Source organism: Anticarsia gemmatalis, chromosome 12 (genome assembly GCF_050436995.1).
Source record: "Anticarsia gemmatalis isolate Benzon Research Colony breed Stoneville strain chromosome 12, ilAntGemm2 primary, whole genome shotgun sequence".
In the NCBI taxonomy this organism is placed as follows: domain Eukaryota; kingdom Metazoa; phylum Arthropoda; class Insecta; order Lepidoptera; family Erebidae; genus Anticarsia; species Anticarsia gemmatalis.
In genome coordinates this window covers 12,127,053-12,401,390 of record NC_134756.1, presented here as the reverse complement: position 1 = coordinate 12,401,390, position 274,338 = coordinate 12,127,053, and the positions used below count along the sequence as shown (strand labels likewise).

General features: G+C 33.9%; 6 protein-coding genes across 13 annotated transcripts; 5 read left to right on the top strand and 1 right to left on the bottom strand.

Moving 5' to 3' along the window:
- The first annotated feature begins 52,156 nt into the window (after positions 1 to 52,156).
- On the top strand, positions 52,157 to 171,456 carry LOC142977093 (neuroglobin-like). Of its 4 annotated transcripts, XM_076120805.1 has the most exons (6): positions 52,157 to 52,244; positions 74,680 to 74,739; positions 110,797 to 110,845; positions 140,757 to 141,278; positions 160,913 to 161,144; positions 166,090 to 171,456. In XM_076120805.1, exons 4-6 carry the CDS (start codon positions 141,088 to 141,090, stop codon positions 166,240 to 166,242), a joined length of 576 nt encoding a protein of 191 aa, XP_075976920.1. In that variant the 5' UTR covers positions 52,157 to 52,244; positions 74,680 to 74,739; positions 110,797 to 110,845; positions 140,757 to 141,087; the 3' UTR covers positions 166,243 to 171,456. The 4 variants fall into 4 exon arrangements, with proteins under 4 accessions (XP_075976920.1, XP_075976922.1, XP_075976921.1 ...); XM_076120807.1 differs by lacking the exon at positions 110,797 to 110,845; XM_076120806.1 differs by lacking the exons at positions 52,157 to 52,244; positions 74,680 to 74,739 and adding an exon at positions 87,293 to 87,417.
- A 2,478-nt stretch (positions 171,457 to 173,934) lies between these two features.
- LOC142977146 (neuroglobin-like) lies at positions 173,935 to 207,192 on the top strand. 2 transcript variants are annotated; one of them, XM_076120884.1, is made up of 4 exons: positions 173,935 to 174,136; positions 174,492 to 174,923; positions 203,904 to 204,135; positions 206,993 to 207,192. In XM_076120884.1, the coding sequence occupies exons 2-4, from the start codon at positions 174,742 to 174,744 to the stop codon at positions 207,164 to 207,166; spliced, it is 588 nt and encodes a 195-aa protein (XP_075976999.1). In that variant the 5' UTR covers positions 173,935 to 174,136; positions 174,492 to 174,741; the 3' UTR covers positions 207,167 to 207,192. The 2 variants fall into 2 exon arrangements, with proteins under 2 accessions (XP_075976999.1, XP_075976998.1); XM_076120883.1 differs by lacking the exon at positions 173,935 to 174,136 and having other exon boundaries at positions 174,302 to 174,923.
- Positions 207,193 to 233,753: 26,561 nt separating this feature from the next.
- On the top strand, positions 233,754 to 237,451 carry LOC142977151 (aquaporin-like). The gene is made up of 2 exons (XM_076120890.1): positions 233,754 to 234,099; positions 236,919 to 237,451. The coding sequence occupies exons 1-2, from the start codon at positions 233,763 to 233,765 to the stop codon at positions 237,353 to 237,355; spliced, it is 774 nt and encodes a 257-aa protein (XP_075977005.1). The 5' UTR covers positions 233,754 to 233,762; the 3' UTR covers positions 237,356 to 237,451.
- Positions 237,452 to 244,946: 7,495 nt separating this feature from the next.
- Positions 244,947 to 248,118, top strand: LOC142977190 (RUN domain-containing protein 1-like). Its single transcript, XM_076120943.1, has one exon. The coding sequence runs from the start codon at positions 245,107 to 245,109 to the stop codon at positions 246,739 to 246,741; it is 1,635 nt and encodes a 544-aa protein (XP_075977058.1). The 5' UTR covers positions 244,947 to 245,106; the 3' UTR covers positions 246,742 to 248,118.
- Positions 248,119 to 248,534: 416 nt separating this feature from the next.
- LOC142976930 (fumarate hydratase, mitochondrial-like) lies at positions 248,535 to 262,438 on the bottom strand. 3 transcript variants are annotated; one of them, XM_076120542.1, is made up of 10 exons: positions 262,227 to 262,438; positions 254,691 to 254,807; positions 254,041 to 254,122; positions 253,461 to 253,582; positions 252,068 to 252,300; positions 251,461 to 251,666; positions 250,788 to 250,991; positions 250,444 to 250,605; positions 249,892 to 250,022; positions 248,535 to 249,415 (listed from the first exon to the last, which is right to left on the bottom strand). In XM_076120542.1, the coding sequence occupies exons 1-10, from the start codon at positions 262,347 to 262,349 to the stop codon at positions 249,284 to 249,286; spliced, it is 1,512 nt and encodes a 503-aa protein (XP_075976657.1). In that variant the 5' UTR covers positions 262,350 to 262,438; the 3' UTR covers positions 248,535 to 249,283. The 3 variants fall into 3 exon arrangements, with proteins under 3 accessions (XP_075976657.1, XP_075976658.1, XP_075976659.1); XM_076120543.1 differs by lacking the exon at positions 262,227 to 262,438 and adding an exon at positions 258,267 to 258,599; XM_076120544.1 differs by lacking the exon at positions 262,227 to 262,438 and adding an exon at positions 256,292 to 256,441.
- Positions 262,439 to 263,409: 971 nt separating this feature from the next.
- PlexA (plexin A) lies at positions 263,410 to 273,388 on the top strand. 2 transcript variants are annotated; one of them, XM_076121304.1, is made up of 3 exons: positions 263,410 to 263,731; positions 266,219 to 266,341; positions 267,155 to 273,388. In XM_076121304.1, the coding sequence occupies exon 3, from the start codon at positions 267,238 to 267,240 to the stop codon at positions 272,929 to 272,931; it is 5,694 nt and encodes a 1,897-aa protein (XP_075977419.1). In that variant the 5' UTR covers positions 263,410 to 263,731; positions 266,219 to 266,341; positions 267,155 to 267,237; the 3' UTR covers positions 272,932 to 273,388. The 2 variants fall into 2 exon arrangements, with proteins under 2 accessions (XP_075977419.1, XP_075977420.1); XM_076121305.1 differs by lacking the exon at positions 263,410 to 263,731 and adding an exon at positions 264,010 to 264,119.
- The last annotated feature ends 950 nt before the right edge of the window (positions 273,389 to 274,338 follow it).

The window sequence follows — 274,338 nt, the reverse complement described above, 5'->3', positions numbered from 1 at the left end:
ACAGGTAACTGTTATGAACTGTTACAATGATGGTACAGAGAAACATACGGCTGTGACACACTTGCTTAGAAACTGTGATTGTGACTGTAAAGGTGTGTTTATACTCGAATGAGGTAGTTGTAACTTATTTCTGACTATTATTAATCTTGGAGTTAACCAATATAAAGACAATTAGCTTGCAAACTCGTCTGGTGTACATCCGTCCGATGACATGTCTAGAAATCCAAAGTAAAATATATTGGCGTTAGTATATCGTAACGACTGCAGTTTTCATATGAAGTAACCCGAAAAATAAACATTCCTTCTTCTGAAGGGTTGCGTTTGCAGTGACTTTACGGGTCACTGCAAACGCATAGTTTAGCATAACAGAAGCACATTATCGTGTTTAAACAGAACGTTCGAACGAAACGAAGTTTATTTTCGAAAGAAGCAGAATTTTAGAATAAATCTCTAAGTATATAGGTAATTGTAAAAATTGCGAACGACCATTTCTAGAAAAGTTTGCCACATTAAAACACTGCTTTATAAGAAAGGTGATACAAAAAATATCTGTTGTCGATATCCAATCGCTATTGTTTATTACTGCTGTTGATTTATGAAGTAACTCGTTGAGAGCTAGTAGAGGTATCTTGAACTGTTAATTACAGTACTGCAAGCTGATGACTTCTCACGATGAAAGTGAACATATCAAATAAGGTGTGAAACGGTGTTGTTGTGCATTGAATAGTAATAAATGACTCGAGAACCTAAGATTTGTGACAATTGGATTGTAAAAATTCGATCTGTATCATCTATCGATTATACAACACTATAACAGACACTAGTACAACCAATTTATATAAGAATATTTCCAATATATAGTAGCCCGTATATATTGAAAAAGACTTTCGTGTGATTGAAACCTGTGATTTTCAAAAGTCCAATGTACAGTACTTGATTACAAAAGTCACTCAAAATCATATAACAAAGTCCAAGAACATTTTTTTTTGTTTGGTTAAAAGACGTCAAGAAGGCGTTGTCCCCATTTTTAAAGCAACTGCGCAGATACCGAGTCTGCAACAAAAAAGTTTAAATGAACTAATTTGTATGAGAGGTGCATCTAATCGGCGCCCGCGCAACTGTGACTCATAACTTTGACGTAATACTAAAAATAAGTCCAAGGTTCACTTCCGTGGTTACATTGAACTTTTGTATCAAAAATTGGTCTGTATTTAGATTGGAGGCTCGAAGAGGTATAATTATAAAATGTATTATTTTGCGTCATGGGTACATTTTCCAGTAACTTTTTTGTTGACAAAGTCATTATAGAATGCACAAAATAATTCATTTAGCTGACAACATTTTTTACAAATATTAACATACAAGTAATATCATAAACGCCAAAGAAGATATGTATGTGATGTGCTCTGTTTTATCGCTAAAAAGCTGAACCGATTGGAATAGAATTTGACAACCGCTCAAGTGTGGTTGTACAGCCATATTTACACGGGGTTGCATTTGCTGGATAACAGTTCTGATCAAATCTGGATCTTACAAAGTATAAGATTGGAATTCTATCTCCACACAATTGGAGTGGAATGTAACGACAATCTCCAAGACACGTGCAGACACATTCAAATAGATACGTCTATAAAGCGAATTGAGGGCTTCCACTCAAAAAATCCTATTATGCAAAGAACTGATCCTAGCTTAGAAAGACAGCAGGATTACAGTCTCAGACCTATCAAAAACTGACGAAACTCCAAAACGAATTTCAAATTGAATTTTGTAAAACTTCACCCAATAAACTCATCGAGATATTTTCGAAGGAAAAAATGTGTTTTCACTCCACACCTAAATATAATAGACACGATTCCTATAAAAAGTTTCAAATTGAATTTTTTGGACTCTTATAACTTTGTCCCTTTGCGAGTTAAAATTTGTGAGTGCGAAGTTAATGTAAGTAGCTATTGATTAGGTTAAGCTTTAGTATTTTTTGTCTCTTTCTACTAGTAATATCGAAAAGAGAGAGTACGATGTTATTTAACAATTTGCTGAGACTACGTAAAAATAATGTTTTTGCTTTTTTCTCTTTACTCTTATTTATAAAGCTGCTAATCTGATGAACTGTGTAGCGCATTGGTTAAAGTGGTCACCACACTGCTGTCACTGCACGTGAAGATCATGGATTAAAATTTTAAAGAGTATAAAAATAACAATTAGCTTAGTTACTTCAATAAAAATATGAATAAAATTAAATGTCTATTAAAAGTGTTAGAAGAAGGCGTGGTTATGTATGAAAAAGTGCCTGCTATGTATTTAACTGTTTTTAAAATACAATCAATTGAAGCATGTTTTCACTGGTTTTAACTAAAAATATGCTACATTTGGCTCCTAAAAGTATATTTCACTCAAGGATTATGTACTTACGTACATGAAAAGGGAATTCACGATGGTAGTACTTTGAGGCAACGACCTCAAAGTTCAATGGAGCTCTCACAGGATTAACGAGAAAAGAGCCAGATTATATTACAACAGATTAGAAGCGAAATATTTCAATGTTTATATTTACTTCTTATATATCTGGGCATCGCCTGGTGGCCTTGTTAAAATGAAACGGTCCAACTAGCCATCGTAGCCAATAATTGCCAGTCAGAACAACATTATTACAAGGTTTTTTAAATGCAATCGTAGCTCTAGAGATCTTTGTTGTGATTTTTGTCTTTTTACTAGGACTTTAGGCTAGGTGAAGGTTTCTCCTGTTTTTTCGTAACTTCTTTTTCCCGTAAAACAGCACGACACAGTGGGCACACGGATACTGATAGATCGGTGACTTGCCAAGCCACCTGTTCCGAGGCCTACCTTTACATCGGTGTTTAGGTATCGTGTGTCGTTCAGCATCTATCTGGATGGATTCGCGAGACATAGTATGAGTTATACCTGTCTAATAGTAATACCAGACGGTAATTTAAACTTAAACTAGAAAGAAGTATAGGTACGTAAAAAATGTATATGCTGTACTTTCTCCAAATAATTTGGGGAAAATAGAATCACGATTATTCGAACACCCACAATGTCAAATATTCCCACGAGAATTGACATCCATAACTTAAAAATTCTGACATTTAATCAGATTAACATAAAGACAAACGCCCAATACTTTTTTATTACATTTCTATGAAGTTGAATAGTTCGAAAACTGGAGTGCTTATTGAATACCAAATATGACAAGTTGGGGTGAAACTAAATAAACAGCACCCGCTATTAGAAACGCAACTCTAACACAACAGCATATGATTCAAAATTTTTTAACATCAAATTGGTTGTTAGTGGAAATCAAATAAACAAATTCATCCAATTGATTTTCAACCTTGGTTTTATTATAATAGGGTTTAAATTTCTTCGTGCATGGTCAGGATGTTAGCCATATGTCTGTCTTTCTTGAAGATTCACGCCTTGCAAGGTCAGGGCTTCCTGGACTTCCGGCGAATGTTTTTTTACTTGCATTGAGTTGTACTCATTGAGAGCTTTTGTTTTGATGCTATTGTTCTGAATTGTGCATTCAAGAGCAGGATATTACGGTTGGATAGTGGTTCCAATGTGGTTATCCGTGCAGTCTGTGCTAGTGGTTGTTTTATTTTGTGGTGTAGTAGGCGTTTTATATTATTGAATACTTATGAAGTTTGGTAGTCTAATAGTTTGTCTGATTGTTACACTTTTGGATGAATCACTGGAGTGTTTTAATGAGCATAAAGATAATGGAAAGCTAAGGATCAGTGAGGTTTTTTAAGCTCCCTCTAAGCAAATATATATTTTTTAACCCATTATTGTCCTACTGCAAGGGTCTCCTCCCAAAATAGGAGGAGGGGTTAGGCCCTAAGTCCAATAATATAATTAAAAAAAATGAAACTTTTTACTCAAAAAAAAATTACGGGGATTTTGGAGCTTAACTGCGATTTTTACCATAACACAAGCAACATTGTATTACTTTACCAGAATACGCAAACATTAAGTTACACACTCCAATATTCTTCCTTAACCCCAAAACCATAACACCACACTAATATCATCAATAACTAGAAAGAAAAAGGTTATAAGTACCTAAAGGCAGTTACACACTAACTATTACAGCCCAACGATCGCGTGAGTGGCCGAACTTAGCCCGCTCATACACCACTATGTGGCAATAAAATCAGTTTTTATTACTATTATAAATCAGTTAACTCGTACCAAGTGGTTTAGTAATGAACTGGAAAAGAACACATTTTTCTTTGATCGTAAAGGTGGCTGGGGATTGGAGTGTAATTGTATTGATTTGAAGATTGTAGACGCAAGGGGTGTTGTATAAGTTTACATGAAATAGTATTATTTTATAAAAAGTTAAATTATATTTTGACTATTATAATTATCCTTATCTTAATCTTATACAATATGGAGTACCTACCTATTTTGTACATCACGAGTGTTCTAATTCAAATAAGAAAAATGAAATTCCACTTTTTTGACCGGGGAAAGAAATCCAAGACTTCGACGGGCTATGCAAGAACACGCCTAATTTCAATCAAAAATAACTCTATTGCAAATTCTATTACACATTTTAGTCTATGTTATAGTCTAATGCTATAAAACCATAATGTAACGTCCATCATAATCCCTTGTTCAAGGTCACTTTACTTTATTTTTAGACATTTTACTAGGACATCGTAATAAAGTAACCTACACCAGGCCTTTTGGAAAATCACCGATAAATGTACCATGACTTTGACACGTTAACATAACTTTACGGCTGAATTTGATTGTAGAGTTGAGGAATAAAGTACGTGAATGTATTCTTAGAGTTGTTCTTATTCAAGTAAGCCGGCTTGATTATAGCTTTAAGCCTAGGGCTAATCAAAATCAACATAAATATAACTCTGCCTACACTTTCGACTAAAAAACTAATTGACTCTACTGCAAATTAAATTTTTACTTAAAAAATACTAAGATATATAGAATTTGTTTTCTCCTCATTGTTTTTTCATCCCATTACTTTCCTACTGCAGGGCATAGGTCTTCTCTCAAACGAGGGGGAGGGGTTAGGCTTTGAGACTAAAACGCTGGCCAAGTGCGGATTGGGGACTTTGCATTACACCTTATTTCTCCTCATTAAACTCCTTATTTTGTCTAAACAAAAGGTTTATCCCATCGTTATTACATTACGACTGACTAATAAAACGCGGATATCAGTGTCAAATCAAATAAAGTAAAGTAAAACTTTCGACCTAAAACCCAGCTCGAGGTTTCAGCCGACAAGACATTACTGCTATTCTCACTGAACGGGTTCTCTTTGTCTTTCAAACTTCATTCATTGGACAAATGAATGAATGCATGAATGAATGGATGAATGCTTGTTTGAATAGGAATATTAAAGATGGATGCCGTAATGGCTGGCAGGTGGAATGAAACTGGTATATTTATGACAATAGCATACAGATTTATTGGGGATTTAAATTTAATGGATCACTTGGTTTGGTGAAAGTTTATTGTGTTGAATTTTGACTGAAGTGGAAATGCACAAACCAGAAGTATGTATTTGACTTTACTAATGAACTATGAAAAAGTTTTAACGGGTTTCAAATCTAGTCTGTATTTACATGTATAGTTGAACAGTGCATTTAGTCTGTATGCTCACTGGTAACAAAACAAAAATTTTAACTAACTCTCAATATCCAAAAAATCTCACCAACTACAGCAGTTCATCGTTTTATCTCTAAAATGATTGTGATTAATACGTTTACATCAAAGCAGCAATGCACTCCAGTGGCTATCAAAATTACATTTTTAAATTTTATAGCAACTAGTGTAGTTGCTATAAAAAGCTTGCAGATGTCGATAACATTTGTTATAGAGCATGAAATAGAATATATCCAGTAGCTATCAGACTTTCAATTCGCAACAAAATCAATAGCAGATGAGTAGTAAATATTGAAATAAGTCGGCCGGTCCTGGGCAGCACGGGGCTGACGGGGCACGGTCCATCAATCATCCGCGGCCGGTGGACTGGAAAACACCTGGCGGGTCAACGACCCCGCCTCTATTCCAATCACTATGCATGTTTTATAAAGGCTGTGATTTTTTTCTTTTGTAAAAAGAGGCTGCTGTGAGAAATAATCTTGCACCAACGAGTTTTCAAAGATCTACAAACAATATAGTGCGACCACACTTGAAACTCCTATCACACAAATATTGTTCCAGAATAAATCCTAAATACTTCCCTTGGGGGCAAAGGTAACGACTGTACCACTAATATAATTTGTTATAAGTTGTTGACATAGGGGTTTTATTCCCGTGATTCTTCAGTAATACATCTAAGCATTTTACCTTTTTCATTACATCCAAGACTTTGGCGGTTTTCTTGAAAATAATGTAGCCTATGATTGATTTAAGGTTTTCGCGTGGAGACGCGAAAACCTTAAATCAATCATATGCTAATAATTTTCGTGAAGCATGGAGATGCTTCACGAAAATTGGTAAAGCAGTTTAACTATGAAAGTATAACAGAGAAATTCATAATATTAATATTGATAATAATTACAGATTTCAGATAACAAACAATATGGAGCCATATAACATTTTTTTTCAACTGCTAAAAACCTGTCGTCTATTAAAAATCGAATACGCAAAACCACGAGTAAAATGTTCTGGGTACTCGTTATATTACAAGGTATGTTCGTATGTTCGTATGTCGTTCTGTTGTAAACACAATGGCTACAAATTAATCAAGCAGCCCAAATGTGACGCGTGTGTGACCAGAATATGTGACTGTACAATTAATTCCTAACATTTGTTTACTAAAATGTACGGGCTCGGACACTATGCTTGGAACGTAAGCTATGAGTTTTAGCTAGTGCAGGAAATTAGCTATTTAGTATTTAGCTAAGTAGTAACTTCCAAGCTATTTGTATTTTGGTTCGAAGATATCTTATTTAATTAAGATATAATCAGGATTAAATACAATTTTAAATGTGAAAGCCTGGCTATTACACATTCACGACTTATTGACATCCAACATAGCAAACAGCTTTTTTCAAAATTCAACCCTTATTTTCTAAACTGCTTAGTTTAAGTGCGAACGGAGCCGCAAGAGCTAACTAGATCTTCATAAAACATGCACGAAGTAATTTTATAACAGAATTTCATTAATTTCATTACATAGTTTTTCACGAGACAGTCTAGTCGTCGGCGTCGCTGTGAGCGTAGTAAATCTTATTAAATTAGGCCAGTAAAGATAATGAAGTTAAGCTAAGATTGTCTGGTGTTTAGTTACGTAGTGTCTGGATAATACGGTCATCTGTTTCATGTCGTCTGGGGAATCCTGGGGTCTTTGTCCTTATCTTGTATAAAGTCCCTACAAGTAAATACTGTGTGGCAGAAATGGTTGGTAGTAGAATTACAGATTATGCCTTGTATGTTCATTGTGCAACTACTACTACTACTAATCGTATGGTTAGTGGTCAACCTAGTGTCAAAGTTGTTCAAGCCGCCCGAACGGCCCTTGACGTGGCTTAACGACTGTTATCTTAATTGAAAACAACCGGGACCGACTTTTTACGTGCCCTCCGAAGCACGGAGACGCCCAGTTGAATACTACTAGGCGGTCACCCATCTACGGAATGACCGCGCCAAGGTTTGCTTAACTCACAGATCGTTTACAGACCAGTGAGCGCAACTGGCTACGGGCGCCTGTACGCACACATCCGTAAATCATACATTAAATTGTGTTTAACTATCGCAATTGAAACACACATTTTAAAGCTTAATATATGGCCAATTCATCCTGGAATATCAAAACATAAAGGAACTCAGGACACTCTATAAATGTATTGAATTCAACACCATAGACTTCCTACGCGGGCTTCGATTAAGTGTTTTTATATTCATGCCTCAAAAGACCTAGGAAAATGTGTGTGACAGATCTAATTACGAAAAGGCTTGAACACCAAAAGCACAGATCTGGGACAGTTTAATCAAAAGGCTGGTGGCTCTGCAGTTAGGTATAGAACGCTGTGAACAATGATAATGATGAATGCAAGCAGTTTATCTCTTGTCCATAATAAACACAAACCTGTTGCAATATAAAACGACTTTGGCTACAAAAGCTGGCTCATTACCAATCCTATTGATATTCATCTAACGTCTAATACAGATACATACTAAATACATACATACATAATGGATAGACGGTATAATTGAGATATAAAGAGGAAAATATGTTATTTCCCACAAAAGCGGATGTCGAGATGATCTTCGAATGACCTAATTAATTTGCGCTTTATTGATCTTTGGTGTGAGGGAATATGTCGTAATTATGCTTTTGTATGATTTCTTGGAGATTATGTTTTATTTATATAGTACGATAAAGCCGAGTGGTTTGAGTAAAATATTCGCTTCGGTCGAGGATTCGAATCCAAAACAAGCTCGCCAATGATATTATTTCATTTTGTGCGTTTACTAGAAATTGTTATCAGTTTATTAGTGAATCAGAGGCATGTTAAAATCTATGTGTCTTTGAGTTTCTTGAAAAGTTCCTGAGGGAGCGCAAGGGCTCCAACCAATACTTAACCAGCGTGATTGACTCAAGGCTTTCTTCTTTCTTCTTCCGGAGAAGACCCGTGCCTAACAATGAGACACGTAGGCAATTATTACTATAAATATTAAATTGTCAAAACGTTTATATGCTACTAAAAACCAACCAACAATCTTACGCTCAAAATAACCTTTTTTAACACAAAACAAGGTGACGTACTTCAATAACTGTCAGTTGAAAAATAAAATCCGATGTCCATGTTTCCGAAATCACTGTCGCCATCGAAATCACTTGATAATCGATTTGAGATTCCTCAAGTGATGACCGAAAGGTATTTTTGGGTAATGACACGATTTTGTTTTATATACATGAAACTCCTCCATGTTTTGGAAGACGTGTTAAATTGTTGGTTCAAGCTGTCATTTTTAAAGATCTTTGACAACCGTAAGAAGATGCTTCAAAGTCTGACAACCAGTTTTATCGAAGGGTATCGTGTTATAACTCAGGTAACTACATAGGTTGTGGAGGGTCTGATAGGCAGACGCTTCATGAAAATACTCGAAGAGACCGGAAGCCGACTCCAATATACTCGTAGATGGAAGAAAGGCTATGCTGATGATGACTCGTAAGCTAAGAAGCTAACTGACTAAAAAGTGCGATAAGTAATTTTTTGCCGATGCATAGTATCTAATCGTGGTATAAATAGTTTTTGAAACATTCAAGGAAAAGCCTTTACCCAATACTGAAACATGTAAAAGTAATAAAACTATACATAATATACTACAGTACATTTATATTTCTATCGGAAAAATACCAAAATACTCAATCGATCTAAAAGCCACAAAAACAAACTCCTACGAGATCCCACGCACTATTTTTCCTCGAGAGTACATATTTTTACTCTACCTAAAACTAGTTAAACTAATATTACCACTAAAAATAAGGTCCATGTGACCTACTAAGTTATTCCGTGGTCCAGCGTGGGTGTTGGACAACATGTTGGATGTTAGTTTGCTCCCACACTCCCACACAAATCACTGTAAATATAGTCTGAGGTTTTTTGTCAATGAACTATAATGTATAATAGAATACGGGAATTAACGCGAACACGCATTTTACCTTAAAATGCCTAACGTTTCGGCGCAGGTTGCACTCGCCGTGGTCCCAGGCAGACTCGGTCTGAGTCTGCCTGCCGAGTGCAACCTGCGCCGAAACGTTAGGCATTTTAAGGTAAAATGCGTGTTCGCGTTAATTCCCGTATTCTATTATACATTAAACATGCAACGCGAGAGTTTAAAAGTTATGAATGAACTATAATATTTAGCAAAATAAGTAAGATGCGAAAAGTTAAGTCAAGATTTTTTTTTCATTTAACTATATTTTCCTGTAGGTTAATATTCATTAAATAATAATCATAATGATAAATCTGCGTTCAGGGTTTCTGTAATGTTAACATGGTCCCAACGTAAATTTAACTATATGATGCTATTCACTTTCGTATACTTGGAGCATGAAATAACACTGAGCGAGCAGCAATCGGGCAAAAGGTCTTGTCTCTCATCCAGTTATGTAAAAAAAATGCAAAACATATAGTTATTTGCTTAGTACGCTTCAGTCTACCTACCAACAAGTATTAACATGCTTAACAGAAAAAAGCGGGAAATCAAAACACAGTTTCTTGAACAACGTCGTCCACGCCCACATCAAAACAAGTAAAAATCGTTAATTCAAAGTGTAGTCGGTTACACGGCGTCAACACGTGTGTAGAACTATTGTTATTCACTCAGCATGCTCGCGCTCAATCACAGCTATCAAACATTTAGTCCGTGCACTGCTAGCCGAATGTTGAGCAGTTAGGAGTAAGGTAGGATGGCGGATAGATCGCCTAGTTTAATGTAACAGCTCTGATTTATCGCTGGTGGCAGCTCTGCAGACAAAGTACTGAGGAAATTTTAAGTTAAGTATCGGATCTGTGGCCAAGTTTCAGCTCAACGTGTAACACCCTGTATGTCAATAAATCATCAAACTGAATACTAAACAACAGCAAAAGCTCGAATGGACGTGTGATTAAGGGCTTGTGCATAGTACTGCATCGTAAGAATCTACAAGCTAGCACCACACAGTGCAAGAATTTGCAAATTTGTAAACATCGCTAGTGATTTTTCCCCACGAAAACGCATTACAGAAATTTGCTTCGACGTTTTCCTGCGTTGCTAACTCACATGACTCCGATCCGCGGTTCGTTGCACCTACAGGCTTTAAAACGGTCACTAACTACCAAAACACCTGCTACAGTTAACAGTGTCCTGGTTTAATTCTTTATTTCCTGGTCCTAATAATTCGTCTTCATTCTGTATCGAACATGTATTAAAAAAACAATAAAACTTCTCATCCCCTTCACATTGTCCTCACATTACTTTTTCAAAAAGTTCACCGCTCGATCGTTTACTCCAAACAAGATAAGGTCTCCAGTATTTCGTCCACGGCTCTCTCATTGTTCCCATTGGTGACAGATTGATGGCCACCCCTAAATCCTGCACTGACCCATTTCCCTCAATTGACTTTTATTACGCGGGGGCATGATGACCTGCCTTACTGAAACAGATTTTATTGCATTTTTGTGATAGCTCCTGTTTTGGGGTGAAATATGGGTATTTTGGCCCTATGAAAGGATACGAAAGACTGAAATTGATAGAAGAAGATTTATTGGGAGTTTAAGAAAGTATTATGTTCTTAAACAATGGTCAGAGTAGGAACTGCTGTTAGAATAGTTCTAAGCTTTCTAAGCTTTTTTCATTTGGATAAGTTTTCTTTGTTAATAGGTGAAATTCGTATTTCTTGCGACTCCATAAAAGTTGAATTCTTACACTTCCTATATTACTCAAAGTTCATGATAGAAACTGACTCAGAGCGATTTTAGACAACAGTTACATGGGAAAACTTGACTACTTCGACAAAAACAACGAAATACTCTAACTATAGTAACATAAGTCCAACAATAAAGCCAATTCCACTTTCGATCCAGCTCCATTCCTATCCATTCGCCACACACGTACGCGTCCGATACGCCATCGTATCAGTATGCGTATTGAGGCGCGTATCAATCGTACGCGTATCGAGTACGCTCGTGCGCTCACCGCTTTACATTATAATAAAAACCATTGTGTCAAGGAACTTCGGCGTAGTGGTTTGACGTTACGCATAGTTCTGTTTTGGGGGTTATGGTGAAAACAATTGTATAGAAATGGAGTTGAATGGCTTTGATGTGTCGTAATAGACTGTTGATTTGACCGACGCGTGTTCATTTAAATGTAGGTATACGTTTAATAAATCAGGGAAGCGCTATTAGTAGGAAACCGAATGTAAAAGATTTATAGAACTGAAATGAAAATTGTGACGGAAAAGTACCAGTTGCTGAAGAAAAAATCGCGCTTATTATAAAAACCAAATGAGTAAAGTTATTTTATCTAGTTGTTGACTTACCTACCTGTCTTTTTATTTCGAGAATATTCTAAAATGAACATTAAAGATTTGTTGCACATAATATTAAGTGCAAAACCTTTCTTCCTATAGGCATCCTACTAATAATATAAATGCGAAAGTTTGTGAGTATGTATGTATTATTCGCACGTAAAAACAGATTTTAATGTTTTATAACCATATATTCTATGACATAAATTACCACATACCTTTACCACGGAAAATTCTTTCTAGCGGACGAAGATTTTTAAGCCACTTTGTAGAACAACTGAAACAATACATTTCTAATAGTTATTCAAAAACAACCAAAATCAAAACATTTATTCATATAGGTCAAATGCTGGCACTTATGATAGTCAATGATGCAGAGAGTGAATTTACCGCCAGTTCGGAAGGTAGGGCCAATGAGAAGAGCTGGCAAGAAACTCCTGGCCACTCTTTTTAATCGCCAATTATTATTAGTTTTAACAATATTTCTATAAGGTATAAATCTTTGATGATGTAAGGAGCCGCTACCAACACTACCAAATTCACTTCCAAAACATCAGAAAACCTCCAAAAAAGTATTATTTAATAAATAAACAAATCGCTCAGTGGTGATTGATAGTGGGGATGGTAGTGATTGAGATTGATTCGCTGAGATAATTGAATCTGTTCGGTAAGACCCCGCTGAGCCCGGCTTAGTCGTGCTCGCGGCTGTTAATTGTTGCCTTGTTTTATTCTACTGTTTATGTGTACTTATGTAATTAAATAATAGATTTTTTTTTGTTGAATGTAAGGATATAAATGTGATTGTGGACTGTATAATTGGGTTTGCATAGTGCTTTAGTGAGGTTGCATGGATCATAGTCTCAAACTGGTTGTCGACCGTGATATCACGTATACTCGATATGGTGTTGAATGTAGCCTACGTGATGCGGCCACGTGACGTGGTTAACTTACATTGAATTGTTGTAATTTTTAGCAGTGTTTACCAATTACTGACTACAACCACTCGTTTAGAAAAGGATTAAAGGCTTATGTGAAGTGTTAAGGACTCTTTTAAAATGCTAAAATTTGAATGTTTAGATATTTGGGTGAATGCTTGTTACTCAATTACGGCCAAACTCCTGAATGAATTTGCATGAAATGAGTTTTGCAGAAAGGTAATAGCCCGAATTATGACAAAATATTTGCAAGCGGACAAAGTCGCGGGCAAAAACTATTACTTCCCATTAAAAACTAAACTCTCAAATTATTTTTCTGTCAAGACATTTATCTCTTAAATAAAATAAAACCTTCTACACTTGTACACTCGCAGAAACAGTATAAATAATAGAAAAAACTCCGAACTACGAAGAGATTCGCCTACAACAGTTTTCTTTCTCAAGTATAAAGTAATTCATTGCCTTTAACTTCCTCTTGTGTAAACAACGGGCGTCTCTTGAATGCACAAAAGAAAATTTCTCAGATACTTCTATGTACTTTGTACAAGTTAATGGAGAATGAGTACTACTAGAACTAAATGCGCAAAAGTATTGGTAGTTAGTGAGATGAATAGATCTTTGATATAAATAAAAACATTGTGAAACGCTGAAAGTTTATGTTGCTGTAATCATTTTTACTTAGCAGCAAGGAAAAGGGTGTTACGTCAGTGGATTACCAAAAGTTTAGCTTTAATCATAAATTTTCTTAGGAAAAGGCTACTTTATTAAGGTTTAAGCTATCAACCGTATTACGTACGTATCGTAGTTGACAACTATTTGAAAGCCACTTTGCTCTACATAGTTTTCTCTCTTAGATTTTTGTGATCAACACGTTACGTCAAAGCAGCAATGTACTGAATAGCGACCATCAAGTTGATGTCAACTGAGACACGTGATACGCATACTAACCAAAGAACGACACAGAAGACAAAGAATGAAAGCAAGAAGAATATACTACTTTCATTATTCTACGAAAAACCATTACTTAACTAATTAAGAAATTTAATTCAAAGACTTACATTTCAGTCTAAATGAATGAGTTCTTGTAAATCTATTTTTGTACAAACCACATGGGCCCGAAGTGACTTGTAACTTGAAGATTTGTGCCTCCCACGTAAAAACACCTAAACATACTTTCGGCAAAAACAACATTAAGGTCAGAATACATTAGAACCCTGAGAGGAACCCCTCGTGCGTTTTACTCGGCGGGAGGTCTGTAAGTAAGTTACGATAGTTAATTCTAGGCTAACTACTTAATAACTATATTAAAATGCGAAAATCGGTCTGTTTGAATGTCTTTTCATAAGGCTGTGCCAAAAAGTTATTATATTTAGACATGGACTGATATATTGTTGAAGACATTGAAATTCAGTTTCAAAGCGGCTGAAATACAGAGCAACACAGGTAAATAGTTATAGAATCATCAAGCATTCAATATCATGAAATAACGTCATCATAAAACATGTATTATTTGAAGCTCTAATCTGTATTGACCTTTTCACTTCAGGCACAATATACTATAGGATAGATTGAAACACCTACACATTCTATAAGACTGCCTGTTTTTGACGATGGAGAATTCTAAAAATAATGTTGTTGAATTCCTTTAAGAGTTGAAGCTTATGTTCGATAAAGGTTTAGTAGGGTTAAGATTAAATCCGTGTTAATTCTAGCTTTACTTTTAAGACTTCTAGGCAAATTCAGTCCTATATTTTAATGTAAAAGGACAATAGCTAGTAATGATGTGATGCACGAATCATATTAATATTTATAAACTACTTACTGAATATCAGTCAGATGGGTTATCAAATGATTTTTCGAAAGTGGTTTTCATACATTTGCTTACGCTTTATACAGCTGGCTTAAAACTGTAAAATTGACCCTAATAATATCAAAATATGATAGGGAAACGCCAGTTTACAAAAAATATGACGTTTCCGTTTAGATCGTGTGATCACGCAACATTTCTTTAAAGTCAAGTTCCTCAACTTCAAACGAGCTTCTTTTCTGAGAAACGTAGAAGTAAATATTTTCCCTAAGGCTAATTATTCTAACATACAAACAATCCCTCTTCAAGTAAAAGTACAAAAATTGTTTGATAACTCCGTCATCTCGTTTGAGAATAAACTTTAATGAAACGGAACTAGGTGTGCGAGTGTCATTATAAGTTTTTAGATTGCGCCCTGTGTGTTCTCAACTTTGTTACGTAAATGTCAAGGAAATTTTCGTGAACATTGTGAAGTTCATTTTTGATGTTTTTTTTAAGTTTTTCAGGATTATTTAGTAAAAATGATGTTTATTATGAGATGTGTGTAGAATATACGGTTGCAGTTAATTTACGGAAAATAATAATATAATAGAACTAGCTGCTGCTCGTGACGTCCGCGTGGTTTGCAACTTAGGACAGAATTTTCATTCAAACATTCATCCCTGTTTTATTCCCTTGGGGGTAGAATTGGTAAAAATCTTTTCTTAGCCGATTGTATTATAACACTAGCTGACCCGCGCAACTTCGCTTGCGTCACATAAGAGAATCATAATTTTTCCCGTTTTTGTAACATTTTTCACTGGTACTCTGCTCCGATTAGTCGTAGCGTGATGATATATAGCCTCCCTCGATAAATGGGCTATCTAACACTGAAATAATTTTTCAAATCGGACCAGTAGTTCCCGAGATTAGCGCGTTCAAACAAACAAACAAACAAACAAACTCTTCAGCTTTATAATATTAGTATAGATAAGGAAAATTGACATGCACACGCTTATATACCACATTACATTGAACTCGTATGTATGAACATGCAACGCGAAAGTTCAGAAAAAAATGTAGTTATTTATTTATTTAACAGATAGCATTTAGCAACATCATGCAACCCGAAAGATAAAAGTTATGATGGTTATTGGTTAATATGCTTCGTGTACTAAAATCTGCTATAATTTATTGATATTACGTGAGAATCAGTACGTTCGCTGCAATTGTCCGTGTTTTCTTAAGATTTACTAATTTACAATCAATCCATTATGTCTATAAAATTTGATTAAAATCAATTCTAGTCTACTTGTAAAGGGGCATAAATCCCGTGATTACATACATAATATAGCTATAATAATAATCAGAGTGTTTGAATATGATGTAGTTACGATTAGCACTCGAGCTTTATATTAAGTGAACTATTACACCCGGGGGGCTAATCTAATGTCCTGCTAAGGTAGGAGGTTCATTTACGCGACCATAGATTGGATGAAATGTGCATTACGCGTTATTTTTATAATAAAAAATGTTAAACAAGATATTATTCTAATTTGTAACTGCCCATATGTCCTGGGCGCTAATGGATTTATGCAACTGTTGTTAGTGTAGGTTCGATTACCGAGGGACGCGGAGTATCCCATTGGAGGTACCGCGTCCTGGCCACTTTATGGTGAGTGTTGAAGGAACACCGTCAGGTTTTTAGTCGGTATGCCCAAATTTATAAGCCGGAACGCCTAGCCGGCGGGAGAGCCCGACAGACCCCCGCTACCTCCCTGGAGCGGGACATGCAGTAATGCATTTTCCTGACGAAAAAAAAAAGGTTCGATTACCGAGTTTGACAAGGTGTTATTGGATTTTTCAAATTTTTGTTACATTCTAACATAATTTTATAGTAAATTTACATATTAATGTGCCCGGTAAATGGCAAATATACTTGCTATCTTTAGGACTTACTGTAAAAAGCGACACGTGGGTATATTACACCTAAATTCTCTTTCAAAGTTGCAGCCAAAAAAAGGGAAATACCCAACATTATACAAATAACTTCCACTACAAGTCATAATCGTGAATACATTCAATATATCCTGTGTTCACTTTCATTCGCGTAAAAGAACCGACGTCCTAAGCCCATAAAGACGTACATTACTTGTTCAATAACAGAGCCTAATTACGTATAATGTAACCGATATTGGAACATGTCAACTTTATTGAGAGCATGAAAAGTTTTGTCATATTTTATTTGGACGGATTTTACGAGTGTGTTAGAAAAAGCATAGGTGTTTTGGAATGAAAAGAACTTTTTTTTTATGTGAATTTGGTACCAAAGTTAGTCGAAGGTATACAGCTTTTTTCACATTTTTATATTTTAACTACTACAATTTTGCCAATTTCTACTGATTCTGACGTACAGTGCCATGTTATTTAGGATCAAAGACTCCTTTGTAACCCAATGCAAGGGCTGAAGTTTGAATCTTTGAACCAAGACAATGCGTTTCCAGGAATTGTAATATTATACAAACCATAAAACACACGTAAAGCTTTACAACTAAGAGCTATCTTATGGTAGTGGTAGATTTTCAGTTACTATCGCGTCACTCTTCAAGTCAACTTAATTAATAATTTCTTAGAACAAAGAAGACTACAACCCGCACTTGGCCAGCGTGGTGGACTCAAGGCTTAACCCCTCCCTCATTACGGGAGGAGACCCTTGCCCAGCAGTGGGACATTAATGGGTTATATTTATTTATATATGTGTTAAAAAGAAGACTACGGCTATCAAAGTAAGTATATCAAGAGAGTGTTATAACCACAAGAAATGTGAGCGATCACAGCGGGAGTGTCGGCCAGTGAGTGACGTCACTGACCTCGTATCGACGTCTGCTGAAAGTGATAAGAACGACCACTGTGGCCGTAAGTATAGGATTTTGGAGATGATGGGAGAATAAGTGGGTGGTGTAATAGATATTTATTTGGTGGATGTGATTTGTTGTTACTTTTGCTGGCTCACTGACTTTTACCGGTAGTACTAGTATACATTTAGTAAGATGCATGAATTTAACTAGAATTGTTCCGAAATAAGAAAATTACAGTACACTTTGATTTTTATTAATACTGGACTAATTACAAAACGACATTTCACGAAAAGACTGTGTCATAAAATTCTACGAAGATACAAATTTCAAAGTACCCAACCTGCATAAGTATTGCCTAATAGACTAACATCTTATAACACGCTTTCTACGCAACACTTCAGTCTGATCAGCATTGAGACATAACAAAATAATTATCTTAAATGTCCATACGATACATGATGTATTGATCAATCACACAAATATTTATTACACGTAAGAACTAATTCAAAACTAAGACCAATAGTACTGCATTGACAACATTCACAGTTATACCACACACATCTCTGATCGTTATGTTCTGAACTAAGTCGTGGCCCCATGTTGGGCGCCAGTGAAGTTTCAACAACGATCGCTAACTTGTGTTAGATGTTATAGACAGGTTTAGTAATAGTTTAGATTTTGATTCCATATTATTGATTGAATGTGGAACAAGATGATTTTAAACATGTGATACAAAATTACTCTGTTTTTGAGTTTTTATTATTAAGCTACTGAACTATTTACGAGTCATAATATTGTGTTAAAAAAGTAAAATTTTGTTCAGTAATACTGGCATATTTGTGTATGTATATTGTATATCTATCCAGTCAGTGTATATCATATGTGTGGTATTTTAAAAAAGGCTACGGTAACTCAGTAAGACAAGAAAATCCGTTTATACCCTAATAAATATCGTTCCAGTAAGCCTAACATAAGGTCTAGGAAACTAGGTAGATACACTTACTACTACTTAAAAACAGGTTCAATAGTGCGTGTGTTATCGGTCTAGAACAAATTCTAACAACAGTAAATTTTACAAAATGACATAGGATAGAAAGTTATAGCGTTAATTATCTAAGGTGGCGGGTATTACCGACTTATGAAACAAAAACTCAACTGTCTCTAATAACAAAAAGTTCTGAACGAATGTACGTACAGAATACGGCTACAGAAATTATAACTTTATTTTACTTTGGCTACTTTACATTGGATTTTTACTGTAATTTTAGTATCGAGATCATACACGGACTTTATTTTTTATATTTTCAGCCAGTCATTGCCTTTTAGGTCCAGTGTTGAATAACTTTGTAAACGAAAATCTAGTTCATTCGACTCTACCTACTCCTTTTAGTAAAAGAAGCGTGATGATTTAAAAAAATAAACACTGTCCAATAAACTAGTCCTTAAAATAAATTTCACTAATTCTTTTAGTCTCTATAAATTCTTTTCGGTACACTTTCACACTAAAATGAAATCATAGTTAGCTCCTTACCCGCTGCTTATTTCGTATTTTTCCTGTAAAAATCATTTCTTTCTTTATCTTACAAAGTACTCATACTACGTACGAATTCTCATGAACATTAGTAGCGGCAGGACAATCGCACGAAGCATAAAGACCTTTGCTACTTCATTACGGACAAATGAACCACGTGTATGTATACTGAACATTAAATTTGTTCCTGAAATGAGGAATTGTGGCTTTACAGCAACGCTACATTTTATATAGGATGTAAGGTGTTTTTAAAACTATGTCATCTTTTAAGTTTGTCAAAATCGGTTATGTATTTGGAAATTCTACACTTTTCAACCACCAATCAAATAAAGTTTAAAAAGTCTAAAGTAGAAAGTACTCTAAATATTCATCCGAGTTTTAAAGTCTGCGTGTTCCACAGTAAATCGAAATTTGCTATTGTAGTCTTTTCATTATTATGTTAGGCTAGTAGGCAATTATATGTTTTAATAATAATTATGGTTCTTTAACGAAAAATGGGTCCAACGGATGTGGTTTACGTAAAACACTATTTTAGAGAAAAAACTCAAATTAATAATGACAAAATACTCGGACTAAGTTTATGATTCAACTGCTTTTGTCAATCCTACTATCCCACTAATATTTATTATAAATGCAAAAGTTTGTGAGAATGTATGTATGTTTGTTACTCTTGCATCGATTACAATGAAATTTGGTATATAGGTAGCTGAAGACCCACAATAACATATAGGCTACTTTTTATCCCGGAGTTCCCAAGGGATCGTGATTTACACGGGAAGGTTTTCACACGGACGAAGTCACGGGCGGCCTCTAGTGACATAAAATTAAAAAGTAAAGCAGGTGGTGTTCCCACACTGCGCTCAATGAAAGTGATCGCGTTACAATCGATTAAGCCTTCCGATTGTCCTCAACTTTACGATTATAAGCCGAGATAAAACACCACGTATCAATGTTGTAAGGAAGTTGTAAAACAAATCACCACATAGACTTTAAAAAATGTTTGAGAAAATACTTAGTTGCTTGTAATTAATTAGATTCGTTAATTTAAAGAGTGACCTGAATGTAGGCCGTTTTTGTGAAACGAATAATTGTTTCGTGTTATTCCCATCTTAAAAATAGTTTTTCATCATAAATCTCATGAAAATTGGTACATGACGTCATCAAAAAAACCTCTCGATACTTAGGTACAGAGTTGTGACGTCATAAAGACAGGGCTTCATACAACAAAGCCTTAAGTCTGGTACTAATAACCCACATTAGTTGTTGTATTATATCTCTTTCAACTATTGTGTGTTGTGGAACATCTTAATGTTGGGAATAAAGTATTTTTTTGTGTAAAAAAGGAATAAAAAGAAAATTTTGTGTATTTATTTTTTGTTACTTACCTTGTTTCTTTTGTTTAAGGTTGACTAGTATTGGCAGTAAAAAGAACGGTTTTCTGGGCATCACTTAAGTGTTATTATAACTTAAGATTTTTAAATTGACTTCCCTCAAAATATTTGGGTTATTTTAAGTAGATAATAAATCCATTAAAATTGTAGACCTGTCTCAGGAGTATATTTTGTAATTTTTGAAATACAATTATTCACTGGACATCAAAATTTCAAAGTCAAAACCAAATCAACAGCCGAAACCTTACCATTAACCGAATAAAAAAAATCATCTTAACTCTCACACGCCAAGGCTTTCCTTTATAATCTAAACTTCAAACATGACCTCGTATCTCGTGGCCGAACCGCAAAGGGTTGCGTACACTTGCCCTACGTCATAATCTGCTTAGTTCTATGTTATTGGGTTATAACGTGCCAGGATGTGCTTTATTAGATAAACTGTTTATAATGTTTATTTTTATCGTCGCTGTTAACTGGGGCGATGGTGTAAAATGTTAAGCAGAGATTTTTTAAATTTAGTTATAATCGCTCTTTATTTTTCTATTAGCTGACCCGCGCATCTTCGCTTGCGTCACCTAAGAGAATGAGTCAAAATTTTCCCCGTTTTTGTAACATTTTTCGTTGCTACTCCGCTCCTAACGACCGTAACGTGATGTTATAACGGGCTATCTAACACTGAAAGAATTTTTCAAATCGGACCAGTAGTTCCTGAGATTAGCGCGTTCAAACAAACAAACAAACTCTTCAGCTTTATTATTAGTATAGATTGGTATAGATTTATCGTAGGGTTAGAAGGCAACCTAGTGTCGAAGGTCAAGCCGTCCAAGAAGCCTTTGACATGGCTTAATGACTGTTATTTTAATTGACAAACACCGGGACCGACTTTTAACGTGCCCTCTGAAGCAGAAAGACGTTCAATTCAAATGCAGTCATCCATCTGTGGAATGTTCACCTCAAGGGTTGCTTAGCCCACAGATCGTTTACCAACCGGTGAGTGCAACTGACTTTGAACACCTCAATCGCTTTACTAAGAAAAAATGAGTTTAGGAATATATTATGGACTCAACTTTTAAACACATACAGCAAAAATCTTAGGATATCATAAAGGAAAATTAACTTCTGAGATATTTTTAAGACATAGTTAGTCAATTTAATTTTCATAATGACTATCCAAGCGCTCGTATTCGTAATAATATCAAACAAAGAGCCACACATTTTCACATAACTTATTCCTTCTACAAAATATAAAACCTAGGTCAAACAGAAATAGAAAAATCTTCATGACAAACACAATACCAATATTTTAAGTACAAAATAAAACGGCAAGTCGCGCCGCGCTTTGTTTTCAGTGTTTTTTTCGTGTCCCGGGCAAGCCGGGTATGCTGACACCCGGCTTTATAACTGGATAGCGTATTTACTATGTATACTGTGAGGATTATGTAAAATGCATGTAGAGTATTTATATTTTTTGTAGTGCTGTTCAGTAATAAATAAGATTTCCTGTGGGGATTTTATCCAGGTTATGTTGTTTCTGACTAATACTAGTTATATTGTGCTGCTGTTTAGTATTTTTATCTACGCTTTCTATTAAAATAAATTATAAACTTACAATGGAAAAAATGGAATATTATTGATTATTAAATTTATTTATGAATGCACGAGGAACATACATATATTGAATCGAAACTTGAACTAAATCACGAAATAGGTAATAAGACAAGTAACATTATGTGATGATATTACCTTATGCTCAAATTATATATTTTAGTGCCTTGTATAACACAATGGCATAAAAATATTCTGTGCAATATTGATCGGTTTATACGTTTAGTAAAAACGCAGCCGGGTACTTTTTTACCCGGGTCTTTCCTATAAAACTTGTGCGGCTATCAGATTAAACTTGGAGTTCAGGCTCACGCTTATCGTTACATACCAGACAAGCGGGAAAGTTGCGCTTTGTTATGCATACTTAATTTATAATTAATTTCTATTTTGATTGGTAATAAGAAAAAAGTTCTGTTGAATTACAGTGTAAGTACTTACATTTTCTCTTTTGTTGTTTGGAAAATCTGACCGAAACAAATTTTATGTTAATACAAAAAAAAGTTGAAGCGTCTGCCCGTGAATTAAGTTACACAATTCATGTGAAATGATTTCACTGCTGAGTGTTATATATCCTCACTATAAACAATCTATGAGATATATTTCATTTCAAATCAACTAGAACTTAATTATATCCTTCCCATTTATAGTTTAGGCAGGTTTTTATGTTATTCATTTTAAAAGTTTTAACATACATTTTAAACTAGAAATTTAACCGTCCATCATCAAGAAGTCCTTGTTTATATTCAGATATTATTATAGCGTCGCAATTTCGCGATTTCACTTTTGAACCTGACCAAAAATTAGGTAACACGATAAGACAAATAAATTCTCTATCTACCCCAACTATCTTATCGAGGCGTGAATGCTCAGTGGTGAGACAATACGGCCGACTTCCGGTGGAACCGGTTCGCTTCCGGTCAGGGAGTGATTTTACTTCGGGCAAGATAATGCACGGTAGGCTATTTTTGTTTTAATGGTGGTCGATAGAGGTGATACAGGTTAACACGTTCCCTGCCCGCGACGCGTATGTGCGTTCTACAAAACGCACATACGCGTCAGGGGCAGCGAACGTGTTAATGGTATGGCAATCTAAGAGGACTACTAACTAAATTGACTTATGCATTTCTTCACTGACGTTTCTGTTAATTTCTCAAAATAAACAATTAAATATCACAACAATTTTGTTCTTGAAACCTTCAATTTAACCTGAAATGTAATAGCCTTATTCCTGAGAAACGGGTATCTAAATAAAACAGGTATTCGCTATAATTTCGTGAGACCTCCGTTACTCAAAGGTGCTGGAGTAAACGCCTGATGAAATAACTTTAGCAATAATTCACAGAGCAATTTGTTGCTGTGACAAGTTCCGCAGGCGTAATGGCACATGAGTGTATTCGAAGCACTTTTACGCATTTAAGGGTCAATGAATTTTAAAAGTTTTACTGCTGATGTCTGATATATTAAGGAAGCGGTTTTATTCGCAATTTATATCCCATCGGAGACATGGTTGTTACTTTTTAAAAAGATTTATTTTTACAAGCATTTTTCTCTTTGTTTAGTTAGTTACTTGTGTAGAGTACTTAACTTCTACTACGACTTTTTTTACTCCTCATGCTTCTTAAGTTTAAATTTAGTATGCATTAGTTTTTTAACAAAGCATAACTTACAGTGTCGTATTACAGCAACACTTAACTTTATTGCGATAGGTATGATTTATGCTCGATTACATAGAAAGCGCTTTACTCGAAGACAATTCTAAGAAAATCAACTCGAACGTACAAATTATATAAAACAATTACAATTTATCGTATATAAATAATTAATTCAAAGTCTAATTAAATATCCAACCAAAGCTTGGTTGCTTCTGTGAATCTCTCAATGAAAGCTACGTATCTTTGCAATAGAGATTGTAATCCAATTTCCCATTTGAACCATGACAAAATACCTATACGATTACACCCACATGCGGCCGTAAGGACCCAATTTCAGTTCCAAACACAACGTCTTCATTCCCCAACTTTTACCAAATACGGATTAAAAGTTAATTAAAACTCTTCAAATTGCGGCGAGACCGTATTTTGAAGCTAAATTTAGACCAACAACCGAACAAAAATCAACCTAATTTAAAGGACGTTAAGGCATGTTTTCATTCGGTTATTAGTTCAAAGATATTATAAATTTATAGAATCAGAACATCTAAAACGGATCGCGTTAAATAAATTATTTGTAAAACATAATTATATCGTTTCAATGAAAATAAGGTTAATAAGTGTAAAGTTTTTTGTTACTTTAAGAAATTAATTAACTTTTGTTCGGTTAAATTTTATTATAATACAAGTTATGGACGTTTTAGTAGAAATTACGGTTATAGCTTCTATGTAGTCTAGACGAGGGATATTACCGCTGCGCTGGGAGGATTAAAGAATTTGTCGTAAATATATTTTTATGTTATCTCATCGTCTTTAAAGAAAGTAAAAGAAAAGATAGAGAATGAGGGGGTAGATCGTTGGTTTTCGAGGCCAAGAGTTGTAGAAAAATGTCCGTATAATGTTCGTGATGATATGAAACAGTGGTTACATATTTGAAATCCAAGAACGTCACTGACCTCAGACCTGGTATATTTTATTGTTTCCCCCAAATATTTAATTTTATCTTGTCTATTGTGATTAATAAGAAAAATATATGTTCTCGAGAAACCGTTTTTTTATCATTACTTTTTTGCTACCAACTTAAACCACTCGGCTATCACTGCACTTATTAAACACTTATTTAAAAAAAATCCTTCAAGTTCAGATTTAAGGAGAGCTGTCACTTTCATTTAATATAAAAATTATCACGAATAGCAGGGGCCATAATTTGAGAATCAAATACTCGAGCGTTAAAATCACCGTGGAAAGCTTTTAAAATATAATAAAGTAATAATAAAATTTATAGAAAATCATTTTCTATGAAAACCGATAAAACTAACAAAAGTCAATGTGAAAAGTACCAGGTTACCATAACACTCGTAGATATTGCGATCTTTAATCCCAATAAATCCTCCCGATAGAATAAAAGCGTCCCGGAGGTCGTACAAGTTTACCTATTTTCTTTTCTTTCCCGTACGCTACGGCGAACTGATTGAATGGATGAAATGCTTGTCTATACATTAGTTTCGACAATAGTTTCTTAAGTTTGTTTGTTGAAGGTTTTTTGAGCAGTGAACCGTTTGAAATGGTCTTTCGATTAATTTGATTGGCTTTTTGATATTGTTGTAGTACGTGTTAAACCGTATGCCCTTTTAAAAGCATTGCGATGTTTATAAGCCACAGTTCTTTTTCAAATTTCTGAATTTTAGGTTGCTACGAGGGTTACGGATGTTTCTACGTATGAATCAGTCCGATCGTAGGTTGTAAGAGCATGAGTCACATCTTATTGCAAAATGGGTAAAGTAGAAGAAAAGATGATCAGGATCAAGTAATAAAAATATGGATGCAGAGAAGAGAATATCTTATCAGAGTAACAACTTACAAATACCAGCTTTAATCGTACTTTAGTAAAATAAATAATTATGCTGCATCATACAATCCGTAGTCCTTAATAGTTGTCCGTTTTCTAAATTATAGTTTAGAAAGCAAAAATTTGAATTAAAAACAAATGAATGAATGAATGAACCAATCTAACAATGAATAAAAACTAACGACTCCCACAATTTGAAGCCTATAAAACCTAAGTTTAAAACACTCAATATAACTTCAACTAAAACAATAAATAGTAATCACTTTTCAACTCTCTAAATTACATTTAAAACCCTTCTCTTATTCAACATAGAACTGATTGGAAAAGATCGTAGGACCATTAACAGTCCGCACTCCGCACCTTCCATTACGAAAAGTGGGTTTTATAATTGTATTATTTCTGTTGTTAATTGTATTTTATAGAAAACGTTTGTTTTGACCGAGGTCCGTAGTGGAGAAGGTATATATTTTATGGATCCATTCTCATCAATTTTAGGGTTAGCGAGAGCTTTTCGCTCTTCTGAGGTACTCGATTGCATTGCCTCCGACAACAAAACAACCATTTTTTTTTTTGGATTACGGACAAACTACTTTCGATATTGAAGTCATGTGTGGTATAAAGAAAATGTGCTTCATGTAACAAAAGTTTAACACTATGCTATCACCTATCTATGGAATGACTGCGCCAAGATTTGCTTAACCGTGAGCCGCCGTGAGTTTCTTGCCGTTTCTTCTCACGAGCAACAGCTTTTCCGAAACGGTGGCAGATAAAAAATATTTTGACGATTTCAAATACTTATTAAAGTTTATGAAATAAAGAATATTTGACTTTGACTTTGACTTTGAACCCACAGATCGTCTACCGACCAGTGAGCGCAACTGGCTATGGATGTTAACTGAAGTAGTATCAATTAGCTATTAATAAAATCCAAAACTCAACGATAGGATGCAACAGGTAAAATTAAAATCCTTTAACAAGTTTAAACTGATTCAATTAAACATTTTCGCTGCTTTCATTACAATTTTCCTTTCAATCTTCAAAGAGCCCTCATACAAAGTACTTTTCAAGACAACTAACTTTAACTAGCCTCCATTAACTGATCAATAAATAAATCTTTAAAGAAATATAGACTTTATAGCCTCAAAATAGGGTCTATTTCACCTTTTTGTATTTGATAGAACTAATCGTAAGGTAAGTTGTCTGATTCACCTTTATTTTTTTGAGTGCTTGTGAACAAACCCTTAGGGTTTTGAAGTACTTTGATTTATTAAGGTTTTGCTCTTTGTTTATTGTTGGCTTCTGATTATAGTTGTTAGGTCAAGCAGTATTTGAAACCAGTGACCGTGTAGAACAAGATGTATGAACGAGAATGGAGGATAAAAGATTTGTAGGGATCGCAGAAAGAGGAGTTTCTAGTTATCTTATTGGAGCAAGACGTAATTATATGTGCATTGTACACTAAGATATTCTAGGTTTGGATACCTATTAGTACAAATAGATAAAGTAGGTACTGCATGTTCCCGGGATAAAAGCTAAAGGTAAATGTATTGAGCTAGCTTCCTTTGGGGTTAACAGTAAAATTAATTTGTAATGAAATCTTCAGGTGTTTATAATCATGATGTATAAGTTCTCGTTATTAAATTAATGAAGTACGAACTAATTACTTAAGTATTAAGTCCATTGTAACATATAACATGTAGCCATCGAGGATAAGGTAGAGAGTTTGCTGAAAAGTTGCGAGAGAACTTAGAACAATAGGACTGCGATGACCATGCGATCAGAAAATCACGATTTACCTTGCAACTTTGGACATATTAAATATTGTTTTGCAGAACTAGAGGTCTTTTACTTCTCTTAATAGTTTACCCTTTTAAACGATGTGTAAGTATAAATAATATGCATGACATAACTTTAAGTACATTTGTAAAAAATCCTGATTTCATTTGCCCGATTTCTAAGTAAGCACCAAAAGTTTGGTTGATACGTTTAAACAACCAACTGCTTGACATTATGTATGTACCTAATGGTTAAAGAATATAAGTAAGTTTGCCAAACCTATTGCGCTATTAAAAATAAACCTAACCACAAACAACCACTAATATATCAACTTCATAAGACGTAAAAAAAAATATTTTTATACGAAAACACAGTATCCGTCAAAATCCCGGATGCATGGAACCACTTTGGAGGTGAAGGCAACTCCTCGAGGGCTTCAAGAGTCCTCCACAGTACCTCGTCAGGTAAGCCTCCACGATTGTTTGGACGCAAATATAATACATGTATCGTATAGGCATAAAAAGGCCCAGTTTTTCGAAAGGCTGTTGAATATTTTTGAATATAGGTAGCGTTTGAAGTTTCAAGGTTATTTTAAAGAGGGTTTGGAGAAGGTTTTCGATTTTAAGTATTTTTGGAAGTCAGGAAGTGCTTTTTGCTAGGTTTCATTTTAGGTGAAAAGCATTGTTAGATGTACTAAGGTAGCCGATAATAATAAAATTTAATTCTGCGTTGCAACAAGTAGACGCAAATGTTTGTTGGCGTAATTATACATAGCTAATATTAGCCCTTATTTATAGTGTAAGTTTCAGCTTGGAAACAGAAAAGATAACGAAATAAAGTTGACAATGACAAATCTCATGTTGACTATGCTACGTGTAATAATTAAACAAGTTTGTCAATAAGCCGGTTCAACTCGTAACCAATCAGCGTCATTTCTCCAAACAATTTGAAAAGCAATCCAACCAGAGACATCATTCACTTATAAACTACTCTTCACAATTTTGCAGCAAACATCAAACTTTACTGAGCACCTCAGACAATGACAAACGGTGTCTGTCACTAACAGACTGTGAGTTCGATTGCCGTCGTGAGATATTGAACAAATACCTTATGCTTATGGCATCTATGTTCTATGGGGTTGATAGATAGCATGCTTTTATTTTTTTACTTTAGGTAAAGGTGTAAGTGACGTTGCACATAAATTTTATATGGTTATGCGTTTGTTTTTATTCTTAAGACGTCTCTTACTGTATCACAAATTTTAACTGCTTTAATGTATTTGACTTTCGGACTAAGTATTTCGTTCCTTTTTTTAAGGCCTATGGGTTATATTCAAGCAGTAACTGCTGTACTTTAAAGTTTCATCTAAATCTGTCGAATGGTTTTAGCGTGATACAGACAGAAAAATATGTAAGGTAAAACCTTTACGTAAACCATAGTTGATATTAACCTGATCTCAAAAAAAGGAAATTCAACACTAATAATGTGGTATTTAAAAGTGTGAAAATCAGACAATAATTAAACCCACACATAAAAGCTTAATCTATACTAATATTATAAAGCTGAAGAGTTTGTTTGTTTGTTTGTTTGAACGCGCTTATCTCAGCAATTACTGGTCTGATTTGAAAAATTCTTTCAGTGTTAGAAAGCCTGTCTATCGAGGAAGGCTATAGGCTATATATCATCACGCTTCGATTAAAAGGAGTCGAGTACCAGGAAAAAATGTTACAAAAACGGGGAAATTTTTTTCCCATTCTCTCTAATGTGACGCAAGCGAAGTTGCGCGGGTCAGCTAGTGAAATAGAAAGAACAAGTAGTCTGTAAAATTTCCATATATTTACTGTTTAAAACTTTCCTTGAAATTCGACGAGATAGTTGGGTGTGCTTTTGAGCGGTAAACAGAGCGCATGTTGTGTGGCTGCTTATATTGACATGCATCGCGGAGCTGTTCCTAGCTCTCGTTTAATACGTACTCTCGTTGTAGTTATATGCGAGATTGTTTTATGAAAAGGTATGTAGGTTTTTTAATAATACATATGTGTCTGATAAAAGCAGTCTTAAAGAAAAAGATTGGCTTATTTTTTATTTGCAATGTATATCATGACTAATGTTGATAATTTTCAAACAGAATTTTGCTTAGATTCAGGTTCGCAAGCGCCATTGCCAAGTAAAGTTTTTAAGTTACTTATTAATATTAAATCTCAAAGTTTCAATGGTAAATTTCGGAATTTAGTATATCTGTATATGCCATTTTTTTTTCTCTCTAGCCTATTTCTGTGTCCCACTGCTGAGCAAAGGCCTCTCCCCTAGACTTCCAGTCCCCTCGGTCGCTTGCTGCTTCCGGCCAATCTTCCAGGAACGCGTCTATGTCGTCCCGCCATCTCCGTTTGGGCCTTCCCCGTATGCCATAATACTTTTCAAAAATTATATACTTCATAAAGCGCTTTCAGTAGAAGAATAGATAATATAATCTTCATAAAAATCTATGTCTTATGAACAATGTAAATACCTACACAATTTTCTCTAAATTATTATTATTGGTGTTCGTGTAATGTTTCATGTGGGTGTATTGCTAATACCGTGACTGTGGCCAATGTAACATTCTGTGGGTTTGATCACGTAACTGAAACAATCTGGTGCATTTTCCCTGAAATCTTCTTACTATATCTTTTTAGAAACTATTTGTGTTACAAGAAACACCCACGCAATTTGATGTAGGAGTAAGTAAAAATGATTATACGATGTTAACATTGTTGTTACCACGGTTTCCAAGTCGTGAAAAATACTTTAACTAAAATTATTTTAATAATGATCAAAAGGCGAAACTTGAGGGCACTAAATATCAAATACTTAGCTATAAATATTTTTTTTTAAGTACATATTTATTATGTAGAACCTAGGTACTTCTTTACTTAAAGTTACATAAAATTTCCAGTTATTTACTACTAACGAACTAACAACAAGGCATTGTCTGGTAAATTACAAAATATCCGAAACTATTCACCAAATTATAATTAAATGTTACACTTTTCCTATACACTACACAATTATTATTGACCAAAACACCAACAACGAAATAACCATCTTATCCCAATTACCCAATGCATCTCGTACATATAATACACGAACAACACAAGGCTTTGTACCTTAATACACGAACACAGTGCATACACGGGGTTAGGTTGAATTTGCATCGCTTTACTTGATACAGCGCCTTACATTCACACACACTAATACTGTTGAAATTGTCGCACAAGCTCTTGTGGACACACGACTATGAATTTTGCTCTCAATTGGCTTAAGCTGGGTTATGTAGAGACTATATCTATGATTATTGGAAACGATTTTCAAATACAGGTATACGTAACCGCTGTTAGCAGCGATGATGTTATTTGTGATTACTACAAATATATTTGTAGTGTTTTCTAACTTTATGAATAACTATCAAATATTTCCGAAGGTATGAAAAGCTGTTCATTTTTCTTAATGGATCATGAAAAATTTTATGATAAATACATGATCTATTGATTATATTTTTAGCCTGTCAGTGTGGGCCAGTCACCAGTAGTAGTAGCCAGTTGCTCTCCCCGGTCGGTAAACGATCTGTGGGGCGTTCCATAGATGGGTGACCGCATAGTGGTATTTAAAATGGGCGTCTCCGTGCTTTGGAGTGCACGTAAAAAGTCGGTCCCGGTTGTTGTCAATTAAGATAACAGTCGTTAAGCCACGTGGAAGGCCTTCGGGCGGCTTGAACAACTTTGACACTAGGTTGACCACTAACCATACGACAAGAAGAAGAACCAGTAGTAGGAAGGAAACATAAAATTTCAAGTTCTTCATTTAGTTTTTACGTGGAAATTGATGAATACTCGTGAATTGCAGCGACATAAACCGTAGCTTTCCGCATTATATGTACACATACATATGTAACAGCCTTTTTAAAATATTCTGTATAAATATTTCAGTAAACGAATACATGTAGTTTTTAAACTGCCTGGAGTAATAATTTTAGCATGTAGAGAGAACAATACAAGGGTATATTGGCTATAAACAAGACATTTGGCTTGCAGTCTGGTGAACGTTCCAATAACCCGTTATATGTACGAGGTTACGAGTATTGCTTTACTTTTTTCTGTAATAAAGTAAATTGAGAATATATTGGAAGTTGTGGAATAAAGTTATTTTAAAACATTCATAATAGAGATTTAAGCAGTGGAATGGCACTGGCTTATAATCATGTGGATGTCGAAGTTCAGGTAGTCTCCACGGCACTACAGTAACGCCGAGGTCGGAGATTTGATTCCCAATTTTTCATTAAGAACAAATATCTATGTCACTCACAGAAAGTTAGCTGTTCCGTTATTAGTATTCTATTTATAGCATTACACTTGTAAACTCAGAGATACATGCAGAGTTTATACAATGATAGACTTTTCACTATATACATTCTTGTTTCCACGCAATAAGCAATAGCACTATGCCTGACTTGGGAATCGAGACCCAGAACTTGTAAGAAACAGAGATAGAGTAGAGCAGCCGTAACTTGAATTCTTCTAAATCAGAACGTAAGTAAAAATCCTTGGCTTTGATTCTACAAAAATGTATAGAATATAGTGAAAGAATGTAAAAGTTTTGTATATAAATTGAATACTATCGGTTAAAACACGCAACAGTCCTAGTTATCAACATTAATCTTCAAAGCTTACCGATAGGAACGAAGATACTGACACTTTATTGAAACTCCTTTTATACCTTTTCTCAGATAGCTGTAGGTATACATCCGATTAATGTAGCGTAAGGAAGCCTATAAAAAGGCTTGAAAGGAGTAAGCCAAGTTTTATAAATTCTGCCTTTTATAAAATTACTAGCTGACCCGCGCAACTTCGCTTGCGTCACATAGGAGAGAATGGGTCAGAATTTTCCATGTTTTTGTAACACTTTTTACTGTTAGGTACTCTGCTCCTATTGGTCGTAGCGTGATAATATAAAATATCCTTTTTTTTTTCACGAAAAATATTCTCAATATTATTTATATCCCTTAGTACAACGAAGTCGCGCTAAGGCATATCCGCCATTAAAACAGTTGCCATGGCAACGGAATTTTGTTAATTCAATGTCATTATAATATTGATATTTTGCGACTTCGTTGAATTTTCTGAATTTTCCCGGGAAATGCGTCATTTTCCCGGGGTAAAAAGTAGCCTATGTCCTTTCTCGGGTATCAAAATATCTCCATGCCAAATTTCATGCAAATTGGTTCAGTAGTTTAGACGTGATTGAGTAGCAGACAGACAGACAGACAGACAGACAGACAGATAGAGTTACTTTCGCATTTATAATATTAGTATGGACTAGCTGACCCGTGCGGCTCCGCTCGCGTGAATGATTTTTTTTTACTAATACAAAGCTTAATTATTCCTTAACAACAAAATATGCTTTTTTTCACGAAAAATATTCTCAAAATTATTTACTAGCTGACCCGCGCAACTTCGCTTGCGTCACATAAAAGAAAATGGGTCAGAATTTTCTACGTCTTTGTAACACTTTTTACTGTTACTCTGCTCCTATTGGTCGTAGCGTGATGATATAAAATATGCTTTTTTTTCACGAAAAATATTCTCAAAATTATTTATATCTCTTAATATAACGAAGTCGGGCTAAGGCATACTCGCCATTAAAACAGTTGCCATGACAACGGAATTTTGTTAATTCAATGTCATTAAAATATTGATTATTTGCGACTTTGTTCACCAACTGAATTTTCCCGGGAAATGCGTCATTTTCTCGGGATAAAAAGTAGCCTATGTCCTTTCTCAGGTATCAAAATATCTCCATACCAAATTTCATGCAAATTGGTTCAGTAGTTTAGGCGTGATTGAGTAGCAGACAGACAGACAGACAGACAGACAGACAGAGTTACTTTCGCATTTATAATATTAGTATGGATATCTCATATAACTCGCGCTAAAGCATATCCGCCATTAAAACTGTTGCCATGACAACGGAATTTTGTTAATTCAATGTCATTATAATATTGATTATTCGCGACTTCGGTGGCGAAACCTGAATTTTCCCGGGAAATGCGTCATTTTCCCGGGGTAAAAAGTAGCCTATGTCCTTTCTCGAGTATCAAACTATTTCCATACCAAATTTCATCCAAATTGGTTCAGTAGTTTAGGCGTGATTGAGTAGCAGACAGACAGACAGACAGACAGACAGACAGACAGACAGACAGACAGACAGAGTTACTTTCGCATTTATAATATTAGTATGGATTAGTGCGGAAATATAACAAATAATATGAAAAGTCTCGGTTTAGAAATGAGGAACAGTGTGACAAATTAATAGCTTCTGTATGCGTTATATTTTAGATAAATATGTATATAGCATCAAGTAAACAACTAAATTAAACTTTAAACTATTCGTTTTCAATTGTATACTTTCCAATTAACGTGATGTAAGGTTCTGATAAATTATACATTCGATCGATTCCGAAATTATCAAGAAATGAAAAAATCAAGGCACTGTGTAACTAATAACAATTTAAATAAGGCAGAAAGTGAATTTTATAAACACAAAATTTCTAAATTTTCATTCTCAAAACATAAACACAGAATACTGTACCATCAATGTACCATGGACTGCCTCCATGGCACAGTGATTTACTTCGCCACGCGCGCCGCTACCGTTGTGTTGGGTCGTGGGTTCGATTCCCACACGGAACAATTATTTGCGTGATCTACAAATAATTGTTTCGGTTGTGCTTTGTGTCCATTGTTTGTATGTTTGTAAATGTCCCCGCGACACAAGAGCAATTCTTATTGCAAGAGTTCTTTTTAAAAACAAAAAATAATCAAGACTAAATTAACATTAATATTTAACGAAGCATTTCATCAACTTGGCCCAAACACCACCAAACATAAGATTACCTGTAGATTACGCCATGAAAAATGTTCTTGGTATTTTTCAGACCATTATCTGGCAGTTAGCAAGAATTGTCAGTTGGCACGCTACTTAGTGCCCGATACCATCGTAATGGTGTTCAAGTGGCCTTTGGTATCGTTGGTGGTGACCACGAGGAATGAGCATTGTGTTTTATTAAAGTTATGTTCTTCGACGGTTTCGACTGGTGATTTAGAGGTTTCGGGTCTATGCTTGGGTTGGGCAAATATTGGAATATTTAAATTAAATTAGATTATTCTCAATAGTAGCTTGAAGTCTGATTACGTATCAGATATGTGGCAATAGGCTCTCCAACTTCATGAATCTTAAACTGTAAATTGCGAAACACACCCATATTTGGTACACCTCTGACTAGGTACTCCTTCGGATATGACAGGCGTGATGTTTTGTAAATATTAACTGGGTTTAAAAGTATCCTATGTATGAGTGGAGGTTATAAACTATATGTATGTCGTATTTAATCTATAATCTTGGGAATAATTTTGACTAGAAAGCAAATGTTTGTTTCATAAAACATTTAAAATACTTATAATTCCTTTTGGTTTTGTACATCTACTAACATAAAAATTGGCGAAAATATATTTTATTTGAAAAAATATTGGACATAGGACACGCTGATTAGTGACAATATTTAAATATGTATAAATATCTAGGACTTTTCGGAGATTTGGATATACTAATTTATGATCACAAAAAATATGTTTAGTCTACTTGTAATTTATTACCGACGTAAAACACAGCTTTTCCAATATTTATTAAATGCTAAAAACATTTCTGTCCGTATTCATTCTACTCTATAGATAGCTCAAATAAATATTGATTTATAACTGTTAAACGACCACGGCCAGTGTTACATAAATAAATAATAATAATAAATATTTTTGGACAACTCACACACGGTCATATGATTCTAAACTAAGCAGAGCTTGTACTATGGTAATCAGATAATGTTATACAATATACAGGGTGTGGCGTAAATAATGGATAATCCTTTACCAGTGGATGGGCGACTTCCCGACTGATCTAAAAATTATATTATATTACTATTTTTTTAAATCCGTTTTTTGCAATTAAATCCTGAATTGATGTGTTATTGAATCTAGAACGCGCTTAGCGTGCAAAAATAAAATTAGTCGACCGGCAAAAGTGTTAATAATTTAAGTTCTATGTAATATTTTGGCAATTATCAGTATTAATGCTGCATGTTATACCAATTTAGAATTCTAATAAAATTTAGAAATTATTTATGGCGTGGGCAGTAAAGCCACCATACATTTTTTTTTCACCACAAGTGCTCAAAGTTGCACGAAAATTGTGAAAGATTATACAATTTAACTTTGAATGCATAATTTAAATAAAAAACAAGTAGTAATAACAAAACAAGATTGTAGATTCAATAGCACATCTATTCAGGATTTATTTGCAAAAAACGGATTTAAAAAAAGCCTTAATTTGTGATCACAGCATCAAAAACTAAGAGGGTAAATCGCTTTCTTAAAAAACACACAAAATGCCCAAAATCTCAAAAACTATGATACTTGTGCCAGAGGTAAATTTTAATTTTTAGATCAGTCGAGAAGTCGCCCATCCGCTGGTAAAGGATTATCCATTATTTACGCCACACCCTGTATATCACCAAATAAAAATAATTTGAACACATAATTATAGTGGTTTCAAAAAAAGCAAACTGAACGTAGATTCAGTGTAAAAAACTCTCAATTCACTGTAATATCCTTGCCGTCGTGCCGCGCCATTCTTTCGAGGCGAAACTAAAATTGTTCATTGTGATATAGCGAAATTGTTCAAGTGGTTTAGCTTCACCTATGCCTGTGCCAAAATGTCAAGCCATCATGTTAAATGCTAATTCACATAAAAGATTCAGTATTTTTTATTTAACCTATTACGTACTATGTTACAGCTAGCGTGGCAGGAGCCTCCTCTCAAATCAGGGAAGGGATGGGCCTTGTAATAATATTTATTCAATTTATCAATCATTTTACAACAGTTCCCAAGACATAATTAAATTACACTTCTCAGAAGATATAAATTACATTTCAAAAAGACATTTGGAAGTTCTTCGAAAATCTCACACGTGGAGTAAGTGAAGGTGAAATAGCGTGTCCTTGGCTGAGTGTCCTTCGTCCTTAGTAATGAAGTACCTTATACGACGTAGATGAATGGAACACTCGCTTGGGACTGATAAGGAGACCTACTACGTGGAAGTTTAGGTTATAAGAAGTCGGCTTTTGGGTTTTTAATTGTAACTAATTTTATTAATTACGAAAATAATATTTTTGGTTGGAATTCAGTTTAGTTTTTGTTGATTGTCAACAAATAACTATAGAAATACAATTTGAAATATATAAAATAAAAAGAAATAAATAAAAAATGTTTAACCAAGACAAGCTACTCGAGTTCTGTGGTTTAAGAAAATATTTTTTTATTTCATTTAGTAATTATTACACACTTTGATACATTTTGTATATTATCATAGATTTTGTAGTGATACATACCAATGTTAATAGTTTCTGAAGAATGAAAAATTGTTTAAGCACTACAATATCAGTCCACTTTGTAATCTCTTCCGAATCAAATTTCTTTTTACGCTCAACAAACGGAAGAGCAAACAAGAAATAAGTGCACGATTACTATCACGCATTTAACGAATCCCTCAGTGAAACACTCCATGATAAGGACACAATCACCCCACTAATGTAACAAGGAGTAAATTAGTGACATATTTGTGTTAACTTGGCGGATTTTTCCTCGATACTGTGGCTTAATGTTTTATTACTTAAGTTTCTTTAATTCTTCCTTTTATACAGGTTGTTGGTTATTGATTGACATTTTTTCTTCTTTAGTTAAGCTGGATGCAACTTAGGTATGTAAATCGAAGTAATTTGAAATGTTAGAACTTTTACGTATAATGATTAATATCAATTTTGTCTCAATACTCATTTTAGCTAAGGCTTATCCTCTTTAAATACTAGAAAAAATATCTACGTTTCTAAACTATGGTAGACTAATGGATAGTTATCACTTTTATTCTCTTTGGAAGGAATTGTAAAGATCCTAGTGATTCTCTTTAGTTGTTTTAGTTAGTACTTGCTAACTAAAACAACTGAAGAAAATCACTAGGTTAAGTTACTGTGTGAAAGCATCATGAAACCCAGCTTAAATACGAGTTAGAAATCCCACATATTATGTGCAAAAACTCTTTAAAGTCAGTAATAATTTATTTACAACTGACTACAAATTACTTGAACTGTGCAATAATTTGAAAGAAATTCGTTAGAATATTTGAGACGATACACATTCCATAAACGAAATCGCTTTAATTTACGCACATACTTGTAAACAATGCCTGTAACTTCGTCAATAATTACATACTAATAATGATGTTAATTGAAATATCTTAACTCATGAATCAGTTTAATTGATCTAATTACAACCTGATCGGTTATTACAGGCTGTTTAAGTAAATATGTACACGCGATTAGATTTAATGGTAGATTTGAAATTGTGTGGATAGATAAGACAGATAGATTATTAGCTATTGAATAATAGTGTCAGGTTAATCAAATAAGTTATTTTTAGGATTTAATGTCTACAACATTCTGAAATAATTTTTATCGGTAAGGTGACAAGGAATTATAGGTAACATGTTTTGTAATAATATATAATTGTGTTTTATTTCCCAGTAGTCAAATGCTGGACTGCTGAGTAGTTACAGCGAAAATGGAAATGATGAATGAAATGGCAAACCTTGTTTGCAGTTTAATAGAAATTCTCAATACCTTTGTGATTGTTCATGAAAACAGGCTTGGTTAAATAAATGTTACTCAGATAAAAAAGTGTTTTCAAAATTTTTAAAAATTCACAAAAGCAGCAACTTCATGATGAGTATATCATGATATACCTACATAGTGCGAGTGTCCAAAAAGTGTCACATTTTCTAACACATAGGTACTACAGTAGCTAGACTCGACATTGAAGGATGAAGTAGGCTGTTTCGTCTGAATCCTAGCTCTCTAGTTGTAAAGGGTGTGTAGAAAGACGCGGAAATTTAAGCGAAAAAAGTATAAGGTAAAAGAGTCATGTTTCAGTTAAAAACCGTATTTTTGTGACATATACTGGTATTCTAAAATGAGGAACTGAAATTAGGTAAAATATATTTCTGTTTTTTTTCATATACCTATTTATAATTATTGTTCTTCTTTATGTCTTGCATCTAAATGTAATCACGTTATTTAAATGCAAAAATGATAAAAAATACATTGAATACAAAATAACAGTAAATTTTAATCAATTCAGATTTGATACAAATTGTATTCAACATATTATTTTAATACTGTTAGATCTCTACTTATATTATAATAGAATTTCTACGAAATATGAAATTGGATGAGTTCAATTTGTGCAGGAAAATTCGCGTGAAACGTCTTTGTATAAACACGTACTTATATTGTAAGGTTACTCGTGTGAGAATATGTCTAGACATTGCTAAGAACTTTGAGTAGTGTCTCAGTGGTAGAACTAAAGAGTTTTATTGTTTACAACGTTTAAAATGTAGGTACAGATGTAGTTGTTTTATACACCAAAAGCTATTTGTATAGAAAATTTTATTAAAATTCATTGTGTAGAATTAACGTGATTGAGTTATTAACAACTGCATTGGCGCAGCGGTTTAAGCGGTCACCTCGCCGCAATAACCATAGCGCCGCGTGTGGTGGGTTCGATTCCCACCCGGGACAAATCTTTGTGTGATGAGCACGGAGTATTTGTTCTGTGCCTGGATGTTAATGTATCTATATAAGTATGTATTTAGAAGTATATAAGTATGTTTATCAGTTGTCTGGTTACCATATTAGTTAAGAATCGTGGACCGTGTGTGAGTTGCCCAATAATATTTATTTATTATTATTATCCATCCTAACATACTAACGTCCAAACATCTAAGCATCCAAATTCAGCATTTGTAATATTTATAACACTATACCAAGTATCTGCAACATGAAGTACCTCCTATCTTTCTATTCTTTCACATATGATATGATAGCAAATCGGTTCATCTTCCTACTAATTAGACAAACAACTACACAATTAAAACAGCCTGTATACCTTAGATTTCACACCGAGTTATCATAGTACAATACATAACATAGCTAGATGTTTATCAGTACCGGTGAATTTGCACAAAATGTTTGTAATAAACCCTTGGGAATAAAAGTGTAGATTCCGCGATAGTTGATAGTTTTTGTTAAAGATTGCAAACAAACAAAAGCAAATGATGACTGCAGTTATGATGTGTTGACTTGTTTTCTTTGTTGTCTGGCTTTTTACATACTATACATGCAATATGAATACCATATATACGGTTTACTGGAAACGTAATATTAGGTTTTGTTTTAATTTTATTTACATTTAATATAAAATATAAACGTAACTTATTTAACTATACTTGAGTTTCGCCAATTACATTTTAAAGCGGCACACTGTTAGGCAACTTAACTGCAAACGGAACGAAATAAATGAATAAAAAAGTCTTCATCCTATCTTTGAAAATTTTCAGTGATTACCGCTTGGACAATGGCAATTTAATAATCTGCCTATCCTATTTATGACTTCCAGCCAGGTACAAGGCTTATGTGATTATCATTTATCTAGCTTACATTGTAAAAGTTATGGTTTTTATAATAATTACATCCATATACAATACAATATTACGAACTAATCATAAACTCAGCGTGAATAATCCATAAAAGCAACAAACTCCAAAAACTTTATTTCAAAGTATCTTCATCGGATAGTATCTTAATATCAGAAACGATTTTCCTCATCGGGAAACTTGTCGCGGACATAAAACGGCTCAATAAGTGTAGAACGCCGAGTGTTTACTCTCTGACATAATATCCATTACGTAGGACCGCGCTATGAAATTTCACTGCTGTTTGCTTATTTGAATTGGAAAAGATATTGGAAGATTTTGTGATTTCGTTTTGCGGCAAGTCTTATGTAAAAGGTGATCTATTTTTCGTTTTTTTTGCGGTCAAAGTTGGTGAAGTCTTCTGAAGGATTTTGACATGATTTAAGGACTGTTTATGTAAGTTCACAATAGACAAATACGGGGGATAGCTTTGTACTTGCCCTTCGTCCGAATCACGGAGACACCCAAGAGCGCTCAAGAGCTCACCCATCTATGGATTGCCCACGCCAATGGTTGCTTACCGTTTACTGTTCGTTTACCGATTAGTGTGTCTTTTACTGGCTATAATCCTTCCTTATATTATATTAATACGAAAGTTTGTGAAGTTGCACGTATGAATGTTTGTTACTATAGGCAAAAACTACTGAACGGATTTTCATGAAATTTGGTGCATATATGTATGTACATAGTTTATAACCTAGATTAGCACATAAGTACCACTTTTTATCCCGGTAATTCTATTAACGCGGACAAAATCACGGGCAGAAGCTTGCGTTTTATCATAGGAAAAAATGGTCTTTGGACCCGGTGCAAGTTTTTATACGTAATCAACATCGTATGTTTCTGGCACATAGATGCATATCGTCCGTAATATTAAGACAGCAGTCATGCCATATTTATGAACACGCTAATGAAATCACACAAAAACTGACAAAGATAATATCAAAGTAATTGCATGATTGATTTCTTGATTTATGATATGATAATTGGAAGCAATTATGAATTAGTGTATAATAGAATACGGGAATTAACGCGAACACGCATTTTACCTTAAAATGCCTAATGTTTCGGCGCAGGTTGCACTCAGCCTGCAACCACGGCGAGTGCAACCTGCGCCGACACGTTTTCTATTATACATTAAACATGCAACGCGAGCATTTGAAAGTTATAATTATGAATTAGTATTCACACATAAATACACATATTTATAAGCAAGAATTAAGGCGCTTCAGTATCGTCATCATACCGTTTTGTGTTAAGTAGGTATGTGATACTAAATTTAACATTAGAGTCTGTGTAGAGTCATGAAATTGAGATTTGATTATAGTTTTCGTCTATTAACATGTCTTATTGTTAAACAAGATAATCTTTATCTTATTTCAAATAAAAAGTATTTGTGGTAAATAAGAAACTACCTACAAACTTAACTAACTCAAATATGCTGATAGGAAATAATTCGCGAAAATAACCTTGTTCTTTACTGTAAACATTTCTAAATTCTAAACATAAATGCACTAGCATCGAGAGGTCAGACAGAAAGTTGACCTCTCTACGACACAGAACTAAGCAATTGTATTGTACGGACAAGTTTAGTTCACACACTATCATCCATTGTTCAGATGACGTTCTCGGGAGTTTGATATGAAAGCGAATCACTATCAGCTGTTGCATCGAGTAATGTTCATTAAACTCTTTATTATAAATTGGAAATTTAGAAAAAAGTGTGGAGAATATATTTCGTGTATGAGAAATAGTTATTTGAGATATCTATTTTAAATACTAGCTGAACCGTGCATCTTGCATCTGTGTGCACTTTCTTTTCTTCTTTCAGACTTTGAGAAGACGATTATTCACGACTAGTAGCCTGTGTGACTTTTCGATCAGCCTTAAAAACGTAACAAATCGACAGGGTATTGCATTTTAATATTAGCAAAATTTAAGTATTAACTAATTTTATATCATTTAAGTAAACACTATTATGCATGATAATAACAATGTTTATTACTGCTACTTTCACGGGCACTAGACAAAATGTAAAAGTTTCAAGAAACACGGTCGCACTTAGGCGGTCACAAAATAACACAGCCGAATTTTAAAAGAAACTGTATTACTACACTTACTTACCGGTTTTGCGGAAATAAAAAAGAAAACACTACTACAATCTCACCGTTTCTTTACAAACAGTGTCTACGTGCCGTAAACCTCGTGTGTCACCAAAACAATGAACGTCATACACATCGTATTGACGATTCCATATATGAAGTGACGGTCAAGAATTGTATGCAAGGATACACCTTATGCGACGCTGAGAAAATGTGCTTCATGTGATTGATCACGTTTGATATGTAGGTATACTGCCTAGATAAGCCTAGCCTTATCTAGTACCAGCCTAATATGGAACAGTTTAGGATCTGCAAAGATTCTGCTAGACTTTACCTTCGATTTTTATACCTTTACGCTAATATCATAAATGCGAAAGTAACCTTGTTTGTATGTTTTTTCTATCATGGATATATACAATCGATTTAGGATATTGTGTGTACTTACAAAAAAATAATGTGATTCAGACAACGGGCCCTCTTTGTCTATTACCTTAAACTACTATCTACTACTCTGATCAGTCTGCGACCACGGCGAGTGCAACCTGCGCCGACCGTCAGGCATTTTAAGGTAAAATGCGTTATCGCGTTAATTCCCGTATTCTATTATACATTAAACATGCAACGCGAAAGTTCAAAAGTTATGATTAAGTACTTCCTATAAATATAACACCAGGCCCTCAGTATATTTACCACGAAGCTCAAACTTCATTTTTCTTCTTCAAATAAATCCTTACACATAAAGATCTTGGTAATCTAAGCCCACTTAAGAACATAACAGTAATATATTTCTTTATCAACTCCACAATTACTAACATATAATAAATCATAGAGATTTATGTTTGTATGTTAACGTGCTATGATCAGACGCTACATCATTACAAGTAGGGTGAGATTTTGTATAATATATAAGGTTTTTGTTGTTTATAAGATAAGATAAGATAATATAAGATTCAGTATAGGAGTTTGGTGATAATTATAATATTTAACTTGTTTATCACTAATGCCCGGGAGGAGCTCGTGGCTTAGTTTACAACAGCCGCACGGATCGATCTCTGAGGTTAAGCTACGCTTGCCGAGGTTGTTCCGTGGATGGGTGACCATCTTATACAATACATATCGAGTTGCTCCGTGTTTCGGAAGGCACGTTAAATTGTGGGTCCCGGCTGTCATTTTCGAAGATCTTTGACAGTCGTTAAGAGCAGTCAGAAGCTTGAAAGTCTGACAACCAGTCTTACCGAAGGGTATCGTGTTAATACCTAAGTAACTGGGTTGCGGAGGTCAGATAGGCAGTCGCTCCATGTAAAACACTGGTATCCAGCTGCATCCGGTGAGACTGAAAGCCGACTCCAACATAGTTTGGAACAAAGGCTAAGCGAATATATGTTTATCACTAATGCCCGGTTTCTGAGGTACATTTAGCGGTAGATTATCTATTTAATAGCATTTTTTTATTAGCGTTTAGTACGCTATTGAATAGATAAACTACCGATAAATGTACTTCAGAAACCGGGGGTAAAGGCTGTCCGCGCATAAAAACGTATGAATATATTGCATGTCAAGGATATAATTTAGGCTTCAGGCTCGATTTTTGAGTCGGGTAGATGCTATTTACAGTAACCCGGAGTCAGGTAACATATTCCGATAAGTAGCAATAGGCTCGCCCCCGATTACATGGGACTAACATTGTCAACGGCGAAACGTGGCTGTATTCTATACACCTATGCCTAAATCATCAGGTATAAATGGCGTGATAGTATGCATGTATTATAATTTAATAGGATTCAATACAAATATTCCAGTCCAAAAATAACAAAAACACAATTGAAACTCGATACGACTGAAGCACTATAGGCCATCTATCTTTATTTTCTATTTGATTGATGAGTAAGGCCTCCGCCCCCCTCCCCTTACACGTCACAGTTATAGAACAATATTTTATTGTTACACTTGATACTTGTATAGTTCGACTGTGTTTGATACTTTGATGGTTTCATTCAGAAAGTTGGATTTAAGTGTAGAGAATTTCTTGAAAGTATCTTGACAATGATTTGAGTAAAATTAACTTTAGTTTTGTTTTAGAAGTAAAATGTAATTAGTCCCTTTTAATAAAAATATTATTCATCTTATATTCTTTAGTCTCCCTACCGCTATGAGATAAAGGCGTAATTTTATGTATTTTACTATTTATAAATATTAGGTATTCGCCTTAAGATTACTATTCCTTTAAAACTGCCCTTTCAATGCGCCCTATCAATAAGTTCGATCAAAATAAAAATAGGTACTCAAAATTATGATCCTGTAATGTCCTCCTATCCGATATACGGCTACGGCGGTCAGTTTCTGTCCAAGTGTGTGCACAATATACAGGTACACTCTCTATTCCATCACTCTCATAGCTTGGTGGGACGGATAACCGACACGACCAGTGAGAGGTCAGGCGCAGGACCGACGGCTTTACGTGCTCTCCGAGGCACGGAGGTCTTCGACCTCAACTTCCTAACTCCGGGCAATCTCTAAGAAATCTTAACAGAAAATCTCAGAAAAGACTTTTTTCGAGGATTCGAACCCGAGACCTCTCGCACCGCAGTCGCATATACTACCGACCGCGCCACAGAGGCAGTTCTTAATGATTCTGTAATGTTTCGTTATCGTCTCTTCATGATATGTCTTATTTTCATAAAAAAAATCTATTAAATTCCTAAACATACACTACTTACATGAGCCACTTAAATTACTGCCCTCATTAGTCTAGAATATTTCACTCCTCAAAAATCGAAGCTCTACCACTAAAATGTCCGTGGAATGTAATCCATCTCTATATGTACACAAGATGAATGGCCGGACCGACAGACCGTATGCATTACCTAATACATTAACGTTTTATACAACTATATATGTGAAAACTTTCATACCTAATTTCACGTTTGCACAGGCATTATGATTTATGAAAGTCTAGATTTGGCTTACCAGTGACTCAGAAATATTATATTTTAGTTTAACAATTTTTAAGGCTCTTTTAACACCTTTTTATTGTTAAGTATGTATATTTAATATCAAACGTCAATTTATTTTGTGATATCACACCAATGTACTCAAAAATAATGATGCAATTTTTTGTCAAGCAGGTCAAAAAACCAATCAAAGATATATATAGGTACCTACGCTGGTGTATTTAGTAATTATTTAGTAATAGAATTTAAAAGAATCTAGTTTTTGTTTCAAAAAACCTGTTAGTTGAAGTCTAGCCTTGATCTTTAGCTTATGTTTTGTTAATTTGATGCAGGATAGAGCAGTATTGATTCTCGTGGAGTACCTATATATTTAATATTTTTTTATGATGTGAATACGCATATTGGAAACAATGGTTGCTTCGACAAAATTATGATTTTTTAAAATACTTAAAACAATACAATTACATGTATTTGGACTTTATTGCACGTTCAAAAATAACATCTAACTACTTAAACGGCGTAAATTTTTGTCAGTGTTGAACATTCTGGAATCTGTAGATGTCAAAAGTGCATCTGGCAAATATACAGGGTGTAAATGACAGCTAACCGAAAACTTTACTGGTAAGTTTGTGACACTGTATGCGCGAAATTTACTCCAACGATATTTCTCGGAAATGATTGGTTCCCGAGTTAGTCATTTTTGAGCGTTCAATGTATAGTGAACAACGCGATGTATCTCCGCGCATGCCTACGAGATTTCTGGCGGCGGCGGCGCGCTGAGCGACGACATGTCGCGACGCGTCGTAGGTACGTACGCGTACCACCACGTCTATGCGCTCACTAGTATGCAACGCTATCATTAAATAACAATCTTATGTATCGTTTATGGTATCGTAAGTAGGCCCGTATGTTACAATAGCTCATAGTAAAATTGTAAGTAGGTAGGTACCTACTTGGCTTACGTGAAATCAAACAATAATAGCAAAATGTAACCAATAATAAGAAAGTGCTAAAACAAATTGTTATCAATGTCTATCAACACGCAAATACCTGGTGTGTGGCGAGAGTTTGAGTACCTTTGGATCCGGACGTACAGGTGCAGAGCACGCCGTGCACTTCCACGTGCTTCACCATACATAACACATCAACATTTCTTCCTATTTACGAACACAACTGCACTTCGAAAACAATAACAACAAAAATAATAACAATAAAAACACTAACAACTCAAAAACACATAACGAACAATACAACAAGTAATAATAAACAACAGTTCACACACGACACGACGAATAGGACACCGGTGAAGAGCTTCCGTCTTCCGCGAGCGAATTGTTCGAACTATCAAAGAGAGCCGCCGGCGCCTCTCCGCTCACTCGCGCCGCCCCTCGCCCGCGCCACCCGCTCCCTCCGCGCCGCCGTCCGCGCGCGCGCCGCCGATTTGGTGACGAGCGACGAGTTAGGAACCCAGCGAGAGATTAGATTCAATAAAATATTGATGTGGCATTACTATTTTTACTTGTCACAGTTGTTACTGGTTGCATTGTAGTTTTATTCAAATACCAAATAACATTACAAACATTACTGATGTAAGTTTAAAATACTTTGATATTTATAACATAAAATCAGCTTAAAGTAAATAAAATAAACACGAAACGTTTATTTAATTAAACCATAAAAAATGTAGGTACATAACAATGATAACAATCAATATCCATTAATATTCTTATCAGAGAAACTAACTTATCATAATTCATAATCCCCGGAGAATTACTTAGCATCCATTTTGTCGCATCCCATCTATGTAACATCCACGCGCGGTCGCGGCGTCACGCGTCACTACGGCCATCTTCTTTTCGAGTCGCACCGCGCTTGTATGAAGTATGAATGAGCGTGTAAATATCGAATAGAAATTTGCAAGAACAAATGGAACAAAGCGACAATACATGTTAAATTGTTTATTAGAGATTTTTATAGCGCTAAAGAATATCAATAGGATATATTTTTGTCGTTCTGTATGTATTTGTACGTGTAATAATAAGATATCACACATTTTAAATCTTATGAATTTACCTTTTATCGGAGAGCGGGATAATTATGTAATTTTCATTTTTAACATAGAACAAATACTAAGTAACGCTGCATACTAGTGAGTGTGAGGCTGACAGCTGTGTGCGTAATCGTGTGTCTGTGTGGCGCGCGTAGGTACGCGGCGAGACGTCGACCGTCGCGGCCGGCCGCCGCCGGCGCGGTGTCGTTGGCCGCGCACAGCTGATAGCGAATTTATACGTTGTTTTAATCCATTGCTGTTTTTTGTGAAAAACAGTAATATGACGGATTTTTTTTCATATTCATGTTGCATTGTATAGTATTAACGAAAAAATACCAAAAAAAATAAAAAAAAACGCATAAAAAATCGGAAAAATCAAGAAAAAACCGATGAAAATTTTCAACGCCATAAGCACCAGAATCGTGTCTAAAGTCATTTTTTTCGTTTTCGGTAGGCTGTCATTTACACCCTGTTTAATATTTTTGAGATTAGCACCTAAAAGTAGTAGGATGTGGCAAGACCGGTCGATGACTTAAAGTTTGTCAGAAACAACTGGACAAGATAGACACAATAAAATGTATAAACAGGAGAAGTAGTCTTATGTCTTCTAATGGATAAAAAAAAAATTAAATAACGATAACAAAAAATCTTTTCGAATTAATTAGTAAATAGTTGGAATTACTTTAGTTTATGTTTATGTCTGTGAGACGAATTCGTGAACACAATGGGTGATTAGTTTTATAATTAGCTCCATTATTTATGTAATTATATTGCGCAAGACTTTCTCTTGTCATCACGAGTTGAATAGTGATAATAAATGTATATAGAAAGAAAGAACAATTCACCGAAACTATACACAGTACCAGACTTTCCTACACGCTCTTTTTGTTGGCTCTAACTTTGTAACTTTAAGTTTTTGGATCAGACCCAAATTAATAAATTATTTAATTTTGAGTATTCGTTTGAGCAGGTATTATCTATACTAATACTATAAAGCTGAAGAGTTTGTTTGTTTGTTTGAACGCGCTAATCTCGGAAACTACTAGTCCGATTTGAAAAATTCTTTCAGTGTTAGATAGCCCATTTATCGAGGAAGGCTATAGGCTATATATCATCACGCTACAACCCATAGGAGCAGAGTACCAGTGAAAAATGTTACAAAAACGGGGAAAATTATGATTCTCTTATGTGACGCAAACGAAGTTGCGCGGGTCAGCTAGTGTATACATATAGAAAGATAGAACAATCCACGGAAACTGTACACACTAACTACCAGATTTTCCTACACGCTCTTTTTTTTGTCTCTACCTTTGTAACTTAATGAGTTTTAGGATCAGACCCAAATTGATAAACTATTTAATTTTGAGTATTCGTTTGAGCAGGTATTATCTATACTAATACTATAAAGCTGAAGAGTTTGTTTGTTTGTTTGAACGCGCTAATCTCAGGAACTACTGATCCGATTTGAAAAATTATTTCAGTGTTAGATAGCCCATTTATCGAGGAAGGTTATATATCATCACGCTACGACCAATAGGAGCAGAGTACGAGTAATCAAAAATAAAAGAAATAGTATAGTAAACAAATTTAAAAAATATGACAGGTGACCCTAAATCCATTTGGATTTAACTAACCTAGGTCGTTGACCCCAACCGCAACTTCATATTATTATACTCATTAATTCAGGTGTGGCAGCTATAATTAAATTTCATTAAGCTAATAGATTTTTAATCTCAATTAACTTAAGTATATCAAAAACTAGCTGACCCGTGCGGCTTCCCTTACGCACAATTTTTCACCCCCTATTACAACTGTTTTAAGGGTTGATTTTAAAAAGTTGCTTATGTAAGCTTTTTTTATTCTTTATCCTCCTCTATACCATTTTCTAAATTTGTTTGATTGTTAACTTTCATTGTATTTTATACAGACTTAATACTTTATAGTTCTACTAATATTATAAATGCGAAAGAAGAAGAATATTATAAGAATGGATGGATGTATACTTGTTACACTTTCACAAAAAATCTTAAAATGCGCATATAGATTTTAGTTATATAGATATTTGTTTAATTTTATAGTCTAGATTAACATAATAATATAGGAAACATTTTACCCCAGGAAATCTATTCAAGCGGACCAAATCCTGGACAGAATCTAGTATTGCATCAATTGGTTGCATAGTTTTTCGTAAATTAATGTGAATTTAATAATTGAATAGAGACTCTATTAATAATGAATTTTGAATCCATTTAAATTAAATAGCATTAGCAAGTCATGTCAAAGGCCACTAAGAACTGAATGAAGTCAAATGAATTTGAATGAAAATTTATTGGATCGAGTACGATCTCCTTTGATAACTGAGTTTATTGCATAAATAGCTCTCAGAATAATTAATGTTTTATTTCTAGACGTTTTGATATGAATAAATAATTTTACTTGAAAAGTTTTTTAGTACTTTGAGATGCACGAAGTTTATGCACGTTATTATTTGATTTATTTTGGTAAGGTTATCAACGTATATTACAACTGGTCATAAAACATTTAAACATTAAACATTCGGAAATAATTTGTATTCATTTACTAGTAATTACTATAAGCAGATAATTTAAAAATCTATGGATTACATAAAACGAATTGATTTACTAGAATAGAGGTATTTTGAATATGCTATTTTTAAATTATCTGACTGCCGGATTTAGTAGAATTTTTGTTTTTATGCCTAGAAAACCTTTACGAAATTGTTACGAGGTTCATTACAAAATTGATTATTATAGTATACTTCGAAGTTGGTTCTGAAGCTAAGCTTTAAATTATCCCCATATCTTAGTATTAAAAAAAGTCAAAACAAGAACCTTAAACTTTCAGAATTCTCAAATATCTATAAAAAAACAATATTTGTATCAATCACTAAATACGGATCGTACACCTGATCTTTCCCAAGAGGAAAAGTAGTTCAATAAAATAGGTCACAAGGTCACACTGATAGTCGTATACTAACATATTATAGGATGGTTTGTAATTGGCCGTTTTCCGTATAGGAAGTTTATCTGCTCTACGTTTGAGTTGAAGTATTTTAAGTCCCGGCTATTGGCTGTCTTATGTCGCTTGAGTGAACAGTGTGATTGAAACTTTTGAGTGATTTTGTTGATTGTGGATTTTTGGATCTGTTAAGTAAGTTTTTTAGGTTGCTTCCGAATAATGTGTTTGTTAATTAAAACGATCTGATTTGACTTGTAATATTTGACTGTAATTTTAGCTCACGAAAGGAATATATATGCGTTAGCAGATAAGAAAAGTTAACGTCTTGCAGCTTTTTTTCAGTTTAATATACTTACAAAAAGTCATCACTATGATAATATAATATTCTCACGATACTTCGTATTTAACTCTACAAATTGTATTCATACTTGATCGTTCATTAAAAAAAAAACAATTTCAAGTATACAGGTAGGTATTCTTGAAAATGTTCTTTATCTATTCAAATTTCAATGTTCTTTCTGAATCTGAATCTTAATCTTAACAAAAACCTTTCTAACGACATTGTACTTCTTAAACCAGTCATACAATGATCTCGTAGCTATCACAGATTTTCACTGACCCTTCGTCCAAGCATTGTCCTATACCTTCACACATGTAGAGTGTGTGATCATTGTCCTATGTCCTATAATACAAGTGTGTGAGGTAACAAACGTGTGTCGTCACGACTCACTGGCCTGAGGTCACGGGTTACACCTCGATGCTTGATACTGTCAAGTAGGCTTGTAGGTTGTACTATATTTAGTTTACTAATACAGTACATGTACTTAGTAACAACTGGACAATGTTTATGAAGATATATGTATTTCAGATAGCTAGATTTCCACTATATGCAAAATTGAATTATAAGCTGACTGATTGTAAAATTGTATTTAAACAAAAAAAGATATAGTCTATTTACCTAAGATTCTATTAAAAATAAATGACTGAAGTATTACCAAAACAGAGGTCTTGTCTTTTACAAACTCGCAAATTATCCCAGTGGCATGATGTAAGAAAAAAAATCTGGTAGGTTGTCTATCTCAATACATTTTCTTTTTTTTTTAATTTGCATTCGAAACTATGAAACGTTCAGTAAAGGATCTATTAATTGGTTCTTCTAATAACTTTATTTTGTTACTTACGTTACAACATCGACAATAGTAATTAAGCCGCTCTTTCATTAACTTACTCTGAAAGAAAGCTTTCAGCAAATCAGTGAAACTACGAACAAACTCTTCCCGGAATGTGCTGATGAGCTAACCGCCTTAACCGACTCATAAACGCACTTAAACTCGCAAACTAAACCGACCTCTATCTAATTATACAATCAATTACACTGAACTTTATTAGTAGTTTGAAATTTAAGGGACCGGATAATGTTACCTTGATAAATATAGCTTGGTGTTGGTTCGTTTTGTCATTATTATTGTGTAGAAAAAATATATTATACAGCCTCATTTTAGCAAGGAAAAAATCATGTAACATTTTAAAACACGTCACGTCAAAAGTATCGTCTTTTTTGTCTTTAGTAAGTGCCGTATGAATCTTTCGATTAAGTTTGGCAAAAATATTCAAGAATAAAATATCGATTCTTTTTTTCAAAAACGCCTTTAATTTCCTGAGACTACTCCTGCATACAACCTCTCAAAATCAAGTTTATCTTTAAAACACTAGTATAAAGTAATACTAGTAGAAATACCCTTTAATATCTGCATCTACACTTCTCTCTCCATCCCATAGTTGCCTGGAAGAGATTGCCTTGTGCGATAAGGCTGCCGATTGTTCATCAGTATGTTATTTATATTTAAGGTTTCACTATTTTTATTTATTGTATTTTTATTGTGGACAAATAACGAGTTTATATTATTATATAGGATAAGGGATACAAATCAAGCCTAAATCAAGTTCTAAAATGGTTTATAATCTTAACGTACACTTAATTTATCGTGCCACCCCGCCCCGCTGTACTCGCTCAGTCAGTTACCGGAGCGGGACTAAGTCGCCCGTGTGCTGTGTCAGTGTCAGTGTGTGTATGGATTACTTGTCCATGTGTTTAGGTAAGTCGTAGGTGATATTTACTACGTTAATATGTAGTTTTATAGGTTTAAAAAAAATATTTTGTAAAGTATTTTGTTTGGGTTTGTTTATGGGGTTTTAAATATCATAAGAGGGGTATTTCGCCGTGAGATAACTTTATTTCAGATATAATTTTGGTGTTTTGATAGATAATGTGGTGTGTAATCATATTAATGTAGAGACACTGAAATTGATAAGGTAAAATATCGTATTGAAATTCTCAATAAACCAGGTTCGGTTTGTATTGAATTCTACTTGAAATATAAAAAAATAGATTTTTAGAATGAAACAAACGTTAATGTTTATTATGGCAGTTTAGTTATTAAATTTCCAAACTACAGCTGAAAAAGGCTAAAATCGTATTATGTGAATTGTTAATCGTGTTTGTCTTCCTGTGGGAAATATAATATGTTATGATAATATTTTTGTATTTGCATTGATTTACATACTTAGTTAGTCTCAGAAATCTATTATCTGTTCAATGAAATCCCTAAGCTTCGCTAGTAAAAAATATACAATAATGAATAGTTGCAAAAAGGGCTCATGAATACCCAAGCATGGGCAACTTAAAACGTGAAATACGTGCTTTTTGAAATCATATAATCTGTTTTAGAAAACAGCTAATCATTGAAACACTTTTAAGAGTTTACTGTAAAAAAAATTACACGAAGGGAACACGATACCACTAGATCGTAACCGAGTTACAAAAATTAGGAATGCGTGTTTCAGACGGTCGTCAAAAATATACATTTTTATAAATATCCACGATGTTTCTACTTCCTTTCACTAATAAATTATACGGGTTATTAATACATGTAACGAATTCTAAAATATTTCGTTTATCGCGAATGTTATGTCAATGTCATACTTCGGTTTTCATGTTGATATCTTATCAGGCTAATGTTGGGGTATTGTTAGTCCTGAAAGCATTTTAAAACCTTGTTATCATTATTAAATACTAGTGTTTAAGTATAAATTACAGTATTTTTTTTCAATGCGTAAATGACATTATTTATTTTATTTTAAATGACATTCAAAAAAATACTGTCAGCTATGAAGTATTTGGAAGAAATGCTTGTCCGTTTTTGTAGTCAGAATTTTAACTCACTTACGAGTAGATAATGGATGGGAAACGTCACAAAACCAATGGGTAGATTTTCCGTGAATTAAAAAGCTTCTCGTAACATTATGTAAACATTACATACAAGATACAATCAAGCTTAAAATAATAATATGGGATTCGAACTGACAACCTTTTGATGCAGTTTGGTCATTTCGTGACTATCCCATAGACAGAATTTGACTGCAATTTAAATTAAGGAATACTAAATTATGTATTTTATTTTACATATTCTCACGATATTTCCACTCCCAGACTAGAAAAACAACGGGTGGTCAATTGTCCTAATAAATAAAAGCATTCTTAGATCATTATCAACTATGCATAAATTTAAATTCAAGCTAAACAACTATAAATAAGAAATTTTGATTAATTATGTAAATATCTAATTAGGTAGATTTGCTCCGTTGGTTTGCTGGTTGTAAACGTTATTGCTTAATTAGAGGTCCCAAATTTCATTCCCATTTTTATATTTTTATATTGATAGTAATTGTTAGCAAATCGCAGGTTCGATATCTGGTGATTGAATACAGATGAATGTATAGAATTACAGTCTGGTTCCTTTAAAATGTTATATATTCTTAATATCTGGAATAATGTTCTACAAAACACTAAATATACAACTAACACTAGTTTCTTTTAACCAGAAATTCTTGACTAGATGTTTGATCTTGACTTCAAAAAATAAGAAAATAAACTTGCTATAGTTTATTTTGTGTTAGCGGTTATATTTCACATCGTCGTCATCTAAATTTCATAAAAATTTATTCAACACTATAGCTTGGATAGCATAGAGCCCGACAAATTTTTGCATTCAATATTAATATGGATTATTAGCTCAAATTCAAGTTTACCCAACTCCATAATCTTTAAAACTTAGTTTAGTATTAACGTAAACTAACTCTACTCGCAAAAGCACTCAGCTACTAAAAGTTGCCTAAAATTTAAACCTAGCAAAACCTAAGTCTAGTATTACTAACAAGAGTCTAACTTATCTTTAATGAACGGTAGTGAAACTGTATCCACTTACTAACTATAAGTTGTTAGTAACTTTGAATCCTAATAGCAGACCGGTGGGGCTTCTGAGGATATAGAGTTCATGATAGAAGTAGTTAGTATTATGTTGCATATCGCCTAAGTTATATACTGCAACGGTCTTAACAAATTTAGCCAATGACTGTTCCACAGCTGCTAGGTAAAAGTCTCTTCTCGGGCATTAGAACTGAGTCTACTCAGTCTACCTTGCTTTTGAAGGAGTTTGGACTTTGTATTTCCTCAAGAACTAAATCATTTGGCAAAGCGCGGGTTGCACTTTGAATCCTTTTAAGAACCTGCTGATTATAAAAAAACATTCAGGCTGAGACAACTCTATCCCCTTTTTGGGTCATCAAATTAAACAATTCATGGGATAAACACAAGTCTTGTAAGATTTTTTTAAATGTAGAAACAATAGCTCAATCTGTCCTGAAAAAGACAATAGATAGTAATCATTCTCGAAATATCTTTATTTTGTCAAGAAACTATTTCGGACGTTACTGTATTTTTGGCCCAATAACTACATATATGGCGGACACATTTCGTGTTCTTTTACCGCGTATATAACTCTTTTTTTGTGTAACGCACCTGGCGTTTTAATATCGCGTTTACGTCGGCAACGTCCTTCAAAGTCAGGTGTACACTCTACAAAACACCCCTTTTAATAAGGGCCAAGATGTTTTCGAGTAAAAACATATTTTACCATTAAAAATTCGCGTCGCTCGCTATTTACTATTCTTATGGGATTATGTTTTTTTGTACTTGGTAATTTGGCCGGTCGTATTAAAATCTAACTGTGCTTTTTTAGGTTTTATTAATCGGCTAATGTCTACTTGATGTTAAGGAATGATAACGTATTGTTAAGAAGTCACAGTCTTATGAAGTTGGATATACTTTTATACAGTCATTAGATTAAGGCATTCAAAAACTGTATTCCTACTTCTACTACTTTTAAATCCCTACTTTAAAAACATAAAAAACTACTTATCAGGATTTCTTACGAACGAACACGCGCTTAATAACAAGAATGTTTATTAAGATTCCAAAATGATATTATACCTTGCCCTGCACAGAAATAGGTTATTAAAACCCCTGGGACAGAAATAGGTTATTAAAAAAAAATGATATCTTAATAAAAATATGCTCTACTTAAATTACACTACACTATACTACAGAACATAATATAAATATTTTGAACATAATCATCGTTAAACCACATCCACTTCGCGTAGGCGTAAATTTTATCCTCAATTAGATTATAATATCTATATCCTCACTCACACAAGGAAAACAATTACTTTTTCAACAATATGTAAAATTATGAATCTCATATGCTCTTTACATTTATTCGGTAGTAGACTGGGTTAACGAAAAATGATTAAACTCGTAAAAAGTTCATCTAAAATCCTCAGACTACGTAATTTTTTTCGTAAACAATGTTGAAATTGTAATTATTACAGACTGAAATATTTTATTAGACATTCATTTCATTCCAACAAAAGTACGCCATCGTGACGTCACTACACTATATTTCTATACTAGAATAGCGGACCCGACAGACGTTGCCCTGTCCAATAAATTAAAAATTTATTAAAAAAACATTGTCCAGTGGACAAAATTGTGAATCTTAGCCATTCTCAGATTCCTTTGTAAATAATTTTATTATTTAAATATCAAATGTCAATAATTAACATAATTGGGCAACTTACACACGATCATTTGATTCTTAACTAAGTAGAGCTTGTACTTTTTCAACCAAATAACTAATACATACTTCTAAATACAATATTGAATTTAAAATTAATCACATTTAATTTGGAACTTGTGGTTCTCATTGTGTCATGTTGGGTATCTAAATTAGAATTGCGGGTAAAATATATTGATTTGAAAACAATGCCTATCAACAAGGTAAATCTAAATCAAAATGCATTATAACAATCGCTTCCTAAAAATAAATAATAACCGTTTAAAATGATTGTTATATTATGATATCCTCAATTATTCTCTTATTCGTATAGTTAATGTCACTGTCACTGTTTTCAAAGCCATTTATTTCCCTGATAACATATGTATGTATATGTTGCGAGTTGGACATATAAAATTACTTATCAAAAAATTGTCTTCTAACATTCGCTAAGGACCCTAATTATTTTGCTAAATATTTCTTTTTGATAAATATTCGACAGCTACCTTGAAAAATTAAAATATTTCTGAAGGTCTTTAATGTAGTTTATTTGTATCTTTATTATTTGACAGCAATTGCATTCGATTTTTGATACCCCTACTTACGTACTAAATCATGAATCCATTCGTCTATGTGTCCACGTTGCAGTTGCTTAACCAACTGATCATTATATTACATATCGGCGAGCGCAATTTCTAAAAAAGCCACAAGTAATTTCAATAAAATATCGCCTATAAATCTATAATATTTGCACAGCATATAAACCATGTTAAATGCTTCAACCGGCCATTAAAACAAATTGAATTTTTGTCTATAAATATTCCACAGGAAATTGGATTATTTGTTTTTTTTATATTGATTTCATGTTTTTTTGACACGGTAACAGATTTCTCCTGTTACAAACGTAATTGCTTACAAGAAAAAGGTAGAGTTTAGGTTAGAGTAGTTCAGATAAAGATGAAATTACAAAAGTCATTCAGTTTAGGTTAGCTAGTTACAAAAACTAAATGTCAATTATGTATGTACTAATAATAGTTATTTATTAGTCTCTGATCATACCGTATGTTGGCAGCACTTGCTAACATGTGACTATAAGAATAAAGGCAGCAAGAAGTTTTCGGACTAATAATTTAGTTAAATCGAACATTTAAGACTGTTTAAACTCAACGCATTCCGAAATTACTTTTAACACCTAACAACACTTAGCAAAGTAATTTACAATCACAATCAATGATTATTTATCTTAGCAATTGACAGAACTAAACCGCATACGTGTAAACAAACCCTTGTGTTTACATTTGTTTACAATTGTTTACATTACACCGCTGACATGTTTTATGTAAAGCGTGGGCTAGCATTAGAAGCACTTAACGAATGTTTGTTTTCCTGAAATAACTGGATTTATAGGTGACGGGGAAGGTACGATTGGTTCCCGATTATTTGGAATCGTATATGATTCAAGACTACTATTTATATTTTTCGGAATGCCAACTGATTTAACTCATATATTTTATGATAAAAGAAAATTTATTCTAATTGAAGCGCTTTACTTTCTCAGGTAGCTTTCGTGTAAAACCTACAAATTATAAAAAATATTACCTACTACTGTTGTTTGGAAATAAAAACAGTCAATAAAAACTATTATATTCAGCATGCTTGAAAGTTGTTTTTTAAACCAAAGATACAGAGTATTGTATTTCTGCTAAGCGTCAGATTATTTGTAAAGCACGTAAAAAGCCGGTCTTGGACTGAAATGACAAGTCAATGTAAAAGACTTTCAAGCGGCTTAAATGACTTTCTCACTAAACTATGCCCTACTCATACAAAAGAAACAAATAAAAGCTAATCAACGTCATCTAAGAACTCCTCCTGATGTCATCTCTTCGTAGGAAACAACACAGCCTTCCTAAAACCCACGAGATGATATAAGTCAGGGTGTCACAACATCCGCATGAACAGATGTTAATCAAGCAAGGTCTCGTCTGACTTATGACTGGGAACATTATACTCGCGTTGTGGCAGGAGCTTCCTTGAATCACTGTTTGTTTTATTAGGGACGTCAGTTGTGTGGTGTATTTTTATATAAGTACTTACATAATGTACCGTAGTGGATAAAAATGGTATCATTTACAACAATTTTTGTGATTTTAATCAAAACTTACTATTAAGAAATTCGAAAACTGTGTTGTAATAAAGAGTGGCACTACTAAAGATTAGTGTAATTGGCTAAGCTAGGTAAAACCTGACCAAAATGTGAAGAAAACCAAGTTAATTAATGCATGATATCATTAATCCCTTTAGTAAAACATTTTTATTTTGTGAGGAAACTTCAAGACTGTCAGTTTTTGATTGATTTCCACGTATTTATCAAAGGTAATCAACTACTAAGGTGATACGAACACGAATCAGAAATTTTCATGACAAAGAAAACACACCCAAAGCACAAAAGCGCTGTACTGTAGAAATATGTTAAAATATACACCTAAATTACACAAGAAAGAACAGCTTCGCTTCGACATCAAAATATCCTCGAAGAAGGAGTAGTCTATAATTCTCTACTTCATTTAAAAAACTTTTATGAACGGCATTTTTTCTCGCAAAAACGTAAACCAGTCTAATTCTTGCTCAAGAATAACTTTTTAGTCATATATTTAGCAAAGCCCAAATGTTTTTAGATGTTCCCAATATTTACCCATGTGGTGTTAGGACTGTTAGGTGTGAATGTAAATATTATAAGCAGATACGGCGCGCGTCACGACCGACGGTCAAGGAACTTAATACAAAATATACCGTGTGCTTCTCACGAGGGATGGAAAACTATTAAATATACGGTCTCTAATGACTTCTTTTGAAGGGACGCTTGTGCTAAATGCGTCTAGTTTCTACCTTTCAGTTGAAATAGAAATCTGCTCTGTATTTACACTACCTACTACCTACCTACCTACTTAGTTAGTCTTTATTTTCGTTTTGACGACAATTTCACTTATACGGTTTCTGAGGTACATTTAGCGGTAGTTTATCTATTCAAACTGTCGTGTTTATATTATTATTAAACGCTCTTCAATAGATAAATTACCGCTAAATGTAATTCAGAAATCGAGGTTTGTTCAGGTTAACAAAGTTTTGGTAATTTTCAATTGCTTATTAAATTGATGTACCCGGTAATGAGCTATATGGATGATAAAAAGATATGAGTGGGTCACATAGCTAGATACGATTGACACAGGATTAATATAGGTTCATAATTAGCCGTCGGTTTTCCCGTGATAATGAATACTAATACGTAATAATGAATTTTTAGCTAATCTTGCAAGACTAGCTTAAATTGTTAGTTAAATGTCGCTCAAACTTATCTAAAAAAAGCCCCTAGTATATATTTTCTGATATTTTTAGTTAGTAAACGTATTTCACACCTACATTCTCAGGAAGTGACCTGTTCAAATATGTTCCCACAATCTATTTCAACAGCTATAATAAATAAAGTGATGTACAACTCGTGGTCGTGTCGTTAAAACTAAAACGTAGTAAATTATCGGTTTTAGAACGTAAACTGTAATACAATGGAAATATTTTGTGGGTTTATGCAGTTTTTGATAGGGCTACCTGTACTAAATGAATGTACTTTTCTGTTACTTGAGTAGGCGACGTAGATTGTCAAATGGTGATGTAGATATTGGCAGATACAAGTCGAAAATATAAACCATTGCGTTTGATTAACGTTTAACATCAATAAATCATTTTAACACAATGATTTATTGCTTGCCCGGTCATTATAATATTTTTTTATCCTCAATAGTTCAAATCGTATAAATTTTTGACAATTTGTGTGTGTGCATTAAGTAAAATTTGAAATGACAGTAATTCATTTGTTATTCATCCAAACATTCTACTCAATAGTGACTTTACAGGCTTCTTCTTAGCAACTACTGACCATTTTTGTTGTCGTTTGTATCCCAAATGGATATTTGCAAAATTACCTACAAATCAATTTTACTCCTAGCGGCTGCCCTAACCATTGCGCTACTCCATCATTCACAATCGTACTAAAATCAACGTACACTTAAACGTCGACAGCCCTAGCAATAACACCGGCGAGTTATTTACAATCCGACAATATCATGTCTCGGTAACATTCATTAATACCAAGCTCGTTTAATTTGTTGGCAATTCGTAAGATTTTAGTGTAAGATAAATATAAAAGTTTCAGAGCGAATTGAATGAAAACATCGTGAGTTTCAGCGTGTATGGGTGGGGCTTTAGTAAGAGCGGAGAAAATTAAACGCTCATTTAATTAATAAAACAGGATTGCTTTTTTGCAATTATTATAATTTAGTGTTACATGCAGCATGAAAATTATGATAAAAAAATTATCATTGGTCAATGAGTTTTAAATAAGTTATCGCGCTAAACGTTTCAATTTAATCACTGTTCATATTTTTTTCTCTAATTTATTGATGTGGTGTGGTGTGGTGTCGCTACATTCAAAATTCGTAGGTTCGATTCCTACACGGAACAAATATTTTTGACATCCGAAATGCTAATATGCGTTCGTTGTTCGTATGCTTGTAAAAATCTCTGAGCTAAAAGGTCAATACTTGTTTTTCATACGTTTTCAATATGCTAAGAACGCTGTTGTTAGGTTTCAAGCTTTCCCTTAGTACGAGAATACATTCAGTCAAAGTTTAAGTTAACATTTTACACGTTAAAAGTTCTTTCCAAGAATGTCAACAATGCATCGTGATTCACACATAAAGTCCTAAACTCTCTGCACTTTTACCAGTTTTACGGTAGATTTGTGTACATTGGCATCTAATCCCAGGCATATGAGGTACACATTTAGTGGTAGTTTATCTATTCAATAGCGTTTTAGCTTATATAAAAAAACACTGCTGCTCATCAAATTATTTGTAATATAAAATTCTAACCGTATATTTTTGTGAGACCAAAAATAATTTTAAAGTTACAATCGTTAAGTTTATGGTCGTATTAATGGACGCTTAGTGGAAAAGTTTCAGAAATGTGATGGATTGCATACTTCAGACGGTTCAGTGGTTTCATTATTTTATTAGCCTGATTCGTTCTATACATTAAATTTTCCATTTTAAGGAATAAAAACATTTTCTCTTTGTTGTATTGGTCAGGAACTAAAACCAAGCAAATTTTTTTTTAATTATTTGAATCTTATCGACTTATTTATGCTGCACAAGCGTCTCCTAGCAAATTGACGATGGATTTGACCTTTAATCCACCATGCTGGTCACCAACGGAATTAGTCATTACTATATCTACGGAACTAAGTAATATCAAAGCTACAACTGTAATCAGATATGTTAAAAAAGAACATAAAGAAACAAGTAGGTGACGAACCTTGTTCTTCATAGTTCTTGTACATAAGGCAACCTAAAACTTCGCTAGTTATTAGTTTTCACGGAAACTTTCGCTTTTATTCATCTAACATCCACGTGGAGAGAGAAATAAATAATTCAGGAGGTGAAGTTTTACAAAAATGTTGTGAAAGGTAGTAGATATGACTTATTTGTTCATAATCATTGAATTGTTTTTAGTTGTAAATAAGAACAACTTAAGTTGAGATATTTGTAATTTCTGTCGGTGAAAAAAAATATGTCGTCGATTTGTTTCATTTCATTTTGCATTCATAAATTTTTTCTCCTGATTTTTATTGTATGTGACTTCTCAATTTATATATTTCTGAACTATTAATATAAGAAGCTTACAATGCGACCACACCTTACAATTTATTAATATTCAAGCAAGCGTAATGAAGGAAATTATTATAATAATAAACTGTGTAAACAAAGAATATTATTTATTTAATAACATAGCAACGGAATATTTTCGTTGTGGAAAAATAATACTAACAAAATTATACAAGAGTCAGATTACTATTATATATCCCGCGGCGTCAATTTTATAGACGGGAGAATATCTTAAAAGAAACGTCTACATAAAATAAATTAAGTACCGTGGTTTGAATAATTGAAGGACAAAAAATATTAACAGAAAATTCTGATTTTCACCAAAAATCATTATAACTCAAGTCTCTGACCGTGCATTCATCGATTTATCATAAAGAAAATAGAGACAATTCAAAACTAATGAGTAAGACCGACTTAAAAATCAAAACTACCGGAAAATTGAAACGCAGACATTAAGGACATTAAAACAAAGGGGCAGTAAAACTATAGCCGAAAAAGCAAACCAGTACCACGATTCTCTACCACTATCGACTACCGACAACCGGCTAGCTATCGAAATTTTGACATTTAGAATGTACTGCCAAAATGTTTCCTAAGACACCCGTCAGAGGCGCTGATCAGATTTTCATACAAAATTTCTCGATGACAGTTCGGTTGTCGGTAGTCGATAGCAGTAGAGAATCGAGGCACAGTTAGTGGTATATAAAACTCAAAGAGCAAATACAAAATAGCAAATCTTAAAAGGCATACACAAGAGTAGAAAAATATTATCAGTGTTTCTCCTTCCAACCTAAGGTCTATAAGAGATTGCTTCTGAGTAGTTTAACCGCCATTTTTACCTATCTATACATTTAATTTCACTAAAAAAGGTATATTTATTGCAAAGACTTCTAACTATTTAAAAAGAACTAAAGAGCAAGAACAAAGTAACAAATCCTAAATGAAGTGAGAACACAAAGTAGACAGTAGTGGTTATTTTCGCTGGAACATTTACAATTTCCCCCAAAAACATTGTATGCTAAGAACCGGCGGACATCAGCTGTCGACTGTTACGTTACTATTTTAGTAGTGTTCACAACTTAGTAAAGCTTAGGGTGTTTTGTGAGTCAGCATATTATTCTAATAATGCGAATGGTGGTACGAACTTGAGGTTTATGATTTCTTTTAACTTAAGGGTTGCTGATGGCATAAATCGTTTTCAGTTTTCTGTGCAAGTGCACTTTCAAGTAAGTACCTTGTGTTTGAGATGAGTATTTAAGTTATACCTAGAGTCGCCAAAAAGGATATTGGTGTTGAAATGCCAAAAATGTGGAACATTTCTTCGAGCCAATGTTCTGCGATGCTATTAAGTAATATTATTTTGTACGATATTAAGACATTTGTTTTTTAACTGATCTTAAATGCCAATTGCTGGATACGGTACTTAGGATTTCTAATTGCATCAAACGACAGCTATGTAATAGGCCATCAAACACTTTGAATCAGTCACCAATATTCGACCTCATAAATTGCCGGAGTCCGATGGATGAGGGCGGCCCAGGACCGGTCCTATTGGCGCTCGATGGGGGAGGCCTTTGTCCTGCAGTGGACGATTCTCGGCTGATATGATGATGATGATGATGATTCGACCTCATAAAGAAGAAGCATGATGCAAGCGAGAAAAGAAAAGTAATCCAATTGATAACCTCCTTTTTCTTGAAGTCGGTTAAAATATGAATGGAACATACGCCTAACGAGTAAACGTTCTTAAAACTCTGTACAATCATTGTGAAATCTTAAAACCCGTACTGTTTCGTATCAAACTTGAAACATGGCGGAATATCTTCAAATGTATATTTTCGTATGTGTGTTTATGTTTCAGCTTTATTTATTTAATATTGTTTATGTATCTCTGGATTGTTTTCACTCAATTTCTGGAATCTGTAGTTTCTATATATAGTTGGTCATCGTTAATGGAATAAGTAGAAGATAAAAATTACTATAGTATTGTATTTTGATCATAATATTTACAGGATGGAGACGTCCAGTAGTTAACTTACAAAAAATGTTTTCATTGTGTTCTGATTAATGTATATTTGCTGCCATGACGATTCGTATTTATATGCTTATTCATATAAAGTTCTTTGTTCTGTCTCTCAAAACAAATATGAAGAGATTTTTTTTGATTTGTTAAAATTTACTAATAAATATGAAATACATATAATTTTAATAGCTTATAATTTTAATAAACTACATTTTTTGCACGAAATATCGAGAATACACATATCCATACACAACATTTTATCATTTAAACAAAAGAAAGTTTTTTTAAAATAATTTAACTAATTAGCGTAATCTTAAACAAATTTGATAAATACTTGCACCAGAAATCAAATTTAAAATAGACCATCAACCGTTGTCTGTCAAACGCAGTACAAATCTCTAGGAGTGAGCAATTTTCAAATTGAAAAAACCTCAATTACCGGCTGTCCGAGTATTTTCCCAACACAAACCTACGGAAGAGATCTCAGCAAATACAGCTGACTACCAGGTTTATTTTCACTGCGAATATATCGGTAGTTTCTGCAATAGGTATATTTTCTTTTAGTTTTAATCTCCTAACTCTTGCTTTAGAGTAATTGATTCGTATTTTTAAAGAGCATGTCGAAGTTATTTTTGATTGGTTTATTTATCTACAAAGAGGGTGCAACTTCTATCCATCCAAAGAAAAAGATACTAGTGGCCAAATACTGAATCAATTTCTGTAACTTTAATGCTCTACAAAGTGATAAAGAGGGCTACTATTACCACATCAATCCAAAGACTAGATCGACGACCGATTGATCACTTCGTGTGGTGAAACTAAATGCCATGGATCGACAAAAAGTCTTTTAACAATTTTTATTATTAGGTACTGACATTACGATTAATGTCGATATTTTTCATTATGATTTGAAAAAATATATATTATTAGCTAATATTAACTCGGCAGTCATTTTATTACAGTAGTACAAGATTGCATGCGAGAGCTGCCATTTAAAGTACGTCATTAAAATCGATCAATTTTGGAATAAAGGACAACATACATAGTTAAAACCGTAATGATATCGTAGTACCAACATACTATTTGTTTTTTCCTATTTCAAATAAACGAGGACGCGGAACAAGAACAGGGAAATCTCCGGACGCCGTTAAATTGTTCAACATCTGGGTTTGCAGACAAACATATACTTTAAATGTGTGTTTATTTGTATTGCAACATGTTACGGATGTTTTACATGAATCTTTGGGAAATTGTGGAGGATAGTAAAAGGGATTTCGGAAGTTCGAAACGAATTTGTGGAGAAGTTATTTAGTTTGAAGTAACTGTATTAATTTATTTCTACAGGGATTTCTGCGTAGTTGGTACTTAGTATCTGAAATAACGTAATTTTATTGCACATGCCTCACACATAAAAATACATAAATTTACACAAAAGTATGCTCAATCTTTATACAAATTATTGTTAAATGTAATTACAGATATTTGATGCAATACTTTGCCAATGGCAAGGAACGCATCAAGCTGAACCACCTAAAAAACCTTTCCTATCTCGGTTAAAAAAGAAAATTAAATATGAATCAATGAAACTTCAAGTCATTGTACAATGATTTCAAAACATACTATTATACTATACAATAAAAATCCGTGTAAGTATTCTAAAGTAAATTTCACATACTAAATCACATGCAGAACCTAAAACACAGTACTAAACAAGAGCACTACATTCAAGTACACAGTCCTACAAAGGTATTACCAGTACATGCATCTCCCAACATGATCGTACTATTTGAACATGGACATACACCAGTCCTACTACCCAGCTTTGTGCATACAACATTTGGTCGCATGTTAGAACTCCGCCTGAAGGTATTAGCTCGTCTTTACAACTATACTGCAACTGTTTGATGAGGTAAAATTAGATTTCGGTATGATTTACATTGTGTTATTAGCGAACGGACTGTTTGAAACAAAATTATGTCAATAGTTCATATGTCTAGAATTTGCTTGTAGCTTACCTTTGTGCAGAGAAACAACTCAGATTCGTAGAGTACTCAGAGTTTTTGCCAAAAAGGATGTTCCTTTCTGAATACTGTAATGATACATTTTTATACCATATCAAACATTGCTGAATTTGATGTACGTTAGTTTAGTTACATAGCAGTGGAAACAGTGTAGACAAAAAATAAAAATATCGGTTTGGGTTGTTCGGTGACGCAAGTTCGACTTGCCCTTCGGTAAACACAACTTCAATTCCATTTAACGTTTTTTTATACAACCCTGTGTATATCAAAAATATGCCCTTATAGCTTGTGCAATTATGTATACTTCAGCAGGCTGCATGAAAGAAATCCAACCGATTCGAACATTTTACCATTTTTAATACATTTTCCAAAAAGCTAGACACTCAAAACGAAAACGCTGACAACAAAAGAAAATGTTCAGTGGAAACGTCAGCGTAAATTTACATAAGTTTGTAAATTTACGACGTTTTGCCTAGAAACTCTGAGAACGTTAGTTCTAGGCTATTGCGCTGATAGCCTAAGTTGAGACATAGACATTACGAGAAAGACGAATGAAGGACTTTGCGAGTGGTTGAATTAATCTTGAGTGATGGGATAGGAATTATGTAATATTAAATGATTAAGATGTGCTTGGGTTAAAGAAAGTTTACTAAACCGATTTTCATATGTTATCAGTAGTTACAAAAATATATAATAATATATTTAGGGTGAGCTTACGGCTGATTACTGTGATTAGTTAAATGTGTATTTCGAAGAAAAATATTTTCTCCTAATTTGTTTTCGATTCTTTAAAAATATGTTACACCTTGGATTATAACTTAAAACAACTCATAATTGAAGGTCTAGGTTGTACATATTTCAATAATGACTTAAATTGATAAGATCTCGCTAGTATTTTGAAAGTTTTCTGTATTTGGTCGTGAAATACAGTTAATTATATAAAAGTACAAACGATTGTTGAAACCTCAACCAAATTAATTAATTTCCCAAATAATATATAATGGTTCCCTAGACACAGAGCCATGGACTTGCACATTTACATAATAATATTCATCACAAATGTTTACGTGTTGTTGTATTAATTAACTAAATATTTACACCGACTCTGTTCGCATTGACTTTCAGATTAACGTAGATTCTACTGCACGCCTCCGTCTATCTATCGTATGGTTAGTGGTCAACCTAGTGTCAAAGTTGTTCAAGCCGCCCGAGAGGCCTTTGACATGGCTTAACGACTGTTATCTTAATTGACAACAACCGGGACCGACTTTTTACGTGCCCTCCGAAGCATGGAGACGCTCAGTTCAAATACCACTATGCGGTTACCCATCTATAGAATGACCGCGCCAAAGGTTGCTTAACCCACAGATCGTTTACCGACCGGTGAGATAGAGATAGATAGGGGATAGTTATTTCACGATTTTTCAATATATAGTATCTATTTTTAAGCAATAGCTAATAACTACTGTATAACATCTTGAACTTACATTTTTAACCGACCATAAAAAAGAGGCGCTTGTCTATTTATCGGAATATTTTTTATACTGTAAAAAATTGATGTCCTATACAGCTGGAGTTTAAATTTTCGTGTCGGAACACAGATGTAGGTATTTAGTTTCTGAATAAAAATCAGATTCACCGATGACGAATGTTTGTTAAAAAATTTGTAAAATAAAAAGCATTTGAATCTGATTTCAATTTTATATGAACATCATATATTTTTTCAATAAAACCCATTACAATTTTATCTAAAAGTAAATTGTGCTTTTAGAGCATTGTGAATTTATTTATTTAATTAAACGGAATATGGACGGGATTCATAAAACAATTTGATTAATAACTTCAATTAAAGCGGTGAGCGTACCGCGCGAATTTCACCTTTTATTAAAATGTTGTTCAATGGAAACCGCAGGTGGCATTGACAGGTTAAATGATCTATCAACTGCATACACCGGTCTTGTATTGTGATTTATAACACTACAATGCGTGCTTTTATCATTCTGAAGGTTTTTTTCAGCGGTATTTAGATAATAGATAATGAGTTTATGATAGTTAAAGACTATTTATTGTCATAAAGTCTTGAGTGGGATTTTTAGTTACACATTTTTTTTCTCGCATCCTTTTGTTAGATAACAAATTATTTTTTTCTAGATTTTCAGGACCGACATTTTGTAATATCGTATCACATTAAAGTTACGGTTATTTCGTATTAAATTAGGCAACGGAACAAATAAAAAAAACTACCTAAAAAACCTATATAAACATAATAAAACATTATACTATAAATTCAATGAAATTACCATTTCTTTCATGCACCAAACGCAGTAAACAATTTGCTCTAAGGCTTCAAGAATGAAACCTCTGGCAGAATTCCAAGTCAAGAAAATAATGTAAAATTGAAATTTCTATCAAACGCCATTCAGTCGAAGGTAAATGGTTTTCAGTCTTTACTTTCCAGACTGCTGGTTTAAAATATATTTGACACTTGAACAAATGTTACTGAGGCTTTCAATTCTAACTGCAGAAATGCTTAGCCCATCCCATTATAATACTAGCTGACACGCACAACTTAGCTTGCGTTACAGTGAGAATGGGCTATTAGTGTTCCTGAAATTAGCGCGTTCAACCAACCAAACAAACAAACTGTACAATTTATAATATTTATGTATGTGAAAATCGACCAGTCTGTTTCTTACGGTTGAACTATTATATACAGCCATTTTCTTAGAAATTACGTGAAAATGTTGGAACATCCAGGGTTTTTTCGTTATCCCATGTTGAGTATAGTCGGTTCTAACTACATGTTATCGTTCTTAAAAACATGCTTTCAAGAGATGCTGATGTTTTTATGACTAACCGGCCTGTCGTCAACAGTCTCTGGGAATCCTACGAACAACTGTTGTTCGTACACCGGGAAGAGATACGGGTTATTTTTATAGGGATCTAGATATATAGGTGGAGCAGGACTGTGAGACACTGCAGTATTGCGGAAGGACTTGGTGAAGGCTGCCGAATGCCTTTATTTCATAATCGGTCATAGGCATAGGTAGAGACATACCTAACAAATACGTACAACATACTAATGTGATAAAAATGATTCTACAACGGAAATTACACAGACTGGTACCTGGACTAAAGGTCATAAGATATGAATCATTCAACAAAAATCTTTAAAGATCGCATAAACGGTTTCCACTCAGATCCATTCACCTTTAATACACGAACTAACGTACAATTTGTTTACACGGCGATACTCGGTAGTATCTTTCATAAATATCTCGCGCCTGTATCCCTCGGTGAGCTAAATCGGTACTCTTTTAAATAAATAAAACAAAAACTTACGATCGACCGTGACTAACTGATCCAATTTGGAAGCGTACTTTAATATTCCATGGGTTTTTCATGGTATTTGCAGATGTTATTGAATTTTCTTACTTCGACTGACTCGCAGATTGGCGTGGCTGGTATGAAAAAATATTGTTGTGGGTACAAGTAAAAAGTAGGCTACAAAAAAGTTTGCTACGTTTGTTCCCAGGTCGTCAACTATGTTCCAAACTCCACCGAAGTAGATTTAACATTTTGTAGTGAAATCGTATTGAATAAACATACTCATTGATAATGATTAAATTTATTTCTTAGGTAAGCTAAAGGTATGGATAAATACAATATTACTTGTTTCACGGCACTAGTCTCATGAACCATTGATGCGAGTCTAAATCATTGTTACTAACATAGTGAGAGTTTTAGTGAAAATACACCGAACCTTATAAAGAAACTCTTATGCACTTGTATACATACAGTCTAAAGACTTGCAAGTGTACGACAAAACACCTGCCGATTGCCAGCTGTTTGTGCGACAGCCGGCCGCAGTTTACGTTTGTTTTTATTGCAATAACGATTCCGGTACTATCGACAAATATTTTTCACACAGAAAACTAAAAAAAATGTGATTTTTGCTGTTCTTCTAAGTTCCAAAAATATATAAAATATATCCTAAAATCAATGTCTAAAATAATAGTTTTGATATTTAAGTACATGTCTCTATTTATTTTTTAAGCGCCTCTCCAACGGCGTTGTATAATTTGCACCTAATTTCTTGGCGTTGTAGAATTCGTAAACGCATTTTTTTGACAAACAAACGTGGATAAAAGTAGCTGTTTTACAATAATTTACATATACTATTAGTGCTAGTGCTAGTCTTATAGACTACATAATCTTTGAAATACAGACGTTATTTGTATATAACGACAAACAGACACAAATATAAACATGTTTAATTCCACCTGCGTTTCGTTGTCTCACAAAACATTGTTAGTAGGCGTTTTGCGCACAATACTTAGATTATTACGTAGATAGGTAAAAACAAACGTATATTTTAGTTATTTGCGTAATCTGTTAATGAAGTATTTACGATGAAGAAATGTAATTTAATTTGTGCATATGCTGCTCTTATTTGTTAATATCTTCAAGAGATAATTAGATGCAGATGGTAAAACATATTTTGCTGGATTGAGATTAATAAAATATCATCAGATTATAAGGATGTAGATAAACCTGGAGATGCTTTAATTATAGCCTCATTCGCAAAACCGCTTAGAAAGTGCCAGCGCTGCTTTCAGTACAATCAGCGTCAGAAATATGTATACACTATCGCATTTGCGAATATAGCCTGAGTTAGAGCAAAAACTTAAAAGTATTACTTGTGCATTCAATTTGATCGTTCAAACGAGTCTTTTGAGCTTTAACTATTTCTGGAAACCCACAATTATTTGTTTCGTTTGAATTGACCTCGCAACTCCTATGCAGTATAGGTTTATAGCGTAGGGACAACCTTAACAACAGAACCACAGACGTCTTAAATAAATTAGAAAACACACTATAAACAAACTTATAGGAAAGATTATTTAACTGTTTTAAACATAATTTTACTCTTAACGACTTTGTTGGTACAGTAAAAATCACAAGTAAACCTATGACTAAAGGTTATTAATTATCGTAAAACATCGCGGCTCAAACTCATGATACAAAAATGCAAAATGCTGGCTACCTTTAAAATTATCATCGCGTAAGACCTGTTTAGAATTAGTACTTATCTATGAGGTTATATTTCAAATGGTGTGATCTCATTATTTACCAATAACTAGAATGAGATAAGCGTTATTGCTCATTACTACCAGCTGCTGCGTGTGAAATAGACATTACAAACTTTATAGATTAATAGGCTAATTATATTGCTGCCGGTTTTAACAAATCGGCAAATATATCAACTACTTATAACCTGTTTAAATCACATAACGTTGCATCTGCTTCCCATTACAAGTAAAGCACTTTTTGAATCAGTATTAGTGCACTAAGCTTGCATAGTAGTGACTAAATAGGGCAAATTGTTACTTCAAATACTGTACTGAAAAAAAAATCATGCCGTGTTCCTATATATTCCTATATTCTGCTTACGGCTATGGGAACAATTTTGGTTTTATATCGTAAAAATTCCTTGGTCACTCCCAAAGAACTTTTATAAAATGAAATCAAAGCTTAATATTAGGTATCTACATAAGTCATATTTCCCGCAATTTGAAAAATAGATTCCAAAAATCGTTCCAAAAGCGATTCCAGTGAAACAACGACTTATCGACGCGAAACTTTTATCAAATCACCATTCTTCATCCTTTGTTAAGGAATGTAAATACGAGAGTGGATCCGTCAAAAATTCGAACGAAAAAAAAATCCTTCAATAAAAACGAATCGGCTAGATTTCTCGCAAAATGGGGGATTTTTTCAACAAAATTCCAGTAGGAATTTCCCAATACCGTAGCGAAATGTCTAAAGACATGCAAATAATCCGGTTACTCGGACCTTTTGGCCGGGTATCCCGGTTATCCGGCCCGTCGGGACCGGGTTGGGAGCGATAATGGCTCTATTTGAACACAAAACCCTGTAGTGTTGATATCGTAATTAATTTAAAATTGAAAAGGCTTGGGTTTTGCTGGTCATTAACACGTTCGTTAAAGTGGTGTGCATTTTTTACAAGGTTTTATTTCTGTTTATTTGATGCTGTTCTTGTGGTTTTGTTTCTTCTACTCTTCAATAAAAAATATATTACTTTTGCTTTCTTCCATACTCTGATATTGAATTGTATCTAACCTGACTTGTAGATTCAAAATAATAACTCTTCAAAAAGTAGCAATCTTATCTTCCTGTATTTACAACTTTGAATTCTTAATACTTAAGTTTCCTGCATTAATTACGTGTAAGGATTAATATATTAACATATAGATCACAATCCTTTGTGAAATAACTTTCATACCATAAATTCTCTGGATAAACGCAATCAATCTTCTATAACCCACAAACAGTCGATTGCGTGGGAAGACTTCTGGGAACTGCCTTTGTATTCGATTAAATACCACACGATCAAAAACACATCCATGTAAAACAAAAATGAAATAGATGGCAACAAAATCCTAGCCTTTACAATTCTCTACCTCAGCCCGAGACCACGAATGGTGTCACTTGATTGAAACGTCGGGTAAACAAGTAACTTAACCTTTAATTTTCAATCACACTAAAGACCCGTTTTATTATAATACTAGCTGACTAGCGCAACTTCGCTTGCGTCACATAAGGGGTCAAAATTTTCCCCATTTTCGAAACATTTTTCGTTGCTTCTCCGCTCCTCATGTTTGTAGCGTTATGTTAAAATATAGCTTTCCCCAATAAACAGGTTATCCAACAGTAAAAGATTTTTTCAATTCGCACCTGCAGCTCGTGAGATTAGCGCGTTCAAACAAATAAACTCTACAATTTTATAATAGTAGTTTAGACTAGCTCTTCCTACCATATACAATTGCTGAAAAACATCGTGAGAACTTAGCAAAAACGTCATCCTTACCCTACTCCAGATTACAGCCAGCTGTTCACCGCATTCCGCCCTAATTGCCTGCACTCTTAGCTGAAAATTAGATCATACTAGAGCTCATTTGGTTAATGCAATCACTTAGACGCTATTACGACGCCTAAGATGCTCGAAGGTCTATTTTCGTAGTTACTTGAATATGGAATGTTATGTTCCCTGTTTATGCCTTCGACCTAATTCTTAGAAGAATTTCAGGAGGCTTTTTCGGTAGAAAATTGTTGTACTTATACCAAGGTATTATAATTAGGCAGCTAACCTCAGATTTGTAAGCGGGATTTTTTAAGTTTAATATACACTTCGGTGTCGATGTCTTAAGCAAGTTAAGACTTACAAACAATCTCTATAAAATCATTAACATTGGGTTTATTTAACACTAGCTGACCCGCGCAACTTCGCTTGCGTCCTATAAGGGAGAATGGGTGAAATTTTTCCCCGTTTTTGTAACATTAATTACTGGTACTCTGCTCCTTTTGGTCGTAGCGTGATGATATATAGCCTATGTCCTTTCTCGGGTATCAAAATATCTCCATACCAAATTTCATGCAAATTGGTTCGGTAGATAAGGCGTGATTGAGTAGCAGACAGACAGAGTTACTTTTGCATTTATAATATTAGTATGGAGTATGGAGGATTTATGTACTTCCAGTCAACACGGTTTTATAATAATTTTATATAAACAAAGCCATTCAACGTTTTGATTTTGTAATAACAAACCCTTGCTGATTAATAAGGGTTGTGAAATCCCATGGAAGGGTTGAAATACGGGGTTTTTTAGAAATGTTTTTTAATCAATTTATTTAGCGGGTTTTTTGTTGTTTTGCTTTTTTTTGAAAGTGATAAAACACAATGTTTGTACCTAGTAATATTATCAAAATTCAAATTCAAATTCAAAATTATTTATTGCAACAAACATGGTTCAGAGTTCTTATTTATAATACAGTTTCACATATTTGGCCGTTATAGGGACGCTGCCCCCGCCGCCGCCGCCGCGGCCGGCCCGTACCGTGCCGCAATACTAATATCGTGATATCTCCTAAACTATATGTCTAAATAACACACTGTAAACTGCAAAAATAATCTAAATTAAATGCTCGTGATGATGAACTTACTTATTTTGATAAGGATATATGTATTATTGGTTATATCACCAGTTAAACATCACCCAACGAATTAAATGTTTTTTTTAATACAGAAAAGTAGTTTTTGTGACTTAAATAAAAAAGCTGGATATATGTCATCGCGGACTTTTTTGTAGAACTAATAAAGACCAATGTTTTTGCTATACATTGTTCTTACTTGTATCCAACGGTATAAGCGGCGCACGCACAAATGCAATCTTCAATTAGATTTTTTTTCTGACTTCTTGGACATAAATCGCTATAACTCAGCTAATATAGTTTCAATGTATTTCAATTATATTTAAAAACCTGTCGGAAAAAATACTCTTTCTATTAGTGAAAACCGCATCAAAATCCGTTGCGTAGTTTTAAAGTTTTATGCATACGAAGGGACTACAGACAAAATGGGCGACTTTGTTTTATACTATGTAGTGATTAGGATAATATTAGGTAGTGCCTCAGCACTGACGGGTAATTATTTGTTATGAAATGTTTGCGTATAATGTAGGTATAACAATGTAACAATTTCTTGTAATGAGATGATGATAAGAAATGATTTTGATAACATTTTGCACGGACGCGTATAAAACATAAACACGAACACAGTTATTGAAAAGCTAAATCTAATTTAAAATATTTCTCACTTTAACTTCTAATGAGTAAAAACACTTAAGTTACTCTACTTTTAGAGCCAAAGTTCCAATGACAGTATACGAGAATGGAATACTAACATGTTGTTATATTCGTAAAGACACAGCCTTCATTGTATATTCTCTTTACAGGATGACAGCAGCCTTTGACCGCTACAATCGACTTGGAGTGTGTTACAAATACTAGTGCATGTAAGTTTTCTTCTTTTATTTTGGACTATAAAGACTTTTTATTTGAAACAAATAGCATTATGCTGCCGAAGCTATTTTTTATCATAACTTTTAGACTCTCGAGTTGCATGTTTAATGTATAATAGAATACGGGAATTAACGCGAACACGCATTTTACCTTAAAATACCTAATGTTTCGGCGCAGGTTGCACTCGTCGTGGTCGCAGGCTGACATTATGTTGAATTCAATTCAATTTCAAATACTACATATTCTAATTAACCAAGCAGCCTAGCTTGTAAGAGTCTGTTAAGCGGAAATTATTTTAGCATAATATCTGAAAAAAACTGCACTTGCTACGATTATAAATACAGTTTTAATGAACAAAACGTTACTTCAATTAGGTTTTATTAAAAATACATAAGATTGGGAAACAGTTATGTTCACCCTTTGAATATTAAACTCGATAGAATACATATTATTGATTTTTCACTCGTGGAGTAAAAGAAATATGTAGGAAAAGATAAACATATTGTTCGTGGTAATAACTTCCTTATACTCTTTATTATTCTAACCTATTTTCTTACCTGATATTGACGTCTCATACAATTTGTATTAACGCAACAGAATCCTTCAATAACTGTTCAGAATCGCATTTCCATCAGCAATTTTGAACCGCTGTCAAAAGCAGAAAAGATACATTTTGCAAAGAAAATACAACTGCGTATAAGAAAATACATTATATGGTAAAACCTACTTATTATAAATGTAAAATTTTGTGAGAATGAATTTATGTACCTATGTATGTTTTATTGTACTCTTTCTCTCAAAAACTATTGAACAGATTTTGATTGCTAAACGAATACTGTCTTAGTAGTAAACCTCGTTTAAGCTATGATTAGTTATACAGTGTTTTAAATTTTACATTCATTATACAGTTTTGAAAACACTGTATGACTAACAGCTTACACGACGTTTATTAGCAAGACAGTAAGTTTGTGTCAGATTCGAGATTACTTAAGATTGTTCTTATCACGCGACGAATTCGCGGGAGAAGCTAATAACCTAAATAAAATCTAAGGATGTCTCACGAAGGCTTCGTAAAAGAAATACCAACGAGATTCCATTAACGACAAACGAAAGGGAATGTAGAAAAAAAAATGGAATTTAACAAACCGAAAAAGCTGACGTTTTGATATATTTGATTAGACAAGTGAGTTGGAGCTCTCCAAAATATATATTGCATGTATAGGCCGTGTTTACACTGATACGATTGACAGCACAGACATATTTTTTATTTTGTGAGGCCAGCGGTACATTTTAGTCGAACTCTGTCCATCGCCGCTTCTCCTAAGCTTTATCGTGATTGGTTACTGCTGAAGAAGAGGTATAGTTTAGCATGTAGAAAACAATTCACTAATATTTGTACCATTTTCTCACCTAATAAGAAGTAAAATTACAGACTTCAACACTAAAAACTAAATAACGAAATGATTGGTGGCAATTTCTTTAAATCTATTTACACCATTATATTATAATGGACTTAAAAACAATATTTATATCATCAACCAACACTAGATTATTATACATTTGTAGTTTCCACTCAAAGAGTCTGTGAACTATATTGCACATGATATTTATTATCGATCAGCTACATTCCTTTATTGACTTTTATAGCAAATATATTTCATCTATATATCCAGCCAGTGTGTTCTCCCCCTAACCGTGTTATTGGCAAATGTTTTATAGGATGTCCCAAGAGTACAGAAATTGATGGATTTTTTCATGGATGAAAAAGTATCGGTGATGGTATTGCCTTGAAAGGGTAGATAGGTAAATTCGTTATTGATATATGAAAGATAGGTCATCGGGAGAGTACGTTTCTTAATGTATTTTGAGTTGATACTGGCTTCTACTTGATTATGTGTTTTACGGCCAATGTAATATACAGGGTGTGGCGTAAATAATGGATAATCCTTTACCAGCGGATGGGCGACCACCCAACTGATCTAAATATCAAAATTTACCTCTGGCACAAGTATCATAGTTTTTGAGATTTTGGCCATTTTGTGTGTTTTTTAAGAAAGCGATTTAAACTCGTTCTTTTTAATGCTGTGATCACAATTTAAGGCTTTTTTTAAATCCGTTTTTTGCAAATAAATCCTGAATAGATGCGCTATTGAATCTACAATCTTGTTTTGTTATTACTACTTGTTTTTTATTTAAATTATGCATTCAAAGTTGAATTTTATAATCTTTCACAACATTTGTGCAACTTTGAGCACTTGTGGTGAAAAAAAAATGTATGGTGGCTTTACTGCCCACGCCATAAATAATTTCTAAATTTTATTAGAATTCTAAATTGGTATAACATTCAGCATTAATACTGATTATTGTCAAAATATTACAACGAACTTAAATTATTAACACTTTTGCCGGTCGACTAATTTTATTTTATCAGCGCGTTTAAGCTAAGTTTGCATTCAAATATTCATGTTTATAGGGTTATTACACTATTAAAGATTATTTAGATGATAAAAAAGGTTGGAACTGTGCTGCTTCTACCAAGTCTATTTCAAAATAATGTATAACAATTTGATGAAAAATGATTTTTTTTTGTCAACAGAGTAGTTCTCTTTAGATTTCTAATTATCTTTATTATTTGAATAGTATTTTTGTTTTGTATTTCTTTTTTTTTTTCAACACTGCACACAAGTGTTCAAAGTGGCACAAAAGTGTTGAAAAAGTATAAAATTTAACTTTGAATGCATAGTTTAAATAAAAGACAAGTAGTAATAACAAAAAAAGATATTAGGTTCAATAGCACATCAATTTAGGATTTATTTCCAAAAAATTTTAGCCATTATGTGTGTTTAAGAAAGCGATTTACGCTCGTACTTTTTGGTGCTGTGATCACAAATTAAGACTTTTTTTAAATCCGTGTTTTGCAATTAAATCCTGAATAGATGTGCTATTGAATCTAGAACGCGCTTAGTGTGAAAAAATAAAATTAGTCGACCGGCAAAAGTGTTAATAATTTAAGTTCTTTGTAATATTTTGACAATAATCGGTATTAATGCTGCATGTTATACCAATTTAGAATTCTAATAAAATTTAGAAATTATTTATGGCGTGGGCAGTAAAGCCACCATACATTTTTTTTTCACCACAAGTGCTCAAAGTTGCACAAATGTTGTGAAAGATTATAAAATTCAACTTTGAATGCATAATTTAAATAAAAATCAAGTAGTAATAACAAAACAAGATTGTAGATTCAATAGCACATCTATTCAGGATTTATTTGCAAAAAACGGATTTAAAAAAGCCTCAAATTGTGATCACAGCATTAAAAAGAACGAGCTTAAATCGCTTTCTTAAAAAACACACAAAATGGCCAAAATCTCAAAAACTATGATACTTGTGCCAGAGGTAAATTTTAATATTTAGATCAGTTGGGTTGTCGCCCATCCGCTGGTAAAGGATTATCCATTATTTACGCCACACCCTGTATATGTATATTTATGGCGATAAATTTATGGTGTTTAGTATTAAAAATTGTTGAAGCGAGTGTTAGATGCGGAATAAATTGAATAAGAGCTGTGAGTAAATTATGCTATAATTTGAAGAAAGAAATAATATCAAGCAGCGCAGTCCGGCAATGTCGCACAATGTCGCTCGACGTCGTTAGCGACATGTGTCGCCGAACATTTGTCACCTAGTGTCTAGAAATACACTTCCTTAGATAGGTAGTTATATAGCTATAAAGAAGGGATGTAAGGCATTCGAAAGGTTTTAATAGAGATGAACTAATATACACTAACATTAGATTGAATCTTCCTATAAAATAGTGTCAATAAAATGTAAAAAGTAGTCAAAATCTAAAATATACAAAGTAAAATAATAAACTGAAACTAACAAGTAATTATTGAAAATAAAACGTAGTTAAATGTAATACTTCAAAAGATATCTTTGTCAAGTACTTGGGTGACATTTATTTTATTCGACGCTTTCATTTTGATGGTTGTAAAATATTTTATATGAACTCGTATTTTATTTTACTGACTATTTTAATACGCCTTGTGGCGTTTGGATTTTTTATTTGCCCTCTTTTTTACTTTGCTATTTATTAACTTATAGGTATATGGGAATACATTTGATGAGCCTAGCCTGAGAATTTAGTCAATTAAATAAAACCTAATAAATATCTTACTATGAAATTGATACAGCTCTACTCAATTCCTCAATTTCTTTACGTACCAATCAATTATTAAAACTGTAAAATAACTGACGTACGGACCTATAGAGTGATATAGACAAATAATCATACGAAGAAGATAAAACCAATAAATTTAAAGCCTAGCAAAATTTATTATAGCTAACTACACAAATAAGTATAAACTTTACAAAAACCAAATAAGAACTTTGCTAACAAAAATCCAAAAATTCTTTCTTGCCGACACATCAACATCCAAACTCATCTCATATACAAAAAAAGAAAGACACCAAAAATAGAGCAAAGGTACCATTTTATTATGCCACCGAAATCCATATGATTCCCGTTCGACAAGGAATAACTCGTTTGAAATAAGTAGTAGATTCATTTCGTATTTACCCCTCGTTTCTGAATGTATAATACTAATATTTTGCCATTTTTATCATGGTTCACTTCTTTCGGCACGAGGATAATGTACAGAAAAAAAGATATTTAGATACCTATTGACTTTATGCTTAGCATATTATTATACATACGTTTTTTCTGTTATGTCTAAGGTATAGCTTGCGCGGCATAGAGTTAAAAGAAACATGTAGGACAATTGTACACATGGCCAACTATTTTATTCGAAACTCAATTGCCTTGACAGTGTTTTACTTGCATTTTTGTTATTTACAAGACTCAATGTTTAAGAAAGTCTTTTACAGTCATAGATTCCAAGTCACGTAAATTATATTATCTACCTAAGTACCTACATCTTAAAATCCAAATATACATTGTGAAATTAAACCTGTCTGACAAAATTTTTAATTTTATTCATCTTTATTTTTTTAATTTTTCAAGATACACGGGCCATTACATACGAGAACGCTACAGTGAACTGCATCTAAGCGAACATAGTTAGATGTATGGGACATAGAATAATGGCATATTATAACGGTTTGTCATATAACCCGACAAAAGTAAAATAACACCATCGAAACACTTGAAAGTTAACTAAAAACTATCATCTCAAATCAGTTGCAGTACACGATGATGCACAAGCTGATACAAAACCGTACGGTTTACCATATCAATAGTGATGTTTATCTTCACATCGAGCGTCTCTTGGCCCCGGCGATGTAGGTCAAGGTGTTTCTCTGTAGCCGTGATGTTTTCATCAAGTTTCAGACCCTTCGTTGGTTTAAGAAGCTGTTGTGTAGTTTGTTAGATTATGAAATGATGATGCGTTTGACCGTGCTATGTATGACGTGATATGTGTAGGAAGTGTTCTTGTGAATTTATTTTTTTAATACATTTAAGTTGCATTTATCGAGGAAATGAGTGTTATAAAAGGTGAAGTCACTGTTATTCTGTATTTGAGTAGAGTAGAAGCATTATAAAGTAGTAGTATTGTAAATATCATTATTTATGGCAGGTGCTGCCACTTGTGCCTGACACTATGAAACAAGACAAAAGGTAGAACGTTTTTAACCCGAATGTTATGGATGCCATATATCATTTGACAATGCTTTTATGTGCCTAGTACGAAGATAAGTTTCTTCATCTCCTTACCATTTTCTACGATAAAAATTATATCTTGTAACCACTATCTCATAACATTGACATTAAAAAAGAGCAAGCTGTGAGTTTCTTGCCGTTTCTTCTCACAAGCAATCATTTTTTTCCGAAACAGTAAAAAAATAAAAAAAATACATGACTATTTCAAATACTTTGTAGGTATAAAGTTTAAATAAATAAATTTAACCCATTACTGTCCCACTGCAGGGCAAGGGTCTCCTCCCGTAATGAGGGAGGGTTTAGGCCTTGAGTCCACCACGCTGGCCAAGTGCGGGTTGGGGACTTTGCATGCCCTCAATAAATGTATTAAACAAATTTTTAGGCATGCAAGGTTTCCTCACGATGTTTTCCTTCACCGTTGGCGCATGTGATAATTATTTCTAATAAAGTTTACGAAATAAAAAATATTTTGAATTTGAAGTTATAAAATCTACCTGCAGATAGCCGTATTCCATCAAACTATATAGACGCCCGCGGTACCACGGCTTAGCTTGAAAGCGCCGAGCATACTAATTCACCAGGAGTTTACTTAAGAGATTTACATAATCTCTTATTGGTTCACCACTTTACTTTGTGCTTTTTAATACTTAAGTCAATTAAATGAAAATATTTTGGAAATAGTTTGCAAAATCGTTATTAATTTCTAAAACTGTAGGAGTAGAAAGTAACGCACAAAGTCATCAAATCATAGAAAAAAAATAAGCAACTTTTTTCAACAAAAAATACAGATATAACATGTAAATAAAATTCACCGTAGTTTTGGTAAACCATGTTTTGAAAAAGAGTTTATTTTCAATCCGTTAAAAATGCTTAAATGCGAATTTTACTTAACAATCTGTGTAAAAGATAAACGTCTTAAAATGGCTAAAGTAAATTCCTATTCACGGGAATTTTCTCGTTCGAGCCTTCACTTTCTTTTTGTAATTCTTGATTGTCTCACTGATAAGCAAGCCCCTTACTTATTTTATTCTTATTTTACTAAACTAAATAGATACGCACTTACTTTTTCGAATAAAATCGGAAAGAAATTAACTAAAAACAGCATTAGCTATGAAACCAAAATGGTCGACACTAAAGACACTATGAAATCAAAATCTTTTGCTTTATCCACATTCATAAATTTTGTTCTAATTAGAATTTCTCAGTGATTATAATGTGTATGCAAATCCCAATTACGAAACTTGATTCTCAGGTCAAAATAGGTGGTATAGAGTTTTACTAATACTTTTAATAAGAGCCGGCAATTAGCCAACGTGCTCGGTCAACGACGATAGATTGCTACTTCCTTTACCTTAAATTAGACCCATGGGACTTCGTCTCAGATACAAGCTAGAGCAAATTTAGACCTCTGATTGAGGAGCTCGTGGCTTTGTTAACAACAACCGCATCGATTCCTGAGGTTAAGCTACTCTTGCCGAGGTTGTTCTGCGGATGGGTGACCATCGTAAACATGTCGAGTTTTTCCGTGTTTTGGAAGACACTTTAAATTGTAGTCCCCGGCTCCCATTATCAAAGATCTTAGACAGTCGTTAACAGTAGTCAGAAGCTTGAAAGTCTGACAACCAGTCTTACTGAAGGATAAGGTAAGGAAGAATCAGGTAACTGGGTTGTGGAGGTGCGATAGGCAGTCGCTCCATGTAAAACAATGGTATCTAACTGCACCGGGTGAGACTGGAAGCCGACTCCAACATAGTTGGAAAAAAGGTTAGGCTAATATATTGAGACCTCTGATTAATCTTTTGCACACCAAAGCTGTGTTATTATAGTCGTAAAACCTTATATTTTTATTCAGTCCACATAAACATTCTCATATTCAGTTTTGATTGAATATTTCTGCGGTCTCATGCGTTTCGTTCGTCTGTTTTCGTCTTGTTTCGTGTAGTATCGGGTGGCGTACGTGAAGCGCATAATAAAGAGTGCACGAAGAATAACCACGTTTATGTACTTCGTCTATACTAATAATATAAATATGTTAGTTTGTGTGTTTACTTAGTCATGTAACAACTAGTGGACGGAATTGGTTCATACAAATAGTCGGTAAAAAGTCAGAAATGTCCAAGTTTAATGTTCAAAACACTGCGGTTTTGTTAGTGTTTTTTGCATCTGTCTCAGTTCTCTTTCTTTGTTTTTGTATTATTGCACATTTTAAAAGTAAGTTTCGAGTATATTACCAGATTTCAGATTTTTTTAGTAATTAAGTAGGAGTACGTTAGTAGTATTACTTTATGGACCCAAAACTCAGTAACCTGTATGAGTGATTTTCGATTTGATCCTACATTTATCAAGTTCATAATCTCATTATTAATTCATTTTATATATTTGCATAATGTTTTTTTAGTAGTTAATAATTCGTTGGCTAAATAATGTTGTAAATAGTAAACATTATTTAGCTTCAAATTTATAAGAATGAGAAACAATACACTTAGGTTAAGTCAACTGTTTTGTATTTTTACTGGTAGATATATTCAAAAAGTTTTGTAGATCCTATTTTACTAAATTATAGAAGCAAGTACCAACATATATCTGAGAGTAAGGTAGTAAGTATGTCTGTTTTACATATGTTATATATTGTATATATTTGTGACACAGTAGCACCGGTGGCGTCCCTAATTGTAAACAAACAAACGTCAGTAACAGATTGCTGTGTGGTTTGCTAACTACAGTAGCTGTATAACTGCTGGTATATTTGCACTGAGCTTGACATCTTTATGTAATATAGTCTTATATAAAACCTTTACGAAACTACGCTCGTAGATAGTTCAGTGAAGTTAAACCTCGGAGCCGAGGTAGAGAAACTGATGGGTCTTAACTCGTTTGACGATTAAGGCTGTTATGAGTATCAAAGACAGTCTTTGAAGTATAATTACCACGATACTATAAACAACTACATATTATTATATTAAGTACTAACTGTGAAAAATATAGCCTTTTTTAGTTTATTAATATACTAGTATCTACTAATAACTAGATGACCCACGCATTTTCACTTATGTATATAATTACAGTTAAAGGTAGATTCTTAAATAGAAAGCACATTTAAACCTCGAAGTAACCACTTTAATGATGAACTTTACTGGTATCGGGTCGTAATATTAGTACTAATTCAGTACCAAATCTTCTAGTTGATAAGCAATTTCGGACTGAAAATATTTCACGTATTAATATTTTATTATAAAAATATATTTTAATAATTGTCAAGATATTTGCCCAACAATCGAGAGGTTATCTACACAGTACTCAAACCATCACTCAACCGAGAATAGAATTCACAAATGATACTTGTATTCTTCACCAATATACTCAATTACTTACTTTCAAGTAGAGATCAATGAACTACAGCAGACTGACATTGCACGGGTCGGGGGTCTTTGAAACTTGCACGCAATCCTCTCTCGTTATTTTCTTTATATCTATCGAATTTTGTATGAACTGTATATCGCGAGGGACATTACAAATATACAAATTTTAAGGTTTTCAAGGAATTCTCAGTGGATCATAATATTGATGTTCGAATCGAAATATTTTTTTATGTTGAAGTGATGACCTTAAAGATATAAATACAACTTCACTGAGGTTTATCCAAAAAAGATAATATCCACTTTAATGTGTTATCACAAGGGGTGTTTAAATAAATACACTGTTTTGTACCGACGTTTAACTTACTAAGTTGAGAAAAGGCGACCATACGTTGTATCTAACTTCCAAATGCAACTATAGCGTTAAAATGATTTTTTTTTCAGCCAAGCCTCTGATCTTCTGGACTTATACTGAACAAATTTAAAATAGACATACCTAAATACAAATCCCTAAAAAATTACATATTCTTCTGAGGGATGACTTCACATACATTCAAACCCCTAAGCATACCCGTATTTTGACAAAAATAGTGTCTCACTTCCAAAATACACTTAAAATCCACCCTTACAATTCGCGTATCTGTTCCACGACATTTTATTCCCCTTACAGGATTATTCGGAGTTTAAGGAAGAACCCCTTCCCTTTTCCATGTGACTGCCTTCACCTATGTTTTACATTTCCTTTCGACGATTTAAACGGTGTTCGGGATCCATGGTCTCTGAGGAGAGGGGGTGTAAGTGAAATAAAATGTAATGAATTTGGATGGAAGTATTCTTTGGGGGTTTTTCAATGGTTTGTTTGAATGTGCTGATGTTTTTTTATACTTTATATATGTAGTTTTGTTTGTTTTTTTGGTAACTTGGTTGTGGAGGCCCGATAGCCAGTCGCTCCATGTAAAATACTATTTATATATTATATGTAGACTATTATATTCGGTGAGACTATAAGCCAATTCCTATATAGTTGGAAGAAAGGTTATGCTGATTCCTCACTTCCTATAGGCAATAGTATGTTGTTAAACATCGTATATCCTTCGCAAATTGTGGTTAAGATAGACAAAAAGGACATTTCAAAAAGTAGTGGTAGTTTCGGAGATAAATATGTTGAAACAGAATCAAAACTATTCAGTTTATGATATAAGTATAGATAGTTAGATAAGTTTGGTTAAAGTGTGTAGCATTTCAAAAGTATGTATGTTTTCAATTTCGTGGAAAAGAGAGTAGGAAAATTGCGTTTTACCGGATTACGTTCTAGGAACTGGGAATTCTATAACAAATAATCAATAACTCTGGTTGATACAATTATTTAGAAAAAAAATAGTTTAAATTTACATACATATCCAAATATTGAAAATTGATTGATAGCTTGATTGTTATGTTTCCTAAAAGTTAACTTTAAGAATTATGAATAAAAAATTTGGTAGACAAATAATTAAAATTTTCCTGCTTTATAAAAGTCGGCTATAATAATCCGTAATACCCCGTATAGCAAACACAACCACGATGTTATCATAAATTATTTTCCTTACATTTTTCCACTACTACGGAACGGTTACATTCATCCTCAAATATCTTCAACAAAAACTATATCTACAACTTCCAAAATTATACTAAAACATTGTATGAAAGCGACAAAATCCTTGAGTTTGACTCCAGGCACATTTTCCCGCGTACTTACGTCAATCGTTTAAGTGTGTGTGCGAGCGAGAAGGCGAGAGAAAAGCGTTTATGAAAGAAAGGGACGGATGATCAAAGCCTTACCATAGAGTGGCAGGATCGGGGCCGTTTTGTGGATACGAGTTGAAAGCCTCTGAGAGGAATATACCTATATTTATTTAAATCTAATTTTTAAAACGGGCGTATGTCTACTATTTTTTCAATGCGAAATGTGTCCTTTTTAAAATTGGATATTAATTTGAGAATGGATTCTGTAAATAAAGGTATCTTTAATCTAAACGTTCCACACTGTATGGTTGCTATTTCTAGAGTTATAAAGATCTGAATTAAGGTATTGTGATTGGATTAATTAAAGGTGATTTAAACGTAAACTAAACCAGTTAAATTGTCAATTATAACAAACAATTTACCTTTGCCAAATCGGAAATAAATATTATTTAATTTGGTCCTGTATTTTTGTATTGATATAACCATGTACTTCGAAATATATTTAGATTAACTAAATGTGACCTTATTCATTTTCAGAAGGTGATTGACCTCAGTGCAATAATCGAAATACTTTTCATAAATTCTATAAAATATTAATACAAATATTTACATAAGTTTAGACAATGAATTTCACACATAATACTCATAACCATAAATTCAGTTCATAAATTTTCTAAATGTGAAACATTCCCATTAGAGGTATAAACATAACCACAGTTTTATAGCGCGATCATAATTTATTACTTAAACAAAAGAAAAACTATAAATGTTATTAACAGTTAGTAAAATCGCGTTTATAACCTACTAATACCCGGTTTCTGTGGCACATTTAGCGGTAGTTTATCTATTCAAACTGTCATTTTTACATGAGCTTCAACGCTATTGAACAGATAAACTACCGCTAAATGTATCTCAGAAAACGTAAATGTTGCCCACGTTCGGAAGGACTATAGTTATATAGCTTATAGTGGCATTTTCAAGATAAAAACTATTCCATGTCCTTTCTCTATTTCTCAACTATCTTTATACAAAATTCCATCCAAATCGATTTAGTATTTTAGGTTAAAGAACGAAAAGACTTTTGTACTTACAATATTGGTAAGGATTGAAGTTTATATACTGACCTATAAATCAATTGCTTTACAAGATATAAACAGGAAAAACGTATTGAAAAAACAATGAACGTATTAACGATCTAATTACTGAAAAGTTTATGTTCAATTAAGCCTGGTGAAGTAAATAATGGCTTAATGATCGCTCGTAAAAATAATTTATTTACTATTGTCTATGTGTTAGAACACGAGGAAGATGCAAGTTCCGACGTTACACAGATTGTTTAATGATCGGTTTTTATCTATTTCGAGACTTCCGTTTTAGTACTTTTTCTTTATTTGAAGATTAGACGCTTATATTAATATCAGATTTTCTTCTATAACTTTAAATATAATTCTCTAAATTTTAATACTTTTGGAAACGTATTTGGTAACTTATCCTGTGGTATACTGATTTTTTTGGTTTGCTGTCACTTTATCTATTGAATAAATTATCATAATTTAATCATAAGCCGTGAAAGTAGCCCTTATTTTTTGTAAAAAATAACAAATACTCATTTTATTAAAAGCTTTCCTTTCATCTATACAAAAACAAATCACATTTACAACAAAAAAATCCAATAAAACTCGGCACTCAGCTTCAAGGTAGGCATAATTCGATTAATTTGCATACTGTCGACTCTATACGCCGCTTGATCTATGGTTATCAGTCTGCACAGCCAGTCTGTAGCGAAGCGTCTCCGGGAGCGCATTCTCTTACTGAAAACCTGTAAACGCGGTGAAAATACGCTCAAATATTCTACTATTACTGTGGTTCTGTGGTGTAAATATTTGTGGATGACCCTACTTACACAGGTAAGAATAAATTTCAGAGATTTTTTAGAAGACTTATTTTTTTCGAGTTATTTTGTTTTTGAGATGAAAATGAAGGTTTTATGAAAGAAAATCTGTTAGTGATGTTGTGATTTAAGTATGAATTAATTTGTTTCAGAAAATGTGTTTATTTCGAACAGTTTTTTCTTATTTTTTAGCGTTAAATAACTGTAGGACTAAAGGACTGTTTTTAAGTTACGAACGGAAAACTGCGCGGTATTTATTTTTCTTCTTATTGTTAGTTTAGAATAAATCTTACGCGAAAAGGTAAATATATTATGTTCGCTCATCATTTAAATGTACATATTTGTACCTAGTTTGTACATACATTTTACCAACCTATATATACGTAATAATATACTTTAGAAATCTTGTATTTATTCCTCTAACGACGTAATTATAACACTAGTAAAGTGTTAAGAAAAACTAGATTTTAATAAGCACTTAGGTCTAGAACTATTAAATACTTGTTGATTATAACTAATGGTTGATTAGTACATGTGACACACAATTCCTTGTAGTTCTAATTGATGGCGTGTATTATTCAACAATTAGAAAATGTTGCCTTACGTATAATAGTGTACGAATTCAATTATTAAATACGCGCGTGTTGTAACCAAAGGTATAGGCAGAGGTGTAAGAAATATATACGCTAAAATATATAACTATTGCAATTTACAAAGTAAGTCCCATGTAATAGGGGGCGTTCATATTCCCATAATTAAATCGGGCACGTTTTATACATATACATATGTATAAAATGGCATAAACTAGTTTTGAATGAGAAAAAGATAATCAAAACTGAAGATTTTTACAAATAACTAAGTTGTTGTAAATTAAGATAACAACCTACAGGTCTAATTTCTTCCCCGTTAAGGAGGAGCCTTGACTAGCAGTGGGACATTTTTTTTTTCTTAATTTATATAGGGCGTATCTGGACCATGCCAGCCACATTAGAACCTTATCCTATATTATCTTACTTAAAGCCGCCTCGAAAAGAGGCAGTGGGACAATTGGCCATAGTTAAACGGAAAGGATCCAACCCACACTATGGGTAAAATGAGTTATGTATACCAAAACACTCCTTGAAGTTAAAATTTTAATATCACGAAAACAATCCAAGTAAAATTCAAACCCACCATGAAGTTATAGTCCTGAGTTAGTCTCCAAAGTTAGTGATCTGAACTTAAAAGTTAAATATCTCGAAACTATGTCTGTGTGGGTTGGATCGTTTCCGTTTAACTATGGCCATTATGGGTAAAAAATATCCTCAAGTCAAATCAAAAGCCATCCATTGGCTTGAACACAGGTAAAGAATATGACTTTGAACATTGGTCGGTTGTCACCTACGTCCCCAGTGACCATGAGCGTTGAAAAGGGTCCGAAACGTGCTGAAACGTAAAACGTGAGTACACCTAAATACAATCCGTAAAAGTGTATATTTTTAACAGGTGTAATATGACCCTTCTAGCTCAATTAGGTTAGCTAAGTCGGCAATTTATACGACCAACTTAGGTTTTAGACTTCTGTGAAATACTCGTAATGTGTCGATTTTTCCGTTTTTAGTTTGGACTTTGACGCCTGGAGCAATTATCCGATACTTACGAAAAATATTTTTTTGTGTTATAGACGATATTATTATATTATTCTCCGAATAAAGTTAATTGATATCCTTAAAGAATACTAAAAATATTTGAAACTGTTAACTGAAAGTCAGATTAGGTGTCAAAATTTGCAACAATTGGCCCATTAAATCATTATATGACTTAATTATAAATAAATGAATAATGATCTTACTTTCGATTATATCAAATGCCGAGTATTACGCACTGTATTACCCAAAGACTCTGAAAATAGATATCCTTATTCATTCTCTTAACTAAACAGTGTTAAATATTCACATATAATTTTTGACCTTTGCTAGAATTGACCTGACATTTACTGCGTCGTGACCGGCGTCCGGTCATCTGACACACTCGATTATGTTATTATTATTGTATGACAACAATCACTTTGTACCGATATCCTATGAGCCAAGGATGACACTACTATTATATGGATGTCAAAACTATAAGAAAAAATTGAATCCCTTGGAAAGTAAACTATTGATATTTGTTTTTATCTATTTTTGAGACTAACTTGTAGCACGACTTTCAACCTTTGGTACTTTTAAAGGTCCTCCTTTTGACATTTAAAGTTATATCTATGGGGTGAAATTTTGAAACAAATATTGTTAAAAACTTTTCGATTGTCGATAATGGATAATCATAGGAAATTGTCTCCTTGAACTAAGAAGTTAGTTTGGCAGCGTAAAGACTTTTACAATACACAAGAACACGAAGTAAAATCAAACCTAAAGCAATTATTGGCGAATCGCAAATATATTTGTTTTGTATTGGAATCAGAACCACTCCACAGACGTCTGATTAGTTTTTAAAAAGAAAAGCAAGAATTAAAGAACTAATTCTACAAAACTTTTGTAAATAAAACTCTACATTATTCTTGATAACATAGACGTTTATACCGGAAGATACTCGTAGTTGAAGATCAAAAGAATCTTTCAACCTCCGCAAAAAGATAGACAACATGAACATACGTCTTGTATTTCCAAAATAATTATATAAATTCACTTACATACGTAATATCAAGCTTTGTTCCTCAAAGAATAAGGCGAAACCGGTATACTTTATATTACAATCAATTAATGAGCCTAAAGCAAACTAAAAATATTCGTCAGTCTGTACTTTCCGAGTAATAACTTCACCATTTAAGACATCCAAATTTATGGGTACTTCAGATTATAATTATCACTCAGTAGGACGGTTTTCTTTCATAAGTACTGAATATCAAGAGTTTGACATACAAAATACGTCCCTTCTGCACTCACTAGGGTCAGTATTTTCGTACAAAAATTTGTCGATAGCCAGCCAGTTATCAATAGTCGCCGGTAAAAGGATCTTTATATTGTTATTATGACTTTGAAGGTTTTGTACCATAGACATAGGGCCCCATTATACCTCTATCTGTATTATTATGGTAACACTAACAATAATAAAGGTTATATTATAAGGGAACCATTTTGTAATATAAATCATGTCGATTTTTGTATTATTTTCTGGAAAATAGCTCCCATTACGCGTTAGCGAGTTAAAAAGGAGTGTGCCTAATTTCTATGCGTATCGTACAAAAGAAAATTTTAGGGTATCGGTTATTTGATATTCCGCGAGCGATGTGAGATCTCAGAGGGATATTGGTAAGTTTACGTTTTCGTTATTCCTTTTTGAAGTAAACGAAATATTTGTGGCGAAATCCTTTAGTTGTACAAGTTTCAGAAGTCCGTCTGGAATTTGAATCACAGCCTAGTGAGGTTTACAAACATGGCCTATAAAAAACAGAGTTGCCTGTGGCGTCTGCTATTTGTGAAACTAAACTGATAGGTTTCGTGTGATTTCAATGAGATGAAATGAGTAACTTTCTACTTTAATCATTCGTTTCGAATAAATTGACTAAAATGATAAAATGATAATGCGTAGTGCTATCACTGCGATTGGGCTAATGAAGAATCATAGATGAAGTGACCATTTATTTATTCGGATAAACCCAAATAACCTTAAACATTCTTAATTGCATATGGTTTTCATCCAAATCCTATGTTAGTGAAGCCAAAAATGTTGTTAAACTTGGCTACAAGTATTAACAGCTATTTACTTATCCAACTACATATTTCTACTAATCATAGTCAAAGGTTGTTGGCACCTAATTATCTGAATGTTTTTCCTCGCCATGACTCAATTCCCATTGGTTCATTGTTCTAAGTAATAACAACGTAATGAACCGTTAATGTCAGCTAGATTATCTCTACTGATGTCAGTTTCTTGAAGGTCGTGTTCAAGGTCATATGTATTGATGGACTTGTAGAACGTTTGTATGGGAAAATAGGAAAAGTTTATTAGATTATTTTTTGAATGGGATATGAGCTATGTCTTATGTGTTAAATAAATTGTTCTGATAATGTTAATCCTTTGTTAACGTCGTTAACGTAGTTGCTATATAGGTAATCACAATATTACTTCTTAGAGGGATTTTCAGTTCAGTTTCCATACAAAATAAATGTTTGTGTGACCCACAAATGGTTGTTTAAGCTTGGACTTTTTCTTTTATTTGTAAATTCACAAGATATGTTTTTTCTGCAGATGACTTTTTTGTAAAAAGAAACAAAATAATTGACGAGTTTTTTTCCTTCATTTTGTCTAGTAGGAAAGCTAACAGTTGTGTGTAATAAAGCAATTTTATCTCATCAATTAATTTATAAATTAATCAAAACAGAATCTTTCTGCTACATCCTTTCATCAGCACAACAAAGTTACAAAAATAAGTATCTATAAATATACCCATTATGAATACGTGTAGGCTCCCAGCCTTCTTCATTTTTTACCACCGACCGTCGACGTAATAGATACTTTAGTAAGGAAAATTCAATTTTCTATGCTACACGCCTACGTTTTGATGAATCATCTCAAGTTTTTCTGATGGAGTGCTTATAGGATATTGGATCGATCGCCTGATATGATTATCGTGTAGTCAAGGTCTTGGTAGAAAGTTTTTGGCATGATATGATCTTTGTATTATAATGTTATAGGTTTATATTTGATCGTGTTTGTAGTGGTAGAGCAGAACTATAGTAGGCGTGGGTAAATAAAAATATGTTTAGATATAAAAAATATTGAAGTTAAGGTATTTACAGTATTATTTAATTTCAATAATAAAGGTCAGCTGTCTTAGCCAACAGAGTTCATAAGATACATCCTCGTGACAGAAAGACTAACAGACAGAAAGCGTAGTCTCAGTAATAGGGCCCTTTTTTTACCCTTTGAGTACAGAATTCTATTAAAGAAAAATAACTAGAATGATCAGCTAAACAAAGAACATCAATTTTCTCAATCAAATCAACAAAAACACAATTTGAAAAGCTGCAAATTTTTCAAATTGGTTTTTGCTGACAATTTTCGTTTCCCCTTTTTTTTCTCAATGGAAAAAACTTTTTATTAAAATTATATTTCATACAAGCTTACGCTTTGTAGGTCGGTATGTATAAAATTCTATTACGTTGTGATTCAATCCTTTGACAAACAAACGCAGGCCCGGATGTTGTTACAGCGCCCCTAAAGCTATGTCACCAGAAAAATGTTTTATTTATCCTCACCCTTTCTCCCTTCAAGTGGTAAGCAAAGACTCAAATATGTATGCACGTCACTAACATACAAATGTATCGATTGAAAAGCTTCTGTACATATTTTAGTAACGTCTTTATTGATCCGATTTTCTTTCTTACCCCTTATATGACTTGTAACTTAAACGGACTTTCCCTGTATCTCCAGTCGTGATCACCCATCTATGAACTGGCCGTAACAAAGTCTAACTCACTAGTGTGTGAAATTGACTGTGAACGAAAGAAAAGATATTCGGCAGTATCTTTATTGAACCTAAGAAATGTAATATAAGTTTTCTACGCACAAAACAAGGAAAATTTCTTCATTATTCAGAAACATCTACTTGTTTATTAATAACATTATATTGCAATCATTTTTAACGGGGCCCTAGGATAGCTCCTTGTGGGACTCCGTGCAGGAAATTCCTGTTCTTAAGTAAAAATTCTCGTAGTAATATTGAGGTTATATAAAATTGATGATATTAACAAAGTCAAAGGGAGATTCAAGGTAGTCCTTGATAAATATCGATCGATGGTACGGCTAGTAATACACGAGCGTCTCTAACGCCGATGATAGAAACACACGAAGAGAATAATGAGAAAAATAAATAGGCGGATAATAAGCTTTGTAAGCGACTGGCGAAAAATTGAAATACCCGAGAAAAAAATGTTAATAAAGCTTTAACGTAAGCTCTGGTAGATAAACGTAGCAGAATCTCTGCATAAGTAGGGATGCGAATGCCAACTTTTGATACCTGCGGAGTTTCGTTTAAAATGTCGCAATACTCGTATTTCACCGGCACTTTCAGATTAAAACTTCACTGGTTTGGATGAAAGTGGTTGCATTTTGATTGCGAGATTGAGTCAACAACCCATGTGAATGTTTGTAAAGATGCTTGGAGAATGTTAAGTTAATGTTACTGTTGAATTTGGCACACACTGAGTTCATATCGTGACATCTGACATAATTTTACAAAGAAGAATCTTTCTGATGAACGAATTCTTGGTTAAGAAAATGTCTTCCACTTCCATAAACATATTAAGTATTCTACAAAACTTATCAAATACATTCATTCAGTAACAAATTATTTAACTATCATTTTCCGTAACCAAATTACGGTTATTTCCTTCAATATAAATAATAACATAATTCACTTACGATCATCTTCAATTACTTTCAATTTACTACCATCATTACCATATACCGTCTCATAACTTACCGGGAAACCTTCAAAACGAGAATCTCCATCATATACAGGTACATATTTATCTACTGCAAAGGTTTTACGATCAAAACATAAGCGTACTGTACGCAAATGAAATCATTATGCAAATCTACCGAGCGTTACGTCTTTATGATTCGTTTTATTGTCCTACCGCGGTTAGTGGCGGATAATTCGGAGGTTAAACTTACTTCTACACCCTTTATACGTACACGATAAAGTTCTATAAACGCAAACGTAGTAGGTATAGCGAGGTTAATAGGGGCATTAAAAGTTCAGTGAATGCTGAGGTTAAATTTATCTGGTATGTAAATACACAGAACATTTTTAATAGTAAAACTGTTGCTTATTTATGTACATACGAAGTGTTATACAAAGACCAGATCTTCTCTGATACAGTTTAAAATGTAGACTTTTAAGTTGTGAAATCATGGTGCAAGAATAATTTTAGTTTGTATCTTTCTTGTTAATGTTTGATTCGAATTTTACGGCTAACTTCATCTTGCTCTTGGGTTTAGAAAGAAAAGTCAGTTTAGTTATCACTTATCAAGTTACCATAGTACAAGCTCTTCTTAGTTTGCCATCAGATAACCGTGTGTGGGTTATGTATAAATAATTATTTTAAAATTATAATAATGAATCAGTTAGATCAGTATATCCGTATAATGCCGCATGTCACTTTTTAACCAAAACAGATTCATATCCAGGTCAGTAAGGATAAATTTTGTACAAAACATGGGTTATATTTGTGTTACATACCAACAAGAATCAACCATGTATAACTAAATGATATAAACTTAGCTAAGTTGGGTGTACATAAAGTTGATGTTGTTCAAGAACTAGATAACTTTGGTCACGGAATTATTGTTATATTAGTACGAGATGAGATAGGAGACTGGAATAATAATGTTGAGACATAAACTAGCTGGACATGATGTTACTGAAATAGAAGATGTTCTGTAGTTGTCTAGAAAGACAAGTCAAGTCCTAGTTACTCATCAATTTTTGAAAATTTATTTGTATAATAGATAGTTAAGTAAAAAGTGCATCAGGTGTATTTATTCAAAATATTTTTTTTGAGACAAGAGATTTTAGAAGTTTTAGGAACTGACTAATTGACAATGTTTAGACCTAGCTACTATCGCTATTTGAAGACGTCCTATGGCTTTTTTTATTTTAATCGACTTTCTGTTATAAAATCAGCGGCACTCCAAAATAACTATGTTCTATATAGATTTTTGATAAGTAGACTGGTTTCGTCTAAAATCTCTGTAGAGCGAAGTTTATAGAGTCTAGTCATGTCCAGCGCATATATTTGCAAACTTAACTAATTTAACAAGTCTAAAGCCTTTCTACTACAACTACCTCTATGTTAACATAACATCAAATCTTACTGCTCATAAACAAAAAGTAAACAAACAGCATTTGTTTTTCACGTGTTCACGTTCATCAAGTTAATGAATTCAGGAAAAACTTTTTGGCGTGAAAAAGTTGTTTTGTTGAAACAGAATTTTATTTAGCAACGCGCCAACTAAATGCAAAGTTTTCATTGTAGTTTTTTTCCACCATTTTGTTTCATTCTGCCCACTGTGCAAAATACGAAATTGTATTAGAGGAATTTGCATGCTGATGTTTTGTTTGTTTTTTTATAGATTTTTTCTTTTAGCTGTTTTTAATATTCTAAATTAGCTGTCTAGTATGATTTGAAAATGTTGTGAATAAATTATGATTTTCTAGTTTAAAAAGAGATTTATGAGGGGTCAATGTATTTGGAAAGTGCCTTCTAGCTATACCTAGATTTTAAAGTTTTTTTGCACTGGCTAGACGAAATTATAAGCTGTGAACGCCGCCGGATTACTAGATATCCCCGTAATTTGACTTTCGTGTTATTTTTATTTTAGTTATTAATTAAGTTATTCTATATTTGAGAAACCAATCCAATAGTGCAAGTTTATGATGTTTAAGTTCAAATCAAAGGACTTTTTGGTGTCTACGCTAGATTCCACTTAGTATTTCTTAACCTAAAAATATACTTAATTAACTTACTAAACACTACTGCGTTGCGATTGATACGCTGACCAACTTTAAACTACAGCATGACTTATATTTCCAGAATAAGATACTATATACAGACTTTTATGCTAAATATCTTTTAATATAACGTATACTGAATTGAGCGCAGTTTACACAAGAATCTATTAACATGAAGCAGCAGTATAATTGAATACAAAATAACTAGTATTGAATATAATGACGTATACAATTTACATGACTATGCAATGTGGTACGCATGTTGCTAGTCAGTTTACACCTTCAATTATTATATTCAGGGTTATTTCAGTTTTGTTGCACGGTTTAAGTGATGTTTTTCTTTCAGTTTTTACAATTTTTGCAGGGTTTTAGGTTTCCACGCCGCTACCATTGCGATGGGAGGTCGTGGGTTTGATTCCCACGCGTTATTTGTGCGATCCACAAATAATTGCTTCGGGTTTAGTTGTACTTTGTGTCTGTTTTTTGTATGTTTGTAAAAGTCCCCGCGACACAAGAGCAATTCTAAGTGCGAGAGTTGTCTTAAAAAAAGAAGAGGCGTGCCTTTTCGACAAGCTTATTTCTAAAGCCAGCAATCTAATTTATCGACAAGTTATTGTGTAAAGCCTTTACATGAACCTTATCAAATATTGGCTACGACTTCGTGCAACGTAATAATTGGAGTAAAACCGCGATGTCCAACTAGTCTCAGACAGTATAACCTCCTAAGTTTCGGTTCAAACATTGAGAATCTAGCTGTACGAACTAGAAACCTATTATCTATACCTATTCAACCGCTACCATACACGTAAAGAGTCTATAAAAACTACAAAACATTTTATATGACTTCATACATAAGACGATACTAATCTCGCTAAGACTCTACGAGAGGCAACGTAATCAAATAGAGCATCTCTACATCTCTACATCGTGTGATATCTTAGCATCTCTGTATAAGTAGAGACGAGATGAAAGGCGCTTTAATTATGTCGTGTAGAGGTTATTTTTGACTTTATTTTGTTGGTAGAGATTTATTTTTAGGTATTGTTTAATATGTAACGTGATATTATACGTATTTTTAAGAAATTTAATGCCTCCCATTGAATGAAGATTAACGTATTCTAGTTATTTTAATAGAGGAAAGTTCTTATTACACGAAACCATTTTTTTATTCACCTAATATTTCCTTTTCGTGTTGTTATTAGTATTAAAAAGGTTACATTTCATTTGAAAAATATATAATCGCTATTCCCAGTTCATACATTGACTTACTAAACCGTTTATATAGCATCAAATTTGGCTATAATATATGTATGTACATACCAGCGAATAGGTAATAACCTCTTTACAATATTCCTTTTATAAATTCATCGTAAACACTCTTTGATCTCAAACATCCCTAAACTCTCAATAATCCATGTTTTTCTTTCACAAACGAGAAAACTAATTAGAACACACAAAGCTTTGGAAAACAACATACTCGAACCGTTATATACACGTTATTATCTACTGCAAGCCTTAATCATCAATAAGTAAGGAAATATGAAGAATTATAACGAAAAACATAACATGGAAAAAGCAACTCTATATTCCGAACGTAAAGGTTAACTTTTGATCGTACCAACAATCTTTACAATGAACAATGTAAAATAAACTCTATTGGGTATATGATAGGGTTGATTTTCGAATGTTTTCATAAAAGCCTAAGGCTGTGTTCGCATAAAACAATGTTGGATTCTCATAATCGAGTTTTCTGTTCATTTGGAATAAGAGATTGGTAGAAAATTGTTAAACGAAGGGGGATTACACCATGCACTTAACCGGCGTTAATGACGTCACGTTAAACTTAATTATGTTGAAAGTGTAAACGTTAAATGGAAGGAAATTCGCTTTATTATTATATCAATGGAAACTTTAATGGATTGGATCAAAAACGCGTTTGAGAGGAATATGTATTTCCTTTACTTAGTACACCAATAACCAGCGCCTCTAGTGGTGGAAATAGGAACTAATACGCTAGCTGTTTGCCTTTCTTCATAATTATATTGTTATACTATTAAGACTGTTCTCTGAATTCCTGATGCCAGTAAAATTAACGGTTATCAAGATGTTCCTATTTCGTATTTAGTTAATGGCACGAACGTTCTATGATTTGCTACGTGGTCTTAGGACGTTAACAAAATATAAAAATTACTCAGAATATTTCATATCCTTTATCTCATTAAAATCCGATGAGTTTAAACGCTACACTTAAAAATCATATTATTCGCAACATACATACTCAAAAACCATACATAGTTGTACAGAAAACATATATTATATATTTTTTTGATATAATAATTTTCCTGCATCTCTTTCCTTACACTCCAGTTTTTCCATTTTATTTTATAAATGCCTCGTTACCTCTCTTGACGATTGTTCGCGAATGACAAGACGTTGCAATATAAATGTAGCCCTTTGTCCAATAAGTCACGGACGGTTGTTATTATTTTATCAATTCCTTTTTATCCAATTGTGTAAGGTTATAGGAAAATTATGTGGTTTTTCTTGTACTATGTGGTGAGAATATTAGTAAATAATGAGATAAAGTGGGTTATTATCGTGCGTAAAGCAAAAAGAAGCTTTAACTTCAGTAAAAAAGGAAATCAAAACCATTTTAACTGGAGTTGGTGAAACCAACCACTGAAAAGTCCCTGGTTTACCAATTATGTATGGGTGTCATATCAATACCACTCTTAGATTATTATTTACGTAATCAAAATATTATTTCAGTGTAGTGTGTGTGTTCATTGTGAACATTGAAATTAATTCTATATTTTGTTATATACCTACAATTAATGTAAATATTCCGAATGCCTTACAGGATGAAAACTTTAAGGCATTTCATATGCGCTTGTTTATGATAAAAAATATAGTATACGCTAAAAAAACAGAACAAACACATTTTCAGATAAACAGTACACATTACCGATACTGCATTCGTTCGTATCTAACCCTACAACGTTTATAAACCTGCACACGTTTTCCAGCCTACTTCCCTCACATACTCGTAGTTTATTTAGAAAAATAAACATAGCCTTTGTTCAATTTTCATTCTGTTTCGTTGAATGAAAACGTTGGTTTTTAAACAAATCTCTACGTGCTATGATAATGGCTGGAAATTTGCGTGGGTGTTTTTTTGTTAAAGTACTTTATGTGTTTGTGGCTTTGCTGTACGAATAAAAATACTATTGATTTAACCAATTTAAAGCGCAAGAGATATAAGAATTTGTGCAATTTCTGCACATTATTGGGCTAAAGCTTTAAATAAGTATATTATTTAATGTATTATCTTTAGCTAATATATCACAATTAAGCAGGGAATTATATAAATAGGTTCAATACTAATACTCGTTTACTTTCTCCTGCTTCAATCGAGTCACGAATTCTATTTTTTTTTCTCGTGAAAAGAAATACGACATTCTGTAATTACATAACTACTTTACTGCATTATTTGATACTATATTTTATGAACATAAGTTAAGTGTTAATCTCTGTAAATTTTCTCAGTGTATTAATTTGTAAATACCTATAATACTACTATTACAATTTAATTCCGACATACCCGATCGTATCAAAAGTCAAAGGGACTAAGCCTCTCACACAGACACACACACACACACACACACACACACACAAACACACACACGTACTGACACATTATCATAGTAATATATACATACATCATCCTTACATATGACAGAGGCAGTAGGGCGTAAAACTTTTTGAAATGGGGCGACCCGGGGCTGAAAAGGGCCCAAATTAGTTTTGGGCCCTAAGGGCCGGGGCGTTTTGACAACACGTGTTACGCTAATATTCTTAAATGTCGTGTTCTATTATTTCCATTACGATTTTGGTTTACATATTCAGTTTAATTGTTGTTCGTGTTACCTGTTGGGACTGGCCTACTTTTAGAACATCTGTTATGAACGAAGAAATATTATAATAGATTGCACTTTATCACCAGTCAACTTGCGACTACCCTGAGGGGAATTTTTATCACTAGAGACCATTGATAACCGTGGTTTGTAGGAATAAATTAAAGTAGGCAAGGCAGCAGCATCTAGCAAAGTGAACATAAAAACTGTTGATCACGGTGTTTCTAGCGAAAAATTTAGTTTTGAAAAAAATAGCACAGCATTTTCCTCGAAATTTTATTTCTAACCTATAATGATTTTACCTAAATACCCAACCCAAAATCTCCGATTTACCTAAAACACAAAAAATCACATAACAAAAGGTAACCAACTCGATTATTTAAGCAGGGACCACCGCGGAATAAATAGGATCTAATAAATGTTATTTGGGACCAAAGTACTGCGAGATAAACTTTATACACCTACCCCTAACCCTTTACAAAATCTAATCAAGATAAATTTATTCATCTAAGTTTATAGGAAGCACCTACTGTAAAACATGTAGCTTCATTTGACAGGAATTTGGGACTGAAATTGTATAGCATTTTGAATTATACAGACCCTTTAGAAGCGATTGGTCACTTATTAGAACAGTGGACTAGCGTGAAAGGTATTACATGTATGGTAGACTTCACATTAAAACCGGCAATATTATAAACCCCACCTAATAAAACAGCATTTTTAGCTACCTGTCTATCTTAAAAAAACATAACACATACACCTTCAATACATACATGTATTATTTTACTACAGAATGTTCGTAAAAAAATAAATTAGGAAAAGAGTTAAAGACTCTATAAATAGTACCTATCTAATTTCCTAATTTGTGACATAAACTCAGTTGAAATACGAACGAAAAACCTTAAACGAATTTAAAAAACCGCTATTTTCGCTAATATACATTCGTACAAGAAATTTATTTTAAGCGCAAATAAAAAGCAAAACTCTATACTAATTAAAGTTATTAAACTTAACATATTACGCAAGAATATATTCCTAACACCATACACAGTCTATAAAACAAAAACAAATACAAACATACGATGTATTGGAATATGAAAGTAAATAACAACTTGGCTCTCTCCATACGGAGGAAAACGATACAATATCATAGACAGATTTATGTTGTGAAAGTAATAAAATAATATCGAAACAAGCATATTTTATGTGATACATAGTATAAATAAATAACCAGTATTATGGAGTTCCACATTGCTATGCTGGCAACCATGTCATAGCGTTCTTTTGTTTATTTTTTTTTGAGAATCATCTATGAAACTACTGAACTAATTCAAAAGACGTATGGACATACATACATACATAAAATCACGCCATTTGCTATAAGGGTTGGCAGAGAACAAATACATGTTCATATTGTTCATCATTCTTATATTATTCATCCACGTTCCATAAATCTTTATTGCTATTTCTGTTTAACATTAAATGCTATTAAAATTTATTTGTTTGTCTGATACGCTATAACAATTATTGGGCTGCTAAACGGATTTAAAAATTAAATAGTTAAAGACCAGGGTTCAAACCTCGGTTACCTACAGTTTTCTTTTTCACCAATCACACGAAATAAGCAGCCTCTCTCCAATTATTGTCCAAAAACGACCAATATGTTTACAAAAGCATTACCACTTTACTCCACCTAAAGCTAAACTACTTTAAATCATTCACAACACATTATGAAAGTTCCAATAACTGTAAGGAAACTATTTACCGGTACAATTTTCCGTTTGAGCGTGTGCTGCAATATTTCAGGCACCATTAAGTGCGGATGCAATCATTGCTTACTCTAGCGATACTTTCAATAGGAGTCGTTGAATAAGTGTTTAATATTTCTTGTTGGACCTTTCATATTCGTAATTGAATTTTATTTCAATTTATTTGATGGGATTTAAAAGGTGTGTGATGCTTTTTATTTGCAGAATATACGCTGGTTTGATTAAACAGTTTAAACTAAATTGGTTATATAATGGCTTGCGATTAATTATTACCTAATCTTATGATCTTAAAATACTAAAGCATATTTAAAAAGCGCTAGCTTTTCCGAAACGGTGGTAGACAAAAAATATTTTAACGATTTCAAATACCTTTTAAAGTTTATGAAATAAAGCATATTTAACTTTGACTTGGATTTTTCCTCCATAGCTGGGCTAAAGTGGTCCTGACAGTATTAGTGGGTTTGAAATAAGTATAGCTTGCAAATCAAACGCGAATAAATACATATCGTTTTTTTTTACTGATTCGGGGCATTGTCTGGTCTCTACCTACAGTACCTACTTTTACAGGAAAAAGGCGTGATTTTATGTGCTTACGCAATTTGTTACACTTTTACTTGAATACACTACTCTACCATAAACTTCTCTTGATCTCATTCCATACAAAATTTAATATCCACTGCACAACCAATCTCCCCATCGAAACCCAATCTCCCAATCAATGTATATCACTATAAATATCTCATAAATATGTCCATATCATCCATACATTCATGTCCGAGCTGTCCAAAATATCGCTCGACTTAATGCTCAATATCCTTCACATTTGACATAATAACGGTGTTTATTCTCAGAAATATTGCGATATTTTTAGAACTGTCTGGTTTCTTTTGTAAATGGAAAGGTGGAAATAATGTTGGTGTAAGTATATTTTATCCGCTTTGAGAAGATATCAATCATGTTAGTACATTTTGACGGGTCTATCGGTGCAATTATTAAAATGGTCCTTATTTGCGGACGCTTAGCTACGGCCTCCCTATGATATGCTCCCATTGAATATGATCAAACAATAAGGTGCACGTTTCGGACGTATTGTTTAAGTTACTAGTCTGACCGTTCGTAGTTCATGTTTGTTATTAATCGTTTAAAGTTCTTTAGTTTTCCTAACATTTTTTCCTAACATGAGTACTAAGTTACGAGTCAAACTTTTGCATCAACCTGATTTTTTCTAAGTTGTTACGCTAATGTTGCTAATTTACTTACAATTACTTAGCATACAGAGGTATCCACTATGGTACTAATAGCAACTTAATTAAACACCACATTATATAACCTTAATCAATAAACTGATTCAAATACCACAATAAAACGAGTACATAATATAATCACTACAAATAATATTAATAACTTAAACTAGAGGTACAATTTAAAACCACTTATATCCAGTTATCTGATCGCTAACTGTCGATAAACTATAATTAATTACTATCATTTATCAAAGAGGTTTTTCTTGGAACAAATCTCGTTACCGAGGAAATTGTGTCGCTTTCCTGGATGAAAAGTGTTGGCTATTATACCGTGATGAGATTCTGCTTTTATATTTAGCGTTTATTAAAGTGTAGTTGTGAAATTGTAATAAATATAAGCTGGAACTATGAAAAGAATATTCCAATATCAACTTTATTGAAAAGTAAAATATTTTGTACATAAAACTTACGTAGGTTTGGATTACTTACACAGTTTGATAACACACCTAATACTCAGCCGAACGGTTATATGGTAGTCAGATATCGATTAATTTACCAACGTTTGATACTTTTAAAGTATAGAGATAAATCAGACAATAGTTTCTGCATGAGTTGTGCATCGTCTCAGGGCACTTGAAGGAATTTTAACTAACTTACTATGTGTAAGAGTAATGGATTTATAGTTCCAAATCAGCGCAGATAGAGTGTTGAACTCAGATCAAAATCAAAAGGATTGCTGTGGTCAACTGTGGTGTGAAATGGTATAGTCATAGAACTTATTACAAATAACACAGCTCCATAGAAGTATTCACTATACGACAGTATACATTATGTACGTCTACAACACGTATATGAAATGAAACATCTAATAATACCAAAGGCACGTAATCCCAATCGGTATTGTTCATTAATTACTCAGCACCATAGGTTTATTGTCCCACTAATTGCAATATTAACTTGCTAAGACGTATGCAGTATTGATGTGGTATTCAGTATAGCTTTAAATACTTGTTAATATAACACTATAAGTAAAATTTTGCCCCATTGTTATGGTAATTTAAACTCATAGAAATAAGCATAGTTTGCTTTTTTTTATAAACAGACATAGTTTATAAAAAATATTAAAAGGAGCTATGTCAGACATGGAGATAAAGATTATTCAAATCTCACACACACATTGCACTATTGACGTAAACATTAACTATTATAGATCTCAGAGCTTACTTGACCAGTTAACAAAAATAATGTTAATTCCGCAACCCTTTCCTGTAGATACCTGGTTTACCAATAGGTACAATGTTCACCAAACCAAAGTTCGTTCACACAAAATCCCATGAAAACATACTCGAGATCTCGTATTCGCACCTGAGTCTGAAAATAAACCGAATCATATCTGTTTACTTCGTGCGTTTAAAATTTATGTTTGTCGAGGACACAGCCTTCAAAACAAATGAATAATTCATACCGCCTGGCTATATTTTTACGACGAAACGTCGGCATTTTCAGGAGCCGTTTCGAGAGTCTAATGGCTGAAATGTGATAGTGGTTTTCCATAGTTGTCCCATTTTTTTAGAATAAATTAGGTGCTTTGTGAAGATTTGTGAGTGACAAAATTTTGATGATAAATAATATTTTTTTCAAGAAGATTGGACGGAGTACCGAAAAAAAGTTCTAAGTGCTAATGCTTAAGATTGCAGAGGAAAAGAGATTTTTTAGCAAAATATTTTTTGTAACTTCATTACTGAATTCAACATTTATTAAATTTTCTACGTTTTTTTACCGAAAGTATTACTTCTTATTTCGGTAGAAAGCCTTACTTATCATAACTTTTAATGTACCTCTTTTCTGTTCCTTAGGATATACTAACCAACATGCGAATTACATACGATTATTTTGTATGTTGTTTGCATGCACGAACACGTATCCCAACTAGCACACAAGCTGCTTATACAGTCGTTATACAGCCTGATAGTTGCATAAGAGTCGTTCAAATGCTGTACAATTCTCTATAAGTTCTATACTAGCTATTTAAAAAACCCTTTAACAGCTAGGCGGGACAGTAGCCGTTTAGTAGGAAACTAATGACTTATAGTGATATATGAGCATGTAATTGCATCGCTAGACAGCCTAGGGAAGTATAACTGAGTTAATGGAATCTTCTATAACACCGTTAACTGTATAAGGGGACTTTAGGAGATAAAGGAGTTTAAACGGAGTTATGCGTTGCGCTTATAGCGCTCAAGAGCGTAAATAAGCTTTTTGTAATGCCTTAGGTTCTATAACAGATTTTTTTAGGGCTAGTGTATTACTCATCTATAAAAGAGTTGCGTAGGTCTTTAATAGCGCCTTGAGCGTTATATCAGATATTTATATGGCTTCTGTACGGCAAATAAATGTATAAGGTATCATTCGAAACATTTTTACAGCCATGGGGATTACAGAATTATGTTAAGCACCTAAAGCGCTATAACCGAGTAATATACCTTTATACTAAAGCTTAAAATTATTATCATAATATATTTACATAGGTGGTGGTTCAGTCTGTCAACTGTTTTTAGAGAATAAATAAAATAAATAAAATAAATAAAATAAATAAAATAAATAAAATAAATAAAATAAATAAAATAAATAAAATAAATAAAATAAATAAAATAAATAAAATAAATAAAATAAATAAAATAAATAAAATAAATAAAATAAATAAAATAAATAAAATAAATAAAATAAATAAAATAAATAAAATAAATAAAATAAATAAAATAAATAAAATAAATAAAATAAATAAAATAAATAAAATAAATAAAATAAATAAAATAAATAAAATAAATAAAATAAATAAAATAAATAAAATAAATAAAATAAATAAAATAAATAAAATAAATAAAATAAATAAAATAAATAAAATAAATAAAATAAATAAAATAAATAAAATAAATAAAATAAATAAAATAAATAAAATAAATAAAATAAATAAAAAAAAATGATTTTCAAACTATTTTAATATTCAACGACTGACCCCTAAAAGTACGAGTAAAATGCTGGTGTGCGACCAAAACAGTTATATTGAAGCACTCTTATGCCACAACTGCAGAACCTTGAGGTCTACAACAGCAAACACTAGAGCCTTTGTACAGCTTAAGGCGCTAGAGCAGATGTAACCAACTCTGAGAGCTGCTTGATCGAGACGCCATTATAGCATTTGGTAAACATATTTTTTGAGGTTATTACGATCTTTTGAAGATCATATAAATCTATAGCCTGGTAACGTTAACATAATTAAAATCATTTTTTATTACCTATAACCCTAATTAAATTATCTGTAACCCTCAAAGTCTTATTTATGTTCAAAATACAATTTCCAAATCCACATATCTATATAATTTTTGCATTTAAAACTGAATATTTTGAGGGCGCATGAAAATATTGACGATAATATACACATATATTGACAGCAAACTGGAACTCGCACTTTCATATCACGTACACAAAGAAATAAAAGCGATAGACTACTTGTTATTTTAATAATCCAATCCGTAAAAATAAAATGTCTCCTCATTTGTCACTGATGATTCATTTTAAAAAAATATATTTAGTTTACACCATAATAAACCGACCATATTACTAATTTAGAGCGTTAGCATTTATAACCGTTACACAGTAGCGCTAAAATAAGGTAAAGGTGGTATAATCGCGCTGCAAGAGCTTTTTCGAACGCTCGTGGCGCTAACCACCTCTGTAGCACAGCTGGTAAGCGCCACGAAGCTGCGAAAAAGCTCTTGTAGCGCGATTATACCACCTTCATCTTATTTTAGCGCTCCTGTATTACTACTATACTACGTACTATTATAATTACTATTTACGACCACTGTAGATCCAATATCGAGCTATAAGCTGGACAGTATGGGCCTATTTGACGCTACAAGAGATCTGTAGCCGCTTATAGAACCACTATACTTCTTACTAAGGAGCCTAAGGCGTTATAAAAATCCTCTAACCGGCCATTGTGCAGCTTGTTATAGCGCTTGTGTGCTAGTTGGGATGTATCTAAAAATATTAGAATTCTCAGGTTTTCTCTTCCACTACATTCAATCAAAAAAGGAATATGGAACCATATAATTTTGGAGTAATTTCTAACGTCATTTGCAGGAAATAAATTTCTCAACATATACTAGTTATTTATAGAACTTACTTCTCATAAAACTACGAAACAAGTTCTAGGTTGTGAACGCTATATTTCATATTTCTTTTATAACATAAGTGGTAGAATTTCGGCCAAAAGGTTACGGACATCAAGTTTTTTATTACTTAGCCGCAAGAATATTTTATGTGAAAAGGAAGTAGAGCCTAAAAACCTGAATAAGGAATATTTCAGCCAGAGAAATATAATAATAATATTTCGGAACTTACTCTATAAATTAGTAAAATATGTTAATCTAGATTATAGTTTACCTTAAGCCATAATACATTTCAAACAAAATGAAGGTTTTGTATCCAAGTAACACAAACTATTTTTAGATTTAATTCTGCTAGGATTTTGGTAATGTTTGTAATTAGAATGAACTCACTCCACATTAGTACGTGCACAGATATTTAAAAAAAAACGGGTTTGTTTCGAACACAGAAATACAACAGCCGAGTTTAGTTTTCATTCATTCTGTATGAAGATTATAACCTATACAACCACATAATAATAATACCTTTGATTAAAGGTCGTTTATCCTAGCGCCTTGAAATATTCACAAATAAAATTAATCAAATTATAAAAGCGGTGACGTAATAATTATTAAAGCTTATCCTAACCAATGAGATCACCGCAAACGAGGACTTCGAAATCCAAAATTAAATAATCTAATTCGCTCTTTAGCCCATTGGCTATCCATTTGATAATTTCAATTAATCCCATTGGTCATAGTCCAATTTAGTTAAATTTCGAACACCACTAATTTGCAATCATTTAATTGGTAATTTCAAATAATTGATTTGATTTAGTTTTACTGAAAATCGTTTGGAAATGGACGACCATTTAGTTTTCAGTTTAGCTTTAATCAAATTAAATCAATTTGTGTTTATCCTGTTGGTAAAACATTATGTATCTCGTTTTAGGCAGTCATTTAAACGTTTTTTTAGTAATTACCATTTCATCAGGGAAAAACATATCTCCAAACTTTTTGTAAGAATTTAAAAAAACAATTGGCTGATCCGGGAATAGTACTCACGTTTCTATGATTATGTGAGAAACCCCAATTTAAGTCACACTAAAGCAGTTTTATTCAGTATAATTTTCAGTTTTAAACCCCTCTTTTAAATAAATATCCGTCTGAGCAAATATAAAACTATTAGTATAAGTATAAACGTGTCATAAAGTGTAAAAATAAATGTCAAAGAGCGGTCATTCACCTGTGGTGTTCCCCTATAACTGTACCATATTAAGCCATCGAAGCAATTTATCACATCGAGAATTTATGACGCTCGTTATAGAAAGTCCAGAAAAATTGTCGACTCTTTTACGGTGTGTTTTACTGAAACTTGCCTGGGGTGTTTTTAAGGCAATGATAGTTTTTTCAAAGATGAATATGTATGTTACATTTCGTTAATTTGCTTTCAATATGCCTTGTACAAGACTAGGCTATAATTAATTATCAAATAGGACTAGGCTATAATTACCTAAAAATCAAACTTAGGACCTGCGGGAATAATATACTTAATGAGCTTTATACGTCCTAAAAACTGTTAAATTTGAATTTTATTTGAGTGTCGTAAACAAAATATTTAAGTAGTTCAAAATTCTCTTTAATATAACTTTACAAATACGTTTTATAGATAGTTTAAAAGGTGTTTTCAACTTTTAGGGGATTGAAAATGGGGAACCAGACAGTATGAAAGGTATTATATTTTCACATTAACTCTGATAAGAATGGGAAAGAATGTTCATACATAATGCGAAAAGACTTTTTCCCTGAACTAATATTTTGTTTTGGCAAGGTATAGGTACAGGAACACTTTTAAACATTTGTTATATGAGGAGCGAATGCTTACACTATCACTGCCTCTTTTTACAGCTACTATAAACGTTAAAGTTTGTATTTGTTCCTATTACAACCAAAATCGGTTGAATGAATTTCGATAGAATTTGTCTATTAACTGGAGCAAAATATATGACGTATATGTTTTTACCCGAGTAATATTCTGGTTGACACGGATGAATTCACTAGCTCAAAAAATAAATGTTTCGAAAATTCCAAAACATTAAAAATCTTAGCATTTTATTATGGTAAGATTGAAAATGTGATGTAAATATTCAAACGACTCTTCAGCTAACGACGGGGAGGGTTGAGGGGTTGAGGGGTGGTAATGATAATCATTGCATACATGAATACGTTTAATGATAACGACCTGTTATAACGTCTATTTATCATTATTATAATATTTTTAGAAATTGGGTTTTTGGGTTATACATAATTATAATTTGGACCATTTTTTACGAAGAACATGGCTGCTTAAGCAAGCAATCAGCTTTGATATAAAATGATCATAATTATATTTATTTCGGATTTTGTTTAATAGGTACCTATATTTTTCATTTTATATAAAAAATGGTGTGAATTCTTTATGAAGATTTTTTATGTGGTGGTCCTTGTAACGAAAGATTGATTCTTGGCACGAAATCTTGTATGATGCTTTTCTACGGTATAAAACTGGTCACTGCTTCATAGAATATTGCATTACATTTCGAGAAATAGTCCCCAAGAACAGCAAATTAAAATGCATGAAAACTTATTTCATAGAACTGTAAGTAAAAGATTAATTACTATTTTTCTACTCCTACGAGAACTGGGCGTGAAAACGAGAATAAAGAGTATTTAAAAGTAAGTTTTTAAATTGCCGTTTTAACTTTAGTTCAGACACTGAACTTTGTCCTTGGCGTGTTTTATGGGAAAGAAGTTTCATTCATATTTTATGTGTTTTCATTTGCAGACGATAAAGTTTTCAAGGTGAATGACCTCTATTAACCGCTTTACTTTAAAGAATATACTTAATGTTACTGAAATAAAAAAAAATATGTAAAATAACGTGATAAATATAATAAAAAATTAATTTTAATTGAAAACAAAACTCGAAATTAAACGTAATTTTAAATTCCTTTTAGTTATTTCAATATTATTTTCAAACAAACACGCATCCTTACACACTGTATTCTGACTTTATAACCAAGTAAGATTTTTCAGTAAGTTTTTAATTAATTAACGCAATATGGTGGGAAGAATCTGATTGTTCTTGCAATCGCACGTAGAACACTTGCGCATATAATAAATAGTTTTTGCTTGAAAGAAAGACAAACAAATTCCCACCTTCACACTTATAGCAGAATAAAGTATCAATATTTTTTTTATCGAAGTCAATCATAAACACCCTAAAACCTTGACATTTAATGATTTATCTTCAAGCAGCAGAGAACAAACCCGGGACTTCTACGTGTCGTTCAAAGAGATTAAAGTATTATCCTCATGATGGCCAGCCACGTCCATCTGCCTACGTTTTTATCTCACATTCACAAGCTTAGCGATTATGTACCGTAAGCCTTTGCTGAAAGAAATCCTTTCTTGAAACATCTAAATATAGAATGTTGTAATCTGCTTCGAGCGATATTTGTGGTATTTTTGAAATTTCGTTCTAAGCGGAAATATGATTGATAGTACAAAGGGGTTTTTGTTAAGGAAGAAATGTTGTCTTTTTGGAATAAATTATTAACTTAAATACTTAATAAATTAATAATTACGAAGTATTCTTATACTATAAATTCAGTGCTAATATAGCTATTATATCAGTCAACAATTTAAGTGATGACGAACTTTACCACTTATAGACAACGAAAATACTGATACAACAGGAACCTGTAATTATTTTATTAATCAACTACTAATGCATTTAAACAGTAAAATTCGATGCTAATCAACTCTTTTGTTGTTTCAGATTACTTTGATCATCACACGGAAACTACCAGCAGCACAAATTCCACCCCGTAAGTAAAACACCCACTTTCAACCCCAACAAAAGCGAACGGAAAAAACCTCGGAATAATTTAAAAAACAACACGAACAGAAAACAATTCGCGCAATCTCATCTTAACAAAATAAAGTTGTGAAACAAAATGAATTATCACACAATACATTATGCATGCCGTCGAGATACGGAACGATTGAATTGCTATTTTATGAAACAAACAATCTCTACCCACTGTTCGGGATTGGTTGGAACGTTGTACCGTGATTGGCTTTACTTTACAAGTATCGAGTGAGTTTGGAGAGTTTTTTGTTAGCATGGTGTTTTGTTCCCACCAGTTAGTGAGTAAATTCAGCCGCTCTCTGTAAAACTATAGATGTCCAGAGGAGAAACAATTGTATTATTCTCTTTTTGATTTCATAGTCTCTTTTCTTTGTCCTTTTAAAAAGTAAGAGCGGGAATTTGGTGTGTTTATGTATGTGTACGGGGAAAACTTTACCACTTACATGATTTTTACTTACTTTCTTACTTGCTTTCATGATTACTACATACGGATAGGCCAAAGTTTACGCGGGCTGCTGTTTTAATAAAATAATAATATTGAATACTAAAGATCAAAGCAATCATTGCTATGGTTACTCGCTTTCACACTGCGTTTTCTTATTCAATACAGTGAACAGAATATTTACATAAGTAATCATATATGTAGATAATTTATCTTTACCTTGAATGCTTAGACTTAACTAACTCTTTACCTTAATATAGTATTTATTTTTATAGTGTTTGTTCTAAGCCTGGATGTCAATCTATCTATATAAGTATGTATTTAGAAATATATAAGTATGTTTATCAGTTATTTGGTTACCATAGTAGAAGCTCTGCTTAGTTTGGAATCAAATGAAAGTGTGTGAGTTGTCCAATGATATGTTTTTATTTATTTATTTTGAGTTTTACCTGAACTAATACAATAGGTACTAAGGTTAATCACAATCATGCATCAACTGATTATACAGTTTCCTGATCGTGCAGTGATTGATCGTTCAGTTTAAACATGGCTGAACAAATGCGGTTGCTCTAATGGATGGACATTGCTTATGGTCGATAACGTTTCGGATTTGTACCTGTATTTTGTGGTTTTCATATTGAAATGAAGGTAAAACTACATTTGTTTGTTTTTGAAAAGTTTTACCAAAAATTCTATTCCCTGAATCCTTTGTGGTTTTTAACTAATCTCTGAAAATAAATGAAAGAAATAACCTACGCGGCGTAAATAAAGTGCCCGTTCATTTTATATTTGTACGTAGTTACTCAGCTTATTATTTTTCACTATTAATTGAATGTAGAAAATGATCTAAAACAGCAGTCTCTACGAAAATCCTAGGCCATAACTTTGAAACTTTTTGATTGCATGTTTAGAAGATCGAATATTTGCATTTTTCTATGGGAGTCAGCACGGAATCGTAGCCCATGCAACCTGGCCGTAAATTCAAGCAAATCAAAGAAAATATTGCATATGACATTACTTTTAACGACACCTTAACATAATATAACGAAAAATAAACAGGAATATATGAAAGAAAACTTATTTCACATTGATTTCAATGTACAAAATCCAACAATACGTCGTATCTCTTAAATCGTCTTACGTCACTTGCTTATAATACACAGTACATTCATACAAACAGTTTTGTCACAATCCAGACAAAGGAATCAGTTTTTCCTATCGATTTGTTATATCGCTGTCCTTTCAGCGACCCGATTTATACGTCGCTTAGTATTTGCGCTGAGTATTAGAAAAACGTTTACAATTTGCCGATATATTGTGAAGATTCTGCGAAATGTTATAGGTATTTTCTACCTTTAGGGTTTAACATCTATGATGAGGGTGAGTAAGGCAACAAAATTGTTTAATTTTGTTTATGTTCCATTGCACACTCTTGTATTCTCTAAGTATGTGGATAGATACTGTTAATCAGGACTTACATTTTAAATACGACAGAGTTGTTGTTGTTTATATAGTTGTTAAAAATGATACATGAGTAATCTTTGATAAAGGTAGATGTTTAACGTCACGTTAAAGATAACTTTTAGTTTAAAAACTCCATTTTTGATACTTTCGGGGTTTAACTTCGATAATAAATTCAGCCTTGAATTTACTCCCTTGACCACAAGTTTTGATTGAAAAAAAATTAAATATAGCAATTAACCAACATAAAAATTAACCTCAAAAAATTACAAAACCTATTGCCCCATAAAAATACCGATAACTAATCTTATATCAAACAATTAGCCACCATAGGGCTTAGATTTACAAGCTTTAGCCCATAACATTCTATATTCGCGCCATAACCGGTGATAACCGTTATTATGGATAACGTTGATAACGTGGTAACGTTGATAGTTGTGGTGACGTTATTGATACATGTACCGTTAGGGTTTTTTTCATTTTGATTGAGTATCTGTGATAATGATGTGTAATGATTTTAACTGTTGTTGTTGTAAGAATAAAGTTTATTTTGTAGTGTTTGTATGTGAATAAAAATTAAAAATTTAAGATTTTGTACGCACGTAATACAAGAAATCCGACGTTGTTTGTATTGAACGTTTTTTTTTTGTATTGAAGTTTGTGTAAAATCCCATAACATTCTTTATTCGGGCAATAACCGTTATTATGGATAACGTTGATAACACGATAACGTTGATAGTTGTGGTGACGTTATTGGTACATGTGTTGTTAGGTTTATAGATGACGAGTGTTTTTTTTTTTCATTTTGATTGAGTGTTTATGATAATGAGGGGTAATGATTTTAGTTGTTGTACTTATGTGTATAAAAGGTTGTTAAGAATATGTTTTAAATTTGATTTTGACTGTTCACACTGTGCAGAAGGGATACAGTGAACAATGAAGCGGATTTTTGTGTGTCACTGTCACCGTCAGGCACAGTCAGATACCATCGGACCGGTTGAGAAAAAAATACGGCGGCAGATATCAAAAACACCCTGACAGTTTTTGGTAAAAATATACTGTGTGACGGTACAAGTAAAAAATTACATTATATATGTAATAATACACTTTAGTTACAGTGATTGCTGAACCCTAAATTCTACAAATAAACCGGAATTTATTCACAAACGTAATCATTTGTCACAATCATACAACAATTTCAAAACACAAAATCACTGTATCCTTTGTACATAATCAACCCTTACACGTATCATTACCAACTCAACAACGCCTGTCATGCCTTCATAGTTAAAAAGCTCATCAAATGCATGCCAACGAGCAGTGTAACGCACACACGTCACGCTTGGGAACGCCATGACATCATGTCAGGGAACGTCATGTCTCCCTCAAAAGCGTTTGATCAAAGCTCGGCTGACGTTCTGGGAATACCGATACAACATACTTGTGACGTCATGTACGCAGACGTGACGGGGAGTTTAAAAAGAAATCTACTGAAATTGAAAATTTTCTACTGGCCCAGAATTTCTTCGTTCTTAGTTTTATAATATCTTAAGTTTTAGAAAATATTTTTTAAATGCCAATGGCCGCTCGCGGTGACCCGTTGGTAAGCGATCTGCTACTTTCATATCAAATGTTTTTGTAGGTAATTATTTTCAAGTCATGCTCGGGAAAATATACGCTCTAATTTCCAGGGTTAACGTATAGAACAGCAGTTTTACTGTTATCGACCGCTTTTTATATGGATAGCTGTAAATCAATCCAAAAAAAGTCCATACAAAAGTGTCAAAAATCAATCAAACGCCAGTCAATAAAGAGTCCTTCAGTCTGCTTTCACACCCGTACGACTTTATGAATAAATCTGTCACACCCAAATTCTAAAGCCAAGCCAATTGAAATATCGATCTCAAATAAAACTTTCTACCAAAAAAACACTGTAAACATTCAATTCAATGGCATGCCTGTAATTGAATGCGTGCGGCCGACGTGCACGCTTTTCAGTGAACGCGTGCCGACGACGTTGCACGCGTTTCATTGAGAATCGCGTGCAAGCAGGCCACCCTGTTAACTGGTGGATTTGTGAGCCATTCAACATGCCAGTAATTGTTCATAGTTGAATATGGGGAGTTTCATGAATGATCCATGTTACGCTTTGATTTTAGTATGCAAATTGGGGGTACAAAGTAAACGTAGATAACGTCTCTGTATCTTGTTTATGAATACCGCATGCGCGTGATTGTATATCATATCAAGTTATTGATGATATAACTAAGTCATTGAGATTTGAATTTATTTTATGTTTAGCAATGCCTCGCAGACCTTCATAAGTACACGTTTCAAAATAATTTTTACTTTTGTAGGTACATGAATAGAATAATTATTAGTCACAAAGTTTAAGAACTGTTTAATACCTAAATAAGAATAGCTCATTTGATAGAGTGTGAAATCTCAAGCTTAAAAAATTATATACCGTATTAATTCCTGTTGACGTGATTTCAGAGCCCATCAATTTTATTTTAAAATAAAGCAATCTTGCCTTGCCTGCTTGATGACGGAGTGGCAAATGATTTTGATTGCCTGTCAATACTTCCAAACCAAAATATTTGAAGCTACACAGATACAAGATCATCGTCCGGTATTCGGGCTACGTATTTCCCAATCTAATTATTTACCATTATCCAAACCTAAACATCCAAACAGACAATGAAACGAACCACATGCGCTAATATTTCAAATGCAAATAATTTCGGCATGCGTTGAATAATTTCTAACTGAATAGTTTAACACACTGATTCTAGTGATTCTCTATAATTTATTCTGTTTTGGATGCATTTACACAATCAGATTAATTTATGGTGGAACTAAATTATAGATAACTGTGGTCAGCACAACTCATTGAACATACCTAAAATTTTAACATCTCTGTGCACGTTCGCATATTTCAACAGTTTAATAATTATAATTAAACCGCCAAAATCATTGAAATACTTTGTCACTCAGGATTGAAATTTAAAAGTGCAGCCAAAAAATTGCCCATTCTCAACCCTTGAGTTTTCCATTTACAAAGAAATCTTCAGTCAATTTTGCCCTTGCTTTGATGTTTAGCATTATGCTTACATAAGGCATATTTTCAAGCTATTTCTGTGTAGAAAGTGATATTTTGGAGAACATATCTTTAGTAACAAAACATTTCTTCGCCAATTTTGCTTCGCTTTAAAGTACACTAGCTGACCCGCACAACTTCGCTTGCGTCACATAGGATAGAATGGGTCATCATGTTCCCCGTTTTTGTAACATCTTTCGTTGCTACTCCGCTATTAATGGCCGTAGCGTAATGTTATATAGCCTATAACCTTCCTCGATAAATGGACTATCTAATACCGAAATAATTTTTCAATTCGGACCAGTAGATCCTGAGATTAGCGCGTTCAAACAAACAAACTCTTCAGCTTTATAATATTAGTATAGATTAGTATAGATTTATTCGATTCCAAACCAAACCTAAGTCAGATATTCGAGTAAGCAGTTCGATTCGAGTTTCCATCACCCTTATATAACCCAGAGCACCACGTTCAATCCCTATTGACTTCATCCACATTCATACATCCGTACCTGACCTCTTTGAAACTAACAAATAAACAAACTTTCATATAAATAGTTTTAGTTTACAGAACAAATTGTTTGTATCAATGGAAAAATTCCCGGATCGACAGGTTTACGTGTTCCATTCGATAGGAGTGGTAGACTAAACGAATGTATCGCGATTGATATTAAATATTTCTGAGAAATTAAAATGAATCATACGTTATAGGTATTTTTTGTTCATGTAGCCATGAAATGTGTTCTGGTTGTTGAACTTTGAAATTGGGAGATGATGGAAATAAATAATAAAACTTTTTTTTTCAAACTGACTTTTATAAAACTCGGCATAAATACTTAATTTGAGATACTACTACTAATTTAATACGTAGCATCAGTGCCTCGATTCTCTACTACTATCGACTACCGACAACCGAACTGTCATCGAGAAATTTTGTATGAAAATCTGATCAGCGCCTCTGACGGGTGTCGTAGGAAACATTTTGGCAGTACATTCTAAATGTCAAAATTTCGATAGCTAGCCGGTTGTCGGTAGTTGATAGTAGTAGACAATCGAGGCACAGTAAGCCATCAAATATTAAATATCTAAACTCTAAATCATTAATTAAATAAACAAAATTGAAACCTGCCATAAATAAATGGTTGTAAAAACATTTGATTTGAACTTATTGGGAATGCGAAAAACTATATATTTATTTTTACGTTTTATAGATGAAAAAATATAACAATCTGAAGTCAAAAGGTGAACTCAAAATAGATACTTTATTACAATGCATTCTCGAGTTTTACAATGTTTGGTATATTTTCATCCATTATTATAAATATTTTAGTCTTGTGTAAAGTCTGGTATCTGAATAGTGGTCTATTTTAGATAATGTATTTTTTTAAGAACTTTATGAATTGAAAACTGCTTAGATTAAATTTAGACTTTAGCCCAGCACCAATTATCTATTTAATGAACTTTTTTGATAAATTACTGTATTTTTTCCACGAAATTCATACTTGTTAATAAATGCAAGAGTTGTCTGCTACGCTTTCGTTAAACTTATCAATCGTAATTTTACATAGTTTTTGCCAAGTGTAGGGTAAGTAAAAGACAGGCAGTAAAAACTTAAGTTTTTAAATATTTTACCCAAATTTAACGCGACCAAATAGTTGTAAGTTTTTCCAAATATGATCACGTTCTTGGTAATTCCGCTTAATCTTTCCAAAGGTATCAGGGCAAACTCGCAACCCTTTCTGTTAATGTTACAAAATTTCCACGAAATGCGAACGCAATATTCTATTGTACCAAACGTGGCATCAAAAGCTTACGTAACACAAGACATCTCATCAAGTATTCATTAATTGTGGGGAGCACCTGCTACTGAGTCTGGAATTCTAGACTTTGGTATTGGCTGCTCCTTATTGCTTGGAACACCTGCAGTTTGAATTGTGTTTTGATATGAGTTTTGAGGTGATGTGGAAACTTTAATTTATATTACGTGTATATTCTTATGAGTAGTAAGAAGTCGTGCTTTTGCCATAATATAAACTGCAGAAACTCTGCGGTGATGTCTTTCACTGTAACAATATACATATTACACTACATAAGGTACCTGGGTCAAATATGGCCAACCGAAAAATATGGCCACACACCTTGTTACGTTTTAAAGCGTTTTCACAACTTGACTTTGTTTACACAAGAGTAAGATGATAAAAATGTTAAAAATAAACCCATAGTTGTAAATTAAGAAAAACAAAGATTATTTATGTTAGGTAAGATAAGGTAAGTAAGACTTTTAATTGGGAAGTCTAACTCGGTTTGACGCAAATACCATTTCAGCTTTTTATCTGAAACAAAGTTTCAAATATAACTCAAATAAATTAGAACGAGACCTAATTTAACTAACGAAAGTTGATTCGAAATATCCTTTAGGATAAAAACAAACTGTTACTAACTCCAGCTTCAAAGCGAAAGTATATTTAGTATTCATCTCAATTACAAACCAGGAGTTTGTTATAACAAAACTATGAATTTTATTATCCCAAAATATTATTGAGTGGTCAACTTAGTATCAAACTTGTTCAAATCCTTTGACACGACAACTGCTTGACGATCATGATTGACAGTAATGGAACAGACTTTTAACGTGTCCATCGAAGTACGAATACGCAAAACTCAACTACCTCTTAAACCGTCCTTGACATGCAATAATATTGTGTAATAAGTTTGCAAAGTAGGCACTATTTCACAGTTCTGTAACTGTGTTTAACTATTGTTTAATATGCCCCATTGCTCAAAATTATCTGAATAAACCTAAGTGGCCACATATCTATGACAATGTCGCAACCAAGGATCGCTTAACTTACTGATCGTTAACCAACCGGCGAGCATAACTGAGCTATAAGCCCCTATAATTGCTACAAATATCGACAGTACATATAATCTGTGAAATTACGATGTTATTTCAGCAGGCAGCTTTCAGGCAGGCTTTAATTAATCCAGATCAACGACCATCGTAGCGTCGGAACATTAACAAAGGAGAATAGGTTTTGCCCTAATTCCTTATTAAATTAAGTTACGTATACTACTTTTAGATAGAAACTGGGAGCAGGATACTTGAGACTGATATATTGTTACTTACTGATTAAGAAAATTTATTGATAGCAAGAATTCTTATTGCTTTTGTTTTGTAAGAAGTAAATACAGTTATTGTTATAGTAATTATTTTAAGTGCTTTAGTAAAAGCTTATGAGTACGCGTCTAAGTAAATATAGTTTTTGTATTCAAATTATTATTTTTATCCCGTTATAAGGATCATGAATCAAAGTGTGCTGTTGTTTGTATTTGCATCAAATCGAAACAATAGAATTTATGCTAATCTTTTTTTCTACAACGTTGTATTATAGTATTGAAATATATGGAATCATCAATGCATTAGCGTTTCTGACTATGATCCTTTTTTCGCAGCTTCGTTGTCGTGAAATCGAATTGTGTTGGTTGGATAACATTGTCAACCGACCCAGCTTACGTAGGTATCTAACCGCAATGCAGCTCTAGCTTTTTAGCACTTTTCCAAAAATATTCAACAAAACTCATTGTAAGTTGGGAAGCCGATACAGCATACCAATATCCCAGCATCAAATATTCTATAAATATTAGTGGTCCCGACACCGGGATCAAAGGAAATAACGTTGAAACTTGGCAAATATTGCAAAAACGTGTGTACTAACATAATAGAGGAAAATATTGCATGTTTATATGAAAATAAATGTTACATATTTGATGGTTTTTATGTTTACTGCCGCGTCACGATCAAGGAAACTCGCTACAGATGTTCGTAATATCTTCCTTGATACAAATAAAGTCACTGTGGATAATATTATTATCTCCATTTCAAAAGGAATAAGCCTTTATTTAAGGTTTTCTTGCCAAAGAAACATTAGTCCCTAATCCTCCCTCCTAATCCTTAACAATGCTGGAATTATTTTATTATTTATATTTTGACAACCATTCAAACAAAATACCACCTAAAATAAAATGCTTTAATAAACATGGTACCAGAATTGTCCCTTGTACAACACCATAAAATAGATACTACAACCAAATAGACATTCACTACTCTAAACAACCATAATACACCGTACCAAATTGTAACAGCAAAAAGTTTTTATTCCGGCCATTTCCCAAACGATTCCGTTCAAACTTATGCCATAACAAACCGTCTGTCACAGTATTTACCGTCTCAAAAGCTTTTCAAAAAACATCAGGCAGAATAGAACCACAAATACTACGAAAGCCATTACGGAACGATATTCCCAAATGATTCTTCTCAATATTGAATATCTCGTCCTAAAAACACATTATGATGATACAAGCGAATTTGAACAATGACGGTATAGATATAATTATAAAAAAGCGATCGTTTAGACTCTGTTTTGACAGCTTAATTGATTCTGTTGAGTTGTTTTGAAACCGTCATTTTTATTTTTCAATAAATATGGCCATGGGGCCCATACTTGTTTATTGAAATTTTTGTTCGTTGAGTTATTGATAGTCTGCCTGTTGCCTGATAAGTTAGTCGTAAGCCAAATCTTTGTAGTCTAGAACTACATTATGTATGAATAAATGAATTGTAGCTTTCTTAACTACTTAAAATAACTATTGTTGTGCGATTAGTTTTGAGTACAGTTCCTCTTTAGTCTTGATTGGAGACGTTGTAGACGCGATTGCTTATAAGTTCAATTGCATCTGTATTTATACAAAATATTGCTTTCTTACTAAGTAGTCACTATATACTTAGTTATCAATTGATAGTTAGTACAGAATATGGTAAAATCAAAAGAGATTAACAAATACTTTGTTCTGTTGCTAAAAGTAAGTCACTCTTTGAAAACTTCTACCTATTGCTACTAGATTTCCATTTATTAATATTATTTAGCATCATAATACACCTAATTTGGTTCACTCTGACGTCAAAACATTTAATAATAGATTTCCACCAATAACTGGAAAATTCATGCATTAAACCGTGGCTAATTTAACATGAACGTTCTAATGGACGTTTACGTTGAAATTCACGGATAGTGTTCGTCTATTATTATCACGATGAACGAAGGACGTACGCTATCTGTCAGTTATCGGCTGATGATCGTGTAAATCGAGAGAACACGAACGTAGGTTATTTTGGTTGCTAACACGTAGACTATGTGTGGTTAATTGATTAGTTGTGGAAATCTGTTTTTGGATTTGTTTGGAGTTTGTTGTAAAATTTTCTTGAGGAAAATAATGAGTCATGAGACTGGTAATAAAAAGGTATTGTAACTATTACAATTTTACGCGTTTAATGCCTGTTAGGATTATAATAATAATTCATATAAGTGGTATATTAACTTTTTATGGTTACCTTATGACGTTGTAAGGTTGCAGGGTAATTCCGTAATATTTTTTTCGCCTACTAGGCCCACTCTTATCAGTAGTTAATCATTTTACTTTTATTCTACATTATACAGGCCGGTGTTGCAGTGTTGCTTGTGAATTAATTAAGCATTGTAAATCATTTTTCATCGTATGCAAAAAACTAAATTTGTGTGATGGTATAAACGAGTAGCATTCAAAACCTGTGTATTGCTAACAAGATATGTATGCATAGACAGACATTCAAATTCTTAATAAATAACGTTTCAAAATCCGAACCCCGCATTTCACGAAACATTTTCTATTATATAAGTTGTATTAAATTCAACAGGTCAGTGAACTTTCGATCGCCACACCTCAACAGATGATAGCATTGAACTAAGTACGGTCAAACTTTACCTGACACACCTGAGCTTAGTTCTGTACAACTTCAAGTGTATAGAGCCTTTAGTGCAGTAATTGGCTATAAGCTCTTCTCATGTTGTAGGTATTTATAAGATGAAACTAACACAATATGGGGTAGTGTTTATTAAGTTCCGTAAATTTTCAGAGATATAGCAAATAATAATACTGGCTAGTTTCTGCCTATCTTTCATAGGTATAAAACATGACTTGACAATGAATATATTTTTTATATTATGTTCTTCACTATTCGTCGAGCTGTATGTTTTCACCAGTATGCTTTAAATACTTTATACGAAACCGATTTCCGTCGTCAGCTTCAATAAAATTGGCTCTAATTAAATATCATTAACAACTTACTACCCTTTTTACATGATAACTTACTTAAAAAGTTTTAAACTCTTAGAGAATTGAACTAAAAATATTACAACCAAAAACATCCTCGAACAAAATATGGTAATATTAAGTATAAACCTTGGTACTATGTACACAGTGAAAATACGTCGAAAATACGGCGACATATTAGAAAAGTTTACAAATAGCGAGCGAGCTGTAAGGCCGGTCCACAAACGGGTATCGATTAAACGCTCGTGCTACAATCGATGCATGTCTGCCTTTACTATCGATACTCGAATCGGAAACTCGAAAGCACATCACATCATTGTGCAACAAGTAAGTTACTCAGAACGAACAACTCGATTTAGACCGGAACGAACAAAGACAGACAACCACAATGAAATCGGCAACGTTGTATAGAAAACTTTAGTGATTAAATGTGCCTGAAGATGTGTGATATTTTGTGATACACTGTTGGCAAGCAAGCGAGGATTGTTAACTTTACAAGGTGAGAGCCATTAAAATCTCTCTGAGTGTATTTACTTTAAAAAGATATCTCTTCTACCTAAGAAAGAGCACAGAAATGACAACTGCCGAATTCTCTTACACTCATCTCATACACGATAAAACTTAAATCGATTCGAGAACCCATAGTAGCAGGCAGCCAGGCGTGAAACAGTGTCGTTATAGTTATAAGTGGATAGTTAATCTTATCATTATAGATTCAGGCCGTCAGAGGTCGCATGTGCTACGATTTACGAGGTCAACGCGATTTGCAGGTCAAAGTTTTGGGATAAGTCGCTTAACGTACAATGATGAGTCGTTTTGATGGGGTAGTTTTTAGAGGGTTGTTATTCAATATTTGATATAATATATTATGATGTAGTACATGGCTTTGTATTTAAATGTGGTATTAGCGCGTGCAAATTATGAGGTCTCAAGTCTGGTTTTAATATTTATTTTGAACAAACTGACTGACAAATCTGCGACATAATCAAAACCTTGGAAAAAAACTAGGCTGGATACATTTTTACGGCAACTTTCTTTTAAAAGTGCAATTTTTTATTAAATTTCCGATTTACGGCAGGTAATAAATTTTTACAAAATTGGACCTTAAGCCAATTGCGTCCAAATGTTAGATTTAATCGAATACACACTTATCTCATATACTACCTATTATGAGAAAAAAAAATAGATTTTTATATTTCATTGTACATTTAATATCAAACTAACACTACACTGCTAATCAAATCAACAACCATACGTGTCTGAAGACAAAATTGTAACTTGAACACACGTGCCATCAAATAGTTAGCAAGTTGAACGTCACGAATATAATTCAATTAAGTCCGTCGAGAGCGTGATGGTGTCGCAAATGGCTAAATAAAGGGTATGCAAATACTCGTGAAAGGTTAAATTTAGTGTTTGTAGCGTAGAGGATTTGTAGGCATGTTTAATAATGCAGCAGCCTTGGTTGTCTCTGACTCTTTTGCTTGTAGTAAAATGAATGAATTGATACTTTAAGTTAAACACTTAGGTTATAGCTTTCAAACGAGGAAGAAATCCCTAATTTTTACAGTTGAATTAAACGCATAAGATGATAAATGGCAGGACCGTCACGTACATTCATTTTTCGATCTATTTTAAACAATTTGCAAGAATATTTATCATAATACGTACCAATTGTGTGTCTAAAGACAGCAGTAAGCACCCTGCAAAGAAGGCAAAATGTAGAAACAAGACACACATAAGTGCGGGTGATGGAACAGAGCTCCTATTTTAATTGTTTGCCCTCGCTTCTTTTTTGAAAAAACTTAAACTTGACTGCTATTAGAACCGTTAATCACAATGCTAACGCCGACATCCCCGGAGACAGTTAAGCAACAATTTATTCCAAGGTCAATTCATCAGCCAATTCGGCCATTTTCGATTTAGCTGCAAATCCAACCAATTTCCGGATTAAAGTAAAATGAACGTCTAAAACGGCTCCGTTTTGAATTAATTTTGCAAATTAACTTTGTAATAATTAAAATGTTTCGACGTCTCGCTTTGTGGTGCCATGGTTTGTGGTGAGCTCTCGAAGGCTTTATTATATTGTGGTCTGACTCCTACTTGATGTTCGGTTATAGGTTATTGGGAAAGCTAAGAATAGAATAATTGGGAATTTATGTGATATTATTAGTACGATAGTCCTTACAGACAGATCTTGGTGAAACAAGGGACTGGTGACACGACTAATCCGTAGATGAATGGCCGTTCGAGTGATATAATATTTGAGCTGAACAAGTTATATAATACTACCAATTCTAAGGATGTACTTATATATATTATATAGTAACTACGTATTCATGCTAAAGTGGATCAAAAACGCGATTTCTTTGCAATAATTGCAATCTTGGTATCAATAAATATTCGAGATCTTTGGAATATTAAAAAATAAACAAGGAATTTCAAATATTCAAAGATATCCAAAAGCGATTTAAAAGTACTGTAAATTATCGCGCTACGGGCTTCGGCTATTAAATATGAAACCTTCCAGTAAGCAATAATGAAACAAAGATATTCCGGAAACTGTACACTGATAATTTATTTAATTAATTAATTCCGCCGCAGCATATCATTAATGTTTCAAAATCAAAATGGCGTCCGAACAGCGAGCCTCAGAGAAAATGTTGATTGTCAAATAATTCATTTATTACATTTCGTGGCTTACACCATTTCTCATTTAAATTCTTGAGGTTTGATTTCTCAGATTGTAGGTATAGATAGAGAGATATTTGGCTCCCAAAGAAAATATAGAAATTTGTTTCTATACTAAACACGAGAACCTAGCCAACTGAAGAAAAACTAACCCAGATTAATGATGAAAGAAAAGGTATTGTGGGTGGGTTTTCTAAAAAAATAAATGTGAAAGAGATTTTTCAGCATATTCGAGGACCAAGATAATGGACTATAGCGCTGACGTCTACATTTCACTACGAAAACACATGATTACACACGAAAATGGTTAAAGTCGAAATCACTTAGATTTGATTATAAGAGCTACATAGAGCTACTAGACACATCCTATTCTTGGCAATACTGCCAGCATTCCCGGTAGACAGCGATGCGGAGGACTACTTCGACGCATAGCACACTCACCCATTCTGTTTAAAGTTATATTTTGTTTATATCGTACTCTTTATGCATATTTCAGCAAGGATACAATTATACAGATGTTCTTCTAAGAAAATCAACCTTTTAAGCGTTTTAATTTATTCATAGCATTTTGTCCACAAACACAACTACAGCATTACACAAACCATTTATCACAACAGTCGTCCCACTAAGCCGTACACTTACCTCTACGTAGTACAGATCAAGGAATTCAATTCCAATTTAGCAAGATCCCGGTCAGGACAATACTTGTACACTGCTACAAATAGCTACAGTAAGGTACTATGTACATTTGAGCATTTACTTGGCAGAACTTTGGACTATTTGACAGTTGAGGAACTCTCTAATAATATTATATGAAAAGGCAATCAGCGCCCCTATTGTGTGCTGTAAGAACTATTGATTTGTAAACTTTAACAGTTCAAAATTACTAAAGTTTGAGATTTTTCTTCCTGAAACGTGTGGAACTTGATAGTAGTTACGAAATAAAGGAAATGGTGTTCAGGATAATCGTTATCCTTCAAGGTTTACTTTACATGTACATTCAAATTAATATGTTTGTCTTTCTAAAATTGTCATATCCCTAAAAAAGCTTCGTGATACTTTAAACAACAGAGCAAAAATCAAACTTCGTATAGGCACACATTTGTTAGCCCGAATGTAGTAAGTGTGTAATGGAGTTCTCTAGATGGAAGTTTTTGAAAAAGAGAAAAATGAGATCTTCAATCAGCAAAGACATAAAAAGTTGAAATGATAGCTTTGATACTGAATCATAACTTAATAAACTTTGTTTACTACAATTTTAATCTATTCTGTATCGCTATTGTCTCTAGACCTTCACGTCTCCACATAAACTCTACCGTGCCAAGTAAATCCTCTCATGTGTACCCACCGTTAGATCTCACAATGATGGTACCGAGGGTTCAACCTGTGTGTACATGGGTGATTTAGTCGTGTACACACTGTACTGTGCCAGGATTTAGTAGGGTCTGTGTGGAAACTTCGTTTGGTTTAGATTATAACGTTTGATACGGTTAGAGTCGTAAGATGAGTTAGTTTGGTTCGAGAGGGTAATAATAATATATTGGGTATTATATCAATCTGATGTAAATAAGATTGTAAATAAGATAAGCAAAAACAAATAATCGCTACAAAAATCTTTTAATTATGATTTATGATTGGTTAGTTCTTGGAAGAGATATTAGTTTTAAATCAAATAAAAAACTTCATAACAGAACATAATATTTCATCAACTCCACTTCATTTTTGAGATCTACTATATTTTCGAAGAAAATAACACTCTTTAGTAGTTACTCTTTACATCACTCGCTAATGATGCTAGTAAGGTAAAATTCTCGATAGCTAGCCAATTGTCTATAGACGATAGTAGTATTTTGAATTAGCTTGTGTGGCAAAAGAGTCTATCCACATTTATCGTTGTTCTTTTCTAACAAAACCGACTTTAATAAATAAAGGTGTAAATATAAATAAACAAGCTAAGTCTTTGTTCGCTTAGTTTCAATTAGTCAAGTCACCAGCGGCTTGGGCTAAACAGATTAAGACAAAATGAAGTCGTTCGTGTAACGGCTTGAGAGCTTAGATCTAACTCTTAATTACAGTGCTGTTTTAAAAAGGACGCTACATTGGTTTGTTTATCTTGTTCTAAAGACGTTTTTGTAAGTAGGTTTGAGAAAATGTAATTAGATAAGTAGATTACACATTGAGGTAGCACAAAAAAATAATATTCAGATTTATTTTAAAAACGAACGAACGAATATTTGTAATTTTTTTTTCAGTTAATTAAACGCATTTATGGCAAAACCGCGAGCAAAAATATGATAAAAATTAGGTTGTTTAAATACAAGGTAACATTTTAAGGTGCATGTACTTATATTTTTAAGTTTATCTGAAATCAATGTCCAACTTAAGACGCTTGAATACAATACAATAATTACCTATAAACTTTTCAATGATAAAATAATTAACGATATTTTTATTTGAAATAATCCATATGTAAGCAAAACACCATTTAATTCTTTAGTCCTTTTGACTGTTTATTCCTTCGTTGAAGTCACAATACAACCTAAGATCAGTGCTATATAGCAGCCTAACCGCTGCCCAAACCAAAGTAATTACAACTGGATTGCAATATCTATTTGAGGTCACACATAAGATGAGGTTCTACCGCAAGGTGAGCTTCGACCCTTACTCGCTTTGTGTGTCCATTTACTGATGGATACACATGGATATTACGATATGTTGATAATTACAGACTAATGGCTTGTACTACCTTCCTTATCGTATGGTTAGTAGTCAACCTAGTGGCTAAGTTCAAACCGCCCGAAGGCCTTTGATGCAACTCATGGTTTGTACTAAATTAGTATATAAGAAAATTTTAAAAGACTAATTGTGGCCTAGAACGTCATCGTTCTAATTTCTTACAATTTTGTCTAGCATTGAAGTTAATTTACGTTGCTCCAGTAAATAAATTGTACTGGATAAAGTTGTTTTTCCACTCAAGCAATGAATTGATAGGATAAGATCAAATTAAAACATTTTTACCAATCACTAGCTTTGACACTGCGTAGAGATCCTTTAAGTTAAAAATTATCCTAAACATTAAATTTATTATACCTGTAAGTAATTATTCAGCATACATTAAGTAGTGTTGCGTTGAAGTGTAGCAAACCGACTCTATTCTCACAGACTTTTGTATTTCATGAGCAGGATTCTAAGTATAAAGTTTTAAACATATCAATAAAATGTTATAACATTTTCACCATATTATCAACACAATATAGTGTACATAAGCACTATCATTATACACAAGCTATGGTCACGGGAATATTACCCTATATCCACGTAATAATGTCAACGTATCACCACTACCGTTTAACAAAGCTAATATGATCTAATATTCAATGAAAATTAATTAGCACCAATCTAATATTAAATCAGTTTCAAATTAACACTATCCGGTAGGTTCAACTACATTATTAGTTATTAAAATTAGGGTATAAGTTAATGGGTTATGTACTTAGTTTTAATTGCTTGTAATTGTGTAGTTACAATCTTAAATATTTGTGAACGAGAAAAATCCAGCTTTATGTACAAGTACATAAAGCTGAATTTTTTTTGAATTTTGATTGAGGACCGTAGAATTTCAATAAGTTTATTAAAATTCTACTTTATTATTAAGAGCCAAATTTTTATGAATTTTCAATAGAATTATCACGGAAAAATCTTGCCACAAACAAACAATAAAATAAGCTTTTCAAATATTATTTTTATTACTTATTTTTCTTGAAGACGGTTAAAAACAAAATTTTGTGACTGTTTTATCTCACCAGCCCTCCGTCGATCCCTACCCAACATTATTCATTTTAAGTCATCATACCTTGAACTTTCTTCAAAAAATATCAATAAATATTTTGAAATTAAGGGAGATCTAACTAAATGCCAGTTACATTTTCAAATGCTAAAAAGGGCGCACCCTTTTTCGCCGTTATTATAATTTGAACTCAAGAACCTGTTCATTCACACATGCTACATTACTACCTATCTACTAACGTTTATACAAACTATTATTAATCCATCAAAGCTTCGTTCAACAGCTACAATATTCTACAATATTGTACAGTATAAATGGCTTGAACAGCACCTGTGACCAAGTCGTTAAGCTTGCCTGTCATACTGTTACAACACTGAAGTTTGTACCTATTTTATACTAGCAATGTTATATAACGCCTGTTGTGCTGAAAGGCCTAGTCAGAGGTGTAAATAAACTCATGTTTCGTAAATTCTATAGTTGTGTAGGTACTTTGGATACAAATTAGCTAATAATATTGAAGGCATCGGGATAGTTTGGTGGTTCCCTTTTTTGTTTTTGGGCACAAGGAAAAATTTTGTGACGGAAGCTTTTATAAACAAACGATACAAAGCACAAGCACACTTGAAGCAGCAATTTCACACAATTTTTTGTTTAGTAAATAAATAGAACTTATTATACACACAATGGTGTGCTGACTACCTTAACCACTACGCCATAAGAATCACCTCAGTAAACATCTGCACACTTTAAAAAAACATGTTTTTCGAAGAATACTTTCGTTCCATCCTTCACTAATCACTTTACCGACAGTCTAACAAAAGCCTCAAGTCTCGGCTTAAGAGACAAAAATATTAAGTCTTGGTCTAAACGGTTGTCACCTGACAGTGACGTAGACAGGCGTGACGCCGTGACCAATGATATTTTACATAGTTGTCAGTTGCTATGTTGGGAATTGCTGTAGCGTTTTTCATGTAGTTCAATTTTTTTTTACGTAACTTATGTTGAAAAGCTTTTGTAATTATTTTTGTGATAGCGATTGAAGATTTTATTACCTTCTCCAGGATTTATGTTTTAACCCTTTTTCAAAGATTAAGTTTAGGTTAACCAAAATATTTGTACATCTTACTATTTACTAATATTATTCACATGAAAGTTTGAATGATTAGATATCTGTTTCAATAGGTACACAGATAATTTCGACGGTCCCTACGTACATTCCCTCAAGTGGTACTTACGGGATTTGCCTTTTTTGTTTCCGTGACCTTCCGGTTGTCATATACTTTCGATTGATTAAAGAAAAATTAGTAAAAATGCTTTAATTCTACCCTAAATCAACACTCGACAAACCCCAGAACTACAACACTTCCAATGTAAAATGTCACTAGTGAGAGTTAAGACATTTTACATTGGCAAGTCAACAACACCCCCGCGCGCCTCCCCCGTAACTCCCACATGCGGGCTTGTTGCGCTCGCGCAAAAAAGAAAATGAAAAATGTAAAAGATAAAGGTAAAACGATCAAAATATCATCAGGTAAGCTGAATTTGACGTTTTATTTTATTGTACCTTCTTTAACTTTAATTATTAGTCAGTAAAAAGTTTATTTTTAATTACATTATCAACTTAAATTACTTTTTTGGTAATCTAAACAAGCTTTATTCAATTCCGACGTAATTAGTCGCTTTTGGTAGTGACGTTATTTTACTTGGGAATGTTTTGAATCAAAAAGTCTTAAGTGTTACATAAGTGTTTTTACGTGGTAGAATATACAGGGTGTCCCAAAACTCAAGGATAATCCGTGACAGGATGAAAGGCCAAGTCATACCGGTTCTAGGAAAAATAAAAAAAAAATTCCGTATCACTTAGTTCAGCAATAATAGACACTTTTCAAAAAAGTTGAAATTCCACACCCTTGGTCGCATTTTCAAGTCCTGTGATCACCAATGTCACAATTTCGCTGTGTTTTTTTGAATTTCGTGATCTTTATTAAATATGCTATTAATCGTAAAACAAATTAATGCACAAAACATTGTTAATTTAATAAAAAAAGTTAAGTTTTAGTGAGTCATGGTTCACAAAAATATCGTTAGTTAACTTTGACGCTTCATATTGAAAAAAAAATGTACTACACTACCCTTGGCAAGTTATTTCAAAAGTTGGCGCATTTAATCAAGATTTCAAAACGGTGCAACACTTGTCACTTTTCTTGCCATTAAAAATGTTATTTTTATTTGAACGACGAGTATCCTCGAAAATGGATCGAACGCAGTCGTACAATTGTATGGCCTCCTCGGTCCCCCGATCTTAATCCAGTAGATATTTTTTACTGGGAATGTATAAAATAAAAAGTCTATTCAAAATCAATACAAAATCTATCAGAACTTCGCCAGAAAATTGACACAGCGTCAGAAGAAATAAATGCAAGGAATTTTGCTTGACTCGTGCAAAGATCTTTTGTACGCCGTTGCAGAGCCTGTATTCGTGCCAGAGGAAAGCAATTATTTTTAGTAAAGTTCTGATTGAGTTGGTCCATAACCAATATTTAATGTAATATACATAATAGGTAATGGTAATAAAAAAAAAGAATGAACGAACCATCGTTCTTATTTAATTATTCTCCTTAAACTAAAGTAATTCCGAATTGTTTTCCTCTGGCACGAATACAGGCTCTGCAACGCCTTACAAAAGACCTTTGCACCAGTCAAGCAAAATTCCTTGCATTTATTACCTCTGACGCTGTGTCAATTTTCTGGCGAAGTTTTGATAGATTTTGTATTGATTTCGAATAGACTTTTTCTTTTACACATTCCCAGTAAAAAATATCTACTGGATTTAGATCGCGGGAACGAGGACCCCACAATTGTACCACTGCGTTCGATCCATTTTCGAGGATACTCGTCGTTCAAATAAAAATAACATTTTTAATGGCAAGAAAAGTGACAAGTGTTGCACCGTTTTGAAATCTTGATTAAATGCGCCAACTTTTGAAATAACTTGCCAAGGGTAGTGTAGTACATTTTTTTTTCAATATGAAGCGTCAAAGTTAACTAACGATATTTTTGTGAACGATGACTAACTAAAACTTAACTTTTTTTATTAAATTAACAATGTTTTGTGCATTAATTTGTTTTACAATTAATAGCATATTTAATGAAGATCACGAAATTCAAAAAAACACAGCGAAATTGTGACATTGGTGATCACAGGACTTGAAAATGCGACCAAGGGTGTGGAATTTCAACTTTTTTGAAAAGTGTCTATTATTGCTGAACTAAGTGATATGGATTTTTTTTTTTATTTTTCCTAAAACCGGTATGACTTGGCCTTTCATCCTGTCTCGGATTATCGTTGAGTTATGGGACACCCTGTATACTACTGTTTTAAGTAAATGCCACTTAAGTTATTTTACATCGGGAATATTTAATTTAAAATGTAAGTAATTACCATTTCTGTTATTTTACGTTGTTTTTTGTTACTTTTTTCGGGTCCATTTTCGCTAGCATCAAAAGATGAACACTAAGATCTGGCTCAAATCCATGCAAAAATGAGTTCTACGCCACCCTCGGCTCCATTAGCTTCAAATTTGCTCGGTGATAAAATACTGTCAGATTCAAGTATAGCAGAAATATTGGAATCGCCACATCCGACGTCTTCTCTTTGGCTCCAGGGGGTTTCTCAATCACCTTCCGAACATCGTGTTCCTTCATGGACTCCAACTCCCGCTTCATCGCTGCTATCCACTCATGGCTATCAGGTCTTCGAAGGACTTCTTTGTACGAACGTGGTTCTTCCTCTAACTTGCATGTACCGTTGTAGCAATATAGTCCACTTAGTGCGCTACGACGCCTATTCCTCAGAGGATACCCAGGCTCTTTCTCGATATTCACACCTACTGTTCTGACTCTTGTATCACAATGTTCAGCATTAGATTCATTTGAATTCACAGGCTCCACAGATTCAACACAAGGATCTGTATCCACATCTGCTGAGTCTGAGCTCTCCTCCGCATCTTCAATACTGTCTGGGTCTGTCAGACGTGTTTCGTTCTCCACATGCCTCACGAAGTCTTTGAAAAAGTTCAAAGCTTGAGACTTCTCCCTGAGAAAGAAATTTACTAGTGAAATCTACTATTACGAACATGTTACGAGCGTGGAGCTCGCATAAGAACGTTCCGACATGGGACCACACAAATCAGCATGTAATAAACTGAGTTTGTCTTTCGCTCGCCTTGCTTCACCCTTTGGAAAAGGTAATCTATGTGCCTTATCTCTTATACAAGCAGCACAAGGCTCCATTACACTTTTACCTCCAACCTCGATGTTAGGCAACTTCCGTAAATCATTCAAGTTAACATGCCCTAATCTACGATGCCAAAGTGCCAACGAGTCTTCAACTAGAACCGTAGCCAAAGCACCATCTACAATAGCAAAACAACAACCTGAGACTTCACTAGCAGTAACCACAAGTTTACTCGTTATCTCGCTTATCGATTGGTGAAACATCCTACAGCCATTAGAATCAAAAATAACTCTCCATCCAATCTGTACCAACTTAGATACCGACAAAAGATTAACTTTCAAGCCAGGCACAAAGGAACAATCTTTTACAGTTAACAAAACTCCTTTCACATTAACTATAATATCACCTTTGCCTTCACTTGACATTCTATCATCATTTGCGCACGTCACAACATTCTTATCAGTAACCTTAAAGTCTCTAAACCACTGCTTCTGAAAACTCATGTGTGTCGAGATAAAACGTCGAGGGGCTGAAGGATTTGTGCACCGACAGTAAACACTTGAACAGCATAACGCAACTTTCTTCGACTTCGAGGAAACCGTTGGTGCGTGCACCACATCCTTGTCCAGCATCGGGCAATCGGACTTCTTATGACCTTTCTTTCCACATTAAAAGCAGTTGTTTGTTTTGTTTTGTTTCTTCACTAGTAAAGCCGAGTTCGACGAGGATTTATTTGAAGAGCTCTGAGCGCTATCTTCTTGTAGAAGCTTTTGCCGAACATTTTGAGAAGTAATCTTCATTCCTGAATGCTCTAGTGCCATCCGTAATGGTCGGTAAACATCAGGTATACCTCGCAAAAGTACCACGGCAACCAAATCGTCATCGAAACTTTGATTGATTTCTTTACGCTTTTGAGCGTGACTCATGACAGCAGATCGGTGGTTTTCCAGCTTCTCATCCAAGAGACAATTCATCAGAGTTATGCGCCTATTTATTCCCTTGTCTTAAAAAAATATTGTCAATGCATCCCACACTTCTTTTGCGTAAGTAAGATTTTGAACATACGGATACAGATGAGATTCTAAGTAAAGGCATATTAACGTGTATGCTTCTTGATCCTTCTCGATCTCGGCTTCATCATCCTTCTTTGGAAGTGTTGATGTATACTTGAAACATTTTTCTCGAGCAACCATATTCAACAAGTACCTAATTATGATTGCTCAATAATATTACTATGTAATATTTTATATCTTTATGATGAAGAAAAAGGTTGCCTATTGTGAATTTAATAAAAAAAGTTTATAAAATATTTCTTTTTATTTTATTATCAGCCCTTACCTTATGGCTTCCAGTATGAAAACACCGTAATTCAATATTATACTCAACGTAAAATTTTGTAAAAGGCAGTTACAATTTAGATCGTTGTTCAATCCCCCATGTAAAGATCAGTAAGTACCACTTAGGTAAATGCTAGTCGGAATGTTTCCGATCTAAAACGACGGTTGTGACCAATGGAACATAAAATGAATATATTTTAACGTTTTTATTTTATTTTCTCATAAAAGACAACAAATAAAGACTTCGTGCAAAATTTCATAGCTCTGCGATTGATAGAACTTGAGATACAAGTGTTTGAAACTTCAAACCGCTCTCCTGTAAAATTTGCGTTTTGCAATTAGGTTATTGTACGTAGGGACCGTCGATTTATAACCAACAAATGATACTTTTCCTCGGAAAATCTTTTGTCAAAGTCAGACAAAGCTAGTTTCTAAGCTAGTTTTAAAATTCTCATATTATTAAGACAATCCTTAAAAACGTCAACATCAAACTATGAAATTCTAACATCCATTGTCACCAAACTTAGCAAATCCAACAAAGTTACCCAAGCATTCTTTCCGAAATACTATTTCCATTTCTCCAACTCTTAGCGGAAACGTGATGTCAGATTGGCTTAATAAAAACCAAGTTTCCGACTTCAGACGTCTTCCGTAAGGTCGAGTAATACTTACGACTTGAATTTTCACGTCCCAACTCATGTTTGAAATGTAGGTTTAAATGTAATTTGAAATGTCTTTTTGGTTAATGGCGTGTAAAGGTTTGAAGTTTTCTTTTTATGTGAGACTTTTTAAGGAAATTCATCTGTACTTTCTTATTTAAATATCATGAATCCAAAGCTTGGAAGTTTAGAATCTTAGATATTTGGTTGGATGTTTGTTTCCTGATCTTACAAAAGCTACTGTCCGGATTTAAATTAAATTGAGATTCACACGTCCCTACGTGCTTTATATGCCAGAAAATCATCGACCGGATTTTGGATTTCACTATTAAAAACTCCATAAAACTTTACTGATCGATATTACAGTAGTATGAACTATTGCTTGCTCAACGGTCGTTACATAAGTATTTCAAAGGTTGACCTATGAATAAAGTTACCAAAAAAACCTTTACCCATTCACATTGAATGAGAAATGGTTGACGCGTCAATTCATTCATCTTTTTCATACAATCCATATCCAAATAAACGGATCGAAAGAAATAAATTGTACTCGAGCCAAGAACAAAAGATTGACTGACATATTTAGGTTGGCAGCATTGATATACAATACACTAAGGTTGGCAATATTAAAAGTTATATTTAGAATAAATATGAAAACTACGTTAGATTTGTCGAAGGATCACAAGGTGCGAAAATAACTAAATGTACAGTATTTTTAGAACAAATTTGTTTTAGCTAGTCCATATACGATTTTTATTTCAAGACCAAACGCGTGGGTAACACCCACGCGTTTGGTCTTGAAACTAGTTTTTGTGGCTTAAACTTCACCTTAGATTGGCGAAAATTATACATAAAACTCTGATATACTAGAAATATGAGAAAAGTTGGTAACAATGATAAGTACTACCAGCAATTGAATTGGAATAACCCAATCCGCGCATCCGCTATCGTTAGTTAATTATTGCAAACTGCTCGCAATTTCGTTAACATGGATTAATTATCTGGAATAATTTATTCTTGTGTGTATATTAGCGTAAAAGTAGCATATATATATTTTTTTTAATTTCATGGCTATCCTGCAGTCGTAAACGTCATTACAGGTGAAAAACAGAAGTAACCAAATAAAACGTTTCATTCAGTAAAGTGCTATCAAGCACTTCAGTGAGTATCTACAAATTTGATAACGGACTGTAATAAATATTTTATGAAAGAATTGATATAGCCTGATAAAACTAAACGTAGGAGCTCAAATTATATTTCTGTGAGGATTTTTATGAAGAAAATTATTACTTTGGGATTTAGTTTCAGTGCTACAATGAGCTCAATTGTAAAAAATTATAGGCTGATGAACAATTTCTACCTAAAATAATCAATATTTATTTTTATTATTTGCTTTAATTCAGCTTATTGTAATCGCATTCTGTTCTCTTCCATTATATTGACCTATACTTAAACATTTTGCTAGCGTTCTATGAGCTGGAGTTAGAGCAAGAGTGACTGCTAATGGACTGTGCAATCTGCAGTTTAAACATAGTTGACCGCATTGAAACTGCAAGCAAACTGCATATTTGTCTGTAACTTGCAGTCCAACTGCAGCTAGTACATATAAACTCTCAGAAATAAATGTTTAACTGTTGTTTAGTTATTGAAAACTAGCTGACCCGCGCGACTTCGCTTGCGTCACATAAGAGAGAATGGGTCAAAATTTTCCCCGTTTTTGTAACATTTTTCGTTGCTACTCCGCTCCTAATGGCCCCAGCGTGATGTTATTGGTATAGCCTATAGCCTTCCTCGATAAATGGTCTATCTAACACTAACGAATTTTTTAAATCGGACCAGTAGATTCTGAGATTAGCGCGTTCAAACAAACAAACAAACAAACTCTCCAGCTTTATAATATTAGTATAGATATAAAAAACTTACATTTAGTACTTATTATGATCCAATCTACTACAACAAGTCAAGTGGGTGTTAATAACAGTGTATTTCTACAAAATACTGTCGTGATAGAATGTAATATTACACAGAAGTAGTTCTTAGTAGTCCACGTGACATTTACTTAACAATATGACTAATAGTTGAGGTGCGTTAAATTATACACAAGGGAAGTAATTTTGTACTGAAGTTGAGGCTATTACACATTAACTTGTTAACTAAATATAGTGAGAACGATGTTTAATTGTAAGGCATTTTATACACATATACATCACCCCTTTTTTACCCAAAGGTGTAATCTGATATACAGTATTTCCCATTAACAATGTTTGTCCTATGTAATAGGGACATTTATATAAGCAAATTTTTTTTTTATTTCGTACTGGATATTCATAGAGAATCAAATGTTACATCTCTAAAGTAGCTATTGAAAATCGAATGGGTACACGATCTATTCATCCCAATTTAATCTTTGGGTTGGATCGTTCAAAGCTGCTTACTTCCGCGATTAGTTAAAGAACGCCTTAAAAGAGGTAGATAGTTTACCTATAACTACTCACAATAAATTCACATTCATTCACTGTAACAATAGATAAAAAGAAAAAAATCATCACTCATTTTCAATCCATTTAATTCTTTCCATTCAATACATCTCCGTTTTACATTTGAATAATCGTCGCGCATAAATTATACTATCTTTCTTAAAAAATTGCCCGAAACTGTCTCTTTTTGGCGCGATTTTATCAAATTTCACGTAGCAATGACCGTCGTTAAGTAATGAGATTTTCAAAATGGATTTCCATCCACTTTCTGTTATCGGATTGTACTGAAAACTCCGTGACACGTGTAGTTTTTGATGACGATATCAAAATGGCGATTGAATAAAGGATTTTTCGTGTATTTTTTCCCCTGTAACATAGTATGAAAATGCTAGGTTTTATAGGTTTATTTTTTTGTTAAAATATGATATTAAAATACATTATTTGCATATTTTTCAGTGGCGTCATTGTTTTTCAGGGATGGAAACAGATTTTGAAGTATTTTTCCATTGATATATCGCCATGAGCAAATCAATAAAATTAGGTATAATGCGATCTAATTTATGTCAAAAAGTCAATAGTACGAATTTAAACTTATAACCATATTATGTTATACTTATCGATAGAAAACCTTGAGTGGCAAAAAAGTGAATATTTATTTAACAAGTCTACCTTTTAGCATTTAAATCATTGCCTTTTAAGCACGCTTCCTAGTCAAGTGCCAATTATATACCCACTGACGCTTCTGCGCAGTTGCTAAAAGTTTAAAAAATAATAAAAATAAACTTCAATAGTCTTTCATAAAAGTGTTTAAAAGTCTTTTATAAGATAAAAGTGAACTTTGAAAGTCGTATTAAATAGTTGAAAGTTTAATTAGAAGTGCTTGTTATGTAAGTTTGACTCTGATTAGCTTCGATTTGAATTCAAAGGAGTGATTTCTAAATGTTTTCGTTTCATTTTAAACATCAATGATTTTTACGTTTAGTTACGCCTTTCTAAGTTTTAATTGGCTCCGCAATTTTAAACTTTTGGTTAAAATATCTAAACTAGCTGATTTATGCAGATTCATTTATTTTTAAAAATATTCGTATAACACCTTATAAGAGAAAGAATTTTGAAAATTGGAGCTGTAATTTCTTTAAATAGACAATTTTTGTTCTTTGGTTTAATAATAGTTATTAATACCATATAATAAAAACATAGCTAAACTAAATTATAACTAAATTTAAAAAATGACACCGAAAAATAATTTCATCAGTTGCATCGATGTTCAAAAACCAAAAATAAGGATTTCAAGCCGTAAAAGAAAAAAATCGAACTCGAAATTGGAATTTCAAACTTAACCGAGCTCCACGAGGCGAAACCACAAAATCTACGATTGTTTCAAACCTCTTTATTCACTTAAAAACTTTTGTTCGTACAATTTGTTCATGAATTTTCATGAGAACTTATTGTTGGGGTTGTAAAATTTTATTAGCACTTGTTTTAGAGATAAGCAAATAAGTTTATATTAACTTTATTAATAATGAGATTTATCAGCAAACTCTATACAGGGTGTCCCAAAACTCAACGATAATCCGAGACAGGATGAAAGGCCAAGTCATACCGGTTATAGGAAAAATAAAAAAAAAATTCCATATCACTTAGTTCAGCAATAATAGACACTTTTCAAAAAAGTTGAAATTCCACACCCTTGGTCGCATTTTCAAGTCCTGTGATCACCAATGTCACTATTTCGCTGTGTTTTTTTGAATTTCGTGATCTTAATTAAATATGCTATTAATCGTATAACAAATTAATGCACAAAACATAGTTAATTTAATAAAAAAAGTTAAGTTTTAGTGAGTCATCTTTCTCAAAAATATCGTTAGTCAACTTTGACGCTTCATACTGAAAAAAAAATGTACTACACTACCCTTGGCAAGTTATTTCAAAAGTTGGCGCATTTAATCAAGATTTCGAAATGGTATAACACTTGCCACTTTTCTTGCCATTAAAAATGTTATTTTTAATTTGAACGAAGAGTATCCTCGCAAATGGATCGGACGCAGTGGTACAATTTTATGGCCTCCTCGTTCTCCCGATCTAAATCCAGTAGATATTTTTTTACTGGGAATGCATAAAGGAAAAAGTTTATTCGAAATCAATACAAAATCTATCAGAACTTAGCCAGAAAATTGACACAGCGTCAGAGGAAATAAATGCAATGAATTTTGATTGACTGGTGCAAAGGTCTTTTGTAAGGCGTTGCAGAGCCTGAATTCATGCTAGAGGAAAACAATTCGGAATTACTTTAGTTTAAGGAGAATAATTAAATAAGATCGATGGTTCGCTCATTGTTTTTTTTTTAATTATTATAACCTATTATGTTTATTACATTAAATATTTGTTATGGACTGACTCAATTACCTTTTTACTAAAAATAATTGCTTTCCTCTGGCATGAATACAGGCTCTGCAACGGCGTACAAAAGATTTTTTCACCAGTCAAGCAAAATTCATTGCATTTATTTCTTCTGACGCTGTGTCAATTTTCTGGCGAAGTTCTGATAGATTTTGTATTGATTTCGAATAAACTTTTTCCTTTATGCATTCCCAGTAAAAAAATATCTACTGGATTTAGATCGGGAGAACGAGGAGGCCATAAAATTGTACCACTGCGTCCGATCCATTTGCGAGGATACTCTTCGTTCAAATAAAAATAACATTTTTAATGGCAAGAAAAGTGGCAAGTGTTATACCATTTCGAAATCTTGATTAAATGCGCCAACTTTTGAAATAACTTGCCAAGGGTAGTGTAGTACATTTTTTTTTCAGTATGAAGCGTCAAAGTTGACTAACGATATTTTTGAGAAAGATGACTCACTAAAACTTAACTTTTTTTATTAAATTAACTATGTTTTGTGCATTAATTTGTTATACGATTAATAGCATATTTAATTAAGATCACGAAATTCAAAAAAACACAGCGAAATAGTGACATTGGTGATCACAGGACTTGAAAATGCGACCAAGGGTGTGGAATTTCAACTTTTTTGAAAAGTGTCTATTATTGCTGAACTAAGTGATATGGAATTTTTTTTTTATTTTTCCTATAACCGGTATGACTTGGCCTTTCATCCTGTCTCGGATTATCGTTGAGTTTTGGGACACCCTGTATAAGGTACTATTTTATTTATTGAATGAAATAAACTCATTTTCAAATAATAATATAACAATATTGTGATGAGTATAATTAGACCATTGCTATCGACATTAAAAAGAATCACTGTATAACTGTGTAAGATTTTCCATACAACATATTATTTATAGATTTTTGTAATCATTAAAAAAATGTATGGAATAGCATAGTAACACCAAAAGTGATTAGTTTTACTCGTAATAATTTAAGCACCCATAAACCACGAAATTAGAGCCCTTCTAATACATTATCTGTAACGTTATAAATTATTATTATGACTCTTACTATAACGACAGAAAAGTTACTTGAAAAAGGTTTTTCGCCGAATCTAATTATATCTCAATTTCTTTTACAGGTAGCCGCCATTACGGCCAGATAAGATAAAAAGATGTGACAAGGACGAATGATAACCGCAGAATTATGGAAGCCACAGTGATAATCGCGACGTGAAACGAACAAAACATCAAACAGAAAGCAGCCATCTTGGTTTTGTAGAGAAAAAAAATCGTATTTCAAACCATGATTACATGACGTTTAAAAAAAATAAAATAGTGAAGTGAAAGCTAAAATTTAGCAGTGTTAGCGAAAATGAAAAAGTGTGAGTGTTAAAAATAAAAAACTATGACAAAAGTATAGTGTTGTGCGTTTTTGAGTGTTAAAATGTTTTATTAGTGACTGTGTTCAAAATGGGTTGTCAGTTGGGGAAATTAGCGTCGTCGGAGATAAGGGGAGGGGCTCCTAATGCGGTGAATGATGGGCCTCCTCCTCCGACGGACCCTCGATTGCCTTTGACCGCGAAGCAGAAGTACTCCATGCTTGCTTCGTGGAAAGGAATCTCGAGGGCCATGGAGAAGACTGGCATCTGTATGTTTATAAAGTAAGTTATTCTACTATCTATAGTTTTATCTTGGTATATAGCAGACATGATGTATAGGTACGTATCTTATTATGTTAGTTATGATAAAAATATTAAAACAGAGCTGAATAACCATGATACAATATAAATTGGCACGATTCTATGGCAGTTAATTATTATGCGTGCCATAGAAAATATCCTTTTATAACCTTGGAAACTTACATTTACACGCTGTTTGTACATATACATCGTCTATCATATAATACAGCTCTAAAATTTTGCATATATTTAGAAATTCCCACTTAAAATTCAAGTTGCCTATCTTGAGTTACCTCTCGTCATTATTCCCAAATGTGTTGCGGTCTCTCACATCAGACGCGGCTGTTGTACGGCGTGAAAAGTGATACGAAATGGTCCGTGTAAATAATGCACGCCCTTGTTCCCGGCCGGAGTTATTTTTAGAACTTGGGCGGCACACTCCCGTACCCCCTTGTGTGAGACTAAAGGCTTTCAGACATTTAGTTATACTCGTATAATTATGCATTGTATCGCGTGTGACGTTTTGAACCTCAATTATTTCGAATTTATGAATTGTATGGTGCCAAATTTCCCTCCACTAAATAGTTTGGAACGGAATGTCACTATGTTTAGGTGACACAATTGACTATTATATAACACTTTGAAATATCAAAGTGTTAACAATAGTTGAGCCAAAAACCATAATCGCTATCCATTAAACTATAGAAGAAAGTAGCTGTTTCTAACCATTCCCTTCATAAACTTAGATATAATTTTACAAGAAATTGTGATTAGGAAAATTACCTTACATAAAATTTCTCGTTTTAACATTCTTATACCTACAGGTGATATAAGTTCACGATTACATTCTCGTTACCCATAAACCATTAAAAACGCGAGCGTTGAAACTACCTGTCTGTAAAAGTAAAATTAATAACCCTCAAGTCGTAATCAGACGTATGAAATATGACGAAAAAATGCGTAAACGTGTCGTAGGAGCATAGCACTTAGTGTATTAAAAGTATTATCATAAAAGCTTTAGTGCTATATAGATGCCAACATTTTCTAGCTGTATTAAGAACTAATACTAAATAAAGGACCATTCAAAATGTTTATTCCTTTTTTAAATGCTCGCATAATTTGTTACATAAAATTGATGATGCCTTTTAATAAATAAAAAATATAATGCATGACAAACTATGTAACATAAAGTCAATATCAATATCAAATCATTTATTTATATAGGTCCAATATTGACACTTATGATAGTCGTTACAATAACTGAATTTATCACTAGCTCGGAAAGGTGGTAGAGGCTTACGAGAAGAGCTAGCAACTAACTGACAGGCACTCTTTTCAATCGCCAAAAGATTAACAATGTGGTTGATACAATAATTGATCATGCGATGAGCTCCCAACAATCAGTGAAATAAGCTAAACATCAATTATGTGGTAAAGAAAAAGAATGTTACGTAAAAAACGTAATTAATTTTATTTAACAGATGTTTAGTCCCCATAAATTCCTCATGCAATGTTTAATATTATTATCAAAATAGTTGTTAAATTAATCTAATATGCGATTTTCACATAATCGCTTTATTAAACCGCAACCAGCACATCACTAAAACGTTCAACATGTTCTAAATTCAAATAATTCGAGCGGTTCAATGTGCATCGTATTTCAAATAACATAATTTGGCCAGAGTATTATGCGATATTCAAAATAACGGCTTCTGTTATAAATTCGAATAGCTATAATTAATGTATCAATTTCAAAATGGTTTGTTTTACAATATTCCTGTTAATATCCTGGCTCCACCTGTCTCGTAGATTTAGTGAAAATTTGAAGCAATAATTATTTTCCAGGATTTAATCTACCATTTCATGCTGAATTTTGATCAAACATATTCTGCCGTTTAAACATACAAACGTGACATTCTACTTTCACATTAATAATATTTATAGGGATTAGTATAAAATAAATATAAAATTCGATGTAATGAGGCGATTCAAAATATTTTGCTTATATTTCACAAATGACTTAGAATGTAGGTTTTGAAGGATATAAACTTTACATGGCTTTTCAAATCGAAGCAATCAAATTACGTACAAATCTCATTAATCCCTTCTTTCAAATTAATTGGAGCACCTAATTTCAAGGTTCCTATCTATCTGATATATGAAAGAGATCCAAATCCATCCATTTCACTTTACGACCGAGGATAAATCAAGTGTTTGTCATTGAAACCACACATCCTATTGAATTGCCTCATTTAATGTCATATAAATACTTGATTTTGACGTAAAACGCCGTTATTTCGAACGTTTGAATTTAGAGCAGAATTCTTTTGCGAATTATAATCCTACGCGATGTTGTATATTTGCGGCTAGTATTTTGTCGTCTCATGCGAAATTCCGTTCTTCAGTCACTTCCAATATTTAATGATTGGTAGGGTTTTAAGTGGTTAGTAGCTATGCGTACTAATTGTTTCTAATAGTAAAACATTTAATTTCAAAGTCAATTTAAATCAATCCAATTGAAAGACCATTAGACGTTATGTAAGGCTTCTTCGTGATATAAGTGTCATTGAGGGAACACGATTAGATAAAGTTAAGCAACATAGCTTAGAATACTAAGATCCAACCCACACTGAGTCCGCTTGTTTAGCTAGCAAGCCTTGACTTTAAAAAAATCTTCTTTAAATCCCGTGCTCGTTTAAAGGACAATTTATACTTTTAAAAGTATTTTCATGAATTACAAACAGCACAGGAATGTCCTCAACACGCCCTAACCCCAATGGTATAAAAGTAATTTATCTAAAGAGAGTATCGACTGTCAATGACCGGGTTCATTCTCGAGGGAAATAACCCGGCTGTCGCCCGACCCGGGACTGACCGGATAGCCTGACTAAGGGCTAATCACCGTGTAACATAGTGTTAACTCTATTGATTGAAGTTTAAGGTGTAGAGATAGTTTAAACGTATTTTAACTAACTAACTAAAAGTACTTTTATTAATACTGCCTGAGAATAAAAATGGATTTTTAGAAATCCTCATTTGTCATCTTTATATTAGCACACTGAAAGCGTACCCAGAAGAATTTTTCACTATTAACTTATTGTTCGTCTCATAGAGGGTAAACCTGTTACCATATACCCAAATTCCCAAAAACATTGCAAGCCTTTTTACCCAAGACCCTATATAGAATCAAAAGTTAAATACAGGAACTAACCCAAGACCTCTTTATCAGCAGTGGCATACACTACACAATATCGCAGGTACTGACTAGTGTGTCATAACACTTTTTAACCATAAAAGTTGATCCTCTATAATGCAAACTTATTACCTTGCACTTGATGCAAAATAATGACCCTATTCTCCTTCACTGTAATAACGTCTTACGTACACTGTCGTGCAAGTAACGTGGTCTAATAAAATTACACTGCCGGCCACATAAAGTGCACACTGTCCCTTGAGGTGTTTAGGAGAGCCTTTGTCGAGCCTTTAGTGGGCATGATGAAGGCTTACGTGTGAGGAAAATTAAGTAAGGTTTCTTTAAGATTGAGTGATAAAGAATCTGAATTGTATGTTTTTGAAGCATTGAATTCTTATAATGACGATGTTGATCTCTTCGTCGAGTGACACACTCGGCTAAATATAAAAATCTCATCTTTGTCAAAACTTCAACACGAGATTCTTAATTTCTGAGTTCATAGTTTAAGGAATAGTTTACTAAAATGTTTCAAGGCCAAATCCCCCTTCCCCCTGCCCTCTTACGGGAGGAGACCCTTACCCAGCCGTGGAACAGTCACAGGCTTAGAAAAAAAAAGAACTCAGACTAGGATCAGATGATGTTATTAAAACCGTTCTTTAAAATAGTATCTTAATATTTTCCAATCATGTATAGTGCTCGAATCGTCTTTTAGGGAAACTTTTCAACGATTCAGTTTTAAAAAGGCTTAAGTTATCTCACAATGACATAAACGTCACTTATTTATTACCTTTTCCTTCTGACCATGATATCGTAATTGAAAAACTGTTAGAAAAAAACAACCATATCATATTGAAACAGTAACAGCTAATGTTTACAACATGAGTCAATGTTCTACACGATACTGTTACTGATAAAGTGATAACGGAATGATAAGATAAGATCATGTGTTACTGTTGAGTTAATCTAAAACTGTAATTTTCACTGCTGTTCTTTTACAGCAATGCGTGTTATTTGGATTAATCTAATCTGAAATGGTTTATATGTTGTGTACCTTAAAGAATACACGTTATTTTCGTAATCTCATGAACTTTTCCTTACTAGTTTGTGTTAATCAAGAAGATTTGATTTATCATTTAATCCCAAATTTGAATTGTTTAGACATAGGAATGTTTAGCATTTTTTTAGTTTATCCAGCCAGTGAGGTGAAATGTGTTTATAAATTTATATTTTATAGTTTTAAGAAAATAACTGTGTCAATTTTTTTGTTTTTGTTGTGATGGGGCTGACTTAAGCTCATAGAGTTAAAAGCCCTCAATAAATAAAGATTATAAAAAAAATCATTTAATCCCGTCTAAAACCTCTACTATTGATCTCTACTATATGTATAACAGCATTGACTTTAGTTTTCTCGTTTTCACAAAAAAAATTACCGCTAATCAACTTCCACATAATAAACGTTCCTCAGTAAATTGGCTATTCAACACAAAAAAACTACTTCTATTCAAAATCTACATCTTCTCTCTCTCGCGTCTACAATTGTTTCGGATGAATAAGAAAAACTTGTCGTAGACTCAAACCATTAGGGTAGAACTAGTTATAATTTTCTTACAAAAACTTCACAGTGGGAAGCCAGTACTAAAACTAAAGTAAAACATACAAATAGTAAGAAGTGGGGTCGAGAAGCGACCCAGTTTCCGTCAGTGGTCGGCTCAAACAATTCACTACTAGACGTTGTTTCCTTTTCATTTACAAATCGTAGGCCAAAGATAGTAGTGTTTGAACAGCGCTTCAAGGATGAATTGTTAAATGAATGTTTCTGCGTATTAGCAAGAATTGTTTTAATGAAATGAGGACGACGGCTGTATTTTGTTGAAAATATGCGGTGAAAAAAAATTAAGAAAGATTTTCGTTTTTCCTTTGATTGCTACCTGAACTCTTGTTTTTATTGTGAAGGAAATTAAGTGTTTTTAAGGATTTTATTTGAGGAAATTTAATTATTAATTAATCAATTAATTGGTATTCATAAATAAATTTTTGAATACCAACTTACTGATTCTTTATAGAAAATAATACAGTAATTATACATTTGTTATTGCTAGTGAATACCTGCAATTGGAACGATTAACAACCAAAATGATAACATATCGAATTATATAACAATAACCGATATTGTAAATGTCAATGACTGTGTTCATTTAAATTCCAATCCCTGCTCTATTGTAATGACTACCAAGTCAACCAGACATATGCAACTAATCAAAACCTGTACGTATTAAGTGGTAAACTTAGAACAAACTTAATTTTGACACTACTAACCACAAACAAAAAAAGAAGTAATTTCCCGTCCAACCGTAGCGATAACTCACGAGTCTCTACATGGCTTTATTAGTAGAGCTCTAATTGATCGTTTGCTGGGAACACAACCAGCTGATGTAGAGTAAGGGAATGTATACGTATAGTATTTATAGTGATTCAGTAGCCAGTACTAGCCAGTTGTTATTGATTGAGGTCAAGTTACGTTGTCAAGGTAAGGAAAGGGATGGGTTTCCTATCCGATTTTTTATGTCGTTCTAGGAAATATTCTTATATCATTAAAAATTAATGCTTTTCTCAATGAATTATATAGAAAAAGATCAATAAAACAATGTAGTTTACTGAGTCCCAATCAATTAGTACCTAGTTACCTTTCACAGAACTGGAAAGATGATCTTTTGAAACCATTTGCCCATATTAGAATATAATAATTTCAAAAGAAGTATTAATTAGATTACTAAACAAAAAAATACTTCCTGCTTTCATTCAAACGCAAATCTTAAATCACCGAACAGCACAACTAAGATTTCTTCCTCAAGAATTTTCCTGTGAACTTATCAACAAACCTCAGCTAAAAAATAAAATAAAAAATATATACAGATACATAATAATTACGTTCTGAGGACATAAAAAAGGAAAAATTGGGTCACCATCTTCCCGACTGAGAAAGACTAATAAGATGTCTTTCCCCCCGCCCCCCTCTGATGACGTCACTTAGATATATTCCAAAGAAAGTGTGCCAGCGAATAGTAATTGGAATTTTAATGATTCCGCCATTCAAGTACGTAGGGAAGTGTTTTTTAGCCGTGAATTAATTTCGCTTTGAGTGAGGTTTCTGTAAGGCGCTATTGGAGAAATTTTACAGCAAAATCTACATATTTTCAAGGCTTTTCCTTTTTATATGAATGTTGAACAAAATAATGAACCTTGATCGTAACCTTCTTTATTCTGAAATACCACAACCACACCCTTGTTAGGATCTTTTGAATACATATTATAATGACTTTATTCTAGACTTTAAGTGAAAACTAAACAAAGAAACAAGGAGAGTAAGTAAACAGAGAAATAAAATTAATAGGATTATCGTATGCCCGCAAAGATTTAAAATATTGTGTTATAAAATTTATACTGATACTATAAATACGAAAGACGCTACACTACACCGCTACACAAAATAAAATTCAACATGAAAATAATTACAAACCTGACATCAGGACCACATGTTTTCATTTAAAAAATCAACCCCAAAGCAATCGCTGAAGCTGATGAGTTTGTTTGATTGTTTGCTAATCTTAGGAACCGCTGCAGCGAATTGAAAAAATATTTCACTGTTGGATAGCCTATTTATTGACGAAGGCTATAGGCCTATATAACATCACGCGTCGACCAATAGGAGCAGAGTAGAAAAAATGTTACAAAAACGGGGAAAAATATGACCAGTTCTCTCTTATGTGACGTAAGCGAAATTGCGCGGGTCAGCTAGTGGAAAATATGAAACTTGCCAATTCATAATATTTCAATGAATATATTCAACCAGACATCTTTATGTACGTACGTAAATTTCGGTCCTTACAACGTGGAGTGCAATATGTAAATGAGCTTCCACCGACGGTTAAGGTTCAATGGTTCGTTTAACCCTGTGCTGTACCTAGGCCAATTTGAGAACACGTTTACACGGTTAGATGTACTGAATATGTAAGGCTTACGATGTGATGATTGTGTAATATTCTAGACGATTTTGAAGCAGGCTTTGTTTTAAAGTCTGGTTTTATCTGATGATATTAATTTTGATAGTGTGTGTAGAAAATAACTAGCAGCTAATACTCATAGGGGCCATCAGTGAATTTGGTAATATTGGCCTTCTGACCAAAATATTTTACACAATTGTTAACTGCATCTTAAACTCAGATTTATTCAACAATCTAGCTTTTAGCTCAGTAAATAAATTATTGTTTGGCCGCGTTACTATTATTAAAATTTATTCATGTTATATAGCCATGTTTATATAAAATCTACATGAGTAGTTTCTTTCAGTAGCAAAGATACTTAAAACTTCTACATTAATATAAAAAAAGAAACTGTATAATTAATCTAGAAACAGATTTTTTTGTACTCTAACTAATTTACTTTTTGAATACAACCCTTCAGCTAATAAAGTTATTATAAAACAAAACTCAGAAACATTTTATCCCCTGTTTTTCCTTCAAAAACATCTTTAGAAGAAAACTAATCAAAGTAACTCACAATATTTGCTTTCAAATAAAATCAAAAACTTTTAAGGACAGCCGTATTCAAACTGTTTTGTGTTCTATATAACAAGTTTCGAACCTTTTCTTACGGAAAATTACTTTTTATTTTGTAGGTACGGCAACTTTAGTAAGCTAAGAATATTTATTAAGATGAGTTTATTATCTGTTCTTGTCTTAGTTAATAAAAGTAATAGTTGCAAGTTTCAAAACATAATCCCTCATTTTATAAGAGTTCTCTAAAATTAACGTTTATAAATGTCATTACCCCAGAAACATCATGTATTTCTAACATCATTTTATACAAAATTTGTCTGTAGCTTATCTATTGTCAATAGTAGTCAGTTTAAACTACTGATCTTTATAGGGGGCATCTTTATTGAAAGGTGACCACAAACAGGTATTTAGTCATCATTAATAACATACATACATACATAAATAATGTTACGTCCCATAGGGGTAGTCAAGGACCACAGAACGTAAGATGCTTACAAACTTCCTTTGCCTTATTCACATCAAAATATCTTGTCACACAAGACCGCCGGTATGAGAATTACTGACTTTTATTCCAGATTATCGCTCATACGATCATCGTCATTAATGAGTCCCGGAAAATAGCAAAGGGGAAAATTTAAACATGACATAGCAATCCCTGACAACACTAAAAACAAAGTCTTGAAAACAGCTTCTCAATACGACAATCTCTTTAATCCCGTAGTGGAAAAGCGAACATTTTATTTGAAAGCTATTACAGCGTCCGAAGAGCTTAATACTAGCTGATCTGAAACTGAGCTTGTTATCGCAGCCTTCAATACAAATGGACCGCTTTCATGTTACATTTTATTGGAGGTTTTTACTGAAGGTTTCCTAGATTTAAGAACATACAAGGATAGTAAAAGTTTTTTATATCTCTGATAGTGTAAGAAACTATAATTATGATGGTTTGGCCTTAATTTAATTAATTCTAATTGGCTTAAAAAAATTGGTTTATATCTTTTGTATGGAAGTATCAAGTGCCATAGCATTCAATTTAATGTACTTACGTAAAGAACTGGACCTATGTGAAGACCTGGCCCTTAAAGACCTGAACCTATGTAAAGTTTTGGACCTAGGTAAAGACCTTTACCTATGTAAAAATTCCTACAGCAATTGCGAGTCGATTTCCCTTTACATAAGTCATTGCAATTGGCGAAGCGTTTTGTTTGTACTCCTTACTTTCCGGTAATTTAATGAAAATAGGACAATCTAACCTTAATGTTTAAAATATTCATACAAATGTAAACTAATTTATATTCACCGAAATATCAATCTGCGTATCATTGGAGTAAGTAATTAATTAGCTGTAATTAGGTTAGTTGATTGTTGACCTATTAGATATTAGTGCATCGGTAATTTGATGTAGGCCTATGCATAGTCTATTCTAATTAATAGTGGATGTTATCAGCCAAGCCGTTGTTATTTTATGGGGTCGTTGCAGCCATACTTATATAACTTTATTAGTGTGTGATATAAAAATAAAGTGACAATGAAACAGAAAATGTTGAGATGTGAAAGTTAAAGTAGCCTGGCATGCACAAAACACGGGTACTGGTGCATTCTATCACTGGTTAACTGGGACAGTATACTGATTTGACCAATGTACAGCCGACGTCTTTGCATTTTTAAGATAAAGGTATATCTTTTGTAGGTTCGAATCCCACCCGGGACAAATCTTTGTGTGATGAGCACGAGTATTTGTTCTGAGCCTGGTTGTTAATGTATCTATATAAGTATGTATTTAGAAGTATATAAGTATGTTTATCAGTTATTTGGTTACCAAAGTACAAGCTCTGCTTAGTTTGGAATCAAATGACCGTGTGTGAGTTGTCCAATAATATTTATTTATTTATTTATTTGAACAACATTCTGTACTTCGGAAATGACTATAAATTTTGGCTTTGGATACAAGAACTTCTCCGCTGGACTTAAAAAACGAATACTTTCAAGGACTCTACCGAGATCTGTGTTCAAGATCTAGACGGTATTTGCACTACTGCAACAAAGGTTGTAAAAAAACTCAATAAATATGAAAACAAAACCGTACCTAATAAACACGACATTTACAACAGTATGCTCCGAGTTAGCAGTTGTTTCTATTGAAACAGACGGAACAGTGAGTGAAAGAGCTCGTCACGTCAGAACATGTTCTATTGTCCACAAGTAGGACACTTATTGAGATTGTTGCAGCTGATTCTGCTGTTTGAGGTCACTGACTCGCGTTTGTTTTGATTGCAAATTGGATAAACGATTTGATTCAGAGAAGTTGTCATAAGTTTATTTATTTATATTGGATCACAAACAGTAGACATATTATTACATTATATTAAAAGGTACAGGAACATAATAGTATAGTGACATATCTAATATAAAGTTAAGTATAACATGAGTTAAATAAGTTAAGTACCTAGTTAAAGCCAACAGGATTTTTTCAAATTTTAAACCTCTTCATTCTATCTAATCTACCTACGTCTCCGAGGAAAATAGGCACTAGGTTATAATAATAATTACTCGGTAGATACTATAAAAGGAAATATCGCAAATCTAAGTGCATAAGGTTTATATTTTACTCACATAAAGTTAAACTGTAATATGCTTCTGTTTGGAGTTAGGGATAATACATACATACGTCTTAATGTCACAAATTTATCCTTTTTATCTAAAATACACTTTATTTAGAACTAAATAAGCTTGCTATCAGAATGTACTATCCTTTTATAAACTTCGCTTACATCAGCTCAAAATGCAAAAACTCCCGCTCCTATCTATCCGAATTCAATTTCAATTCACGTCCGCTCCAAAAAATCCCAATATCTATGTACTATGTAGTATGTAAAACACTTTGAATCGATAGTTAATCCATTGTTGAACACCGGCTTCCGTCCAAAGCCTTTGTAAAGCGCAAAGCCTGAAAGTCAATAAATTGCACCGACTCGTGAATATTTCTTCACGGCTTATAACGGCTTGTAAAACTTACAAATTGCAGGATAAAAGATGATTAAATACAGTTTTGTTTTAAAACGTTACATTTTAATTAAAGTTATTATATCTATATAAACAAAAATGAATCCCCGAAATGTATGTAGGTACGCGCATAACTTTTGAACAACTAAACTATATTGTATAATTCTTTTTTTAATATGTTTGTAACTGTCGGAACAAGGTTTGTATGGGATCGATGGGATCTAAATTCCCATGGGGATGGAATCAATGGGACCAAATTGTACTATACTCGTACGAAGTCGGGCCAGTCCAGTAGCACGAAATATATTTTTTGTAAGATAGTAATTTGTGATCACCAACTATCAGTAGAATGACAGTGAATTAAGCAACTAGTGGCGTGGGTGGCTTGCTAGTTAATGGGTGGCCGCTTCATGTGATTGAACTGAGTCTTCGTACATAATACAAGTGATAAATAGTCGTCTTTACCTAAACTAAAGCTGATCCATGTCAAAGGTTAGATTTACTTTTAAAACGGTATTGATTACCTTTTATTTCGGAGAAAGAAATAATAAGCTCATTAATTAAAACACGTACAGCTTTTCAAATGCCATTTTGATAAAATCAAAGTATGAATTCGTTTGAGTGATGTTATCATTATAACTTTCTAACTGAAAAACAGCTCAAATCTAAATTTACACTTCCAACTGCTTAAAATTATATTCAGGTCTAGAAAGCTTATAAAGTTATGTAATTTCCAACAAACTCTTGAAATACGCGTCGAAAACATATTATTATTCCGTATTCACGGCAATAGCGCCTTTCATATTCCGCATAGCAAATTAATGAAATAATAGTAATTATCATATTCATTGCAGGCGCTGAGATTGTTATTTGATTTAAATGCGGAGTAGAGGTAAATATACGTCGGGAAATTGATTTTAATTATGAAATTTCACATACATAATGTATTATGTGAGAAGGTAAATAATTTAGCAGTTATGTAAACAGATTTGTATGTAAACGTCGCCGGATACGAGGGTGATTATGATTAACATTGTTTAGCAGATTTCGTTCGTCGTCGTTTAATTACAACAGTTAAGAATTACATAATTATTTGATATAATAAAATTTCTTTACACATTGATTTTGCTAACAAAAACCGAGATCAACTTTAACATTCATCATCATAATCACTGGCCCGTACCAATTCATCTATTACAGATGATTGACATTCTTAATTAAATATGATTTTGCGTTTTATAAGTTTATTTATTTTACTTTTACTTCCATGTTTTGTCAAAAATACCGCTTTAATTAGGATGGTAATATACATCTCAGAGCCATACTTAAAATCTGACACGTGGTTCTACTCATAACTACCACCTAGAAGCCTTTTTCACTATACACAAATTACACGCGAACGAAGCCACGGTCAACTAGTCATCTACATTGTTCTCATACTCCTTCCCGTCTTACATATAAGACGATTAAAGGATAATCTGTCTGCGTCCACCTGTGTACTTCCATAACTGTGATCAATAATCCATTTGCCGATATAACGTTAGCTAAGGTTTAAGACGGAAACATAGTTTGTAACTAGTTGTCTATTGTGACTTTACTCGCGGTATTATTATAGTCTTAGGATGTCTTTGCAAGTATAGTATGGAGTATAGGTATATTTAAATATTTTATTCACCCAAATAAGTTTGGTGATGAAAACAAAGATACAGAAATACATACTAAACGTACCGCCTTTAAACCGTCGTTAGGCATTTTAAGGTAAAATGCGTATTCGCGTTAATTCCCGTATTCTATTATACATAAAACATGCAACGCGAGAGTTTAAAAGTTATGGTTTAAACCGTCGCATTCATAGTATTTCGAACCTCAGACTTGATAGTCTCTAACGCATTCCAAACTGTTACTAGATGTTTTGGCGTAGTAATATCGTAGTAACGTACGTAGGTAGAAAGATGCACACCTTAAAAACTCGTGTGTCATAATAAGAGGAAGGGTGTTTTTATAAACCTTCAAGATCAGATTTCGTAAAAGGATAACATTTTAATGTTATAGCGATTTCTTTGTTTATAGCGTACTGGATTACTAAACTTGTGAAGTGGAGTTTCGTTTTGCTCTTATTGTAAAAATATACTATTAAACCAGGTTGAAGACGATGCTGGTTGAATGTGGTTTAAAGAGTTCTTACTTTTAATGGCCCTGAGATTTTGTGACTTTACTAATGTTTAACATTCGAAAGTTTAGATGTTTGTATTTAATCGCGCGAAAACTTCAGAAAGTATTTTAAAGAAACGATGCACACCGGTAAATGAAAATGCCATCAAAAACATTCTGTAAAAACCTCAAGTCTCGCCGTAAAAAGTTGTGAGATCGATATAATACCAAGTCGATTAATCTATTTAGTCTCTACTTAAAGGACCTTCTGTCTTAAGTTATTACGTATGTTATTATCATGCCAATTTAAAAAAAATACCTTTAAAACAAATAGACCGACCTGGCCATCGCATGATTTAATTATTAGTATGTATCACACTACACAGCACGACGAGAAGTTAATGCTCCTGAAATGTTAATGGCGAATTTGTGTTTTCTTGCGATGACCAAGTCGATCTAATTGTTTTAAAGGTATTTTTTTTAAATTGGCATGATAATAACATACGTAATAACTTAAGACAGAAGGTCCTTTAAGTAGAGACTAAATAGATTAATCGACTTGGTATTATATCGATCTCACAACTTTTTACGGCGAGACTTGAGGTTTTTACAGAATGTTTTTGATGGCATCTCACTTCTTTTTGTAGAGCGAACATAAGTCCAATTTGTATGGAAAGACGTTTTTTTTTCATAATTCAACATATTTTCCTATGGGAATGTTGTTCAGTTTCATGGGCTAAACACCCTTATCCACCCTATACCCCCTCCCCCGTTATGTCTCATATAGTAGGTACCTATTTACACCTATTTATTTTATTTTCTACTGTAATAATAATTCATTAACTGCAAATGTAACCTTGTAATCTTATACATTTATATGAGATTACAAAGTTATTGTTGCAGTTGGTGTATTTAGAAAACTGGACCGAAATTAGAAAATATTAAAATTTTCCCATGATTAAGACACTAAACCCTATTTGTATTCTAAATTTTAAGCTTCTAAGTCTGCTAGAAGTACCTTAGACTTTTGATGATCGGTGAGTCAGTGAGTCAGTGAATCAGTGAGTGACAAAATTCAAAATTTTAACAAGTTGTCATTCCTAAACTACTGGTTCAAATTGACTGAAATTTTAAATATACCGTGTTTATACAATGACTAATTAGTTGCTGAAAATCCAGGCTTCTTGTATTATCCACAACGAAATTATAGGGGTGTCAAAAATAGCCCGAATTGCTTCGAGAAAAGGATGTTACGGCCGTGCCGCTTTTTTTTTGCTCGACTTGCGGGGGCACTTCCGTGCCCCCAGATCTATTTTAACACAGTAGTTAGTACCTTTAACAGTATTTTTGCATAGCTTGTATTCTTTTGTAAGATAAAAATGTTTTAACCACATCCAAAACAAACTATGGAAACAGTCTAGAGTGAGGCCCACACCTGCTCTCACTAACTGGGTCAAGTCCATGCGGTCGATACAAGTACGGTCCGCAAATCATTGACTCCCTTCAAAATAGGGGATGAAAAACACCTATCAATTATATAGAGTGGTTACTTTTTTGTAGGCTTTGTTGTTGTTCTTGGGAAAACTAGTGTTATGGATTTAGGTTCGTTTTATTTTAGTTATAATGAAAGTAATAAGAATAAGATAAGATATTGTCAATTTGAAGTGAATGAATAAAGACGGTTGAATAACTTAGTACAAATTATCGATGTCCAATTGGCTGGTTTCTGACAAAATCTACTGTGATTTTTCTAGTTTTTTGTATTTTATTTATATTTTAGAAATAAGCTTTTTAAGGAGTTGTCTTTTTAAACAAGCATATAACAATATTAGTTAAAGTAGAAATATTTACGTCCATTGAGGGTTATAAAGCATTTTTTACGGGAAAACGATTTAGGAGTAAAATAAGTTTTGAATACAACAATAGAGAAAACCAATTGTGATAAACCAAAATTATCATTTAACTTCTTGACTAAATTTTAACATTATTTTGTCAAACAGCTATCTCACCCATTTATTTTCTCAATGTACAGCTTCAGCACTATAATGTCTAAAAATACCAAATAAAAACAATTCTTACACAAGTCGCCCTTCACCAAACCAAATGATTCAGAGGAAATATCTCAAATGTCCAAGATATTTATATTATCGATAGTTTTACTACTATTTTACTGTCAGTCCTTGGACTAGAGTTATTGCTAAACAATTCTGATAGGTCTACGAAAATACTCTGTTGGAGACAAAAACAAATAAACTATGAATACTTGTCTATCACTGATTGATACATTTGTATTCATAACTTTAGTAATACAATTGATAACTTTAGTTATATTTTTTGTGAATTTCTGGCTGTCACTTCGCCTATTTTTTGAAGATTTTCTTTTATTTTTTGAGATCTTCTGGGGTTAGTATTATAGTTTAAAAGATAGTATTATAGTTTGTGTTATTGCGGGATAATCTAGCTAACTTTGTTGAAAGTATAATTAGACGGACGCCATTCTTTATGGGTTTGGATAATTAAGTGTGTTTTCTTTCTACGCTTGAATATCTTTTGAACATCGGTAAGTATATAGTACCTATAGGTAGGCAACAGGATGTATGCATTTTCTGTTGTTTCTACTTACATGTGCCCCTATCTGAGTTATTCATACAGAATTAGGCCTACTGTTAACTTCATATACTGTATAATATTATCATTATTATGTACAAAGATAAACTAATCTTATCGCCTCCCGGACAAACTTGTAACACTAAACTCCCACTTTATTAATACCTTAAATAAACTTCATATTACTTTTCTAAGTTTCCCTACACTCTGTCCAGACCCCTATAAAACAGTTTATAGGCCAGTAAAACATTCTTACTTCTATCTCTTGCCAAGCCAGTTTAATCCCTAAAGCTACTTCTTTAAGACTCATTTTATAGTCGGTATAAAAAGCCTCTCATTTTAAAAGGGTTTCAAGCACTGCTTTATGCGTGTTATTAAAGTTTTATATTATATTTCAAATGACCCTAAGACGTGTAGATATTGACCTTAATGATAGTCATACGGTTTGTTTTCGGACCTCCTAGTTATTTTAATAATAAACTTGTTATATAGAAAATAACAACGGTTATATGAACTTATATTTAAGAGATAAAACGTAAAGTAAAATATCTATTCTACAGAAAGCGCCTGGGGAAAATATCATAAAGCTCTCAAACACGTTCCTACAATAAGTTGCTAAAATATATTGCAAGGCGCTTTAAGAAATTTTCAATAGAATGCTCGCGAATTTCTTTTTAAGAGTTTTATTAAAAAGTATTTTATGATATTATAGTTATAATAATATAATGTATTTTCTACTTGAATAAGAAACTTTAATGGGTATGTTGACCTTTATATATGATCTCCATACAAAATATAATGTAGCTTGTATAATGTAGTTTCTGAGCACATTATTCCTTTACAATAGAAGATGATTAAGGTCATATATCACGAGTCACAAAACTGTTAAAGTGGGCGTTAGTAGAAATGCCTGGATAACGAGTTAACAACCTACTTATCATTATAATGTATGCTAACTTTAACTGGTAATAAAATTGGTGTTTTTCTATGATCGCTACCATGTAGCATTCATTTGAAAACTATGATTTTTAACATAAAATCCATTTTTCATCCGTTTGGACAACTCAGAAAAGAAATTGATACAATACACCCCAACATTATAAAATCACACCATTTGTCGTTTACATTGTCACGTCTAAACGGCTGAACTGATTTAAGTGAGAATTAGGAAAACTATAGATTAGAGCTTGCGGAAAAGGTTGTTTTTTCTTTGAGAAAAAACTAATCTAGCTGTATTTATTACAGATAAAATGTTCACCTAATAAAAGCTTATATTGTAGACCAAGACATACACTACTTTTTTCATAAAAATCTTAAATAGCCTACTCAAGTCCAGTCGTAGATCCTTAAAGGTAATAAGTATTATTGAACAAACTCAATAATGTCTTAACTCAAGTCTAGACGCTTCAATAAATGTGCTTAATCACGCTCTTAAATCTAACAGTCGTCGGCAGAACACATCAATCTTTGGAAGCTCTCAGTAACACTCTACGATGTTTTATGTGATAGATTTATACCTAATAGCTACGATTCTAGAGAGATTTTTGTTTTATCAGGTACTTTATAAGGTGCAAGAAAATTTAATTTATTTTTTGTGACATTTGAAATACTTTTGTTCAAATAAATGTAGATTTGGCATTAAATTAAAACAACGTACATTACATTGTTATTGTACTATTATTTCTGTATGTACCAAAGTAACAAGATTTAAATGAAATAATAAAGGAAACTGAATAGAGTTCCTAGTATATTTTGTTATCATTATTATCAACAGCGGTAATAATATACCGCAAATAATTTGAATTGCTGAGATAGTAGTAGTAGTCTAGTAGAAGCTTTTCTATGAAGATAATTTGAACTATTTTATGATCCATATTTACAGAATTAAGTCTAATAAAGCATTTTTAGCAAATAATAATTATACTGATTTCTTTGAAAGCGTTTCGCGAGAAAACAAACGCATTTACAATTTGTCGGCAATTTAGGACGCGAGTCTGTTTGCTATAAAATTTACATCGGGCGTTTTATAAAACGTTGATCAGTTTTCTTTGTATGTACTGTAGTTATCGGATTTGAATTTACGATACTTTGTATTGTATAGATTTTGATTATTTGTATACCTATCATTTATGGTAGCACCTTGTGGAAAAAACGATATAAAAACTAGGTAGGTAGTGTAGGTACGCTATAAGTAAATACAACAAATTGTTCATTTTCTTATACATAAAACAAAGTAGGTACTTGTTGCACTGCAATCTGCCAACATTATACCTATATAAAATTTGATAAAATGTCGATTGAATGACTTTTAAGTTACACTATTACAATGTAATAGTCCTATCTGGTTATATTATTATTTATGAAACTTAAAACTATATCCATTTCAGCTGTATAAAAGCTCAAAATAGATCGCTTTTTTCCTACATTAAGGTTAATAGAATGAACAGGGAACACCCTCCCTAGGTAGAGCCGAGGGTAGAGGGTTAGCCTTCTCATGATGTGAGTACGTGCGTTGAATGGACAATGATATTAGGCTAGCTATGGACTGTACGACCAGTTTTATTATAGTAATGTAGAATTGGAGGTAGGAAACTATTTTGAACAGTGAGTTGAATTTCTAAAGGTGATTTTGAAGTTAAAATGTTGGGTTATTCTTTGCTATGATTGGCTTAATTATTTTGCTTCTTTGTGTCGAAGTGTAATTAACCCTAATTTGATTCCGTTAAGTAGATTATTAGACTGTATTATGTTTAAACAGTTATCTGTAATCTTAATTAATTGTGTTGTAAGTGAAATACAGTCATGGTTACCATATTTTATTTGTCGTATTTCCAAAGAACTGGCGACGTCACAATTTTTTTTTTACTGATTATAAAGCTCAAAGCAAAACCAGGTTAAGGTTGCGAGGAACTGCTAGATACAACACATTTCAGAAATAAGCTCAATTATTTGTGAGCAATATTCCATGCTATTAAGTATAAATCAAAACTCAACTTAGCAATTGTTTTTCTAACAATTCAATCTCGTCAAGGGCACTTCATGTAGCATGGGGAAGTGAAGCCTTCCTTTAATATTCACAACACGATCGTTCAGACACAGCCGCACGTACAAGTTTCCTTTTTAACAGATTTCCTAACTGTTCGCCACGGGTTTGTTAACTGTAGTTAAATTGTTCTCTTTTGTTACGGAGTTTTAGGAAATTAGGGGCAGCATATTTTTTTAAGTTGATATAATTTATGCTATGTGTTATATTTTACTTTGTTTGGAAATATCATCAGGATAAAGATCTGAAAGTAGAGGTAATCTAAGTTAATTCACAAAGAATCTGTAATGGTCGAAGGGAAAAGGTTTCTATTCCCAGCTAATACCAAATAAATTGTGATCCTTCGTACATATTCTTAAAGTTTCAATCAAATAAAATACAGAGAATCTTAAATTTTTGATTAAAAATAAACTACTTCTAAATAAGCCCCTGAAAAAAAAGTAAGTCAAGGTTTACAAACCCGAGTCCGGCCGAATTCTTAAAATACGTAAATTAACTTCAACAAAAAAGGTTAATTGCGAAGAAAAACTTAATTACAGCTATCGGTAAACACTTAACATTTCAATAACATTGTTACAAAGTTAATTGGAAAAATCTTGAGACAGAAACTTGATCGTTAATTAATACAAATCGTTGCCTTGGAGAATCGGATTACTTCAATATTTTTATAATCCCTTCTGGACGAAAGCTTTGAGTATTTTGATTCAGATTTTTTTCTTAGAACAGAAATAGATTTTTCATTAATGAAAAATGTTGATTGTTCTATGAAGTTTTTTGTGAACCACCGGACACTGTCAATTGATGGTTTTTCGAAACGCTTTTATTTTCTTTTCTTTATGTAACAAATTAATATAATGCATTTTTATTGTGTACGCCATGTAAAATTGAGCAAAAACCGTTTTCAGACTCCCTAATTTGAAAAAAGAGATAGAAAATTATGAAGCTTGATTTTACATCACAACAATAACATGTTAATTTCGATTTAATAGCTATATTCTACGTCCAATCATCTACCCTTCAAATTATACACAATCATCAAATTAACATATTACATCTTTCGCAGATTATTCGAAGAAAACCAAGATCTGCTGAATATGTTCGAGAAATTCCGTCAATGCCGGACGAAGGAGGAACAGATCAACTCGATGGAGCTCGCAGAACACGCCAACAATGTGATGAACACTCTCGACGAGGGCATCAAGGGCCTCGACGATTTGGACAACTTCTTCCAGTACATACACCAAGTTGGAGCCAGCCATAGAAGGATACCTGGCTTCAAAGTCGAGTATTTTTGGGTTAGTAACACTTTATCTGAGAATAGTTAATTTTAGACTTTAAAGTTAGTGTTACGTGGCCATTTTGAGCTGGGCGGGTGTTGTGTTTATGATGGCACGTTAAGAGTTGGTCACCCCAGTTGTCATTTTAAAAGTAATGGCTACTTATTTACACATTAGAAAGGCTTCAGGATGAATACCACTCAGAGACTAGATTGACCACTAACCATAAAAAGTAAAAAAATAAAGAAGTAAGAAAGACTTCAATATCATGAGGCAATGCGCAGACAGATAGATAAATATTAAAGTGCAAGTAAATACTTAATCCTCAACTGTCAATAAGCTGATGATTTATTGTAATTGACTGACAACTCTCTTTTATTTTATTAATTTCGCAAAAGGTTAACCATTACCTTCAAGTTTTACTGCCGCATTTTATATCTGCTGTGACGACTTCTGTTCCATGCCTAATCCCTTACGTCGTTCACATCCATTCCAATCTAGATCACTTTAGTACACCTAAGAGCTACCTCGCAGGCCCGCACCGACCTCTGCATGTCATTGACCTTAACAAAGCAACAATCATCGCGATATTACTCCCACGCCAGTTTCAAAACGTTGACAATATTAAGCAAATAAATTTAATTTTATTGCTTGAAACTGATATTATTCTAAATTACAAAAGGTAGAGGGTCCGTTGGGATGGCATGGGTAGGGGGTGGCTAGGTGGCTACTCGATCTCAATAAGGCCGGATATATCATTAAATTTTATTGGGGATAACCCCTACTTCGATAGCCAGGTATTCGATAGACAGATGCTTTTACGAACTTGCAATTTCCATGTGCTTTGAGAGTAGGAAGTACCTATGTGTTCCGGAACTGTAATTTTATTCATTTCTTGGTATCTTTGTGAACACTTGTCGATTTTACTAAGTTGCTTAGATTCTTCTTCGACTTCGAATAACAATAAAAAAGTTGTTATCAAGTTGATTAGTCACTTATTAGAGAACGTGCGCGTGCAACTTATCAGCTAATTTAAAACTATTTGGGTGATTCGAAATATGCGGAACAAGTTTTTATTTCTGACTATTATTTCTTGCAAATAATAAGAGTAATAACTCACGATTGTCGTACTTTCTAGTACATAAACAACACTTCGATTAAAATAATAACTTTAGGCTTTAGTTTCAGTTCATTTAAATATCAAAGCAAACAACAAACTAGACAGGAATACACCCAATCGTTTTATTTTAATAAAAACAATTTGACTTTGTACAAAAACCAATTATTTCTGTACAATTTACGACATTAACTGGTATAATAATCCTACCTCGCTTACCAATATTTTTCGGGTCCGCGTCGAATGAATCCCGCAGTGATTGGTTTTATTGAAATTCGTTAATTACTTGCATTGCTCCCGATATTGACTTTGATTTAATTGATTTTATTAAACTGTAGTTGGATAGGGAAACGTTATAATGGTTTCAGTGTTAAAATAATTCCTAGAACTTAGTGAAACTGGAAACTAACGGTTTTGTTACTTATTTGCACAATGTTTTAGTATTGGTATGACTAAATGATCTCTATTGTTTCGGTGAAAATGACGTCTTGTTCATATGCTATTAGATTCAGGCGGTGCCATATTCCATACCCAATTAATTTAAATGCAAGTAAAACCTGAACTACTTTCACCAATCGCAAAATACACTATCTATTTCATAAAGTATTAACAAGATTTCAGGTAAAATCCACGTATCATACAAATCCTACACATAAAAGCCTTTCACCCATTAGCGGCTGAGCGCAGGTGGCCTTTACGGCTGCATAGCCACCGCGGACAGGGCGGGCAGGGCGGCCTCAGGGCGGCTAGGGCGGGCTATTTGAGCAGAACTAGCTCAAGGGTACTACAGCCTACATTCCAAGTACAATATAAACTGGTCGATATTTGATTTCTACTTTAGATTGTGAGAGCAAACTTGTTACTTTAGTGATCGAATTAATTACACGATATTTTCTGTCTCTTTATTTCTATAGTATGATTAGAAGAGCATATTACTGCCCATGACGTCACGGGCTGAATTCTTTAGTCTAGCATAGCGTCAATGAGATTTTTGGGATACCTCCAAAACATTATTTTCATTACATTACAGTCATAACACCGGAACTGGTGCAATCCAAGCATCTTGCTTTTCACTCGACATGGGGTTCAATTGAAAATTAAAAGACAATATGGGTAAAAGAGTACTTTAAGAACAAAAACAAACATAAAAACAAATGCATATAATCGTTTACATGAAGACTAAGCAAATGCAAGCTGGAAAAAAGTTCCTTACTGGCTATAGCGCTAATGGTAGGTATTTCCATAGAGCTAATGAATAAAAGTAATGTACATTAAGTAGAACAGTTTATAGGCATCATAAAGAGCGCCGTAAACGAGCTGGAAGTTACGCACTTGACTAATTAGCGAGATTGATAGTGAGTGGGCGTAGTAGCATATTGTACTTTGTAACGAAAAGTGCTAATCTTTATATGTATAATTCTTCTGTAAGTGTGAATGTCACGAAACGACTGGACCTATTTTGATGAAACATTTGTGTGTGTTCAAGGGGATCTGAGAATAGTTTAGATTCACAATTTTGTCCGCTGGACAATGATTTTTTAAATTAATTTATATGGCAAAACAACGTTTGCCGGGTCAGCTAGTAAAACCTATATCCTAACTGTGGATCTTTAATAAAGACTGGCTGTTTCTTGTTGCTTTGCCCGCGTAAATGCCGCCTTACCCAAAATACTATACAAAAACTCTTAGCGGAAAAAACGTTTTTTTACTCTTTCAATGTACTTGCTAATTGCATTTTTATAATCTTATATTTTGTTCCAACGTACACAGTCCCAAATTATATTATCTAGTCTGTTATTAAGAAAAAAAAAAAATTACATCTTCAATATATAAAAATATTTGCTCGTATAAAAATTAACGCTATGAATACAATTCTATTTTCTTTATTAATAAAAAAGCGATAGAGGCATCTATACCGAATTTCAGTAATTGTTTCTTGATTGAAAACCAATTTGACTGGTAGCCTCGAAAATGATTTATTTACTTACTAGCTTCCAATAAAATCAGACCTCGTTTGTTAGCTTTCAATATTACTTATTACTTAATGTTATAAATGCGAAAGTTTGTAATTATGGATGTTAGTATGATACATTTTACTTCGGAAAATCTTTTCACGCGGACGTAATCGCGGGCAGAAGACTGAACTAAAATATAAGTTTTGTATACATTGTATCCTTACATTGATAATAATTGATTAAGTCTACAGTCAATTTCGCAGCAATGAACGCCTAGGTAGCAACATTTAACTGCAGTGTTGAACCTTGTCTTCACCAACTTGGCTAATTGATGCAGACATGCAGTTCAGTGGGTTTATTCAATGAGGGAACTATTGTAGTGTAATAAATCGGCTAATTCAACTAATTGGCTGTGTCATATTCTAAACACTCGCAAGTATAGCTCATTAATAAGTTCATGTTTGAGCAATTCACACTAATTTTTTACTTTATTTTTTTTTTTCATTACGAAATTGGTGCATATGCAAGACGTTATCTCCCAACATTTCTATTTTTTTTTGATTATGGTGAAATCAATTATAATCAATACTGTTGCGGTTATTAAGATCGCAATTATTCATATTTAAAGTAAGTAGTATACCATAAAACATAACACAAAGTGCTTATATTATTATCTTGAACTAAATAACACAAAGACATGAAACTTATTTAATTAACAACAGTGGTTAACTAGACACTAGACAGTTTATACCACATTGTCTAGAGTTAACAACAATTCTTGTTGCTTTTAACTTGAGAATGAGAAGAACTTTTAGAAAGCATTTTATTATGCAATTTGGTAAATTATGTTGTTGCAAGTGTAGTTTTATGGCTAAGTAGTTTTAATTTTAACATAAGTAAAGTGTCTAGGGAAAATTCCACGTTGTAAGGTTTCAATGATTAAGGTACTTCACAGTGGTTTTACATTCTTATCTCTATCAAACGCCTGCGACCTAGTCCTAGTTATCCTGATATTAGTGCGTTAAAAAAATTACAATCAATTTTCAGTTTAATTGATATATTACGTAGTTACATTTCTAGTTAAATTAGTGAAACACAGTGGGACCACTACCATCGTTTTTTGATACATAAGCTGAATATACGAATCATATAACTCTATTTCAGAGACTTGACAGGGACAAGGAATGTCATTTCCTAACACATTACCCATACACATTTATATATTCTGTGTTACATTAAAAATAAAGGATTTTAAGCCTCAAATGGAATGAAAACAGAACACATTCGGTCCTTCAAAAACATAACCTCAAAAACGTCCTCACCAAACTTGACCGTAACTCGAATAAGTCAGTATTAAAGGGATGAAGGCTTTCATAACCGGAAATGAGGGGCAAGAGCCACTTCCGGTGAGCTAGAAATACACGGTATTGGTTCAAAATGTTACATATTTTATTACTGGGTGTGATATAGAGGTTTGAGAAATGTAGGAAGGTTTCGTTTGATGTTTTCAGCAAGATATAAAGAAAAAAAATATTATCTCTGGTTGTCGTGTTCATTGAAGAATTTAGAGCTTAATTAAAATAAAATTTGTGCGTTTTATTTAGACGTAAAAGCGTAAATTGTCTAATGTCTACAGACAGATTTTGTTATTAATTTGTTTTGTTTTTCAACCGTAGATTTAATTATATTTGGGCTGAATATCAGTAAGAAGGCATTAATTGCACAAAAACAATGCAATGTTAAAAGCCCTTAACTTAATAAAATACGTAAACAATTTAAAACACTTACCAACACTCGGCTTCCGTATTTGGCACCACGCCGACTGCACAACACGGGCGATGCAGAAACTTTTCACTTCTTAATTTATTAACACCAGTTCTTTCTTTCACAGAAAATCGAAGCACCGTTCCTAGCAGCCGTGGAGTCGACGCTCGGTGACCGCTACACTCCCAACGTCGAGAATATCTACAAAATAACCATTAAGTTCATACTAGAAACACTCATAGAAGGCTACGAGAAAGCCGGCAAACCTAACTCCACGTGAGCTCAACTATGTACAGAATATAACGTTGGAAATAGAACTGAAAAGTACTGAAAACTTCAACAGAACGAAGCCGGAGCATTAGTCGTATATATAAAAAGGCGTTCAAAACTTTGGAATACCTACTTCGAAATATTCCAAAGACGTCTGGAATTGCTGCAAGTAAATGTCAATTTAAAACGAGATTTTAAAAAGTGAAGTGTACAGACGTTTTTAAATGCATCGTGAATTATGTGTATAATGTGAATAATTCTATAATTGTGTATAGTTGTCACTGTTCTTTTTCGGTCGTCTGTATTTAGACTGGTATGGTATTATGGGACTAACTGTTCAGTATGGGAACATTAACTGATTATTAGAATGCTTTTTGAATAGTTACATAATTTAATTAATAGAAACAAAATGTAGATAATATAGTGAAAAGATGTGTGTTAAGCTAAGGAATTTTAAACCAAATAACTTTTTTAAATGTCACAAAACGCTTGTTAGTACTAATTTAATAATTATAATATTTATTTCTAATGATATTCTTCTTAACGTTTTACGAGTTGGCTGGCCCAACAATTGTTATATCGTAAATAATTATTTTTAATTTAATTATTCGGCATAATTATTGTTAAATTGCGTCTTCCGTGCGTGAGTGTTGTAGACTTTAGTATAAATATGTTTCAAATTGTAATTATTTGTTATTGTTCAACTATTCGAATAAGTATTTCAAAAACGATTATGTTTCAACCTTTAAAACATAGGCAGTTTTAAAAATACATTTAATTTTCTAAAGCAGTAAATAGCGCAAATATAGAGCACATATTACTAGACTTTATTACTAATATTTTTTTACTAATTTTATAATCAGATCTACAGATTATCTTTACCTATGCACAAATCGGATGATTTTTTCCATCATACTATATTTTACTAAACAAACAAATATTTTGAAACAAACTACTTCAAAAAGTAATTCTCTGATATTTTAAAAATATAAATTATTTTTTACATTTTTAATAACCAATGTAAAAATGAGCCAAGTTTTCAAAACAAAATATGAAAATTAGAAACATAATTTTACAGAACTTGTTTTATGGATAAACTTGAGATTAATCTTAGAAATATTACTCCAACATCTGTCTGAGGTAAAAACTAACAACTCTAAAACATGTTTTGTAATAAAGATAAGAAAGTCGAAAGAACTTAGAAAATGTCATCTAATATTACATGGCAAATACACATAACGCTTTAGTTGAAACGCCAAGCAAACGAAAGTAAGTATAATACATGAAAGCACTAATCTCCGTGTAATATTAGACAATAGTCATACAGTTCGTAAAATTGCCTCAATTTTTCTTACATCAGAGTACCTACTTTATCCAAAAACCAACTCTGAAGTTTTTCATAGCTACATCACATTCCCATAGTGAAAAAAAAGTCTTAGTACGAGGATCAACTTTCTTTAAAAATATCTGTGAAATTCTATCGAAGACTAAACTTGGCAAACTGAAAACAGATATAAAGTCTACATTGAACGTATTCTTGTAAATTTCACTAGAATCGTACTTTTGTTTCAACAAAGGTGTGTTAAGTTAGAAATCTCTCGGGTCTCGAAGTGTGAGCCGAAGGAGTTGTCTTTATTTCGATATGTTTGTCACGTGCGAGCTAAATTGGCGAGTGTTGTTGCTACTTGTGAAGTTGAAGCACTTGAACGAAATTAATATTGGAAATGTAATGTGAATTGTAAACTGTATGTTGCTTGAAGAACTTTGTAAAAAATATTATACCTTCTCGTATCATTTAAGAATATTTAAGTTTTATGTTGAATAAACCTGTCAAAAACATATTATAGTAACTCTCTTTTTGTAGCTATACATCTGTCACTTGAAATGAATTTGTATGTTTTCAAATATAAAGAAATTGTACGGTACGTTGGCAATATTTGTACAGCAATTACAAAGCTGAATTTTGAACCGCTAATGTTATTCTTTCACCTATATTCAAAAGGGTCCAGGTCTAATAAAATGAAATCGCAATACCACTAAAACCGAATACAAAATCAATGAGCCATCACATAATAATATATTTCAGTACGTTCGTGATCATAATCGTAAACTCCAATACATCTACTGTGACATTGAACGTTGCCCTATTTCACATTAATTGCTCAATACATAACCTTTGGCAATGAAATAGTAATTGGCTTTTGGTTACATACGATTTAAGGGTTTATTCTGCTAATAAGATATTGAATACCAAATTGAGAAGTAATTTGAACGGATATCATTTAAGATCGTGTGGTGAAATTTCGAGTATTGCTAGGAATTACTGTCATAGTGATTTTGGCCTCAAAGGCCTCAAAGGCTCAAAAGATCATTCAAATCTAAATAATTACGGACGAACGATAAATGCAGCAAGCAAAAAAGGGACTCTCATACTACTTTTGTAGAAAATGAATATGATTAATGTACCAATAAAATCCCAGAGTTTTGCAAAATGTTGAGCAAGTTTTACTATAGATTTAGCTAAGTAGAAAAACAATAAATAAAGTTACACTACCACCAAGTCCGAGTTCTTTTAAAGTCACCGAAAAAAATTACAACACGGTCTATCCAGCGAGAAATAATTATGAGATCGCCTGGCAATGGCGACTGTCGCTGTTGCCGTAGCAACTTCCCTACAGCGCGGTCGTTATCGCTACGCGTGAGAATACCGTGGTACGAGGTCCCTTGACCAACACCACGGATAGAGAACTATTTTGTAGATATTTACATGCGAAATGCAATCGATTGTGTTCAAAAATTTTTCTTGTTTTCTTATTATCTTGCTGGATAGACTTATAATAGTCAGAATCATTTATTGGGAGATCTTTTTAGATCATTGGTATCGCGGAAATATTGTCAACCAATTCAATAAGTATCGAAAACAATTATGAGATTAGATTTAATTTGATGAGATTCGTATATTTGGAAAAGTATAATCTGAAAATATTTGAAGCCTTCATCTTGGCAACAAGTTCTCAAATAATTCAATCACACAAAAATAAATGGAAACAGCAAAGCTCTGGGGATGAATTACCAACTTAAATTGAAACCAATTTTGGAAATTCTTTACCAGATAGTATTTATTTTTCTTTTCTCTATTTATACATAAAAATAAGGCTATCGAGGTTTCCCTTTGGGACTTAAAGCCATCGTTGACGAAATGTGAGTGCGGGAATAATAATATATTTTGGCGTGCCCTCGTGGGAGTCCCTTTCGGATTACAAGCGTGAAAGTTATTAACGTGAAACTTTGCTCGGAGACTCGAATGGCGGGACGAAAATTTTGCAAATGTGCTGAAGGACAGAACTTAAAGATAAAACTCAATGGCTGAATTCCCTTGTGTTTCAGCTGAATTTTAATACATACATATTGCTAATTATGTTTAATTATACATACTTACTTAAATACGTTAACAATAAAATTAACAAAATAGAAGGCTAAAAGTCTTCTGCAAGGGGGCTCTAAAACCTGAGAAATAATTGATAAATTTTACAAACACTTGACAGAATATGCTCTGCCGTGCACTCTATATATAAACGATCAGAAAACATACAATAATAACTAAACTGTTTTAAGTGCCCCGAGCTTTTCGACTAAACAATATAGAAAAATAAAGGAATTCATTTTAACTACTTCCCTGACGTCACAACAACGCTAAACCTGTGCGCAAATATAAGCATAATATTTACAAAGACGCTGATAGAATTATGGTGAAAGAATAACATTGGCAGGTGAATTTGTTGAGGAAAACGCAAATACTTATAGATAAACAAGAAGGTGATAAACGCTGGAATTTTATATTTACTTTAAGAAAGATTGTGCTCGATGACTGACTGCACTTTTGGTGCAAGAGATATGTGGTCACCCTGACAACACCGCCGCCGCGTGTCCTGGTCTCGAACCTATTATGTAATGACGAATATAAGCATGTATTGAGACTTAATGTTTTCTTATTGTATATGTTTATTGTGTATTGTTATTATCGAAGCTTTACTGCTGCAGTATAGTATTCCATTTTGGCAAGCAGAAATGTATTGTTTTTATTCGTACAACATCCGTTGACGTATTTTCTAGATCCGTCGAAACTTAAATTATTCAAAATAAAACACAGATCAAGAAATATTTATGTTCAAACATCAACTTTTCCAAACTTTACTGTCAAAAATTCAAAAAACGTTAACGATACCGTGTTTCTTTATTCTTCAAACAATCAGTTTTAAAACAAACTTGTCGAGATTTATTGTGTAAACGCCCACTGTGGTTTAATTCTCGACCAATCTAAACACTCTTAATAATATTTATGCATTTGTTTATCGAAACTGAGTATATTATTATAGCATCTAAATCGGTTTAACAGTTTCCGACAAAAATGTAACAAGCAGACTGACAGTTTGACTTTGAGTACTCGAGCATTTTAAATTGAGTTCATTGAATAAAGTTATAATATTCGAGTAAAACTCAATTTGTGTGAAGAAAATCAAAGTTTTGATGACTTAATTGCCTTGGCTCCGTTTTTCAGTGAAATCGGAACCTAACTCAACTAACAAGCAATTATTGTTGAACTTTCGAGTTAATTTTAAGCCGATTAGCGATATCGGTTGTCGCTTCGATAGAGAGTTTTATTTCACGGGATAGTCTGAAAATACTTTATTTAGCTTTTTATATTTTTGGTCAATGGCTCGAAACCTATAACCGCCAGATTGTACGAACGCAAATAAAGTGGTCAGTGATGTATTGAACAAAATTAAATCGAAAAGCAATGGGGTAAAATAATTGTCTATATTTTTGGCGGAGCAAGATGTTTAACTACACGATTTAAGAATACTAGATTTTTATGTCCTAAGTCAGAACAAAGTGTTTATTTATATTGACTACAGTTATATTAAGAAACCAGTTTTTTTGTGTTCAGAGCTGTCTTCAACAAGTAAATAGAGTTCATTTAACTTTCACGATTTAAACTTAACTTGTCTGTATTTTTCCTCGTTGAAACAAAATTACGATTCGCATCTAAGTTACTGGAATTAAACTAAAGTATTGTATGTACGATGTTATTATAATTAAGTACTTACTAAGTTGTATTAAATGAATTGATATAAGCAATGAATGTGTTGCATGTATTAAAATGTATAAGGTCGGTGTAATAAAGTGTTACTTTGATTTTAAATAAATATTATTTGAAAATGTATTTATGGTTTTTATGTTTGTTCCTGTAAGAGGGTAGTAAGACTATCTACTTCTCTATGATTCGTGTGCACATTGTTCCAAAGAAATGATTAAATCACCACGGTACATTATTATTAGAACTCATTGTCTAATAAATAGATTTTAGATATGAAAAAAATCTGTCAATATTTCCTCATTTTCGGTCACGGGTACCCGTGACCGAAAATGAGGAATATATTCCCGGAGGAATAACGTCCACGTTACATGGAGTTGTTTTACAGATTTTCAGGTTATGCGTCGTCTAAAAGCCAAATGAAAAGTAATTACTACTAAGATAAAAGCTGTTATATATCGATTCAAAGGTATGTACAGACCACACATAAACTAACAAAGTAACAAACACGATACTGACTGTTAACCTACATCATTATAAGTATGGCCGTCGTGGACGCATCGCATACTAATTACTAACTGTCATATTTAATGACTCATGGTACAATTTTGGGGGTAGCAACACACCTGGGTAGAAAATTAACAACCAATAGTACTTACCAAACTTTATAGGACCTTGCGAGTAATGAGTATATCCGGTATAAGTACAAATTAAAAGGAGTAGTGACATATTTATCACATGTCAATAATAATCCTATAGTAAGCACTTACGTAACTTTATGGGATCTCGCGAGTGTGTCCGGTATAAGCACAAATCGAGAGGTGTCGTGACACATAATAATATATATGTAACACGTCTGAATTATAAATTATTATAAAGTATAGTATAGTTAAACTGTACTTGACAGGTATAGTTTTTTTTTGTTTAGGTCGGCGGTGATCCTGGCATTATATATTCTGCCAATAACACAGTATTTAGAAAAAATAAAACCAAAAAACATTTTTAGGGTCGCATTTTTCCGAAAGTTAAGCAACCATGTTGAAACAAAATTGAATAAATATCATTATATTTTAAATGTCGGATTTTTTTGGTTTTTCTTAATCGTTATTTGGCCTGTCAATGTCGTAAAGACGTGCTCGACAGTCAATATCCAGGAAAATATAATCGAATTTATATTCGTTTTTTAAACAATACATTATTCGTCCTGGTAATATTGTTATAATCTTGTGTACAGTTCAAAACATTACTCAATATAAAACTACCAAGACACATACCACCCATTGTCCATAGCAACTCCATACACAAACATATAGTGCAGACAATGCTTATCGGATGCATTCATCATCAAACTAAAAGGAAAACCTGTACAGAACATTTCGTCACCATTCCTTTAAAAGACATCATTCATGACGAGTGTACCGATAACATCTGCAAACATTTAACTCTTATATCTATAAACACAAGGTGGAATATTGCTTGGCATTGTTTGATAGTGATGTGATGACGTTCAGTAGCCATAATTACGAATATGGATGTGACATTATCATACAATTGCTGGGACATAAAAATGGGAGACGTTGTTGAATAGTGATGGGGTGTTAGTTGTTACTACTGTTATTTTAGTTATGATTACAGCCAAATGTATCTTATATTAAATAGTTCGTGTTATTACTGTTGTTGTTGAAATGAATTCTGAAAAAATATTTTTAATGTTGTATGCAGTGAAGATATTTTTGTTTTTAAATGTAGAACTGCGTCTATGAAAAAAGGTTTTTTTACACCAAAAATCTTACCTTTACTTAACAATCCACAAAACCTTATTTCCGCATTATTTACCACACATTACAGCACCTCAAATTTCACAGTTCGTTTCAGATAGATTCGTTGGCAACATATCCGAAAAAAGCGTCGTACATACCGAATCATAATGTCATATCAGACGCACTTATGTAATATTACATGAGGCAATTTACCCCAGATCGCTGTCGTGTCTGCCTCGGCCTATACTTTCATCTTCAAATTGGATTTCTAAGGCCAACGAAATTGTCCACGGCACGCGAATAATAAAAACTACGTTAATGGCCGCGTGGGTGTACTTCGGCTGTTTGTTTTCTTAAAGGATCTTAAAAATATATACGAGTACATCAGACTTTGAAATGTATGAGAGAATTGGATACCTAAATGTTTTATGGGCACTTAAATGGCCACGTCTGGAATAATTTGAGTGTTTATTTGCAGCAAATAATATATTTTATGACCAAATGCTATAATCAATTACTCAAACAAAAAAACTAGCAAAACAATAAAAGTGAAGATTTATTAAATTCTCTTGAACATGAATAAACAGGTAAATATTTCCATAGCAAATATATGGTACATACATACATACATAGATTCGCTTAAAAATTGTGCAACATATTAATATAGCTTTCAAATTCGCCACTCATATTATAGAATATTAAACTTCCAAGATTCGGTTTTATTTGACATAAGGTAAACTTTCACGGCAATCATAAATGTCATAATAAAAATATCGGCAATAACGTTTATCATAATAAAAGTTATTCATATAAATAACGTTTTATTCCCATCACTAGTGCCGGCTATTGTGCCTCAGTTGTCAAAAGTTAATAACTGAACTAGTCAAACAAATATTTATTTTTAAATGAATTATCGAATAACGGAAAATAACTAGACATCGTTATAATTCAATAACGAGTTATAGTGACTTAATTGATTTATAATAGTGCGCGATAGTATTAAAATAACTGTTAATATATTTTTAATCGTATTGTTTTGGTTATTTTAGGTAAATATTGTGTTTCTGTGTAACAAAGCGTTATTTCAATCTCACTGTAGAAAACATTGTTTTTTTTTTAGAAACTAGTACCTATAACTTTTTTAATAAAACGCCTTTTTAATATCTATTGGTAGAAAAAAAATACCTTATAAAAAAAGTAAACTGTATTTTTTTGCCACAGATATTAGTCGCAGTTTTGTGTCGAGTACGCCTAAGCGCGCGAAGCACTTTTTTCTAATTTTAAACCAGCAAACAATTTATTGCATTTGCTTCCACAGCGCTATCGGGTACTCGCACCGACGGCGTTAGTATTCGGCAGTCTTTAAACGCTCATTAATATTCAATTTATTTTATTTAACTATAGATATTAGTTGTGACCAGTTGTGTGAAAAATACCGTGTCTCCTAATCTGTGCCTAAAAAAAACATAAACATTACAATAAAAGAAAAAAATATACATTCTTAATTCAAAATACAGTGATTAACAAAATAACCACAACATTACATTTAAAAGAAAGTGTTATCTGAGACATTCTAAATTCAAATTAAGAACGCCAAGAAAAAAAAAAACAAAAAAGTGTTCCGCCATTTTTTCTGTGAATAGAAAAATTTACAATGGGTTGTGAATTAACTAAATTAGCTGCTTCGGAGTTAAACCATCAGGATGTTATCGACCGACCTCCTCCGCCTGGAGATCCTCGGTCACCGCTGACCCCGAAGCAACAGTACTGCATAATGGCATCGTGGAAAGGAATCTTCAGGGAAATTGAAAGAACCGGCATCACGTTATTTATCAAGTAAGTGCTTGTATTTATTATTTAGTAGCCCAACGGCGTAGATTAAGAACTTGGTAGACCTTTGGATGCAAGTTGCACGTAAGGCTGTGGTATACAAAATTCTGTTTAACCATATGCCTGACACGAAGGCTCATTCAGTTCACAGTGGCCTGTTTTATAAGGCTATTTAATCTCAGAAAACACAGAACTAGCAATTAAAATCTTAATAAATCGTGCATGCCAAAGCTCTCTACTAGGTAGTCAGACCATAGTACAAAATTCCATGGTTTATTCCAGCCAAATAGTTGATGATTTTTAATTATAACATATTCTGCGAATTAAAATCGGTTAAGGGGTACATTTTTGTGCAAATTAAAATCAGTACAAAGGTTTTGCAAGTATAGCAAACGAAATGACTTTCACGTTAATATTTATGTTAGTGTTATTTACAAAATGGTAAGTTTCGCTTTCGAAACAAGGTAACGGAAAATGAAAAGTAGTCTCTAAACTTTTCTATGTTTAGTATATTTCTGGCTTCTTAAAGTATTACTCCGTTCTACTGTCGAAGATTTAAATATAATATTTTCATACTACAATTTGATTTCAAAGGGGAAACTTTATGAAATATGCCTGTCATAATCTCTTTGCGGATAGAAATACCTGGCAGAAATATTTCAGTTCAATATTCTTGCTACAAAGGAAAGGATGTACTGAATAAATATTATAGAAAACTTATAAACTGATGCCAATATTATGAAATATAAACGTTATATTTTATCAAATAACTAGTTTCTCTCCTGTGATATCCACTGAGTGGAAATATTTTTTGGCATATTTGCTAATCTAAATTGTAAACCGTTAGTGTGTCAACTTTCATAAAGATCGGTTAAGTATTTTTTTATGAAACATCATGAATAGTCAATTGATAAACCATGTGTTTTGACAAGCGTACAGCGTCTAAAATTAGCCTTTTTTACTCAGGAGACAAATTTTCATAGTATAGAAACCTACGTTTTATTTCGAGGGTTTAACTATCTTCATGTTCATCATCCAAATCAGTTCAGTGGTTTAGCTATAAAAGCGTTCAAGGCAGACAGATTTTCGCATCTATCCGTACTATACTATAGACAGTAGGATTAATAAACTCTTAAACTTATATTAAAAGAACTTTTAAAATTTGTGTTATAAAAACGTGTCTTAAAATATACGTAAAGCGTCTAGCTAGTACATTTTATGTGAATTTGTTTTATGTAAATTGAATTACTTTTATTGCTACACTCTTGTATTAAATTATATACGAGATGTAATCGTGTAAGCACTTCATATTACTTTAACTGTGTGTAACTTTGAATAAATTTTCTAAATTATTTTTGTGAATTCTATATACTTTATAAAGCCTCGAACTCGCTTTGCAACCATTGCCGTTGATTTCGTCCGCGATAAAAGATTTTCCGAATGGAAAAAAATCATCCTATTGAGCGGTTTCTGCTTATATATTTTACTCCTAATTTGTGAATATAAGAATTATTTTTGTATTCACAAAAAAACAAGAAAGTGTGTTGTACCTGTGAAAATTTGGATTCAATTTTGTAGATCTTTAGTAGGATTGATTAGTTACAGGTAAACTTTTGCAGCAAGAAAAGTCGTACGTATAAGCTAGTCTTTCTTTTTTTTTATGTACGAGCACGTTTAATAAACTCCACATTCTTTCAAACATTTACCTAAAATTCTAGTCTCACACGTAATAATAGTATCTAACACAAAATCTAGGTCTCGAGAGAATACACGTGAACATAATACTAATAGTCCTTTATATTTAGAATATAAAGATAATAACAATTGTGAAAACAAACTAAAACGTACGCGTTACGTAAAGCCGTTTATTTGAAACGTAATTTGGCATCGCGGTGACACTTTCTGGTCAATTATTTAGGCGTTTGAGTAATATATTACATACACACATAATATCACGCTTGTTATACCCGAAACTAAAGACAAAAGTGTATGAAGAACATCCACGTTTCGCTATTAACAATTTTAGTCCCAGGTAAAAGATGGCGAGCCTATAAATTACCTTATTCCGGGCTATAATTGAGAAATATTTTAAATGTTATTATAGTGGAAATATTAGTGTCGCGAATAATTTAACTTTGTCTATGCAGTTGTTTTGTATTTTACTAAAAAAAATTACGAATTTGAGCTGAACCGTTGTGTTTACTTTCAGTTTTATAAATTAAAGCATTTCTGTTGCTCTGAATAAAGGTGCTCTAATAATATGCCGGTTCGGTTTAGCGTTAAAGGAATGAATTCTCTACTAGTACACTACTACACTACTAAAACAGTATTCGTATTAGCTTTCATATACTGTAAACGATTTAAGTCTAATTTCATAGTTTCTACAATATTTTTGCTCATAGCCTTTGTATAAGTAGTAAAAAGCGCTTTGTTTAAAGTGGACGTAAAGACCCTGGTAAATAACTTTATGAAAAAATGCCATTACCCTGATATGCAGTTTCCTAAAAATATAATTTATAAGTTTTGTTAATACTATGAAATTACGAATATCAAAGACAATCTTTCAACACGGGTAACGTCGCTGGAAAAAGCTAGTGTATTATTAATAGGTTTGGCGACAAGTATGTCTTTTATCTTATAATCTGTGAACTATTTTAGATCGTAAAGAATAAGATAAATGCTTAAAACTTCAACGCTTTATTTATATTCGTTTATGATAATAGTGCGGAAATATAAATGCAAAGAATTTGGCAAATAAAAGATACTAAATTAGTTATTAGTTATTATTAAATTTACAAAAAAAATGTAGATCGTCACAAGACCATCGTGACCTCTGCCCAGCCTGTGGTAGAACAACATATACCTACAAGCTATAAGAAACCTGACTTTTTTAAATATCGTAAACACTACCTAGAATTGAGATTTATCCTTAACTTTTTATATAACATTTTAAGCCACGCTGTATCTTTATTCGAAACGTCATTCATTTGTCATTTTTGCATACGAATACTGCCTTTCCTTGACTATAGCTATTATGCTAAATGTATTATTTAATTAATAATTTTAAAAGTATGTCAAGCATGCGAAATACTAGATTTTGTATATTAAATGCCATTGTTTTAATTTTTGTTGCAATACAAGGACATATCAGTTACCTAGCTAGATATATCTTATTTACTCTAACATCAAATATATAAAATTCTCGCGTCACAGTTTTCGTTGCCATACTCCTCCGAAACGGCTTGACCGATTCTCATGAAATTTTTTGTGCATATTGAGTAGGTCTGAGAATCGGCCAACATCTATTTTTCATACCTCTATTTGACACTATTTTTTTTTATTTATATGGAAAAACAACGTTTGCCGGGTCAGCTAGTTTCACATATAAAAACGAATTACAACCTACTGACCAATACATATAAAATTGTCAAACTCTATGCAAAAAGACTGAAAATAAGTATCATACTATTCAATTAAAATCTGTTCATCTTAATAAACGATTGAAACAGGTAGAATTTGGTAAAAAGAAATCTTTACACCAAAACGCAAAAAACAGCTACAAATAACACACTATATCTGTCAATATCATAAATTAACACGCGATCGATCGAGCAAATAGTTTCATAAACATCAAACGTGCAGTGATTGATGAGAACTTAATGATATGTACCATAAATTTCACATTTACTATGCCACTCACATACCAAACGATCATTAATTATATACCGATATAAAAACTATTCTGTGGCTCTTTGCTGGTATTTTTAGATTACTACGTCAAAAGTCCAGAAGCATTGATTGTGTAATGGAAATTAGGTCGAATAGATAAAAGATGGTGTTCTATAATTTTTAACAACTTTGAAGTACTCATATGCCATTATGCAAACCTAACAGAAGAAATGCAAGCGAATATTTTTTATTAAAGTAGATAGACTCTCTGCTTTCATATTATCCTCATATCATATTGTCCTCACCTAAGTTCTTTTGAAGGGTTTAAACTAGTAGCGAATTTTTTAAACTTTGTTTTTGGATTATAGAGTCATAGAAAGCTGATTATCGCTTTGTTTCGGAGAGTAAAATTAATATTCCAACATATGATTTCTAGCAGCTTAGCGACTAATAATAGTGACTCTTTAAAGTGAATCATCTATAAAATCTTTGTACTCAAGAGTTTAGTAATCCCTAATAATATGGTTAAATACAAGCACACTATGAATCCCTATGTCGAACAGTAGACAGAACTAAAGTAAGTTTTTTACGATACAATGCGTAGCAGAGAATCGTTTCGAAACTTCAATAAAAAGCTACCGTTTCTATGAAGTTTTATATTCATCTGGCTTCGTCAATGAAATATGCGAGCTATGCGTTTCAGTAGTTACTTTTATAGACTAGTGGCCTATTTCAACAGGTCAAGGGCACCAACGCATGTATTAATGGCCTTATGTGTAAAAATCCTTGTTGATAATAGTTTTCTAGATGTTAAAAACATAAAGTCTTAATCAGACACTGACTGAAAAACTTAGCAGTCGAGTTTTGTGTTCAATTTCCGAAACATGCCAATTGTTACTGATCTCTTTTTATTATTGTTATTTGTTTTCGCATGTTTCCGAAAACAGTAATTTTAAATTGAAAGAAATAGTATGTCAATAACATAGAATATAGCTACTTCCAGTCAATTATACAAAAAGTACAGCCTAAATACTCAAATATCGTGCACCCATTAAAACTTTTGCTCCACTCTGCTATAGCACGGAATCGTTCATTCAAAGTAGTTCGCTATTTATTGCTGAACTTAAACTTTTATACCGATCGGCAGATTAAAACCGTAACTTGTGAGACCGAACTCAAACTTAAGAGTGTGCACTCTGCTCGCTTTTAGATCAATACCGTACTTGGAAATTGATCTTGTAGAGTATTTGAGAATATTTGCAGCTGGTATCGGTTTGATGGTTTGATACTACTTATAAAATTTTGCTTATTTATACTACGTACTAGGTTATGCTCGCGGTTTTACTTGTGTAGAATTTTGAAATCCATTATTTTTGTGGAACAGTTGACTCCTACACATTTTCTTGCTTAAAAGGCGGTTACAAGTATACACTACCAAATTGCCAATCAATTTAGATAGATTTTTTTTCTTGCCTTTGTAAACTTCTTGCAAATAGTAATTTTCCCTCTCATTTATTTAATGGTGAAGAACTAACATGGCTTTATAATAAGTAGAAAACTTAGGAAAGGCTTACAAAATTAATGATAATATTCTATTGTTTTTCACCAATAGAAGTTTTAACTTACTTACTTCATTATACCTTCAAAACATAATCAAACTAACACTTCCAAGCTTTATACTATTTCTATATCCTCATAGAAACTAAACATTTCAATTAGCGTGTATGTTGTTCCTACCCACTGTGTACGTCATAAACGTATCGTGGGCGGCAACAATGGACCAAACGGCTTCTCTACCCACTGCTGTATACATTCGGTTAATGAGAGATATTTCGGGAATGAAAGAAAAACTGATTACTTGACTTCGTAGGTACAGACAGATACTAGGAACATTCGTATGGTATAATCAACCTAGTATAAAATTTGTTCAAGCCATTTTAGTGTCAGTAAATGATCAATTGAAAGTCAAGAAATTATTTATATCTTAAACTTTTTACAAGTATTTAAAATGGTCATAGTTTTTTTATCTATCACCATTTCGGAAAAGCTGTTGCTCGTGAGAAGAATCAATGGGATAAGTAATCCTTGGCGTTGACACTTCATAGATGGGTAACCGCTTAGAATTTATCACACTTAAAGACGTAAATAATTAAGACAGTAAATAAAACAGCCCTAAGTTATGTCAAAGGCTTTCAGAAGGCCTTAAATATCAGGTTTTTAAATGATTTTGTACAACCACTTTTTAAGCTGACTGTACGTAGTGTTGGCTATTACAGTCTATTTATTTTTGTTTGGTTTCATCATCAAACGTTGTCTGGGTTTCAAAGTGTCGACTTTAGTATGTGTCAAAACATCCAGTTTGATTTGCTTAGATCTTTTTACTACTTAACGGTATTAATAGTAGATCTTGCTATCCATTATTCCAATGTAGTTTTCATTAATATAATTTTTTTGCAACAGGCTTAGGGAAAATATTTACGCTTTTCGTAACTTTGATATAGGTTTCTAATTCCCTGGAAGTTAAATAAACCATATTAAATGTTAGTATAATTAATACTAATAATCAACAACAGCACATTAAAGAGGGTTTTTTGTAACATAATTAAAATTACTTATTGCTTGGTATTCTCTACAACAAAAATCTTTTAACCAAAACACTGTAATTCCATAAAGCACAACAGCAAACAAAAGAACAGAAACCTCAAAGGCAATAAAAATGCTTTTTCTCCCTTTTTCACCAAGAATAAGTTTCGTCACGCATCTTTAAGCTGACGCCCCCTCAAAGGCTTGCCATAATGGTGAGAGTGACTGCTCTTATCACTATTCAACACTCCGTCGAACACTAACCCTTGTCAAACTAAGCTTAATAACTCCAGAACTAATCGGTTCCAATTATTTTTGATTTTCGGGAATATTTCTATGTGGATTATGATTGCGTCTAGCGTTTTCTTTGAGAGAAAATGTATATATTTCCGAAGAAAATAGTGTCAGAATTTACTCCACAACTTAGTTCTTCCAAACGAAGAGTATCGAACTCTCATATGACTACAACAAAGATACATAAATGTGTATATGTGAAAATCGTGAATTAATAAACCTGATAAGGTGATTAAGGTATAGACATATAATTATACATAACCTACCAGACAAAGTCAAGAATAATAAAAACCTCGACAAGAAAACCTTATAATAGAGTCCATAATCCATGAGATTGCTGTAATAAATGACCACAAGAGAGCAAATTACAAAGTCCAGCCATTACTAGGTAATGGAATGTTACAATCTTAATCCCTAATAACCGAACCTTTAAACAGTAAAGTTGGTGAAAACAACGGCAGCCGTGGATGCGGACTTCAATAACTTTTTATAGGTAGAGAAACAAATAAAACTGAATGTCTATTAGATAGGGCCTACGCAAATCCAATGAGAAACTAATATTCTGTGAAATTTCGTGTTTTTCTTATACCACATTTTTATTTGTTCTATTTACTACATACCTAATATGACGCCTGTTATACCCGAAGTGTAGGCAGACATGTAAAAAATACCACCCACGTTTCGCCATTAACTATATCAATGCCTTGCAATACGGGCGGGCCTATTGCCAGCTACCGGGCTATTCTGTATACTGTACAATAAAATAAGGCTTGTCCGAATGCTTATCCAATATTGGCTAGCGACGCCAGCTATACATGTGTATAAAAAAAGATAAAAGTCATTATAATTATCAAGGGATAATTAAATTAAATGGGAAAGCAAAACACTGTGATACTCGTATTTATACAGTCCTTGTAGTGATGCAATGTCCCCAACCCGCATGTGGTGGACTTTTTCATTCCTTAAACAGATTTTAGCACTAGCATTAATACAACACTATCCCTGTCCCATAATAATACAAAAGTCTCTAAATACAACCGTTGACATATTTTTATTATATTCGTGGTCGTTATCGAACAATGTCCTTTCGCGAAATTTCATTTCGAATAACGAAAGTAGACATACAGTTTCGAAGAGCTGTACAAACTTGACCGAAGTTTTCGTACGAACAAATATTTTTATCGTTTACCTTCTCTAAGGGGTAGATCTATTATTATGTATATCTTCAGAAGTAGAACATAAAAACTCACTTAGTAGTGATGTTGTTGCTAATGGGCAAGGTGTGACGATAGTTTTGCTTTCGCTATAGAAAATACATATTGTATTAATGACAATATGATTACGTACATTCTTAGTAGTCAATAGTAATAACTCATGGAGAATTAATAATAGCTAATTTAGCATAAAACGCAATAATAGTCATTAAAAAAATCTAATGGTCTCTGTTATTTCCCTTAGCTGTTTTACTAAAGATTTCCCTCAGAAAATATTTTAAGTATCTTGTTTCTTTGTTTCTAAATTGAGTAAAATAAAACCAGTAAAATTATTTTATTACATTGCTTCTCCCTAAAAAACTTTGAGCACACTTTAGTGTCAATTTTTAGACAATGTGTCATCGTCCTCATTATCTTAACAGTTTATTATAATGTGTATTTCTTTTAAATACTAGTATTTCAGGAAAATTTATTCATTTGTTCAATTTGATCACACCATCTAACGGTAGGTGTAGGTCATTGAAGGTAGAGCTATACACACACATTTCGCCGTCTACGATGTCCCATGTAATAGGGGCGAGCCCATTACCATGTTCCCATATAATTATTTTGCATCACAATCGGCTCAGCTATTCCTACAAAACATACATACCGTTTAACTTATACCGACATGTAGAAATATTTCTAACTTTACACGTGTAATATTTTGTGCAAACGGTAGCAATGGTTCCGATCACTCATCTGACCTGGTTCCGTCACCCTATCCGATAGCTTGTGACGTATGACGTGCAGTTCGGTGCTCGGAAATTGAACGCCTAGATTGAAAACTGCACTTGAGATTTGAAATATTGGTGCTAAATGTTTTCATTTGACTGGGTTTAAAGGTAAATGTAGCAGTTTTAAAATTTCTTATGTTTTTTTAACATCGGAATGCATCCAAAATAAAATCACGCCTTATTTCTATAGGGGTAGACTATTACATACTGAACTCCGCCAAAGTAATATTGAGCATACGTTACATGATTTTTACTACATGCTGTGATTGTGAATATCTTCATAGCCACTATGGTAAAAACGTCATGACGCACGTATCATAATTATGCTAAAAAATAATAATAGTAATATTTTTTTGTTATCTGTTCAACATTTTTAAATATAATATGAATGATACACAAAACAAACCAGTGATCGTTAAATTTAATTTATTGTAGACGTTCAGCTTTAAAACCAATCAATATATTTCAATATAAACCACTGCATTAGAACGCACTATTAATAGACACCCTTGAGTGAAACGGTATCTTTTATACCCATAATTTTGCCAAACACCTGCCGTTATATTTTCATTTCGCACGAACCATTAGTGAAACTATTAATATCGGCATGATAAATATACCGCGCATCAAGTTGCGAGAAATCTATTAATGATACGGGAAATAGGAGGTCCTTTTCAAATAGTAGGTAGAATTGCGCAGAAGGATTATTCAAATATGCCAAAGAAAATTGTGTGTTTGATTTTGGGTGATTCACAAATAGTTGTTTTGGGATCTGCCAAATGTATATTTTTGTATAAACCCTTGGAGCTTAATATCTAACTATCTAAATAGATAGTAAGTATACGGCTTTTATTTTTTAATTAAATAAAATTAACTTTTGTGTATCAACAGGTCTAGCTGGAGATAGGTCAACAATCAATTATTCAAAATATATGGCTGAAAACCGATTTGAGTCTATATTTTTCAGTTAATACATCAACTAAATTATACAAGCCTACATGTTCTAACTATATCGGTAACAAATCACGTTTTGTTTCTGAAATTAGACAGGAATGAAAGAACACTATTTGCCATAATCCCCGCTTTCTTTTTATTTTTATCCCTAAACCCTATAACACCTAATATAACACATGACAACAAATTCTACCATACCATACTAGTATAGCCATGCAACTAAGTGTGAGTGAAAGTAATCAATCACCGCGTAAATTGTCCCCGTGAAGGACACTCGTGACCGTCAGCCGGCGATGAACGAAGCCGGAACAATATGGTGGAAATCACTTTGATTCTGTTACAAATTGATGATTTTTGGGTATTTGGTACAATATAATACAATATAATATATAAGTTAAAAAGGTTTGTAGATAAGTTTATGAAATGATATGATTGTGGTTACAATTCTTACAAAACTTAAATATCTTGCATGAGCATGATATCGTGCATAGGTTATCTAGAAAATGAAATAACTCTCTGAAATTATGTTATTGTTTGTCGTTACAAATCTTACAAAACTAAAATATCTTGCATGAGCATGGCTGGCGTTATTGAGATTAGGCTTAAGCTATCTAGAAAATAAAAACTGCTAAGAATGATTATGACTTAATAGTAACGGGTTAGTTTAGCTTCTTATTTTTCTTTCATTATAAACCGCATCAAAGACTCTAAATCACGTATCCTAAGAATAAACTTGCTTGTTAATCGAATCATACCACTCACACTTAAAAGCCAGCAAGTTGATTTTTCAAAGAATGAGGAACGCAACATCTTCCACTTTACATAAAAATCTGAAACTAATACTTCGTACAAATTGCACTCCTGACCACTTTTCATAGCAGCGAGCAGGCAATATTATTAACCTTTTAAAATATCGTATAATAGCAGCAATTTCCCATTCCTCTATTCACAGCAACTCACAAACGATAGTTCCGCAGTTTCATTTCATTACCCATCAGTCGGAAATGAGATTCTTCGAGCAAAAATCTACCTTGGAAATATGAACTGCGATAAAATATCTCAATACTCAATCCCAAGGCCTTTACGTAACAGAATAATGTAAAAACTAAATTTATCGTGAAGTATTGAACCTCTAGTCAGTGTTGTTACTGGCAGTCACTCAAATGGTTTTAATATCTTCGTTAATATTGCATAAACTAGTTTCTACCTGTAGCTCTGTCCGCATTCCAAATTATCCTGTGTTTCTCGAAAATTCTGCTTCCCTGAGAGTTCTGCTTCCACGAGAATATAATCTACAACCCTGTTTCAACAATTTTAGTACGAGAATTAAGTATACATGACTATTGATTAAATATAGTCTGTAAGTTCTTTTGCGATAGCTACTCTGATTATTTTAAGTTAACACTAATTAGCGTTACTATTCAAACAAAAAGCAGTTTTATGTACATCATAAAATGCATGTATATTTCATTATTTTTTTATACATCTATTACCCATTACGCAATACAACGTTATACCAAACTTATTGCAATATACAACAGCACTACAGTCAAACTAGCAGCACTAAAATTTAATGGGTCCATATAGAGGATTATCGCAATCACGAGCCTATGCATACCAATCAGTTTAAAACAACTCCAATGTTTCACTAGTAAATCAAACAGTTTGTTATGAAAGAAAGAGAGAAAATATATTCTATCGATATAGCATTTTTATGGCATGAATAACGGTTCTAAAACTGAACGCGGTTCACTGAAATGAGAATGATTTCATCATAATATAATATGAAGATGTTACGTCTGTCCGTCTGACGTGATAATCCTAATAGCTATCAAACAGATTGTCACAGAGTTTTGACAAACGGACGGAGTAATCCATGGTGCTAGTGAATAGGAATAATTCATTAGTGATGTAACTTAGCTGATAAGGAGCGTTGCAATTGTTAGATGCATGTGAATTTCACAAGTCTAGCATAAAAATATTTTTGTAGGTGCAACTCGGTTACATTTGATATATAAAACTGTTTTTGTTTAACACATTGGTTGCCAGCAACTCACTGAGTGAGTTCAGAAAACCTACTAAGTAGGTTTGTTAGCAGCGAAAGTGTTAAAAGATATAAGATAGGTAAGCAGTCGATATGTATGTAGAAAATTATAATTTCTATAATAATATGCAGATAAAGTCGCAAGCAGTGTACATATTGTTATTATAAAAACGCTTAGAAACTGTCTGACGTTTATAAAGTACTTACATTTTAGTATAACTAGGATAGCTAAACAAAAGAAGTGTTTTTAAACGATTCCTGAGCTTTATTTGTTTTTATATGGGATGCGGGAGCATAGTTTATATTTTGTTTAAAAATAGCAACGTCGTTATAAGCCTCGGTTATTTTTCTATACGAAGGCTGTAAGAAGATTTCTCACTATTTAAAAACACATATAAGCTTAAGAAAATTGTTCAACAACTTCTCATTTACCGATAAATGTGCTAAGTCAACTGAAAAATCGAATCTCTCTTTATACGTACAAATTAAATCATCTTGTTAAAAATACCTTTTTAGGAAAATATACCGTTACGTAAGATTTTTTATGTGTTATAGGTATACAAACAAAGTATGAAAAACTCATAATTTATTTATACATTGAAAAAAATACAGCAGAAATAAAATAACTTGATAATAAATAACCTATAATGGTCAGACAATTGCACACAGATTGCACACAAGATTCTCATAAAACACTCACTGCTCGCATGCTTTCACCAATGGCGTCGCTCGGGCATTGATTGGGCCTCTGGGGAGACTGTCATAAATTGTGTCCGAAATAAAAAACACGCCGTCTTTCTCAGAATTTGGCTCCCTGGCTATTTCTTGTGTCAAATCAGAGAAATCGAAACAATTTCTCACAAGTAATGCCATTACGATATGTCTTCTACAATTTAAGAAAATGGATCTAGAAACTTTAGAAAATGGATATAGACATTACGAGAAAAGAAATCTTTCTTTATGTGTAATCTTTTTGATTCAAAAACCTTTATCTTGACTTAACGACTACAGACATAATTAAGATACTAAAACAAAACTACCTAATTAAAATTTATCACATTACATAATGGTAAGTTTTGTACACTATTGTTAATAGATAAACTTTTACTGTTGCTCTGCGAAATGTACAAATACGCCCAACAGTAACACGGTAATTGATTACGAAAAACCTTAAACAAATTATATGATAATTTTACATGTTTCATAGGATATAAGTTCTGAATAGGAAATGTTCTAGATTTTTGTGTTACAAAATCAAGCGAAAACTTGGGTAATTGGTCCTACTACACATTCTGAACCAAAGTGTTCATGGTTCTCCATAACTGTGTAAATGAAACAAACATTTCAGAATTTCCACGTCCGTCTGTATTTCGATTCCCGGTACAAGTATAGTCTGTCCCCTTTAATCTATACTATAATATTATAAAGCTGAAGAGTTTGTTTGTTTGTTTGTTTGTTTGTTTGTTTGTTTGAACGCGCTAATCTCAGGAACTACTGGACCGATTTGAAAAATTCTTTCAGTGTTAGATAGCCCATTTATCGAGGAAGGTTATAGGCTATATATCATCACGCTACGGCCATTAGGAGCGGAGTAGCAACGAAAAATGTTACAAAAACGGGCAAAATTATGACCCATTCTCTCTTATGTGACGCAAGCGAAGTTGCGCGAGTCAGCTAGTATTTAATAACAGCCGGTCTGAAATCCTTCACAGCGAGTCTGTCTGTGGCCACCGAACGCTTTGATAAAACTCCTTGTTTTTTGACGACTGGGGTAAAGGCTTTAACTTAGTTAGACTTTGTACTTTTTATTTATTGATTATATTATTTGTATACTTGCGGAGTAAGCGGAAAGCCAGATGTTTGGAGGAGCATTTATGAGCCGATTTTCCATAATTTTGATTAGTTATTTTACTAAAACGGTTTTATGAATATCGCCATGAGTTAGTAGTGTCTATTGAAGCAGGATTATATTTAAACGAATACTATTTTACAATTAAAAACTAAACTCAAAATAATACAAGCTGAAGTGAAAAAAACATTTTCTATAATTTCAACTGTCTACCAAATTTATGTATACTTACTACTATGAATAGTTATATTGTCTATAATTTCTTGCTAAAAGTTCATTTTCCCTCATCAGCAACAATGACACATGAAAACCGTCACACATCAATCCCAACTCATACCTCATATCCATATCCACAAGAGTGAGACAAAAAAACTAATTTTTCATTCCAACAGCAATAGTTGGTTGTATAGAGGTTTAAGTTGGCATCATTACTGCGCATCCATTGTTCCCGCGACACAGGCCTCAAACAACGCCTTTGTTTCGTGGGGTGAGCTACATCGTTCTCGGCACTTGCTATAAATATATATTCGCCTAAAAGAACATCGGGCTTTGAGCGTAATTACGCTTTTCTTTGAATATTGCTTTTTTGTCGCTTTGATAGAGCGTTTTGTAGAAAAAGAAATGTATTTTACCGTTTTAGATGCTATTAATGATGTATCAAAGGATTCTAAATAATACTGCTTTGATGACATATTTATTTCAATTCGTAATTTGCTTTTGCGCTTGTCTGCAATATGTGAAATTGAGACTTTATTTAATATCATAGGATTTATTAAATTATCTGCAAAATATTTAAAGATACCAAACCAATTGAACGATTGAATTGTATTAAAAAAATTTAGAATTTACAGAACCTTACATCTTTTGAGCTCACAAAAACAATTTTTGTACATTATGACTCCGATATCCATCACCCTGGACATAGGTTAAAAAGTAGATATTTTTATTTTTAATACTTGTGTACAACTTGTGTCTTGTGTCTACCCCAGCTTCCTTATATCACAACAAGTTTCTTAAACAAAATATTAAATTCACTTACCACAAATTCGTTTTAACTTGAGGAAATTAGGTGCCGTGTTCGTTATCGAAAAACTGTCAATGGCAAAATAAATACTCCGTTATGAGAAGCGCAAAACTGCTGATCGTGAGTTTTTAGTCTCTATTATAGAGTCTCAATCGCTAGGAGATAAGGCTGCTCTTGGAAGGATGATATTAGATTACGTTTTATTATAAAATATAGTGCAATATCTTTATGTGCTACGCGAAGTACTGCACACTCCTGAACGTATGAACCACTATTGATTACAGTTTGAGAGTGTATATTATGGAGTTGTCATCGGACAGTCAGTTTGCTCACATATTGCAATAGTCCAAACGTTGAGCAAACCAAGTCTAGATACGTATACATAAGCGTATCAAATACCGTATAAGCATTAAAAAATCATGTTTCTTATTTATTGGCTATTTTGTATTGTCTACTAACTCCAAGACAAATTCTCTATTACCCTACATTAATGTAGTTAGATGCATCAAAATGATTCCTGCAATTCAGATATCTGCTTATGGTAAAAAAGACCATAACTTGAATACAATAGGTCAATTTTTTAATCGAACTCAATCGTACACCACTGATAACGATATAATACGTATTTCCTGCACTAGTAAATTACTCAAAAGCACCAATATTTCAGCGCAATTGCTCATTATTTGCGGTCAATAAGAGTCAATGTTCGACAGTCCATACTCACCAACGGTTATTGTTATAGTAACGTACAATTTGTATATTATTGACCAGAGAACAGCCTCATAAAAGTCGTAAAATTCACGTTATTGCTTATATTCGGACAATATTTGCCAATACCAATATTTTGGTGTCGTTTTTAGTTCATGAAACAAGTAAATAAAAATGAATTTGGCTAGAAATTGACACTGTTATTGCAGTAACAGTCCATTGTTTGAATGTTCATGAACAAAAATGAATGTTTGAGATCGCATAGTTTTTTTAGTAGTTTCTTTCCCTTAAACAATTATATAAACGTAGCATGCCGCTTTCTATATTTTTCAGTATAAAAGGAATTTAAAAACTATTTTACTTTGATAGCCAAGCAGAAAATATTGCGGTAATCTTAAAGTTGTACATTGTGGTCGATCGATGTAAAAAAAATAAGAAAAAAGAGTGTATAATATAGTAGGATCGATGAAATAAGAGATTCTTGCCTAATATCATCTCATAATTTTGCTTATTAAATCAGCAAAAAAAATCACAATACACCTACATATTAACCAACTACATAATCACGTACACATTTCAAAAATGCTAACTTCCAAATGACAAGATTCGAAGCACATCGCCATTATCCACTCAACTTCATCCTAATACAAATCTAAAACAACTCAGTCAAGACAAATCGTTCCTTCAATGTTTTTCCTACCTTAAGTCAAAAGTTTCTGCACCAAAAACTCTGTAAGGGGAGTAAATACGTGTAAGTCATGTAAATGTTTGTGCTACGTGATTTATATCCACACCTGTCGGATACAACAAGTAATAAGCATACACCATAACGTTTTTGGTTTCTTGTGGGAAAATATGCGTTTGGTGTGTGCTTTTTTGCCAATATACTTCTAGTTTGACTAAAAAGTAGAAAAAACTCGCTTTGATACGAGTTAAACAATAGGTTTAGCATAATATAAATGTACGTAATGCGACAAAATGTCGAAATTTGTAATGCGTCATCCTGTAGTTATATTATTTGCATCGTTTGTTGCATATATTTGTAATGCTTTAAATCAAGAATAAAAAAAGATGATTGATATATCTCTCAAATACTGACATTACACACTTCTTTAAAATGTTCTGCCTAAATAATGCATTATAATTTACCACCCGCGTTGAAAGTACAATAAGTAACTCTATAAACATTACTGGTAAATCTGTAACACTTCAGTTCAAAATAACCGTCTGTTTATTTACACGAAAATCTTCATTGTTCTTTGTGAAACCTCCATTGTTAAAATGGTAGTCAGCGACTGTTGATCATTATTCGAAGTCCTGAGTCCGGTTCAGTATTTATTTTCCTTTAGGAATTTTCAGTTGCTCTACAAAGTATTTTTTGGAATGTCAACTCTTACAACTCATATTATACTTTGTTTACTAGGTGTTCAACTATTGGAAATCGGTCCAGTGGCTCAATAGCGAAAGCATAATACATAGGCTTTTGCATAAAATGTATAAATCGTTTTTTTTTTGTACTGAAAATGTTTGGCATAATTATTATCGTGATTCTATTATCTATCTCTACCTACTCCTATGGGAAGAAGGCGTGATTTTATGTATGTAGGTATGTATTATCATGATGCCGATTATTGGCTCTTTCACCCTTCAACTTATCTACAAGGCAGAAAACCACTGCTATTAATTATAAAGGGACGCTTTCACAAATGACAAATTATTCTAGAGACAAACAGGTTGGCTCGACAGGTTTAGTATTTGAGGAAAATCGGACTTTGAAAAACCACTTTAAATGTTCAATTTGTCAAAATCGTGTTTTGTAACTGTTATTATTTTAGAAGGCTATACAAAATTTTACAAATATATGAGACTTTTTAACATAAACATGACTATCAGAAAAGAGACCAGGTAAACAAGAGCTGATAAAGGCCCAAAAGTAACGTGTGACTGCTTATACGAGGTCTAAGAGTCAATTCTCGGTGCGATTAAAATTTTTCCAAAGTTTGTTGTAATATTCTCGATACTATAGACCGACAATACATTATCCCTACTGTAGTATTCTATCTAGCTAAGCCTAACATAACACAAAATATTGTGTAGGTGTGTGTGTAATATACGCCTCTGTCTACATTTCGAGTATAAAAAGCATGATGATCCAAAAGTCTGACCTATATCGCAAACAAATTGAATATTATGTAAATGTAAATTACGTTCCGATATTACGAATTAATCAGTTTAATGTAGCTCATTTCCGTAGTAAGCTCATTATTGTGTTGAAATATGAAATCATTTTAGCACCTATATGAGTACTGAATATTATTTCCTGTGAACATTATTACTGAAATTCAATTGCACAATTAAACGGTCTACTAGTTTAAATATTAAATAGTCGTGCAAATTAATGAACTAAATGTACACTTTGAGGTAATGCTAAAATAATTCATATTCAATTAGTTTACTACATATTTGTTATAGACAAATTCTGATTCATTAGATAAAGAAAGCAGTACTTATCGAGGAAGTTAGTATTTTACTATATCAAATCTATAATACAATTTTTCGGACAAAACACTATATATATAATAATAACTGTCTCATTAATAGTCTTTTTGGTTACTCCATAATCATAACTGAATTTAAGACCTCAAGTAATTTTGTCGGCGACTGCATCTTTTGTTTTCTCGCAAACGGGAAACGGACAGGAATTTAGCTATTTGGCAGCTACACTATCATTATCGTAAATTAAAATAGCTATGAAAATGAGACATTTGATTTCTTAAGGTAAGGCAGATAAAGGAACATGATTTACGATTTCAACATACTTCTATACTATCCTACATTTAAAATCTACACGAAATAAACTTTAGGAGGAAATGAATATGGCTCGTAAAAGCGCTTTGTTGACTTGCTACCCCCTCCCCCCTCCCTCGCCAACATGTTTCTTTAATCTTCCCCTCCAACATAAAGTAGCACATTATATGTAATGTAATTTCCTTTTTGTAAAGCTTTGTTTCATTTTTATTACGTTTTCTGATGACAGCAGTGTGATGTATGTTTTGTTAGATGTTGAAAGTACGGCTTCTGTATTGAGTAAATGGATATCAGCCATACGCCTACTGTAAACCTAAATTGCTGCTTTGTTGATCCATCAATAGTGAGTGCAACAGTCACGCAAAAATCTGAACAACATCTGAATCATTTAATTATTTTTTCTGAACCAAACAGAGACCAACCGAAAGGAGGCATTATAGTGTACCCAGTGTGATGCGCATACTATGGAATCTAAACACTAGGAACACAAAAAACGACTTTTAAGCAGGCCAAATACAGAATTAATTTTAATAAACAATTCACTGTATTATTATTTTCGTTTACATATTTCGGTTTACTCACAGACATTTCGGCCAAAATATTTACGCCAGACACCCGATAATTAATCGGGAACAAACAAACCGCGTTGTTAACACCTGCCTTTTGTTAAAGGAGACACAAAAACAATATACAAAATCCATATTTTAGCAACTCTAAATAACCCTGCTGTTGGTGCGAAATGATCACCGACTGAGCTCTAAAGCTATTTCCTAAGATCGTGCCAAGCGGGAGACGGCTTTCACTACTAAAATCACAGTGTATTTAAGAATATACGCTTCAACAATGAAAATTAAACCGACAAAACTGAACTTGGAAAAGTACCGTATAGCTTAAGCGATAGCGTTTTAGGTGTTATACATTATCTGTCACTTTATGTACTGGATAAATATAAGTAGTTTGAAACAAGTTAGGGCGTGTCTTGGTTATTATTAAAGTCTTTTCTTTGCTGCTGACTGGACTGAAAAGCCAGTCAAACTGTCAAAGTGTGAATTGAATATGATTAACACAGGTGCTAGTAAGCTGTAAAAGTAATTAATCGATTCACTTAGTTGTTCAAATGCATCTGAGCCTTGCAAAACGCGGAAATACTTTTCTCAAATAGTAGTAAAAGCTGTCTTTACAAATTCTCTTTACAAGTTCTTTTCTCACCTCATATAAAAACAGTCTGAATCAAAACCACACAGTTTACGAACAAAAGCTACGACAGAATTGCTCACCGGGAGCTGAATCAATAGAATGAATGAATGAACGATTCTTATTCATTCACTCATTCCACCTGGCCGCGTCACAGATCATTATTTCAGTCGACATTCGGTAGAATGATATCGAACTGTTTTGGGATGGTCGACAGATTTTATTGAAACTTTAGTACTTCAATATCTGTTGTAAGTTCGTATAGATATTTTCTATTGAGGACTCTAGTTATTGGCTAAGTCATATAACTAATTATCTTCTAACTCTTAATATATTTATAGAGCATCGTATTTTGAAAACATTGGATAAGAATAAACAATTAAACTCACTCACACCTTACGTACTTTTAAAAATATATTTTAAAAAGTGTTAAAATCACTCTTTTTATATTCTTTTCGCTGATGACAACGTAATCCAATATAGGTCATTGCCCTGCCTATATTTACAAAAACATTCGAAAAAAGGGTGTGTCTTCGATTTCCCCAATAAGAAAGCACTCACTAAAAACCAATTTCATTCACTCAACTTCGTTCAAACGTAAACAAACCCGAATATTTTGCCTTCAACTGTCACAGTTACTCAAATCCATTGCCATTTAATTAAATGCAAGTACCTTTCCTTTCTCTGTTTCTAAAGGAAAATAAACGTAAATAGACCTTGGTTTAAAATGGACTCTGGAGACCTTTAAAACGTCAGGAACTTTCCATAATCATCAAAGTATTATAAAGATTAATGATTGCTATAAGATATAATTAAAATAATGAGTCTAAAAATACCTTAAAGTCTTGGAAATATCTTCTGTGTTATAAATAAACGGCTAAAGCCTGGAAAGGTGCTTCAGTTTGAGTAATGCTTGGATCTAATGTGGTCTCTGACATTTCTCAAAAACGAGGGCATATTTCTCGCGAGAGGTTTAATGTAAAGAGTATTTACAAGCGATATGTGGAAGAAGGATTGATAAAGAGTTAACTCAGAAGGCAGAATGAAGGGTCAAGCATTCGTGACATTTCCTTCTGTAAGGAAAGCTGAAGCAGCATTGCATGAAACTAATGGATATTTATTGAAAGAAAGACCTATGGTTTGCTATGGCTCCTAATAAAAAGACTGTTGAATGAAAAAAACAACGTCATAGCTTTTAAACGCTACTCTAAATTGAGTGAAGTTTAAGTAATTGCACGTTACGCCCTGCGACTCATATGATGATAAAGATCAATATTTTCTGGTTCAGGTTGAGTCACGATTACTCTTGTCTTAATTATGATTTCTCTACTAATAAGTGTATAGGTAATGTTCCACTCACCAAGTATGGGAATGGTGTCTATTGTACACGGTAGACATAACACTTTGTTAATAAAATATCAATACCTAAAATCCTCTTATTGTTTAACATCTGACCCAATTTTAAACTGTTATAAACAATGATAAACAATAAACAAAATTTAACATAAACAATTGTTATTTCATATCTAACAATAGAACAAAAGACCTAACGATTTTAATACCTTCAAACACGTAAAAAGGGTTGTAGAATTAAAACCTTCCATACAATTTCATTGGTCAACTGGAGGTTTTTCAATTCTCGTTCCTGTATTATTTTATTCTATGGTCTCAAAGTGTGGCTTATTTTTACCCCCTATAACCCAGTGGGTAGGCTTTACCCCCCACTGCTCGTCTTGTGCCGTTTGCAAGGTTTTCAATCTGTTTATTTATAGACTTTTGAAATACACGTTTATTTTTGTATATAGTCTTTTGTTTAGTAAACGGGTGACTTTGTACTGTTGAATTTAGTTTGAAGCTTCGATTTTATTAGCATTCATAGTAAGAGGGCTTTGGGATTGATTATAGCCATTAGAAGAGACCGATGTTTTGTTGTATGATGATAACATAAACAAGCGCTCTGAACTGCACGATATGGCCACAAAACCTTTCCTATACTAAGACTTGACTGAGTTGATTAATGACGATGGAATATTTCATGCAATGATATCCCCTTGTCTGAGCCATAGCTATGAAATCCAAAGCCATGTACTTACTTTTTTCTCAATTAAGAAGACTAGTAAACTAACGACCCGAAAGAGAGAAAAACCAAACAAATTAAGAAAACCAATTTCTTAAAACACACTCGAACAATTTTAAGAGCCTTTGTCCATCTCTTCAAATTACAACACAATTTGGTCCGAATAAAAAATCTATTATTTTAACCAACGCGTAATGAATTCGTGGACCCAAAACGTTCCGCTATCTTTTACCCCTGAGGCTTTGGGGGTCTACTCTAATTCCACGAAAAACGCTCGAAGTAATTTTAGATTCTTGGCGCAATTGCACGGAACAATTTGCTTGGGTTAAGATGACCTGCATAGAATAAACGCCGTTTACAGTTACTTTAAAGCTTTAGATTACAGATTGAGAAACAGCATAGCGGCTAATAGGCTTCAGCGTTTGAAGTAATAAAGGAGGTGATGATACTAAGAATAAACATGATCAAAATATGAACACCAGAAAAGAAATATTCCTTCCAATATTTTACGAACTATGGTTCAAAAATATAAGTTTAGTAAAGTTAAAGAGTACTCACTCGACAAAGTGTTTCCTTACGCAAATAAAAACGAGGCCATAAGCGTACCTACAGTCTTGTTCATTTCAATTTTCGTTTAGAAGTACGAGAGTAGGCCTGCAAAACTCATTCTTAATCGAAATTTCGAAACTGAAATGTTAATCTAAATGCAGGACCGTGGGTCCGGATGTTTTAGATTAAAGTACCTCCGTTTTAGTAGTTGAATTCTAATATGAAAACTAGCTTTCTCTTTCTATCATTGGTTTTATGATAAAGATGGAATGATTGGCTTAAAAGGATTAGAAAACGAATTTAGATTTTGATTGATGTACAATTTACCTTTATTGGAATAAACCGATTATAAATATACCATAGACTTAATTATATTATTGGACTTGCAATCGTGACATAGTAGGTTCGTATCGCAACTATTGCAATATCATCGTTTTGTAAATCAAGACTAAACTTAAAGTTTTAAGAATAACTAATGTTTTAATATTTAATTTAACATTTTGCACTAATCTACTTGCGCGTAGTATAGCAAACCTGCAAATATACCTTAATAAACAATACTAAGTATAACAGAATATCCGATTTCACCGAACTTCTAAATATAAGTACCAACAGTTCGTAAAACATCTGCTAAACCACTAGAGACACGGTCAGAGTCGCATTCATTCCATTCTCTCAGGAATAATCCATTATTCCAGAACGACAGATACCCAGTGCCGTAGCGACAAGCTAATTCTAGACAAATTTAGAAGTTAAATCCCAAGAGATGTGTTGGAATGTTTAAAATATCGTTGGCTTTTGACGGAGCATCAGGAGTGAGGGCCCTTGGGTATTGCAGTGATTGTTACTGCGGGCAGTTTGCAGTTTATTGTAGAGATTTTTTAGTTAAAAAATATGTATGCGAGTCTAAATTGTCGAAATGTGACATGTAGGTTTAAGCTTTTATAACAGATTTAAATGGGCTGTATTTTTAATGATATAGTACGTAGTTCGTAGTTTATGAAAAATGCTTATATTGAATTTTATTTTACAAGCTTGCTGTGGTTTGCAGTTTTACTACTGGCGATTACTGCGCTCGTTTTAATTGTAGCGTGATTTTATGCACATTTCTAATGAACATAGTTAGGAGAACAAAAAGCGCGGCAAATAAAAAAAAAACCTTTTTCATCGAATTAAAAGTCGTTTAAAAAATATAGAGACTAGCCCATTCAAACAAAAATCTTAGATGGACAAACATTATCAAGTTGTTACAGATTATAGCTTTAAGGTTTTTAAATTGCTCACCACGTTATAAAATGTGAACGTTAACCGTCATTGCATATTATTGCGTCAGAATTTCCACAATGCATGTCAAATATTCACAAGTATAGCTACAATCACTGTTGATTCCTCCTCAGTGGTGAGGCATGTGGCATGCATAATTAAACCTGCATATCTCTATGTATTTGATAATTGTTTAACTCGAAGATGGTTGCGATGCGATGTTACGACTGTATTAAATGGGATTATTTATAGGAAGTTTAGACAGTTGTGGGTAGAGGTGATAGTCCACATTTTATTGTTCTTATTTCTATTTCGTGTTTGTTTACAGTGTCCAAGTGTGTGATCCATACACTGTACCTACTTTTTTTACACTCACTATCCAATCATTCTCGTAGTCGGATAGGTAACTTTGTTATTGGATGTTTTTCAGGACAAGATGATGAATTACCCCTCCCCCAACTTACATATTACAGGGGCTGCATAGAATTTTTTGACAGAAACTTAACAATCTTTTTCAGCTATATTTTATTTTTATTTTATGTACAACACCATCTCGAAACCTGTTCATAGCAGTAACATTATCCACCAAACTAAGGCAATCAAACCAAGTTTTATTTCTACTAACTTTACGTTTCCTTAACCATCAAAACATCAATATCCACTCGAAACACAAGCAAAGACAAAACTCGATCAATACAATCACAAATACGTAACACAAACACAATTAATATCTAATCAGAAGTAACCTCATTCAGACCAAGAGTCTCCGGCACAAGTTGGTTCGTAAATTTCCACATAGAGCCACGGAATTACGAGTCCACACTACGTGCTTATACATAGTTGTCTTGTTGCAACCACGCTGCTAAATCTGTTTCGAAGTACTATGAGTTTTCAACTTCACCTGAAGTTTATAACTTAGACTGTATAGACTCAATACGTCTTCAATTTTGTATCTCTTAACAGAGCTTTATTTAGTCAAGTTTACCTTTAAAACCATTTAATATTACATTTTTAGATATAGTACAAAACAAACTTAAAAAAATACAAGCGGTCACAATTACCGATGTAATAGTAATTATTTTGTCTACTTATTATTAAGACTTCATTTGTAATGGTAGGTCGATATCGCCTACCATTCTCTCTCTTCTGTTTCGATTCTGACTATCAATCTTTTGTTAAAATTAACAATCGAATATCATTTAAAACCACTCGTAACGATTTGTCACTATTGTAAAACCGACAGTAGTATAGTATACGAAACTCTCGTATTCCTTAGTACCGCCTATTGTACAAGATACGAGAAACAACAAACTACATCGTCAGTTAGTCTACAGCAGCGCAGTCGCAGCGCATGCATAATTAACAACAGCATTCGGTGATTTACATCCCCTCCAGATTTATTGTACGAGCTCCAAATTATCTACAGCAACAAAGGAACAAAGCATACAAGGCTGATAAACACATTACCTTCCGTCGTTTCCCACTGTCGCGTAAATCTTACTTTCCAGAACTGTTTTAAAAACTCTTCCTGACACACAAGGTTTTGTGCAGATATTTTCTCTTACAAATTAGCTATAGCATATTACGTTATGGTTATAAGACTCAAAACGTAGTCCTCGCAAAACTAAAAATGTCAATACTAGAATAACAAATGCGATACTCTGTCTATTACACTTTTACGGCTAAACCCATTTTCATTATTAGGTCGGGTAAAAAGTCTTTTCGCATTATAGTATGTACTAGCTGACCCGCGCAACTTCGCTTGCGTCACCTAAGAGAATGGGTCATAATTTTCCCCGTTTTTGTAACATTTCTCGTTGCTACTCCGTCCCTATGGGTCATAGCGTGATGATAATTATATAGCCTATAGCTTTCCTTAACAAATGGACTAACTAACATTGAAATAATTTTTCAAATCGAACCAGTAGTTCCTGAGATTAGCGCGTTCAAACAAACAAACAAACTCTTCAGCTTTATTATATTAGTATAGATGAACTTGTAAAGAATCTCTTTGACTTCAAGGATCATAAATGAGTACACGGTTCATAAGGCTTTTTTCAGTGAGCTCGTGAGGTACCCAAATATCGAGTTTTTTTTGTGTAGAGAAAAGATTTTATTACAAGTTCATACATACTATGTATAATGCGAAAAGACTTTTTCCCCGACCTAATATTTAACCACAGACTTTTAAAAACACTCGGGTCAAACATTTATACATGTGAACGATTTCTTTTAAAAATACGTTTTAGTAAAATAAAACTTGATTTGATTACCTTAGTGTGGTGTGTCGCCTCTATTGGCTGGTTTTCCATAGGTAACCCTACGAAACCGTGTCCACATGCCAAAACAAGTTTATAATACCTAGTCAAGCAAATGTACTGAAGTCTTTATTTCCTATTACATAGTAAGCTCTTCAATAACCGATACAGCCTCACTGGCCCCTCCCTGGAAGCACGTACGACTATAACGTACCGTCCAGCATCGAAGCCTTAATAAACTATTTATTTAGATAACTTTTATTTTATTCTAGTACGTTGAATTGGTAATGGAAAATATAATACATACATTAGTAATGAAAATATTTCTTTTTGTATTTCGTATTTATTATTAAAATTGAATAGTCAGAGTTTTTCAAACTACTCGGATATTAGACTTTGTTTATTTACTTTGCAAGAGTTTTTGAAGTTACGATTTATTGTGATAGGCTTTAAACTAACAGTTAGGTGATAGTCTGCTGGTTTTAAATCCTTTTGAACGATACACGATACAAGCAAAACTTAGTGTAACTGACATCATAAAAATATTTTTATTTTATCTTCTCCCGTACGTTCATTCTACAGTTTTTAAACCAGTGGTTTAAACCAGGTAAATTTAGAAGAGATTATGTGTTACTTGAAACACCTTCTGAAGCAGTGAGGGATAATGCATTAGTTGATGTAAAAGCAAAAGTCCGTTGTCAAAACTTGTGAATCAGTTAATTTGAGTAGATTGGAGGTCAACTAATTAACAAATTGCTTGAAGTTTTGTTTATACGGATACCGCCAGCGAATTGTCGCGCCATTGTCATTTCATAGATTACTTTCAGAAGTTTAAGTTTAAACAGGTATTGAAGGAACTTCGTGCTGTTTGTTCTATAATAGGTAAATATTCTAACTAACCGCTGCTTGTTCTTAAGCATTTTAACAAAAATCGTCAGGCAATGTCAGTCTTTATAAAAACAATAACATAATATTTTTAAATAATGGATAAAATAACCAAGTACTCAAAAAACATTATATTTTTTCACTTCTAAAGCAATAGCATGCCCAAAATTTAGGCAAAGTACGTCCTAACAACATACTACAGTTGTATAAACGTGCAAACTGACATTGATTACTTTAGGATATCTATAAACGAACAGCCTAGTTCGCACTTTGGCGCCACTCTGCCATGTTAGGAAATTCGCACGTGACTCGTTTGTCTATAGCCTATAGATAAATCGATTAAGGACTTTTGGTCAACTGTGAATATTATTTGCATACCATTCTATTATAGAAGAACATCCTAAACGCATTTATATGTAGGGCCGTTGTAATTAGCATTTAAAATAGCAAACGACTAATATTACGGTAAATCAAGTTGTGTTATGTGTATGGCCTCCAAACAGTTCAGTTGAGGAGGCCTATTTTAACCCAGCATCATTCTTTTATCCGTTATTTTTATTCTGATAATAAACCACGTTATTTTAGTTACTTGAAAGATATGATATGCCCACAGACAACCAAAAAAAATACAAAGGTATTGAGAAAGACAAAGAATTTTATAACGTAATATTACCGCAAAAAAAAATATTCTAAAAACGTATAATACATTTTCTTCTGTTTTTTATTTGTGTCGTAACCAAAGGTCCATCTAAGGTAGCAAACATAAGGAAGTACAAAGTTAAATTGGCTCAGCCGTAATTAAGAATAAACTACGTCACAAACTTGCCCAATTTGGTGACAAACGGAACCTCCCTCCCGTAAGGCTCATTTTATAGCCGGGACTTGAAACAAGATAATGTTATACCAAATAGTGCACTACTCAATACCTTAAGTATACAAAGAGGCTATTAGAGTTTTAGACGACAAATTCTCGATACGAAACAGGGCTTGCAAAATTGCAAAGTAGGCTTAAAAAATCCAGATATACTAATAATATTGAAGATTTGTAAGCCCCAGGAAAATGTATAACACATTAGTACCTAATATAGGTAATCAGACTAAGGTTGTGTTAAAGTGTCCTTGTCATATTTAAAATTATAAAAAAGCTAGGTAAATACTAAAAAAAGACTAAGTTCTACCCAAATTGTTATTAAATTTCCGAGAATACGTGTTTTACTTCTGTTAACATGTCACAAAGAGATATCACTTGGGTGACGACAGCAAATGTTTTGTATTCTTGGAAACGCCATGAAACGCGACAAGATATTGGCTACATACTTTTTCACTAGATTAAATAAAATAATATTGTTTTATGCTATTTATTTAACATAATGTGTAACTTTGTCATAGACACAATATTATGCTTTGTATATATCTTATACCGTAATCAGGTTTTTGCTGACGATTCTGGGTGGAAAATAGTATAATAATATTTCTTTTGTTGGGATACAATCTGCTGCAGTATTTTAAAGAAACTAAGGCCCAGTTATTGTGTAAGTAAGTACTGACAACGTTAAACTACACCGAAAACCGTCCTTACCTCGTTTAAAGCAACACTTTTCAAATAACATCACAATAAAAGGAGCCTTAACATCCAAAGTACTCAAACCGGACCCTATCCACTCGTAAAGAGTTGGGCATCGAATTCAACAACTTCAACAAACTCAAGTTTATTATTACTTTGTGGAATCTCTCCGATAGCTAGTCAAACTTCCCATTGATAGCTGCTTTTATCATTTGAAACTGCCTCTTGTACCTGAAGACTTGTCCTGTTAAAGGCTTATTGAAAGGAATCTTCTGTTCTTCTTGTTACTTAACTTTAAGAAATTCTTGTCAAAGAAACTTGTCTTCTTAATGAAGTGGAAATGCTAGTGTATTTGTTTTAAGGCATTAGTAAGTTCTCTAACATGGTTAATTAGCTTTATATTCTTAGCTCAGGAGTTAAATTCTGTTATACTTAATTAGATTGCAAGTTTGGTGGCACAATCAATCACCTAAGTGGACTCTTAATATAATTAAGTTGATCCTAGACTCCTTCAGATAAGCTATTTCACTAAAATATTTTTAAGGAGATTTTTAGCAGTTGCTTGGAGTTAGTGCATATTGGACACTAACTCCAAGCAACTGCTAAAAATCTCTTAAGCAATCTCTTAATACATTGTACATTCACCTAAATAAGAAACAAGCCCTTGCGTCTCAAACAGAAACCCGAATGTAAATTACACAAGCAACGTATTCTAAATTAATTCATTCAAAAATTAAACCATATTGTACGTGTATTTCTGTATCCATTACAACTGTCAAAAGTTTGAGTGAACGAGTGAATGAGTGAATGGAGCTTTGTTTCGGAAACAAAGCCTTAATGTAACAAAAGTAATGCACGGTATTGTGTTACGCTTGTTTGTTGAATTTATTCAAAAATGTATGCAGAAATTAGTCTGTAATACCGTTGTTCAGTTTACTTGCGTAGGAAAGTTTGAATTCTGTGTAGCTTGTGTGATTTGAACTTTCTTTTGATAAATGATGACGATATCCCTTCTTTTATACAATGGTCACTACGCCTTACCTATAAACAGTATCCGGAGTAAGTTCGATTTCCAAACAGAGCAAAATACTTCTATTACCAAAACAGAATGTTTTTATTCTTTAGCTTAATGTATGTTGTCTAATATATTGTTAAAGTTCCCACGAAACCAGTTTAAGAGTTGCCTTTAAAATTGAGATTACTTTTTACTTTCGTCTACTTCTATGGCCCATAATTCCATACCAATTAGTAAAATAAAACTTTACTTTTCCAGATTATTCGAAGAAAACGAAGATCTACTCCATCTATTCGAGAAATTCGCTGAACTGAAAGAGAACGGTGAACTGCACAGTTCTGAGGAGTTGTCAGAACATGCGACGAAGGTGATGCACACGTTGGACGAAGGCATCAAGTCACTGGGGAATGTGGACGCGTTCTTTGATTACATCAGGCATGTTGGAGCTACGCATCATCAAGTACCTGGCTTCAAGGCAGAGAATTTCTGGGTGGGTTTATTGAAAATTGAACTAAATACTCGTTTTAAGTTATTTTAATGTGCTTTTATGTTAAGGAATAAATCATAATTCTGTTATTTTTTACTATGAAACTCGGCACATAATAAATGCGAAATTTCATATTTGATTGTGTGTAGATTGCAGTTCTATCACCAAAAACGGAAGTACCTACGTCTGTTTATATTAGAATCTTTTCATGTATTTTTCAAAATACAAAACGTTTCATTGGCCTACAAAGTAACAAAACCGCCTAACTTCAAACAAAATAAACATGATACCCAACATTTTAAGGACCCTATTACACTCAAGTTTCCACAAAGTAAAATTAACATAAGTATCTACACATTTCAATTACAAGCAAACAAATATAAAGAACAGTACTTTAGCTGAAAATTAATTAACTGAAATAACAACGTCTTCCATTTAATTAAATACAAACTTTGAAGAAAGATTTGTACTGAATGAAAATTGGAAAAAGTGCATTTACCTCGACAGTTTTATATTACTTATGTGACTTGGTAACGAGATCTCGGTGATTCTTAAACTATGAAACATTTCTGAGGAATGAATTGCATAGAATTGAAATAGGCTTTCTATGTAATTGACAATAGAGTCGTTCTTTCTTATACTTGTTCAGTACAGTCAACCTGGGTAACTTTGAATCATTTGGGTAACATTGACAGTGGGAATTTGAACTAGTTTCGATATTTTTTTCATATGAAACCAACACAATTGATAAAAGTTGCAAAACTAAAACAAACCTTTATCAATTGTGTTGGTTTCATATGAAAAAATTATCGAAACTAGTTCAAATTCCCACTGTCAATGATACCCAAATTGACCTTAACACAGTTTATTCTGTTGTAAAATTGTAGATGACAAATAGAAAGTATGATAGATACTTTTAATATCATGCACGCTAATATAACATAGAGATACGAAATTGAAAGGTTTGTAGATTTTTGGTAGAAAATTTGCACGATTTGCTAAAAACAGCTATGCAACTGACTCAAAAAGAAACACCAAAGAGCACTTTTAGGAGAGACGGTGATGTTTTAAAAAGTGCATTTGGAAGCGCGAGACGTATAAGTAATGCATTTTCTTGAGTCCTAAGCACAATTTGAAGAAAAATGTTGAAATAAAATAGCAGACGCGATTTAAAATATGCTGACTGAAGTCGCTCAGTAAAATGTTGTCTTTAGTCCGAGCCCGGAGCGAGAAATGTGATGAAGATTTCATTTGCTGAATACTGAGGGTTGCTGTATTACGAAGTCTAGACTATTCTGTACATTTTTATACTGAATTACAGCATACTATGCTGTTTTATTAAAGGGTATTTTGCTTTATGTGAACGTTTCTTGCCTTGTATTTAAGAATTCAAAGTTTTACTGACGTAATTGTATTGTTGTGCATAGTATTATATTTCTCAATATAATATGCAGGAATCTAAAAAACATTAACTGAATCTGCAAATGTAAATCTACTTGGAATGTAAACAATGAATTACAGAGCTGTTGAGAAACAGAAGATAAACAAAAACGACCAGACATCTTTCAACTTAATATACCTTCTAACGAAATAGCTCAGGAGTGAGCCACCGAAATAAAACAATAGCATCTCTAAATCACTGGTTTCCTTCCCGTAATATAATGAAATACTCCATTATAAATAATTCGTTATTTCCTCGCGGTACGGGAATAAGAAAACGATAGGTATCCTCCCTTTCCGTACAATGAGAAAATGCTTCCGCACTTATCAAAGAATAATGGAGAAAACGAAAGCGTTTTCAGCCGTTTTCCGGTCAAGTGAGCAATATATTCGATTCCCTTCCAATATTTTAGGGTCTAAATATTGAAAGTACTATACAATTTGTAATCCGTTGCGAAAATTCCTGGCATAGCTAGTCTTTTAGCAAAAAAAGTCTGTACAAAAACGTATTTGAATAACTTTTCATACAGGATCTTAAAAACAAGATTTTGATGTATGGTAAAGATAATCGTTCGTTTTACGAACAATAAAGCCACTTAAATCATGAGATAACAACAAGATTTTGCCGATCAAAAACTAGAATATTGTATTTATCTTTCTCTAGATTCATGTTTTACATTACTTTAAGTACAGCATTGATAAATCTAGCCAAATCTCTCTACCTGGTACAAGTTCATCAAAAATTTTGCCGAAATTCGAGTACTCCAATCGTTGTTTCGTATTCGTCTAGTCCCGCACGCCTGTGGTTAGCTCAACGCTAAAAGCGTCGGACGTGCAACAGACGTGGTCAGCCCAATCCCGCTCTAGTTTGACGACTCAAAACCCCACCACATTGGTTTGTGTTTTGAATGCACATTCCGAATATTTTCTTTAAAACCTTCCCTTTACACTTAAGTCAGACTTTTTAACTTTAGATTTCCTGTTAAAGTTATCTTCCTCATCAAATAATGAGTTAAAATAGATGACTGTGGGTCGCAATGAAAACCGAGTATTCTTCGAAATTTTGTGTGAACCGTCCGTTCGTTCCAAAATTTTGTTTCAAGAATTTCAACTACGTTCATCCGTTTCGGAGAACGCGAAATTTCATTGAGTTTTCTAAGAACCAGCGGTTTTAACTTAATAGTTAAAAGCAATTCAAATTTTCATTTTTAAATACGTTATTAGGCACTGCTAGGCAAAGGCCTCCCCTATAACTTTCCACTGTAGCCTGTCTTTGATAGTCTGACTCCGATCAGGATTGAATATGTCTAGCTCGTCTCTTTACCTTTTCCAGAGTCTACCTGGTCACTGTCTACCCGTTGGAGTCGACAACAACACAATTGATATTAAACACTGACCAAATAAAATTCTCCTGTTACAGAAAGTTGAAGAACCATTCCTACAAGCAGCGAAAACGACTCTAGGCGACAGATACACACCAAACATCGAAGAGATATACAAACTGACTATTAAGTTCATACTAGAGAATCTTGTCAAAGGCTATGAAGACTCTGGTGTGGAGAATGGAAAACAGCCACAGAAAACAGAATCTTGACATGAAGTAGGTGTATGTAATGATTATGATAATATGTAGTTATTAGTTCAGTATTTGTAAACACTAATATGCAGTGTTATTAGCTTGCGAACAGTCCCTAAGTTATTTGGCTGAAACGTCAAGTAAAGTCAAGGTAGTATTATAATGAATTCTTATAACTTAAGAACCGAATAAACTAAATGACTCAAAAATAAGTGGTTCTAAGTTATATTAAAAATTGTTTTTAAGTAACAAAACTAACCATGTTTCTTATACACCAAAGTCATGCAAGTAGACTATTTAATAAATCTGCTGCTTAGTGTTTATGAATAATATTTTAAGTTTTTAGAACATTAGAGATTGTATCTTTACGACTTAGTTAAGTATAACTAATATAAAAATGTAAAGTAATTATGTAAATTTAGCTGTAGCATTTTTATAGATATTTATTTAGAAAAACCTAAGTAGAAGTAATGTATTATAAAATAGTATTACAATAGCTAAACAAATTCCCACGTAAATAACATCGTATATAAAAATACTAAAGTTCTATCCATATTTATATGATAAGTGCAATAAACTGATTGCCTAATACATTAATGCAAATTTTATATCTTTAATACATTTTGACTAATGTAAAAAAAAACATAGCAGTTCTTCTATTTAGAAAATGACAAGAAAAATATATTCATCCGACTATTATAATCTTCTCCCCCACATTAGATGTGCGTATCGGGCGTTTGCAAAGCGCGGTCGTTGCGTGCACGCCGCGATCACGCTGTGCAAGCTCCGCGTGTCACGCTCCACACCCGCCACAACGCAACAAGACGAGACGCTGACGCGCGTTTCGCATTTCCCCGAAAAACGCGCACATCTATTGTGGGTCAGTCTTATAACAAAAACTTCAAAAAAACTTGGCAAAAGAGATTTTATCTCGTCTTATTCTACATGAACTCATTCAATATTTCACTTAACATTCAAATATTTTAATTCGCATAAAGACTTGGCATGTTTCCCGTCGCTGTGAAACTTCGGTCAAGTTGCAGGGGAGAGTGGGTAACAGTGGATCACTTTTTTTTTAAACGATGTATGTCTAAAGTTTACGTCTAAAGTTTGCCTCTTTGTATTTAAATCATAACATATGTAGGTATATAATATTTATAAAAAAAGGCATTTAACGACGTATACTATATAAAATTTCAAGTTATAGCCACTTTAAACAAAAATGGTAAATGATCTACTGTGACCCGGATATGGGTCACAGTGGATTAATGTCTGGGTGACAGTGAATCCACTGGGGCACAAAGTATTTATAAAGAAAAACACTAGACAGGAGAACTTGGATACTTGTCTTCGTCGTTTGGTTGCTATACTTTAGCACATTTTTGCCCTGTTATAGTATTAGTTATTAATTGACGCGAATTAAATTAGTAATTGGCGTCGGGACGTGACGACCCCACCGCCCACTAGAGGTACTTAGTACCACTAGTGCAAACAGTCAACCGACTAATGGCGGTCAAACCATTCTAACACGGCGGAAGGAAATAGCGAGACACAAGACGGGCAGCAGCGTCTTGTGATGAGCCTTCCGCCACTGCGATCGCCAACCCGCCTGCCAAGCGTGGCGATTATGGCACAACCCCCCCATAATGATGGCACAAAAAGATCGGCCCCTAGTCCCCGGCAGCCCCGTTATTCCTGACTATGGTAGCGGTCATGGTAACGGCGGGGCAAGGGGTGCTAAGAATCCCCGGCAGCGATCAGGCTACCACAATCGACGACAACTGGCCCTGGCAACATATAACACGCGCACACTGCGGACCGACGAGAAGTTAGTCGAACTGGAGGAAGAATTGAGCAGGATACGATGGGACATTGTAGGGTTATCTGAAGTCCGAAGACAGGGGGAGGACTCAATAATCCTTAAGTCAGGTAACCTGCTCTATTTCCGGGAGGGCGACCAGCAGTCCCAGGGTGGTGTCGGGTTTATCATCCACAAGTCCCTCGTGAACAACGTGGTGAAGATCGAGAGTGTGTCGACAAGGGTGGCGTACCTGATACTCAGAATTACCAAAAGGTATTCGTTGAAGGTCATCCAGGTCTACGCCCCGACCTCGGCACATTCCGACGATGAGGTGGAGGCTATGTACGAGGATATTTCCCGGGCTATACATAGCTCCCAGACCTACTTCACCGTTGTCATGGGAGACTTCAACGCGAAACTGGGCAAACGTTGCGGTAATGAGTTGAAAGTGGGGCAATTTGGGTATGGGCAACGAAACGCTCGGGGTCAACTTCTGGCCGACTTCATGGAGAGGGAAGGACTCTTTATGATGAACTCCTTCTTCAGGAAGCGGAATCACCGCAAGTGGACCTGGGTGGGTCCCGATGGTGCGACCAAAAATGAGATCGACTTCATCATGTCGACCAAACGCCGCATATTCAATGATGTCTCTGTGATCAATGCGGTGAAAACCGGGAGCGATCACCGAATGGTAAGAAGCACATTGAATCTGAACATAGCGCTCGAACGGTCACGACTGATGAAGTCCACGCTCCGACCGGCACCTGCTCATATTCAAAACCCCGAGAGCTTTCAACTCGAACTACGTAACCGATTCGAGTGCCTAGGTGAGTGCGTAGATGTGGATGATTATAGCAACAGGCTCGTGGAAACTGTCCAGATGACTGGGTCCAAGTTCTTTAAGACCCAGCATCCAAAAAGAACTAAAAAACTCTCAGACCCTACCCTACAGCTCATGGAAAAACGACGTAGGATGGTTCTGCAGTCCTCCGGTGACGTGACAGTCTGCCGGCGGCTCAATCGACGGATCTCAAAGTCCCTGAAACGCGATATACGCCAATTCAACACCAAATGTGTTGAAGAGGTTATTGAGCGGAACAGGAGCTCTAAGGTGTTTGCCAGGGATCTGTCCATTGGGCAAAGCCGGCTGACCAAACTGAAGACCCAGGACGGCAGAATCATATCTTCCGGAGCTGAGCTCATGGGTGAGGTAGAGAAGTTCTACGGAAAGTTATACACGTCCACACGATCACCTGTTTGCAGTGCGGCAACAGATCCAAGAGCCGCACTAACCCGACACTATACCGAATATATCCCGGACATCGACCTGTGGGAGATTAGTATGGCTCTCAGACAGCTCAAGAACAACAAGGCTCCAGGTGATGACGGAATAACAGCAGAGCTTCTAAAAGCGGGCGGACAGCCGATATTAGAAGCTCTCCGAAAACTGTTTAATTCCGTCATTCACGAGGGTACCACGCCTAAGGCATGGCACAGGAGCGTGGTGGTGCTGTTCTTTAAAAAGGGCGATAAAGCTCTTTTGAAGAACTATAGGCCCATCTCGCTCCTGAGTCACGTCTACAAGCTGTTCTCGAGAGTTATTACGAATCGTCTCGCTAACAGGTTCGATGACTTCCAGCCTCACGAACAAGCCGGTTTCCGAAAAGGCTTTAGTACCATAGACCACATACATACGCTGCGGCAGGTTATACAGAAGTCCGAGGAGTATAACCGGCCCCTATGTTTGGCGTTTGTGGACTATGAGAAAGCCTTCGATTCGATCGAGACCTGGGCAGTGCTACAGTCTCTCCAGAGGTGCCAAATTGACTATCGGTACATCGAAGTGTTGAAGTGCTTATGCGAAAACGCCACCATGTCAGTCCGCCTTCAAGACCAGAACTCGAAACCTATCCAGCTGCGGCGTGGCGTGAGACAGGGAGATGTAATATCTCCGAAACTGTTCACCGCTGCACTGGAAGACGTCTTCAAGCTTCTGGATTGGAGAGTACTCGGCATCAACGTCAATGGCGAGTATTTGACTCACCTTCGATTTGCCGACGATATCGTAGTCATGGCTGAGACCATGGAAGACCTAGGCGCAATGCTCGATAACCTCAGTAGCTTATCCCAACAAGTGGGTCTCAAAATGAACATGGACAAGACAAAAATCATGTCGAACCGCCATGTCAGACCCACCCCTGTCAAGATCGGCGACGCTACACTCGAAGTTGTTGACGATTACGTCTACCTAGGACAAACTGTCCAGTTAGGTAGGTCCAACTTCGAGAAAGAGGTCACTCGTCGAATCCAACTCGGCTGGGCAGCGTTTGGGAGGCTCCGACACATCTTCTCGTCCGAATTACCGCAGTGTCTCAAGACGAAAGTCTTTGACCAGTGTGTGTTGCCAGTGATGACCTATGGCGCTGAAACGTGGTCGCTCACTATGGGCCTTATCAGAAGGCTCAAAGTCACCCAGAGGGCAATGGAGAGGGCTATGCTCGGAGTTTCCCTGCGAGATCGAATCAGAAATGAGGAGATCCGCAAGAGAACCAAAGTAACCGATATAGCCCTAAGAATTGCGAACCTCAAGTGGCAGTGGGCAGGGCACATAGCTCGCAGAACCGACGGCCGTTGGGGCAGAAAGGTTCTGGAGTGGCGACCACGAACCGGGAAACGTAGTGTTGGCAGGCCCCCCACAAGATGGACCGACGACCTGGTAAGGGTTGCCGGAGTCCGATGGATGAGGGCGGCCCAGGACCGGCCCTATTGGCGCTCGATGGGGGAGGCCTTTGTCCAGCAGTGGACGATTCCCGGCTGAGATGATGATGATGATGATGATGATGATAGTATTAGTTTTATCTAAATTCAAAACTCTGGTGCCATTTCCAGCCAACATACCTAGCTAGACATTTTAACATTATTATTATCAACATTATGACGACTAGAAGACGTTGACGTTGTAAATGGAATTCATACCAGTCGATCTATCAACCGCTCAGAATTTTGGTAATCAAATATAAGTTTTGCCCGATTTTAATTTTTCTTACCCGATTACGAGGTATTTTTACCTATAAAAGTAGCAGTTCACTGTGACCCAATAAGAAAAGATTCACTGTAACCCATGGGCCATTATTGAATGAGAAAATAAACAAGATAAAAACTACAATTCCTATTGACAAAACAACATTCTTAACAATTCATGTAGACAATAGACAACGTACGACAAAATGAAAATATCCGAATTTCCAATTAACTAGGAGATAATACAAATTTCAAAAAATCGTTAAAAAATATTTCTTTACTTGTTTACTGAGTGGTTTGCAACTGTTGGACTTTTAGCTTTGACAGCGCATCGACGCCTAGTTAGGAGGAGAGGGGTATGGACGAATGGCTAAAACACGTTTTTACGTATGCCTGAGTGTAATACGCACTGAGTGATAGTGATTTATTCACTGTACCCCGCGATTCACTGTAACCCACTCTCCCCTACCAAGTACGGTAGTAAGTTACCATTTTACTTATTAAATTTAAGTTATTTTTTAAGTTCGTTTTGCTTAGGAATAGATAGTATAAGAACTTTTTATAACATAACGATAAAAATATTTGTGCCTGAAGTGTTTATTGTATGACTTTTTCTATTGCTGCAAGCACAAGTATGCATGAAGAATTCTACGTAGGGGTGTCTTCTCTTACAAAAAAAAAGGTATTGGATCGATTCTGTGTTTTTAAAAGTAGCCTTTATAACTATCGTTTTTAAATTTTCTTGTCAATATGAAAATTTTTACTTTTCAGATAAAAGAGCTTTTTCTTCTTGTATCTTAGGACACTTGTATTAAAAGACTAAACCGCATTACCATCCTAATGCTAATTTTGGAAAACTTCCTTAAATAAAATTTCGCCACAAAAAGTCTCATTTAGTAGAATGGTCCGATTCAATTTTGTATTCTGACAATCTTATTTTTCAACATCCTACGTGTACTGTAAAAATTGAAGTTTCTTGGCATAGTAACAACAACTTTTTTTAAAGAATGAGTATTATTTCAATTAGCCTTAGTAAACAGCTAAAATAATTGAGAAGAAATGTAAGTATGTATAAGTAATTAGATTTCTTAGAAGTGTATCTTTAATTTGTATTCCATCATATGAGATACACATAGATATTATGCATATCTCCCTTTTATTTAGTGGACATTTTTACTACACAATGATATAAAGAAAGGTACCGATGATCTTCATATTTTTGTACAACAGCTATTATTAATTTCGCAAAAAACACAGATATCTACTATTTACTATGTACAAATCTTAATTTATTATTTAAGAATATATTATATTATTATGTATTTTTAATATACTTATGTTATTAGATTTGTTTTAACGAATCAGTATGTATAAGACGAATATTCTGGTCATTTCTATCGAATGTTATATAATATATATAAATTATAATTAGCGTTGTATATTCATTTGAGATCCTATTCAAGATCGGTTCTATTCATATGTCTTCACAAAGGGACTGGCAGGTCGACTGTGGACCTTTTCAGCCTCTAATTAGAATATCTGATTGTTCAAGTAATGTTATTAAATTTCCAAAAAGGTTAAGGACCTTTTGTACGGTGGAGTATCGCAATTAGCTTTTTTACATAACTACATACTATAGAAAATTTTATTTATAAGTTTTTAGTCCTTGCACCGAGTGTTTGAAAAAACGTATTTATTCGAATATGCGATAATATAATATAGGCATACCAGCGAATATGAGATAAATATTAAACTAGCTAAAAACGTATCTTAAAGGTCTAAAAAAACAATCAAAGCCTTAGTCAGTAGTACATATTTCACGGAACTACACCTCTTGTATATTAATAGTATTATTTTTTTTTTGGAAACACAGCACATAACAAGAAAGATTTTATGAAAATTAAAAAAACAAATCTCATTAAGACGTTTTCTTGTACATGCAGAATACATAATTATAGGTAAGCTATCAATATAAAACTCTTATTATGTGTCAATTTATATAATTTTATCATCAATTGATAACCTAATACCACTTTATCTAATAAGTACAATAAGTACATATTAAAGCCCGTCAGGTAGATAATGACATCAATTAATATCGTCGATGGACACTCGATTCCATCTAATTTCTTACTGTTCATTACTTGATTTGATTGGATCCATTTCACCGTGCCAGATGGCGACCGTTCAGGCAAAAACGTTGATGAATTTTATCATAGTTTTTTGTATAGATTAATCCGCAAACAATTTCCGGAGATCAAAATATTGATAGAAATATTTTTCGAACAGAGCTTTAGCGATTAGGTATTCCGTTGTAATCTGCATAGAGAAAAATATTCGTTCGGTAGTTTCAATATTAACAGTGCAATTTATTTCTATTTTTACTATTCGGATCGTATAAATCTACCGTGACTCTACATAAACAAAAAACAAATAAATGGAAACGTGGCCTATATGTTTTTATTACTTAATACTATAAGCTACGGTTATCCCATTAGCTCAATAGCTAAGTTATTGAACTTGCGGTACTGAGATTGTCGGTTTTTAGCTTTACCAAAGACACCCACTCATATAACTAGTCATTAAGCCAACTCACATTGCTACGAATCTTTTAAAAGCAAATTATAGAAGGTGCAAATCCTTCACAGTTTAATCTATCACCATAATTTCTATAATACTATAATATGTACAAGCAAAGCGCATTTCTCACAAGAAATTCCGGCAATTTTGGAAGACAAACTAGAGGGTCTGCTTCCTTTAAATTTCAATAGTTCCGACCTTCCCCTAGCTGTAGCCGTGCCAAAAGTTCTAGGTCACTCGACCTATAAACTATAAAGCAGTGGTTCTTAAACTGTGGTTTTTGGACCACCGGCGGTCACAGATGCCACAATCCAATATTCACACTGTTATTGAGTCGTTTTTCTCGTTATTACGAAGGCAACACTCTTGCGTAAGTGTTTTCCGAAGTTTCCTAAAAATTCAGAAAGAGCATTTTTGATCTGGCAGTAATCTAAAAGTTATAAGCAATCAATAAAAAACTACGTTTTATTAAGTCCATTCTGAGACATTATTTTTATTATGCGGCTTTAATTTACTATGTCATCATTGCACATGATTCAGAGAGCATCAGATACGGGAATAGTTCTAGCAAAAGCGTATTTTCGTCCGTTGCTAATAAGACGCATGCAAGAGTGACAACAGCGATCGCATTTTTATTAAGACACATATTTTAAAATGGCATAACTACAATCAACAATAAAAAAGGAATCAGATGAACCAGATTTCAACAGTCCATAACCAAACAAAACAAGAGTTTAATGGTCTCTCCTTATAAAAAGCTTGAGAGCCACTGCTGTAAAGGGACTATGGAGCCGATAGCCAAGGGTTAATTACTTCGGCCGTTTATTTATTCACTCGCTTCCCACAACACCGGCCTTGAAGAATAGTGGACAATGCTTTTATTGGGCAGTTACTTTTGAAATATTTGTTTATATATTTTTCATAACATAAGTTTATTTACATTTTCGATTGTGTTAATTTGGAGGCCTTTTTTAAATTCGGCTAAGCCAGCTCGATTTAATTTTGTGCTTATCATAGCAAAAAAGCAAATTGTTCCTCTAATTTTATTACAATTATTTATAAGATATTTCGTTTTGCAAACCTTAGATTAATTATTTACTACCAATATAAAACAATTTCCCGTCATATAATTAAAAAAAAAAGGTAAATATATGCTTTTAAGCACCTTTTAATAGCTAGAATAAGGAAAACAACACTTACAATCATTTTAAAAATGACAAATGAAAACAAAATCCTGATTAATACAACGCCATCGTGGACCATCATTCAGTTTGTTATTTATTACAAGACAGATATTAATATTTTAATTTACCGAATGGTTTCCGCGGCTGTCGGACGCTCGCCGCGGGCGCTCGGCACTATGCTAACAATAATACCAATTTGGCAGAAATACAGTTCGAGTTATATGCAAATGTGAATGAACAACGTAGAGTCTACTTTTGATTTATGACTCTCCCGGCATAATGTTAAAAAATCATTCACATTGTTTAAAAGTTCTGACCTATTTGTATTATTTTTATCGTATCATCAACCTAGTGTCTAAGTTGTTCAAACCACCCGACAGGCTTTTGACATGGCTTTACGACTGTTATCTTAATTGTCAACAACCGGGACCGACTTTTAACGTACCATCCAAAGCACGGAGACGCTCAGTTAACCCACAGATTGTTTATCGACCGATGAGCGCAACTGGCTATGAGAGGCTCTCCTTTTTAGTGTATTGTGTTATTGTGTATTTAATTATTATTGTAGTTTAGTCAGTAGCCGTCTAATGGAGTGTTAGGGCGCTCATGTGCAAAAGAGTACCAAAGTTTATCTCTCACACACAATCTCCAGATCACCAGATCTCAACACACAAACACTAGAATCCTGAATTCGCTTCTGATCTTACTTTAAGTGAAAGACGATGAAAATCTTACACTGACAAAATATAGATTACATAATATTTTGTAGTTATGTCAGACAACAGGGTTACAAAATTCCAGAGAAAACTTTCGCAGCAGCATTTCAAATCTTATCCAAGCAATAGTAATTTTCTTTTCTATTTAAAATGAGCTCTTCTTACCTGTAAGTCGAATAAAAATCTAAAATAATTGAACATGACTATGAACCAGTGTAATTTGTTCCAATTTGTGGTTGGAACAAGTCTCGTCAACGATCGTTACAGCAAATTCTTAGAATAAGGTGGATAGCTCGATAATTACCTGTATACAACGTGCTATCAATGTATTTTTCAGGATATATTCCAATTTTAGGTTTCTTTTTCTTGGTAACGTAAAATGACCACGAAATAGGTATGACTTTATTGATTAGTATCTTAGTTTAATCATATTTTTATAGGCTTCGGATGAAGTATTTCTAAAAGAATATAGATGGTTAAAGTTTAATACTACATGAAAGTTTTATTTGCATAAGTATTTGCACAATTATTGAAGAAAATGCTTGAAACTTACATACGAAACAAAATGATGCATGTTAGATAAGACATCTTTTAAATAGTCACTGTTGTTAGAATCACAAACACTATTATTTTTTAATCTTGAATCATTAATTAACTAAAATAATAGCTCAAAAGCAGAAACGATTGCCGCTTTCATTTCGTTTCCTTATTTTCAGGTATAATTGTCAAAAAACGTTCAATAACAAACCGAGTTCTAAGAAAATGGGATTTGTAACATCAGAATTATTAATTATGACATTTCCCGCATCGGTGCTCAGACGAATTGACGACATTATTCTTTGTTCGTACAACATATTTTGGATTTTTAATTTCCTAAATATATTAAGTAATAAAGTTGAAGGAAGGAAAAATATGCCGAAACATCTTAATCTTTTGTTTTCTATGTATATTTTTTACGTAACTGACAGCTGATGGTCCATGGCCAAGTATTTAAAAATTAATAATAGTCTACTATATTATATAGTGTATCTATACTAATATTATAAAGCTGAAGAGTTTGTTTGTTTGTTTGATTGTTTGTTTGTTTGAACGCGCTAATCTCAGGAACTACGAGTCCGATTGTTAGATAGCCCATTTATCGAGGAAGGTTATAGGTTATATATCATTACGCTACGACCAATAGGAGCGGAGTAGCAACGAGAAATGTTACAAAAACGGGGAATTTTTTTACCTTATGTCACGCAAGTGAAGTTGCGCGGGCCAGCTAGTTAAAAATACAACTGAAAACTTTACACGAATTATGAAAGTAAATAAGTCTTTGTATCCTTTCTGTGATCCTACGTTTTATATTCCTACCTATGTCTTAAATTTTCTATGACAAAGAATTACGTTGCTTGTAACGTCCTACTCAGCTTAGTTTATATCTGGGGTTTTCTCTTACCTAGAGCTAGCAAAGGACTAGCAGCGAAACAGACATTTTTATAAATAGTTCCTCCCCATTCCACTGTATTATATTTCAAAGGCCCTCACGTTTCAAGCGTTGCTTAGTGAAATAATTACACGTCCATATTTAAACTCTTAATACTTTAATTTCACTTTGGTACACATAATTCTGTATTTAATTAAACCAAGTCTCCGGCGACCATGTTTCGTGATGTTTAAATATTAAATTTAAATGTTTATATTTGTTTAGAGGAGGTTACACATTAGAGCGTTTAGGGATATCTTCCTGAAAGTGTGTGTTAACGATGTTTGCACGTACTAATTTTGGTATTCTTTGGTAGTGAACTGATGCAAATTCGAAGCGTCAAGCAACGAGAATAAATAATTAATTATTAGGTACGTTTATTGTCTTATAATGTTAGATAACTAGAACTTGTCTATCAAAATTTGGTTATGTATTTCTTCTGCGACCTAGGAGAGCAGACATAGCATATTAATATTTCAATAGCATTGCCTTGAAGACCAACTGTATAATTTAAAGTGATCCAATGTGTATTCAGCTTTATATTCCAATGAGTGTGTAACCTTTCGTAAAAGAAGATTATACGTTCGCGTTTTCGTATATCCTTTGATGCTTTCGAATTATAGGGATTCTAGAAATTGGGGTTTTAGCCTACAGTGCTGGCTTTTTGTGGTTTTATCTGTGTATTTACATGACTCACACTTTTACTTAGAACTGGTTTGGACTGGTTTAATTATACGGTTTTTTGCGGATTAGGATTTTTCGAAAGATTTCGTGTGATTTCAAAACATTAGAAGTATTTTCAGTGTATATATTATTTTAAACAGTTTTCAGGTTTTCTTAAAGCAGTATATACCTATAAACACATTATTCCAAAATATACGCAGTACTTACATAGAAATCTTGTACCGCCTGGTAGACTAATGAAGATATCGGACTGTTAATAATAATTTATATTTGAGCAATACCATAGATAGCATTTTACATTTCACTATATAATTATATTTATAGATATAATACATTAAATATAAAGCTATATTATGCATTATACAGCAAAAACATAAAAATATTCTATTCTAATTCACAAAGCGTCAAGCACAGACTAGACGGTATAAATCTTGTTAGTTGTGAATCAGCGGAGTGGCTCGCTACAAATTGTCCGTGTATACTCTGTCATATAAATTGGCGCAATCGGACGACTTGACGGGGTCGACACGACGACGACACGCGTTCTACTGCCAATGGGGGATAGGGATGGCTTATAAAAATAACATTTTATTAAAAAATCTTGAAAAAATATATTTTAGTTTTGTTTTTTGTGGCTAAATTATCATAAACTCATCAAAAACGCTTTTGCTTATTAAAAGAGTAAAAATAATTCAATACCAAAAGTGTTGGTTAAGTATTTTTTTTGCTAACACTTGGATCTTCGAAATATGTAACCCAACCTATGATTTTTGAAAACTTTTGAGTAAGTCTATCAAGTAAGGTAAGACATACACTGCAAAGATTTAGGTTATGCGTTATCCCAATATATTCATTACTTGAATTCTATCTGCATACAAATCATAATCATTATTTATTCGCACATCTCAATGAATAAGCGAGTAAGGTTCGCAAGCAAGTGTGGCAACCCTTACATCACCTTTTACAAAATACCCCCAAAATGGATAAACTTATTTCGTAAGATATCGCTGACGAAATGTGCCTCAAAATCCGCCCTGAAATATACCTACCCCGGCTATCTACCTCTCGACCCGTGATGTAATATCGTCATCATATCGAATATAAACCTTTCGTAGGCTTGAACGACTGCCTCGGCTTGGAAAAAGAAATGTTGTTCCATATTTGTAAGGACATCGCTAGCGAATAGCTTAAAACGTAACCAGACTATAAGAAATGTTTCTAGATTGTGCCATAGCTAATCGATGTAATTTGCTCTTTATTGTTAAAACTGTTAACCCGAACAAAAAGATATATTTCAACATTCAACGCAAATCTGTAGATAAACTTAAAATCTTACAATAAAAGAGCTGAAGGAAATTATAAGGTTCTCTACCACTACTGAATATCCAAAACGGGTCGGTTGTAGATAAAATTTATATGAAAATCTTTACAATGTGAATGTCAAACTTTCGATACTCTATAGTACCTACCAACTGTTGTAAATCGCGCTACAGGTTTCAATTTTTTATACAATTGCAACTGATAGAAAATGTAATAAATAAACCCCAATTTAACATGTAAAATATATAGCCAAATAAACAACATACAGCAATAAAACAAGCTATGTAACGTAACATTCATTATTTATGGTGACACAGCACTTTACATGCTGATAAATTTATAACGATTAACTATGCCACACCTGCTGTGCTCTACATAGCCGTAGTATATGATATTTTATCATGTATGATAAAATTACTCAAGTCCTTTTTTAAAAACTGAATTAAATGTGTTTCTTCGCAATTTTATTATGAAGTATTATGTCTGATATATGAAGAGTAGGCATATGCTTAATTAATAACTCCCATGTTTCGTTAGGAACCAAACGTATTTACATTAATGGATCTGATTTTTAGACATAATTTCGTGAAATCCATAGAGCACTTGAGAAAAAACTAAACAGACCTACATATCCTCCCAGATTATCCTATTTATGATCTTGTATAGTCGTCTAGCAATCAAACAATCTATCCCAAACCTTATCTAAAGATATGATATTGCAGCAGCAATATCCAAACTTTCTACCAGTAGTATTCTCAACTGCAATCACCAATAGAATGTTCAATTGTATATTTTATACGGCACTTCAAAGCGATGCTCTGGCGACTGCTCCGTATGACAGAATCCAATTGTCGCGCTTTTACGACACCTACTGAAAACTATGTAGTTTTCTGTTTTCACACGAAGATGTTAGCTCGCTTTTGACTTGAAGTTTTGTTGAACAGAAGTCGAAAGTATAAACAAAAGAAATTTAAAAAAAGACATGTTTAACCGATAACATTAAGAAGGTATGTACTTTCACAAGAAAATTTGTATTTAAATAAAGTTAAAATCTTGTTAGAGTATTCATATTATAGCACATTAGTTTGCAAGAAAATAATGAAGTAATAAACATTATTCTTCAGAAACGACTAGTGGCTCTAGAGGCGCATTATGCATCTATACAAAATACATATTAGCTAAGCGATATTTATTGATGAATCTCAGATAACAATATGAAGTTTCAACAAGGTTGCATTTCACATTACTGAGATAAGACATAATTATACCATAACTACATACTATAATTATACAATTATATTAATACCTAGATTTACTATAAATCTTAAATTTATCACAGAATGTATGCCTACATATATATGACCACAAACCCATCACCTAAAATGACAAACTCAAAGTAAACTAGTTTTATCATGAATATTCTATAAGGTAACGTAGCGCAACAAACTAACAGCTAGAATTTCATTTTCATATAGTCAACGTACGTACAATATTATTAGATTGGACGTGACATACAGGCAAATAGTGCGTCCAACCTCTAATGAAACTTTTCTCTATGAATTAGTGAAATCCAAATGGCAAACAACCGATTATGAAGACAGGAAGTTAATGGATCACCTAAAGTGTAATTAGGCTCATTTAATGAATATACAAATAGGAGTAAAAATGTAAAAAAAAAAAATCATTTGTGAATTACTTCATTAGAGCAATTAACTGAGGCATGAACTCCTACAACTATCGACTACAGTGAGCATATTTGTAAGTAAAATTCCCTAAAAAAACGTCCTCGGTGTGTTACAAGAGATCTTAATTTACTAAGTAAATAAACGCGAAACTCTTGATTTACCTTTCTAAAAATAATGTTTAAAAAAGCTCACAAATGTGTTAGTATTTTTTTAGATATTTTATAAATTGACTAATGTAAGTTTGACAATCTCCTCCACCCTCTTCTTGTTAGCCAACATTCGGCTCTTGGCACTCTTTAGTCCTATATTACGGTACATATCAGCCGCCTCGCTATCACGTCTAATAAAACTACCGTACACAACCGTAGCAGTTGACATACGACGTTGTTACACTGACAACACAGTTTATGTGTGTCAAGTTGCGTTCAAGTAGAATTGTAGCTTTACTAAGATTTAGAGCTGCTTCGTTAAGAACTCCGGCTGTTCATCTCGAAGTTCGATTCTTGAGGTAGAACAATAAATTGTTGTGGTTCTTCTTTAACTTAGTACAAGCTCGCGAGTTTGATGATTGAAATAGTGATTTTTTTTAAAACTTTGCACATAAGGCTAGACTTAATGGTATTTTATAGCTATAATGATGATGACTGTATAAATATCATTCTGCAGACAGTACTTTACTACAAAATTATTTCCAACGACTCCCGGAAGAGGGATTGATCAAATTATCGCTAAAAACTGTTGATGGCTAGCCTGTTCTCGATACTCGATAGCCCAAACTTCAATAATATTAGGAAATTGTCCCTCAAACCTGAAAATGAAACAATAGTGCCATAAATGGCCCTAATACCATAGACCCCATTAGCCTATAATCAGACACATTAGGGTCTCAGCACACATATGGGATCGGAAAGGGATCGTCACCGTATCGCCTCGAGCCGTTCAGAATGGTTTGTATTAAACTCCCTACTGCAACGCACACTAATCGGAATAATAACGTAATCGCCTCGCCTCGGAACAGGCTCCGAACTTGAATTCTCGCGCTTACGGCTCATCGTCCCCGCGCTTACGTTTCTCCGTCCCCGCGCTTACGTCTCTCCGTACCCGAGCTCACATCTCTTCGTCCACCCTTTCCCCTTTCCCCTCCCGCGACTTGCCTGCTAAAGACGCCGCCATTCGCAAGGAGTATTTCATTCGTGTTGCGCGTATGTTTTATTTTAAATTTTAAGTTTGATTCAAACACAAAATAACGATGCAAAGGGAGAAACTTATTGAAGAAGTGAGAAAATATCCATAAGCGAGGCGTAAGCGCGGTGTCGCCTAGCCGTAGCCGAGTTGACGTACAGGCGCTGCTGATACGCTTTCGTTACGTGCATACGGTAGGTTGACGCCTGGTTGACAGCGAGGCAAAAGGCGTTACGGTTACGATCCCTTTCCGATCCCATATGTGTGCTGAGACCCTTAACGTGCACAAGGCTTCTAGTTTAAAAATATTCCATTTGGGTTTTATTTCAGTACGAGATGAGGGATAATTGATGCGACAGCCATCATAAAACTATTAACTATAATTTAGGAAAAGAGTCGTTTAATTTCTCTCTCACTCAAGACTAAATTAATTACAAAAGTTTCGAAGCACATCGCTTAACTCGAATCTCAGTTTTAAAGTTAAAAAGTCTAACTAAAAATTGGCTTAAAGTTGACCAAACAAGTTAGGTTGGTTTTTACAAACTCCCGTGAAACCGTAGTTTGTAGTTTAAATAGAATTGTGTACAAAGTTTGCGTATTTTTACTTTGTGTGGTCAACCTAGTTTGGACAAGGTACACGACTTTCGACTAAATACATTGTACGTACTCGTTTTAAACAAAGGAAGATAAACACTAGTTAGTTACTTTTTCTATTTCTAAAGAGCTGACTGCGAACACGGTTTCTAAATACAAACGGCATTTATGTTTGACACTAGCTCTATCTATCCGTGCCAATTTTAATCTATTATGATTCTTCTTTGTCTTAGAGCGGTAATAGGATATTAATGAAGTCGATAACCCCTTTAACTCGAAAACCTAAAATAAGCCATTCTAATCTGAGCTCATAATCAGATTTAAAAAGAATCAAGACCACAATGTCCATCAAAAAAATTTTTAACCTCCAATTAACATAAATTGACTTCTAAGAACTCAAACAACTGTTCTTTCCATCCAATTTATAAAAAAGTTACATTAAAAAAGTCTGCACTCCTCAAAAGGTCAAGGACCTCCTCAATACTTCAAAAAAAGTCAACCGTAAAACTGAAATATAAATGTTCATGAAAATTAAAATTTTCTCTCAAGTGCTTTTTGTTCCGACACTTTACCTACATTTTTCTTAAAGATGTATTTACTCGTGAGGCAAATAATTTGCTACTAACTTTATCAAACTAACTACTGAGCAAATTCAAAGTAGAATAGTAAAGTCCATTCTTTCAAAAAAATGAATAACGTTACATACAATATAATCAAAAAATATAGTTATATATTTTTATTCAGTTAGAAAAAAATCTAGAGCAACCCGTTTGTCAAACTACTTAAAAACTGTTATGATTGTTAACTAATATATTTCATCTACACTTGCAAGTGTCATTTGGTAAACAAACATTTCAAACCTAGTGACTCGATTTAAAAAAAACTATAGTGTGTGATCTAAATAATTGCGCATTCAATAAGCCACAAACAATACGCCTTCTGTGTCGACACCCTAAATAGCCGGGCATATCGCAAAGCGCTCTCTAATTACTCTTTGAAATAAGCATGATTAGTTACAAGAATGCCCTCAGGGATTTCTTTAAGGGATTTAATGATTGCAAAGTCTTTGTGTTTACGAATAACGTTAAATATATAACGAGGGATTTAGAGGGATCGTTGAATGTTGATAGCTTTTGTTATAATGTTTAAATACTGAACTTAAGATGTGTGGTTTACACTAGTTGTGGCCTTCAGTTTCTTTTATGTTTATTGTGGGAGTTCAATGTGTCGGTGTGACGAACGTAAATTGAATTTGTTCATTATTTAAGCTCATGTTAATTTTCATACACATATAAAAATCTAACATTTAGCTTCATAATATTTTCATGCAGATTTGATTAATATTGCTACAGTTCAGAATGCTTTAACTGTGACAGTAGAGTGTACTTGATAAATAATAATAATATAGATGTGGAAACGTTTAATTTAAATAAAAGGCATTAAAAACGTTCAAACTAAAATTTACCATTTTTTTATCACAAATATTCTTACCGTGGGAATCAAACCTAACTCGAAAGAATATAGCTAAGGTCTCTCATCATCATTGTAACCACGGACTAACTAACATAAGATTGTAACAATTAAATTCAAATAACACATTAGTGTTACCAGCTCACAATATTCTCAGTAAATCAAGAAGGAAATACTTCTCTCTACTCAAGACTGAACTTAATAGCTCATAACTTGGCAACACAACATAGTTTCAATATATTAAATCAACTATGTCACGTTTAAATTTAATCAGCAAGGAGTTTATATTGAATCTAATTGGAATACAAAGTTATGGCGAACAATTTACTGTCTCGAAAGTAAAAGGCTGTTCATAATGTCTATTTTTAGTAAACGACAAAGTTACAATAATCCAGACGACTATTGAGAATAATCTTATAACCTTTAGAAAAATGCCAATAGAACTTTGTCCAACATGGGAATTGAACATTGGACAAATATTAAGCTCAAAATACTCAAAAATATGTAAAATAATCGTAATATTACAAAAAAATATTTGCATTTTGTTTTGGTAAAAAGTGCGTTTCGTAGCATTATATCACAGAATTCCAGTTTAAACTATCACGAGCTTAAACGACGCAGCAATTATGTTGTACATCACTGTACTGTTACGTGAATCTACGTGCACCGGTCAGGGCTACCACTGAAAATATATTTTGTTATGTAAAATACTGCAAGAATGACCCATTAAGTCTTTATTCACTTGCCAATCGTTATCTAGCTTTAAAACAACTTTACTAATGTCTAGGTAATAAACATCGCTGCTTTTTACATCAAAGAAGTTGTAGTTGTAAATAAGTTTGTAGGGATCGTAATAAGCTCTATCTGTCTCCGTAAGAAACAGGTGTAATTTGCTAGTATGTATGCAACATTTCAGGTTATGCAATGTAAAACGTAATTCATCGTTTCGTAAAAGTCGATATTCTTTAACCATTAAGAAAATAATAATAAAATGTTGTTGGTTATTATCAGAAGTTAACGGTCAATTAATTTTTATACGAAGAATTTAACCAATAAACTCTCAACTTTTTCCATCTAATTAACTTAATAAACCTTTTAGTAATTTAATATTGAAGAAAGCTTTTTAAACTAAAGTTTAATTAACGCTTCTTTCTTGATAAAGTGGCATAATATGAACTAAGCGTACTTCAGGGGGCACGTAAAATATTGGCCCTAGTTATCGTACAATACCTATATGTATGAACGTATTTTTTTTTTATTTAATAAAAACCCCTTCGGATTATGTAAACAAGTAGCAAAAGATTAAATAAAAAATAAAAATTGTAAAGCTGCATAACAATCTAAAATATTTCACAAACCTGAAAGTGTTCGGTAGCAACCTTATTCAATAAAGAGCAATTAGGGTACCGCGTGCTCCACAAATCAGAATTAATAATCATTGTATGTGACTTGTTGGGTTCAGTACACATTACGTTTGAGTTATACTGAAGTTAAACGTTATCAGTTGGTGGCGATGTTTATTACCAAAGTAATGATTTAATTTTAAGACATATCTAATACAAGGGTTCGGTTGTATAAGGTATATAATGAGATTTCTTTATAGGGCAAAATGAAATATAAATATGATTTAAGGTCAATAAAATTTAGTATTATCTAAACCTTTATTTCTTGCGGTTAGCTTTTTGTTTTTTGTATCTAAAGCAGTTATTACCATTTTTTACAAAAATAATAATATACTATTTTCTGGTCGATGGGACACCATGACCACTCCATGTAAAACCGTGCCGTTACCTTAATAACCTGCACTCACCGATGTTAAGCAATGTTCTCAAGGTCAATACCCAGATGGGTTACCATTAATAACAAAATCTTGTTCCTTAGAGGTCAGTAGGTTAAGCTGCCGGTCGTTAAGGTGAGTTACTACGCGTAAATGTCTTATCGACTACCGTAATCTATAAAATATATTGTTATCGTAGACCTTGGGACTGTCCCAATGGAAACACAGTCATAGGTTAAAAAACCTAGATTTAGAGATGGTTCTATTACTATAGATTTATTTCCTTTCCTTTCCAATAAATAATAATTGTATTATATAATTACCAATAAACTACTTACTTAGTTAGCCAGCTTGCTATAAATAAGTCATTTCATATTTATTTAAATTTTTTTTTCTCGCTATGGTCTCAGCAGTAGTGCAACCGAAACGTAAAATAAGTTCTTCAAATTTCTATGAAAACGATCTGTAAACATTGGTTCGCTTTCGGAAAGTAGAAGCACGGTATTTCACCATATTTTATATAAGTAACAGCTACAAAAAAAAAACGGTACTAATAGGTGATCCGCGTTAGGTAATACTGAACCAAAGTATGGTACTATAGATACATACCAACCTACTCCAGAAGCACTTAATAAATTTAACCCATTACTGTCCCACTGCTGGGCAAGGGTCTCCTCCCGTAATGAGGGAGGGGTAAGGCCTTGAGTCCACCACGCTGGCCAAGTGCGGGTTGGGGACTTTGCATGTCCTCAATAAATGCATTAAACAAATTTTAGGCATGCAAGGTTTCCTCACGATGTTTTCCTTCACCGTTGGAGCATGTGATAATTATTTCTAATACACACATAACTTCGAAAAGTCATTGGTGTGTTGCCTCGGGTTCGAACCTGCGACCACTTGCGTGGGAGGTTGCAACTTATACCACTCGGCTATCACTGCTCTTGAAGAAACACTTGTATCAAATAAAACACTAGTTGTATTTGTTTAGGACGACTAGAAGTGTCGGTCACTCTCGGTCACTCTCGTTCATTCACGGTCACTAAGCACTCGAGATATACACGAAGGTAATTTACTTGCTTTCCTCTTGTTCTGTATGTTTTTCTGTGCTGAAAAAGTAGGATACAGGGTGTTGAAGTATAGAGCCTTATTTTGTTTAGTGTTTCTATTACTGAAGAATGCATTGCATTTGTTTTGATAAGCTTGATTTTTGTAGATTCGTGCATTTAGCATTCCTAGCATCCAAGCTTCGCCTCTGAATTCTAGTGTATTTAACCTTAATGATACAGAGAAACTACATTTAGAAATTAAACCAAGTATCTTTCGAGTGACAGTCACACTCTCTGCAATGTCTTTGAAGTAGCTCTTCAAAATGATATCATAAAATCACAATTCCGTATGTACTACCTATATATGTTACTGTAAAAGCCCGAACTGTGGTAAATCCTAAGATTTTCCGGTAAAACCTAAGATTTACCAACTCTCAATGGTAAAAGTCCGAACGTTCTTTTATTTCGAACTTTTACCACCATTTCATTGGCAAATCTTAGGATTTACATAATGACACGGTAAAAGTTGATAAAATCATATTGTAATGTGTTTGAGCCGTAATATAATGATATTGCTAGGGATATAATTATATGCCGTAACATAATTATAATGAGAGTTTGAAGATGTCGCCGGAGCCCCGCTTCGCGGGGCTCCTCCTTCTGGGTGGTTTAAAAAAAAATAACCACGAAGGCTGAGGTGGGAGCTTCGCTTCGCTCGCTCCCACCTCAGCCTTCTAACCTAACCTACCCATGTCGGTTTGCCGAAAACTCCTTCTTTATAACTATTAAATTATTTTATATTAGCTACATTTACCTGCCCTTGAGGTATATCCTAAGATTTACCAAGTGAATAGGGGTAAAAGTTCGAAATAATAGAGTTATTCGGACTTTTACCGTTGAGAGTTGGTAAATCTTAGGTTTAACCGGAAAATCTTAGGATTGACCACAGTCCGGGCTTTTACAGTAACATATACATAACTTTGAATCGTACGTTTATTCGTTCTTCTATCTATCGATCTGTTCTTATTTCATCTATCCATCCATCCACCTTACCATCCATATAACCATTCTTTAACCGAAGAAAATACATTTAAAATTACCTATTCTGAAGACTCAACCGTAAAATTAACCTCAGTGGCCAGTAAGTTGTAAACTCAATTCAAATTGTACCATGAATTGAAAGTGGGAATGTAAATCAATTCAGATCTCCACTTACTTATTCATGCAACGTTCACGGACCATAGAGATACTCGCTGTAAAGTGTATTGTCTTAAACAAAGAGTAAAACAATAGTTCCCGTTTTATGTGAAATATATTTTGTAGTGTTTTTTATTATAAGATTAAGTAAGTGGCAAACTATAGTACCAAATTTTAACGAGAATGTTCTACGGTTTTTAAAAACTCCTACCGACCCGAGGTTCGATTTTAAGACCTCATGACCAAAAGACGACAGTGGCCTACACAACAGCGCTCGAACGAGACAAGTTAGTTGATGCCATCTGGCCTAGGATTACGATAGCAATACTGCCAGGAAATTTTTGGCTCCAATACTCTTCAGAACATGAATGTATAATTCTCATTTTCATTCAATACATAGTGACATAAATATATGGTCATTGGTCATACGCGATTCTACCTATATTACCAATCCGACAGTCTAGACTTCTGTTCATAGGGTGACGTCACTACATCTATATTAAAGCAGTGCAGTGGGTGAATCCATTATATAACCACTCTAAAATAATATATCTAAGTATTCCAAAAAGTTTCAGATTTCCTCCCAACATTTTCCTTCACTAATGAAACAAGAGACTTCTAAATATCACACCTGTTTTAGAAGGGCAATAAGTTTTAACCTTTCATCTGAGAGCTTCCCACTCTCCCGCCCACACTTCGATAAGTACCTTTGACTAAAACTTCTTAACTAATAATATGAAAACAATAAATTGTTGTTTGAACGCTCTAATACCAAAAAGTACGGGAACATTTTATCTATTCGACAGTATTTGTGCGTTAAAACTAACCACTACTTTCGACACCTCAAAACCTTTTTATTACGATAGTATTATAAACTTATCATTTAGTCAAGACAGTAAAGGTAAATATCATAGAAATTCGGCATGCCTGAAAGTTCTTTAATGCATTATTAGTCAATACTTTAATACCGAGGTGGACTAGGAACCTTCTTCGAAAAAGAAATCTATATCACCATGGGACTTTTTAGGGTATGGAATTCTATCTTTCAAAAAAGTTTTAATTTACCTAACGCATTATCCGCTATTTAGAAGTAGCATATTGACGACATCATTCTTTTATTGAAATCGTTTAAATATGCCATGCAAACGAATACACGCGTGCTAGCATGTAGGTACTAAAATAAACTCCAGATCAATTTCCACTCACCCAAAGGTTTGTTCCATCAGTATAAGTATCGTATAAAAGGTCTAATATCAGAAGGACGAAGGGCCAGTGGTTTGACTTTGTTGCGGTTGTAAAACTCCGATTGCAAAGCTGAAACAATGTGTGAACGGATTTTTTTGTTTCAAGCACTTTTTGTAGGAATTTGAGATGTAGGATGTCGTTAATGTTTAACTATTTGGAGACTAATTCTGGGTTAAAAATAGATCTCGCATTAATTTATGAACATAGATTTTTTATTGTTAGAATTCATTCTCGAAAACAGTCGTCTTTGAATCGCACTTATAATTATTTTCGTAATAATTAGAACCTTGATTTATCCTATATGATTAATTTTAAAATTTCGCATTACACTCTTATTATATATTATTTTATAGAGTTTCATTTAAAGTAGAAGCGATTAATTTTCTCCCGTATGACTTAACGTGATATCGATGGTTCTACAGAACAGTTGATGGCTATTATAAACAAAAAGTCCACAACATTTATTTTGTTTTCAAATATAAGAGCGATTAAATAAATTCTTCACCTTTATTATATAACTAAGGCCAGTGCAATAAGGCTCTGTCAACCAAGCTCAGGTATCATAATCGGGTTCGAAATTTTGTAATTAATCCATCATGTATGTATATCGTATAATAATGACTATTTGTTTCCGTATTTTCTCCTCCATCATGTTAAATAATGAGTGTATAAAGCAAACGATACTATAATTATGTAGTATTACCATAATCAGTACAGCAAATAGCAATTAAGTGGAATTCCGACGCCAATATTTGTATAATGAGGGCGTGATAAGGGTGGGATTATGACAAAGTCACCCTCAAGTTAAGGAAAATATAACAATTATTTGGTCTGTTCCTGAAACAATAGTATGTACTACTTCAGCAAAAAGTATAATGTTGTATACATAGTAGGTTAGATTACTAATAGGAAATAAGGCAGATTTTTTTATAGGCGACTGATTTGACAGATTTTGAACAAAAATTGATGAGCCCTATTACCGGACCCAGAAATCGATACCTCTAGTTGATCTCACACTAATCGTTTGAACAGAAAAAGCATCTAATAACACCTATCTGAAAATCAAGCAGAATAATATACGCAAGCAAAGTTGCGAGCAAATCCTCATGTTAAAATAAATAAATGTTTATCTTCATGTAATAAAACATAGAAAAGCAAATATGTAAGTACCATTAAAGTAATGTAGCGGACATAAGTTATTACTGACCTCGATTTGAAAGCCGCGCTACGGGATATGTCTACGCCGTAGGCCCCATGCTACGAGGCTACGAGTACAAAGATTTATAATTTTTATAGATGATATGGCAGGAAGGAGAGTTTAATTTTGATCAAGTAGCAAAATATCCAATGATTATTTTTGAAATAAACTATAGGGAAGCCTTTGTAAAGTAGTGGAACAATGTAGGTAAGGGTAATAATACTAATTATTATCTTCAAAGTGAGTATTATTGCATTTCTAAGTTGATCACCACTATCGTCTTCGGCAAAATATTTAAAAAGGTTTTAAATCATTTAACATTTATTTTGGTTTTTTACATTTAGTTTTGACACTAAATATTAATTTTGTAGAAAAATCATTAATAAATTTTGTACGTATGTAGCCAAAAAAGTAATAAAAACATCATTCGCATAAAACCTACATTTCTCTATCTCTACGCAAATTAAAAAAACCCCGAACAAATATAGGTGGAACGTAAAAAAAGAGAGATTACACCGCACGTAGGTATTTGTATTCGTGGCACATGAAAAGATAGGTTTTAATGAGAGTTTTTTGACTCACAATCTTGCCCAGGTTACCCGCGTGATATTATAAAAAGGTTATAAATCATTCAGATAGAAACGCCGACTAAGAACGGCTTTTTAAATAGAGCAAGATTTTTTTGGGTCGTATAAGAATTTGCAAAAATATTATGAAAGATTTAATTTTATCCTTTCTATAGCCTGAAATCAATCCAAACTATGGATGAATACATACTACAACCAATCAGAATACTTTATATTTGCAGTTTTCCTGAATCTATCCTAAGACTTATCACAATTAAATACACCATCGTATTAAGTCGTCATTAGCGTACCAAAGTAATTAAAACGAGAGCAAATCTATCTTAATTTCTTCCAAACATAAACATAATAAATCACGTTCGCACGTATTTTGGTCCCAACCCTCAAACGGCTGATGTACATTTGGACAAAATACTGCCGCCGGCAAATATTTATGAAACGACGAAAAGAACAAAACAATGACAACACAATCGTCTGTTTGTGTTATAATCAACCGAAATGTTCGCGGGAATGAAAAAATATGATACATAGATAAAGCTAAAGTAAGTTTAAGAGCGGAAAGCGAGTACACGTTTCATCATTAGTGCTAAAAAAACAATCTTTGTTTTAAACTTCAAGGTTAATCGATACTAATAATAAAAAGCTGAAGAGTTTGTTTGTTTGTTTGAACGCGCTAATCTCAGGAACTGCTGGTCCGATTTGAAAAATTCTTTCAGTGTTAGATAGCCCATTTATCGAGGAAGGCTTTAGGCTATATATCATCACGCTACGACCAATAGGAGCAGAGTAACAGTAAAAAGTGTTACAAAAACGGGGAAAATTCTGATCCATTCTCTCTTATGTGACGCAAGCGAAGTTGCGTGGGTCAGCTAGTTTAAAATAAAGATGTTTTATAAAGACAGCGATGTTTCACAGCCATACGATTTCACGGGATTTCGAAATCGTGATTTTTCACATAAGTTTCTATAATGTTTTTTTTAACCCCGTGATATATTTCACAACACATACTATAAAACCTGTGATATTTTTACGTTTACGTTTTAATAAATACATCGATATAGAAATATTCGCTCACAGTTACACCTCGCCGTACCATATTTCATACTCCGCTACTCGAAACACTGATTTACCGGCAAACGAAAATATTTGCACGTGAAAAATGGATTGAACAAACAAATCAACTGCGTAACGTGATTGGACGGGATTGGGCGTCAACCTGTGAATATAACACACCTCTTAAATATATGAACGAAACATTATTCGAATAGACAAGTGATATTGAACAGTAAAGAGTGAAATATACTAGAGTTCAAATGGTGGAATGCTACTATTTGTACTTTATACTGTTTAGTCAAGCGTGATTTGCAAAACTTTAAAGAAAATACGAGATGATTACCCTATAAGGGCATTTTTTACGCTTACTGAATTACTGTTTTTGTGTGAATGGCAATTAAATCTCTCGTTGATTTATTTAACGACATGAGCCTGAGATATATCGTGCTCATTATTCATTGTATTAACAGCAATGTAAAATGGAATGATAGCCGATTCTGACGAAATATTGGTTTCGAAAAGTGATAAAAGTAGAAATGTTATTGTACTTATCACCTTCACGCGCATTAATAATTATAGGTGCCGTTAAAAAATTTGATCAATTTCGCTAGACATTAATAAACAAATATTATGTCCGTTTTGAAAAATATATATAGCTATTGTCCTTTGATTGGATCTACGTTCAGTTTGCTTTCTAAAACACCACATGATTAATTTACTGGGTGACACATTGTATTTTTTCATACTACTACACTGACTCGTCTAATTTCCACACCACCTAGATTACCTGTCACCACAACAACAACAAAATGCCTAATATAGACAACTTCATAGGCGTAAAAAGCATCAAGAAAAACTACAAACACGTAATAAGACAAGTATTAGCCGAATTACTAGGTTCATTTCTGTACATTTCACTTGTGTTATCCGCCGGTTGCAATATCCGTACTAACGATATCGGCGGTAAGGTTATTTTAATTGGTTTATCTAACGGTTTAGTGGTAGCCAGTGTTGTGGGCATCATTGGGCATGTGTCTGGTGGGCACATAAACCCGGCTGTGACTTTGGGAGCGTTGATTTGTGGCAGGATCAGGCTTCTGAAGGCTCTACTTTATGTGAAAGCGCAAGTTACTGGATCAATTGCAGGTAAGATTGTTTGTATATCTTATTACTTTATTGTTACTTTTTACGGTACGTATCTTTTCTCGGAATGAGAGGAGTCAGGTCTCGAGCACACTAAACTGGTGGTTAGCAACTTGTATATTATATTTAAAAAGTGTTAAATATATCTCAGGCATGCAACGTTTCTTTTCACTCTTATAAAAAAAAATCATAATTTCAAAAGTGGCTGATGTGTTGCTTTAAATAACATCAGCATCTTCAGTAGTATCCAATAATAACACTTATTTTTCATCAAAATTTAATAAATAAATAAATAAAATAAATAAATATAGTGGGACAATTCACACACGGTCATTTGATTCCAAACTAAGCAGAGCTTGTACTATGGTAACCAAATAACTGATAAACATACTTATATACTTCTAAATACATACTTATATAGATAAATTCACAACCAGGCTTTAAATAACTTTTACACACGAAAACGTTCTTAAAAGAAAAGCTTCAAATTTCGTGTGGTTTCCCAACATTCAATTAATTAGTAAATTAGACGCGTTCAATAGATACAAACAGTTTTCTACTTTAATGATCTGTCACTAATTACCGAGAGTCATAATTAACTTAAGTTAAAATTAATTACTACAAGACATAGTTCATTTATTATGTTTCACGTTTTAATATTACATATTAATATTACTATACGGCATAAAGACAATTTAAGATATTTTACATTAGGCGAACAGTAGTACGCCTAATATAAAATATCTTATATTATAATATATTATCATTTCATTGCTCAGACGAATTTTAAAACTTAACATTTTCTCTACATCAATATTTTTTTTAGATGGTAGTCATTCGGCAATTTATTAAAGCAACTTTTTCAACCGACAAATGAAATTGCTAATAAGAACTGACTGAAATGGCAGACCTGGCACAAGTTACAACAAACGTTTTGCCACAAACAGTTCGCTCGATACCAACGCCACCTATATAAAACATAAGTAATTACTCTGCATCAATATACGAGACACAATACGTCTTATTACATATCTAAGTTTTAGTTATAAACTCGAGCCTAGCGTCAAAACTCCATATAAACTACATTACAAGTTATTGAAAACCACGTTTTGTAATTTGAGGGAAAGCTTCTAAACTTTGAACTATAGATAAATTACTTTAAACTAGTTAATGCCCGCTGTTTCGTCCAGTAGTAGTACTGTTCTTCTAACCGATATTCGGTCACGGCAGCCAGTTCCATTGACACCAGTCAACGGTACGAGACTTTGTTTATAATGTTCAAAGGCGTTACAAAACATAGGTATCTATTCCCTTCCCTTGACTCATATAGTCCGGTGATGAAGGATAATAGTCACGACCAGTGAGAGGTCAAGCGCAGACGGACTTTACTTGCTTTCCGAGGCAACTTACTGGACGAGAAAACTCAGAAATATTTTTGGCATAACCCAGGATTCAAACCCCACCTTTGCGTGGTAGTTGTATACACTAGTTAGGCTATTTCAATGAAAGAAAGACAAACAAACATTCTTACATTAATTTATATTTCATTAATAAAAGAGCTATTTTGATATAAGCCTACTCAACGTTTTTAATTAACAGCAAACACAAAAGTTACGTTCAATACAATATTTTCTTCTTGAAGACACTTTTTAATTAAAAGAGACTTATTTAAAGTCTTAAAGACTTTTGAAAGACTCGCAAGCAAATTGGTTGTGTTGTAGTAGTTATAGTTAGTGCAAAGTATCTCAAGATATCGATTTATATAGTTAAACGACCTGACTAGGTAAAGGCGTAGGTAGAAATTATTGGAAAAAGCTTTTTAACAAGATATAATGTACATCAGTAAGATATTATGTATATCTTATTATTTTGCTGAAAGAATTTGCTCTCGCTGCAAGATTATAAATTGCGTGAAAAATTTCTTATAATCATACGTAGTTAACCATCGGTTATTCTCAAAAGGCAAGTCCAACATCTAGGGATATGTCCACTACAACTTACTTATCATTGATATTGTAATATTTTACTGGAGATATAGTATTGTACATATTATTATTCAAAAGTCACCTAAAATTAGGACTGACTCGAAATAGTCATCACCCCTTTGAATTTAAACTAAATAATCTAATAGACTGTTAGCGAACAAAACAGCAAGCCACTAACTAAATACTTTGTCTTTATTCAGAGAAAACAAACCAGAAGTGCTTATTTCAAACGAAGCAAAAGCGCAAAAACGTAAACACGATATCTAAGTTTAACTTCAAATATTTCTCTACGGGCCGCACTCTGTCGTACTATAGAACAGGCAATATTCCTCTGATAGAAAGAGATAGAGCTATTCAGCTTGTATAAATCTGTCCCGCTCTTTCTCGATAGAACTTGGTTCGCTTTAGAGTGTCAAAGTACGGTAAGACAAGTCAATATTTGTTACTCGTTACTGATATTAGGGAAGGTAAATTTCAAGCAAATTGGGAATCTTTCTTGCGTTGCTTTTTTTTAAAAGATGGAATAATAAAGATACTATCTTTAACCTGCGACTTCTTCCGTATGAAAAGATTTTCTAGAAAAAAATGTGGATCGTCTGTATATTCACGTTATCCATACCATCCGTACTTCATTACAAATAAACGACGAAAATTGTTTGTATATTTTACGCTTTCGTGGCCAAACCGCTGAACCGATTTTGATACAATTCAGAATGTATTGTCGAAGACAGGTGTCTAACACAAGCTTTTTTTGCCAATATCAATTTCTAGAAAGCTAAAAAGGGATAAAAGTCTGCTGCGAAGTCATGGATATTAAGAGACTTCATCATTTTACAGGTGCAGCAGTAGCCTACGCAGTGGCCGCAAATAGTCTCCGAGGAAACCTTGGAGCAACCACTCCATATTCACAATCAGAAGTACCCGAGATCTTCGCACTGGAGTTCCTCATGACTTTCTTAGTCGTAGCTGTCACTTTAAGCGTCACTGACATGAATAGAGGAGCTAGGGGTCTTGGCTCTGGACCCTTAGCTATAGGTCTAGCTATAACAGCTTGTATTTGTGCTTGCCACCCGTACACAATGTCTATGAACCCAATAAGGAGTTTAGGACCAGCTTTGATGACGAATATCTGGTATGATCATTGGGTCTACTGGGTGGGGCCGCTCGCTGGAGGATCAGTTGCTGGTTTAGTGTACAGGTTCCTACTTTCTCCTGTATATAAGTTCCATTTGATTGTGGGTACGCAAGTTGAAAATGAGGAGCCTGAAGAATGAAAATATGCTGATAATTTTAGATCGATAGAATTGGATAAAGTGTTGTGATTTTTTAAGCGTGCGTGTTTAGGTGTGTGGTATTTTTAACTGTTTGTAGTATGGTTTATAAAGAGTGTTTTATTTTGAATATAGTTTTATTTCAATTACCTTATTAACTTAAACAGTTCTAATAAATTACTTCCGTAATAAATAATTCAAACCGTTCGTAATTATCACGAGAACTTTATAATTAAACAGTATATAAACACGCACGTGTACTCAGGAAAGTAAAATTTTGCTAATATATAAAAATAAACTCAACTCTCGAAACTCCTTTTGAAGATTACATACAACAAAGGTACCCTTTCCCATCGATATCAAGTATATCAATAACTAATCAACGCGCCCAGCACGTCCCAGTATTTTACACGTTCAAGGAAATTATAAATGCCTAGCTCTGAATAGCCTTTTAAAGTAACACGTGTACCTCAGACATAACAGTAATATTCACCCTGATCTTATCCAAGAAACAGAACAGAACATACAGTTCGATTGCCAAGAACCGCTCGTATTTTCCAAATGATTAGTTTAATTTACCGTAAATAAATCTCTTCTGTTTCTGTCCAAAGATAAAAGTTCTTTGTTCTTTTATTCTTTTAATTCGCTCTCAACATTATCTGAATCAGATAGCGAGATATAAATGAAAGTAAAGAGGTGGTCTTGGAATTATACGGTATTTTGAAACGAACGTTGTATTAAGGTTTATTTTTGGTAATTAGATATTCCAAGTTTGTTGTTGATAAAGCATTAGTTATGTGGGTAATTAAATGTTATAAAGAGCTAGATATGAGTGTTTTTTTATGTTATTTTATCTTTACATACTAAATAATATACGAGCTTTTGTTTAAGGCTTTGTCTACGTTATTTTAAACCAATTTTACCTCGTTAAGTTTACCTATGAAAAACGCGGCGTTACTCTGACAGTTATGTTGCGTTTTTTTTTTTAATAGGTACATTTTTATACGAATGAATTGTTAACGTCTGTTTTTAAAACATTTTTGCCCGAATCTATAGTAACTACGACTTTTAATTCGAAAAAAGAATAAGCTTTACGGAAAATGGTCCCTCATCATAATTTCCATTAAAATCTCAGAACAAAATAGGGAAATCAATCAAGTTAACAAAAACCAACGCAAAAAAGAGACAAAGACATACATAGCTCGAAGGCATTTTCCCAAATCCTCACGCACTAAATAAGTAAATCAATTTACTACAACACTATATACTCGGATACTAAACAAATAACCTATTCTATGACAACATAACATTTTCAATACAATTGCAAATGAAACGATGTGGCAATAGCGATTTGATGGTACGACCGCGTTCGCAATAAATGCATTATATGCTTATTGCTTGGGACAACTCTATTTGCAGTCTAGTTATATTCAAAGATTTAGGTTAGGAAAGGTTCATATAGAATTGTTTTCGTAAATCGGCAAAAAGGACTGAAGTAAGCAAGCTTTGGATATTCAATAGCTAGATTGTCGAATTTAAATTGGCACGTAAAAAGTTAATACTTCTTGTCTACGATAAACGTAACAGTAGTCGTTAAGCCATGTGAAAGGTCTTCGAGGGGGTTAAAAAATAGATAATAATAACAAAACAAGAAAACTAATATAAGAAACTCGCATTTTTGTTCCTTCATTATACTAAAATGTATTGTATTTGTAAGTCGAACCTCTCTGACTATAAAAAGAAAAATACTCTCGGAAAAGCGTTATTCAAAAGTGAAACACGTAACACAATTTAAAATGACCTTTAGCTCAGTCTGTGTCCGACGGCCATTGATTGTATTGTAGGTAAAGTTGTTCGGTAAACAAAAGCCTGCAAACCTTCCATTTTATACACTATAGCTGTACTAGGTAGCGTGGTGTCTGTTTGCAGTGATATGAACGTGATGTTTGAGGAGTTCGTGTTTTAAATTAGTATGGCATTTTCTAGGCGAAGTTATTGTGCTACTTTTGCTGCTGAATTGTTAATATTTGGAATATCAATTTAAAATATAATTCAGTCATTATGTTATGCGGCTGTACAGATTAATCTAGGTTGTTTTTAGTTCAAACCGTTAAGCAAATTGTAGTTCGAACTTTGAGAATATGAATTAGAATAACCCAATAGCACTATACTCGAAAATGTAAACAAACCTCGTTATCACAAGTTATGCACCGCTTATAAAACAGAGGAAGCAAGCAAGCAGAATTAAATAAACAACAGACGAATAGCACTATACTGGTCTAAGTTTCAAATAAAGTATAAAACAGAAGCAATATAAATAGTAATTTGCGGTGATATCGGTTTAGTTCCCGCGTTAAACAAATACAGCGACAAGTTTATCAGTCGCTCGCGGGGAATTCTCGCCGAATTCCTTTTAGTAACGAGTTTGTTAGTGGTTGCATGGCTTTGCTCGGTTTAAAATTAAGTTTTGCTGCGGTTTTTATGTGTGATAAGTTTTATTGTGATATTTTAACTAAATATACTAGGATAGTGAGCTTTACGCTTTCTTTCAGAACTGCAAAATGTAATAGCTGCACTTAGTACACCTAGTAGCAGTTCAGTTTGACCAGAAACTAGGACTTCCTAGATGAAAATTACATTAGTTCCGTGCTGAAATCACGTACTTAACGACAACAATTTAAACTATTTTGATTAAGTTGTATAATGTTTATAATAAAATATAGGTAGGTACCTATATTGTGATATAATTTGAACAATTATCTTATTTTGGCGTTTTACAATGCATTGTTCACTGAAGTCCATTATCTAAATTAATTTGAACTTAAATAATATCCATTCATACTTTCATAATACTCTTGAAAAGTTCTGAAACAAGCAAAGCATAATTTCCCAGGTCTCCTTCCATCTAATACTGAACCAATATTCAAACAGAAATCGATTTGCGGACAACTTTTAATTGACAAAGTTGACACACGGGAGAAGGCAGCCATTTTGTTTAAGCACGTGTAAAAGTGGGTGCACATTGAAAAACATCGTTCTAATGTAACGTTCTGGCAAATGCTTTGTTGGAAAATCGCAACACATTTGTCTGTAGCATCGTGTCTTGTTTGTGTTGCATAAAACGCTAGCTATATTATACTTAGTTATTTAAATCAGTTATAGGCGCGTAGTCATTTTAGTAGGTAAGTATGTAGGTACCTACCTACACTATTATTGTAGCAATCGTAAGAAGTTTATATAATACTGTTGGTAAAGAAGTTGACCACAAATCAATGCTTGATTTTATATAATATTAATAGCTAAATAATGTTGTTAAGACCTTCAAATGCGAAGGTTGCAAAAAGGTTCCTCTCAAAGCCCCCAACTGCCATAAAACAACTCTTTGCTTCATCTTAGTTATTTTGAGGAGACAAACGCATGCTTTTTGTAAAGTCCAGAAAAATACAAAAGGCATAGTTACTACCTAGTTATGTTGAAGAGTTTGATTGATGATGTTTAAAAAAAACAAACTACTTAGTACATAATTATAATATGCGAAAGCTCCGTCTGTTAAAATGTTACATCACAAGTACGAAGTCTTACTTAAATGTAACTTTTAATTTGCTCTTCTTAGTATATTTCTAAAACGGTTGTTCACTATAAAGCCGTCATTTCCCCGGGGTGTCGCGTAAGATGAGCCTGAAATTGCATCAGAATAATAACACTTTTATATCCTTCGTTATAAAGGAAACGCTATAATGTTTAGTGCTTATAAACGGCTGGCTGCAGTACCGGGAAAATTCTGAATAATTTACTACTCTTTGTAGTTCTTATGCCGTTAATTTGTGTATGAATAGTTAATAGATTAATTTAAATATTATTATGGAAATTTTAGTTCGTAGGTAAGAAGTATTTGTTAAAATTAAAACAAGCACTTGAATATAACTGTTTTCAGTATAAATGTTCTGTTTTTACTCCCTAAAATTACACATTTACCTACCTCATTCAATAGCATGATACGCGATTAAAAGATTGTTGTTTATTTGTTAATTAAATAGGTAGGTATGGTCATACAGACAGACCAAACTAGTTGCCTACAATTTTTTAAACGTTGTCGTCATATAATTAATAATCGCTATTTACTATTTAGGAATGAGAATCCATGCAGACAAAAGTACTTCAATAAAGTCTCCACATAAAAGCAATAGCGACAATAACAATGTAAATACATTTACACAGTAGGTAATCGTATAAATAATTCAAATAAAAAGGATTTATAAACAAAAGGTGGGAGAGCTCGTTCGCTTGAGTTTTCATAATCATGATTGAAATGGGTCAATGTGCTCGATGCCTAGTCTATGGTAGACACCTGTCACTTTTGAGAGATTTCAACTTTAAAATAGAGTTGTGTTACTGGCTCTATCATTATGGATAAAGCATTTTCATTTAATACATAAGTTTAGTAGTCCATTGAAATGTTACAATTTGAGGGCCGAATATTGCATTTCTTAGAGGACGCAATTTTATTTATGGAACGTGTAGGGCGGGTTAATAGAAGCTTAACTTGAAGTTTGTGGGGTCGCCACACTTGTCCCCCGGCCGCCATCTTGGAAAAGGGGGTGGAAACACTTTTTTCGCTATATCTCGGAAACTATGCGTCTTACAATAAAATTGTAAAAGCATAATTTGTAGTAAATTATTTTGCCGACAAATATGTTTAATAACTTTTTGCCCTAAATTTACAATTAAAGAAGTTATAAGCAAAAAAGTGAAATTTTTTTAACAAACATTTTCTTTTTCGCTCTATAACTTTTTTTGACGACAGCCGCGCGGATCGATCTCTGAGGTTAAGCCACGCTTGCCGAGGTGGTTTTGTAGATGGGTGACCAATGTACACATATCGAGTTGCTCTGTGTTTCGGAAAGCCCGTTAAATTGTGGGTCCCGGCTGTCATTTTCGAAGATCTTTGACAGTTGTTAACAGTAGTCAGACGCTTGAAAGTCTGACAACTAGTGTTACCGAAGGGTATCGTGTTATATAGCAGGTAACTGGGTTGTGGAGGTCAGATAGGCAGTCGCTCCATGTAAAACACTGGTATTCAGCTGCATCTGGTTAGACTGGAAGCCGACTCCAACATAGTTTGGAAAAAAAACTAAGTTGATTTATATATGTATATAAATCAACTTAGTTTTTTTTTTATTACCAAAGACCAAACTTGTAGAGTATTTTTTTAAGGAAAATTTTTGGCTTTAGCTTTTTTTAATTTAATTAATTAGAAATTCAGTTACGGCGGTTCAAAGTAGACCGGGTTCGGAAAGAAAAAGTTTATAAAAAAATAATCACTTTTTTGCTTATAGCTTCTTTAATTGTTAATTTAGGGCAAAAATTTATCAAACATATATGTAGGTAAAATAGTTTGCTACAAATTATGCTTTTACAATTTTATTGTAAGACGCATAGTTTCCGAGCTATAGTGAAAAAAGATGGCGGCCGAGGGACAAGAGTGGCGACCCCACAAACTTCAAGTTAAGCTTCTATTGACCCCCCCTACATGTTCCAAAAATAAAATTGCGTCCTCTAACAAATGTAAAACTCATGTAACATTTCAATGGACTATAGAAGTATTGTGTAGTTTGGATAAAATTTTGTATTAATGACATAGCTATGACAGTTAAAATCCCAAATTGAGAGAAGATTATTTTATCAGGCTAGGGTCATAGGCATTGCACTTCTACACTGATAGCGACTGCTCTACTGAAATGGATTGATAAACTGTAATAATCAATACCAACAGAACTTTAGAAAAAGTGCAAGAAAATGATATCCAAAATAAAATCGGATTAAATATATAAATAGAAAGTTATCATCCAATTTCGTTTGTCATCAAATACAAACACAACACTAGGAAATCGTGGGTAAAATTACGTACTTATTTACGCACACACGGCACCTTCGTATTTATCTAAACAGGCACACATGAACTAAAAGCGCCTGGACGTAAAACAAACACCTACGAAAATTGACCCAATTTATTTCTTCGCGGTGAGCATAATAATAGTATAAAGGTGTATTATGAAACCAGGAATGTTGTGCGCTTACTTACTTATTTTACAAATATACCTATGTGTTCGGGAACCAATTTTTCTTTCTTTTTCTTTTATCGTATGGTTAGTGGTAAACCTAGTGTCAAAGTTGTTCAAGCCGCCCGAAGGCCTTTGACGTGGCCTAACGACTGTTATCGAAGTAGATAACAACCGGGACCGACTTTTTACGTGCCCTCCGAAGCACGGAGACGCCCAGTTCAAATACCACTATGCGGTCACTCATCTATGGAATGGCCGCGCCATGGGTTGCTTAACCCACAGATCGTTTACCGACCAGAGAGCGCAACTGGCTATGGGCGCCTCAAATAAAATACTATACCAATAATAATAACTACCAAGATAAATCTTCTGTGACTCATTCAAATATCTATAGTTTCTCTTCTACTTATATGAGAATTGAACTGATTCTACCTTTATCAAAGGAACAGACAGACGATAAAAAGTTAACAACGGTTTTATATGGTTCTCGCCCAATTAAAGTACTTACTTCGCAACAAATACGAATCAAACTGTGGAAGACCAGCCATTCAAAATATAATGCAACTTAGCCCCACTACGGTAGTGTCCATGTGTAGTTTTTTCATTCGCTCAAAAGCCTCAATCCCCGTGATCATCCCCTAACACGTACCCCGGAACAAACAAAAACGTGTCAACAAAACGCCACACAATATGAATGCAAACTCCATTAAGTCCATTACGATACCGCTCCGATATTACCGCGTGGAACATTTTCCTAATGACCTATTTTCCACCGGACAATTAATTAAATGTCTAGTTTCATTCCTGCTGACAACAGTTTGTCCCACAATCTATGGTACAAATACGAATTAATCGTGAAATTGGCGGTGATGTTGTGTTATTAACGAGTTTGAAGATTAAATTAACGGAAGAATTTTAAGGGTTTGCGCCTGTTTTGTTAGGTGTGTTTGCGAAGGACGGGTAAATAATTTAATTAGTTTAAGTGTGCACCAGGATTATGGTATTGACAGCCTTAAAGTCAGATAGTCGTTGAATACAACAACCAACGAATGTTTAAAAATAATTTTTAATACAATAGTGCTTTCGTTGTAATTTTGTTTTAAAATATTTTAACGATTCCTGAAGGATTAGCTCAAGGATTATTAATAATTCATCAATAATTAAAGGATTATTTCAGTTACCAGGCTTGATCTAAAAGCTAAAAATTTGCTTCGAATTAAAAAAAAACACAGGTTCGGTAATTTGCTTATTCTGCCCTCTATTATAAGCTGTCTGATAAGTTATTGTGGTAGAATGGAAACAAAGGACAAACTTACAGTAAGCTTTGTACGTCATTGCGTTATCTACTAATAGATGTCGCTGTTAATGCCACAGGATAATTTTGTAAATTAATTTGTATACTCTAGTTCATTGGTATTTATTGCACTTTAAATTATTAATTTTATTTTACTTTTGTATCTTTGTTACAAAACACATAATATATTGATATCGAAAGATGTATAACAGTTTAACTTGGTTTCAGAATTCAGTCGCTTAATTTCATTCAGTCGCAATGACGTCAAAGAAAATGACATTTCCTTTGTGACGTCTCTTTAGTTTTCAGGGTTTTTTTCAGTGTTTTATGAAAAATCGATGAAACATGTATAGATTATTGTTTTCTGTGTAATATAATTTCAACAACAATACCTGGAAATGGATACGGTCGGCGATTATGACGAAAATGAGTTTCCTATTTGGCAAGAACCACGGTGTGAACCCTTGGGAGCGCCCAAGGAGACTCTATGTGATGAAAACACCTCGGAGCAGGCTCAAGGAGACAGGCTACACGCTTTGGAAGAAGAGCAAGAAATCTTATCGTCGTCCGTGTTCTCTTTAACTTCACATCTCGCACAGGTTGAGTTTCGTTTACGACAGATTTTGAAAGCCCCGCCGGAAGAGAAGGATGAAATGTTGAAAGCCCTTGAAGAGTTTACATCGCGAGGAGTGCCTGATTCGAGAGCTGCACCGCAGGGAAGTTCTGGTGACGCGTCGTGCAGCGAATGTGTAGAGTTAGAACGTAAAATTCGACGGCAACGAACTAAGCAAGCACACTTTATAGAACGGTTGAAAACTCAATTGAAGGAACTAGAACGATTTGCTGCAAACCCACCTCCGACTGGCGAAAGTAAGCACAGAACATTGATTGAACATTTGCGCACTGAAATAGACCAAACTCTGGAAGAAGGATGCCATCAACCACTCACTGCAGATGAACTGAGACATCAGATCAACTGTGCTGTCCGTCAATATGCAGACAGACAACTATCCAAGGATGAAATCATAACTAAATTACAAGCACACATAGAGGACATGCAGAAATTCATTAAACTAATGAAAACTGAAGAACTTAAAAACAAAAAACCAGCACCTGAATCAAAAAACATTGGTAAATCAGAGAAATTTGAGAAAACATTCAATAGGAATAAGGCCAATGATGATTTAAGAGCAGAGACTATAAACTTAATGAGAAAGGCTTCTACATTAATACAAATCTTCACTGTATCTCAGTTTGGATGCTCTCCTAATGCTAACAGGAGATATGAAGGGAAATCATCAACTATTGTTACTCACTGGGGGAACTTGCGGGCCAAGCTTGAGATGTCTGTTGATGCTGTACTACATCTGGTATCAAGAGAAAGACCATCTCATACTATGATAGACAACTATGACAGTGAATCTGAAGAAGGGGGCATAGTCATAAATGATGCTCCTCTCACTACTGCAGTAAGAAGACACTTAGCTATTAATTTAAGAGACTTGCTTCACCATGGACTCACAGGTCCAGAATCAACCTCTCTTGTACCTATTATTGGGTGCTTTCCTGTCCGAAGATCTTCCACTTCACGTGCTACACATATCTGGGAGTTGATCCTACGTTATTATGACTTGAATGATGGTGATAGATTTAATTCCACACCAGCAAGAAAGTTGAGTCAAAGTTTTAATTTAGACATTGTTGGTGGCACTGCAATTACTAATAAGCAGAGTTTGTTGAGTGCAATTGGGAGCATTGTAGCTTCCCATACGCCTTACAAAAGGAGCTATGATGCTCATTTCAAAGCATTTGTTTGTGCTGCTCTGAATGCCCATAAACTTGTTATCTGGTTGAATATTATTCTTAAAAGCAGATCTTTGATTGATGCATACTATTCTTCTACCAGTTATGTTGTTAACACAGGTTTCCAAGATGCATTACAGAGTTTAGACCGTTTGACTCCATACAATTTTGAATTGCCTGTTGACCTTGCTGTGAAACAATTCCAGAATATCAAAGATGTATTTATGTAATTACTGTAAGTTTGTAAGAGTACAATTTTATACATAATGTATGATTTTAATACTGTTATTTAAATATGTGGCAAGTTGTATGAACCTGTAAAGTGCAGCATGAATTTCATTAACATAATTTTTCTGTTGTGATTCACCACAATTTATAGTTCTTGATACTTGGCACTTTTAATCATTGTATAAGTTTTGATTACCAAAAAAGATATTGTTTTTAATTGTCCACTGCTGGGCAAGGGTCTCCTCCCGAACAAGGGAGGGGTTAGGCCTAGAGTCCACCATGCTGGTCAAGTGTAGTTTGAGTACTTTTGCAATTTTTGTTGTATAAAATTTACAAATAATATTTGTTATATAAAAATCTGAAGCTGTACAACTGGTCGCATATTTAATGGCAGGCTTATGATGCCTTCCACAATATCAGATCATGCTGTATGCATTTATTGTAGCCTAAAGTCTAGTCCATTTTTATCTGAATTAGTCATTAGTGTATAATTCCACCTAATTATGTATTAATTTGTTGTAATACCGCTATATTTAGGAATTCAATTAAGTTTGTAAATATTTTGTCCTGTTGTTATATCCCAAAATCACTGTTATGTTATGCAAATAGTTGTAAGATAATAACAGTTATTTATCTATGTGAACTGTTATATAAAATAGTTATTAATTATCTGGCCACAGCTGCCACAATTTTATCTTTGTTGGCCAAGGACAATCTAGGCTAGGCCATGAACTGTGAAAGGAAGTGGTCAGTTGTACCTACTGATTGAGGCCTGATAAATTTGTAGTAGTTTATAGTTTTATAGCTCCCTAAAATTACTAGCTCATTAAAGGGAAAGTGTAAGAAAGGTCGACACTACCAAAGAGATCTTATACATAAAGACAAGTTATGTTTAATGTTCATAGTAACAATCTGTCAATGACTAAAAGTTCATGATGTGAGTAACATTTAATTTTGTCCTATAGATCTGAGCGAATTTATATTCGACGGAATCTATATCTGAGCGTTAGTCGAGCCTAGTGCTGTTATAAATTCAATTTCTCTTGCCCAATGTACGGCAATAGGCTCTTCACCTACGTTATGAGATAAAACTTGTTAAAGGCGAAATATGGGTAATTCATAGGTACCTCGACCTACTCACCACCAAATATTAATTATATTGTTCTATTTTACCTAAATATAGCGGTACAAATATATCCCTCTAGTTATTTAAATTGATTTGCTCTCTATTGTTAAACAAAATTCTGTACATTCCAAATCAGGATCTCTACAAAGAAGTCGTGTGATACATTAAACCAAAGTTGTAAATTAGTATTATTTGTGTATTCGCCAAGTGCACAGATCATTATTATCGCTAATTATAATGTAGTTGAAGCATTTGTATGTGTTTTATTTAAAATAGCCATTTACGTTAAGAGAACTTTACTACTTTGCTACCTCAATATAATTTCAATATATGGTTTGTCACTTTGTAACAGAAAGAAATAAGATTGTTGTGAGGGTTATTTCTTTCAGCCTTTCTTTTCGCCTCCTTCCTTATGATACGCAGTAAATTTCGAAAAGTCTGGTCGTCCAGTACGGATTTGTTGCAACTAGACTCTTGCTGGCACTCATATAAAATCTGCTCATGCAGGTGTGATGTGTTCGTTTGTTCTTCTTTCATGTGCAAACGGCTAAATCGATTTTGAAAAAATTGCATAAGGAATGAGCTAAACTTTAAGCTTTATCTCCCTTTCAGTTTTCCCAAAAAAACGCTGGTGTTCAAAAGGTAGGAAGTTAAAATAAAAAGCAAAAATAGAATCCGAACTTCATTTATATTACAACAATAACAAATAAACATTTCAAAACAAAATGTAACATCAAAATGTACAATTGACAACGAGTGGAGACTGCAATCTCTAAAACGGCTCTACAAAATAATATATTTTCAACGTGCTTTGTAACATAAATGCAAGTTACAATTTTTAACAATACTGTAGAATTGTACACGTCTCAATGCCACATCTAGACGACCTTTGTACACATCGTTCACAGAACAAAACACGATACAGTTGCTAAAAGCAAAATAATAAAAACATCAAAATCTATTGCGTCTAGAAGTGGCGTTACAGAGGTTTAAAGTTCGGTAATCTTAATGATTTCAGCGCAAACTGATTAACAGCTATTTGTACTGATTTAAAAATAAATAAGACCGATCTTTGTTCATAAAAGGGTTTTATAATACAAGAAAAACGAAGTGATTGTTTGTTTGGCTGTTAACCAGTTTGCGCTGACCGTTATGCTAATTTGTCACACACGTAATTTCTTAAGGTGAAACTTTAATTGGTTATTTGTGTTTGCGTATTCATACAAACAAGCAAACACGAATAACTGAGTAAAATTTTACGTTTATATGAATAGAGTCGCGCATTCGAAGCGAATAACTCTGATATAAAGACACATTATACGAACTCTTACAATTCGTTCACGAATACGCAGACTATAAGTACTGTATAACTTCATCACATTATACTAGTGATGGGTCTTGTAGGTGCTAGGTGACGTTTACTTGGGTCCGAGCATGTTCTCTGGCCTGACCCACTGGTCGAACTGTTCGGCGGTGAGGATGCCTAGCTTGATGGCTGTGTCCTTGAGGGTACCGCCCTCTTTGTGAGCTGTCTTCGCGATTTGAGCGGCCTGGAATGAAAACAAGGCAAGGGTAAGTTACATCATGAATTAGACACATTATTTTAATGTAGACTTAATTAGGACATTTCTATTAGAAAACTAGAATTGTGAAAATAGGACAGTATCCACTAAGATTCTCTATGATTTAACAGAATTTATCTGGTTTACAGAATTATATTAATAGTCTACCGAAATTGAGCGTGTAAACACAGGCAAACGAATAATTTATCAAAAAGAGACGCTTGGTCTACTGCTAAGAAATGTAAATATGAATACATTTTCAAAAAAAATTACATTTAAAACCATTATCAAAAAACAAACTTCATTCTGCATATTTGTAACAGTTAAGTTTATCTTATCAATTGTCATTTTGTTGCCAACCAAACAGAGGCGGATTTATCTTAACATAGGTACCTATTATCTTTTTACAAACATACAAATAACAGATAGAGACAAGTCACTATAATATACTATTATGATGTTACCTTATCATAACCGATGTGTGGGTTGAGCGCGGTGACCAACATGAGGGACTCGCGCATGATCTTGGAGATTTGAGCTTCGTTCGCCTTGATGCCGGTGGCACAGTTCTTGTTGAACGCCTGGCACGCGTCACCTGTTTCAAACAATAAAAAATTTTTTTTATTTGACTTTGAACACGTACGGCGTTAAATCACGCAGAAGAAACAAAGGTCGTGAAGGAATAGAGCTTCGATTCTTAACGAATCAGTATAAAAATTGCGGTAAATAATTAAAGGTTTCCCAAAAACTATGCACAGCCGCTAGTTATAAAATTCACTCCGTATTTTAATAAAATTATAAACCTCTACAGATTAAAAACGCGGAGATGGAAGGAGGCGTTGCTTTCCGTTCCTTAAAAAAATTGTTGACATGAGCTCACTCTTTGCGCTTTTTTTAAAGGCATTTCGTGCAGACGAATAAATTCTGTTTGGAGGTGCAGAATAATAAAATAATTCAGGTCGAATTTCACGATCTGGGAGTTCAATACACGTATAAAATATAAGGCTAATACTAACCCAGCAACCTGATAGACCGGAGCACGTTAGCGACCATCATGGGCTTGAACACGTTGAGCTCGAAATGTCCGTTGCTTCCTCCGATGGTGCACGCCACGTGGTTGCCCATCACCTGAGCCGCTGCCATTGTGATGGCTTCGCACTGAGTCGGGTTTACCTTGCCTGGAATATTAACACTTATTATAAAATCTTATGTGTATAGGCAATATGTATTTTATACATATTGTGGTACAAAGATGTAGTATGTTTTAGTCTCTCTATGTTCTGAGTCATTTGCGAAGTAAGTAAAATTCTAATTGCAGCAGATGTTTTCAAAAGATGTTTAAATTATTTGATATTCTCACCAGGCATAATGGAGGATCCAGGTTCGTTCTCAGGCAGCATGATCTCGCCGAGACCGCAGCGTGGACCGGAGGCCAGCAGACGGATGTCGTTGGCGATCTTCATGATGGAGCACGCGACAGTGTTGAGCGCGCCCGATACTTCCACCATTGAGTCGTGGCACGCGAGCGCTTCGAACTTGTTGGGTGCGGTCTCGAAGGGAATGCCTGGAGGGTAAATATGGTTTTAGTATTTTTGTTGTATTGCATATACATTATACCTATATTATGTATTAATTGTAGTATTGTACGTATTTGTCGGCTCATTGACAGCTGTAGAGATACAATGGAGCATATTTTTCGTTTCGCGTGGATAAGGTAAAGTTAAGGTTTGATATGAAAGGAGTTCAGTGAGTAAATAATTGCTTTACTATCTGAATATAAGGTTGGGGATGTCTCTTTTTAAGGATCTGTCCTATTATAGAGTAGAGACATTATCCGATCCCGACTTGCCAAAGCTACCGGCCTTTATCAACTCTTTCTTCAAGGCTGTAGTGTCCCATAGTCCCGCCCTCACCTATATCCAATATTATTTGTTACTCCCCTGATCGACATAATTAATATTTGAATTTGTCAACACTTTTGAACAGAGGAGTTTGCTAGGTAAATATTGCATGTGAGATGAAGAATGACATACCGGTGAGCGAGGAGATCTCGGCGGCGCACTTCTCGGCGAAGCCGATGCGCGTGTTGAGGCCGGTGCCCACGGCCGTGCCGCCCAGCGCCAGGTAGTGCAGGCGCGGCAGCGTGCTGCACACGCGCTCGATGCCGTAGTTGAGCTGCGCCGCGTACGCGCTGAACTCCTGCCCCAGCGTCAGCGGCACCGCGTCCATCAAGTGCGTCCTGGGGGGAGAGACGACACATTTATAGCAACCGGAGGTTAAGAGTTATGTTGGGAGCTAGGTTTTAAATTGATTCTAGCTTTTAACTTACGTTTACTCACACCCAGGTACCACATAAAAGCATAGTACTCGGGTGTTATTCGCTTGGACTGATCGAACCTTCCCTAGATGCGTAAGGTATATCAATTCACAAAACTTACAGACTCGATGATTCACCCATTAATATTGTTGATCCGTTGAACCGGTTAAATAATGTAGCTTTTATCTTCAAACCGACTAATGTAAAAACATATAAACTTAAATAATATTCTTCAAATTCTAGGAGGATAGTATTTAACCATGAATATTTCTATGACCTTGTAACAAAAGCGCCAAGAAAATTCCAAGTAAACATCAACCAACCTGCCGATCTTAATAATCTTCTCAAACTCCTTAGTCTTAGTCTCCATGGTGTCCCTGAGCGCAACGAGGCCGGGCATGAGCCTGTCCCTCAGCTCCATGGCGACGGCGATGTGCATGGCCGTGGGGTACGTGTCGTTGGAGCTCTGCGACTTGTTCACGTGGTCGTTGGGGTGCACCGGGTCCTTGCTGCCTAGTTTACCGCCCATTATCTGGATAGCGCGGTTGGCAATCACCTGTGGAAACAAATGTAAGTATAGTCCACGAAGGCTAAGTGTGAGTGCATGTAGGGATGAGTTAGGACTTCAGCCCATTTAGGAAATCGGTGTTGTCAAAGTTTTTTTTTTATTGTATTTAGTATTTTAGTTATGAAATCAAAGGTATAAGGCATGTTCAGATTCTTTTCAATAAATTAGACTATAATATGTTACATTTTAGAAGCTTTTCTATTATATAATAAGATTTAAGACTCTATAATAAGTTGCTCTGAAGAAAGTAACAATGCATAGTGTAAGGGTTTGCACTTTAAAACTTTTTATAAACATTGGCATACAATAAACTGGACATCTTCAATATCATTCCGATTTAGTACTAAGGAAACAGAAAATAATTTAAATATTACAGAAGGAGCTATCTACCAGTGGTATAGCCAATTAAAATAAACGAAAATGTTTACCCAACAAAATTATAGTTGGATACTTCTAAAAACCCACATCTATACAAAATCTAAATACCATTATAGCCTCCATTAGAAACTATTAATTGCTTATATCCCGCTTAGTATTGCCAAATTAGACGATAACAGTGAAATTAGCAATTTCGGAGATAAACATGGAAATACGGGTGTTAACTGTACAATGCAATTAATCAATCTAGATTGCTAATTAGCTAGATTTATTTGATTGCCTAATGTGAATGTGGGTACCATTACAAATGTGAAAATTAGTTTACATTTTAGGTGATAGTGGTTGACCTAAACTGCTCTCTAAAACTAAATAATTGCTAGAACACTCGAGCGGCTTCGCTTGCGTCTTATTCGTTTTTATAAAGTCATCGTTCTTGTGGTATAAAAAAATCCGGTATTCGATTACGTATAGAGTGTACAAAAAGACGGCCAAGCCGTTTCAAAGGACTTCGACCGCAAACACTGGGACTTGAGATTTTTGTACCAAATAAGAAAAACTGTTAAGAGTAATCTGAGTTTTAATGACTGTACCATTTATATTTTATCAAGAGAACACTGACTAGACTGAATTTTAACCTCTCGAATTAAATTTTGTCATCAAGGATATAATAATATTTATGATCCACAAACTGTTGTTTTGGTTTTATATTAAATCTGGGTTTTTCTTTAAAAAAGTACCTATTCAAATATTTTTAGTTTTCTTCCACTTACCTCATTGGTGTTCATGTTAGACTGAGTACCAGATCCAGTCTGCCAGATGACGAGGGGGAAGTGTCCTTCACGGTACAGCTTACCGGAGATGACGTCATCGCACGCCTGGATGATGGCGTCCGCTGTGAACAATGTTAATTATTGTTATTGTTTGTACGTGAGAATAGCAAGTTGAAGATCTGATCAAATAGTTATTATTGCACTGGAATTCTACAACTTCTATAATGCATGTGTTCTATTCTTGCTTAACGTAAGCCAGCTAATTTCTAGCTAAATCTTTTAAGTAAAGATAAGTACATATATATAAGATACAGTAACGATTTTAAGTGTTTTCATAATTTGTTAGTTAGTGAGTTGTTATCAGGTGATTGACTACCTTACAGAATGTTGTAGACAAACGCTTTCCATGTCAAATAACCTCGAAAATACCCTCCCTGTGCACAAGTTTTGAGAAAACCCTAAACATACTGTTCCGAACTCCGCTATTCAAGAAGTCTAGAGTTAAGAAATGATAGAAAACAGAACGAGGTATGCAGGTATAAGATTTTTCATGCTATTTAGAGAACTAGTAGTTCCTTACCGACTTTCTTGTCAAGTCCAAACTCCGTGTTGACCTTAGCGGCCGCCTTCTTCAGGATACCGAACGCGACGATGATGGGGAACTGAAAATAAACAATTCGTATTAATTCATACCTATCACCGCATGGAAAACAACGTGAATGGAAACAGTATTATGAAATCGAATTTGTTGCATCACAACCATTCAAAAGGTCGTTCCGTTATCGCTTAGGTCGAGCAACATTTACATCACAACTTCATTATTCCGATAATAGGACAATACTATTTTCAACTTGACTTGTTGTGAAAATTGTATACTAGTGTTACATAAGAAAAGTTATTTTACCCATATAATATTCAAATCAGAAATATCATGGTTGGGTAAACCAGGGTTAGATAGAGGTATCGAAATACACCCTTTTTATGTCATTTGTCTGTTTGCTCTCTTATGGCAAGCCCTTTGCCAAATACCGGGCATAAAACTCCGGACTACGGATAACATTCCAGCCGAACACCCAACAGCACTATTGTCGGTCTCGGTGAACCAACCAATCATGAGCGATCATGGCTATCGAACTACCGAAGCAGTTACTAGTCATTTATGTAGCATATCTACACAAATTCATTTTATCGCAACCTTAGTTATGTTATAATAAGATGTATGTTACTTACAGGCATACGCTCCTCAATGCCTCCGATGGGGAAGTTCATGATAGACCTGACGGTCTGAGAGCCGTACAGCCTGTCATCGGGCACCTCCAGCTCGCCCATCGTGTCGCGTTCCTTCCTCTGTAACGATGGAAAACATAAGGTTAGAAATTATTTGCAACGTAACTATAGCTTGAATTTGATTATACTGGATAGATGGTGTCTTAATTAAAATTGGGATAAAGCTCAATTATATTTCTCGTCAAACAAATCTAATCTAATCTTTCAAACCTATATACCTAGTCAAGGGACGTGACCTACATTTTTGCTTGATGTTTCGAAACAAGAAAAAGGCGGTGTATTAGAAAATATTGTTGCCAGCTTAATGACTATGCTGTTACATGAGAAATATCAATTTAAAGTTTTGAGTTTTGACTGATTGAAGTCAAAAGTCTTCAAGTTTTACAATTTATCCACATTAGCTACATAAAACCATTGTATGATAAAGAGAAATCTTAATAAAGGTCACCCGAAGTGCAAATGTGACTGCAATAAATTAAACTTCAGGAAAAGGACACGAACACCTTCTGTCCTCTTTCGGCTAAGGCCATAAGTGCATAATTTGCAGTTGCAGTAAGAACCAACATTGCTCCATCGAATATTTAGCACCTTAAAATGTCATAATTTGAGGTCGTATTCAGTGCATGTGCATTGTGCATTTATTGGCAAGATAAAAAAAAAATCGGTTTGCGACACCCAAACCCGTATGGATTTATAATCGAAATTTTTTTGGTGATGCCAATTTGTTATGGATTGCAAAGCACGTACAACTCAAAAATTTAGGACTTTTACATTTCAAGTGTCAATAACCCTGCCGGTTGGAGGTTTTTGGAAAACTTACATTCTTGTTAGGCAACAATCTCAGATTTTGCTGAACACCATAATCAAAGACGATTTTTTACGAAAATATTGGTACAAAATTATGCCTCAGAAAATATTTTCATGGCAATATCCTACTTCAACATTTTTGTTTTGTGTTAAACAATAAATAAGGAACAGACACAGCTGCAACTATACACAGTTGGTGGTAGTATGTTGTACATAAATAATTAATTTCATATTGACACCAGTCAATGTGCTGCACATGTTGCGTGATAGATACAATTACACGCTCTAAAAACTACAATAAATGCAGGCATCGTGTGAAAATATGTGCACATTATTACGCAAGACGATATCGTAACTTGTCACAATAGGATATGGTTGTATTGGCCCGGTAGTCCTATTACGATTTGGAGAAAATGTTTCGTTAAGAATTTAGTGTTTTAAGATATAATATCCCCAGCTGCCTCTATCAATCAATGTAGAGACCCTAGGTTTTAGGCGTTAGGTGTTCTCTTAAATGCGTAGTATTTTAAAACGCACAGATTGCAAGTAAATTTGCTTGATTCATTATACATCGAGTGTCGTAACGACTCTCGGAACGTAAAAAGTGACTGCCGTAAAGAAATTCAATTTAAGATGAGGAGCAAAAGCAACCAGACTAATAATAATTAATAGAACTTCTAAGAGCCGCACTGATTCTTTCATTTTATTTTTACTTGTTGACAAAATAACACATTTACCATTTTCACTGGCTTTCCTTCTGGATTCAGACACAGAGAGCACGCCATTATTGAAAATATTTATAAAAAGACACAATTATAAAAATATCACACCAAACACAAAATAAAATTCAGAAATTCGAGTCCGCCGCAATGTCATCCAAACGTATGTCAAATAGTTTTTTTGAAAAATGGAATTTGACCGGTACGTCAAAAATTACTTTATGGTTTTTGACGACCTCTATTAAACCATTTGCACAAAAATATAAATATACGAATAGTACGAATATAACTACTATTACAGTACAAAAATGCCTAATTAGATATTTATGTCTATAGCCTTGCCGACGTTACGTCTTAACTACCTTTATTTGTACATAATGTAAAAAGCCATAACTATAAGGTCACAAAACTGGATTACCGTAATTAGGCAAAAGTGTTTTACAGACATCACATGCCTTCTGAACGGCAAACAATTGTAGGTTTTAAAGGAGCATAAAAATAAGATTTTGTCTCTTAGAAATGTTCTAGGTCTTTTAAAAGCCCTAAGCCACTCCTAACACGTAAGTCACGAGACAAATCAATGTCAAGGCAGGTTAGAGGCAATCTAGAATGATTTAGTCATTTATTCCATCCTGCACAGCACATATCTAGGTATTTTATCTTTACTACAGAATGATATCATACAGTAGGTTACCTTTTTATAATTGTAACCGTTTGCTAAACTATAACTTCAGTACAATCATAATTCCTACAGAGATAAAAAGAGTTAATTAATCACTAGGACAAGAAAACCAAATAAAAAAATAATATTGTTCCGATTCATAAATTAAGTACAGAGGAAAATTGCATAAAACTTAACATATATTGAGGCTTAATTAATTAATTTACTTTATAGCAGCGAACTATAACCTTAATATGAATAAAATGGACTAGGTTTACTTAATGTGAATTACGTAACCAGAATATAGCCAGTTCCAAAAATAGTTTCATATAATAATATTCTCTCGCAATATAAATTCGGTAATTGATTATACCGGTACGAAGAGCGCTGAACTCGTAAGCTTCGGTCTTAAGGAAAAACTTCATAACTGTTCATGTAACCAACGGAATATTCAAGAGCTTTTTTTGTTTTATAAAAAGCGTATTTTTTTCTTCTTTTTTACAAATTATTGTCTTACTGCTGCACGTGACTCCTTAACAGGTACAGCAGAAGATATAGGGAGTAATTTGGACATTGGCCAAGTGAGTCCAAGTTGGTAGATTCCCTGGAATTTCACCCCCTACAGTGGCTATAATATTAAGTTTATTGTTAGGTCTGTAGTAGACACGAAGCGATGTGCATAAACATGACGGTACATAGGCTAGAACCATAGATAAGTATCAGAATACCATGGCTAGACCACATCAAGGCAGCCAGTACCGCAAATTCTTTAAACTAAAAGTAGCTAAAAATGCCGTATTTTCACCAGCAAATTATGTTTTGATATTCTGTGTCCACACGTCATTGTATAGGAATGGAACATCAAATAAATTGCCGTGGCTGAATGGGTTTCCGTCCCAGTCATTGTTTTGCAAAGCGAATATCATGTAAAATGACACAAATACCGGCAAGAATATGATACGAAAAAAAACTTGTCCTACCACAAATTACTAGACAAAATACGACTAACATAACGACAGTATAAATCAGTTTTGGTATGCGAACGGAATCACAAATGTTTGCCGGCTTTTTAACATATACAAACTACTTTAAATATAATGACTTTGAACTGGAAATTGCTGGTCATTGTCACTTTCACGTGCTCCTATTGAACTAACAAATAATGGGATATGTTGAAACTAAATTAACTACCTACAAAATTGTTTACGCTCCAAATGCTTCAGATAAAATATACCCCAAGCAGTTATGTGCCCACTTAAATAATAATTCCGATTACGTAAAAATATATAAATATTAATATCAACTTAGAAATAACTTTAATTAAAGACTTACCGTTCCAACCGAAGTCGTCAATTTGGTTTTGCAGTTTTGACACTCCATCTTGTAGAAAATTAAATTAAAAATACGCAAAAAAATCTATCACTGCTTCGGTCTTTCCTTACGGCAACACCGTTTTATTTTTTATTTCTCAATTCGTATTTTAAATTGAACGTTTATGAATTCGCGTTCTTTAATCGCCACGTCTCGAATGAGATGGCAAAGGCAAAAGGCTATATGGAAACCGGTCGGGCCCCCACCACGAAGTTTAGTAGTGAGTGAGTATTGTGAACGGAACAATTTATAGTTTCTTGTTATCAAAATGTAATTGAACCGCCCGCACCGAATGTCGTGGGCGTACTGATTGTGATTGGTTTATAACCGCAGATACGCAACTGTTATCAATTTGCATATTTGTGTTAAGTTTATTCGGTTAATTATAAACGTCTTATTAAATAGTTGGCGGAAAATATAGGCAGGGTCAAGGTTTTAACACGTTTCAATTGAATATATTAACATATTTTCAATATTGGAAATAGTTTCTAGCGTTATACCTTCGTCAGTATTCAGAATACTTCAATCGATCTCACAGCCTGAGCCATAAAGCGAGGAAACACATGATTTGAATCTTAATGAGAAAAACAGTCTGAATAAAATCTCACTACACTTGCAAATGCATTGTGATGACGTCTTTTGAAAAAGAAAAAACTAGGCTTAGACAAAAATGGTTAAAAAGTAAGAAAATAATAACAGGAAGAATCGCCAAAACTAAGTTTCACTATGCAATTATAAATTACACGTAAGATTGATCATAAAAAAACTAAGTGCATTTGCCACAAACCGGTCATGTTTTCAAACGACCTATTAACTAGCTGTTAGAGTATTATTCCGTAAAATGAATACGTCCGGAGACCTAGCTAGGTAGCCTAGGTATTACGCATACTGGGCTAGTTAAACATGACCAGACTCATGTAAATAAATGTTACGGTGCTCATGGGAATTTGTATTGAGTATTTTATTAAACTTTATCGAGTAATTACGATATGAAGTCTTTCGCTAATTAGGCAAATAAACTTAAGGCCATTATGAAACTTTAGGCCTTTTCTTTATTAAAATTTGTATGAATTTTTTACAAGGCAGATAAGCTAGTTTAATGTAATTATGTTTGTTGTATTCGTACGAGTTCAATAACAGTAACTTTATTTTTTACACGAAGTAAATACACATGCACTTGCAAAAACTAAAAATCAGACTCATCATAAGTAAACTTATATAAACTTCTTATAAAAACAGTTAATCACAAATTCATGATAAGCTACAATTAACTAAGTCAAAAGACCCGCGAAAGTATCGCACTTTTTAGCTATTGCAGGGTCAAAGACATACCATGGGTCTCTTTTCGGGGCCCGCTAATTTCACTTGGGCTATTGCAGCAGTACATATTGGACAATGCATCTTTGCTACAAAATTATTCACAAACACACAAACAATTTAATTAAGCCAAAACTATTATATTTATCACTGATAATTTTGAAATAATATTGCGATTTTTTTTACTAAGTTAATACTTCAAACGTCAATGTCGGCGCATTTTTTTATTTTTTTAAACATGTTTTTGAAAAGTGAATACAGCCAGCCAGTATTTTTACTTTTTAATGGTAATCCGCTAATGGCGTCGGGTGTAAAGCTGCCCACTGACAATAAAAGAAACCGGTGAATTAAAGTGGAGTGCCGTTTTAGAATTGCATTTAGGAGCAAAACGAGTTTCAGTCCCACGTAACGTAATGAAAGGCAAAGAGACTATCAGAACCGGTATAAATCCCCGCCGGTAAGACTGAAAACCGTTCAATTTCTGCCACATTTCTTGTTGTATTTATAAGTAGGAAATAAAAATACGTGAGACTCTTTGTTTTTTGTAGTGTAATGAGATTTGCAGCTGTTGATAATTTATTTGGGATTGCTGACATTGGATTGCAGTCATAACGAGTTTCGGAGTCGGTATAATAGTCGAAGATTGAGATTACCTACATGTATTCAATATTGTGTTATCATATTAACACTAGCTAAGCTTTTTAATAATAGTCACTAGTCAGTCAAGTTTATTTGTTTTGTCAGTGCAATTTCATTTTATATTTTAGTCGTATCATCATTTAATTTGAATATTCCTTTTGAAGTCTGGGTATTCATAGGAAATTAACTATTCCATTTTTACTTTATTGAAACTACTAACGCCATCTATGACCTATGACACGAACTAAACTGTGGTTTAGTTAGTCTAACAAATGTTTTGTCTTCTCAATCAAATCATTAAGATAGGTCATACAAGAGCCAAATATGGAAAATATGAATGTGGTTTTAATAGAGAATCTGCAGTCTCATTACAATATGTAATAATTTAGCAGATTTTTAAAAACCTACTGACTCTACTGAGTTTGTTTACTAAAATCACTTGTAACAAATTTTATGATATGTACAATGTATATTATTCAATGTATTAATAATCTTATACCTACATAAATAACTGTTTGATTTTAAAAAGACTAACAACACACTATAACATAATAGGTAGGTAGGACTACAGGAACCAACATAAATGCAACTGAAATGCTTGGCTGCGGCTCAAGCTTGTCTACAAAGTAATCAAGTAAATGTTGAGCCACATTATATACACTAAAATGACTTTACCTGTTAATCTGTTACAAAAAAACAGAAAAGGGACTAGTTGTGCTGTATAAGATATCTAATATATAAAATTCTTGCGTCACAGTTTTCGTTGCCATACTCCTCCGAAACGTCTTGACCGATTCTCATGAAATTTTATGAGCATATTGACTAGGTCTGAGAATCGGCCAAAATCTATTTCTCATACACCTAAGTGACACATTTTTTTTTATATGGCAGAGCAACGTTTGCCGAGTCAGCTAGTAATAATATACTATTTAAGCAATTGCTAAGTATTTCTTCATCATTGTCAATAATGTAGATAGAGATTAATACAATAACAGTAAGGGCATTATTAGCAAATGAATAAGCCACTGTAGCAGCTTATCATAACATAGATAGAATGTTTTTTTGACACCCAAGGGGTATTTTTTATTTATTAATTAATTGGATCACCAAAATAAACATGTAAAAATAATCTAAAATAAATTTAACACATTAATATCCTACAGCTGGATACGGGTCTCTTTCCGCAACGGAGAGGTCTTGAGTCCACCGTGCTGGCCAAATAATAATTCCAGGAAAACATAAAAACAGGCCTTATTATGTATACCTGTGACAAGTGAACAAAGCATTCACTATCATATGGCTAAGATGACATATTGAAATTGATGACATTGGGTATTTAACAAATGCTCTATAAGCTGACAATAGTTATGGTAGATTTATGTTGCTTTAACTTTGAAAATATCTTTATTATATTCATATTATTGTGACTCATATTGTCGCAATAAAAAGTTTGTTTATTTCACTGTAACTATGTTACATAACTGGAATACATTTTTTCAAACAATCAAAATACTTATATTTCGTGTCAGGCCTACCAGTATAAAAGATATAAAAATACTCTGAAGTACTCAGTATATTTACCGGTATTTGTCTCTATTTACATTATTATCAATTCAACTTGACATTTACTAAAAATGGCAGATTTATGATAATAATCATAACATAACCAAGAAATATAATTTCAATATTAAAATGTTTGTACCAATCAAATCAGACTAATTTGTTTAAATTTTGAAATAATCTAGTACTAATTTGACCGGAGAAGATTATTATTGCTAAAAATAACTGTCACTGAGATAACATAACTTTGGATAAAACCGAAGTGCTTGATCAAAGAAATCAAACTGGCCACTTTCACAGTAAAAGACGTATGTAATTTAACGTAAATTGGACAAAAAGCTACTACACATCGGGTCCTGCCCTCGCTAAAAAGTGTTTGGCAAAACTTCAGATTATGCAACTTACCGGTCTGACAGTGGTAGTTCCAATATTGCATTTTGCAATGCGGCCCTCGAGTCCAGCGACGCATCGTGCATGTTTCGAGGATTGTATCAAAGCGGTAGATAACTTAAACATAGACGAAGCCATGATTTTCTACTGTATCTCCGCTATATTTAAAAAACAAAATAAAGTATCTTCCACCTCCTGTCCTCCTGACACGTCGTAGACTAAAAATATAGAATGTCAAATTGACTTGTCTATGCTTTAGTGATGTTATATTTAACGCAATATTTGGTAACTATTCTGTTTTAAAATAAATTATTTAATGACTACATTCTTCCAATAAAATTATACAGGCAATAATAGTGCGTAGGTCTGTACTGAAACCACTTAGATATCTCTTCTTTATCTTCTTGAGATGTTTTCAGAAGTTTGAATTTTATTATGCCAAATTCTTCGCGTTTTAAATTGTTACAGCGTAAAAATGCACCTCAAATCAAATTTGTAATAATATATTAACATACTGTCTAAAACAGCAACCAGGAAATCTGTAATCTATTTCGAACTTGAAAGCTCATTATAACAAACTTTGGTTCAGTGTGTAATCGACCTGAAATTTGGTACTAGATTACTATTTCAGCGAGCGTGTCTTTTAAGGTAAAAACATGTGACACAATTTGAATATGCGCTACGGCTTGCAATATGTTAAATTATTATCATAAAAGCGGTTGTAAATTTTCCCTTAATTCATGTTCAGAAATATCATACTAACAACTGCGCTGTTTGATTACTATAGTATAAGCGTAAGACAAATTAAAAATAACGATTATTAATAATTATATTTTTGAAGAAAAATATTGACTTTATACTACACGATTACTAATGAAAGTTTTAAAGTAGTTAGGTATTTGCTGGAAATAAATTACGCGGATTAAAACAAAGCACTAGCGCATCATGTGATATTATCTATGGCTAAAATCAAAAATTATGATAAGTAGTCTTATTATGGTATAAATATTATAAAAACTGCTTATAAATAATATTTCACTAATTGTTATTTTAATTTAGACCAAATACAAAATAAGTTCCTAGTGGTGTAGATTAGAAAACAGCTTGTTGAATTTGTCATATTCGGAACGCATCGGAATACACTAGCGCCTCTAGCGGCGCATTAACTCATCGAATCGGCTATGTTCGGCTTTTCTCGGGTCAGTCACGCCTAGACTCGTTCGAAAAGCGAAACCAAAATCATTCCACGGCGATGTACGAAGACTGATGCTCTTGTCGTGGACTCCTTGTGCAAACGTGCTATTTTACTCATTAAAACGGGCTTTGATTCCGACAGAGGTATTTTTATAAGTATAATGTTGTGATTTAAACCGTCGCTTGTGGTGTTTAGTGTTCCATTACGAATAAGTGAAAAATTATACAAAGAATATTGTGTGTGGTGCAATAGTGTTCACGGCAGTTCACTTATCCCGGATTCTAAAGGATTGTTGATAACCAGCAAAGAGATAATCTGTAATAAGGTAAGTTCTAATTATTTGTAGTGCAACGGCCCAGTCGTGGAGAAGGAACGCGTGGCGTTTATTGGAATGGCTTCCGTTTATCGACTCGCGTGCGCGGTAATGGCTGACTTTCTTTTCTCTCATAGAAGGGATTTTGTACACAGATAATGATGAGAATACAAGCCGCTGAAGAATAAAAATTGTAACAGTGTCGATATGATGAGTTTTTTGTGTCGAATGTTCGTGTAGGCAGTAGATTACAGCGAGTGGGTGGAGGCAGGGAATGTAATCAAAATGTTGCGGCATAGCAGGCCTGGCAGACCGGTCGGGCGATCGTCAGTCGTGCACCGAGCTGTTGTCTATTCGATAAGCAGAGCTTCATGTTTGAACTCGAATAAGGTTCAAGATTGTAAGACGATGACGCTATTATTTCTGAGAAGCTTCGCTTCGAAATTCTTGCCTGTGAATACATTTTTGATGTGTGTACATATTTACGTTTCATAATAATAAACAGTGGGCTCAATTAAACCTATTGAGATTGAACTTTGAACTCGGCTCATGAATGAATTCCTGAGACATTGACATGCATCTGGTCAGAAAAAATAAATGCACTGTCTATAGTTTATGTTAGAAGGAAAAATAAATATTTGAAACTATAAGATAAAATGTGTAAAAAATTCTTTAAAATTAAATCGTAATTAGAACGAGTCACAAATATCAAAATTTCAGCAAATAGTATTATTTATCCACAGTTTATGAAAAAACCATCTGCTGTATCTTATTTTTATTGACAAGGCCGCGAATTCATAGAAATCGATATTCGTGAGGACACAAAAAACATTTTTATAAAGATTCATTCTTGGTGTTGTACCTACCTACTTAGGTTATCCTAAAGTGGTTTCTACTGACAAAAAAATCTGAACGGTTTGATTTCAAAATTTTACATTTCTTTAACTGACAGAGTTAGGTAATTTTCGGTCATAAAATAACATTTTCGTACATTTCTAAGTTAGTTCTTCGTAAAAAATATATTCTAATTAGAAACCTCAAATTACTTGTGAACTCGAGCTACTGATTTAATCCCCTCAGAATTATTGCTTTGGAATTTATTTTTATCGTTTCAAAAGTGCAAATTAGGAACTATATTGTCAATGTCTATGAGGAACCTACCTAATGCTTATTTGTTAATTACAGAATTTATGTTAATTCAACAAATTAGGTTCGATTCTAAATTTACTTGTAATTTTCAACGACTGTTTACTTCCGCCTTCGCTCTGATAAGATAAATGTTCAATTTTAGGTGTTAATCACTTGATTACGTGAATAACATATTAGTTAACGATTTGTTTGATTATGTGATAAGTCTTCGCTCTTTGTCGAAGACTATAATGAGGTTTACCTAAACATAATTCTTAGCTGTCCTGATCATTAATACAAATATACTCAAAAAATAGCTTTTTATTAAATAAGCTTGTATTTCCCGTCATAATTGTCAAATCTTGCTAACTAGAGAATGTTTCATGATCGTCAAGGATACTCACCCTCGGAAATGGTATTGATTTCTCTCTCTTGACTTTGCCCCCACTTCTGCCATAGCACTATATTCCCCAACTTTATTGGAATCGGCTTAGAGAGTAAACGAATTTCACTGAACATCAGTGTTTCCGCTTACCAAAAATGTTAACTTGCAACTTCGCCTCTGAATAATGGCGAAAAGTTTACAATTCTCGTGTGCCACGAAAATTTACTCCAAGCTTCTAACAATAACATGTCGTAAATCATCTCGCACCAAAACATCGTAACAACAGGCCGTTGTAAGAAAATAGGTTACCATTTAACCGTACAAATCTCAGTATGGTGGCCGAAGAGAAGTAGAGTAGGTCACAAGATAGGTCGCCAGAATTGTTCGTGACGTATGCCCGAATGGGGGAACACTAATGGATCAGTTGAGAAACAGTATGAATGAGCTCCGTCCCGTTACAAGAATCAGATGTTTTGGCATATTTCCCACCGATACACGTGATATATTAGTTGTTGCAGCACTTTGCTGAAGAAATAGCCGTAAAAAATTGAGGTCGAAGGTCTAACAAATCGTCTATCTTGCCAGTTGCAAAATCATCTTTTATTAAGGTGACGACTGTTCGATAACTCGTAATGAACAATGGAGAGATTTCTATTTTTGGTTCTCTCATTATTTATTTGCTTATTTTCGTAAAGGAAATGTAAAAAATAACATTAAAAACAAATTAGTTAAGGCAGCGAAGAGTCGTACGTAAACAGTCTTGAAACAACATTACTACGTAATCAGTGTGTAGGTAATTAAAATCAGTTTGAGCTCGTAAAGTAGGTACAGTAATCGTGGATCGGCAATAAATGACTACAATATCTGTAATATTTATCATGGACCATGATAAACTGAATGACCTTTATGGGGTTGAAATAACGGACCATAAAACGTCGCTCAAACTGAGCCCGAACGGGCTTTAAATATGACGTTTGTTGTTTCAGGTCTCGTCCACGAGCTCGCACCGCTGTTACCGCACTATGAGAGTGCGCTTCACATGCTTATGATCTCAATATAGAACAAAATACACGTTTGAAGCCCGCATCGTACACCACAATGGCATTTCTGTGAGTATACATGACTCGGTGTTTCGAATTCTCGATGTTTTTCGTTTCTCCGATTTTATTTTCATTATTTTATCGTTACGCTACCACGTTCACTCCCTCGTTGCGAACAGCATGCCAAATTATTATTTTAGTTACTCCCCTTTATGATGATGCTGAGGCTTTCGTCGGCGTGTGACTTGTATCAGTGCACTGACCGCGTCGGGGTCGCCCGCGCTATCCTGGTACTAACCTATTTTTAATCGATTCATTGATTAGTCACTGGTTCATGACTAAGTTGTGCTCGAGCTACTTCGTTCCAACAATACAGAGAACTTTGTTATCAGTAGCTCGCGATTGATATGTATTTGCTATGCATAAACAGTATTTTCGATAGCGGTATGTTATATTATCGCTCCTGACATACAATACGTAGATGTGACAACAATGTAAGCGAAAGTCACCCATGAGTAAATATCTAATGACTCGTAACAAACAATACGGCATCGATAACGGTAATAATGTGAAAATAGGTTGGTACCAATATCGTTTATTTGGGATGAGGGTCACCGCGTGTCCCCGCTCGCGAATTCGCTCCGACCGCACTGGACCTCTCCGAGCCGATACGCGTACTCGTGCGTACCGCGGAATGCTAACAGTAATAACTCGTAAAACGCTCGCGATAGGTCCTCGTCAATGGATCGTTAACAGGCGTCACTGGACCATTGTATAGTAGCACTTAGGCGAGTAGCAGGCGGCGGAGCGGTGCGGTGCGATGGGAACGAAGCGGCGAGAGCGGCGCGGGCAGTGCGCCTGAGTGGGTGTCTCGCGTTGCAGATGTATGGGGCGGGCGGGCGGCTGCAGCGCGACGAGTGGGCGGCGGCGCGGCCGGTAGAGTGCCGCACACATGCGCCCGCGCCATGTGGCGCGTGCTGCTGGCCCTGGGGGCCGCGTGCGCCGCCGCGCGCGCCTCGCAGGACGTGGTGCTCACCTTCACCGACCCGGTGTCGGCGCCCTTCTCGTTCTTCAATCACCTCGTCGTCGACCGCAACACCGGCCGGGTGTACGTCGGCGCCGTCAACAGAATCTACCAGCTGTCTCCCGACCTGGAGGTCGCCCAGTCGATCGTCACGGGCCCCGTCAACGACTCCGCCCTTTGTACCTTCGACTGTCCCTCTAATTATGTGAAGAAACCCACGGACAATGTGAATAAAGCTCTAGTGATTGACTACGCGACCAGCCGCCTTATTACGTGCGGTTCGGTGCTGCAAGGGCTGTGTTCTGTTCGGAACTTGAACAATATATCTCACGATGTGCGCGAGGTCCGCGAGCCTGTCGTTGCGAACAACGCCACCGCTTCCACAGTGGCGTTCATCGCCCCGGGACCGCCGAATCCACCGATGACACAAGTTATGTACGTGGGCGTCACTTTCACGGGCAATTCTCCCTACCGCTCGGAAGTTCCTACTGTGAGCAGTCGTTCTCTCGAAGATGATCGTCTATTTATGATAGCTAGAACGGCGGTTACCACTGGTACGAGAATGTTTGTCAATTCACTATCACGCGAGCGTTATCCAATTAATTATGTCTACGGCTTCAGCTCAGAAGGATTCAGTTACTTTTTGACAACTCAATTAAGGGGTGTAGGCTCCGACACATATTACAGTAAATTAGTCCGAGTTTGCCATGATGACGAGAATTATTATTCTTACACTGAAATTCCCATGTCATGTACTGGAGAAGGAGGCGGAAACTATGGCTATAACCTTGTACAGGCAGCGTTTGTCGGAAAAGCTGGATCCGTTTTAGCTGGAGAGCTAGGAATTACCGCTCAACATGACGTGCTGTTCGCTGCATTTAGTCAGAGTGAATCAATTAATACAAATACTCCATCAGATTTATCTGCTCTCTGTGTATATTCCCTCAAAGCTATTCGACGTAAATTCATGCAGAATATAAAGACTTGCTTTAGCGGCAACGGTTCTAGAGGACTGGACTTCATATCACCTTCCCATGCATGTATTGGAACTAAGCTGCAATCGATAAGCGAAGACTTTTGTGGGTTGGACGTCAACACGCCTTTAGGAGGCGAGCAACCAGTGGAAGCAGTACCAGTGGCAATATTTTCGAAGAGGCTAACGGCTGTGGCAGCGACAGCTACCGGTGATTACACTGTGGTATTCGCCGGCACCGCGCAGGGACACCTGAAGAAGATCGTCGTTGAGAGCCCTACCTCAGCGTTCGAGTACGGTGATATCGTCGTCGATGAGGGATCCGCTGTCAATAAAGACTTATACTTCGATACTCAATTGATGCATTTATATGTGATGACTGAACGTAAAGTGTCTAAAGTGAAAGTTCAAGAGTGTAGCGTCTATAAATCGTGTTTAACGTGTCTCGGAGCCAAAGACCCATATTGTGGATGGTGTTCTCTAGAAAATAAGTGCAGCTTACGATCGGACTGTCAAGATGCAGCTAAAGATCCGTTGTATTGGATCTCTTATCGTAGCGGCCGATGTACTACTATAACTCAAGTAACACCAAATCAATTGCAACGAACGACAGCTAGGACATTAGATTTACTTATTGAAAATTTGCCCACGCTCAATGGACAATTCTTGTGTGCATTTACAGCTTTAGATCGTACTCTCATAACCAATGCTACTAGGAAGCCTTATGGCGTTAATTGTACCACTCCGCGCACCGACACGCTCCCATCGATCCCCACCGGTCAGCATCACTTCACGGCGAAACTGTCGGTGCGCACTACACAGGGGCCCGATTTTGTAGCTACCAATTTCACGTTCTTCGACTGCAACACGTACAGCTCGTGCACGCAATGCGTCAGCTCCTCGTTCCCTTGTGACTGGTGTGTCGACGGACACCGATGTACTCACGACACAGCCGAAAACTGCCGAAACGACATTTTAGTTACCGGCGTCAGTAGAATCGGTCCCAGTTATCGCTCCGGTCCGGGATTCTGTCCCACTATAAACTCGACGTCCGACGGCACCAACGAGATTTTAGTTCCATCCGGTGTAAAGAAAGCTATAAAAGTTAAAGTCCACATAATAGGTCAATTTATCGTTCAGACAAGGTTCGTTTGTCAATTCAATATAGAGGGGAGAGTGACTCATGTTAACGCTCAACTTCTCGCTGACACTATTTATTGTGAAGCCGTTGAATTTACTTACACATCGCGTGCTCCAAATATTACCGCTTCTTTCGCTGTTATATGGGGAGGCTCGAAGCCTTTAGATAATCCGGATAATACTCACATACTTATTTACCGTTGTAATGATATGGCAGATAATTGTGGTATGTGCCTTGCACTCCCGGAGAAGTTTGGATGTGGGTGGTGTCAGGGATCGGATAGATGTGAAGTGCAGGAACAGTGTGGTGTTCCTAGTGTATGGTTGAATCGTACGCAGACTTGTCCCAATCCCGAAATTCACTCTTTTAGGCCTCAGTCGGGTCCATGGGATGGAGGCACTAATATTACAATCGAAGGTATCAATTTAGGCCGTAATATATCGGATATTTATAACGGTGTTACTATCGCAGGAATTAAATGTCAGCCTATTATTGAGCTTTACGTAAAGACAAAGCAGATTGTGTGTACTGTAGACGGACCCGGCGAGGAAGTACCTCGGGACGGCCCCGTGGTTGTCCGCGTCGCTGATTATCGTGGTGAATCTAAGCATCATTATGCATTCGTGAATCCGAAACTTAATTCTATTCAACCGAAATATGGTCCACAGTCGGGTGGCACTAAATTACGCATTACAGGCGAATATCTCAACGCAGGGAGTAATATACAAGCATTTATAGATGACTTGCCGTGTGCTATATTATCTGTATCGCACGAGGAAGCCGTTTGTAGAACTAGCCATTCTTACCAAAATAAGATGGGCACGTTGCGAATGCGTTTCGATAACGGTATGCGAACTTTAGAACGAGAAAAGTTCGAATATATGGAGGATCCAATTGTCTTGTCCGTAGAGTCCGGTCCGCCACTAACGACGCAAAGAAAACAACCCAAGGGTATTCCATCCGGCGGGATAAACATCAAAGTGACCGGTCAGAATTTCCATACAATTCAATTTCCGCAGATATACGTGTATCACGATAACCGACCTTACATAGCTCCTTGTCACAGAGTCGATCAATCGCATCTCATTTGTGAATCTCCCGGGATTGAAAGTGCTAGTCTCAAGCTAGATCCGGACGGACCATTAGAATTAGAATACGGTTTCAATATGGACGATGTTCAAAGTGTACAAAATCTCACTACCAAATCAGGCGAAGGATTCCTTCTGTATCCCGACCCCGTTTATGAGAAGTTTGACGAAGATGTGAAATATTATAAGTCTGAATATTTAACTATTAACGGTCAAAATTTGGATCGTGCTTGTACCGAGAGTGATGTAGAGGTTCACATAGGAGATAGTTTGTGTAACGTGACTTCAGTGTCGAGACATCAATTGACTTGCCGTCCTCCGTCGCGCGATGAACTTCCCGATGGCGTAGATACACCCGAAGTCGTAGTCAAAGTCGGACGTGCCCTCACGTACAAGATTGGCAAATTATCTTATTCATCGCAGGCCGGCTTGCAGGCAGCCATCGGCAAGCCAGCCTTGATAGGCATCGGCGTCAGTGCCGGTATTCTCCTTTTGATATTTTTCGGATTTTTAGTTATGTATAGGAGAAAATCAACTGAAAATATTAGAGTATTAAAAAATATGCAAGAGCAAATGGATATTCTAGAGTTAAGAGTGGCTGCTGAATGTAAGGAAGCGTTTGCAGAGTTGCAAACGGAAATGACTGATTTGACTGGAGACGTAACGGGCGGCATACCATTCTTAGATTATCGTACGTATGCTATGAAAATATTGTTCCCTAACATCGACGACCATGCCGTCCTGTCGTGGGAGCGCCCAGAGCTTATTAGAAAAGAAAAAGGTCTCAGAATGTTTGGGCAGCTTATTATGAACAAAACATTCCTTCTATTATTTATTCGTACTTTAGAAAGCAATAGATATTTTTCAATGCGTGATCGTGTTAATGTAGCTTCTCTTATTATGGTTACTCTTCAGAGTAAGATGGAGTATTGTACTGATGTATTAAAGACATTATTAGCGGAGTTAATAGAAAAGTGTATGGAAGGAAAGAACCACCCCAAGTTGTTGTTGAGACGCACTGAGAGCGTCGCTGAAAAGATGTTGAGCGCTTGGTTTACTTTCCTGTTGTATAAATTCCTTCGTGAGTGCGCTGGCGAACCACTATATCTGTTGTTTAGGTCAATGAAGGGTCAAGTCGATAAAGGACCCGTAGACGCGATCACATCCGAGGCACGTTATTCCCTCAGCGAAGAGAAACTAATTAGGCAGTCGATAGATTTCAAACACATGACGGTTACCGTGTCCATATCGCAACAGACATTATTCGTAAGTGGCTTAGAGGCCACTACCGAGAACGTTCAGGTTAAAGTTCTTGACTGTGATACGATAAGTCAAGTTAAAGAGAAGTGTTTGGACGCGATTTACCGCGCTACTCCGTATTCCCAGAGACCGAATCGTGACGACCTCGACTTGGAATGGCGCACGGGTACTTGCGGTCGCCTGATCCTCTACGATGAGGATAGTACTACTAAATGCGAAGGCGAATGGCGCAAACTAAACACTCTCAATCATTATCGCGTTCCAGACGGTGCCTGTCTTAGTCTCGTTGCGAAACAAAGTTCCGTTTATAATCTGTCCAACATGGAAAAGAACGATAAATCTCACACTTATGAAACGCTCAATCGCGGTAAATACGGTTCAGCCAGTCCACCTGCCAGTCCCCTCAAATATGAACATGGCGGTGGCTTCAAATACTGGCATCTGGTGCGACATCACGATGATGACGCACGCAAAGAGGGAGAGCGTGGCAATAAAATGGTCTCTGAAATATATCTCACCCGTCTTCTCGCTACCAAGGGCACTCTGCAAAAGTTCGTCGATGATTTATTCGAGACTATATTTAGCACAGCGCACCGCGGCTCGGCGCTTCCTCTCGCTATAAAGTACATGTTCGACTTCCTCGACGATCAGGCGTTGCAACACACGATCTCCGATCCCGAGGTGGTGCACACCTGGAAGAGTAATTCTCTTCCGCTACGTTTTTGGGTGAATTTAATTAAGAATCCTAACTTCGTTTTCGATGTTCATAAGTCAAACACGGTAGATTCTTGCTTATCGGTAATCGCGCAAACTTTCATGGACTCGTGCTCCACTTCCGATCATATTCTCGGTAAAGACTCGCCGTCGTCCAAGCTTCTTTACGCGAAAGACATACCGGTTTACAAGGAGTGGGTGGAGCGTTACTACGCTGATATAAAGCTGATGCCGGCGATATCCGATCAGGATATGAACGCTATGCTCGCGGAGGAGTCGCGCCTCCATACTAAAGAGTTCAACACGAACTGTGCGCTGAACGAGCTGTACACGTATGCAGAGAGGTACAACGAGCAGTTAACGGTGACCCTCGAGGAGGACGAGTTCTCGCAGAAACAGCGGCTCGCGTACCGCCTCGAGCAGGTGCACGGCCTGATCGCGCACGACTATAACGTGTGATCGCCTCGTGTGGGAGGCCCGTGACACCAACCCCACCGCCCTGTATATAAAGCCCCCGCACATATCTATGCTGGCAGATATTGTATATATTAGATAGTGTACAGTCATTAATATTGTAATTTTTGTATCATTTCTGCGGTCCGATGTCGTTTTTTAATTTTATATAATGAAATTTGTATTAATTTTACACGACGAGCTCGGCCGGCCGCGGTCGTGCCACAGTAAGCATCGTAATAAAAATTGTGTATGTCTGTCTATGTGTGCTCGCGTCGTACGAGTTAATGTTACGTCGATCGGTGTAAAATGTGTGTCGCAAACGAAATCGCATGTGAGCTCGCCGGCGAGCGAGGCCGTCGCTCGCCGACGGGCGATTTTAAAAATTTGTACTCACTACTTAAAGAAATATCCGACAGTGATGCCCTGAACGATTCCAATAAATAAATATCGTCGAATATAACACTGTGTTTGATTGTCGCCGGCGGTAGTGTGCAGCGCCATTGTCCGCGCAAGACGAAAGCCCCCGCGTCTCGGCAGCTGTCGGCAGGGTGAACGCGGTACGGTGCCATCCCGCCTCGTCTCGCTCGATCTCGAACCCTTGTCGGTGGTGTCACTCAAGTGTGGTGTCCAGCACGTCACATCTCATATCACCAATCATGTGTATGTCGTTGCGTTGAGCCCGGCCCACGGGGGTAGCGAGGTGTGCGCGGCGCGGCGAGACGGTCATGGATGAACCTACGCGGCCCTGCTGTTTCAGCCGGTACGTGCGGATCGTGGCGCGAACGACATTCGCGGTCGTCAACAACTTATACTGCATCCCCGCTTACGTGATGTGGATGATGGCGCTGCGCATCCTCAGATCCTTGTACGCCCCCCTCTATTGGAAGATTGAAGGACTCATGTATCACTGGCTGCTGGCGATGGTCTCCATGTGGTCCTGGACGGCTGGATATGAAAGTAAGTCTGTTTTGTTGTTCGGAGACGGCGCGCCTAATTTCACCTACCAACTACTGGAACGTAGATTAAGCCTCTTAATTATATTTTAAGCCTACATTGCTTACTTGAATAGCGTAATTAGCATTTGTGTGGTAATATTCAGATTGCGTTTGAGATAAGCGAAAAGCGAATAGGTGCTCTGAAACTTTTACCATTGTTCTCTATGGATCGTATTGTTCGTGTAGAAAGAGTAGTCCAAAAGAATTTAGTCACATGGCGCGCCTCTCGTAGTACAATATTATTGTTTTCTTTATCATTAATATGTTCACTGCCTGTATCTTCGTAACGGCTGATGAGGCTTCTGGTAAAAAAAGAGTTACGCATTGATCAATTCCGACTTGCATCATGTCGGTATACTTTCAAGGAACTTATTAAATCACCGGTAACTCTCCGGACGTAAATGCAATGTATGTA

What these genes read in the sequence shown, in the direction of transcription:
- LOC142977146 (XM_076120884.1), top strand. Translation starts at nt 174,742, where the DNA reads ATGGGTTGTGAATTAACTAAATTAGCTGCTTCGGAGTTAAACCATCAG. An exon ending in GGCATCACGTTATTTATCAA is followed by an intron (nt 174,924 to 203,903) that starts GTAAGTGCTTGT and finishes TTACTTTTCCAG; the next exon opens with ATTATTCGAAGAAAACGAAG. An exon ending in TCAAGGCAGAGAATTTCTGG is followed by an intron (nt 204,136 to 206,992) that starts GTGGGTTTATTG and finishes CTCCTGTTACAG; the next exon opens with AAAGTTGAAGAACCATTCCT.
- PlexA (XM_076121304.1), top strand. Translation starts at nt 267,238, where the DNA reads ATGTGGCGCGTGCTGCTGGCCCTGGGGGCCGCGTGCGCCGCCGCGCGC.
- LOC142977093 (XM_076120807.1), top strand. Translation starts at nt 141,088, where the DNA reads ATGGGTTGTCAGTTGGGGAAATTAGCGTCGTCGGAGATAAGGGGAGGG. An exon ending in GGCATCTGTATGTTTATAAA is followed by an intron (nt 141,279 to 160,912) that starts GTAAGTTATTCT and finishes CATCTTTCGCAG; the next exon opens with ATTATTCGAAGAAAACCAAG. An exon ending in TCAAAGTCGAGTATTTTTGG is followed by an intron (nt 161,145 to 166,089) that starts GTTAGTAACACT and finishes TTTCTTTCACAG; the next exon opens with AAAATCGAAGCACCGTTCCT.
- LOC142977190 (XM_076120943.1), top strand. Translation starts at nt 245,107, where the DNA reads ATGGATACGGTCGGCGATTATGACGAAAATGAGTTTCCTATTTGGCAA.
- LOC142976930 (XM_076120542.1), bottom strand. Translation starts at nt 262,349, where the DNA reads ATGGCTTCGTCTATGTTTAAGTTATCTACCGCTTTGATACAATCCTCG. An exon ending in TGGACTTGACAAGAAAGTCG is followed by an intron (nt 253,583 to 254,040) that starts GTAAGGAACTAC and finishes CATTGTTCACAG; the next exon opens with CGGACGCCATCATCCAGGCG. An exon ending in TGGATCCTCCATTATGCCTG is followed by an intron (nt 250,606 to 250,787) that starts GTGAGAATATCA and finishes TTAATATTCCAG; the next exon opens with GCAAGGTAAACCCGACTCAG.
- LOC142977151 (XM_076120890.1), top strand. Translation starts at nt 233,763, where the DNA reads ATGCCTAATATAGACAACTTCATAGGCGTAAAAAGCATCAAGAAAAAC. An exon ending in AGTTACTGGATCAATTGCAG is followed by an intron (nt 234,100 to 236,918) that starts GTAAGATTGTTT and finishes ATCATTTTACAG; the next exon opens with GTGCAGCAGTAGCCTACGCA.